At 42.7% G+C, this 288358-nt stretch overlaps 3 protein-coding genes and 2 long non-coding RNA genes across 15 annotated transcripts; 2 read left to right on the forward strand and 3 right to left on the reverse strand.

Moving 5' to 3' along the window:
* Positions 1 to 452: 452 nt before the first annotated feature.
* EDARADD (EDAR associated via death domain) lies at positions 453 to 61893 on the reverse strand. 7 transcript variants are annotated; one of them, XM_067711014.1, is made up of 7 exons: positions 61652 to 61893; positions 60542 to 60616; positions 51724 to 51782; positions 48143 to 48182; positions 42027 to 42082; positions 20118 to 20163; positions 453 to 8067 (listed from the first exon to the last, which is right to left on the reverse strand). In XM_067711014.1, the coding sequence occupies exons 1-7, from the start codon at positions 61713 to 61715 to the stop codon at positions 7685 to 7687; spliced, it is 723 nt and encodes a 240-aa protein (XP_067567115.1). In that variant the 5' UTR covers positions 61716 to 61893; the 3' UTR covers positions 453 to 7684. The 7 variants fall into 7 exon arrangements, with proteins under 7 accessions (XP_067567115.1, XP_067567114.1, XP_067567116.1 ...); XM_067711013.1 differs by having other exon boundaries at positions 42027 to 42085; XM_067711015.1 differs by lacking the exon at positions 60542 to 60616 and having other exon boundaries at positions 42027 to 42085.
* A 28169-nt stretch (positions 61894 to 90062) lies between these two features.
* Positions 90063 to 132558, forward strand: LOC137209381 (uncharacterized). Of its 2 annotated transcripts, XR_010936026.1 has the most exons (4): positions 90063 to 90249; positions 93379 to 93413; positions 129519 to 129662; positions 131233 to 132558. It is a non-coding gene; the product is annotated as an uncharacterized lncRNA (long non-coding RNA). The 2 variants fall into 2 exon arrangements; XR_010936025.1 differs by having other exon boundaries at positions 129519 to 132558.
* Positions 102357 to 143390, reverse strand: LOC137209382 (uncharacterized). Its single transcript, XR_010936027.1, has 3 exons — positions 143306 to 143390; positions 118118 to 118203; positions 102357 to 102688 (listed from the first exon to the last, which is right to left on the reverse strand). It is a non-coding gene; the product is annotated as an uncharacterized lncRNA (long non-coding RNA).
* A 50-nt stretch (positions 143391 to 143440) lies between these two features.
* Positions 143441 to 207460, forward strand: ERO1B (endoplasmic reticulum oxidoreductase 1 beta). 3 transcript variants are annotated; one of them, XM_067711020.1, is made up of 16 exons: positions 143441 to 143589; positions 155707 to 155826; positions 162780 to 162863; positions 168278 to 168319; positions 169620 to 169702; positions 174930 to 175003; positions 180642 to 180762; positions 180899 to 180945; positions 188572 to 188583; positions 191066 to 191092; positions 194653 to 194745; positions 194857 to 195103; positions 196147 to 196216; positions 198420 to 198506; positions 199497 to 199630; positions 204386 to 207460. In XM_067711020.1, the coding sequence occupies exons 1-16, from the start codon at positions 143488 to 143490 to the stop codon at positions 204444 to 204446; spliced, it is 1404 nt and encodes a 467-aa protein (XP_067567121.1). In that variant the 5' UTR covers positions 143441 to 143487; the 3' UTR covers positions 204447 to 207460. The 3 variants fall into 3 exon arrangements, with proteins under 3 accessions (XP_067567121.1, XP_067567123.1, XP_067567122.1); XM_067711022.1 differs by lacking the exon at positions 204386 to 207460 and adding an exon at positions 200120 to 201166; XM_067711021.1 differs by lacking the exon at positions 188572 to 188583.
* Positions 207461 to 212973: 5513 nt separating this feature from the next.
* Positions 212974 to 264672, reverse strand: GPR137B (G protein-coupled receptor 137B). 2 transcript variants are annotated; one of them, XM_067711024.1, is made up of 7 exons: positions 264120 to 264672; positions 237149 to 237198; positions 228335 to 228557; positions 225355 to 225504; positions 222825 to 222953; positions 217336 to 217460; positions 212974 to 215310 (listed from the first exon to the last, which is right to left on the reverse strand). In XM_067711024.1, the coding sequence occupies exons 1-7, from the start codon at positions 264486 to 264488 to the stop codon at positions 215199 to 215201; spliced, it is 1158 nt and encodes a 385-aa protein (XP_067567125.1). In that variant the 5' UTR covers positions 264489 to 264672; the 3' UTR covers positions 212974 to 215198. The 2 variants fall into 2 exon arrangements, with proteins under 2 accessions (XP_067567125.1, XP_067567124.1); XM_067711023.1 differs by lacking the exons at positions 212974 to 215310; positions 217336 to 217460 and adding an exon at positions 217476 to 219215 and having other exon boundaries at positions 264120 to 264632.
* Positions 264673 to 288358: the final 23686 nt, after the last annotated feature.

The following is a 288358-nucleotide window of genomic DNA, read 5'->3' on the forward strand; positions in this document are numbered from 1 at the left end:
CTGACCAAGAGAACACATGAATCAACAACTGTGTTAGAATCTGCATAAAAGCACCAATTAGAGACATGGTTGACATCAATTTAATTTTGTAGCACCCATTACTACAGTTTCAAATAATTTCTATTTATAAAGAAAACATAAAATCATGCAGGACATCAAAATGAAGGCAGCTTAAAAAGTACAGCACGAAGATATAGAAAGGATCACAAAAATTCAGTCGTTCAAAAGCATAGCTGAAGAAGTGTCCCCCATGGAGCTTCCAAGGGTCTGCCTCAAAGGAAAATGGTCACTGGCGGTCACATCAAACAGGAGAGCATGGCTCAGCTCAGGAAGCCCTGAGAAGCTACCCTCTACGTTTCCAAAAGGGTGGATAAACTCAATCGTTTCATTTCGAGTTGTACCGTTGACTACTTTGATCTCTTCGATTCAGCTGTGGAGTGATTTCCAGGAGGCATCCTCGGCCGAACATCGCCACGGGGAGAGAGAGAACAGCCTCTCCTCCTCTGCTGTGGGGCTTCCTCTGGGTGATCTGGACCCCCAGGTGTGGCCCCCCACTCGCCCGGCACTTGGATCAGCGTCACGGCCGTGACCCTCTAAACATGAGGGAAGCAAGACATACCCTCTCATCCATTTATACCCAAGTGCACATGGTTCAGTAGGTGGAGTCGGAATTCCCAGGAAGGAAATCATAGAACAAAGAGGGAAACTGGTTCTCAGTCAGTTCCTTGGGTGCACGCAGCTCCGTATGTTTCAGTTACAAGGGCAGAAAACGGTTTCAACGTTCTTAGGGCCAAAGTGTCACTAAATATGATAGACAATCCAACAAATTGTTTCTGCATGTCTAAGTGAAAAAAGGAAGCCGATGTCAGCCCGTAGCTGGGAGAGAGAAGGCCACAGGCATACAGAAGAAATCTGATTCAAGGAGTGAGGAAATGGCCCTAAAACAAGCAACAGAGCAGAAACATGGACCTGAAGGAGAGGAAAATTCTAGAACAGAGAGGGCAGATGTGGAAAAATGTTATAAGGAGGATAGTCATGGCTCAAAACTAAATGAAACATATTCATTCATCTGAAAAAAGAAAGAAAATTTGCTAGACCAGTTATTAGGACTGTATTTAAAATAATGTGTTTTTCTATCATGTATCACAGAGGAAGAGGAAAGTCTAGTACTTCTGGTTGAAGTTCACTGTAACTGAGGGAGATCGATCCCTTTGTCTTTTTGCATAGAAGCCACTGTTCTCATGATGTTAAAGACGGAGCATCATTAAATTGAAAGCCAAAGAGACTAACTATCCCCAGACAGCTAATCGTAAATCTCCACAGAAGAAAAGTCCTTCTGAGTGTTTAGGAAGAATCCCCAGAGTGAGGAACTGTTATGATGGGGACCTTCAGGGGAATAGAACCCTCATCTCAATCATGCAGGCCCCATTCCACTTCTAATATTTGTCAATTTGTAAAATAACTGCACTGTTCCTATCTTTTAGTGGGGCTACTTCTAAGGGTTCTAACGTAAAACCAATAATCAATGGAAGGTTGGTTCTAGGCTGGTCTTAAACAAGCCTGAAAGGATGTGAACAGATTTCATCCTCCAGCAGAGGGCAGCACCACATTAAAACTACTATTCAGAAAAAAACAGAGGTGCAACATCTTTTGTCTATTACCATGTATTTCCTATACTATTTTTTTTTTTCATTTTTGCCTCACCAGGTGGCTTGCAGGATCTTAGTTCCCCAACCAGGGCTTGAACCCAGGGCCCCTGAAGTGGAAGCACGGAGTCCTGACAACTGGACCACCAGGGAATTCCTCTATATTATTGACTAATTATTTAGTGTCACAAAAATGGAAGACTTGTTCATACAAGTTATCTGAAATATTGATGGGCAATCCTGGCATACAATTGAAGCCCTAACAATTTTAAATCTTATAATTTTAAATAACCCTGTGCTTTATTTATGTATTTATTTTTGCAGTATGTGGGCCTCTCACTGTTGTGGCCTCTCCCGTTGTGGAGCACAGGCTCCAGAGGCGCAGGCTCAGCGGCCATGGCTCACGGGCCCAGCCGCTCCGCGGCATGTGGGATCTTCCCGGACCGAGGCACGAACCCGTGTCCCCTGCATCGTCAGGTGGATTCTCAACCACTGCGCCACCAGGGAAGCCCTGTGCTTTATTTTTGTCTACATCTACTTGAGTCTTCCTCTGTGCGTATATGTCCTGGGGGTGTGTGGTGTCTAAAACAGCTTTGCTTTCCATTCCCTTGCAAGTAGAAATTTTCTATTGCAACCAAATAAAATGCTTATTACATAGAGCCTCATCACATAACATCATAACATTGCAGATGGGAGTTTTGTTTAAAATAGTGTATCTCGGAACTTAGCTAAAGAGATTTCATCCTTCTAATAGCAAAAGGACCTCATCAGAAGCAGTTTAGTTTATAATGTGGTCAATTCAACATGGATCCCTACAGAGAGTATAATAAGCAAAGCTCTTAAGTATTTTTTTAAATATAAATTTATTTATTTAATTTATTTGTTTTTCGTCGCACTGGGTCTTCGTTGCTGTGCGCGGGCTTTCTAGTTGTGGCAAGTGGGGGCTACTCTTTGTTGCAGTGTGCAGGCTTCTCATTGCAGTGGCTTCTCTTGTGGAGCACGGGCTCTAGACGTGCAGGCTTCAGTAGTTGTGGCATGTGAGCTCAGTAGTTGTGGCTCGCAGGCTCTAGAGCGCAGGCTCAGTACTTATAGCGCACGGACTTAGTTGCTCTGCAGCATGTGGGATCTTCCCGGACCAGGGCTCAAACCTGTGTCCCCTGCATTGGCAGGCAGATTCTTAACCACTGCGCCACCAGGGAAGCCCAAAGCTCTTAAGTATTAATGAACTTAAATAATTTCCTTTCTTTCCACTTTTGCCTTTGTAAAGTATTGGGTTGGCCAAAAGGTTCGTTCGGTTTTTTCCGTAAGATGGCTCTAGTAGCACTTAGCTGTCTTTAACTTCATTCGAAACAATTTTGTTAAGATTGTATGTGACAGCTGTCATAGCAGCGTGCATTTAAAAAAGAATTATCAAAATTGGTGAATTTTTGTGTAGCCATTTTAATATTGAAGATGGAAAGAAAAAAGCAACGTTTTCAGCATATACTTTACTATTTCAAGAAAAGTAAAAATGCATGGAAATGCACAAAAAGATTTGTGCAGTGTAGGGAAAAGGTGCTGTGACTGATCGAACATGTCAAAAGTGGTTTGAGAAGTTTCGTGCTGGAGATTTCTCGCTGGACGATGCTCCACAGTCAGGTAGACCAATTGAAGTTGATTGCAATCAAATCGAGACATTAATTGAGAACAATCAACATTATACCACGCGGGAGATAGCCGACATACTCAAAATAAACCAAATCAAGCGCTGAAAATCATTTGCACCAGCTCGGTTATGTCAATCGCTTTGATGTTTGGGTTCCACATAAGTGAAAAAAACCTTCTTGACTGTATTTCCGCATGAGATTCTCTACTTAAAGTAATGAGAACATTCCGTTTTTAAAACAAATTGTGACGGGCAATGAAAAGTGGATACTGTACAACAATGTGGAATGGAAGAGATCGTGGGGCAAGCAAAATGACCACCACCAACCACACCAAAGGCCGGTCTTCATCCAAAGAAGGTGATGTTGTGTATATGGTGGGATTGGAAGGGAGTCCTCTATTATGAGCTCCTTCCGGAAAGCCAAATGATTAATTCCAACAAGTACTGCTCCCAATTAGACCAAATGAAAGCAGCACTCGACGAAAAGCGTCCAGAATTAGTCAACAGAAAATGCATACTCTTCCATCAGGATAACGCAAGACCACGTTTCTTTGATGACCAGGAAAAAACTGTTACAGCTTGGCTGGGAAGTTCTGATTCATCCACTGTATTCACCAGACATTGCACCTTCAGATTTCCATTTATTTAGGTCTTTTTTTTTTTAATTCATATAGTTATTTATTTATTTTTGGCTGCGTTGGGTCTTCATTGCTGCATGTGGGCTTTCTTTAGTTGCGGTGAGCAGGGGCTACTCTTTGTTGTGGTGCATGGGCTTCTCATTGCGGTGGCTTCTCTTGCTGTGGAGCATGGGCCCTAGAACATGTGGGCTTCAGTAGTTGCAGCATGTGGGCTCAGTAGTTGTGGCTCGCGGGCTCTAGAGTGCAGGCTCAGTAGTTGTGGTGCACAGGCTTAGTTGCTCCGCGGCATGTGGGATCTTCCCGGACCAAGGATCAAACCGGTGTCCCCTGCAATGGCAGGCGGATTCTTAACCACTGCGCCACCAGGGAAGTCCCATTTATTTAGGTCTTTACAAAATTCTCTTAATGGAAAAAACTTCAATCCCCTGGAAGACTGTAAAAGGCACCTGGAACAGTTCTTCGCTCAAAAAGATAAAAAGTTTGGGGAAGATGGAATTATGAAGTTGCCTAAAAAGTGGCAGAAGGTAGTAAAACAAAAGGGTGAATACGTTGTTCAATAAAGTTTTTGGTGAAAATGAAAAATGTGTCCTTTATTTTTACTTAAAAACTAAAGGCACTTTTTGGCCAACCCAATATCAGCATATTTATGCTTTTATAATATTTATTTGTTAAAAATTAACTTTAAACAAAGTTATTTTGGGTTATTTCACAATTGAATTATAGTACTACTTTAGTTGAGATTTACTTTTGGTATTTCTGTATGTAACACAAATAAAAGTCATCCTCCATTTGGTCAAGGTCTAGAATCCGAATGAACTTTAATTAAAAACAATGTTTGGTTAAATCTCTCTCTGCTAATATCATACTCTTAATAATTAAAACTTTTCATAAGGTAAATGCCAACAGATACAGATGTCAATATGAGCAAATAATGGTAGAGTGAAATTAAAACAACATATTTTTATCAAATCCCATATTAAAAAAAAATCCCTTCTACCCTGGCACGTCCCCTATGCAATTACAATAGAAATTTAAGCTTTCATAGCCAGTGATGGAAATTATTAGCCATCAGGGCTTTCAAACTAATGCCGCCAAATGGAGAGATGAGTGGGTGGTGTTCTGTGGTCTCAGTTTTCCTGTAATTCCTGATATAAAGGACAGGACTTCCCTGGTGGCGCAGTGGTTAAGAATCCGCCTGCCATTGCAGGCGACATGGGTTCAATCCTTGGTCCGGGAAGATCCCACATGCTGCGGAGCAACTAAGCCCATGCGCCACAACTACTAAGCCTGCACTCTAGAGCCCGCGAGCCACAACTACTGAGCCCACACGCTGCAACTGCTGAAGCCCACATGCCCTAGGGCCCGTGCTCTGCAGCAAGAGAAGCCACCGCAATGAGAAGCCCGCGCACCGCAACGAAGACCCAATGTAGCCAAAAAAAAAAAAAAAAGATAAGGAGCATGCTTAGCTCTCCCCATAGCTAATCCACCTGAATTCTGTGTCTTAACGTTTTTGATCCAACTCAAAGATAAGTTCAGCTGACACTTATGAACAAGAGCCATGTTCAAGAAATCTATGAGGATAAATTCTGCCTAAAGTCAGTTTTGAAACTGAAATCTGAAGTTTGGAATTTTGGAAACATGTCCCACAGAAGCAGTGCCAGTAGGGACTAGTGTCCCCAAGTCAGCCCACAAAAAGCTGTTAATCCAGGAATTTGTGAAGCACAGAACTGTCCATTCTACAGAGTCTGATCACCAACAGTGTTTCCATGAGAAAATTTTCATCATTTTCTGGATTTCAAGTCGGGGATGTTAGGAACTGGTTCTTTTTTTTTTTTTTTTTTTTTTGCAGTACGCGGGCCTCTCACCGTTGTGGCCTCTCCCGTTGCGGAGCACAGGCTCCGGACGCGCAGGCTCAGCGGCCATGGCTCACGGGACCAGCCACTCCGCGGCATGTGGGAGCCTCCCGGACCGCGGCATGAACCTGTGTCCCCTGCATCGGCAGGCGGACTCTCAACCACTGCGCCACCAGGGGAGCCCTTGAGTACATCTTTTGATAAACCTGACATTTATCTGCTAAATCTGACGAGACGAGCTAGGTGTGACTAGCACTGACTGAATCAGAAGTGATGAGTAAGTCTCTATAGTAATTTTGCAAGTTTAGCGTTTACGTTTGACGGTCAGGCTGACTATATACCAGCAACCTCATAAAAACTGCTGTAACTGCTAGCGGGGGAAAAAATGTCAGTGGTTTAGGAAACAACTTTCTTTTGAGTTAATCCTAATCTCCCTTGTACTCCAATCAATGTCATTCATCATTTTTGCTTATTTTAGTCAGGGATTTAAACAGAATCCTCCCAAATTGGACAAAGTGCCTTAATTTTCTAAACCTATAGCCAAAACCAAATAGCACTTCTATGAAATCGCCAAGTAAACCAAGGCTTCTCTCTCCCTCCCCCCGCCCACCCCCCAAACCTAGAAAATTCTCTCTAATAGCAAACGCTCCCATCCACACCACCTTCCACAGTAAACCATCAAACGAGAACAGGGGATAGTCTTTGGACCCAATTTTTCACTTGGTTTAAAATCCTTTGAAATTTAGGTTTTAATGCATAGCTTCCTTCCCAGTATCACCAGTAAAGATATCTCTTTCTTCACTAAAGTACTGTGTAGTATTATTGGGCCCTGTTTTAAGGTGGGATAGTAGGTGCTAGACGGGGTTGCATTTCACCCACAGGCCAGGTAGTTTTTATTTCTTAACTGAGCTTTCTCTCAGGGGTGAAACACTCAGCCTGATATACAAGACATAAAAGTAAATATTAAATTAATTTTTAAAAAGCCAAGGGTACCGAAAGGGCCTTTTTTTTTTTTTTTTTTTTTTTTTTTTTTTTGCGGTATGCAGGCCTCTCACTGTTGTGGCCTCTCCCATTGCAGAGCACAGGCTCCAGATGCACAGACTCAGCGGCCATGGCTCACGGGCCTAGCCGCTCCGCAGCATGTAGGATCCTCCCGGACCGGGGCACGAACCCATGTCCCCTGCATCGGCAGGCGGGCTCTCAACCACTGCGCCACCAGGGAAGCCCCGGGCCTACTCTTTGTCAACACCTTTCCCATGGTCCTTATTACCCTGCTAACTCCTGACTCTGTCCTCCCAATCACCATCGGTTTTTGCATTTCTTTCAAAAACACTCAAGCAAAGTCCTCTTTGATAGTGCCCAGATTATACAAGTATTTGAATAAGAAAGCTGGCATGTGTCCTGAAGAGTATCACCACGCAATGCCAGCAGCCTGTGAATTCACCTAAGTACTTTACAACAAAAAGAGTAACAGACTAAAGGGAAACTTCTCTCTGTGGTTTCCTTCTAAGCTGTGGGAGTGTCATTAATCATAAAGGATCTTGTGGATGATGACTTTTAGTTCTGAGTTCAGTCTTCAGTTTTTAAGGGAGAGGATACTTTTATTTTCATCATGGCATGAATCCACTCTGACTGTAGCTTTGCCCCTGGTCCCTATAGGAGCCTACAACATATTTTTCCCAATTCCAGATTCAAATATTAAATAAAAACAGATGTGCAAAACTAAAGGAAAATCCGCCACCAAAAACATACCCTACCCTCCACAAAACCACCAGCTTTGGGGAAAACTAAGGTCCGCTGTCCCACGTCCTTCGCCTAAACTTAAAAAAGAACAGATTCACATTGCCCCTTAACCTGTGCTCGGCTCAGGGTCCGAAGAGGCCGATGAGAAGGAGCTGAGGGCTAGAAGTTCCTGGGGTGCTCTCCACGCCCCCTCCTGGGCCATTCTTCGTCCACCCACCTGCGCAGGACCTTCTCCACATCGGCCCTGTGGTAGAGCCGGCAGAGCTCCATCAGCTGGCCCACCGTCCTCTGACTGTTCCGGAGTAAGAACTCCAGGGTGGGGCTCTGGGGCCGCTGCTCCAGGAAACACAGTTCATCGTAGGGCATGCCCCACTTGCTTGCGAAATTCCTCCAGTTTTTGACTGTTGGGTGACAGGGATCCAGCTTTATCCTGATCACGTCTAGTAAGTCCTGGTCATTGAGCAAGTCGCTGATGGTGGGGGCCAGGAGCAAGCAGGACGAACAGGTACAGTTTTCCGCGCAGGACGTGTCCTTGCTTATATCTGCGGGGACAAACGATACGGTCCACGTGTCAGCAAGAGGCCCAAGAGGCGCGCTCATCTCTTCCGTGCTCTACTTTCCCGCTGAAAGGTTCATAGCGTCAGTGTAAGTATAACAGCGCATCTTACAGAGATATTTCAGGACACTCATTTCTACATACTCACCAATAACGTGTTCTTCTTTATGGCCAAGGATGGCTGCTTTGCGGAAGCGGTGGCAAGATTTTATAAAGCCAGTTTTCCTTTCTTTCTGAGACTCTCTGTCGCCCAGGCTGTGCATCTGTGAGACTGCTGGCCAGACGAGGGCCCCGAGGAGCAGGGCTTTCTCCGTGGGCAAACTGCCAGTCCAGGGCTGTCGGACTCTCCACCCTCCCCCCTTCCAAGTTACAAGTCAGCCCCGACAGCTTCTTAATGCCAAGCACAGCATGTGAGGGTGTAAAGGATTGCACAATTCTTTAAAAGGTCTTTTTTTAAAGAAAAAAAAAATACACACACACCCCAAACTGGAATATCCACTCCATATGCGTATTTGAAAATTGAGTGATAATTGATAATGCCAGAAAACGTACTTTTTAGATTTATGGCCACCTTATCATGTCTTTGCCTTTATCTCTGGTTTTCTTCACCCATGGGGCTGCCTTTAAAGTGGAGCCAACACCCTGAGGTGCGCAGCAGGTGGGACGAGTGGGTGGCTTTGAGCTCAGCCTCAGCAAGAGCAGCCCCAGCACGGAGGAAGGACAACCTTCCCCATCGGTCATCTTTGGCCTCATGCAGTACCCGGCAGCGTGTTAGCAGGAGGGTGAAGTTAGTAGGTAAGTCGTGAGTAGGTCAGAGGTCAGAGGTTAGTAGGTAAGAGGCAAACTAGTTATAGTAAAATTGTAAGCAGGGTCTGTACAGCATGGCAACCCAAGCGACTTAAGACATGCAACAGCACTGGGTCTCCTGACCCCTCTGACCGGGGACATGAACAGCCAAAGGTGACACTAGAGATCACTGGCTTGGAAAATTCTGGGAGGTTATGATGACCTTTTCTACACTGAGCCGTGTGGACTTCCCAATTTAGGAAAGTAAAGAATTCAGAAAAAGGGCTCACTTTGGTGACTGTAAAATTGAGAACCAGCCATTCTGAGGCAAGCACACAGTAAAAGATGACAAGGGCCGTGAAAATTATGTTCGTTCTCTTTGGCCTACGAATGTAACTGCTGAGAATCCAGCCTAGGAGATCATCTAGAATGTGTATATACACGAACATTTTAATTAGTTTATTCATATTATCCACTTTTTTCAAAAACAGTTTAAAAAGTTAGGGGACTAGTGGAATAAATTATTGTGCTACTTGATGGGATATTATTTAAGTAATTATGAAGACTACGTAGCAACCTAGAAAATGTCTGTGCTCTCACGTTAAGTGGAAAACGCAAGATGTGAGGAATTTATGTACTCATTACAACTATGGAAAAAGTCTCTGTTAATATTACTATGGAAGGAAATGTACAAAAATAATAATAGCTGTTGTGGTTAATGTGGTAGGATTCTGTTTCTATTTTCCAAACTTTCTCTAGTGGTGGTGTTATTTCTATGATAACTAAAACAATGTATTACATTAATAAATATATTGTTTAGCACAGAGAAGGCTTAGCAGTGGAGTGACCCTCCTCTTCGCCAAGCTTCACTTACGCCTTTGAGCCCACCCTTACTTTCCCCATGATTTGTTTCATCAAACATCTCCTTTCCTTCCCGTCATCTCCAGCCACCCAACTCTACTGATTCTCTTTCCTTCATCTACAAATATGCACAGGGCTCCTCTATCATAAAAAATAAGAACCTCAAACTGCCCTCCTCTGGCTTCATAACTCACTGAAGTGACTTTCTCTTAACTCTAATTTACTGTTTTTATAAAATGTATCTATTTATTATTATTCTTTTGGCCACACCACCAGGGCACGTGGGATCTTAGTTCCCTGAGCAGGGATCGAACCCGTGACCCCTGCAGTGGAAGCATGGAGTCTTAACCACCCGCCAGGGAAGCCCCAATTTACTATTAAACTTCTAGAAGGAGAATTCAAAACCTGTTGCTTCCAATGCCTCATCATGTTCTTAATCTTCACCTTCTTTGGCTTTGAGCAGCATCTGACCCAGCCTAGTTCTTGCCAAACCCTGTAGAGACCGGACCCAGTTCCCTACACCGCAACCGTGGGCCAGAATCCAGCTCTGATGGGGTAGAAAAGTCCAGAGAAGCAGATCCCCACCTGCCTTTGAGGATCACCCAGACCTCCTGCTGCTGCTGACGCCCCCATCATACCAGCTCCCCTTGGATTTGGCTGCCTCTGGAACTGGACCCAAGACTCTTTTGCCCCTTTGGACACTGTCTATTGCCCTGCAGGCTGTGTTTGCCCTGAAGGTTCCTTCTGAAAGCCAAGCCCCACATCCCCAGGCATATACCCTACCATGTCCTGGACACATCCCTTCTCTTGTCAGCCTGATATGCTAAGATCCCGGCCTGTCTCATTGCTGAGTCCTTGGGAGTTCCAAAGAAGCGCTCTAGCCCTGTTCTCAGCCCGAAGTTTTCCCCTTCCACATTCTCTCCCTTTGGTCACCTTCTCCACTCCCAACAACCTCTACAAAACTCTCCCACTAGAATAGAAGACCCTTTCTTTTTGCATCTGCAGGACCCAGGATAGCCCTCGGCATATAGTAAATGCTTAACCAACGTGGACTGAATGAGTGAATGAATAAATGAATGGTCAGCCCTGCCCACTCACTTGGGCTCCAGAACTGACTACTGGAAAGCTCCTCTTGATGTTCAGAAGACATCTCCAACTCAAAGGACCCGAACCAGTACTTAGATTTTTCCCGCTATGCACCCAAAGCACCTCAAGTCCCCTATTTACACTCGCAGTTCCCCAGCATCCTTACAGACTTCTTCTCTCTATCCAACCAGTTACCAGGGTCCCAGCCTTTCCTGGAAGCTCTCCACACCTCTCTTACTATTCCCCGTGAATTCCTTGAATATACAATCTGGGCTCCAGAGAAGGGGGACTACTCAGTTCCCTGAACAGACAACCTGTATTCTTCTTTTTTTCAAAGTTTAATTAAATGAAAAGAAAACAACTCATATAAGCTCAAAGTAGAACATTTAAAAATTATATACAATTGTGAATTTTGTATACACTTAAACATTTAGGGTTTTCCCATATTTTCATGACTATGAGGAACAATTTGATGCAGATCCTTCCATATAAAAATTTGGGGGCACATCTTTAACCATCTCACCAGTAATGGGATTATTGGGCCAAAAGTTACGAGCATTTTTAGGCTATCAATGCATATACGCTAAATTGCTTTCCAGAAATAAATGCTGCACCAATTTATACTCCAAACAGAGTATAGTGATGGTGCTTATCTCACTTCACTTTTATCAGCACCAAATATTACTTTAAAAAATCTTTGTCAGTTGCATAGGTGGAAATTAACAAAGATTTCCTCCATGCCTTTTCTGGTATTTTCTCTCTGATCAGTTATCGATCTCTCTTCTTTCTCTCTCCCTTTCACTGGACTTCCTCTAACTGGACTTCCCTTCAGCTACTGAACGTCATCCATTCTATAAAACCCACCTCAGGGCTTCCCTGGTGGCGCAGTTGTTAAAAATCCGCCTGCCAATGCAGGGGACACGGGTTTGAGCCCTGGTCCTGGAAAATCCCACATGCCGCGGAGCAACTAAGCCTGTGAGCCACAACTACTGAGCCTGCTGTCTAGAGTCCACAAGCCACAACTACTGAGCCCGCGAGCCACAACTACTGAAGCCCACGCACCTAGAGCCTGTGCTCTGCAACAAGAGAAGCCACTGTGATGAGAAGCCCGCGTTCCACAACAAAGAGTAGCCCCCGCTCACCGCAACTAGAGAAAGCCCACACGCAGCAACGAAGACCCAATGCAGCCAAAAATAAATAAATAAAACAAATTTATATATATTAAAAAAAACCCACCTCAGATACACCCTTCATGAAATCCCCAGCTCCTGCCTAGAATGCTGTCTCACCCAGAATCCCATCATTTTGTTTGCCTCTCCTGACTCTGCCTTGCAGTGAGATATTCTGTATGGTTTTTGTTGTTGTTTTTATTCCTCATTTACCTTAAATGCCCTGAGAACAGATCCATATCCTTCTGCAGTATGTCCCACATCTTACAGTTCTAAAATGTTGAATTACATTTACATGTAATATAGTGAGAGTAATTCTTCAGCTTCATTAATAACGGTATACAAAGAAATAAGACTTTAGCTGCATGGTGGGACAGAAGTTTACTTATTTTAAAAAAAAAGAACTATCTAATGGTGAAGGTGGTTTTGCAGTAAAAGGGGGAAACTGTGCAATTTTCTTTGCCCTTATTTAAAGGTAGGGTCAAAATAATATTCTGTCAAGTGGAAAAGAAAGCAGCTTACCAAAAGGTATGCATAATTCAGTTTTTGTAAAAATAAAATAATACAGTCATTTATATCCACATAAAGTATATGTTATGCACACATTCACGGGCATAGAAAAAATCTGGAAGTACATATAACAACAATGTTAACAATGGATATTTCCTAATTTTCTATAGTTACTATGTTTATTTGGCTACTTAAAAATATTTTTTAAATGTCACAGAAAAATAAAGTAGGATTTACACCTCTAAGTCCAGAATTAAATGTATTAGTGTCTGAAAGTCTGCTCTGTATTACCTCCATAAGACTCAGGGTTGGCAATGTTTTCTCCTTTAGTGTCAAGAAGAAGAATGAAAACACCATTAAGGGTTCTGTGAAGCTCCTCTAAGCCTTCTAGTGCGTAAGAAGCTTCCATTTCTTTGAACAACTACACAGACTACAAAATCATCAGTTTGTTTTAAAATACATGATGTGTCAAAAAGTCTATTGATGTTTTCCTTTTGTATTTTCAATGACACAAACGCTAAGCCATTTAGTGAACTGGAATCTACCGAAACTGCCAACAGTTGTGAATTTCAAGTTGCCTTTTAGAATCATAAACTATAATTAGCTCTCTGAGGACTTCAACAGAGAAACGTGTTTCTTTTCCCATGAAATACATTTTGTCCTGCCCTGCTATAAACACCTATCACGTAACAGTGCACATGAAAGGAAAGATTGGGTAATGCCTTGGGGAAGAAACAACTGTGGAGAGAGACAGACTCAGGACCAACGAAGCTTTCATCAGAAATGCGGAAAAATGGGATTATTATTTGATGCTTCTCAATAGCAAGCACAGGGTGGTTGTATGGCAGAAACTCAAAAACTGTTTAGTAAACGAATGAATGAGAACTGTGCTTTCTCCTCAGGAGACAAGGTAGGTTTCTTACGACTGTCTGATGAATTTTAGGACCTGAAAAGAGACTTACTAGTAAAGGGAACAGAACGTTGCTGATGTCGGCCGGCAGTTAACAGATATGGTGGAAAACAGAACAGAATTGGTCTTCAAATACAAAAAGACGGATTGATTCTAGATTTGGGGGAAGGAAAGGAGAGTGTTACTGAGAAAAGAGAAGTTAATTATGTATAAAAATTCACTTAGATTCTCTAACAAGTAGAGTCCTCACTTGTCATATTTTGACACGGGTATTTTCCACCGATGCAAAACAAGAATGTATTACACCATTAATTTATGATGACTTCTTATTGTAGCGGCCAAAACCCTGGAAGGACTTGCCCTCTGTAAGTTCAGTTTGAGTACTGGCTTAAACTAAGGAAGAATTTATCAGCGGAGAAAGGGCCAAATTTCTCAGCGATTTTCATCACCACAGTAACTGTCATTTATCAAATGCCTAACTAGCCCTGCACCGAGTCCTTTACACACATAATCCTGAAGCATCCGATTCTGCATGTGTATCAGATGGGGCCCATCAAACGCCGGTGCTCCAGCTTCCCAGAGCTTGACTGCTCATGGCACTTAACATCCATGGACTTTAGATTCCTCATCTATCAAATGGAGATGATAATAATCCCTATAGCTCATGAATTAAATGAGATAAACGGGGCTTCCCTGGTGGCGCAGTGGTTGGGAGTCCGCCTGCCGATGCAGGGGACATGGGTTCGTGCCCCGGTCCGGGAAGATCCCACATGCCACGGAGCGGCTGGGCCCGTGAGCCATGGCCGCTGAGCCTGCGCGTCCGGAGCCTGTGCTCCGCAACAGGAGAGGCCACAGCAGTGAGAGGCCCGCGTACCGCAAAAAAATAAATAAATAAAAATAAACAAATAAAATGAGATAAACGATGTGAAAGCATTTTTGTCAAGTCTTATGTAAATGTTATTTAATGATGTTAGGTTTTACATTTATTTTTTTTTAAGTAGACTGGAAAAAAAAGAATCCCCATGTCATCTGGCCTCCGTTGACACCTCCTAGCTCACCACCTTTTCTACTGCTCCTCACTGCCCACGCTTGTCCCTAGAATACTAAGCTCAATGCTGCCTCAGGACCTTTGCACCAGCTAGTTCTGTCCCCGGGAGTCCTCCTTCCTCAGATCTCCACATGGCTAGCTTCTTTGCATTATTTAGACCTTGGTGCACCTTCTTAGCTAAAGCAGTATCCTTTCCCTGCAGGCAAAACCCATTGTATTCATTTATTTTCCTCAAGGCATCTACCACCATATGAAATTACTTATTTGGGTTTATTGTCTGTCACTCCCAACTAGTATATAAGCTCCAAGAGGAAAGGGATGTACATGTCTGATGTCACCACTTCATTACAGGCACAGAGTAGGCACTCAATAATGTCTGCTGAGTAAATCAAATGAATGAAGAATGGGACACAGAGAAGCAGTCAAATTAGAAACCCCTGGGCAGCCTATGAAGAGCTATCTAGAGATTTTCAGAGGAACTGAAAGTTTTTTAGTGCTGAGTATATACAAGGCAGAAGAAAGATGACTGGTTGCTATGGAGACAGAGTACACTGAGTACCACAGAGGTTATCCCCATGAGCTTTAGAGACGTGCCGACCGTCAATACAATCGACACTGTGCAGGTGTGCAGCTTGGACAGGTTACTGAGCTTGCTAACGCCATGGCCTCCCTCTCCGAACAAGGAGAGCGATACCTATTTCATAAGGTTGTTGAGAGGATTAAATGATATCATCCCTTAAAGCCTCATCCTAGTGCGTGATAAGTACACAACAAAGAATTAGTAGCTGCGGGTAAGGAACCATAACCAACAGCCTTTTTTAAAGCAGTGGTTCTCAACCTTGGCCAAAAAATGGAACTCTCTGATCCCCCTTACCCTGCCCCTCCTGCAGAGATTTACAAAATCCTGATGTCTGGTGCCACCCACGAGATCCTTATTTATTTGGTCTAGGGTGCAGGCAGGACATGGGAATTTTTTTTAAGCTCTCCTGACAATTCTGATGTGTAGTCAGGGTTGAAAACCGTTGCCTTAAAGATATCTACAGAGTAAGTTCTTCGTCAGAAGGGCCTGCCAAGAGTAGATTTTGGAATGACAGCTACTTCTCTTTGAAAGATACCGTGTCTGCTTGGTGATTAGGCGTCTGTGGGTAGATAATACTTCCCTACGCTCACAAGCAGAAGAATGGATTTTCCTATGGGGCTTTTTTTGCCCCTCTCCCCTTATTCTTCATCCTCTCTCTCACACACACTTTACATCAAACCTTAAAGAAGAGTTCAGAAATCAAGCATGTTCATCAACAAGGTATGTCTATGTCATTTAAAGCAAAGTAAGAAACAGTTCGTGTCCAATGATGCAGTGTCTAACTCTCAAGTTTGAGGCTGGCAGGTTATAAAATGCTGGTCAATTAACTGTTAATTGGAACAAGATGCAGAATTCACAAGGGTCATGACTGGCTGAACCTAGAAAATGGCTTCAGTCAGGATGTCAGCAGTGGATCACAGATTGACTTAATGTACCTCCCTGCAGGGGAGGTGCCGTTTTATCTTGTATGTCCTGGCTTTTCAAGAGCTATTACCACACGGGTGTTTTCCTCCAAAGCGCTCAGTGCCACTGCTGGCTCTCAGATCGTTTATAATAATGCTCCTCATGATAACTAGGTCTTGAGTTAGCTCAAACAATTAAACAGTAAACATTTTATATTGGCAGCTTTGCAAACAGCAAGACATCGTGGTTCTAAAATAAAATAACTCTCTCTTAGGTGTCTATTAATTATGAGATTTGGAAAATACCAACAAGTGTCAAACTACAGTCAAATAATTCTCCAGTTATGTTTGTTAAGGGTGTCAAGGGTGTTAAGGGTGTCATGCTTTTTTCTGTGTGTGGTGTCCGATGTGGTTGGAAAGAAATATATTTAAAATGCCAGTTTACGGCTTTGAGAAATCACGGGGGTGCCCACATACCACACGACTCATCAGAGGTAGTTATTTGATATGAGCTGGAAAATGATGGAGAATTATTTTTATCTACTAAGAAACTGACCCAAGGGCTTTTGGTGGGTGTTTGATCTCTTAACCAAAGGGAAAACCAATATGGTTTCATTCTCCCTCTCTGAAATACCATTTTAAGAAGACATCAAGTTGCTAACATCCCTGGGGAGGCTAACTGACAAACTGGATGGAGCCCGGCTAGTAAACCACGCAGGACATTCTGTCATCAAACAAAACTGGAGTGTAGAAGGCACGTTTCAAAAAAAAGAAACACACATAAGAAAGGACCCAGGTTAAAATTCAACATAGAATTTTACATAAATTCCGAAATTATGTGACACAAGCATATTTACTAAGTGTCACTTTATGGACCTAATTTGAAAAAAATGAAAATCCTATTGTACATTCACTTCTATGGGGAAATTAGGTTTAGATTAGGCAAGTGCTGAATTATACAAGGGCGTCAGAAAAGTCAGTCTTGAAAAACAGGTAACTGTGGAGAATAGATGGGGAGGCGGGTCATGGTCCGGGTGATAAATACCGCCACCAAAAGGGAGAACAAGAAGAGGTTTTTAACTTTACTATTTGGGAGTTTTGTGGGGGTTTTTTGTTTGTTTTTATAACTGAGGCTTATTCCTTTCATGCCCAAATGTTTTCATTTTGAAAAATTGCCTGAAAACATTGTAAAACTTTAATGTCTCCTGGGGGCTTGCTTCTGTATTCAACGGTTCCACCCAGGGGGCTTTGCTTTTCTAGTAGTAGCTGATTCTGAATTGTACTCTTATTCTTTCCTTGATTACAAACTGTCATTTCTCACTCTGGTCAATTCCCTCCTTCTATCCTAGAGCCCTCCGTTCTGCCCATATTCCTTATTTTAACCAGATATAAACTGGATTGCAGGTAACTAAGGTTTTCAAATTGCAAGCATTAAATAAAAGCCAGGCTCTGAGTTAAGGCTTGACCAAGGGCCTGATGCAGCAGCAAGCTTCTGGGAAAGGTGTTTCAGCGGCTCAGAGGCTGACTCTGTGGGAGCTGGGGTGGACCTTTGTTCCAGATGGAGACTCTGAGCTGGAAGCCTGACCTTCACCCCCATGTGTGACACTCAGGTATTCAACACGTGTGCTACACAGGCGATGCGTCTGACCAATAGAGAGGCAGCCTGGTCTGGTGGGGACGCGAGTGTTGGGTCTGGCCTGGGGCTTGACTCCCACTTAGGACCTATGTGATGGGCACCAGCCACGGAACCCAGGGCTACTTCTGTTGCATCCACCTGGTGAAGAAAATAACTGGACCCACAGAGTTGTCATGAACGCTTTTTTTTCTGAGTATATCTCTAAAAGTGCTTGAAGGGGGCCTGGTACATGGCAAATGCTATATTAGTGTAAGTAAAACAATAAGATAAATCTTACTTAGGTGGCTACTCTCATTCAAAGAGGAAATATAGGGATCTGCTTTTGCCCTTTCTTCCAAGAGCAAAGCCAGTAAGTCAATGTCTCTCATTTGCTTGTTTATGGGAAAAAAACCCCAAACCCAACCAAACACCTGTACACTCCTCTGGGCAAAGCACCGTGCTGGGTGGTACAGCTGTTGATTTCAGCAGTACAATTTCTGCTCTCAGTAATACTTGCTATCACTGTGAAAAGTTTATTCTCTTTGAAAATCTTCCATGTCATTTTTTTTTTTTTTGCAGGCCTCTCGCTGCTGTGGCCTCTCCCACCGCGGATCACAGGCCCTGGACACGCAGGCCCAGCGGCCATGGCCCACGGGCCCAGCTGCTCCGCGGCACGTGGGATCCTCCTGGACCAGGGCACGAACCCGTGTTCCCTGCATCGGCAGGCGGACTCCCAACCACTGCGCCACCAGGGAAGCCCCTTCCATGTCATTTTGACACAGGTAAAAACTTTTAGAGACAACCCGAAATTTGAGTACTCTATCAATGACCTTAACACATAAGAGTCTTTGAACGGTTTATAGATATTCCTAAGCAACTTACTTGATTCATTCTCATTTTAGCTGACGTTTCACATTAGAGTGCAGGGTGTTAGTCTTTAAAAAGTTTAAATGTAGATTTTTTTTAATTAGAAAAGAAATATGTGCTTGTCACGGAAAATCTAAACACTCAGGTGAACATATGGAAAAAAAATTTCATGTTCTCATCACCCAGGCCCATCACAGTTAGGCTTTTAGAGATTTCCTTGGTTATTTTACCACGTACTGTACGTATCTGCCTACACTGGATCATTTGTTGTATATACATTTGTATATACAGATTAAAGTTCTGGGGGTAGATTTTTCTGACACCCACTCATGTTAGAAATTTTTAAAATATAGGATAGTGAAAAGATTATTAAAATTGCCTCTGCCTGGATGCAAAGATGCTTTCCCCTCCTCTACCTCACTCAGCTAGGTGCTTCTAATTTGAGCCTGTGTCTGCTGCAGTATTTGTGAAAGAGGGAAAATTAGCCCGTGGCCTTAGCCTCTAGTAGGGGCGGATTCTGGTCCAAAGAAGGTGAGTTCCACTGGGTGCCTGGATGGGACCCCCGACACTGGGCCTGTCCCATGAAACCTGGTGGGTAAGCGCCACCGGAAGTTCTCCTGGCCCAATTTCTCCTGGATTTCTCTAATCACAGAAGGACAGTAGCTGAACTGGAACCAGAATCCCAAATACTGTCTTCCAGAACTATACCTTTGTCATTTGGCCTCCTTAGAGAGCCTGGCACACAGGGGGTTCTTTAAGAAATAAAAATCTGTTGCATGACAAAAAACCACCTGGAATCTCACCAACCAGAGATAAAACTGCTGCTAACATCATGTTTCTAAGGAAAAGAAATTGATTATGCACCACAAGTTCTGATTTTCAGCATTGTTACCTGGGCACAGCCTGGGATTGATGACAGATTATCCTAAGGCTTTTATGAGCCACCAACCTTTCCATAAAAAAGAAACAAACCAACCCCTGATGAATCAGGCCGTTCAATATGTGTTTTGAAAGATATTTTAAAATGTTGGTGAGGGTTTTTTTTTCCTAATTATTATTTTGGTAGCTTATTTTAATACTCACTCCATATTTTCCCCATGATTAATTAATGAGGAATCTAAACATTGCCAAAGTTTCTGTCTTACACTAAAGAATAAAAAAGGCAGCGGGGGATGAGGCAGGGAAGACGAACTTTAAATGTTTCTTGGTTAAACACACTAGAAGCAGAAAACGGTGGGCACCAGCACATGGTCTAACGTCAGGAGGGGTCCCTTTGGCTCCCTAAGTGCCAGAGGAGGGAAGCGGGCAGCAGGCGGCTGAGCAGCCCTTACCACGCTGACTCGGTGTGCCTACATCCCATTGTTCGCTTCCACCTGGCAAAGTTCTCCGCCAACACTGTGGCTCCCAGAACTCAGAGGGAGGGAGGGTCAGTTCGACCCTCACCTGATCCTAAACCCGTCCACTTGAGAAGCCTGCTGTACCCCACCCAAGCAAAGAAGGGTTAACACTGAGAAAATACTCTCTGAAGGCTTTTGTGAAATTCTGTAAGATTTCTTTGCACTTCACTGCGGTGTGTGGTTGGAAAGTTTCTCTAGTGTGTAATACAGATTTTGAAAGTTAATGATAAACATCTCAAATGATCTTGAATTTAGCCACACTAGCTATCACTGAAGCCCAGATACCTTTAGAGTCAATCATTTACCTGAAAGGGGATCTCCAGTACTGTCTGGAAAGCCATTTTCTTCTCCCTTAAAAAACAAAAAGCAATCTTCGTTAAAACCATACCCATACATGATTGGAGATGCTATCAATTTTCCAATTTAGTTAAATTTCCACCAAAAACTGTGGGTGGGGGAAGGAGAATGGATCTTAAAAATGGTATTTTAATGGGTAGTAAGGCAGACAGAGAAAGACAAATATCATATGGTATCACTTATACGTGGAATCTAAAAAAATGGTACAAATGAAGTTATTTACAAAACAGAAATAGAGTCACAGATGTAGAAAACAAACTTATGTTTACTGGGGGGAAAGCAGTGGGAGGGATAAATTAGGAGATTAGGATTGACATATACACACTACTATATGTAAAATAGATAACTAATAAGTACCTACTGTATAGCACAGGGAACTCTACTCAATACTCTGTAATTACCTGTATGGGAAAAGAATCTTAAAAAGAGTGGATATATGTATAACAGATTCACTTTGCTGTACACTTGAAACTAATACAACATTGTAAATCAACCATACTCCAATAAAAACATTTTTAAAATGAGTAGTGAACGATGTGTCTCTCCCTAGAATATAAGCTCCTGGAGGGCAGGGGCCCTTGCCTATTTGCTCTCCATGCTGGATCCTCAGTGGCCAGAACAATGCCCGGCACACAGGAGACACTCAACACATTTGTTAAATGAATGACTGTCCTTATTTTAAAAAAAAGTATAAGTGCACGTAACAACATGCTACTGTTTTGTTTCTTTTTTAAATTTCACATTATGGACTATTCCCCTTATTTTATTTCCTATTTACTTTTTGTTGGGCTTGTTGTTTGTCAGTCCAGGTTATAATTCTTTCCTGTACCTATTACACTTTTTAAGTACATATTACAAAGCAGCAAAGAGAAACTGTTAAAAAGCAGCGACAATTCCCTTGAGAGGTAATTGCGTTTCTGCCTGCCTGAGGTTCCATGTTTACAACCAAGGCCATGTTACAGGATATACTACCTGGAGGGACTTACCTGATCTTCTTGGAGAGAGAGAGAGAGAGAGAGAGAGAGAGAGAGAGAGAGAGAGAGAGAGAGAGAGAGAGAGAGTGTGTGTGTGTGTGTGTGTGTGTGTGTGTGTGTAAGGGTTTTCAATGAAGTCAGCAGAGGAGACTGACCCTAGTATATGTCTATGTTAACTCCATCTTTATAAAACTAAAATCTCTCAGCAGCTAACAGTACCCCCTCCATCCCTAGTATTGCAGAAGTAGCACTAAGAGTTGGGTCAAAGCCCTGGGTGTAAGTCCACCTGCACTCATAACCTCAGGCACATCACTCACCAGCACTGGCTTCTGATCCCCTATTTGTATATTGAGGTGGCTGATGGATTCCCTTATCACTAAGATGCTCCACATTCCCAGGTCTCTGAAAGTTTCACCCTTAATGATGTGTTAACTCCCTGGTGTATCAAACATTTTAAACAGTCTCTTCCTCTTAACCTCCTAAGAAGCCCTTCTCCTTGCTCCGAGCTCATAAATGCCCACGTCTCGGCAGTGCATAGACACTGGTCTAATTACAATCCTATTTTTTTTCACACAAGAAGTATTCCTATGTCTTACCAGCTAGATTTTGTCCCCTAACTCATCTCAATACTGTTTTCGTTTGAGTCCTGTTCCTTCCCACTATCCTCACTAGTACAAAAAGCAAACTGCTCACCATATGTATATACAGTTTGTAAGAGTTTGAGCAGTTTCTAAAAGAACAAAAATTCCTCTCTGCAATTTTTTACTTCTGCAAGGCGAAACCCAGAAGCTCCGAGATGTTAAGGCCACTATTCATTATTCACCCGGTCGTGTGGAGACCTGCCTTTTAGCATCTGTGCAGCTCCAGCAGGACCAGGCAGGCTTGCCCTCCCATCAACACAGTCACGGTTCTGCTCACTGAATTGGAAACTTGCGCGGAAGAAGCAAAAACAGGACCTTCAGTGTCGAGACACACAGTGTTAACACTTGACAGATTTTTGTGGTACTAACGAGGTCCTGCTAAAACATTAACTGTCCTTTAAGTAAAGACCACATTACATGGCATATCTGACTTGATTTCTCATCATCTGGAGAAAATGTTACCAAAATCAGTGTCTGGCCAGACTCATCACCCTGATGTAGACGAGGGACATGACTCAGAATTACTTGTGAAGGTTGATGGGGACAGAATTTAGATCTGTGATCTCTATTCTTGCTCTGATTATTATGTTATGCTACTTTTTAGGTTAGTTTTGTAAGAGTGAAATCAGAAAAGACTGATTTTTGTGTTTTTTAGGGTCCTACTGAAACCTCATTCATCACCTCTTTTCTGAGTAGCTAATAGGTACAAGCTCCTTCGGGGGAATCCACCTACAAAGATAAAAGGACCTGAACCCTTGACCTCAAGGCCTGCCCTCAGATATGCTGGGGAAACAGAGTCACACACGAGTAACTAAAATACAAGGCAAAAGATGGTGCATTTCAATAGGGAGGAATAGATCAAGTCAGAGGGCAGAGGTTGCTTCCAACAAAAACACCCAGAGGAGCTTTCTTCGAATCAGAGGCATCTGAGACGAGCCTTGATGAGGGTCTGGAGAGTGGGGACGGGGAGGAAAGGGCATTTAGCCAGAGGTCCATGTGAGCCCAAAAAGAAATGGAAACAGACGGGGCCCCTGTAGGGTGTTTTGTCTGAAGCAAAGGCAGTGAGGGGGTGACAGAGGGAGATGAGGTGAGAAAAATGGGCTGAGGCCTGAAAGCCAGTCTCAGGCGATGGAAGTCACTGAAGGGCTCTCACCAGAAGCAGGGCATCCTCGCAGCTGTAGAGGATCAGAGCGGGAACACGCGCCCAGGGAGAGTGGGGCGGCCAGGCGATTTGATGGAGGGGGGGAAGCATGACTGACTCAAAGGCAAGAATTATGAGGCCCCCAAACCACTCCTTTGGGAGAGGAAGGGATAAAGCTATAGCCACGGCGGGGATACAGCCAGGACGTGGGCAAGTGAGCGGAGGTGAGACGAAGAGCGAGTTTGGAAGATGAGACGGATGAGACAAGATCACGGCGGGAGCTGAGGATGTCTCTGGTCCTTGGGAGAGGCCAGGGCAGGGGACAGAGACGTGGATGCTGACATGGTCACGGGAGGAGAGAGAGGCCGTGGAGGGCATGCAGTGAGGTCACAACCTCGAGGAGCACCCAACGGCCTACATTCCGGTGGTGAGGGAGGGAATGAGAAAGGAAAGCAGAGGAGGGAGGTCAGAGAGGAGGAGAGAAAAGGTCAGGGCTCCAAGGGCCATGTGAAGATACGGTTTGGTGAGGAGAAGAGTGGTTTGTGAAAGCAGCTCTAGCAGAGTGGTGGAAGCCAATGCACAGCTTCTAGCTGCCTCATTTTCTCCTGTCTTTGAAGCCTCGGCTTAGACATCACCAGCTCTAGGAAGCTTCTCCAAAGTCTCTTGTCTGGGTGACGAGCCCTGGGTGCTCCCACAGCATCCTGGACCTGCCACTCCCCAGGGCGCTCGTTACACTGGGTGGGGAGGTTTGCAGTATCTCTTCTGCACTAGACCCTACATTATGAGGCCAAGGGTCTTGTCCATGCTGTCCCGTAGTGATTAACACGCGTCTGAGACAGATAACACAGAAGATCTGTGGGAAGGGAAGTGAGTGGGAGGGAGGGAGGAAAGAAGGCTTAAATACAGCCCAGGCTCTGAGTTCTCCAGCCCAGAGGATGCTGCTCTTCAAGCTGCCGTCCTTACCCCTCCCCCATTCCCTTCCACCCTGCTCTCTGGCCTCATCCCCTTGGTCACCAGTTGCGCACCTCCACCCCCAATCCATCCTTCTCACCTGGTTCCTGTCACTTAGTCACTGTCAACCATGTCAGTGATATGTTTAAAAACACCCTAGATGTGTCCGTCAGCTGTGGGCCTTGCCAGTCCTTAGCTCTGCATGAGTCTACTCCACCAGTCTTGCTCTAAATGCTGAGTATTGCTGGGGAAAAAGAAATGAAAAGCCTCACACATTCATGAGCTCACAAATCTGATCTCAGCTGGGTCCCAGCTGCTTTTTGGTCATTCTTAGTTTCCTTTCAAATCGTCCTCGTCAAGGTCCTGTTCCAAAGCTTTTCTGTTCAGAGATTTCTGTTCAGAGGACTCGTTTTAATTCTGAGTGAAGTTCAAGGGCAATCTGTTGGGTTTTTGGAAACAACCTAAATGTCCATCAATAGATGAATGGATTAACAAAATGTGGAATACAATTCACCCTTAAAAAGGAAGGAAATTCTGACACATGCTACAATAAGAATGAACCTTTAGGACATTATGCTAAGTGAAATAAACCAGTCACAGACATACAAATACTATCTGATTCCATTTATATGAGTGACCTAGAGGAGTCAAATTCAGAGACAGAACGTAAAATAATGATTACCAGGGAGTGGGGCAAGGGAGAATGGGGAGTTAGAGTTTAATGGGGATAGAATTTCAGTTTGGGAAGATGAAAAAGTTCTGGAGATGGATGGTGGTGAAGGCTGCACAACAATGTGAATGTACCTAATGGCTCTGAACTCTATACCTAAAAATGGTCAAGATGGTAAACACTGCATGTGTATCTTACCACAGGGGTCCCCAACCCCCAGGCCGCGGACCGGTACTGGTCTGCGGACTGTTAGGAACCGGTCCCTGGTGCCAAAAAGGTTGGGGACCACTGTTTTACCACATACAAATTTTTAAAAATCTCCTTAGAAAATATGAAGGTAACCACAAAGTTGAACGCCAATGGTTTATATATCCAAGTAGGCTAAAGAAAACCCCCATTTTGTAAAACCTTTCCATTGTGAATACGAGGGAATTACCTTATATCTGGGCAAATTTGTTAACCTTTGCTGAGAATTCTTTGAGTAGAAAGGTGGCTAGGTGACACTAATTTTGCACTCTGGTGAGTTTATAACCTGGTCGTCGGGTCCCATTTCTGCTTAGGGAGCTGCAAGAACCAGGTGCTGAACAAAAGTCCCCCGTGGAGACTTACACGTGGTGATTTCACACCAGGCTCCGAGCAGTAGCAATACCAGGGCCAAGAAGACACTCGGGGAAAAGCTCTCAACTCAGAGATGAACGTACTCCGTGTGCCGTCCACACGGGGGGATGGACTGATGGGCCGAACATGCTGACAGACTGATGGGGAGGGTATTAACCAGCACCAGATTGATGGGGCCAGGTACTGGGTTTCTGGGAAACATGCTCTTCTGGACTGTTCGGTTCTTCTTTAAATGTCTATGCTTAGGGACTTCCCTGGCAGTGCAGCAGCTAAGAATCCGCCTGCCAATGCAGCGGACACAGGTTTGATCCCTGGTCCGGAAAGATCCCACATGCCGCGGAGCAACTAAGCCTGTTCACCACAACTACTGAGCCTGTGCTCTAGAGCCCGTGAGCCACAACTACTGAGCCAGTGCGCCACAACTACTGAAGCCCATGCGCCTAGAGCCTGTGCTCTGCAACAAGGGAAGCCACCACAATGAGAAGCCCGCGCACCGCAACAAAGAGTAGCCCCCGCTCGCCACATACTAGAGAAAGACCGCGCACAGCAACGAAGACCCAACACAGCCAAAAATAAAATAAATAAATTTATTTTAAAACTGTCTATGCTTAGCTAACTAATAAAGAGCCCCATCTTTATAATTTTGCAAACTATAGGGAGGATAACTGAGTGGGAAAGCACTCAACAGGTTGGTTAATCTGACTGTAGCCTAAATCTGGTTGGAAACCGCCATGAAGACCAAAGTTATCACTGCCCACCTGGTGGCAGCAACCTACACGACAAACAAAGAGCCTGAGAAGAAAGGCCTCCCTTGCAAATGACATAACACCGAATTACTTAACTAGCTGCTTTGGGAGAACAACCAATGCTAAAGCTTAACGTCTCTGCTTTATGAAAATATTTTAGTAAATGGTTTTCAAAATAAGATTTTAAATGCCTGAGTGTGCCAGAGTAACAGGGCTTATGTAGCATGGATTGAGACTGTTCTAAGTCTTCTCCCATCACTCAGCCAGTGCAACTCAAGCACCTTTCAATGCTATGAATTCCCAAGACAGACCCAACATCCGTGTAACTCTTCTGAATGTGTTTACTGATTATCCACTTCTAAACATCAGGACTAGACTATGTCTCCTGTTGAGTTTTTCTAAGCAATTTATACTCAATATTTTTTTTGTTTTTTGGCTGCTTCATTGCTGCACGTGGGCTTTCTTTTAGTTGCAGCGAGCATGGGCTACTCTTCGTTGCAGTGCGCAGGCTTCTCACTGTGGTGGCTGTTCTTGTTGCGGAGCACAGGCTCTAGGTACGTGGGCTTCAGTAGTTGTGGCTCGCGGGCTCTAGAGTGCAGGCTCAGTAGTTGTGACGCATGGGCTCAGCTGCTCCGCGGCATGTGGGATCTTCCCAGACGAGGGCTCGAACCCATGTCCCCTGCATTGGCAGATGGATTCTTAACACCGTGCCACCAGGGAAGCCCTATACTCAATTCTTTTCCTGAAAATTAATTACTATTGCAGTAACTGTTTACTTTCATTTTTATTTTTTACTGAAGTATAATATACATATAGAAAACTGGACATATCTATTTATTTGAAAGTATACAGGCATAGCCTGGAGATACTGCAGGTTTATTTCCAGACCACCACAATAAAGCGAATATCTCAATCAGGCAAGTCACACGAATTTTTTGGTTTCCCAGTGCATATAAAAGTTATGCTTACACCATCCTGTAGTATTAAGTGTACAACTGCATTCTGTCTAAAAAAGAATCTACATACCTTAATTTAAAGAAACTTTACTGCTAAAAAATGCTAACCATCATCTGAGACTTCAGCGAGTCATAATCTTTTTGCAGTAGTAACGTCAAAGATCACTGCTCCCAGATCACCATCACACATGATAATAATGAAAAAGTCTGAAATATTGCAAGAATTACAAAATGTGACTCAGAGACACGAAGTGAGCAAATGTGGTTGGAATAATGACGCTAATAGACTTACTGGAGTCAGGGTTGCCCCAATTTGTAAAAGACACAATATCTGCGAAGCGCAATAAAGTCAAGAGCAATAAAACAAGGTCTGCCTGTATTCCAGCAACTGGCTTTTAAGATGTGTTTCAGTCAGGATACATTCATCAAGCACCTATTCAGTGTTGGCAACAATGCCAACTGCAAGGTTACAATCCAGTAATGGGACAAAAACATGCACATAAACAGTTACCACAAGGAATAACGTGTGAAAAAGGCACAGACCGCGTGCCAAGGGAGCACAAAGGTGGGCAGGAACTCGAGTGAGACCTCAGGAACAGGGCAAGTTTCACTGAGGATGAAAGAACTAAATCTGGAAGAACAGGAATTTGAAATGAATGTTATGGTGCTTTGCTAGGATGAGAGCAAACCTGTGGGTTTGTGTACATTTAGTTCTTTCTTCTCTTCAGCAAGATTTCTATCCAATTAAAAGGGAGACCTGCTACTTCTGGAGTTGAAGTGAAGGTCAAAGACTGCAGTGGCTGTTCCTGTGACTTCAAGGCGGGGACGCTGAGGTGTAATTTCATACCTTCTTTCATGAAAGAAGGAGGGGGCTTCCCTGGTGGCGCAGTGGTTGAGAGTCCGCCTGCCGATGCAGGGCACACGGGTTCGTGCCCCGGTCCGGGAAGATCCTACATGCCGCGGAGCGGCTGGGCCCGTGAGCCATGGCCACTGAGCCTGCGCGTCCGGAGCCTGTGCTCCGCAATGGGTGAGGCCACAACAGTGAGAGGCCCACGTACCGCAAAAAAAAAAAAAAAAAGATGAAAGAAGGAGGGGTTTTCCCTTTGGGGGTGAAGTATAGCTGGTTATTGTTCAGAAATATCACAAAGTATTTTACAGGAGATTACGGCCTATGTTTCTGCCTATGTTTCTGTCATTCACAAATCCTGGGCCGGAGGATACAAGCGACGCTGGAGCACAGACCAACCGAAGGTTCGAGATGAGGAAGTGCATTCGTGAACTCTTCAGTCTCTGATTTTCCTGTGCTGCATAATTGTGTGCTAGCTGAAGAAAGCCCACCTGGCTTCAAAGGCCAAAATATGAAAAGTTTACTGAGCCAAAATACCACCTAAATGTCTGGATGATTTAGTCCATCACTTTTCTTTCTTTTTTTTTTTTTCTTTTGCGGTACGCGGGCCTCTCACTGTTGTGGCTTCTCCCGTTGCGGAGCACAGGCTCCGGACGCGCAGGCTCAGCGGCCATGGCTCACGGGCCCAGCCGCTCCGCGGCATGTGGGATCTTCCCGGACCGGGGCACGAACCCCTGTCCCCTGCATCGGCAGGTGGACTCTGAACCACTGCGCCACCAGGGAAGCCCCATCACTTTTCTTTGAAGAAAACACCAAACACACACACAAAATAACAAGTATTCAAAATCATACTGTTTTTCAAAAAAGCAGCAAGAGCAACAAAACTCTTTTTCTCCTAATCTCTTATCCCAGCTCCCTCCCCAGAGGTTACAACCTGGGGCACATGCTTCCTCTGTCCTTACTGACAGCCACACTCGCAACCTATAGAGAGATGTTGTTTAGCCCCAAACCATACTAGTCTACTGGTTTATTTGTTTAACAATATATTCTGAGTATCTTTTAAGGTCAGTGGTCTCTCCTCTTTTCAATGGCTTAATAGCATTACACGTGTCAAAGTACCAAAATTCATTCAACCACTTCCTACCTATGTGCATGTAAGATACCCACAACTCTCCTCTGTTTCAAACACCCTCTGCTGTGATGTCTGTGAGATCAAGTCCTTAAAGCGGGACCACTGGATCAATGGGTAACAGATGGCTGCCAAATAATTTCCTGAAAGTTGTTATCAATTTATACTCTCAAACGTGTATAAGGGCAGCTACACCCTGAAACCCACACCAACAGGAACTTTAAGTGAAATTCTAGCCCACCTGTGAAATTCAAAGGCATTACAGCCCACAGGGCACTGAACAATAATGAGAACAGAAGCCGTTAGGTCAATTAGAGCAGATAAAGTAAAGGACCCGTGCAATTTAATGATTAATAAACAAACTTCTTTTTATGCTGCTCTCAGGGAAATAACTACTAAGTGCTAGGAAGCAGGCATTTTTGCCCTTTAGCTTGTACCTGTCTTACCACATTTTCTTTTGACTCAGTCCCAAAGTAGAAATAAGTCAAAGACACAGACATGAATAGACGCTATCAAATTAGAGTACTATGATTTTTCTTTTAAAATTTCATTTCAGGAAAGCAATCTACAGATTCAAAACAATCCCTATCAAACTACCAATGGCATTTTTCACAGAACTAGGACAAAAAATTTCACAATTTGTATGGAAACACCAAAGACCCCAAATAGCCAAAGCAATCTTGAGAAAGAAAAATGGGGCTGGAGGAATCAGGCTCCCTGACTTCAGACTATACTACAAAACTACAGTCATCAAGACAGTATGGTACTGGCACAAAAACAGAAATATAGATCGGTGGAACAGGATAGAAAGCCCAGAGATAAACCCATGCACATATGGTCACCTTATCTTTGATAAAGGAGGCAAGAATATACAATGGAGAAAAGACAGCCTCTTCAATAAGTGGTGCTGGGAAAACTGGACAGATACATCTAAAAGAATGAAATTAGAACACTCCCTAACACCATACACAAAAATAAACTCAAAATGGATTAAAGACCTAAATGTAAGGCCAGACACTATCAAACTCTTAGAGGAAAACATAGGCAGAACACTCTATGACATAAATCACAGCAAGATCCTTTTTGACCCACCTCCTAGAGAAATGGAAATAAAAACAAAAATAAACAAATGGGACCTAATGAAACTTAAAAACTTTTGCACAGCAAAGGAAACCATAAACAAAATGAAAAGACAACCCTCAGAATGGGAGAAAATATTTGCAAACGAAGCAACTGACAAAGGATTAATCTCCAAAATATACAAGCGGCTCATGCAGCTCAATGTCAAAAAATCAAACAGGACTTCCCTGGTGGCACAGTGGTTAAGAATCCACCTGCCGGGCTTCCCAGGTGGCGCGGTGGTTCAGAGTCCGCCTGCCGATGCAGGGTAGTGGGGGTTCGTGCCCCAGTCTGGGAGGATCCCACGTGCCGCGGAGCAGCTGGGCCCGTGAGCCATGGCCGCTGAGCCTGCACGTCCGGAGCCTGTGCTCCGCAGCGGGAGTGGCCGCAGCGGTGGGAGGCCCGCGTACGGCAAAAAAAAAAAAAAAAAGAATCCACCTGCCAATGCAGGACACACGGGTTCGGGCCCTGGTCCGGGAAGATCCCACATGCCGCAGAGCAACTAAGCCATGCGCCACAACTACTGAAGCCCGCACACCCCAGAGCCCTGCTCCACAACAAGAGAAGCCACAACATTGAGAAGCCCATGCACCACAACGAAGAGTAACCCCTGCTCGCCGCAACTAGAGAAAGCCCTGTGCAGCAACGAAGACCCAACACAGACAAAACTAAATTAATTAACTGAAAAAAAACCAAACAAACAACCCAATCTGAAAATGGGCAGAAGACTTAAATAGACAGTTCTCCAAAGAAGCTATACAGATTGCCAACAAACACATGAAAGAATGCTCAACATCACTAATCATTAGAGAAATGCAAATTAGAGCTACAGTGAGGTATCACCTCACACTGGTCAGAATGGCCATCATCAAAAAATCTAGAAACAGTAAATGCCGGTGAGAGTGTGGAGAAAAGGGAACCCTCTTGCACTGTTGGTGGGAATGTAAATTGATGCAGCCACTATGGAGAACAGTATGGAGGTTCCTTAAAAAACTAAAAATAGAACTACCATAGGACCCAGCAATCCCACTACTGGGCATATACCCTGAGAAAACCATAATTCAAAAAGACTCATGGGGCTTCCCTAGTGGCACAGTGGTTGAGAGTCCGCCTGCCGATGCAGGGGACACGGGTTCATGCCCCGGTCTGGGAAGATCCCACATGCCGCGGAGCGGCTGGGCCTGTGAGCCATGGCCACTGAGCCTGCGCGTCCGGAGCCTGTGCTCGGCAGTGGGAGAGGCCACAACAGTGAGAGGCCCGCATACCGCAAAAAAAACAAAACAAAACAAAACACAAACTCATGTACCACAATGTTCACTGCAGCACTATTTACAATTGCCAGAACACGGAAGCAACCTAAGTGTCCATCGACAGATGAATGGATAAAGAAGATGTGGCACATATACAATGGAATATTACTCAGCCATAAAAAGAAATAAACTGAGTTATTTGTAGTGAGGTGGATGGACCTAGAGTCTGTCATACAGAGTGAAGTAAGTCAAAGAGAAAAACAAATACCATATGCTAACACACATATGTGGAATCTAAAAAAAGAATTAAAAAAAGATTCTGAAGAACCTAGGGTCAGGACAGGAATAAAGACACAGACGTAGAGAATGGACTTGAGGACACGGGGAGGGGGATGGGTAAGCTGGAACAAAGTGAGACAGTAGTACTGACATATATACACTACCAAACGTAAAAGAGATAGCTAGTGGGAAGTAGTCGCATAGCACAGGGAAATCAGCTTAGTGCTTTGCGACCACCTAGACGGGTGGGATAGGGAGGGTGGGAGGGAGATGCAAGAGGGAGGGGATATGGAGATATACGTATACATATAGCTGATTCACTTTATTATACAGCAGCAACTAACACAACACGGTAAAGCAATTATACTCCAATAAAGATGTTAAAAAGAAAAAATAAATAAAATTTCATTTCTGGGAAGTTCATTATAGAAAAAAAGGACTCAAGGTCCTGAAATGATGACTGTGGTTGGGTGGCATGAATTTGTAGTGGGAAGAGCAGTTTGCGTTTCATCATTTTCTCCAGGAATCAAAAACAGAGAAAGGAGGAGGTCCTAGTCCACCTAACCTAGGGCTGGGCAAGACAGTGTCCACCCAGAATCAGCAAGAGCATCACCAAAATGCCTGATGAGTGGAGGCTGTTAGCAGCGAAACTTATGGGCAGAGGGAGTGAGGGGGAGGAGGAAAGAAAACAGACCCGGTTAGGTCTCCGATGTGGGAGGGACTGTCCCCAGGGATAAGATGTGATGGTTCCATGTATGGCAGAGCACAGTGAGAAGGCAGGCAGGTCACTGGAAGATACAGCCCAGAATAAATAAATGTAGGCTAGAAAAAGTAAGGTGACACAACTTGAGGTAGTTAAATACCAAATGGGAGATAGAATCAGATCATTATCTGTTTTAGGCAAACTTGTCTAAGGTATTAAAAGGCAGGAAGAAAAGATCCACAGCTCTTAAAGACCCTAGTCAAGCTCACCTGGTATTATTCACGTAATTTTCACTTTCTAATGGTCAGTGCATCTATTCATTGATTCTAACGTAGCACCTTCCATCACCGTGTTAGAGGAGAGATAGTCAACTCTGTAGGCTGATGGGAAGGTAGATAAATGAAGCACAAAGGGAGCAGGGAGACTAAGGAGCACAAGGCAAGAGAGATTAGAGACTGAAATTCATAGAATCGAACAGGTGATTCCCATTCTAGCAAAACCAACCCCTTGAAATTCCTTCTCCCTCCTCTAAATGCCCAGACAGCTCTGTCTCAAGAACCAACCTTCTGACAGCCTGTTTAAAGAAAGTGCAGCCTGTTTGGACTGGGAGATGGTGATTGCAAGGCTAAAGGGAGTCCCTCTCACCAGAGTTAAAAATACCAAGTGTAAGGAAATTCCCTGGCTGTCCTAATGCACTTCCATTGCAGGGGGCCCGGGTTCGATCCCTGGTCGGGGAGGTAAGACCCTGCAAGCTGCATGGCACAGCCAAAAAATAAATAAAATAAAATAAAGGAACTTAATAAAATCCAGATCAATAATGTAAAATTCACAATGTTTGCCATGCAATAAAAAATTAATAAACATACAAAGGAGGAAAATCTGATTAATAACTAGGAGAAAATATGTCAATAAAAAAAAAGAAACCCTTAAAAATACCAAGTGCAGGTTCTGGGCAAAGTTCTCTAGTTTTATCTGGTTCCTCATCTCTAAACTTCACATCAGGGGCGAAGTAAGGAATGACCAAGTATTTCCTAAAAGCAGAACAATCTGACTTTCCCTTAGAGAACAAACGAAAGGACTCGCCAATCTATCAAACAGATCTTGTTGGAGCTTGAAAGGATTGCTGCACATCCAGAAGGGCAGGTAGGGGCCTGCTGGGCTGACTCAGAAGATACCATCTACGGCAAGTGCTGGTGGGGTCCATTCCCTGTCATTAAAACACACGGACCTGCTTCGGGTTTGCAGATGGTCTCTGCCAAGGCAATGAGGCTGCTGGATGGGATTCTGCCACCCACCTCTCAGTCCACTTTAAAGACAGGAGCAACCCCTCCACTTACCAATTTTGTTCCAGGAGTGTTTACCCTAGCGCTAGTCTGCCAGACTGACAGCACTGAGAACTGTGGAAAAGCCTGTCTCCCTAGATTTAGGCCAGGCAAGAGGCTCAGCAGCCACTGGTAACACCAAGTGCTACCGATTCAGAAATGCTAGGCATGAGGGGGTGGATGGGGGTGGAGGGATGATGGACAAGGCCCCAGGTCCCAACTCAGCCTCTCAACCACTGGCTCAGGTCCCCTCTGTGAAACAACATGATTTCTATGGTCCCCTTCAGTTCTAAAGATGCCAAGTTGTCAATTTGAGCATCTGGGCCCAAACCCACTTTCTAAATGGTCAGGATTAGCAATGCCAAGCCTCCCCGCTGATTTAGTACCAGGAGGCACCAAGCTCAGGAGATAAGGTAGAATATAGACAGGGCTCCGGCCTCTGTCAGAACAGAGGGTGTGCGGGAGAGCTGGGAGGAAGGTGAGAGCCCAGAGGGTATGTGAAGGGCCAAGGCTACAGGGGAGAGACCCGCCTGAGATACAAAATATGTGTCCTTGGAAATAAAAGACTTCTGTTTCTTTGGTGAATAAATAAGATACAAAATTAATCTCTTGGGCCGCTACTTTAGCATCAGTTGTTAAAGCCACTTTTCTGTCTTGGCTATCCTATTATACTTTGTATAATACTATCAACGGACCAGCATGCTTGGAGTTTCTGTGGTTTAAAACTGGATGTATGTCCCCTGCCCGCCATTTACTCTGGGTAATATAATGTGGAACTTTAAAAGGCTTGTTTAATTTCGAAGACATCAATTAGCTGTTGATAGGCTTTCGATAGATAAGACAACACGTTTTTTAAAATTTGGTCGTATTTATGACTAGGAATTGACTTTGAGTCCTTACAGCTTGCTTAGTGGAAGAACAAACGGTCAGTGTGGCCTATTAGGTCTAGCCTGGAAATGGAGATGTAGTCTAAGGAAATATATAGCCTTATACGGTGGGGACGGACACTTGGACATCCACCATAGCAGTACTGAGGAAGTAAAACAGTTGAAACAATCTCAAAGTCCCATAACTGGGAAACTCAAGTAACTCTATGACATAGAATATAACAGGATAGGGGATGGGATGTTTTCCCACTGTCTTAAGAGTTTTAACTGGGGCCCCAAGCTCAGGACAATGGTATGCATACACCCCACGGAGAGGTCCCAGGTAAACCCCAAAGGACCAGCTGAGAAGGGCCAAGAATAGTGGTATGAGCCCCACCCTCAGCTTATAGAAGAGGAAGAGATTTCTCTGAAGGACTCAGTGGAAGAAGTGAGAGCGGGGGCTGCTTTCCTTCCTCTGCCCATAAGGAGGAAGGGGCAGCTCTCAGCTCCACCCCCCAAGCCAAGTGAAGGGGGCCTCAAGGTCACCACTTGTTGGGGGTGCATGCCAGAAGGGGAGACGGCCTGTCACTCCTTAGCCTGATGCTTGTTGATGTGTAGATACCCACAGTGCCAAACCCTCTGCCACTGGGAGACACTACCCTGTGTGTATGAGGAGAGAGCAGCCAGCTGGAGCTCTCCTGACGGTCGGACAGTGGGGTGAGCTTGCCACTGCCGAGTGGACCAGAGCCATCGCCATCTTGAAAGGACCCTGTCCAAGGTAAGAGGTGCAGGAGGTAGGCCTGGGAGAGAAGGAGCTGGGGCTAGCTGTTGGGGGCAGCTGTGAACATTCAGCTGGGAATGCTTTGCCTGTATCAGGTAATTGCAGTGTTGAATTCCCACCTGCTGGGGAAGGGGAGGAGAACCAAGGTCACCTGCCCCTCTTTCGGGCCTCCACATTTCAGATCAGGCCTGAGTTGGAGGTGAAGAGAAAGGCTTTGAACTTGGATGAGAGATTTAACTACTGTATGGAGTTCATTTAAGAGCTTAAAAAAAGATGAACTCACTTTTTCCCCACTGCCCAGATAAGCTATTTTCTTATTTTTCGACAGTGGCCCCACTATGCACCTGGTCACCAGCTGGAACTCTCTGAAGCAGATCTCCAACCCTCCCTTCTCTTCGTTCCAAGTCCTGTCAGACACTGAATCCCTGACATCTCTCCCTCAAAATGTGTTATGTCTTGGTTCTTCTTTTTCTTTTTTTTCCAAGCATTTTTAGGGGTTGAATGGTGTCCCTCCAAAGACGCACACTGGAGTCCAAACCCCCAGTACCTCAGAGTGAGACTGTATTTGGAGAGAGGCTCTTTACAAAGGTGATCGAGTTAAATGAGGCCACGAGAGTGGGCGCTAAACCAATGTGACTGGTGTCCTTAGAAAAAGGGGAAATTTGCACAGAGACAGGCACACGCAGAGGGATGATGTGAAGAGACACAGGGAGCAGACGGCCATCTACACACCCAGGAGAGTAACATGGCACAGATCTTTTCCTCACGGCCCCCGGGAGGAACCAACCCTGCCCACACCTTGATTTCAGACTCACAGGCTCCACACTGTGAAACAATGCATTTCTGTTGCTTACGGCACCCTCTGCGTGGTGCTTCGTTACAGCAGAGTGAACACTAACCCCTTGGAATTACAATCCCCGCTCTTCATTCTTTTTTTTTTTTTTAACATCTTTATTGGGGTATAATTGCTTTACAATGGTGTGTTAGTTTCTGCTTTATAACAAAGTGAATCAGTTATACATATACATATGTTCCCACATCTCTTCCCTCTTGCGTCTCCCTCCCTCCCACCCTCCCTATCCCACCCCTCCAGGCGGTCACAGAGCACCGAGCCGATATCCCCATTCTTCCTTCCACAGCTGCACTGGGGCCCCTGAGATGAGCTTCCTATAACAGGCACTTGGGGTCTCCCGGCCTCAGTCTTTCTTCCTACCCATCCCCTTGACGAGCCACTACGAGGATAACCTTTCTAAGACTCTCTTTTTATCCCATCATTTCCCAGGGCCTGGAAGATGAAGCCCGTGCTTCCAACGTGGCCCTCAAGACTCCTCTAGAGCAGCACCTCCCTCGGTGGCAGTTAGAGAAAACGCTGACTGTTGGGGGACAGCTATGCTGGGGTGGGAGAAACAAGCCTTTCTCTGATCAAAGAAGCTTGCTTACCTGTTGAATGACCTCAGTAAATGTCTTCTCTCTGTCTTTTCCCTCTGCTTCTGTGCTGAGACTCTCTGAGAACCTAAGGGAGAGTCTCTTAGCTTAAACATTCCGACTCAGCTTTCCTGGCCGGAGATTTAAAAACGCCCAATTTCACTGAAAGCTCCAAGTGTGTATCACTGTCCCCCCAGCACCTAGGAGAGTAGCGGTGAGACATTCTTGGACTCAAATGCTGGATGGATGGATGGATGGATGGATGGATGGGTCATCATCTATCCACCTGCAATCTATTTCCAATTTATCAAGCACTGTCATATCACCACCTAGTTCACGAAGGCCTATGGCCTCCCTGCTGTATGAACAGAACAAACTCTTTAGTCCCCTAATATCTTGGCTGGATTTCTTTTTATTTATTTAAAATTTTATTTTATATTGGAGTATAGTTGATGAACAGTTTTGTGTTAGTTTCAGGTGTACAGCAAAGTGATTCAGTTATACATATGTATGTACCTATTCTTTTTCAAATTCTTTTCCCATTTAGGTTATTACAGAATACTGAGCAGAGTTCCCTGCACTATACAGCAGGTCCTTGTTGATTAGCTATTTTAAATATAGTAGTGTGTATAGTCAATCCCACTTCGATGGATTTCTTCCCTTCCTGCCCCATCCAAATGTCATCATTCAAGGCACAATTCAAATTTGACATCAACTAATTCAACTTCTTGCCTTTACATCTAAAAAAAAAGTTTCCATCTTTCCCCTTCTTCTAGTCTTGCCTCTGAAAAAGAGCTGAGGTTCTTACTTTTAAAATGCTAACTCATCTCTCTGTACCTTTGATAACTTTATTTATCTAACATAGGGGCACATATATCTCACCTTCCAGATTACAAATTCCTTGAGGGAAATCAATGTGCTGTGTCTTCTCCACAAGATATTGCTAAGGATGTTATCAATAAACAGTTGCTAAGAAAATTAATCCTCTCTACCTTCCACAGGGAAAACAAATCCCATTAATTATTCCACTTCTCTTTCTTCTCCCTCTTAATTTTTAATCTCTCCACTCCTGGTGATAACTTATCCTTTAAAATCTGTTGTTTCCCAACCTTAAAAAAAGAAGCTTTTCCTGTATCTTCCAACACCTTCAAATAAAAGTTTATTATTTTTTCCTTGCTACCTTAATGAATTTGACAGAACTACATAAACTTTCTTATCACCCACTCACTCCTTCAGCCTTTTGCAATTATGTTTTTGTCCCTATGATCGAGTTCCTTCCTGAAAGGTCCCAGTAACGTCTGAAAGGACAAATCCTCGCCCTTGACCACAGGATGATGCTGACGGCCTTTTCCTTGGCACGTGAAGCAATGCCCAATCCTGGCCTTTTTCTCTCTTTACTCAACGTGTATTTATTGAGACTTTACTATGTGCTAGGGATGGAGGATACACTTACAAGCCAAAAAACACAGCAGTCCCTGCCCTCGTGGGGAGAGACAATGAAGCCATCAGCAAACATGTGACTGTAAACTGGGAAAGTGCTGCAAAGGAAAGTACAGATGCCTCGACACTGACAGTGTTCTTCTCTGGCCACTCCTCTGTCTGCCTCTGAGCTCCTTTTCTTCCTCTGGCCTCCAGATTGTTCTTCAAGGCTCCATCCTGGGCTCTCCTCTCTGCTTTTGCACAAGGACTCTCTCATCGACAGTCCCATCCTCCCCTTGGGCTTCAAGTGTAACCTCCTGATGCAGGAATCCTAAACCAACCCCCAATGCAGCCCTTCCTATCACACATCTCACATACCCCAAACTCTACAGACCATTATCTCCTTTTTCCACAGCCCACAAACAACTCTCAATCCTAAAAACACACAAATCTTATCGTCCTCCTGAATTCTCTATTGATATTGTTAGTAGCATCCCTCTCCCAATCACAGGCCTAAGACCTGGTCTCATCTTCTCTCCAGTCTCCCAGGGTCCCAGATACAGTCATAGGACCATCCCTTAAAACCACCAATACCTTCCATCTGCCTCTCTCTGGCATTCAAGGCTCTGGGACCCCAGATCCAACCGATCTTCCAGCCTCACTGCCTACAATCTCCCAATACTTCAGCTCCAGGCAAAGTATTTGTCCCTGACTCTTCTCAGAGCCTTTGCTTACAGCATTCCTTCTACCAGGAGTGCTCTCACCCTGCCCTCAGACACACATCCTTGAATCTATTTCTGTTATCAATAAATATCAGAGGTGACAGTATCATGCAGCCATTCAGACGGATGGTAAGGCCATGCAGCAAACTGGATGAAATGTTTGTGAGATAGTATTATATAACAAAAGCAAGATATAAAATTGTCTGCAGTTTTATAATTATCCTTATGAAAAAACTGTATAAGTGAATACATCAAAATGACAAAAATAGAGTATTAGAGTGGTGCGATTTTGGATGAATATTTTTTGTTTTTCTAGATTCTAAATTCCATTTAGTGTGGTTTTTAAAATACATATATACTTCAAAATAGTTTTAGATTTACAGAAAATTTGAGAAGAGTATAGAGCATTCCTGTACACCCTACACCAGTTTCCCTTATTACCAACACCATAAATTAGTATCACACTAATAATACCATATCATACCAATAACTTAATGTGGTTTTTAAACCTTAAAAAAAAAATTACAGTTTGGTAAAACCAAAAAAACAGTATAAATAGAAGAAAATGTCATTTTTTTCATAACTTCTAACTCCAACTTAGCATCCTAATATTTACTGTTTTTCTTACTACCTCAGTTTCCTCTTGGCATGGATCCTTGGCTACAAACTGGAACAAATTTTGCTTTACTATAATTTGCCATACATGTGTGCCTGTAGTTAAAGTAGTTAAAATTTTATTGTTTGACAAAGGTTCTGGGAAACATTTTCTATAACATAAAGAACCGTGAGGGTGAAAGAGACTCTTCGCTCCCAATGCAGGGGGCCCGGTTCAATCCCTGGTTAGGGAGCTGGATCCCGCATGCATGCTGCAACTAGGAATTCGCATGCCACAACTAAGGAGCCCATCTGCCACAACTAAGGAGCCCATCTGCCACAACTAAGACCCAGCGCAACCAAATAAATACATAAATAAATATTTTTTAAAAAAAGAACCATGAAAAACTTTTAAACAGCTGAACCATATCCACATTTAGAATCTAATGCTGTGTACACTGCTTCTCCAGGTCTGGAAGCTCTGCCTGGGGTCTGCCTCCCCCCACTCCCCCTGGTATATTTCATGTCCAAGAATACCCGGTCTCAGAACATAGGCTCGACAAGTACCAGCTGTAACAAACTGTAGAAGTAGGATAGCTCTAACAGATGGGGTATTGATTTTAAATTACTAAAAGTAAAGGGTCCTTTATGAAATTTTATGACATGTCAGATTTCCATTTTGATGCCAGGACACCACAATGTTTTTCCGTGGCATCATTCAAAAAAGGTGGCTAAAATTAAGTCTTCAGTGAAGTGGATTTTAGTTTTTAAATTATAAAAATCAATGAAACGGCAAATGGTAATATACTAAAGAATGTATTTTCAACTTGCTTTTAATGTCTGAGCTATAGAAAATGAAGCGTGGGGATGTTTTTGTTTTTGTTTTTTTTTAAACGTTTCTCCCCTAGTGAGTTTTCTTTGTTCTAACTGCCAAGTTGGTTTCAAAGACTCTTTCTGGATATCTAGCAATTAGAACAAATCCTATAGATTATGCAAAGAAATAACCAACTGCAGTAGGTAGGTACAGTGCTACTTTTTATAAGAATGTAAGACACCCTGTTTTAAAACAGAACTTAAATAAAAATCTCAAATAGGTTTTTCCCGCTTTCTTTAGCTGATAAATCTTTTCCCATCTTTAAAGACAGTCTACTTGATAAAGCCAGAACTATAACACTGAAATCAGAAAAAATACTGAACAGTGTCCTAATGCATATTCTGTACCTAATCTTAAATGATTTTGGAAAATCACTAAAACTAAACAAACAACGTAACATTTTTGTATCTTCAAAGGAGTCTGTATTTTGTTGCAAAAAATGTGGGGAGCAAAACTTTATTAAACAAATTAAGGATTTCAAGAAAGGAAAAATTTATACTTTAGGGTCACTAAAATAGCTCAAATTCAGTCAATATCAAAGTCAATCATTAGATTGTAATTCCAAGAAAAATGCTGAGTATCAGGATTAATAAATAAGAAAATAATATTCTCAGTGGGCGACTGAAGACCCCCAAATCAAAGTTAAAAGTAGCACCACTGGCTTCCCTGGTGGCGCAGTGGTTGAGAGTCCGCCTGCCAATGCAGGGGACACGGGTTCGGGCCCCGGTCCAGGAAGATCCCACACACCGCGGAGCGGCTGGGCCCGTGAGCCATGGCCGCTGAGCCTGCGCGTCCGGAGCCTGTGCTCCGCAATGGGAGAGGCCACAACAGTGAGAGGCCCGCGTACCACAAAAAAAAAAAAAAAAAAAAAAGTAGCACCACTGACGATTTTCAAGAGAATCGTGTTTATGATTAAAATTGCTTGTTTTATCAACTATTGTATAACTCTGCTTTACTAAAAAAGTGATTTGATTATCCAAGAATATCACTATTAATGATTACTGACTGATGTTTTAAAAGGAAGACTAAACAAAGCTTCAAATTTGTCTTGCTAAAAATTAACTTGGTATCAATATTATAAAGAGAGCAGGACCCAACCAGTCTATCTTCAGGCAAGACATCCTTTTTGAGACATTTAGTGTTCTAACTATAGTTTAACAGATGTGAGGTATTGTGCAGTTTTGCTAATGAGCTTTGAGTGAGTAAACAGAGATAGGCTGGAAAGTACAAGTAGTAACTGAAGCACACGGTGACCCCAGGAAGCTTCTGGAAGGATGTACCTCAAAAGGTGAACAATGGAATGTGACAAGCGATTCTCAACCTTTTGGTACATTTTTGTTGTATCTGAAGTTAAAAATAACAGTCTTTTATAATCAGAAAACAATAGATGTACTTTGGAAAAGGACAATTAAAATAATATGTTAAAATTTGACATCTGATATCTGAACAAAGTAAAAGTTTTATAAAACATTACAAAAATGTTTTTAAACTACCCAGTTTTGTTGAGGCTTCTTTAAAAAGTTCCTATCCACAGCATACCAACTACACACGAAAGAAAGCAACTCTCTAACTCAGTAACACTGATGGTTTTTGGCATCTGGATAAGTATTTATTTCCAAAAAATGGATTAAAGCTACCTCAGTTACTCAAAGTAACAGAAGTTGTATAGATGTGCTACATTACTGGGATGCTTAAAGATCATTTCCAAACTTATTATCTAAAAATCCTGTTCTTTCTTTATTTTTAAAGCTCTAGAAAACAATTCCTAAATAAATTCTAGTTAGATTAGCATGTACCTAAGGGTAAAAATATAACTGAAATTATTCTTACCTGGTGTTGCACATCAGAATTTGTTGGGCAGTTCAAACTAATTGGATCACACTCCTCTGCTAGGGATTAAAAAGAAAAAAAAGATGCAAGCTTGATAAAGAAAGCACATACTCCGTGGTTGTAAGGCCTAAAATTAAGACTCAATATTATGTGCTGTTTACATCTGGTAAAACCAGGAGGACGCTGAATGGCCCAGCTGCAAGTTCCCCTCCCCGCTCTGCTCCTGTGGATAAGACCGCCAGCTAAACAACGCTCCTTTTCAAGGGGACCAGGCACAGTCCCTGCTTATCCCTGAGCAGTGGGTTTCAGTTCCCTGCCAGACCACTGAATTATTCAGACAAGTCATCATATCCTTCCCTGGGAACCAGGGGTCACACACCCTCTTGACAGGACAGTGCTTGTCACCCACAGCCCCTGGTTGTTCACTCTGTTCCCAAGTGCAACCCCCATGAGACCCTGCATGGGGTGCAGCGTTCTCCCTCCCCAGGCGGTGAATATCCGTGACTCACAAGCTACTGTCAATCTCATCTGCCCAGTGTCAGGTGTCCTGTGTGTGGCCATCCCCATAACCCCAGGGCAGGATCCCTCCCTCACCAACAGGGTGAACAGGAGGTAGTCCAAACACGTTCCCCTCTGATAACCTTACATCAGATTCCATGGTGTTCACTGTTTGACAGTTTACTAAATCTCTCAGAGAGCAGAGTGGGATTATACTTGTCTTGATAGCTCACCCTCCTAAAAGTCAAACCGAAACCATTTCAGTTCTATGGTTAAAGTGGGGATTGCCAGTGAAAGTGAAAGGAACATGATAGGCATGTGAAATGTCTAACACCTTTCGGAATTAACTGGTAGGAAGGAAATTCCATCCTTAGGTTGTCTTACATATGTGTTAACTTCACAGTTCCCCAACTTGTGGTGAAGACTGTACAAATGCATTAAAAACTGATTTTGTTCCATCAGATTTTAATCTTTAACCACAGAATTCAACATCCCACTCTAACCTTGAAAATCGCCAGTAATATATTATGTTATGAAAGAAATGTTTAGTGGCATGTAAAATTTTAGAGTTAATAAAGCCCTTAATAGAGAATCATTTAATTCAAGGTTCAAAAGTTAGGACTGAGTGACAGATTAATTCATCTATTTATTTTTACATTCCTTAACATTCATTGACCTATATAGGCTGGGCTAATAGATTTATTCATATAAGGGGCTATATTTATTGCTGCCTACACAATTCTGACTAAAGGCCATTTTTTCCTGAACATTATTATCTGCAAAATTTAAACTAAAAGCACGGTCTCTTATTAAGATTCCATATGGTATCTTTTTAAGCTGGAGCAGTAGAGAGCTTACCTAGCCTTCTGTTTCTCAAGATAGTCCCAGCTCTCTTGCACCAGAATCACCTGGGCTGCCTGTTAACAATGCAGATTGCTGGGCTCCACTCCAGACCTTCTGAATTGGAATCTCAGGGACCCCAGAAATCTGACACCTAACAAGCACCCCACAGAATTCGGATGCACACTGATTTTTCACAGCAAAAAGTCACAGACATGTGACTTCAGTCATACTAATTCTCACAATGGCCAGTGTCATAATTGTTAACCCAGCATTATTGGACAAGTGGGACTTTTTATTTCCCAACGCAATGTTAGCCTGAAATTAAAAAGCAACTTTTCTTACATGGTCCCCCAAGCACTCCTGTGGTTGCACCCCTCTCCCTCCCCGCTACCCTCCATAAAAGAAAACACCTTCGGGGCTTCCCTGGTGGCACAGTGGTTGAGAATCCGCCTGCTGATGCAGGGGACACGGGTTCGTGCCCCGGTCCGGGAAGATCCCACATGCTGTGGAGCGGCTGGGCCTGTGAGCCATGGCCGCTGAGCCTGCGCGTCCAGAGCCTGTGCTCCGCAACGGGAGAGGCCACAACAGTGAGAGGCCCGCATACCGCAAAAAAAAAAAAAAAGAATGGCCATCTTTGTATGTGTGTCATAACTGGGGGAGGGGTTGGTTTGCTAAAACAGGAGACTGTCAGGACTCTCCGTCATGGCTGGGTGGAAGGCAGTGAACTTGTGGAATGAGCGGGACCAGGTCACGGTAAATCGTGCGGGAAGGAGGGGCTTTTAGTTTCATGTTACAACAAGGAAACCTATCAGCAAGATACTGTCGGTCAACTGGCAAGATGAGAAACTGTCTAAAATACAACACATTGGCCTGCTAGTTTTCGGGCAGACATTTTTACTTAGGAATTATTTTGGTGATCTCCTGAGTACTTGTTTATTTTCTCCTTTTTCAAACGGAACTACTACTTCTACATTTAGTTAACGAATTATTCCACATATCATCCATGCTTAAGTTCAAATTTCTCAAAATAATTAACAATAAAATCAGTCTACCTCTCTTTAACTTTACATCCGCTATTTAAATTTTTTGAACAATGGAAGGGCAGTAATGCCAGAGAAGATGAAGATGGTAAAATCTTGATGGCTTTATGATGTAGTTATGTGCAATTTCCCCTCACTAGGAACAGTGCCTCAAAAATCAGAATTCTTTTTCCAAAGACATTTTTCTCTCAAAATATGAAGAGTCACATTCCCTTCAGAACCCTCAAGCCGGCAGTTTCTACGAGATACAGGAATTCTGTGATATAAGACAAACCCCAATCTTAAATTAGCCCTGAGTTTGGTGCCTACAGATCCTCACAGAGCACCTGTCATAACAGAAGCCTGACAGAATGAACCTCCCGAATCTCTAAACTCAGGGGAGGCAGAAGCTACACATTTGTTCCCGACAAGAAAACAGGTATAATAACACGTTTCACCTCGAAAACGTGCTGATCGTTGAAATCACACTGGAGTCCCACAGTTGATTTATGGGTAAAAGCACATTATCGAGAGCCACTCTAGTGTGGACCGTGTTAAGGGACTATGGTGTACTGTCCAGGGGAAAAGCAGGAGTATACTAGAATTATAATGAAGACTTTGTGAAACATGCTCATTTTCTTAAGAAAATACATTTTGAGGACTTTTAAAATCATATGGAAATGGTTCAAGCTAATTACAAATGACTCCTCTATTAAATATAGTAGCCCCCCTAGAATTCACGTAAGTGTCAGAGTCTGAATTGTTCTTAATATAATTAGATTACATTTACTTTTTAAAAAAATAAATTTATTTATCTGTTTTTATTTTTGGCTGCGATGGGTCTTCGTTGCTGCGTGCGGGCTTTCTCTAGTTGCAGCGAGTGGAGGCTACTCTCCGTTGCAGTGCACGGGCTTCTCATTGCGGTGGTTTCTCTTGTTGCGGAGCATGGGCTCTAGAGCGCAGGCTCAGTAGTTGTGGCGCACGGGCTTAGTTGCTCCGCAGCATATGGGATCTTCCCAGACTAGGGCTCCAACCCGTGTCCCCTGCACTGGCAGGTGGATTCTTAACCACTGTGCCACCAGGGAAGCCTACATTTACTTTTAAGCTGTAAATTAGTCTCTTCACTAATTATATATGGGCTTTGTTTCCCTAAAAACAACTTCAGTGAGAAAATTACCATAAGCATTTAACGATGATACTGGCTCCATTATGGTATGTTTGAAAAAATTACTGCAGACATTAAATTCTTATTAAATGCAAATGTTGGATATTACATAGAAGACGATGTATTTCTTGGAGATAAGAAATTATGTGCTTAATAACACTTCCCCTCCCCCCCCACCATTTTAATTAATTTTAATTAAGGTTTTGTAAAACTCAAATTCTAGGAGAAACCCAACGGTACAGTTACTGTATTATCAGGCTGCTAAGCAACAATCTTCTTCTCTTAAAACAGAAAATCATGTTCAAGAGTGATAGAAAAGGTCTTCGAATAGTTGCTGCGGCCCAGTCTACCTAAAACGGTGGTTCCACTCTTGCCTCTCCACTACAAAAGCTTTCAACAGTCCTCTACCTTGATGGCTCACGATTCTTTTGCCAGATTTCCCTCCACACCTGTCAGATGCTTGTTGGGAGTCAGGTGCTGTTCCAGTCTCGTTTCGTTGAATTCTCACAAGCACCCTGGGAGGTCGGTGTAATACTGTCCTCTCTGCACTGCAGACTGGACACTGGGACCCTGAGCCATGAGGTCAACTGCTGAGTCCTCTCAGAGCTGGCGGTCTGGCTGCAGCTCGGTGTCTCTTACATGTCTCCTACATGTGGCACACCACATCCTTTTTTTTATATAAATTTATTTATTTATTTTTTTGGCTTTGTTGGGTCTTTTCTTATCTAGTTGCGGCGAGCGGGAGCCACTCTTCACTGCGGTGCGCAGGCCTCTCACTGTCGCAGCCTCTCTTGTTGTGGAGCACAGGCTCCAGACGCGCAGGCTCAGTAGCTGTGGCTCACGGGCCCAGCTGCTCCGCGTCATGTGGGATCTTCCCAGACCAGGGCTCGAACCCGTGTCCCCTGCGTTGGCAGGCAGATTCTCAACCACTGCGCCACCAGGGAAGCCCCCACGCCACATTCTTGAAGCTTCTTAGGAAGGCTCTCAAAGGGAGGTCTGTGTCCCACCCCCTCAGGTTTGCATTAAAAACACAGGTTTCTGGGCCTGACCCCAGATCCACCACATCATGATTTTGGAGTAGCAAAGCCCAGAATCTGCATTTTAAACTAGCTCCCCAGGTAATTCTTCACTGCACCCTAAAAATCCAAGGAACACGGCCCAAGACTGCCTCCGATTCGTCCTGGTGGCCTGGCTTGCACCTTCCACTTTCTTGCTGAACTAGGCAATCACAGCTTGGGGAATTCAGGACACTGAGAAGTCATTCATGGAGAGGGGAAAGGGCAAAGTGTGCTTGGGAGAAGCCTCCCCTAGTACAGCCAGGATCTGGGCTCAAACCTGGCCTTCAGCCTCTTTTCCCTACACCACTGCCATTCCTGGGACGTGCACAGGGGGCAAAAGGAATGAAACTCTAATGATGCCATTTCAGAGAGCAGGAAGAAGAGTGTGGTGAGTAGAGAATGAGGGAGGGGGACTTGGCAGAACTACAGACTTAACCACAGGTGGGCCCTGCCAGGGAGCTCCCAACCCTGCAACCCAGTGACCCTGTGATACCCATCACCACAAGGGCTGCTGGGGAACCCCACAGCAGGCTGTGCTGGGAAGTCCTTCCTCTCCAGGAAGCCGGGGTGTCCCTGCCATCTCTGAAGCTGCTCAGATCTGATGCTCCCCACCCCTCCTCTCTGGCTGGTCAGCAGAGCACAAGGTAAACGCTCTAGTGCGATAAGCGGCAGCTCAGCCTCCCTACTGGATACAGCCTTGGAGGCTGCCCCAGGGGAAATTAGGAAAGGCTCAGGCCTTTATGGTCTGCACCACGCCTGAGACATTCGCCTGTGGATCATAAAAGCAAGCTCTTTTTGCTTTGGGGTCTGACAGCATCCCTTGCCCCTTGTCTGCTAACAGAACCCTCTTTCCTGTGGTTTGAGTACAACTGACTTCGTGCCCTCTGCCCCCCACCCTCCAACCTCAAGGCTCAGACCTGGTCACCCCTCCATCCTCCGACGACAGCAGCTGATACAGGGATGGCCACATGACCAAACTGCTCCTTTTACGATTTGCCCCTAAAATTGTGCCACGTGTGCTGGGGGAAAGGCTCCCTCTTGCCCCGGCATCTTTAGCTGCACCAAGTAAAGCCGGAGGTGTCAGAGACTATCTTTCCCACCAAGTGGGGAAAGCCTGCTCGAGTATGGAGCCAACACAGAAGACAGAGCCATTGTGGGGGGAGTGGGGGGCTGAGCCTGAGACATCGTTTAAATGCTTTGATTTAGCAGCACCCAAAGACTCTAAGCCACCAGGTCCCGCCCCCCATTTTAAACTAATTTGAGCTACATTTCTGACACTTGCAACCCACAGTCTTGGCTTTCTTCATTTTATGCATGTTAAAAAACACCATAGGAATTTGATGTCTAATTTGCTATAAAATAATTTCTACATTTTAATAAGAAAATTCATACCAGAGAAGGTCAAATCATGCCCTAAATTATCAGTAGGTTTCTGTTTTACAATTTTAAAAAATGAAAAATTACTGTGACTAGTGCTTTGTTCGAGATATGAAAGTAATCACAAGTTTAAATTGCTACTTTAACTGTACATACCTTTAGGGAGTCCCGTGTCTTGAATGGGATATTTGTCTGACTGTAGAGACCAACAAAAGAGGAGTGTTATTTTTAAACATCGTAGTCAATTATAAGATCAAAGTAAAGAGAAAGCTTTGTCTTGGGAAAGTCATGATTTTAATTTAAATCCTTGCAAGTTTTTAGCCTTGGATTTATCAATATGCCTGACCCATTGCTTGCTTTCATTCTCAATTTTATACAAATGAAACCAAGGTGGATGAGAAGTTAATGTTGGAACATGAAACAGAAGAAGCCTTCAGCTCTGACCACTAAACCACACTTCCTCTCTTTTCTGCAGTGCTCTTCTATTTCCTGCAGCTCAAAATTGAGGGACATTTCTGTTAGTGAATTATGGGGACAGATCCATCTCTTCTCACCATTTCTGTGACATTCATTTGGGCCAATAAGCATGTGTTCTGGGCAGTACTCACAATTGGAGAGCTCTGTCACGGGCTGACTAGGACAGGAGTCAAAAGGTAACTATCCCATTAATTGCACCAAGATCTACAAATTAGTTACCCATTATGCACAATTATGCACAATTCCCCAATGGTTTAGTTGAGGGCAGTACTGTTACAGGGAATTCAAAATAGCAAATGCTCTTATAATCACATATTTCTTTGTTGGTACCGACAAATATGCAGGTATCTAAGCTTCTGGAAGCTTCTACTGCAGATTATACAATGTAGTCATTTTCTAAAGACTTCCATGAGAGGAGTGGGGATGCACCCAATCTCCCTAGCCTGTCCTCTGACCCCGGCTCAGTTCCCACCATCATCTGCATCTGGGCCTTTGGGTCTATAGTCCTCCAGCCTAAAAAAAAAAAAGCTGTACCTCCCAACTCTCCTGTAAGTCTCATCACTATCTTCCTTGGACAGAGGAGGAAAAGAAACAAATGTGGAACCAGGGATTCTGTTTTAAACGCCTTTCCTTGGAGTTTTTGGAGCTAGGCAGTAAAGTTTCAGAACCTTCTAGAAGCCTCCAACCCCTTTCCACAAAAGAAATCAATCAATCATCTTTACGGTATCAGTTCAACCTGTGAAGGGGCTGGAGTCTAAGGTCAGACACACTGGTGGTCAAGCGTGTCTACATGACTGAGCCCCAATAACACTCTGGACCCCAAGCGTGGGGTGAGCTTCCCTGGTTGTCAATACTCTGTGTGTATCATCACACATCGTTCCTGAGACAAGTAAACACTGTCCACACAACGTCACTGACAGAGGGTAGCTGAAAGCTCCACGTGTGCAACTTTCCTGGGCCCTGTCCTATGCCCCTCTTCCTTTGGCTGACTTTAATCTGAATACTTTCGCTGTAATAAACCACAATCCTGAGTGAAAAAAGAAATCAATCAATCAATCAATCAATCAATCACAGGGAACTTAAAAATCAAATACTTTTCCCCCAGACTAAATCCTTATCCATACTCTGCTCCCCAGAGCATGGAAAACACATCTGTACCATAGTGCTTCTCGGGCTCTTTTCAAAGTATTTGTCTATTTCCTCAGACAGACTGTGAGTGTTTCAAGAGAAGGGACCATGATCTGTGCATCCCCAGATTTTGACTCTGTTCAGACTACATGAACGAACAAGTGCAGGTTTCCTGGGGAGACTGACAGTTGACATGGGCCTAGAGAATGCCCAGGACTCAGAGGACCGCGAGAAAGGAGCATGGTGATTGCAGATGGTGGGCACGGAGGAGCAAGGCCAGGTGGTTGGAAGACGGGACAGCCTGTAGGACGGATGCATGCTGGAGGTGGAAAAGGAAGACAGGGTTGGACACGAAATAATGGAGCCAGTTTCCATGGAAGACCCTGCAAAGGAGGCAAAGGGATTTAGGAAGGCTGCCATTCTAGGATCTCGGGAAGCTTGGCTCATTTAACACTGCTGCCTGCTTCATGCCCCACTCTGCATATGGGAAGACAGTCAGCACAGCCTCGCAGGAAGTCAGGCAAGCAAATAATTCCCACACAATGCGATAAAAAGTAGGGACCATGGGGCTTCCTTGGTGGTGCAGTGGTTGAGAGTCCGCCTGCCGATGCAGGGGACGCGGGTTCGTGCCCCGATCCGGGAAGATCCCACATGCCGCGGAGCGACTGGGCCCGTGAGCCATGGCCGCTGAGTCTGCGCGTCCGGAGCCTGTGCTCCACAACGGGAGAGGCCACAGCAGTGAGAGGCCCCGCGTACCGCAAAAAAAAAAAAAAAAAAAAAAAAAAGAAAGAAAAAAGTAGGGACTATGGATAAGGCAGCACCCGAAGGCCCCAAGGCTGAGAAGCCTTCCCAGATAAGGAACACCTGGGCTGAGTGGCGGGTTGCATAGGAGTTCATTATGTGAGGAAGCAGGGAGGGGCCAGCACTATGGGTATCCCAGGACGGGGGGAGGGCGTGGGGCATTTGTGGAGCAGCAAATAGCTACACACAACTGGCTCATCAGGGGGATGTTGAGACATGGTCATGGAGGACCTCATCTGCCATGTCAAGGACCATGTATTTAATCCTGGAAGGAATGTTATAGTTGAAATGTGTCCCCTCCAAAAATACCTCGAAGTCCTAACCCCTAGTACCTCAGACTGTGACCTCATTGGAAATAGGGTCATTGTAGATAGAATTACTTAAGATGAGGTTATACTGGTGTAGGGTAGGCCCTTAATCCAGTAGGACAGACGTCCTTGTAAGAGGAGAAGAGATAACAAGACACAGACACACGGGGAGAAGACGGCCACGTGCCACCAAAGGAAGAGAATGGAGCGAAGCAGCTACAAGCCAGGGGACACCAAGAACTACCAACGACCATCAGAAGCCAGAAGAGGGACTTCCCTGGCGGCGCAGTGGTTAAGAATCCGCCTGCCAATGCAAGAGACACGGGTTCTAGCCCTGGTCCGGGAAGATCCCACGTGCCGCGAAGAAACTAAGCCCGTGCGCCACAACTACTGAGCCTGCGCTCTAGGGCCCGCGAGCCACAACTACTGAAGCCTGCATGCCTAGAGCCCGTGCTCCGCAACAAGAGAAGCCACCACAGTGAGAAGTCTGTGCACCGCAACAAAGAGTAGACCCTGCTTGCCGCAACTAGAGAAAGCCCACGTGAAACAACAAAGACCCAACACAGCCAAAAATAAATTTAAAAAATTAAAAGAAAAAAAAAGTGGTAACAGAGGTAAATCAACAGTGTATGCCCATCTGACACATGAGCAGGCCGCCTTTAACTTTAAGGTTGTCCTATTTTTTCTTTCGATCTCAAGTTAGATATTTTGATTTCTGAAGAATTGGTAATTAAAAATAGTATTAAAAGTAGACAAGCAGATAAAGACCTCACGTAACCTAAGAAGACCACTTCTGATATGTGCAAAATGAAAACAGAGTCTAACACCATTTTTAACCTGGAGAAACCCCAAGTTTATTATGTCACAGAGAAATATCATGAAAAAGAAATTTATCTTGGAAAACCTTATTTTAGGGTTTCAAATTTCATGTAAGTACTAAGTAATAAAAAATATAAAGAAATAACAAAAGGGGAAAAAGGAAAAACAGGAGTCATCACCATTAATGTAAAAGTTGTAACCTACCATATTAAGGGATATAGTGCTAGGGTCTGTGTCTTCCACTGGCTCCTTTGTCAAATGATCTGTAAAGAGAACAAATAGAGAGCATTTTCTTTAACTTAGAAGCACAGTGTGTCCTTTGATAACTGTCTTCATATAGACACAAGCTACCCCAATCAGTTTGGAGAAAAGCTTACTTTCAGTCATTAGTGGAGACAAAATAAGAAAGAATGAGTTCAGGCTGCATCAAGAAAGTGATGATGACCAATAAACTACATTAAAAAAATATTTTGGAACAGTTTACTTATAAATATCTACAAATACTCAGAGGTACAAACAACTACAAATTAGGTGAACGTGATATTAATGACTCTTTTGCAGATTGGATTTTGAGACAGGCTGGGACCTGGGACCCTTTACTGGAGCGCTTGCACCTGGACAAACATCTCCTCAAGCAACAGAGTACAAAGAAACTATAAAAGACTAAAAATAACTGCATGCAAGTGCCGTTGGGCAAATCATGAACAACATACAGAAAAGAATACAAAAAGGGCACAAACCAACTGCCATTTCTGAGGTGCCGGGAGCACAAGCAGGGTACTGCACGTGATCCCTGCACACAGCACCACCAAGGGGGTGGGCAGGCCACCTAAGCCACACCTCAGGCCTGACCCACCAATCCACTCCCACCCTCACCCCAGCTCACCGCGCCCCCCCTAGGACAGCAAGCAAGGGCACCTGTTTCTTGTTTTTACCTCTCATGCTGCAGCACGAGTCCCAATAAAGCATTGCCTGAGTTTCTCGTCTGGTCTCTTATCAATTTCTATTGATTAAAGAGTCCAAGGACCCAGGTCGGCAACGATCTGATTATAACTTTGAGCAAGAAAATTAGAAAAAAAAGCTCCCCCTTTCCAAGACACTTTACGAAACATCTGCCAGAAAACTATCTTGCTCGACAACCACATCTGTCTGAATGGGATCCTCGGTATTTTGTGCAGTCACCACACGACCTGCAAAGCCTTAAGTGGCCAGCCTTGGGCCAATCAAGATTCAGCTTTCATTTTTCTCCCAAATCTTCATTAAGTACATAGTGTGGCCCAGGCACTAGGTCCTGGGAATGCCTTGGGGGATCCAAACCAACAAAACAGGTCCACTTATGGAGATCATTTGTTTGTTCTCCCCAGATGTTTCCCATCCGAGAATGTGTCCAGACTTCTCACATTTCTCTCCCCGCAGGTGTTGACAATGCCCAAAGGAGAAGCAGTGTGAAGGGAACATCTCTTTGTTTTATGACAGGCTACAAGTCACTGGAGAGATTAAAGGAGGTGGCCTAGAGGAGCGGGGGCAAAAGGAGAGAGTTTTTGCCAGTGTCCCCCCCATGGAGCAGCGGACAGACACTGCAGCTCCACGAGTGGGGACTGTGCCGTGGTCCTTAGCAGAGCCCAGAGGTGGCAAGACCACATCAGGGAATGCACAGAGGGTGCTAACCCCTGGGTCCCAGGGTTCCCAGCCCCACAGAGAAACAAACCCGCGATTTGGGTCTGCAAGAGAAACAGAGGGCTCCTGGACCTCAAGAGTCTTCTCAGACTTGGACAACAAGGACATCAAGCCCACCCGGATGCACTAAAAATTCAAGGCCCCTCTTTTTCCAAGCACCACATCATCCTCTTAGGTTCCTATATGACCCTAAGGAAGGGGCCAGGCCCCAGTTTGGACTGAAATGGAATTTCCTGCCAGCCCAGTAGATGACAGACTCAGACCTGGATTTAAGTCAATGTAAAGAAAATAAGAACAAGTTGTGTTGCTAACTCCACCCTGAGTTTACAGAACTCCTGCTGCCCAAGGAAAGGAGAAGGCAATTATCATACAGAGCATTTGGTGTTAAGACAGTAGAAATGCAGAATGATATGGAAACACAGGAGGAACACAAGCCTAGCCTGGGGTGTCTGGTGGGGAGTGAAGAGAGGGTAGAGAGGAGTCTATAGAGGAGATGACACGAGTCCAGAAAAATGAGTTGAAGCTAGCCAGGAGAAGTCAGGGAGGGAAAAGCATTCTAGGCAGAGGGAACAGCATAGGCGAAGGCCTAGAGGTGAAAAAGAACGGGACACATGAGCATACTTCAAATAGATCCAGCTGGACACCTGCATTCGGTTTTCCAGTTTTTCCTTAATAGGAATCCTGTGCAGCTATTGCCCACCAAGTCTATGACAAGTTAGGCCTGTTTCCTACAGAGACATTAGTACGCGAGGAAGGAAAAAGATGAAGAGGAAGAAAATGGAGGAGATAGCTGGGAAAGGCAGAATTACCCCCAAAAGCAGCAGTGAGAATGCAAACAGGACAGTTAAAGGGAAGGCACACAGGGCCTGGGAGGAGAAGGCTTGGGCGCTGAGACCTAGTGGCCTGACCTTGAATGAGTCTAGCGGTATGACCTTGGATGACTCATGTTAAGTGTTCCCGGCCTCTGGCTCTTCCTCTGTAACAGGAGGGGGTCCACGTGGCTGGTTCCCACACCCAGCTGATCATCATTATTCTGGTCAGGTCAGGTTTGGGAACGACTCCCCCTGAGAATCTGTGCCTCAGAGGGTGATGGTGTGAACAGGACCACAAGTGTTTGGAGGCCCAAAGTCTCTTGCTTTGGTCTGAAACCTCTGAGAATAGATGGAATTTAAGATGGGAAGGGCACAGAGAATTTAGAGGGTTTTTTTTGTTGTTTTCTGAAGCACAACAGCAAAGTGAGAGGGCAATGAGGAAAGGCTTAGGCGATCAGGAGAGGTTTAGGACCAGTCTTAGAGGCACGTTCAGGTCTTTTATTATTTTCATTCGCATGGTTGTGACTGTATCAGCTTCTGACGTAGCCCAGGCTGGGGATGAAGTTCTTCCTCACGTGTTATTGCCAAATCCGCTCACAGACCCAGGCCCACGCTGTCTCTCCACTTGTTCTACCTGATCCCGGGCCTTCCCCCGGCCCTCGCTGTAGTTCACGCAGAAACACCTTTGTTCTCCCAGGCCCGTGTTGTGTAGGTTATTTGGAGGAGGGCTGATCCTGGTTATTGGAGACTAGTCTAGAAGCAGTCGTCCTAAAGTACTTCTGAGAGCTCTTGGAGCCACGTGTTTACAACATTATTAGTATGAAATCAAATAGTTTACTCAGAAGCTTTAAAATGTTTATTTTTACAGGCCCCAGGTAACAGCAGGCTGGGCCTCTAGGCAAGGCTCTGATATCAGATGGGGCACGAAGAAGCCGAAACAGAAAGGGGGATCGTGCGAGCTCCGAGGTGGCAAGGCCGGCAGCTCAGCCAGGGGTGGGTGGGGACCTTCCTCCTGATGCTGGCTGTTGCTCTACTGTCCCAAAGCTGCCTCCATTCTCCTGGATTGGTGACTCTAAAGAAGGCAGAGGTCACCCCAAATTAGCTGGTAATTGATCAAAGGGGGTCTCACGATGGCAATGAGAATGATGTTTAATTCACATGAGCATCTTCTGGGGAGGTCCTCAAAAGCCCTGAGTGAAACCCATGGTGAGCTAATGCCACTCAGCTGCTGGAAGGACACCCGGCCTGGCTCCCGGAGGCCCCAGGGGACAGCAAGCAAGGCCAGCTGCAGTTACTTGTTTCTCTGGGCCTCAGGTGCCTCATCTGTAATATTCAGGGGGAGGGGGGACAGAGAGCCTCCACGTGCCCTTCCAGCTTTAAAAGTCCATGAGTGGTGAGAAGTAGGGGCCCCAAAGGTGAAAAGAGCATCTTCAGGTGAAGGTCACTCCAACACAGGAAGCCCAGTTACAATTAGAGCTCCCACTTACCCAGTACCCCTCCCCGCCCACCCACCCCATCGCCCCACGCTGCCTGGTTTACACACAGCCCCGTTTCATCCTCACAGTAACCCTGAGAGAGGGCCAAGTGTCTCCTTTATCCATACTGAGTGCCCAAGGTCACAGGGCAAAGGAAGCAGCAGAATTTGGATCTGGGACTTTCTGACTTCAAAATCTACCCGTTTTCCACTGCCTTCGGGTTGCTTGAAGTGGTTCATGCGTTGACCACCTGATAACAGACTGTCCTGGGGGGATCTCTGTGTCCAAATTTTCCCTTCCTATGAGGGTACCAGTCACATTGGATGAGAGCTCCCTCTGATGACCTCCTTTTAACTTGACTGCTTCTGTAAAGACTTTATTCCCAAATCAGGTCACGTTCTGAGGTACTGGGGGTTAGGATGCCCACAAAATTTTTTGCGGGTGGGGAGCACAGTTCAACCCATAACAGTCCACTCTCTGGCCCCCAAATTCATGTCCTTCCCATGTGCAAAAGACATTCACCCGACATCCCCTAAAGCTTTCATCATTCCGGCATCAACTCTAAATGCAAAATCTCACCTACCCATCACCCACTCAAAGACCCAGCTCTCGTCAGCTCCTGAATCAGAATCCCCAGGAGCCCTGGAGACTGTGGGCTGCACCCGGCAGCCTCTCCACCAGGAACGATCTCAGATTGTCCAACACAGATGTGGGTACGCTGCCCAAGAGCAGCACGGTCACGTCCGGACCTCTCCCTTTATGAATCACATTAGATAAGGGCCAATAGTTCCTCAAGACAGTTCCTCAAAGGAAGTTCAAAGATCTCCTCTAAAGATGTCCTTTCAGAGAGACAAAGAGGGAAGCGTGTCAGAGCTTCCTGGCTTTCCCGATCATCAGGAAACAAAAGAGTGGGGCTTTTTGTGCATCTTAGTGAAAAAGTAAAGGTAATTCTTTGAACTCGGTGATTTCAGAGTTCATTTATTTTTCCTGTTATTATTTTTTGTACCCGAGCTTTTCTTTTGACCTACAGCTGTTTTCACTACTGATTCTAAGGAAGCCCTAGAGTCCTAACCGTATTCAGGATTACAGAAGCTCTCAGGGCAGCAGCGCTAACAGGCTGCTAAGTTTACCTTCTTCTCTGTCTGGCAGCAGCCCTGCTCTGTCATCCCTGCACCTCAGAGCAGGGGCTGAACAAGCTGAGAAAGGTCCAAGGATCAAGAAGGTGCACCTCTAGAGCGACTTCTCTGGATGATGGCCAAGCTGAGGGAGGGGGAAGGGAGGGAAGAGATGAACCAAGGGATGAAAGAGGAATGCAGACAAGGGGGAAATACTTGGGTGGAGAGGAGAAAACTTAGAGGCATTGTAAGAAACGGAAAGAAATGAAGTGGGCATTGGAAAAACCCACGGGACGGGGAAGGAGAAAGGGAGAAAGGAAAACCGCAGCCTGTCAGCACTCTCTGGTGGATGTGGTGAATGAACTGGCTGGTCCAGCCTTTCAAATAAGGGTGCTGCTCGAAGTAGTTCCCCCTTCAGTCCTGGTTTCTGCTCCCGGTGCTACTGGAGTTTGCAAGAAGGACAGGGTGCCACATCAGACCCGTCCAAGCGCGGAGGAGGGTTGCATGAGGGGTGAGATGCCACCTAAGGGGCTGTCCTGGGCCGGTCTCTAGGGCCAGGTCTCCCAGGGAGCAGCCCTGTGTGCAGTGCAAACAATACCCCGAGGATGAACAAAGGCAGAACATACGCTGATGTGCTCCCTGGCCAAGGGCACTTACTTAGCTCACTGCGACAAAGCAATGAACGGTACCATCTCCCCAACTCCCCCGACTTTCAAAGCCTCTTTCTTTGTTTCTGTCCTTAATATATGTATGAACACGAATCAGATTTTATTCACTTTCAACAGGCAATTCTGACTCATTCCACGACGGATGGTTTATTAGTGGTAGAGATGGAATGAGATGGTCACACTGTAACCAGCATGACTATTTTCCTGCCAGTGTAAATTTTCTCAGGGCAAGTTTTTTTAATTAAGTTCATATGGTATAATAATAGATACCCACCTTTGTTATATGCATGTGGATATACAAACATCTTTTTTTTTTTTAACTTTACAAGGTAAACCCAGTTAACATATCTAACTGAATCAGTTCCTAAGATGCCAACATGGGAAGAGCTTTTTCAGCCCACAGTTTGATGAACAGGTGGTTACATTTTATATCTTTCATTCATTTACTGAGATGATAAGTATTTAACCAGGGCTTACTAAGTGCTGGGTACTGGGCCAGGCGTTGGAGAAAAACGGTCAAGCAAAACAGACATGCCCTCTGTCCAAGAACTTATAGCCTAACGGGGGAGAGAGACAATGGTGAAATCTTCACAGCTAGAAAGGGTGACAGGTGCTGGAAGGGTGCACCAAGATTGTGTAACATGGAGCTGAACCTACATCAGTTTTGATCTGAAATCTGAAGGGTGGGCAGGAGGTAAATGGACTGGCGGGGGTTGGGGGGAGGTGAAGGGAGCCTTCCAGGCAGCAGAAACAACTTGTGCAAAGGCCAGGAGGCAGGTGGTCCAGGGCTCTCAAGGAAACAGAGGAGGCAGGGTGGCTGCAGTGCAGACGAAGAGAAAGAGCAGGCTTGCCGACTGAAGGGAGAGCTACAGGCCCACGTACAGAGTATGGACACCACTGAAAGACTGAGGATTTACTGGAAAGTCAGCGCAGGTTTCTGAGTAGAGGAATGGCGAGATCTAATCTTGTTTTTAAAAGGTCACTCTGGCCGCTTTTAGGTGTACAGGTTGGTGGAAGGTGACTGTGTATGGAAATACCAGCTGGGAGGTGAGTGCAGGAGATCTGGTGAGACAGCATATGGTAACTGGGTCTGGGGCAGAGACATGAAAATGCCACGCAACGAGTTTTACACATTATCACCACTTGTGGCTTCATTACAGAAATGGAAGGGATGTGTCCTGGAGGTTATAGAAATGATATGAGATGTTAGAAAGAGGAAGTCATTTTTTTGGTCATATTTCTGTCCAACCCTTTGTTTCTATATGCAAGTGTGGAGATATTATATATCTTTTTTTAAACTGGAAGAATCCTCATCTAATTGATAGAATTCCAGAGTGGGAATGGACATGAGAGTTATCTTTCAGATGCCTGGAGATATTCTTCAACATCGCTGCAAGTGAGAGGGAGATCTCTACTCAGGAGGTCTCTCCCCTCTTTGTAGGAAGCCAACAAAAGTCCACCTACAAGTTTGGGTTCTACCTCTCAAAGTCAAGGAGACAGGTTCTTTCCAAATGACGCCCTCCTATCATCATATCCTCAGGTCTCTCATCCCGCCACATGTGCTGGGATTTCCTAGTCCCTTTGTTCCAGGTTGTGAGCTTCCATTCTGGCTGGGCCAAGCAGGCTAAGTAGCATCACCGGACTTCTAGATCCTGCAGTACTATTACTGTCATCTAAGATCCTATTAGCTGCCCTGGTGGCCTTATCACACTCTTGACTCACTGAGGCTTTTTGTACGTGAAGCTGTGTTTCCCAGCACCCACCTCCTCTGGTGCCATTGATTTTGGGGGTCCCAAGCAGACCTTATATGTATCCCCATTCAGTGGGTCCCGATCAAGATCTTTTTGAATCTCCTTCACCATGATCATTTAATGAGATGCGAAACCACTGTTAGTAAAATCTAGCTTAACACCTCTTGGCATCTTGCCAATTACATTTTCAGACGAGGAAGTGGATGCAGAGGTGAGAGCTGGGGGGCAGGGGTAGGATTTCTCCCTTAATTTCCCCTTCTGTTTTTCCAAACAATGAATGTGGGGGAGGAGAAGGATATCCAAACCATTTACTTATCTTCCATCTCCCATGGATAAAATGTTTACCATTCCTCACTTAAAGAAGAACCACTTGAAGGAGAATTTAGATCTTTCTTAAAATCTCCAGGAAACTCTCCCAGACCCAGCACATCACAAGGCCAAGTCAGCAATCTTCTGACCCACCTCCAGATACTTTCTATCTCATTCTCCTAACTGCTCAAGCCCCAAATGCACAATAAAACATTCAAGCTCCGGCCCTGCCCAAGCCCAAGAAATAAAATAGGGAACACGTGTCTCTAAGCAGGTATCTGTGGTTCTGTATATCTGGCTCTCTCCCTAGCCTTTCCAGCCTCAACAAAACTAGAAAAAGCCCCAGTGTGCTCTGGGGGATACATCATTCATTCATTCACATGTTTGACAAACATTCACTTTGGATCAGCCTAGGGTATGGGAGAGCAAGGACAGCAAATTCCTTAAAGGTTAAGTCTGAGGAAGATTTTCAAGTGAAATTAAAGAAAAATCGAGAGCCTGGTCTCAAGAACTGACACAGTATTCTACGGTTTTTCAATTCAAGTGAGATTAAAGAAAAATCTAGATTCTGGCTTCAGGTGCAAACACAATATTTAACGATAAGGACAGAACTAGAGGCCATTCTAACCAAAGGCCTCTACAGGTGGAATCAGCCGCCTGGTTTTGTGGATACTAGTTTATGAAATAGCTCCGAGGGCCAATATTTAGAACAAAACCATTTAATAAAAGTGAAACGAGGAGAGAAGAAGAGAAATGAGAAGGCACGTGAGTAGGGAGAAAGGGAGAGCTCGGGAGGAAAGAAAGAAATCCACCCCTTGCGCTCTTTTCTGCCGGAGAGGTTTGAGGGGCTTGTTTCAACCTGGCATCCCCGGTGCAGAACAAAGACGCTGGGGCGAGAGAGCAAGAGGAGAAGAGGCGTCTCAGGCACGCTTGGGGGTGACTGGGGCCAGGGGCCCGCGGGGGGCGCGCGCCACCAGCAGCCGCTCGGGGGGGCGAGCCTCGCACCTCGCCCTCCGGGACCGGGCGCCGCCGCCGTCCCCCGTCCGGCCCCGCGCGGACCCGGGTCGGGCGCCAGGGTCCAGGGTGGTCCCAGGTCGCCCTTCGGGGCTCGTGGGGAGCTCGGCCCCGACAGCCCCGCCGCAGACGCGGACGCCTCGCGATCTAGCGACCCGCGGTCCGCGCTTCGGGTGAGGGTGCGGCGCGGCGTCAACTTACCCGCGCGCACAGGGTCGTCCGGAGAAGCCATGGGGACGGAGTGGGGCCGACGGGCGCCAGAGCAGTGCCGGGCGGCTGGCGGGACAGGGGAGGAAAGCTGGGTTGCAGGGCTCGGTTGCCCTGCCTTTCGGACGCGTGGGGAGCGAACCTCGGCAGCTCCGCGCGCCCCTCCTCCGCCCGCTCCTCCCCTCTCTCCGCCGCTCTTCCCGGCGCTCACTTCCTGCTTGGCAATTAGCAAAGCCCCTGCCGTGCGCGTCCGGTTCCACCCCCCGCCCCCAGACGCGTAAGCTGGAGCCCGGGTGCAGCGGACCAGGGCGCGGGGAGAGTCCCCGGGTGCCCTGGAGTCGCCAGCACCCGCCGCGAGCGCCCTTCCAGTCCTGCGCCCAGGTCTCCCAGGGCAGGTCCCGCCGCGGAGCTCACGGGAGTGCTGCCCGGGACCTGCTGCGAAGCGATTATTAGCCTTAAAAGCCGGCTGCAGTCGCGGGTCGCTCTCCTGGCTCCCTCCTTTCGGCCTGAGCCCGGCCGCAACTCTCCTCCGCGCACAGGCCTGTGCTGAGATGCCTGGCGGCGGTCTGATGTTTAGACCGTTTCCTGCTCTTTAGGCAGAGTACGCCGCTGCATGATGGCACACGCTAATAATTTCTGTTTTGATTTTTCTTTGGCATTGGTTATTACATGACCTCCAGGGTACTGACAACACAAAGGGAGTGAAAAGAGGAAGCCTGACACACACTCGCACAGCCTCGCTAGAAAAATAGCTTAGGGCTCCCTCGGAAATGCCAAGGTCTAATTTTTTTAATTTTAATTTTATACCAATTACGTGCGCACAGATTGGAATCTTCCACTAAGAATATTTTTAAGAATGTTATATTTTAACTAAACCTATCATCCATCATAAATCTATTACTATACGAGGGTTACAGGCAATTTAAATTTAATAGTAATCTCTTAAGGGTTTAAAATAACCTTTGTCTTCACACATAAGAATTGAAAGAGAGGAACTGATTTGAAAGAGATAACATAGCTTTTAGTCAGTTTATCGTGAAGGAGCAGCCTCTGGCTAAAAACTCAGCTCCGAAAAATGCAGGAAAGCAGCAAGTGTGTACATACCCTCTTGGCCACCAGGGGCGTGCTTTGTGCCTCTTCCCCTCTGTTGAGTAGTCCTGAGGCCCATGGCACTCTCCACATCGGCACTTAAAATGCCATGAAAGAAACGGGAGGCTCAGAGAAGAGGGTCCGGCTGGCTGTCGACCTTCTGGTGGAAAGCTCTCTGGGGAATCTGTGGGCGGGAGGATGAACTTCCTTTTGGTCTGCCTTCTGATAGGAAGGGAAAGTTTTTTAAACGGTGTTTTCTCTTAGCATCCATTTTGAGGTTTGGTTTGTGGTTCTTTCTGTACTTCTCATGATGATGGAATTATTTCTGAGGTTGGTTGTCAGGAACCACATAGCAAGTCGGCAACACAAGCTCAAGCATTGCTCTGAAGCTGGTTGGCTTTTCAAAACCCTGAATTAATTGTCTTATCACTCCCACTTTTATTATATCAGATAGAAGAGGGGTGGCAGAAACACACTTCACCATTAATTTTTTAAAAGAAAATTGACTATATATATTATTCCCTTTCATTCCATTTCCTTGTACCTACTTTTTGTGAATTGCAACCATAAGCCCTCATTACCTTATTTTTCCCATGTGCTTTGTGAACTCTAAAGTGTAATGCAAGTGGAACTTTTTTTTTAATTTACAAAAAGCTAATTTAAAAACAATTATCTTTATTGGAGTATAATTGCTATACAATGGTGTGTTAGTTTCTGCTTTATAACAAAGTGAATCAGTTATACATATACATATATCCCCATATCTCTTCCTTCTTGCATCTCACTCCCTCCCACCCTCCCTATCCCAACCCTCTAGATGGTCACAAAGCACGGAGCTGATCTTCCTGTGCTATGCGGCTGCTTCCCACTAGCTATTTTACATTTGGCAGTGTATATATGTCCATGCCACTGTCTCACTTTGTCCCAGCTTACCCTTCCCCCTCTCCATGTCCTCAAGTCCACTCTCTAGTAGGTCAGCGCCTTTATTCCCATCTTGCCGCTAGGTTCTTCATGACCATTTTTGTTTGTTTGTTTTTTAGATTCCATATATATGTGTTAGCATACAGTATTTGTTTTTCTCTTTCTGACTTACTTCACTCTGTATGACAGACTCTAGGTCCATCCACCTCACTACAAATAACTCAATTTCGTTTCTTTTTATGGCTGAGTAATATTCCAATGTACATATTGCTACATCTTCTTTATCCATTCATCTGTTGATGGACACTTAAAAACAATTATCATCCACTGGAGTTGCCAAAGGGCTACCATACAATCCATTTGCTGTCATACTGTGTCCTTCTGCTTTTCCTTCTATTGCTACCCAGAGAGGGTTTTAAAACACTCTTTAAAATGGACATTTTTGACTTTTCTTAATAGCACCTAAATTAACTCATGAATCTCGGAATCACAATAAATGGGAATTGGTAACCAAAGAGTCAGATGTGCTGGATTTGACTCATAGGCCCATCACCATGAGTTTGTGTTACTTTAGCACAAAAAGTTACTAGTGTGCTTTGTGTGCACACTTAAGCACACAAAGTTTTGTTACTCAAAACTCTTGAGTCTGTAAGAATTTGTAGGATTGTGAAAGTTAAATGAAATATTGCATATATAAAATTACCTAAAAGTGCCTGGCTTATAGTAGGTACAAATAAACCAACTACTTTCCTGCCTTCATTCTTTCCTTGGAATTTAGTCTATTATGAGAAGCTCCTATTGCCTTTGTTATAAGAAATGAACCAGTATTTATTATAGGGTTCGTGTACAGCACAGATCAATGGATTGATTGATAGCCCCCTCATGCCCCAAACAAAATGCCAAGCCCTGGGAAACCAAAGTGAGAAGTCCCTGACTTTTAGGAGTGTGTGGTCAAGAGAGATCTGCAGATACTCTTTCACTGTAGAACCAAGATAATGAAAGTTTAAAACAGGAAGGGGCATGTGTGGAAGAAAGGGATTAAAGACCTATGGAAGCCAAGCGGCTTGGTGGTGACCACCCTCAGACTGACAGTTTGCCATGGAAGTTTTCATGCAAATTTTGAGACGTTTGTTTATGATACTATGGTTAAAGCCTTAAGTGGGGGGAAAACTGTTGGTCTTGTGTCTTTTCACAGACAATGACGGTGATAAGGAATGTTATCTTCAAATGGGGAAAACAGCACCTCAAAACATAAGTTTATTTGATTCATCATTGAAATATGTTGTTTTTGTTCATTTTACATCATTTTGGGTGTTACTTAAATTTATGCAACCTGAGATAAAAAGTTATATTGTTGAACCACATACTTCCTTATTTCAAAGGGTTGTTGTACATTGTGTGTAAATGAACCCAGCAAACTGGTTAGACCTGCAATGATAGCATATGGATTTAGGATAATAGGAGACTCCTTATGTTCCAGAATGGGACAGTCTCTCGGTTGAATTGGCTTGATATACCCTTGGGGAATTGTGTGTTGTGGAAGAGGCGCAAATGAGAGTTAGTAAGTTCATTTGTCTCCTTTTTGGAACAGATATTTGCGAACGTTTGTCTAGAGTATGTTAAGGCAGTGGTAGTGGGTCTCTGCTGTTTTGCCACATAACTTCTCATAGTAATGCCCCCAGTGTACTCCCGGAGAACCATCGTTCCGCTCTCAATCCATGTGATCAGGCTGTGGCACCATCACCCCTGCCTCCTGACTCTGGGGGTTGGCAAGTGACCCAGGAGTAGCCTTTCCAGACACCGCTGAATGAGCCAACAAGCCTAGGAGATGCCTCGTGCCTTTGCTGGGATGGCTGGGAGATGGGCCTGTGCATGGTGAAAGAAATGAGCAGGACTGAAATGTTTGGGAGGGTCCATATCCTGGAGAGCCTTGAATGCCATACAAAAGCACGTGAAACTATTTTTCAGCAACAGGAAGCCAGGAAGCTAGTTTTTGAAAAGTGGCATATGAAAACTGGTGTTTTTGGAGGACTGGTATGGCAGCTGTGTGTAGGATAGGATGCGGCGAGGAGAGAATGCAGGCCAAGAGACCATTTCATCTTTACAATACGCTGTAATTTACTACAGGGTTGAATTTACATCCTTGTCCAAATATGAGGGAAACTCAAATCGGAAATTTTAAAATGTCTTTTTGTGGGCTTTTTAAGCATTCACCGTCTCACACAAATTGATTGCCTTGTAGATTTGCACATATGCACAAAAAATGATGTATTCAAAAACGTTAACAGAGAGACTGAAAAACTTAAGGAAAATATTATCATTTTTGCTGCTTTGAATACTGTTTGACAGGAGCACAACATTCTGGTGCATTTGTTTAAGCAGAAATAGTTCTTTTTTTAATTGAAGTATAGTTGATTTACAATGTGTTAATTTCTGCTGTACAGCAAAGTGACTCAGTTATACACACATATACTTTTTTTTTTTTTTTTTGGCCATGCCATGTGGCATGTGGGATGCGGGATCTATCTTCGTTCCCCAGCCAGGGATCGTACCTGCACCCCCTGCATTGGTAGTATGGAGTCTTAACCACTGGACTGCCAAGGAAGTCCCTATATATTCTTTTTTTTTTTTTTTAATTTAATTTATTTTTGGCTGCATTGGGTCTTCGTTGCTGCGTGTGGGCTTTCTCTAGTTGCAGCAAGTGGGGGCTACTCTTCGTTGCGGTGCACATGCTTCTCATTGCAGTGGCTTCTCTTGTTGCAGATCTTGGACTCTAGGCGTGCAGGCTTCAGTAGTTGTGGTGCACAGGCTTATACATTTTTTTTAATATTCTTTTCCATTATGGTTTATCTCAGGATATTGAATATTGTTAACTGTGCTATACAGTAGGACCTTGCTGTTTATCCATTCTATATGTAATCGTTTGCATCTACCAACCCCAAACTCCCAGTCCATCCTCCCCAACCCCCTTCCCCCTTGACAACCACAAGTCTGTTCTCTGTCTGTGTGTTTCTGTTTCATAGATAAGTTCATTTGTATCATATTTTAGATTCCACTTATAAGTGATATCATATGGTATTTATCTTTCTCTTTCTGACTTACTTCACTTAGTGTAATAATCTCTAGTTGCATCCGTATTGCTGCAAATGGCATTATTTCATTCTTTTTTATGGCTGAATAGTATTCCATGGTATATATGTACCACATCTTCTTTATCCATTCATCTGTCGATGGACATTTAGGTTGTTTCCATGTCTTGGCTATTATGAATAGTGCTGCTATGAATGTAGGGGTGCATGTATCTTTTTGAATTATAGCTTTGCCTGAATATATGCCCAGGAGTGGGATTGCTGGATCATATGGTAACTCCATTTTGAGGTTTTTAAGCAACCTCCATGCTGTTCTCCATAGTGGCTGCACCAACTTACAGTGCAGGAGGGTTCCCTTTTCTCCACACCCTCTCCAGCATTTGCTATTTGTAGACTTTTTAATGATGGCCATTCTGACCAGTGTGAGGTGGTACCTCATTGTAGTTCTGATTTAAGCATAAATCGTTTTTCAAGGTCTTCTACCTCTCACTTATGCAATGCCTGCCCTTCTATCTACAGGAGGTTAAATCTCTCTTGTCTTCGCCTATCAGCTTACTTTGAATTATCTATCCATCAAGATACATGAGCTAGAAAACCACAGTTTTTGTGCTGTGTTTGGTTTCCCCAAAAGGGAATGACACAGTGTGGGTGATTCTCAGTATGGTATTTGGCTAAAACGCTTAGAATGCTGTGGGTGGAGCATGGGGGATGGGAAGAGGAAAAGAGAGAGGAAAAGGTGAGGCTGGGCAGCAAGCACTTTTGTTCTAGAAATCCTCCGCCAGCCTCAGGATCCTCACTCACCCCTCACACGTGTGTCCTGGTGCCTTGACTTAGGCCCTATCATACTCAGTATGATTTCCAGCTGCTTTCTTATATATCTTTATATATAACAATTGACGTCTTGCTCCAGATTTTGAGAGAAAATCTGTTCAAAGAGATGAACTTTATATGTTAAAAGCTGAAACCCAACTAATAAGAGTCAGCCAGAGGAGATTTTGTTTTGTTTTGGTTGTGAGGAGAAAAGGGCAAATGAATATTATCAGTGATCAACTAAAAATTGCACAGTCAGCACCCGAGAGCATAGTTTCCTGTGCTTTGTACCCCCAGAATGTAGAACACAGGTTCAAATTGGTGACTTAGGAACCTACAAAATCACCAATCATTTAAAAAGGTAGTTTAACAACTTGTCATTTAGAATTTATTCTAAGCTAAGACACAAAGGTGGATCCAAGTGAGTCAACTGAGAACTTTTAGAACTAATAGGTGACTTTCGCTTGAAAGAGAGAGAAAGTTCAACAGATTGAACACCAGCAGCTTTCTTGTATACCAACGATAACCAACTGGGCAAAAATGATCCCATTTACAGCAGCAAAGAAAGCTATCAAGTAACTAGGAATAAATTCAATAAAACTGAGTAAAAAACATAGCAAAAACTACAAAGATTTACTGAAAAAAACGTGAAAATAAATCTCACAACATAAAGAGCTATACCATGTTAATAGATTAGAGGTCTCAGTACTAAAGATAGTTATGATTCCCTAATGAATCTAAAGATTCACTACAAACTCAATCACATTAACAAGATTTTGGGGGGAACAGGAACCTGATTGCAAACTCTCATGGAAGGGTAAATTCAAGATAAAATTGAAAAAGAGTAACAAAGAGAGGGGATTTGCCTTCCAAAACAGCAAGATCTTACAAACCAATAGTAACAGTGGATTAATTGAACAGAAAAGAAATTTAAGACACAGACTCGTGTATCCTTTTGGAATTTGCTATATGATAGAGACAGTTAAATGGTGAAAAGATGGACAGTTCAAAAAATTGTATTGGGATATTTTGATATTTATAGAAACAATACAATTTGTATCCCTGCCTCACTGTATACACAAAAGTAAGCTTTAAATAGATTAAATATCTAACTGTCAAACATTTTAACTTTAAAATTATTAAGAAATAATGTAAGAGAATCTCTTAATAACTTTGGTAACAGGAAAGGCTTTCTTAAGTCGAAAAATCAAAAGACGTAAAATTCTGATAAACCTGACCAGATAAAATTCAAATTCTGTGCCATAAGAAAATAGAAAATTATAAAAGAGGGTATAAACTTAGAGAAATTAATTATATATGTAATGTTCTATTTTATAATTATGAAATATAAAATAAAATATAATTATAAAATACTTGTATTTATAATTATATTCAATAAAATAGACTATTATATATAATTTATATATATAAAATAAAAGATTAGTCTCTAAAATTTTAAGCATTTATTCAAACAAATTAAAGTACAATAAACATAATTCAATATAAGGTTAGGCAAAGACAAAACAGAATTCCTAGAAGAAACAAAAATGGCAAATAAAAATGTGAACAGGGACTCAACCTTCTAAAAATAAGAGAAATACAGATTAAAACAATAATGAACTGGCAGGTTGGCAGAAACTTAAAAGGTTGCCAATATAATGTATTGGTGAGACTGTGGAGGAACAAGTCTTCGTACATTGTAGGAATGTAAACTCCTATGGTCACATTGGAGAGCAATTTGACTTCTGTACTTTCCCTAAAGGAACTCTTACACATGATGCAAGGAGACATGCATGAGATTGCTGGCTGCAGCATTGTCTGTAATAGCAAAGATCAGAAACAACCTAAATGTCCATCAATAGGAGAATGGATAAATATGATACAATCATGCAATGGAATATTTTACAAAGGTAACCAGAAATAAGCTTAAAATTTTTTTAAATGAAAAAGCAAGTTGCAGAATGATGAGGGATAGACACAAACCAATCTACGCCTTTTCTATAACATGTAAATATTTTTAAATGGATACATGCCAACTTTACCTTGCAGCCAAGACAGAGTAACAGGAAGCAGATTTACCCTCATGTCTGAAGCAATAACAACAGCAACAAAACAGACAAAATATTCAATATATGAAACAACAGTTTTTAAGGCACTGCACACCAGGCAAAGAAGGAGAGTGATCCCCGAGAGCTGGCATATAAACAGGGTGATTCCTATGACTGCCCAGCTTACTGCCTTGAGAGAATTTCCAGGTTGCAGTGCAGAGAAAGGCAACCCAGGCAGAGCCCAGTGGACTCCCTGATTTGAAGAGATGTAGCTAGAAGATCAAGACAGCTGGAAGTCACAGGACAGAGTCCTATAGAGACATCACAGAAAGGGTCCCTGGAGATCATGGAATTTCCCCCTTGACTACTCAGCATAACACTTACTGATAGGTACATTCATGTTGGACATAACTCAAGACTGGGGAAAGGACAACTAGAGGAAATACGTGAGAGGATTAGAGGGAGCAGTACCTGGTGCTCACTCAGGGCCAGTAACAGTGCTTGTTCCTATCAGGGAGACTGGGAAAAAACCTTACATTTCATGGGCATTCAGTAGAGTGTACAGAAGAGTTTTGCCTCAGCAGTGTGAAATAATTATCCCTAGACTAAGCAAGCACTGTCTCAGGTCCATCTAACAGATCTTAAAAGCAAGACCCAAAAGAATAAAACTCTTTTCAAGTAACTTAGCTGCATCCCAAGAAGCTCAAGAAATACAAATATAAGCTATAGAAATATAAAAATATCCAGTACCCATCAAGGTACATGCCCAATGTCTGGAATACAAAGATGGCCAGGCTTCCAAGAAGGAGGAAAATGTAGGCTCATAATCAAGAGAAAAATTAGTCAATTGAAACTGACCCAGAACTGACACAGATGTTAGAATTCACAGAGAAGGACATTGAAACTTTTATCATAACTGTATTCCACAGGTTCAACAAGCTAATCAGAGACATAGGAGATATTAAAAACCCAAAATAGAACTTTCGGAGATTAAAACTGTAATACCTAAAATGAAGTATACACTGGCTGGGATTAACAGCCAATAAGACATTGCAGAAGAAAAGATTAATGACTTGAAGACATAGCAACTGAAAGTGTTGAAAATGAAACTCAGAGAGAAAAAATAATTTTTTTAAAAAGTGAAAATTAACTGTGGGATAACTTCAAGTCACCTAGTAAATATGTAACTGAAATCCCTGAAATGGAAAGAAGGAGGGGGACCAAAAAATGTCTAAAGAAACTGAAAGTTTTCCAGATTTGATGAAAACCTTAAACTAACAGATCCAAAAATCCCAGGGAATACCAAGCACCAGAAATATGAACACAATTTCACCAAGGCACAGCATAATCAACTTGCTCAAAGCCATGGACAAAGACAAAATCTTAAAGCAGTCACAGGAAAAAAGACACATTACAGAGGGACAAAAATAAGGATGACAACAGATTTCTCATCCATGCAACCCAGGAGACGGTAGAGCATCTTTAAAGAACTGAAAGAAAAAACTGTCAACTAGAATTGTGTACCTGGTAGAAATGTCTCTCAAAAACAGACAAAATAGGCTTTTTCAGACATACAAAAGTTGAGAGAGTTCATCTCTGGCAGACCTACATTACAGGAATTGTTAAAGGAAATCCTTCAGGCAGAAAGAATATGACACTAGATGGAAATTTGGATCTATGCAAAGGAATGAAGAGCACCAGAAGTGATGAATATATGGTTAAACAGAAAAGGATATTTTTCCTCTTATTAAGAGTACATAAAAGCTCATAGATTTTTTAAAGCAAAATAGTAACAATGTATGTGGGGTTTATACTATATGTAGGGGTAAAATTAGTGTCAACAAGGGCTCTAAAGCCTAGAGGGGAAAAATGGAAGTGTACTCTTCTAAGGTTGTAATGCAGGATTGTTATAATGTCATTTAAAGATATACTGTGTCCCTATCAAACTGCCACTGGCATTTTTCACAGAACTAGAACAAAAAATCTCACAATTTGTATGGAAACACAAAAGACCCCGAATAGCCAAAGCAATTTTGAGAACGAAAAATGGAGCTGGAGGAATCAGGCTTCCTGACTTCAGACTATACTACAAAGCTACAGTAATCAAGACAGTATGGTACTGGCACAAAAACAGAAAGATAGATCAATGGAACAGGATAGAAAGCCCAGAGATAAACCCACGCACATATGGTCACCTTATCTTTGACAAAGGAGGCAGAAATGTACAGTGGAGAAAGGACAGCCTATTCAATAAGTGGTGCTGGGAAAACTGGACAGCTACATGTAAAAGTATGAGATTAGATCACTCCCTAACACCATACACAAAAATAAGCTCAAAATGGATTAAAGACCTAAATGTAAGGCCAGAAACTATCAAACTCTTAGAGGAAAACATAGGCAGAACACTCTATGACATAAATCACAGCAAGATCCTTTTTGACCCACCTCCTAGAGAAATGGAAATAAAAACAAAAGTAAACAAATGGGACCTAATGAAACTTAAAAGCTTTTGCGCAGCAAAGGAAACCATAAAGAAGACCAAAAGACAACCCTCAGAATGGGAGAAAATATTTGCAAATGAAGCAACTGACAAAGGATTAATCTCCAAAATTTATAAGCAGCTCATGCAGCTTAATAACAAAAGAACAAACAACCCAATCCAAAAATGGGCAGAAGACCTAAATAGACATTTCTCCAAAGAAGATATACAGAGTGCCAACAAACACATGAAAGAATGCTCAACATCACTAATCATTAGAGAAATGCAAATCAAAACTACAATGAGATATCATCTCACACCAGTCAGAATGGCCATCATCAAAAAATCTACAAACAATAAATGCTGGAGAGGGTGTGGAGAAAAGGGAACCCTCTTACACTGTTGGTGGGAATGTAAATTGATACAGCCACTGTGGAGAACAGTATGGAGGTTCCTTAAAAAGCTACAAATAGAACTACCATATGACCCAGCAATCCCACTACTGGGCATATACCCTGAGAAAACCATAATTCCAAAAGAGTCATGTACCAAAATGTTCATTGCAGCTCTATTTACAATAGCCCAGAGATGGAAACAACCTAAGTGTCCATCATCGGATGAATGGATAAAGAAGATGTGGCACATATATACAATGGAGTATTACTCAGCCATAAAAAGAGACGAAATTGAGCTATTTGTAATGAGGTGGATAGACCTAGAGTCTGTCATACAGAGTGAAGTAAGTCAGAAAGAGAGAGACAAATACCGTATGCTAACACATATATATGGAATTTAAGAAAAAAAAAATGTCATGAAAAACCTAGGGGTGAAACAGGAATAAAGACACAGACTTACTAGAGAATGGACTTGAGGCTATGGGGAGGGGGAAGGGTAAACGGTGACAAAGCAATAAAGAGGCATGGACATGTATACACTACCAAACGTAAGGTAGATAGCTAGTGGGAAGCAGCCGCATAGCACAGGGAGATCAGCTCGGTGCTGTGTGACCGCCTGGAGGGGTGGGATAGGGAGGGTGGGAGGGAGGGTGACGCAAGCGGGAAGAGATATGGGAACATATGTATATATATAACTGATTCATTTTGTTGTGAAGCTGAAACTAACATACCATTGTAAAGCAATTATGCTCCAATAAAGATGTTTAAAAAAGAAAAAAAAATAAAAAATAAAAAAATAAAGATATACTGTGATATGTTAAAGATTTATACAATAAATTCTAAAGCAACCACCAAAATAACACAAATAAGAGTTATGGTTCATAAAGCCAATAAAGGAAATAAAATGAAGTCAGAAATAATACAGCTTGGCAGTTTCCTAAAAAATTAAATGTACACCTACTATATGATCCAGTTATTCCACATTTAGTTACTCACCTAAGGGCAATTAAAGCATATTTAAAAGACATGTACATAAATGTAAAACCTAAAACTATAAAACTTCTGGAAGAAAAGAGAAGAAATTTTTGTGACTTTGGGTTAAGCAAAGATTTCTTAAGTATAACACCAAAAATACAATATCAATTTAAAAACTGAAATATTGGAGTTCATCAAATTTCAATACTTTTGCTTTTCTAGAGAAACTTAGAATAATGGAAAGGCCAGCCACTTCTGGGAGAAAATATTTGCAAGCATATATCTGACACAGGACTTTTATCCAAAATGTAAGAAGAACCCTCAACACATAGGAAACAAACAACCCCCCCCCAAAATGGACAAAACATACAAAGAAACACTTCACCAAAGACGATGCAAACAAGCACATGAATCACGTCACTAGTCTTCTGAGAAATTCTAATTAAAACTATAATGAGCTACTACTTAACACCTGTTAGAAAGGCTAAAATTTAAGACTGACCATATCACGTGTTGGCAAGGATGTGGAAGAACTGGAATTCTCATACCCTGGTGGTTGACATGCTAAGAGGTACAATCTCTTTGGAGAACCATTTGGCAGTGTCTTAAAATTTTACATATACACCTACCACATGATCTTGCTATTCCATGTATTTACCCAAGTTTTTAATAAGCATGTGTCCAGACAAAGACTTGAACACTAATGTTTACGACAGCCTTATTTGTAATAGCTGTAAACTGGAAACAACTCAAATATTCAACAGGTGAATAGGTAAAAATATTGGGGTATACCTTTATAATGAAATACTATTCAGCAATAAAGGGAATGGACTCGATACACATAACAATATGGATGAATCTCAAAATAGTTATGCTGAGTGAGAAAGGCCAGAAAAAAAAGAGTACATACTGTATGAGTCCACTGATATAAACCTATTGAAGTTCAAACTATCTGTAGTGACAGAAAGCTGATCAATGGGTTCCTGGGCCTGAGGATGGGAAGGAAGAAGACGTTACAAAGGGAAATGAGTCACCTCTCGGTGTGATGAATATGGAGCGTGTGGTGACGCTTTCATAGGTGTATGCCTATGTCAAAACTTGTACACTTTAAATATGTGCAGTTGATTGTATGACAATTCTTCCTCAATAAAGCTGGTTTTTATTTAAAGAATGGATACATGCCAAACTCTTAACAATGGCTGATAATGGCTATCTCTGGGCAATGGGAAAACAACCAGGATTGGGAGAAAGTAATACTTACAGGAGACTTTAGCCTTGTCTGTAATGTTCTAATTTTATAATATAAATATTAATTTATGTATACCTTATTTAATTAAAAAATGATTAGAAATGATTTTCATAAATGTGCCTGCATAACAAAATCAGTCTTGCCCCTCCACAAACATTGTTTCACAGATTGATGTTTGCAAAGCTTCAGTCACCTGAAAAAATTATCTTCACTTTTCTCATTTTCCAGACTATAGAATGTTCAAATAAATATGAAAGTTAATAGTTGATTGTTTGGCCCTTTTTATAGAATAAGTGGTGATTAGCATATTTGACTTGAGACTATTCCTATATGCAATTGCACAATTAGCGTTTCATTCCTTTGTGTTACATTATTTTGATCCCTTTTATTTATTTATTTTTTTAACACCTTTATTGGCATATAATTGCTTTACAATGTTGTGTTAGTTCCTGCTGTATAACAAAGTGAATCAGCTACACATATACATATGTCCCCATATCCCCTCCCTCTTGCGTCTCCATCCCACCCTCCCTATCCTACCCCTCTAGGTGGACACAAAGCACCAAGCTGATATTTTGATCCCTTTTAAAAGGCAAACAGTTTTATGCTATTATCAATTAGCTTTATCCAATCAGGTTTTCTCTGGGGAACATGGGAACATTGTGAAAGGAGGAAATAATGAAGAGGAGCCAGGAGATGGAAATGCACTGAAAGGGACGGTAGGGGGCACCAAAGGCAAACAAGAGTGCAGAAGACCTATGCATGAATTACCTCAAACCAGCACCTATTAATGTAGCTGTTTCAGTGGACGGAACTAGTACTTCTTCATCAGTAATTTACACTGGGCACCATCAGCATGGAGAGAAGTTTAAGTCAGTTGAAACAGAATGGGAAGATTAGGTTGCGCATTATAGAACAGAATTTCTCATAGGTTAATAGTTAATGGACCTTTCTTTTGTGGTCATTAAGAACTTGCATTTCAGAAATGCCCATCAACAGTAATTCAATAAAAGCTCTCTCAGTTTCAGAACTCCTCAATCCTTTTGTAGAGAAAGGGGATTGTGCTGTTAGTTGTTTCAACAGGCAACTTTCTGTGGTGCTCAGAGATTTTCCATTTCAATCAGGGCAGCTGTGGAAAGAGGCCAGTCCCCATTTCTCTCCTCCTCGCCCCCTGCCACAAACGATCTGATCAATTATGAGTAATACAGTCTTTTTTTTTTTTTTTTGCGGTACGCGGGCCTCTCACTGTTGCGGCCTCTCCCGCTGCGGAGCACAGGCTCCGGACGCGCAGGCTCAGCGGCCATGGCCCACGGGCCCAGCCGCTCCGCGGCACGTAGGATCCTCCCGGACCGGGGCACGAACCCGCGTCCCCTGCATCGGCAGGCGGACTCTCAACCACTGCGCCACCAGGGAAGCCCGATCCATACAATTTTAAGCCCTGAAATAGAGTGTGACCTCTGACTTTTGAAAAATTGTGTTGGAGGGAGAAGAGAGGTAAGAGGAAGATCCAAAACTTGTATAAGAGATAGAAGTAAAGCAGCTGGACAGTGGTGAAACTTGGCCTTGTACAGTAATGAGATATTTTGTTTGAAACTTAATAGAACAGTAAGGAACCATCGTCAGGCATTTCGCCCCAGCATGACCTTGTTATTGTTTTCGCCCATCACAGGCAGTGAATCTTCCTGAGGAATGAGGAGCCATGACATAGATTTTGGTATGACTTGAGCAGCTGGAAGAGTCATCAGCTCACACCCAGCAAGCGCCAGCTTTCTGCACACACATTCAAGGGCTTCTCCATTGACTCCCTGGCTTCTAGCTGCTCTCTGGGATGTTGCTTTTCCCCACGGGCCCTCAGTCCTGTCTGACCGCCTGGAGCACTCCACTGTGGTTTCCCAAATGTAACTCAGCTTATTTCCCATCGACAAAATCTACCAGTGCAGCTTCTTGCTATCAGAACCTTAATTAATGATGAAAGGCCATATGTTATGGTGTCAATGGTTATAATATGTGGCCCTTCTCTGAGAATATAGTATTTTAAATTAGAGCCTTTATGCCTAAAATAATTAATCAGCAAATCTTTTTGTCTATAAAGTAAATGATAGGTAATTTTATAATTTAGTTATCATTTCATTAAAAAGGCATATCCCTTACCTCAAAAAACTTACATATTCTTGGGAAGACATGTACAGATAGTGAAATGAAAATACATATAGCTGGATAATGGATTGTCAAATGCTTGATACAGACAGTAAGCGCTATAGAAAGTTTAGAGGAAATAGAAATACGAAAGAGATCCTTTTGAGTTGTAAAGTTCACAAAAATAGCAAGGGCAAAAAGTATTGTTAAGCCTCTGAATGATTGAATGGGGAGCTGGGGTGAGGAGGCGGGGGGACAAATATTATGCAGACGACACGGTGTGGACTGTTGCATAGTGAGAAATCAAACAATAGTGAGGGAACATGTGATTAAAGTAAAGATTCTTATGGGAGATAAGGTTGGAAAGAGGTGGAAGAGCCCAAGTGAGAAAGACATTAAATGTCAGCCAGAGACTTGTTTGTCCTTTTGAAGGTGGTAAATATTATGGGTTATATGATAAAATTTTACAGTTATAGAAATTAATTTTATTTGGATTATAAATGTTTTATAACAGGTACTGGGATTGGGAGTTAAAGACTACAAAAATCAACATTTCATCTTGTTCCTTCTAGAGAGCACATCTACTTTTCAGCATTATTTCTTCAATCATAATATAATCTGGTTTTACACAATAAACTTCTTTCTTTTTTGCAGAATATATGCTTTAATACAAAAGTAACCTAAACCTGTAGTGAAAGATTATTGATGGGAAGGACAGGATTCTAAAAAGAACATCTTGGTATAGTATTTAATTTTAAAACTAAATGGACCATCAATATTTACAGTAGGGGTCTTAACACTATGTTTTTTTCTATTTAATTTCTATCAAATGTATATCTACAGTAGTGTCTGAACAGTCCTCTTCTTATAAATTAATAAGCCAAAAAAATCTTAATCCAAAAGCCCCAATTTGGGTTTTGAAAAATATTGCCACTTTGTTAATGTAGAATTTAGTATTACACACAAACTTAGATATTATCAACCCCAATCACAAGAATATAGTGAACAGTTAAATGGATGATTTCATCCGCAGGCACTAGGCATAAATTTTGGTGCACTCTGTTTTTCTGGAATCTTGATTTGTTGATTTCATAAAATGTTTAAGATAGTATCTTAAAAAAAAAAAACCCTTAGTTTCTATTTCCAGCAAAGATGGAGTAATATGGACTCAATTTATTGCCCATCCTGAAACAACCCCCCCAAAATAGACAAGATATATGAATCAATGGTTTTTTCTTTGCTTTTTTTTTTTTTTCTGTTTATTTGCGGTACGCGGGCCTCCCACTGTTGTGGCCTCTCCCGTTGCAGAGTACAGGCTCCGGACGCGCAGGCTCAGCGGCCATGGCTCACGGGCCCAGCCGCTCTGCGGCACGTGGGATCTTCCCGGACCGGGGCATGAACCTGTGTCCCCTGCATCGGCAGGCGGACTCTCAACCAGTGCGCCACCAGGGAAGCCCTGAATCAATGGTTTTAAAGACCCTCCACATCAAGGAAAGAAGAACAATGATCAAAACACAAAGGGACAGGGCTTCCCTGGTGGCGCAGTGGTTGAGAGTCCGTCTGCCGATGCAGGGGACACAGGTTCATGCCCCGGTCCGGGAAGATCCCACGTGCCGCAGAGCGGCTGGGCCCGTGAGCCATGGCCGCTGAGCCTGCGCGTCCGGAGCCTGTACTCTGCAACGGGAGAGGCCACAACAGTGGGAGGCCCGCGTACCGCAAATAAACAGAAAAAAACAAAGGAACAAAAAACAAAGAAGGTGAGCCCTATGATTAGCCCCACTTACTACCTTGAGAAAAATGTTAGGCCGTGGTGCTGAGTGGAGAAACTGAGGTAGAATCTGTCAAACTTCCTGTATTGAAGAAATGGAGTTAAGAGTTTAGGGAAACCAAGGCAGCTACTGTCCATAGATCAGAGTACCAGAGAGGAGAGGGCTACACAGAGAGACAAACCTGGGGATCCTCAGAGGGTCCCCCTCAGTACTCACTTGAGTACTAACCAGCACATGTGTGTGAGGAATCCACACAAGGCCATAGAAAGAACCATCAGAAAGGACTAGAGTGAACACTGACTGGTGTCCACAGAGGGCCAAGCACAGTGCCTGTTCCCACAGCCAGACTGGAAAAGCTCATAATTCACAGGGCATTAGGTTCAGGAAGGTCTTATCTCAGTAGTGAGGAAGAATTAGCCCCTGTCAGAGCACTACTTCCGGCGTGCCTAACAAATTTTAAAAACAAGAACTGAAAGATCCAACTGTTTCCAAGAACAACACACAAGAAGATTTATAGGAATACAAAAATATCCAGCACCCAAGAACGTAAAGTCACAGTATCTGGTAACCAATCAAAAATTGCCAAGCAAGCAAAGAGGGAGGAATGTATGACCCATAATGAGAGAGAAATAAATCATAACTACTATAGAACTAACACAAATGTTAGAATTATATCCATTACATTTAGAATTACATTTTTATGCCATTAAATTTATTCCACATGTTCAAAAAGTTAGAATAAGCTTAGCGTTAGAATAGAAACAGGGGACATATTTTAAAAATACCTAAATCAAAATTCTAGAGAGAAGAAAATAACAATGTCTAAGTAGAAAAGTACACTTAGATGGGATGAAAGGCAGAGTATACATTGCAAAAGAAAACATTAGTGACTTTGAAAGCAATAAACACTAAACAAAGCAACACACTGTGAGAAAAATAATAGTAACAGAGAATGAAGACAGCATCAGTGAGTTGTGACATAACAGCAAGCAGACTAATACATGGATAAATTGAGTCCCCCCAAGGAAGGGGCAGATAGAAAAAAATCTGAAGAATATACACACTACTATATATAAAATAGACTAATAAGTACCTACTGTATAGCACAAGGAACTCTACTCAACACTCTGTAATGACCTCTATAGGGACAGAAGCTAAAAAAATGAGTTGATATATGTATATGAATAACTGATTCACTTTGCTGTAGAGCAGAAACTAACATAACATTGTAAATCAACTACACTCCAATAAAAAAATTTTTTAAAAAAGAAAGAATGGGGCTTCCCTGGTGGCGCAGTGGTTGAGAGTCCACCTGCCGATGCAGGGGACACAGGTTCGTGCCCCAGTCCGCAAAGATCCCACATGCCACGGAGCGGCTGGGCCCATGAGCCATGGCCGCTGAGCCTGCGTGTGCAGAGCCTGTGCTCCGCAACGGGAGAGGCCACAACAGTGAGAGGCCCGCATACCGCAAAAAAAAAAAAAAAAGTAGGCAGAATATCAGCAACAATATAGCGGACTGGAACAACACTATTAATTATTCTGACCTAATTGACTTTTATAGAACACTCCGTTCCTTAATTGCAGAATACATATTCTTCTCAAATCCACACAGCACAACAGAATCCAATGGATCATATTAAGTACCATAAAACAAGTCTCAATAAAGTTAAAAGGATTCAAGTCATACGAAGCAGGTTCTCTGACAACAATGAGATTAAATTACAAATCAATAACAAAAACATCACTGGAGGGGCTTCCCTGGTGGCGCAGTGGTTGAGAATCTGCCTGCTAATGCAGGGGACACGGGTTCAAGCCCTGGTTTGGGAGGATCCCACATGCCGCAGAGCAACTAGGCCCGTGAGCCACAACTACTCAGCCTGCGCGTCTGGAGCCTGTGCTCCGCAACAAGAGAGGCCGCGATAGTGAGAGGCCCGCGCACCGCGATGAAGAGTGGCCCCGCTTGCCACAACTAGAGAAAGCCCTCGCACAGAAACGAAGACCCAACACAGCAAAAATAAATTAATAAACTCCTACCTCCAACATCTTGTTTTTAAAAAAAAAAAATCACTGGAAAATCACCAAATATTTAGACACTAAATAACATACTCCTAAATAACCTAAGGTACAAAGGAGATATCAAAGGAGGAAAATTATAAAGCGTTTTGAACTAAGTTAAATTGAAAACACAACATATTAAAATTTGCGGGATTGGGGCTCCCCTGGTGGCACAGTGGTTGTGAGTCCGCCTGCCGATGCAGGGGACGTGGGTTCGTGCCCCGGTCCGGGAAGATCCCACATGCCGCGGAGCGGCTGGGCCCGTAAGCCATGGCCGCTGAGCCTGCGCATCCGGAGCCTGTGCTCCGCAACGGGAGAGGCCACAACAGTGAGAGGCCTGCGTACCACAAAAAAAATAAATAAATAAATAAAATAAAATTTGCGGGATGCCATTAAACCGGTTTTAGGGAGAAATTTATAGTACTAACACCTATATCAGAAAGAAGAATGTCTCAAATCGAAGACCTTATTTTCCTTAAGAACCAGAAAACAAAGGAGCAAATAAAATGCAAAGTAAGCATAAAAAAGGAAATAATAAAGATTGGAATGGAAATTAATATATAAAATAAAAACAAAAGAGAAAATCAATGAAACTAAAAGCTGGTTCTTTGAAAGATCAATAAAATTGATAAACCTGTAGCCAGAATAACTAGGAAAAATTATTTTCTCTCTGAAGATATAAATTGCCAATATCAGGAATGATAGAGGTGACACCACTACAGATTCTACATATATTAAAAGGAAAATGTGAACAATTTTATGTCAATAAATTTAACAATTTAAACAAAATGGACAAATTCCTTAAAAGATACAAATTACCAAAGCTCACTCCAGAAGAAACAGATAATGGGAAAAGCCCTATATCTGTTAAGGACATTGAATTTGTACTTAAATACCTTTCCACACAGAAAACTCCATGTCCAGATGGCTTCACGGGTGAATTCTACCAGTAAAGTAAGAAATAATCCAAATCTACACATACTCTTCCAAAAACATGAAAATGGAGGGAATGCTTTCTGACTCATTCCATGAGTCCAGCATTAGCTTAATGCTAAAACCAGAAAAGAGATTACAAAAAGTAAAATTATACAATATATTACTTAAACATAGATGTAAATGTTCTAAACTAAACATTAGCAAACTGAATCCAATAATACATTAAAAGGATAATACATCATGACCAAGTGGAGTTTAGCCCAGGATATGAAGTTGGTTCAGCGTTCAAAAATCAAGGAATGTAATACACTATATTAACAAAGTAAAAAAGAAAAGCCATATGGTCACTTCAATAGATGCAGAAGAACATTTGACAAAATTCAACATCCGTTCCTGATGAAAACTCTCAGTAAACTTGGACTAGAAGGCAATTTCCTCAAACTGATAAAGAAAATCTTCAAGAAAGCTATATCTAACACCATATTCAGTGATGAAAACATGAACGCTTTCTTCCTACAATCAGGAACAATACAAGGATGCCTGCTTTCACCACTTCTATTCAACATTCTACTGAAGGCTTCCACTAGTGCAATCAATCAAGAAAAAGAAATGAAGGTATTCAGATTGGAAAGGAAGTAAAACTATTGTTATTCTTAAATGACATGATCATCTATGTAGAAAGTGTGATAGATTCCTCAAAAGAGCTACTAGAACTATTAAGCGAGTTTAGCAAATTTGCAATACAAAATCAGTATGCTAAAATGAATTATATTTCTGATTACCAGCAACAATCATAAATAAAACTAAAAACTATCATTTATAATAGAATTTAAAAATTTGAAATGCCTAGGGATAAATCTAAGGTTATAAAAGGCCTGTATGCTGAAAACTAAAAAACATTGCTGAAAGATGTTAAAGAAGTTATGAAGAAATGGTTACCTTTTTCATGGGTTAGAAGACTCAATTTTATTAAAATGTCAGTTTTCCCCAAGTTGATCTTTATATTCAAAGCAACTCCAGTCAAAATCCCAACTAGTTTTTCTGTGGAAATTGAGAAGCTAATTCTAAAAGTCATACGGCAATGCAAACTTTATTATAAAGTAGTCAAATTGCCAAAGGACAGAGTTGGAGGGCTAATACTACCTGATATCAAGAATCTGCATCCGCTACAGTAATCGAAACAGCATGATATCCACTTATATGTGGAATCTAAACTATGACACAAATGAACTTATCTACAGAACGGAAACAGACTCACAGACAGAGAGAACAGACCTGTGGTTGCCAAGGGGGAGGGGAGTTGGGGGAGGGATGGATTGGGAGTTTGGGACTAGCAGATGCAAACTATTATATAGAGAGAGAATGGATAAACAAGGTCCTACTGTAGAGCACAGGGAACTATATTCAATATCTTGTGATAAACCATAATGGAAAAGAATATGAAAAAGATTGTATATATATGTATAACTGAATCACTTTGCTGTACAGCAGAAATTAACACAACACTCTAAATCAACTGTACTTCAATAAAATAAAATTTTTTAAAAAGCATGATATTGGCATTAAGATAGACACATAGATCAATGGAACAGAGTCCAGAAAGAGACTCACACATATATGGATAACTGATGTTTGATAAAGTTACTAAGACAAGGAATGGAGGTAGGATGGACATTTCAACGAATGTTGCTGTAACAACTGGATATTCATCGCTTAGAGAAAAAAAAGAATTTGGATCCATACTTTACACCACGTACAAAAATTAACAAAAAATTGGTCATAGATCTAATAAAGCCTAAAACCATAAAACTTCTAGAGGAAACAAAGGAGAAAGCCTTTGTGAACTTGGGTTAGGCAATTTTTAGGTACAACATCAAAAGTGCAATCCATAAAATAATAATAAGATGATAACTTGGACTTAATTAAAATTAAAAACTTCTGCTCTTAAAAAACAAAAAAACACTTCCGCTCTTCAAAAGCCACTGTTAGGAGAATGAAAGGACAAACCACAGACAGAGGGAAAATTTGCCAAGCAACTATCTGAAAAGGGACTTGTATTCAGGATATATAAAAATTTCTCAAAACCTGACAATAAAAAAACAACCCAATTAAAACTGAGCAAAAGATTTAAGCAGACATATCACCAAAAAGATATACAGGTGGCAAATAAGCACATAAACAGATGATCAACATCATGAGTTATTACGGAGATGCAAATTAAAACCACAATTATATACCACTACGTAACTTTTAGATGGCTAAGGTTTGAAAAGATGACAATACCAATTATTGGTAAGTACTGGAGCAACAGGGACTTTCATATACTGCTTGTGAGAATATAAAATGACACAACCACTTTGGAAATTCATTGGCAATTTCTTTAAAAAGTTAAACCTATAACTATCATATGATCCAGCCATTCCACCCCTAGGTATTTTCCTAAGAGAAAAGAAAGCATTATCCATACAAAAACCTGTACATAAATGTTCACGGAAGCTTTATTTATAATAGCCTCAAACTGAAAACAACCCACATGTCCATCAATAGGTGAAAGGATAAACAAATTGGGGTACAACTATACAAAAGAACATTACTGAAAAATAAAAAGTAACCACTGATACACAAAACAACATGGATGAATCTGAAAGTAATTATCCTGAGTGAAAGAAGCCAGACAAGAAACAGTACATATGGTATGAATTAATGCATTTGTATAAAACTGCAGAAAACGCAAAGTAATCTATAGTGACATAAAGGAGATCAATGTTGCTTGGGGACAGGTGGTGATGGTGAGAATGGGGAAGCAGGGGAGGGAGGCATTACAGAGGGTTATGAGGAAACTTTCGGAGGTGATAGATATGTTGGTTATCTTGATTGTGGTGATGTTTTCGTGGGTGTATACATGTCAAAACTTATCAAATTTTACACTTTAAAAATGTGCAGTTTATTGTGTCAATTATATCTCAATAAAGCTGTTCTTTAAAAAAACTTAAAATTTGAGAATGTACTGTGTGTCACTACAGGACCTGCTTCCAGGCTCTGGTAACTGGTAACGCTGCTTCTCTCCTTGTCTCACTAGCATCCACTTCCTTCCTTCTTTCTTCACCTCACTGTCCGGTTTGTCTTCTCAGCTCCTCCATCGTCAGTGTAAAAAAAATCCCTGAATGAAATTTCCTCTGTCCTTAACACGAAGTTGCTTCTGTTTGCCTGGCAGTACTGTCTGATATATTTGATCATCAAGCAATAAGTATATTTAATATATATATAAAGATAAATATGTACCTATGCTGGTGCATATATACCTAAGCTAGTAGATGTAGGTCTGTGTGACCTTACAAGAATGTCAAAAGACCTCGTTTTCTCTCTTTCCAGGCTCCTGGGTGTCTGAAATCCCCACTATTAGTGTCACTCCTTGTTGGCCTTCTAGAGAGATGTGCATTTATCCTGGTGGTTTTTTAGTGGTTAAAAAGGAGAGTGTGGGACTTCCCCGACGGTCCAGTGGTTAAGACTCTGCACTTCCACTGCAGGGGGCATGGGTTTGATCCCCGACTGGGGATCTAAGATCACACATGTCTCGCTGTGTGGCAAAAAAGAAACAAAAATAAAACATAGTGTGAAGCCAGTCAGCCAGTAGAGGACTAAGTAGCCAGAGGGGTGAAGGTGTGATGATGTCAGAAAAAAGATGGTAGTAGGATAGAAAGGTTCCAAAGGAGTGGTGGAGAATTTGACGATCAAGTGTACCTTCTTCACAACCGTGCTCAGAGCCATTTATTAATTCATTAAAAAATGAAAAATATATTCCTTGTGTGTTAACACAAATAATATATTTTTTATGAAAACAACTACTTTTTCCAAAACAAAAGAAGTAGTAAGAAGTGTAGCAAAGTTTTATATGTTTGCAAATCTCCTTGTGCCTGGGTTAAGAGAAGACAGTGGGATTCTCATATTTGCCTCTGAATTCAATCTCTCGGGATACGTCGTTTTGATCGAAATATATCAGGAAAATCCAGCCTCACATAGATATATGGTAGGAAAATGAAGGGTTATTTTCTTTTATTTCTTTTAAAGTCTTTATTCAATTTGTCACAATATTGCTTCTGTTTTATGTTTTAGCCTTTTGGCCCTGAGGCAGGTGGAGTCCCACCTCCCTGACCAGGAATCAAACCCACACCCTCTGCACTGGAAGGTGAAGTCTTAACTACTGCACCACCAGGGAAGTCCCCCCAATGAAGGGTTATTTTAATAGCATTTTTAAACAGTTTTGAATATTCTTCTTTGATACCAGATCAGAACTTGCAAAAAGAAGCCTACATTCAGGAATAAATGTTCCAGTACTAGTACCTTATTTTAATTGGGAATGACCTAGATATTTAATAAACTTCTACCATTTATCTTAATTTAGTAAAACTCTTCAAGTTATGAAAATCTGGAGAGATGATTTTTTTTTCTTTGGCCACACTGCATGGCTTGCGGGATCTTAGTTCCCAGACCAGGGATCGAACCCAGGACCCCGGCAATGAGAGCGCTGAGTCTTAACCACTGGACCACCAGGGAATTCCCTGGAAAGACTATCTTTAAGTAGATACTCCTAAAACATAATTATTTGTAAAGAGTTTACCTAAAAGCTTTTATCTCATTTACATTAATTTATTTATAAAAATTTCATGATACCAAGTTATTTTTCTTACTGACAAATTTTGCAACAGATATAAGATCATATTTGACTTCTAGTAAACCTAGGTACAATAAAAGTATTATACTTAATGTTGATGACTCTAAAGACATGCCTGCATTAATTAAAGCAACAAACAAACTAACTTAAATATCAATTATTAATTTAATGTCGAATATTTCCCAGTCAATATTGAACCTGAAATTTATTTGGATTAGTTTCTTTTATATTTCTGAGAATTTATATATTCCTTTAAGTAAATTAATAGTGCTCGTTTATGAATTAATTTTTGTAATACCATCTATAGGTAAAGATATATCATATCTATAATATATACACAGACACAGAGATCTCATAGCTTCATTTTTAAAACTTAGTCATGAATCAGGTATTACAATATAAAACTCACTAGTTTATAAATAACTTTTAGAATAAGTTAAGTTTATTCACTTGAGTTCCAAAAGGACTCTTTTTCCTTTTTTTCCCTCAGTCTCAGGAATTGGAGATGATAAGATAAGAATTCCTGAGAGCACTGGTAGAACATTTATGTCTCAAGGCACAGGGAGAGAAATGCAAGCTCCTCTAGAAGGATTTGTTCTCTTAGGGTCAGTGTTCTGAAAAAAAATGTTTCATAAAGCTGGCTTTCTCTAATTCTAACTGCATATGCAATAAACTGGTGTTGGAATGTCAAAAGAGCCCCATGTTGGCCATTTTCAGGGTGAGATTTTCTTTAATTCCTAAGTAAGTAAGTACTTGTAAGTATAAGTTTCATTTGTACATAAACCTGGCTGGGGTGTTAGTTGGAGGTTGGTTTTCTGATGTCCCTTGTTTATGAAAGACATTAGGCCAGACACCCACCTAATCACCCACTCCACACCTCTCAGTGTCTTTCAATTGAGCAAATCCAAATCTTTCAACCAGGCTCCCCCAGTATTTTTTAACTGGGGGCCACTTTTCCCCAGTGTTTTTCAACTGGGTGCCCCCAGTATCTTTCAACTGGGGGGCCAGGTACTTGTAATACACCACCAAATAAAACTCAAGATCATGAACCAATAATTGGGAGACCAGAGAACCAGGAGAGACTCACCCAAATTCATGTGGACTCGCCAAAGAGGCAGACGGACACAAGGGTCCCTGCTGGTACCAAGGCTCCAGATCCTTGTAGAGTTCAGGCAAAGAGAGAAGTCTGCTCCAGGTCCCTTCATGGTTGCCAAAACTGTCAACTGAAATAAAAATGCACAACATGAGAGCTGTGAGTTTCAGTTTTATTTGGGGACTTACTGAGGACTATAGGCCAGGAGACAGCCTCTCAGACAGCTCTGAGGAACTGCTCCAAAGAGGTAAGGGGGTAGGTCAGTATATGTGTGATTCTGGAAAAGGGGTATGTGCAATTAAACACACATCTTGGTAGAAGGTTACTTCTAGTCATTAAGCACAAATATCCTAATCATTTTAGTACTTTCTAAGTATAGGAAGATGCAAGAAATTGGGTTTGTAACATTTTCTCTTGAAAATATCTAACTAACTGAAGCTCTTTACTGCCAGTTTTCCCAGAGCACAGTGCCTCATTCCTTATCTCCCTGAAGTTCTTTCAAGGTGTGTTAAAGGTCAGTGACTGCACTGGCTAACGACCTAATCCCTGTAAAGCTGAATTGTGAGAGACATTCTCTAATTGGCAATATTTTATACTAAATGTATATCATAGTGTTTTTCACTTGGTCCTTAAAAAAATTCTATGATTTATTATTATAATTTTATGGATGAAGGAACTAAGCCTTAGAGGGGTTAATTAATTTGTCCAAGGTCACACAGACCAACAAGTGAAGATGCTGGGTTCTGACCCTAAGTATGGCCTCCAACATTCTAGCCTTTTCTCTTACTCTGACATTTTCACCCAAAAATCCCTGGGTTTCTCATGGCACTTTAATGTGTGTAAGTCACCTGTGCACAATCCAGGATTTGTTTCCTGGGTAGGCGCTGCAAAACCTACTTGGCATTTGAGGTCAGTACATTAGAGGAATAAACTGTGCTGTATCTAGGCTTTTAAGTATCTAAATGATTAAGAGTTCATCTTCAAAGGAGAAAAATAACAGCCTTGTACAACGGGATTACCAACGCAGTGCTTAGTATCTTAGAATCTTTAAGCCTCAGAACACAGAGCAGAAGAGAAAAAAAATACATTTCTAGCTACAAGAGAACTAATGAGCTCCAAAGGAAAGAGCCTGTCTTTTTGCTAAGCAACACCAAAAGCTGAATATCTGGTGCCTGCTCTCTGGGCAAAAGGCAGAAAAATCAAGGGATGAAAAGATACCATCTCATTTAACAGACACTTACAGCATTATTACACGTTTCCGCAACTTCACCAAAAAGAGTCTCCATTTTAAACACTAACCTTAGTCTAACATCTCTTTGTGTCAGCAAGTGTCTTGTGCGTGGTGGGTGCTCAGCAGCCCCACAGTCTCAGAGTGAAAGTAATTTTTCCCACCACCTAACATAGCTGTGTGCAGATACACATGAGGAAGGAAGGCCAAGAGATGAACAGCTGGCCCAAGGTCACACGGTTCTTTTCAGCAGAGCTCAAACAGAGCCCAGGTCTGTGGTAGGTGGAAGGTAACCACCCTGGCCTCTGCTGCCTCAATTGAGGGCTCAACTCTAACATTCAGTGATAGAGTTACCCGGGCCAGAGAAATTGATCATGCCCAACTCACGGAGTTATAGTGAAGAGTCCTGTGATACTCTAAAGGAAAGACCGGCCTTGTGGTACATGAGCGCTCTGTAAATTCACTACCCTTAGTGCCATTATTACTGACCAGCTTCTCTGAGCACCTTCGACCACACAGCCTGCCAGCTCTTTCAATAATGTCTTGAAGGTGACCGGACTAGCCACTCCAAAGTATGACTATTTGGCACACGGATTATTTTGAGCTACAGGGAATTGAGAGCCAACAGATGCAGGAAAAGTTCTTTACTTCCCCTTAACTGACTATAATAGAGTACAAATTTCCTCTTTTGCAAAGGAAATGTACATTTATAAAGGAAATTTCTGGGACTTCCCTGGCAGTCCAGTGGTTAAGACTCCACACTTCCAATGCAGGGGGTGTGGGTTCCATCCCTGGTCAGGGAACTAAGATTCCACATGCCATGCGGCGTGGCCAAAAAATAAAAAAACAAAAACAAAAAAAAGGAAATTTCCATTTGTAAAGTTGCCTCAGTGTCAGGAAGATGGCTACACCCAGAGACAACTCTTACAATCTGAGACTATTAGCTGCACAAGACAACCTTTCCATATTTCCTCCTCTCAACTTCTTCTAACCTGCCTCAACTCTCCCAGAAGTCCCAGACTTCTTTTCCTTTGTTTAGCCTAAGATGATATTTAAGCCTCAATCACTTGGCCACCATCTTGAGTATATTTTCCTTGTGAAAGTCCCACACGTCTTTTATCAGTTTAATTTCCAAGGCCCTCAGCTGGAGAACCTAGTTGGGTAGAAGGAAAAGGTTTTTTCCTCCGATACACTCTGATTAAAATAAATTATTTATTGGGCTGACACAGGAGAAAGTTCTGGTCTCTTTTTAAATACACCAGCCAAACTTGTAACCAAGCAGGACCCTACGGGGTCTTCCTGGAAGAAGACCCCTGCCCCCCATGTCCTCTGCCTGCCTCTTGTCTGTAGAGAAACTTTAGCCTCTGAGGCCTTCCCCAAGTTCCAAAGAGTAAATTTAACCAGAGAAGTGAGAAAATGCAGAAAGAAAGGAAAACAGTCAAACAAGGCAAAATAATAATAGTTCAGCCATTAAACAAAATCAAGGACCTTTCCTTCCTTCTCAAGGGATACAGATAATATTCTGAGCCACGTCCTTTGAGGTCTTTGGCAGATACTGAAACCCTCACCAGGTGGAAGAAGTTAACTGTGTGCTGCTGACAAGCACCTAGACCCCAGACCTGTTAGAATCAGAAGGTTGATGATGCTGACTTCCAATAACCTCACCACCAACCAATCAGAAGAATGTCCACGAGCTGATCACACACCTCACAAGCCCTCTCCTTCCCCCTGTCTTTAAAAACCTTCCCCTGAAAGCCTCAGGGAGTTCAGGCCTTTTAAACACGAGCCTGCCTCGACTCCTTGCTTGGCGCCTGCAATAAACGCTGCACTTCCCGTCACCACCACCAGGTGTCAGTAGACTGGCTTTACTGCCTTAGCGCCAGCTAGGGACCCCAAGTTTGGTTCAGTTAACAAAATCTGTAGAAAGTTGTCAGCATTCAGCACTTGGGATTGGAATACTTTACCACAACCTAAACTTGAACTGGGTTCATTCAGGGATTTTTATCAAGAGAAGGACCGGAGAAAAGGCAGGCACCTTCTGTACAGGAGGTTCACGTGTTGCAGCTTCACCCTGCAGTTCTGTGAGCAACGGAACTTCTAAGGTCTTGGTCCTTGTGTTTGCAAATGTGGGCCGTGCAGGTGCCGGGTTTCTGAAAGCAGCCTCTTTTTACAGTGAGACGAAGCAGAGGAGGACAGCCCTATCTTCGGAAACTTCAGGCCAAATTCTGGGCCCTCAGGGCCGTGCAAATTCAGGGCAGAAGAAGTGCAGTCTTTAGATGCACTAACGAAGGATGTGGGAGCGCGACCAAGGCGAGAGGGATGGAAAGGCGCACCGCTCCGTGCGCCCGCACCTCCTTGTTTTGGAGGCCCGCGCGGTGCCGTCTCATTCGCTGAGGTGGCCCAGGAGGCCGGGGAGGCGGACCGGCCCCCTCAGCTGTACATAGCTCCCAGGTTTGCTCCGCCATCGCTCCCGCCTTCTGGCTCGAGGCGGTCTCGCGGCTGCGCGGAACCACAACTCCCACAAGACCCCGCGATCGGGGGCGCGGCCACGGTGAATGGGCGGGGCCTGAAACGGCTGGGCGAGCTGTGATTCAAAGGGGGTGTTGGTGCTCAGCTTCTCTGCTTCCCCGCCGGGCTTCCTAGGGCTCGGGAGCTTTCTCATCCATGGATTGAGATCTGATCCTCTGACGCCTGGAGTCACTCACCGTCCGGGAGCGTCGCTTCGGACTGGCACTTGACTGGCAGCGTGTGCCTAAGTGTAGGTTGGGGAGGCGCAGGGTGGGACTGGGTTGCACTGAAGCTGCTGGTGGTCCTGGACTTCCTGGGGGAGCCTGTCTGAAGCCCAGGAAGTTACACGTGCTGGTAGGGGAATCCCGGGGGAAAAACCGGGGCCCAAACCAGCACTACGGGCCGGAAGCCAGCAATAACTCTGGGGAAAAGCCCAACCTCTAAGATGCTTGAATTTTGGCTATGAAGAAGAGCAGGAAAGATGACAGCCAAATCAATGGGATATCTGTGGACCTGTGCGGAAAATTTTAGATCTGTCTTCCAGATTTTTCTACCTGTCATTCATAGCTTTTATCTTTTTATCCCTTGTGTTGCGTTCTGAAACAATTCTTTGCCTTGGTATTCCAGCTCTCTGGTTTGGTTTTCAGCAGTGACTATTCTGCTATTCAGCCCATCTCTTGAAAGGTTTTATTTCAGTAGCTGTTTGTATTTCCAAGATATCTGGTTAACTCTTTTCGTAACTGCCTGCTCTCATTTCATGATGTGATATTCTTGTTTATCCCTATGATTATTTTAATTATGCTGACTTTAATGGCCTGATAACTTTAAAAGAAGTTTCCTCAGGTGCAAATTCTCTCTTAAAAAAAAAAAGTTTTTTTTTTTTTATGCATATGTTAAAGCTGTTCTTCTTTTATGTTTTGATTTTCCTGAAATGTTTGTGATTGTTGGTCACTCATTTTTTTTTGTACCTGAGATTCCCTGATTTTTACCCTCTTTGCAGAGGGAAGAGAGATAAGAAGAGGGCACTGTAGGGTTTAATTTTTTATTTTTATTTTTTTTAATGGAAGTGGGAAGAGGCAAGGTTTGTAGCCTAGCGGCTATCTGGGGGACCCCACCCTTCCAGAACCTGGTAATTATCGGGATTTTGCGTGTTTCTCTTGCTGAAGCTCCCATACTCTCTGCTCCCAGCTGGAAGCAGAGATCCCATCTTCTGCTCCCTGAAAGCTTATATTTTGGTGAAACTTCTTGTTCTCGCATCTCAGCCAGTTACCTTTCCATTTCCCTTGGCTCCCTCTCTCCAGGTTTTCAACCCCCTTTCCTTATGTACCAATAGGGATGGTAGGAAAGAGTGACCCAAGGAGCCCTCCCCAAATTTTTTTAGTCTCTTTTTTTCAGTACTTAGAAGGGAACCAAGCATCCTCAGTAGGACTCTCAAAGATGAATGAAAAACAATGCCAGTAATAATTCTGCTAAAGAAATGACGACATCAATTCTTTGTATTGCATATAAATGTTTTTTAAATTAATGTTATGTTAAGCATAAGAATTTCCTGGAGGTAATCATTTGAAAATTGATGTCTGTACGCTTATATCTTATTAGAGCAAGATGCTCTACTAAGCATCAGAGTCATGCTGATCATCCATATTCTATATAAGAACTCTTGGGGACTTCCCTGGTGGCTCAGTGGATGAGACTCTGCGTTCCCAGTGCAAGGGGCCTGGGTTCGATCCCTGGCCAGGGAACTAGATCCCACATGCATGCCGCAACTGAGAGTTAGCATGCCACAATTAAGGAGCCGGCGAGCTGCAACTAAGGAGTCTGCCTGCCGCAACTAAGACCTGGCACAACCAAATAATAAATAAATGAATAAATAAATATTAAAAAAAAAAGAACTCTTGGAGTTCTGTTAAGATAACACCATCCATTTAAAAAAAAAAAAAGGTAAAACTAGAACACTGATCAAGTGTTAACTCCTATCTGTGCCCTGAAGCTCAGTTGTTAGTGGGCATAATTTAAAATTTGATTATTTACCCTTTAAATTAAGAAATTTGAGTGTCTGTTGTTTTCAGCACATAAGCACTTCATTGATAGAGGTGTGATTTTCAGCATTCTTTAAGCGGATAGCAGAAGACACACAAAAAAATACAGATATTGTTTAATCTTGGTTAAAAAAAAAATTAAATGACTGTGGCATGTAAAACCTTTAGAGTACCTGGGATGGCATAGTACATCCCCCTTTTTTTTTTTTTTTTTTTTTGCGCGATACACGGGCCTCTCACTGTTGTGGCCTCTCCCGTTGCGGAGCACAGGCTCCGGATGCGCAGGCCCAGCGGCCGTGGCTCACGGGGCCCAGCCGCTCCACGGCATGTGGGATCTACCCAGACCGGAGCACGAACCCGTGTCCCCTACATCGGCAGGCGGACTCTCAACCACTGCACCACCAGGGAAGCCCGCATCCCCATTTTGAATTATGGCAAATTCAGGTTGAACAAATGTTTTCGCTTCCATAAATAACATCTTCATCATCCTCACTCTGGACGCCTCTGCATCTGCTGTCACAACAATAGGCAGGTACCTAAGTTACCAAGCTCCACTAGACTCTGCCCAATAGAGTATAGAATCAGACTTTATGCATTTCAAAATTTAATCCTTTTGTGCTTTACATTTTCCCCTTCTCTTTCAACAGGTAAAAAAAACCTTGCTCAGCAAAACTTTTATTTTTGACCAGTTCATGAGACAGACAATAAAAATACTGAAACCAATTAATTAGCTATTATTAGTTATTAATTAAGAATTATAATTAGCTAATACTAATAGCTAGTTGTACATAATTTCAAATGTTGGTGGAGACATTGACCATGAAACTTTTTTTTTCACAGCCTGGTAGTAGAGTGAGAGTACAAACAGCTCAGCTATGACAAATTCACACACACACACACACACACACACACACACACTACAAATGAGATTAACGGCTGAATTATGTTGGTGGTTTCTTCATACCCAACCCCACCCTTGCTTGGGTACAAGAACTTCAAGCACCTCCATAAATATCAAGTAATTTTAAACCCTGTGTCCCTTAGGGCCCCTCTCATCTTGTAACCTATGATGTTAGACTTTTCCGAATACTGTTTTAGGAAAGCCTGAGTTTAGGGTTTCATCCTAGCAATTTGTTAGCACACTTCCTAGATTGGGGAAGAAAGAAAGCACAAATGGTGACAAGAATGCCTCGTCCACGGACAGATCGCATTCTGCTGTACAGAGGCTGGTAATATAACCCACCACGCACTCCCCCACCCCCAAGCTTCCTCGTCTCTCTAGCTCACAGATTTCAAGCAGAAACCCTGATTTTAAATTTTGTTGCATTTTTATTTTCCAGATAATATATCCACATTAACATAAGTCTCAAAAAAGGTAAGATTCCCCTAACATTTGTGCAAACAAATCAAACTCTTGTTTGGTGTAATTGGTGTTTCCTTTCTATATTCCACATGCATATTATATGATTTATGTAGTTTTAATTATGGTTGAATTTGAAAACTGCCCACTAACTTATGCTCTCTTTATTTTTTCAAAAGCTTTGTTGTCAATCTAAGAGTACAGAATCAAAGTACATTGCTTTGCATGTGAATGTTCTCTTGAAATTATATTACTATTTAATTACAAGGAATTTGTTCATTAATAGAAAATTAATGAACAATGGGAGAAGAGAAAATGCCTTCAAATTTCCCATGCAGATGGAATTTCTTTGAGGTTAGATTATTCTCATGTGAAAGAAAGTAGGACATGAAATAAATTCACTGGAGAGAGGGGAGAGAATAAATGACCAACTTAGGATAAGTTCAAACTTAAATTGGAAAATCAAAAGCCCTTTCTAAATGCCTCTCTTATAAATAATTCTATTAAAATAACAAAGCCAACAGAGTACAAAATTATTTGTTTCCAAATATATACCCTTGAACTTTTGTTATCATGTAGAAAATTACCCATTTGCCTCTATTGGTTGGTTGGAATTTTGAGAGGAAGCTAGTGTATAGAATAGGAGGGGTTTTAGCATTGAGTGAAGGCAAGGAAATGGGTCCCTTAACACTGCCTGCACAGTGTAGCAGCAACTTTGTGAGGTCACAGTCTGATTTTGGATGGCCATCCTTTGCCTCAGGGAGGGAGTGACTGTTCAGCATGAATGTGTATCTTTGAAGGGAGGGCCGTCCAAGCCTCTGGGGGTGCGCCTGTCTCATTCACTGGTCTGGTGACTTACTGCTTCAGAGAGTTGCATGATAAACTCTAGTCAAAATCCACCTCCAGCTACTTACAAATTATTACAGGTACTGGACCTTCAGAGGCCTAGGCAACCAGGCACCCTGTTAAAAACACAGAACAGGGTGCTATGTAGCGTACACGGTGTGAAAAATTGACATCAGTATCCACTCAGTGGTTTCAGTCCGTTGTTTTCCACTGGATTGTAGCGGTGAGAAACATCTGGAAGGTTCCCAGGAAGTGGTGGATTTTGGGGGGAAAGAAGATGAGGATGGGATTACCAGATTTAGGAGGTAACAAATAAAGCATGAGAGGTAGGCCTGGAATCATGAACTTTTGCTGTTGTCTCGGCAGGAGTTGAGGTATTGGGCTGGCCCCAAAGTTTTTTCAGGTTTCCCGTGACATCTTATACCGAGGCTGCGTTGAAGTGGGTCAGCCACAGGGAGGTGGTGGTGATTCCACAGGGGAGTCATCATTTGGGTTTGGGTATCAAGAAACAACCAAAGTAATTTAGCCAGAGAATCCCCCTTGTAGTGTGCGTCTGTGTGTTAACTCTTCATAGCTGAGGACATTGAGATGGATGGTTACTGACATCCTATCCAATTCCAACATTCCTCATGTCTGGACGTCTTTGTTCTGCTTCTAACCAGATGTGAGACCTCAGGCAATTCCTCAACCTCTAATTCTACCCCCATGTGGTGGCGTCATGTGTACCAAGCCGCAGAGTTTGTTTTCTACGTAACCAGACACAGGTCCTTCAGTTCCCAATCTCTTAACTGGGCTGACCATTACAGTGTAGAAGGTACATGACAACCCTGGATGAGAAGTGATGGTTACTTCCCCTTGAGAAGAGTGGGAAAGCGCTGAGAGGGCGGATCACAAGGGGAAATCCTGCTAGCGCCTGGGGGCATGGGGAAGAGGGGGAGAGTGTGCTGACATCAGACTTCTGGAGGGGGATAGAAGGTGCTATCACTGGTTGCACTGCAGTCACAGAATGGGGTTGGGGGCAGAGCAAGGAGGAGTGTGGTAATGGAGCAGCGGCAGGCGCAAAGAATGACCTGGCTGAGTAATTAGAAGGGAAAGGTCTTGTTATGGGTTTTGATTTTGTGAATGTGTGTGTGTGTGTGTGTGTGTGTGTGTGTGTGTATGTGTGTGTGTGTGTGTGAGAGAGAGAGAGAGAGAGAGAATGCCTTACATTTTAAACGAGGGAGATAAGTGATGTTTACTTTTGTTTCTAGTGATATCTTTTCTGTGATAATAAGAAATTCATATGATTGTAAATGGAGTACTGGTGCTGGACTCCAGGCGCAGGTTCAGAGAGTCGAAGAGGGAGATCTGGGGAGCCATCCTCTTCTTTTTTTTTTTTTTTTAATTTAATATTTTTTTAATTGAAGTATAGTTGATTTACAGTGTTGTGTTAGTTTCAGGTGTACAGCAAAGTGATTCAGTTACACATATGTGTGTGTATGTATATATATATACACACACACATACATATGTGTTCTTTTTCAGATTCTTTTCCCTTATAGGTTTTACAAAATATTGAGTAGAGTTTCCTTTGCTATACAGTAGGTCCTTGTTATTTACCTGTTTTATGTACAGTAGTGTGTATGTGGGGAGCCATCCTCTTAATAAGAGAAGTAAACACTAGTCACCTTCAGAGGTCCTACAATACAGCATGGCTGATGTCATCTGGACCCTGTTAAACGTGTTTAACCTAAGAGTATGATTCTTCATTGTGTTAAGTACAACAGGCCTTGCGCAGAGCAGTGAGGGAGCTGGGGGCAGCTGTGCCATTGGGGCCTTTGTGGAAAGTACCTGGTAGTACGAATAGCAGTAGTTGTCAGATTTGGAGAGCTTACTCTCCTCTGCTCCAGGCACTGTGCTATCATGTAGGTTTACAGGGGTGAGATAAAAGTAGAAATAAAAATAGATGTGGGCTCTGTTCCCATGAAGCTGAAGCGCATCTGTTCCCTTTTACTGTGCGTTCCCTTCCTGTCTTCTCTGGGCTCCATGCAGCCCTACCAAGGACCTGCAGGGTTGAAGTGCCTGATTCTGCAAAAGGACCGCAGTGTCCTGAGCGCGCTCACCACGCTGGCTCTGCCTTGAACGGTGGAGGAAGACACAGGGCATTTCTTCCTTCTGTTTGCCAGTGATTTTATCATCTGGTGGTGGTTTCTGGTTCCTGAAAGTTGGTGACATTATCTGGCGTGACCACGTAGTTAAGTATGAGATAAGAGTGGAGGAAGATAGACTGATATTGTGGAAGAAGAGCTGTCCCTGAGGGGTCCCTCCCACTCGGGGGGACAAGCAGATTCCAAGAACATGATCAGTGACCTGAGGACGGCAGGCGTGCAGCTGTGGAGTGGATGGGAGATGAAAGGCAATGTCAACAGCCCAGTTCTGTGAACTGATTTTCTGAATGCTGTTATGCCTTGTACAGAAGACAGTTTGTGCAACAGAGGGGCAGCCTTATAGAGCAAGTTTTACCAGTCATGGAATGTATTGCATTTTTCCATCCTGGACACAACGCTCATTAGTCCAGTCAATCTGTTGGTTATAAAAATTAGCTTTCCTCTAACGGACATTTCTCACTTTGTAACCGCTTTGAGCGATACGCATCCTTCTAACTTTATCCCCAAATGCCTAATCCTGTCTTGTAAAGAAAACTTGAGAGTTTTATAGCTCCATAAACATTTAAGAAAAACAATGGACTCATTCTAGTTACTTTTTAATCCTGTTGACATGCCAAGAAAGGAATCAGTAAATATCGGCAATCTTATCACCAAGCACAAATTGCGGTTTATACCTCAGTCATCAGTAAATAAATCTTCTGCCTCCTCCAAAGCCTTTTACCCACCTTCTAATATCTCTATTATGCCGTAAAAATAAAAAACAGTTACCAGTGTCCAACTGTCATTAATCATAATTCAGCTTACTCCAGAAGTACAAATAAACTGTTCATTACATTTTTATCCCATTACTTTGACCCTGATACAGAATTGCTCATTAGCCTTATTCCTAAATCAGGAACTACAAAATTTTAATAGAACAACAGTTTCCTTGATGGTATCATGGAAATGTAAGTGCCCAGTGCAATTTTCTTAACTTGTACAATTACTCACACATTACAGTAAATGGGTCAAGGCCATTGTCAAGCCTCCATCAAGGAGAGTCATTAACTAGAGGAATTTCCCCTTGTTCTTCAGCCTCTGAGCTGAAGGCCATTAGTTGGCCACACACATTTGACACCCTTGTAGACTTTTTATAGCTGAACAGCATATCTGTGTTTAAGGCATTGCGATGCTTTTTCTTAATGTAAGAATGACAGTTTTTTCACCTTTCACACTACTGCCCTCGCTAGGAAAGCTCCTGCCACAGAAGGTTTAACCAGTCCTCCAAGGGGATCACCTGAAATACCTCCAAGATAAAAGTGAAATTCTAAACAACACCCATAATAACTTTATATTAATACTGATAAGGAAAGGATTTTCCCCTTAATACCGTAATACATATATATGTACATATATGGAAAGATAACTAAAAAGAAAGAGCAGTCTGATAAATGGAAGAAAGAATAAACATAAAAATTCAGAGGAGTGAGACCACTGATATATGGGCTCCATGAGAGCAAGATGTTTGCCTGTTTTGTTTACTGCCGTGTCACGGGCACCCAGAGCAGCACCTGGCACTGTATCCACTCAAACTTAGGTTGTTTTGAATAAATCACTTTGGCCTTTGATAGTGAGGTAGTTAGTTTACAGTCCTCAGGCAAGGGGTGGGATCTGTGTTGGGATTTCAAGAATGAGAGCAGCCAAATAACAAAATAGAGATGCTAAGCTGTGCAAGGATACACTTTGCTGGATTGGGGTAGGTCAAAATGCATTTCAAACATGATTCATGTTTGACTGTGATCTGTACACATGTTGATCATTTTCCTTTGAAAATGTGAAGCACGCAGGTGTCGTCCGCAATGAATTGTTTTGTCCATATACAGAATCACAAAACAAGTTATCCTGGGCTTCCCTGGTGGCGCAGTGGTTGAGAGTCCGCCTGCCAATGCAGGGGACGCGGGTTCGTGCCCCGGTCCGGGAGGATCCCACGTGCCGCGGAGCGGCTGGGCCCGTGAGCCATGGCCGCTGAGCCTGCGCGTCCGGAGCCTGTGCTCTGCAGCGGGAGAAGCCACAACAGTGAGAGGCCCGTGTACCGCAAAAAAAAAAAAAAAAAGTTATCCTGACTGGCCTCTGCCCACACACTCCAGGAGTATAAGTATACTTCTCCCCATGGTCTTTCTGACGTCAAGACTAACAAGTTGACCCTCCTCTATTCAGTGCTGCTCCCATCGGTTGTACATTACTCCCAGTGTCTGCAGTCTCGGAGTTGCCGTACCGTCTGACTTTTGGTCATACAACGTCTTTGAAAACCAGTGTGTGTTTTACATTTACAGCATGTCTCAGTGTAAACTAGCCACACTGCAAGGGGTCAGTAGCCACGTGTGGCTGCTGGCTGTAGTATTTGTACAGTGCAGGTCTAGAAAGACCACATATTCTTCTACTCAAGAAAATGTCATGAGTTACTACACTACATCTTATTTCAATAATTAAGTCAAGTGATGGTAGCGACTCAATCATGGAATCAAATCTGATGAGGTAAATCCTTGCACGGCCCCTGTGCTTACATTTGCTGTTCTTCTTATTGTTGTGGTGGTGGTTGTTGTTTTAATGCTTCTCACTCACTGTGTGTTTGATCAAAGAATTAGGGAAATGGGTGACTGCAAAAAATAGGATGGGCCATGACAAAGCCTGTCTGCTTGACCAAAGTGGAGTCACGCTCCTTCGAGTCCTCTTTCTGACGAGACCCTGATCTCGGGCTCTGTTCTTTAGTCCAGTGGCTCTGCCCATTCAGTCCAGTTTTAGCAAGAATCCTGTTGAGTCGATTTGTCAGAAAATCCCCTACCCTTGATATCTGATCAAATTCCTTATCTCCCACCCTTGATATTTTATTCCCCTGGCCCGCCTTCAGCAATAATCCTGTCCATTTGATTTAGCCAGAATGCCCCCACCCTTCCCCTGATGTTTCAGCCCGCTCTTTGGCTCTAAATCTCCACTTGTCCTTGTTGTATTTGGAGTTGAGTCAGATCTCTCTCCTGTACTACAAAACCCCATTGTAGCAGCGCCCCTGCCCCCAAGAATGAAGTCTTCTTTACCATCTTTACCAAGTGTCATGAGTGATTTTCCCTTAACAGTCAAGAAGGTGCTAATAGGGAACCGTGACAAAAAAATGTAACCTCCTCTAATGGACATGTGTTGGGTTTGCCTGATCAATATCCTTCCCTCTTCCCCTGAGATACTACCCTCCTCAATTCCAGACGGTCTTAGCAGAACTGCCAGCTGAGGTTTTCTTCCTCAGGGGTGGGCAAGTGAGCCGCACTAAGCCAAGATGAAAATTCTGTTGGGAAACTGAACCTTGAGGCTTCAAACCAAGGATGAAAACGGATTGATGCTGCGTTAGTCTGATGGCCCATTCATTCTTGCTTTCCTGGTTTTGGGGTCTACCATAGTTCCGCCTTTCTGAAGATAAGGTCCACTTGGGGGAGAACACTGTTCGCAGAGTCCCTCTGCAATGGCCCACGTGGGCCAAGGTTGGGGAGCATAATAGATCTCTGGAAGTTTTTAAAAGATGCCTTTTTCCCTTTTGCATGTGGCCATTCAAGACAAAAGGTCTGGGTAGAGTAGAGGATGATTAGAAAAGGTGAAGTTACAGCTACTCACTGATTTTGTGGTTGATGGAGAAATGGAAATACCCAGGTACAGGGCTGGGGGGCAGGGGTGGGGGTGAGGGGTAGGGAAGGGAGAGACATTAATAATCTTTGTCTTTCAGAACAGCCCCTGAGACCTTCCTCACAAATGAAAATGCCCCAGTGAATTCTGGCAAGTCCCTTAAATTGAACTGACTGCTGAGTCTGCCATCCCCATGGCCAGATAGCTCTGACCATGATCTGATTGCCGTCCTCTTAGCCTGACAGAGGAGGCCACCGGAAACAGCAGGGAATGCCCCCAACTCCTGCATCTCCCACACAAACCAGCTGTCAACACCTGTGAACATCTTCCCCACCCCCATTCCTGTAGACACTGCTCAGTCATTCCACGAGGGGAGCAAATGCTGCTAGTTGGTGGCGTGGACAAAATGAGCAAACTGGGCTTGCAGCAAAGCAAGGACTAGACTCATAATCCAAGCTGAACTAAGAACTCTAGGGCTTACCAGCCTCTTGGGAGGCGCTCAACCTGTGCCCTTCCACGGATTTGGGTCACACTAGGGGGTTTCCAACAATTGTCAACAACATTTTCTTTCTGTTGGATCCATGTGACCTTCTGGGGCCCCACTTCTTGTGTAGAAGCCAAGCATTAATTTGCCTCCTTTCCAAAACCACATGGGCTGGTACTTTAGAGGGGTGGGCCTAAGAGACCCTCAAGAGTTTAAGGAACCACCACCAGGAGGTCCTGTAGCCCTAAGATGACTGCAGAGATCTCCCCCAAATGAGGCTATTCTTGGTTACTCAGGGGAACCTTCCAGAGGGATAACTGCCTCATTATTTATACTCACGTTGCAGACAGTCTTCCCTACAATGGGAGTCATCCAGTTAGAAAAGGTGCTACAAAATTTGTCCTGACTTTAAAGAAACTGATCAGCAGTTTGACCCGAGGAGGTAGTCAGGTCAGCCTCAACTCGTGGGCCAGTTCTAATGGGTGTCAGAATTGTGGGCCAAGGCAGAGACTGTGCAATCATCATTACATACTGCTGCACCCAAGGGAATGCCTTGCACCACGTGGAAAGGTCAGTAGAGACCCTTAATGACAACGACGGTTTCTGAGATTTGTTCAGCTGGTTGAGTCCAGGACGCTGGGGGCCGTGGTCGAGGTCAGTATTATGGGTTGGTCTCATCCCGCTGCTTGGGTTCTGTCGATCGTAGCTATAACTGCGGTATGAGACAAAATGAATGGATTTGGTCCCAGCCTCTACTGGTCAGAGTCATCAAAGTGTCTCACTTACGAAAAGATTCCCCAGAAGCCAAGAGAGTATAGAAATAAGGAGTGGATGTTATTGGGAGACAATTTTCTGTGGATCTCTTCATTTCTGCACATCATGTGAGCAGAGGCACTGAAAGCCCTTGTTCCAGACTGACTGTTCAAAGATATTTATGTAGTGAACATCCTTGAAATATAGGAGTGCCTCTTTCCAAAGCAGAGGGGAGGTTTGCTTACTGTCCGGTATAATAAAGATAATGTCTCCATTTAGGGAAAGGTCAGCCAGACTTATCCTCCATTATAAAAGAGTTGGGGTCCCTATGCTCAGGGCTCCTCAAATGTGATGCAAACCTATTGTGTGCCCAGCATCCACCTGGGCTGCCCCATGTAACCCCCGTGGCACCTGAGGAATGAGGGGAACCGACAGACGTGAACATGAATCTCATGCCACTTGCTGTGCCATGAGTAATAAAGTCCTTTGTTGTTTTGACCTAAATATGCTGTGTTTTCTGACAACAACCGTGAAACTGGCAGGCTAGCTTCTTAGTTTTCAGGTAGGGTAAAATTTCAGACCCTTACAGTCCTTGATAAAAAGTCAAGTAGGCAGTTGAATGTACAAGCATGGAGTTCACCAGGGAAGTCCCTAAAGGGTTATTCTAGTTTTGAATGTTTCAATCCTTGTCAGACGTTTACCACAGTGTTAGCACACACACACAGAAAATGCTTGGCCCTCAAAAAACCCGTTTTCTAATATTAAGACTACTTATCAGTGCACTTTTTACCCACTACCAACTGGCTGTTTTGCCAAGAACTGATTAAAGCAGAATTGTCACGTGAGACTTCTAAGCCAAACAGTGAACGCTGTGAGAACGCAGCACCTGGGAGGTTTGGTCTTGGCTGTGCACCCATGATTAGAAGGTGGCAGAACAGGCTTCAGAGACGCAGTTCACCCTTTCAGGAGCCAGTCAGTCAGGAACTTTCTCAGAGTGTTAAAGCCTCAAATTCCAAAGACCACCAGGAACAAGCCTGTTGTCTGTTAAAATCAGATTTATTGACTCAATACCGTGAGAGAAGATATTTCGCAGGAACCAAAGGCTGCTGACCAAGAGGCTGGAGGAAAGCATCTTTCGGAAGCTCCCTCTGAAGGAGTCTGAGGCAGGTCTAAGAGAAGCAGTTCTGGACTGGTTGCTGTTTCTGAGGTGAAATTAGTAGAAGCAGGGATTAATCAGGATTTGGGTGCTGTCTTAGTTCAGGCTACCATAACAAATAACCTCAGACTGGGTGTCTCAAGAGCAAACATTTATTACTCACGGTTCCAGAGGCTGGGAAGTTCAAGATCAAGGTGCTGGCAGATCTGATGTCTGGTGAGGACCCGAATCCTGGTTTGCCGACAACCGTCTTCTGGTTCTATCCAGAGAGAACAAGCTTGCATATCTTTTCTTATAAGGACACTAATCCCATCCATCATGACCTAATCACCCCAAAGGCCATGCCTCCTAATGCCATCACACTGGGGGTTAGGATTTTAACATATGAGTTCAGGCAGAACACAAACGTTCAGTCCCTAACAGGTGTGGCCATGAGGACAGGGTGGCTTAGCAGTTGGGTATCCCCAGGGATTTGTTAATTTTGTTGATCCTTTCAAAAAACCAACTCTTGGTTTTGTTAATTTTCTTTATCTGTTCTCTGTTTACCTGGGCTGTAATCTTTATTGTTTCCTTCCTTCTGCTAGCTTTGGGTTAGTTTGTTCCTTTTCTAGTTGCTTAAGGTGTAAAATTAGGTTGTTGATTTGAGATCTCTCTTCTTTTTTAATATAAGCATCTACAGCTCTAAGTTTTCCTCTTAGCACTGCTTTCAGTGCATCACATAAGTTCTGTCGTTAATGTGCTTAATTTTTATTTGTCTCAAGATGTTTTCCGGTTTTCTTTGTGATTTCTTCTTTGATCCATTGGTTAAGAATGTGTTGTTTAATTTGCACATATTTGTGAATTTTCCTGTTTTCTTCTGCTGTCGATTTCTAGTTTCATTCCATTTAGTCAGAAAATGTACTTTGTATGATTTCAATCATTTTTTTAAGACTTGTAGCCTAATATATGGTTTATCCTGGAAATATTCCACGCCACTTGAGAAGAATGTGTATTCTGCCCTTGTTGGATAACGTGTTCTATATATGTCCGTTTAAGTGTTCTATTTTCTTATGGACCTTCTTTCTAGTTGTTCTATTCATTATCGAAAGTGTTGAAGTCTCTGACTATTACTGTAGAACTGTCTATTTCTCCTTTCAACTCTGTCAGTGTTTGCTTCATATATTGAGGAGCTCTGCTGTTTGGTACATAGATTTTATCATTGTTATATCCTTTTGGTGAATTGACCCTCTTATCATTATATAATGCCCTTCTTTGTCTCTTGTGACAGTTTTTGATCTAAATTCTATCTTTTATATTGGTATAGCCACCTCTGTTCTTGTCTGGTTACTATTTGAATAGAACTATTCATCAACTCTTTCCTCATTCATTAAAATGACAAGTCATCCGAAAGGCAGTCATGGTAGAATGGCAATACATTTGCTAGTGCCATGGAACTGCAAATACTAAGTGCAACGTAATTCACACAATCACTTAACACTACAGTAACCTAACAAGAAGCTCTGAAGCCTCTGTTGTTAAAAAAACATCCTGGGCTTCCCTGGTGGCACAGTGGTGGAGAGTCCGCCTGCCGATGCAGGGGACACGGGTTCGTGCCCCGGTCCGGGAAGATCCCACATGCCGCGGAGCAGCTGGGCCCGTGAGCCATGGCCGCTGAGCCTGCGCGTCCGGAGCCTGTGCTCCGCAACGGGAGAGGCCACAGCAGTGAGAGGCCCGTGTACCGCAAAAAAACAAAAAACATCCTTAGCCAGTTGATACTGACATACAAGATTCACATTTTACTGTTAAAGTTCATAAAATGTATTTTTCTGAAACGGGCCTGAAAAAGAATGTTAAGACAAACTGTCTTAGTGCTTTCTACCTAAAAAGTAAATTTATGCTAAATATATACTGGTGAAGTTATAGAACAAAGGTATAAGGTCATAGTTGGAAAACTAATCATCACAGCGATGATGTATACATTAAAGTTTGGGTGAGTAAATTAAATTTCTACAACAAATGAATTTAAAAATTATATTTCCCAATAATAAACACATAATAAATATAGTATCTTACAAAAACTTGTAACCCTTCACTCAAGGCTTAAATTCCATAAGAGAGGGCAAAAATTTTACACTGAAAAATAGATTATTACAGGACAATGTTTTGCCTTTCACAGAAAAAAATTAGCCAGAAACAACTTCATAATGCTAAAACTTAAAAATTCAGATTACGTTCAGCACTTTACCCCACTTGGCTAATTCTCTTTTCTCTTTGTGTCTTTATGGTGACTGATAAGTAAATATTTTTCAGGCTTCTCATTTTTCTCTGTCCAAGGATAGTGACAAGTTCAGTGTTGCTTTATCAACAGTGCTTGCATCATTGATCTTATCCTCTCAAGGAAATTTTATACTGATTTTTTTTTTTTTTTTTTTTTGCCTATGGCATCCAATTTAGTAAGAGCTAAATCAAAATATTTAGGGTTTATAATTTTCTCTTTCTACAAGAGGCACCAATTCTAGGTTGGTCATTTGGGATATCCTTTGAAATCAAAAGGAAATTCAAACAACATCAATGATTCAATCAACAAATGCTTATTGGCAACTGTGTATAGGTACTGTGGTAAATAATCAGAGAACTATTACATGAGTAAGGAATTCTCTTTTCAAGGATGTTACAGTCTGGATAGGCTATTTTTTAAAAATATTTATTTATTTATTTGGCTGTGCTGGGTTTTAGTTGCGGGATCTTTAGTTGAGGCACATGGGATCTTTTTAGTTGCGGCATGTGGGATCTAATTCCCTGACCAGGAATCGAACCCGGGCCCCCTGCATTGGGAGCTCAGAGTCTTAGCCACTGGACCACCATGGAAGTCCCTGGGTAGGCTATGTTACAAACACACACACAAAAGACCAGTCATACAGAGGAGCTAATGATGAGTGTGAAATAAATGCTATGGACCACAGTTGACATTGGGTCAAAGAGAGAGATTTCTTTGGCCTGTGGTAGTAAGGTTGGCTACCTAGAGGATGTAAAGAATCAGTGTAGGATGGAGAGAAGGGACAGCGAATGTTGAAGGAGGAGAAGGGGAGATATCTCCAGAATAAACCAAAATGATCTGCCATGAATTGAAGTATACTTTGGTAGGTTAGAAATTAGATTTGAATATATTTCAAATAGACTGATCTGTGCATATTTTCAAAATATCCCTTTGGAAAGGTGAAGCATATATGGTTGACTCTCTTGGCCCCATCCAATGCCACAGGGTACTGCCATGGCCAATGAAATCACCCTACTGCAGGCCTTTCCCTCACCCTTAATCTCTTTCGTGTCTTAGACCCTCTTCCATATCCAGTACTTTGCTTCACTGTGGATTAGGATTTATAATCTTACCATCATCAAGTCCTAAAGATAATTCCCAGCCTTCGTCTATGTAACAATCTTTTACATTGCAGCACTGCTCAGAATTTTGTCTTCTAACAGTCCCTGGATCAATGATCATTTTAACTTCAAAAAATTTCATTAACAGCTGCTAATTAAAGATTTGCAGTTTCAGACTTAACCCATGATTTTTATTAGTCAGGATCAGAATAAAGAGAAGATAGGGCTCTGGTTATCTGTTTTAAATATAGCAGTGTCTACATGCCAATCCCAAACTTCAATCTATCCCTCCCCTGTCCCCTCTACCCCCCGCCCCATAACCATAGTTCGTTCTCTAAGTCTGTGAGTCTGTTTCTGTTTCGTAAATAGGTTCATTTGTATCATTTTATTTTAGATTCCGCATAGAAGCGATATCATATGATATTTGTCTTTAAAATAGATAACCAACAAGGACCTATTGTATAGCACAGGGAACTCTGCTTAATATTCTGTAATAACCTAAATGGGAAAAGAATTTGAAAAAGAATAGATACATGTATATGTATAACTGAATCACTTTGCTGTACACCTGAAACTAACACAGCATTGTTAATCAACTATAGTCCAATATAAAATAAAAAAAAATTTTAAAGTCATTAAAAAATAAAACAAACAAACAAAAAAGCATATACAGGTCTCCAGAAATAAAATAATCAAATTAAAGAATTCAGGAAAAAATTACACGAATGTCTGCCTGTACACAGACACTCCTCCCTGCTCATCCATGTGGAGGGCTCAAGAGAAAGACAACATCTACCCTCTCACCCCACCCCACCGTGTTAGCCAAAGAGTTGCCTTCCTTACTAGAAAAAGCAAATGATCCCTCACTGACTGCATTGCCACTAATTTCTGATGGATTGGGGGCAACTTGCTAAACTTCTTTGTATCTCAGTCCTAACCCCGTGGGGCTGTTGGGAGAATTAGACAGTAACCTGTAAAGTGAAAAGAACACTAGTGAGTGGCAGCCCCCAGCAACTGGAGTAGTAATAGCTGCTTGCCATATAATCCAGTTTCAACCTCAATATAGCCTTGGTATGATGAGGATAGGAATGGTGCAGAATAGGAAGAAGGAAGAAAGAAACCGTAAGAATTCACTTCTTTATTTCTTAAAAATTGGTGGAATGTTTGTGGAGTTTGAATGTTGAAGGTATTTGATGAAGAGGGTCATAATTTCAAATCCAGATAAATGTATTGCTATCAGTATAGTCACTACCGTCTGCCTTCAGTATGTTCACCCTATTAGCTGGTTACATTTCGACAGTTTTCTGGGTTTGCTACTGCAAGCTTGGACCTAATGGTGCCCGTGTTAAATTCTATAAATAGATAAGAAATCCTTTGGCATGATGAAGCAGTGGTTCTTAGACAATTTGACAGTTGTCTACAGATATGTTTGATTGTCACAACGAGGAGGGTCCTCCAGGCTTCTAGTGGGTAGAGGCCAGAGATGCTGCTAACCATCGTACAGTGAGCAGGACAGCCCCTCACAACAAAGAATCATCTGGCCCAAAATGACTACCGTGCCAAGGGTGAGAAACCCTGATGTAGGTGAGGCAATACCAAGACGTGGAATGATGGGAATACTGGCTTTGAGCCGTAGGAATGTTACTCTCATTCATGCCCTCACTATGTCACCGAAAGGCCAAGAAAATTACTTATATCCCATTGCAGAGGAAGTGTTTAATTAAGGAGACAAGGCAACCTGTTTTCCTTGCCAGCCCAGTATAATCATGAATACATCATCTCAGTGGCAGGACTTCAAGTTATGTGAAAGTTCAGTAATATGGACTTTCAATCACCAAAGCTGCCACTGTGCAGTGCCTCATCTGTTTAATTTGCGGGCCACCATAATTCACAATAAACTCCCAATCTGGCAGCCTGATCTGAGATGGCCAGCTAGCTACCTAGTGGTAGGCCAGCAACTTTGGACTCTTTCTTCTCAGAAAGGACAGTAACTTTTCCTTCACTGAGACAGATGCATGCTGAATTTGGACTTGCTTTTCTATCTGTCCTGCCTCTCCCAGCATCATTATCTGTGGATTCTCTTTTGCAACAGGAAGTGATCAAGAATGAAGTAACGGGACAAAAAAATCATTCTGGACTGTAAAATGCAGTAGAACACATGAGAAAGAATAACCAAAATATTTTTAAAAGATCCTAAATCTGATAAAAAAATTGTTTCATGATGACTGAAATTTGATTACTCATGGGAAAAGAAATAATATTAAAGCAGGTGTTCGATTAGTATTGAAATGTTAAGTAACAAAAAAGTTTCTAACTTTCTTTTCAGTAATTTGGAAAAACAGAATTCTGCTTTGAGCAGTGTGCTTTTAAAATAAATTAGAAATGAGTTGCATGAACATAGGAATACGAATCTAATAAACTTTATTCAATATTTAAGCAACATTGCAGAGAAGATTGCACACTACCTTCCCTCACAATCACAAGAAAGCTGCTAGTAGCTCTTAAGACAGGACACTTCTTCACTTACCCCATCCCAGTTGTAGAATAAAAGCTCTTCCCATAAGTCTGACTGGACCAGCTTTGGTCACTTCCCTATCCCTGAACCAATAATAATTGCCTGATGTTGTCATGTGTTGATTGCTTCTAACTTAGGTTTCTGATTCTATTATTGTGAGGCCAGTGGAATCACCATATTTGTATAAACTAAACAGGACGCCTCTCTGTGGCTGGGAATGGGATTATTACCTCTGAAATCACATGAGTCATAAGGGGAATAAATGGAGGATGGATGGAAATTGGGGTTCTGATGCAAAGGAGGAAAGGAGAAATAGATGCTAGGGAAAGAGTGTCCACGAGGAGTGAAACTCTCTTTCCCTTGTAGAGAGAGTCAAGGTCACATCCCCTCCAACACTTACACCTCCCTTCTCGTCTGTTTTCCAGGTTGTGCAAAAAGCCAAACACAGCCAAATGACAGTGTCAACTTCTGTTTCAGCAACAAACTTACTATGTCTTGGAGATGGGGTGGGAGGAAGGGAGAACATGTCAGTAAAACCTTCAGATCTACAGAACCAAGAGTCTGGGGAAAGAAAGCAAGTGGTTCATGAGCTGTAATGTTGTGAAGAATCCTCTTATCCATCACTCAGCTCTACTCTTGGGTTCCTGTATCTCTGCATTCTGCTGTGGGAAATACAATATATGCCACTAATTCAAAGCATATATTGCATCTGAAAGGCAGCAGCCAATCCGCATTGCGTTGCTTTTGTTAGCACAGATAAAACTGACCCATGGAGGAGGGCAGAGCCCAGAGAAGATGTGAGAAATTAAGCAGGACCTTTGATCAAAATGTGCCTGAAACCTAATCTATCTTCTGACTTCATGTTCCTGAGAAAATAAAGTTCATTGGTTTTGATTCAGTTTTTTTAATTTTATTTTTTTATTGAAGTATAGTTGATTTACAATGTTGTGTTAATTTCTGCTGTACAGCAAAGTGATTCAGTTATATACATATATATATACATTCTTTTTTAAAATATTCCTTTCCATTATGGTTTATCATATGATATTGAATATAGTTCCCTGTGCTACACAGTAGGACCTTGTTGTTTATCCATTCTGTATATAAAACCTTACATCTGCTGATCCCAGCCTCCCACTCCATCCCTCCCCCAGCCCCTCCCCCTTGGCCACCAGTCTGTTCTCTATGTCCCTGATTCTGGTTCTGTTTCCTAGATAGGTTCATTTGTGTCATATTTTAGATTCCATATATAAGTGATACCATATGGTATTTGTCTTTCTCTTTCTGACTTACTTCACTTAGTAGGATAATCTCTAGGTCCATCCATGTTGCTGCAAATGGCATTATTTCATTCTTTTATATGGCTGACTAATATTCCATTGTACATATGTACCACATCTTTATCCATTCATCTGTCGATGGACATTTAGGTTGTTTCCATGTCTCGGCTATTGTGAATAGTGCTGCTATGAATATAGGGGTGCATGTGTCTTTTTGAATTATAGTTTTGTCTGGATATATGCCCAGAAGTGGGATTGCTGGATCATATGGTAACTCTATTTTTAGTTTTCTGAGGAACATCCATGCTGTTTTCCACAGTGGCTGCACCAACTTACATTTCCACCAACAGTATAGGAGGGTTCCCTTTTCTCCACACCCTGTCCAGCATTTTTTATTTGTAGATTTTTTTTTTTTTTTTTTTTTTTTTGGTACGCGGGTCTCTCACTGTTGTGGCCTCTCCCGTTGCGGAGCACAGGCTCCGGACATGCAGGCTCAGCAGCCATGGCTCACGGGCCCAGCCGCTCCGCGGCATGTGGGATTCTCCCGGACCGGGGTACGAACCCGCGTCCCCTGCATCGGCAGACGGACTCTCAACCACTGTGCCACCAGGGAAGCCCTGATTCAATTTTAAATGGAGTTTCTGTTATTTATTTTCCCCCCAAAGCATCCAAATAGATATACTCTGATACAGTGGAGGCCACGAGGAGAGTGATGAGAATCTGAGGTTCACTCTGGGCTCTTCCTTAATTACTATTTCTAATGGCAAAGGTGCATGAAGACCACTCTCCCCCTACACTGGCAGAAGGACCGTGGAATATGGTGGTGCTGGAAGAGAAGTGTATTTTTTCTGCCCAGCACCCATCATTTGGAGATCTGTCTTCACCTACTCTACATGGTACTTGACATTTTAATCCAGTTTCTTCAAGATTAGATGGCAAGATGGAGTTAAATGTGCAAGAAATTTATTGGGGAAGTGCTTATCAGAGAAAATGAGGAGGGGGGCTGGAGAGACTGGGAGCGTGGTCAGACTTGGATGCAGGTCTGATTAAAGAAGAGGGAAGATGGGAAGGAGATGGAGGCGTATGGGGTCTGTGCTAACCTACTGATGGCCTTCAGAGCACAGTATCAGGGACCTGCAGTTGGAGATATGAGAGGTGCCTTCCCCTTGGCTGCACAACCAGTAGTAGAAGGGAACATGCTGGACGACGCATGCCCACTGCAAGGGCAGCGAGACTAGGTTGGGTCAATGACATACCCTTTCAGGAACTTTAATATGAGGGAGAAAACCGACAAAGGACTTAAGGTGTCAGAAGCAGAGTCACACAATGGCAGGGCCCCCAGGGCAGTTTCTTCTGCTGACGACTTCAGTGCTGCCTTGATTGCATTTCAAGGTTTTATGGTTCAGCATTTTCTTTGACTGCATGGATTGTTCAGTGTAATTGCAATACATCCTTTTGTTTTGAATTTAGAGTCGTTTTCTATTGCTTGTAGACATCAAAGAACCCTAGCTGAGGTGGGAGGAAGGGGTTAGTTTATTTTGCGGGTGGGGGGTTAGTTTTTAAAATAAGTAAATGTGGGGACTTCCCTGGTGGTGCAGTGGTTAAGAATCCACCTGCCAACGAAGGGGACACGGGTTCAAGCCCTGGTCCTGGAGGATCCCACGTGCCGCGGAGCAACTAAGCCCGTGCGTCACAACTACTGAGCCTGTGCTCTAGAGCCCACAAGCCACAACTACTGAGCCCATGTGCCATAACTACTGAAGCCCGCGCACCTAGAGCCCGTGCTCCGCAACAAAAGAAGCCACCACCATGAGAAGCCCGTGCACCGCAATGAAGAGTAGCCCCCGCTCGCCACAGCTAGAGAAAGCCCGCGCGCAGCAACAAGGACCCAACACAGCCAAAAATAAATAAATAAATAAATGTAAAATAAGTAAATGCTTTTAGAGAAATAAAAGTAGGTATTAGTATTGTTTAAAATTTTTTGAAGTACATACACAATTTTATATTGAATATGTTCTGGAAAGTTGCTTTTTTGTTTAAAATTATGTCTAAAACTTCATCCATGGCTACAGTTCAGTATGGAACATTCCATTAAATGGATTTGGTTATTCCATTGAAAGATTACAGTATTTTGCAGTTACATAGGTGAATGATGCATATGCGTCTTTTGTGCACCTCTGAAAGCATTTCTACAGAATACGTACCTAAGAGTATAATTGCTGTGTCCTGAGGTAACCACTTCTTTAACTATGATCGTATTGCCAATCGCTCTTCATAGTGGTGGTAACAATTTACTCCCCTGTCAGGAATACCGAAGATTTCTCATTGCTTCACATCACCGAAATACTTGGTATCTTTAGATTCTTTTTTTTTTAAAGCAAGAAGTAGATTTATTAATATAGGATGCTCGCTCGTGAAGCTTACAAGCGGGAAGGCAAGAGGGCTCTGCCCTCTAGATTCTTAAGTGTGGTATAGCCATAAAATATTACTTGGCAGTAAGAAATAGTGAAGTACTGGTACATACCACAACATGGATGAACCTTGAAAATATGCTAAGGGAAAGATTCCATTTATATAAAATGTCCAGGAGAGGCAAAGCTACAGAGACAGAAAGCAGGGGCTGAGTGGGCTGGACGGAAATGCAGGATGAATACCAATAAGTATACAGTTTCTTTGGGGGGAAATGGAAATATTCTAAAATTTATTGTGGTGATGGTTTCACAGTTTTGCAAATATGCTAAAGCCATTGAATTGTACACTTTAAATGGGTGAAGTAGATGATATGTGAGTTATATCTCAATAAAGCTATTGCCAAAAAAACTTTGGAGACCACTGGTCTAAACAGAGTAGAAAATATTAGCAGTAGTTAACAGAGTGGATGGTGGAGTAATACGAAGTAAAGAAGCCACACTTTTTGATTGCTTATTGGAGATGGCGTAAAATTAGAGGTGACAGATTGCAACCCAGGTAGACTTGCAGACATGTTGTATTATGAATTGAGATGATACCAACATAGAGAGGGTGTAGACAGCACCATGTGTCTCCAACGGCTGTGATTTCAGAGACTGTCAGAGCCTAGTGATGTTGCAGAGAGCTTTGGGGCTCCTATAACATAGAAGTGCATGGCTGCCTTCTATCTTTCTGATGTACTGCGATTAAAGTATTATGTGAAAATTCAAGGTAAACAAAGACCATGAGTTGCTATATAAATATTTTAAAAGACAGAAAGTAATTTTTTTTTTTTTTTTTTTTTTTTTTTTTTTGCGGTACGCGGGCCTCTCACTGTTGCAGCCTCTCCCATTGCGGAGCACAGGCTCCAGACGCGCAGGCTCAGTGGCCATGGCTCACGAGCTCAGCCGCTCCGCGGCATGTGGGATCTTCCCGGACTGGGGCACGAAGCCGTGTCCCCTGCATCGGCAGGTGGACTCTCAACCACTGCGCCACCAGGGAAGCCCAACAGAAAGTAATTTTAATTGTGTCAATGTGGTACAGCAAGGACTAGGATTGCACATATAAGACTTCAAACTACCATGTATACTTATTGTTCTTTTGGATAGCACACCTGCTTGTCAGCAATGCTTTCTCATTCCCAGTAGAGAAATGATGAATACTTATATGGTACAGTACATGCCCTAAGAGATGCTAAATATAACATAAATCTGTAATTACTGATTACACTCAATTCTGGCTTTGATGATACTGCTGTCTTCGTTCACATCCACTTATATCTAGATGGACTTTCCTTATAGATGGGGCTATAGTTCTAGATTTTCCAGAGATCTTGATTTAGTATGGTTTAACTATTGTCAAGAATAATGAGTTGTGAAGTATATCTAAAATTAACCCAGAGTAGGATATACTCTGAAAAGATATCAAAACATAAAAAAAAAAATCTCAGACCACATATCCCAATGTGGAGGATTGAAAAACTTTTCATAAAGAATTATCATGAAGGGACTTCCTGACTCCACGCTTCCACTGCGGGGGGCATGGGTTCGGTCCCTGGCAGGGGAGAGAAGATCCCACATGCCACGGGGCACAAACAAACAAATAAATAAATAAAAAGACACAAACCGAAAAAAAAAATCACATAAAAAAAAGAATTATCATGAAGAAAATTCTCTCTATGAAGGGTTGTCTTATTCACTTATGCATATTGTATTTCAAGAGTTTTCAAGTAATAGTCCCTTCCTAAGTTAGCTATACGTTGATCATCATCACAGCTTTCTGCAGGTATGACATTTGGAGCTAATTATCTATATAATTCTGGCATTTCGTTTGTGAAATGAAAACTTAAAAAAACCCTAAGTCTTAAAATGTATATATTTTATGCTCTGAAAATGATTTATCATCAAGCAAGTCCTGATAAAAGGCCATTTGATAAAATGGATTTTCTGCATGTCTGAAATCCTCATTATTAACTCCATTCCGTTAATGGCTTCTAAGGAGATGTTTGCATTTTAGCAAGGCTAAGTTTTTGTTTGTTTGTTTTTTTAAACCTGGAAATAGCCCCTAATTGAGTAAATGACCTGAACTGACTTCAACCAGAAAAGTGCTAGGCATCTGGTGAAAGGGACTGACGTCAGGGAAAAGCCCTAAGAGGCTAGAATAGGGGTGGCCACTTTGGTTGCTATTAGGAGTCCGGGAGGTATGAACATTAGTGAAGTGGGCTGCTGGGGGTGGAAAGTGGTGTTCAGGTGTGTTCCAATGGCAGCAGCATCCCCTGAGCTCCAGGTAATGACTGATTGTGGGACTGTTGTCAGACCTTCAGATTTTTCAATAGGCCAGCAACTTGGATACAACTGTGAACTCTTCTTATTGCTAAATGTTGACAGCTAATTACATTAAAAAAAAATCTGTAGGTCAGCCATTTGTAAGCCAAAAAGTTTAGTTCTGCAGGCTGTATGAGGCCACAGACCACCAATCTGAAATTTTCACAATAGAACATTTGCCAAAGGAAGCTGAGGAATATTGAGGACAAAAGTTGGCCACTTCTCAGTTGAACCTAGAGCTAGCAGCACCAGGAATTCTCACCTCTGCTCTTTGCACAGTAGGAGTCTCTATGGACTAGGCCAGCTCCCTCCCTGAAGATGGAGTTCAAAGGCAATTCTCAACTCTCTCAACATTTTTAGAACAAGCAGAGGCCCCATCCTTTCCCAAAAGTCACAAGCCAATCTTCTGAGTTGAATAAAATCATAGGGGATACTGCTGTTACTTCTACCAGGGATTTAAGAGCATAAAAGTTCTTAGATATTTACCTTACTCCTCATTCCTCCCATATACTGGTTAGTACTTGGCCTCTTCGATGACAAATCACTGGGAGCTTAGAGTATGAAAGTCCGGCCAGGATGTTGGGAGTTGGTGTTCTAAGCCAATCAAGCTTCTGCTATGGTTAAGAGCGTGAGTCTGGAGCCAATCGCCTGGTCAAATTCTGACTCTACTACTGACTTAATAACTGAGCTTAAGCTATCTGTAAAATGGGGATAATAAAATACCTGTCCCTGAGGCTGTTGTGAGGATGAAGTACATTGATACTTAGTGCTCTATACAGTTGTTTGCAATTATAGGAAAAATATTATTTTGGAAATTTGAAGGAAACTGAGGCTCCGAGAAGCTAATTGATTTGTCCAAAGTCACACTACTTTTAAAAAAAGTAGGTGCTGGGATTTGAACTACAGTCTCTCTAATTCCAAATACAGTATTCTGGTCTATTTAGCCCACCCCAGATTTTCTCAGAATAGTGTGGGTTTTGTCTGATTGCTCAATAGAAGTGATTTGTACAAAACCAGCTTTTGCTGCAAATCCTGGTTGCATTGGAATGCAACATTATAGAAATCAATGGTGGTATTTCTAGGCAAATCGCCTTCTAAATGATTAAGTTTGAGTTCTTCAAAGAGGAAAACAGGTTCAGGCAATAAGAGAAGATTCACAAGGCAAAGCTGGTCCCACAACCAGAGGGCAGTGGAGAAAAGAAGTGTCTCTAGAAATAGTGGACTCCAGATTAAAAGATTTGTCCAAAAGCAGAGAAAACTAAAGATTTATCTTTTGATGCTTGTTTTGGGACATAGTAGGTCAATTCAGGGTGGAGTAGTGAAGTAGGCAGTAAAGCCTAGTGATCAAAAGAGGCCTCCTGAATTAAGTGGCCTTGCAAAATTCACCTATATCCAAAAGTTCATTCAGAAACATTTTTATTAATTCAACATCTATCTCACAAGCAGCTTGATGACCACTGACAGGTAAGGAAAGCAAGGCCTGACTTTAACGAATGACTTACACGAGGTCACATGGGGAGTGGCGGCAGAATGAGAACTAGACTCCAGGAACATGTATGTCGGTGGTGAGGCCAGGACCCTGGACTGGCACACAGCCCAGTCCTACACAGACGGCTTTATCGAGCTGAGACAGAAAGGTACTTTCAGACCTTTTCAGCGCTGCCCCGCATCAGCTCACAGCAGCAAAAGCCCCAGGCAACTCACACCTGCTAGATCTTGCCAGGCCTGAGATGAGGCTTCTCAGAAAACTGGCTCACTCAGGGACACCGAATCCAGCAAAAATCGGTGGCAAGTACGTTTTCTGTTGGGTAGTCAGTCTGTGTGGACGCGTTAATCTGGGTGCCTTTGGGCTAACATGCTGCAACTCCTTTTGGAGGCTGAGGGGAGAAAAACCAGCCAAGAGGACCACCATTCAACCTGCATCTTCCCCTTGCTTTATAGGCCCCTTGACTCCCTCCCTTTTTTTGCCCCATGTCATGGGCTCCCTGTGCTTACTACTCTCACAGCAAATCTCCTACTCTGCTGTGGGACCCCGAGACCCTGAGAAAAGATGCCAACTGCCCCCGTGCAACTACCCTCGAAAGGCCTGGCTGGGAAAGAAGGGGGAGGCCAGGGCTTCCCTGGTGGCGCCGTGGTTGAGAGTCCACCTGCCGATGCAGGGGACACGGGTTCGTGCCCCGGTCCGGGAAGATCCCACGTGCCGCGGAGCAGCTGGGCCCGTGAGCCATGGCCGCTGAGCCTGCGCGTCCGGAGCCTGTGCTCCGCAGCGGGAGAGGCCACAACAGTGAGAGGCCCGCATGCCGCAAAAAAAAAAAAAAAGAAGGGGGAGGCCAGGGCCCCGTGGAGGAAGAAGGGAGGGTGCTGGACTTTACGGCTTTCACCTAGGGCTACTGGAAGCTGGAGGAAGGTTTTTCTGGCCTTTCTGAATGATCGAATCACTGATTCTGCAGTCTCTCATCTTCTGAGACCGACGCTCTAGAAGGAGACAGCCTGGGCCATGGTTGCCAAGAGGCTGCTGGTGGCAGCGAGCTCCCTGGGGAGCTCCTCCGAGGCACCCACTGGGAGGTGCAGGTGAGCACAGGTGTTGGCCAGGGTACAAGGCCAGGTGCCCAGAACAGCCAATGCAGCCGGGCTGGCGGCTATGGGGTGGGTGGGAATGGGCTGGGCCACTTACAGTGATCTCTTTGCTAGAGAAGTTGATGAGGAATGATGATATTATATAAAATATATGTGGGTCAATATTAGAACTCTTAAATGTATCCACCATGCTTCTTTGGCTGAAATTCTTCATCAGCTGCTATCCTCATTCACCTATGTTACCCAAAGTGATTTTTTTTATTGTGGTAAAATATATACAACATAAAAGTTACCTTTTTAACCATTTTTAAGTACACAATTCAGTGGCTTTAAGTACATCCATAATGTTGTCTAACCATTGTCACTATTCATTTCCAGAACTTTTCATCATCCCAAACAGAAGCCCCACACCCATTAAATGATAACTCCCCATTTCCCGCACCCCCCCCCGCCCCAACCCCTGGAAATCTCTATTATACTTTCTGTCTCTATGTAATTGCCTATTCTAGGTACCTCATATAACAGGGGTCATAAAGTATTTGTCTTTTTGTGTCCGGCTTATTTTACTTAGCATAATGTTCTCAAAGTTCAGCCATGTTGTAGCGTGTGTCAGATATTCATTCTTTTCTAAGGCTGAAAAATATTCCATTGTATGTCTGTACCACATTCAGTTAATCCATTCATCTGTTGATGGCCCCAGGGAATTTTTAAACAACTAGCTATTTCATTTCTAACATCTCCAAAATTTTAAAAATATGTAATAATCTTTCATGTATATGATCTCTTCTTTTAAATGCTTGAAGACATTAATTATACTTTCAAAATATCCCTGCCCTGTAGGCTCTGCTACCTTCGTGTTCTCTCAAGTCAGTAAGTCCCTTTATTTTCTCTCTTCCATAGTGTCAACTTGCCCCAGGTATCTGGTCATTTTAGATCACAGGCTCATCTTCCTAGATGAGACTCTCTGTAGAATATCTGTTGCCTTTATTTGTACATCTCTCGGGAGAGGGGGACTGGGAATCCAGAGGAACATCACAGACTTATATCCTGGCCAAATTCTAGTGGGAATAAGGGAGAAGCAGGGTGTATTACCCACACTCACACCTCCAACCTAGAGGCACATCCCCTCCCCTCTTAATGCCCCAGGCCAGAAGAGGGACAGGGGAGAGCCTAGGGGACGGGGCTACCTTTGCTTCAGTCTCCCAGCTAATCAGCTTGGCTGTTGTCCCAGGTCCTCCTCCTGTGATGCTTTCTTCCACCTCCATTTCCACCTCTGTAAAATGGGTGTGAAAATAGAAAGAATTATTCTAGTAGATTAACATTAAATTTTTATCCTCTTTTCTTCAATATTTCCATTAGAGAGAATCTTTTCTGGCTATATCAAGGATGAATAATTAACTCTTTTAAAGAAACTACATTGCACCTACGCATGTGTGACTGTGTGTGTGATTTTAAGTAATGCCATGTAAAAAGGAAGCGTGATTTTTAAATTATGTTTAAAATGTGACATTACTTGAAAAGGAGGCATTAAAATATTTCCATAGGGGCTTCCCTGGTGGCGCAGTGGTTGAGAATCTGCCTGCTAATGCAGGGGACACGGGTTCGAGCCCTGGTCTGGGAGGATCCCACATGCCGCGGAGCAACTAGGCCCGTGAGCCACAACTACTGAGCCTGCGCGTCTGGAGCCTGTGCTCCACAACAAGAGAGGCCGCGATAGTGAGAGGCCCGCACACCGCGATGAATAGTGGCCCCCGCTTGCCACAACTAGAGAAAGCCCTCGCACGGAAACGAAGACCCAACACAGCAAAAATAAATAAATATTTCCATAGTGCTAGGGACTGACGGGTCATATTGTAACTTAAACTAACAATAAGACAATGATCCATTCTTCTTAGGTAAAAATAATTCTCTTAAACTGTGTAAAGAAGTTAACACCAGATACGTAACATAAATAAATAAATAAATAAATATATATATATATATATATATATAGAGAGAGAGAGAGAGAGAGAGAGAGAGAACATTGGTCCAATATAATTATCAAATTTGTTCTTATCTGGTACAATCTCTATAATTTTAAAATGGAACCAATACCTTTAATAGAGAACTCTTATGTGGATAAAGATTTACTCCTAAGCAAGAAAAGGCAGGCAGAAAAGACAAATATGAAATTTCTAAACCTCATATACAGTCTAATGAAAAATAAAAGTAACTGATGATGGAGGAGAAGGCTACAAACTAACAGGTTTTTAATACTGTATTCCTATTTTAAGTTACCATAATTTGGGGATGAATATATTGTTGTAAGACATTATAAAGTCCTGGCTGGGGGGGCTTCCCTGGTGGCGCAGTGGTTAAGAATCCGCCTGCCAGTGCAGGGGACACAGGTTCGAGCCCTTGTCGGGGAAGATCCCACATACCGTGGAGCAACTAAGCCCGTGCGCCACAGCTACTGAGCCTGTGCTCTAGAGCCCGTGAGCCACAACTACTGAGCCCACGTGCCACAACTACTGAAGCCCATGTGCCTAGAGCCCGTGCTCCGCAACAAGAGAAGCCACTGCAATGAGAAGCCCGTGCACCGCAACGAAGAGTAGCCCCTGCTCGCCGCAACTAGAGAAAGCCCGCGTGCAGCAACAAAGACCCAACACAGTCCCCCAAAATAAATAAATAATAAATTAATTAAATAAATAAAATAAAAAGTCCTGGCTGTTTCTAAACCTGCCCTCAAGAAAGCAGGGATTCCTCAGTTCCCAGGCTCTCTGGCCAGGCTCAGCTCAGTACAACCAATGCCAGGATCAGATTTCACTCAAATTAGAAAATGTAATCTTTCTCTTTCCTCTTCCCTATTTTCCCTCTTTCTTTTCAGGTGAAGGAAATGTTTGCTCCAAGGATCCTAAGTATTTGTCTGGTTCCTAAGATAGAGAGACACAGGACTTTTAACAAAATGACCCAGAAATGACAAAATTTATATCATTCTCAGAAGGCACATTCAACCCGTCCTTTATTATACAACTATATAACCTGGTAAAAAGAATGGTTACTAGAACCAAAACTGAATGAACCATGAACAACAATCCATCCGGCAAACACTCTAACTTGTACCAACTTGTAGACTAACTTGTAGACTGTAGACTGTAGTTTACTACCTTCCTAATAAGGCTTGAAGAGCCAGTGATTTCCTTAACTCCATATAATACACCAAGTAATACGTTGCTATTTTGTATAATCTCTAACCGCACTGCTCATATCTACAGCTATACAATGTGTAGGGTTCAAAGTCAAACATAGAATACTGCTTAAGCAAGCAAGTAGAGAGCATTAGTATACATTTCCCAAATTCCTCTCTCTTTGGCTGCCTTCCGTATCAGGTAGAACATTACTGTACTCAGACCCTACATATGGGCAACTTTCTCAATTGGCTTCTCCAAACGGATAATCACGAGGGCCAGTCTTCATGGCCATTTGACTGACTCCTTTTTTTATTTTTTATTTTTTATTTTTGGCTGTGTTGGGTCTTCGTTGCAGTGCGCGGGCTTTCTCTAGTTGTGGCGAGCAGGGGCTACTCTTCGTTGTGGTGTGCAGGCTTCTCGTTGCAGTGGTTTCTCTTGTTGTGGAGCACGGGCTCTAGGCACGCAGGCTTCAGTAGTTGTGGCACACAGGCTTAGTTGCTCCGCAGCATGTGGGATCTTCCCAGACCTGGGATCGAACCTGTGTCCCTTGCACCGGCAGGCAGATTCTTAACCACTGAGCCACCAGGGAAGTCCCCTGACTGACTGCTTTTGAATTAGCCTCTTGGCCTGGGGCTGAGCATTTAGTTAGGATCAACACAGACCCCTGTTCCTGCCTTCATTAAGGTTAAAGTTTGGTGTCATTAGGAAAGTTTTGCCATTCTTACTTTTGCAATTCTGATAATCCAAAATATGGGTTTAGTTCTAAGCCCTTGTCTTGTAGTATGAAGTTGGAACCTCCGATGAAGCTTCATTGAAATTAAAGGAAAAGTGCCTGGAGATAGCAAGGAGGCAGCACCAACAAATCTTATTTTTTATTTCATTTTACTCTTGCAGCAGCCTTATGAGGCTTAAAGTAGGCAAGTACTATTGACCTCACTTTCCAGGTGAGCGTATATAAAGGGAGGTTATAGATGACTTGATCAGAGTCATAAAAGCTACCAGGGGCTAGAAAACGGGACTGCAACTTTAGTTCCCTGCCAAGCAGGCTACCAGTGAGTGACATTGCTATTCTTTGCTCCTTTTGAGTAAAACCTCCTTTGTACTTCCTCCAAAGCGTCCAGCTTTGCCTGGAAAAAAAAAAATTTTTTTTTTCGAGTGCATCACATCCCAATGAAAATGAAGCATTATCAGAATTAGTGTTCCTTAAGGCCCCTTTAGTCAGTTGTCTCATCAAATTCCCACTTTAAGACATCTTTTCCAGAGACTTGCACAAGTTCTGAAACTCTGGACTTAGGGCTGTTTCCTAGAGCTGGTAGTAAAACTTCAAGAACAGAAAAGGACCTATAGATACCTAGAAGTTTACCTAGGTTTGAAAGATCATAATCTTCATAAAAAGATTTGGTCAGACCTACCTACCTGCCCCCATCCAATCTTTCTCTCTAGCCAGTAGAACTTCAGTGTCATCACTAACCTTAATATCTTTACAAATTTATTTCACATGTAAGGTAGCTATATTAACATACATTTAACTAAAAATGTTAAATATACCTACATTCTTGCAAGCATATCAAACTGCTTTCATTTGTCTGTATTTTCTGTCCAGATCTTATCTATGTGCGTACAAATGCCGTATAGTTTTTAATCATGGCCCATCTTTTATTTTTTTTAATGGATATAAATAATAATACCCTAGCTGACTTAAAACACTCATTTTATTCACTTAAAAGTTTTCGGATTGTTCTAAAGGAAGGGAAATCAAAGACCATCGCTCTATACTTGAACCCTCAACTGAAGAATAGTCTTTCCTTCATGGATTAGAGGGAATAGAAGAGAGAGGTGCATCAGTTTTTGCATTTAGCCATGGGAAGTACTTTAAGGTGAGATTACACATGGAAGTAGAACAAGAAAAAAAAAATCCTTGGGGAAGAAAGGGAATAAATGACTCATTAAAAATTATTCTAAAATTTTTTTTAAAAAAGGAAAGATTGGGCTTCCTGGTGGCGCAGTGGTTGAGAGTCCGCCTGCCGATGCAGGGGACACGGGTTCGTGCCCCGGTCCAGGAAGATCCCACATGCCGCGGAGTGGCTGGGCCCGTGAGCCATGGCCGCTGAGCCTGCACGTCCGGAGCCTGTGCTCTGCAACGGGAGAGGCCACAGCAGTGAGAGGCCCACGTACCACACACACACACAAAAAAAGGAAAGATCAATTTAAATGCTCTCTTACAACACAGATAATCTTATAAAAATGACAAATATAGTAGAGCATAATATTATTTTCATCAGAATATATACTTTTTTTTTTTTTTTTGCAGTTTTTTTTTTTGCAGTTTTTTTTTTTTTTTTTTTTTTTTGCGGTACGTGGGCCTCTCACTGTTGTGGCCTCTCCCGTTGCGGAGCACAGCCTCCGGATGCGTAGGCTCAGCGGCCATGGCTCACGGGCCCAGCCGCTCCGCGACATGTGGGATCTTCCCAGACCGGGGCATGAACCCGTGTCCCCTGCATCGGCAGGCGGACTCTCAACCACTGCGCCACCAGGGAAGCCCCAGAATATATACTTTTGAACTTTTGTTGTCTTATAATAAATTACCTATGTAGCTCCATGATGAAAATAGCCATTTAACAGGAAAAAAAGTCATGTTTGACATGAAAGGATACCAGAACACAGGGTGCTGATGACTTTTTCACAATCTATTTTTATCCCCTGAGGTTTCTCTCTCCTTTTAGTTGACCATTCTCTCCATTAAGAAACTTAGATAAGATGTAAATTCAAGAAGTAAATACGGTTAGCTCAGTGCTGCCAAAGCATATGTCTTGAATCTTCAGAGTCTAAAACCTTCCCCATAAAATGCCTAACATAATGGTGAGTAAAAAGGGAAAGGCTCCCTAAGCTGTGGATGCTATGCTCATTCATTATATGTAACTCACTCCCACACTGTAGTCTCAAGTGCACTAGATTTTAGATTTGTTCCTCCAAAAGACTGAACATGATTAACCTCTGAGGCTCTTCACAGCCCTTCAGGCCGCTCCAAACCACACCTGGTAAAATCAGGAATTGGAAGATTGACGGGGACCTTGCTACTCAAAGTGGAGTTCAGGGACCGGCAGCATCAGTAGCACCTGAGAGCCTGCTAGAAATGCAAAATCTTAGGCTCACTGCTGACCTCCTGAATCTGAATCTGCATTTTAACAAGATTCCTGGTGACTGATATGCTCATGAGAGTTTGAGAAACATGTGGCTAAAACACATCCCAATGTCTTAGGATTCGCACATCTGGAACCTGCTTCCATACTCTGGCTGGAACTATGTAGGTAGTTCCTAGTCCTTATGGAAGGATTCTTCCTTGAGTTTTCCTATTGAATGGAGACAAAGGAGTGAGAGATTTCTTGAGACCTGGTACAATCTCATATTGGTTTGTATTTATAGCAAATTTAGGGGGCGCATGTTTACCTGACTTGACAACAAAGAACAAAATAATAACTGCTAATATAATAATAATTCAGAATTTCTAGGTAACAGTGTATTGGTGCAACAGTTTGGAGATGACTATTCACCATTCCAAATTTGTCCCTAATTTGTATATTTCCTGGTGGTTTGTTTTAAGATTTTGTTGAGCAAGTGACATGGATGGTTTATTTTCAGAAGTCTGAACACTCCTGCCCACTGTGTCTTGGTGTGGGAGCTGCCAAGGAAAACAAAATACAAAGCACTGGATGGAACAACGCTTTTACTCACATGGAGACAGAGCAAGATGGGCTTCAGTAGAGGGCGTCGGTCTCCCATGGCCAGTGGTTGCCCCCTGGCAGCCTATGCAGGGCAGCTGGCTCTCATGCCCCGCTCCTGAGCTGTGTACCAGAAGGACCCCATGCCCTTCCCATATGGGACAGTAGAGCAGTGGGGTTGGCCAAGTGCCGCATGACACACATGCTGAAGCAGAACAAAGGAGTACATATTGAGTCTGAAACAGAGAAAGATGTTCCCACACAGGGTGACAAGGGCAGCACAGGCTGTAAGGATTCTACCTCTTTGGAAGGAAGTGTTCCAGGCTTACTGGGGCCGAGCGGGGGTTGAGAAACTGCACACAGGAGACCCCTTTCCCAACAGTTTTAATTTTAGTATCCCTCCACCTTAGATTAAGTTTGTATAAAGCTATTTCATGTAACAGTAACCTAAATGGAGAAGGTTCACAAACTGAGATCCATCCCATTTTCCCTCATTACGTTGGCCTGGGAATACTATTCCTGTTTCTCTCGAATGCTGACCCAAGAACCACAGCCTCTGAAGATACTTTTTAGGAGATCAGAAAATGCCATTAATAACTGCCCGAGTACATACTGTGAGCCTTATGGTGGCACTAACAAGTGAATTACATCATACACATCATTCCTAGATCGACTGTTAGGTTTTGGTTTTGATCTTTTTTCCACTGAGTGGCTGAGCTAGAACAGTACATGCTGTTGCTTGGCATCATGAAATATTTTTATAGAATTTCCAGTGAACAGGATCCCAGGGCTCCTGGGCTGTTGCTAATGAACTGGACCCATGACAGCCTAACCATGTAACCACGGTGGTACTGAATGGCTACGCCCTTAGTACACGTGCTCAGGAAGAATCAAAACAAACTGACAATTTGTGATGCTTACATTTAGATGTAACAAATCTTGTCAGATTGCTCTTACTTTTCACACTCTATCGGGACTCTGAGGATAACGTGTTTTGTGACGTACTGCAACTTTGTTGATGGTATCCTTCATGGAACAGCAATCGTTAATTTTGTTGTAATAAAATGTATCAGTTAAGTTTGTTTTGAAGTTGTGTTTAATCATTCCTTTTCCAAGGATGTTCCAAAGATGTTCTCCTGTATCATTTGCTATTCACTTTAAAGTTTTGCCTTTCAAATTTAGATATTTAATCCACCCAGAGCCCTTTTGTATGGTGTCATGTAGAAATAATTTAATTTTCTTCATATAGTAAATTGGTTTTTTTCTAACAACCTGTAGTAAGTAATCTGTCCTTTCTCCATTGATTTGTGGTACTACTTTTATGGTATACTTGGTTCCCATCTACACCCAAATCTATGTCAAAGCTCTCTCTTCTGCTCCATGGGGCTATTTATCTGTTCTTTGGCCACTGTCACCATTTTAAAGTTTATTTAAATGACTTTGAGGTATGTCTTAATATCTGAAACTTTACTGAATAAAGGATGTTCCTTTCCTCTTACTGATTTGCTAAGAGTTTTTTCCCCTTAATTATAGTTACTGAGTTTAATATTTTTCTGCATCCTTTGATGATTATATAGATTTTCCTCTTCTGATCTGTTGAATTGTATTAATTGATTGTTTACTGTTATTCCACTCATATTCCTGGTATATACTCAACTTTGTTGTCTTCTTCGTATGCTGCTGGATTCAGTTTGCTAATATTTGGTTTGATGTTTTTGACATCTTATTCATGAGTAACACTGCCTGTCATTTTCCTTTCCTAAACTGTCTTTATCTGGTTACACTTTTAAGGTTATACTAGTCTAACAGAATGAATTGGAGACTATTTCCAGAGGAGGTTTTATAAGTTTGAAATGATATATTCCTTTCAAATTCGGTAGAATTTGCTTTTAAATTGGCCCGATGTAGACATTTTTCTTTTCTTCTCTTTTCTTTTCTTTTTGGCAGCCCCGCATGGCTTGTGGGATGTTAGTTTCCCCACCAGGGATTGAACCTGGGCCCTGGGCAGTGAAAGCACCGAGTCCTAACCACTGGACCACCAGGGAATTCCAACATTTTTCTTTCTTAAATATATATATATATATATATATATATTTATTTATTTTTATTTATATATTTCACATATAAATATATATTTCATATATATATGAAAATGTATATGTATATATACATATATATGTGTGTGTATGTTTACTGAACTATAACATACATCCCCAAAAGTGCAAATGACATAAATGTATACCTTGACTGTCACAAAGTAATTTTACTATGTAATCACTACACTGATCAAGAAATAGAGTACTGGACTTCCCTGGTGGCACAGTGGTTAAGAATCCACCTGCCAATGCAGGGGACAGGGATTCAATCCCTGGTCCGGGAAGATCCCAAATGTCATGGAGCAACTAAGCCGGTGTGCCACAACTACTGAGCCTGTGCTCTAGAGCCCGTGCGCCACGCCTACTGAAGTCCATGCTTCGCAACAAGAGAAGCCACTGCAATGAGAAGCCCGCACACTGCAACGAAGAGTAGCCCCTGCTCACCACAACTAGAGAAAGCCTACACATGGCAAGGAAGATCCAACGCAGCCAAAAATACTCATTAATTAATTTTTTTAAAAAGCTTTAAAAAAAAAAGAGAGTACTGATCACCCATTTCCAATTTACTTGCTATTACTATCTTTTAAAACTCTTGATTAGACATTAATGGTATTGGTTTTTTTAATGTACAGAATGTATTTATATTAATTTGTATTGATTTCTTTACTCATCAACCATTTTTTTTAACTTTTATGGAGTATAGTTGATTTACAATATTGTGTTAGGTTCAGGTGTACAGCTAAGTGAATCAGTTATACATATACATATATCCACTTTTTTTTTTTTAAAGATTCTTTTCCCATATAGGCCATTACAGAGTACTGAGTAGAGTTCCCTGTGCTATACAGCAGGTTCTTATTAGTTATCTATTTTATATATAGTAGTGCATATATGTCAATTCCACTCTCCCAATTTATCCCTCCCCCCCTTTTCCCCTGGTAACCATAACTTTGTTTTCTACATCCATGACTCTACTTCTGTTTTGTAAATAAGTTCACTTGTACCCATTTTTTTATCGCTTATCCACATATAAGTGATATCATATGATATTTGTCTTTCTGTGTCTGACTTACTTCACTCAGTATGACAATCTCCAGGCCCATCCATGTTACTGCAAATGGGATTATTTTGTTCTTCTTTATGGCTGAGTAATATTCCATTGTCTATTTGTACCACATCTTCCTTATTCATTCCTCTGTTGATGGACATTTAGGTTGCTTCCACGTCTTGGCTCTTGTAAATAGTGCTGCAATGAACATTGGGGTGCATGTATCTTTTTTACTTATGGTTTTCTCCAGGTATATGCCCGGAGGGGGATTGCTGGGTCATATAGTAGTTCTATTTTTAGGTTTTTAAGGAACCTCCATACTGTTCGCCATAGTGGTGGCACAAATTTACATTCCCACCAACAGTGTAGGAGGGTTCTTCATAAACCAGTTTTATATTTCAGACTTTCATTTATGGAAGTTTTTTTCTTTTTTTTTGAAAGTATATAGTCTATGGATTTTTTGTTGTTGTTGTTGTTTTAGTATCTGTTACAGATAATCTCTCTGGCATTAGTTAATACGAAAATGTTTTTATTTTGCCCTCATTTTTTTTTTAATTTATTTATGGCTGTGTTGGGTCTTCGTTTCTGTGTGAGGGCTTTCTCTTGTTGTGGCAAGCGGGGGCCACTCTTCATAGCGGTGCACGGGCCTCTCACTATCACGGCCTCTCTTGTTGCGGAGCACAGGCTCCAGACGCGCAGGCTCAGTAACTGTGGGTCACGGGCCCAGTTGCTCCACGGCATGTGGGATCTTCCCAGACCAGGGCTTGAACCCATGTCCCCTGCATTGGCAGGCAGATTCTCAACAACTGCGCCACCAGGGAAGCCCCCTTGCCCTCATTTTTGAAAGGTAAGTTTGATGGTATGTAATTCTTAGTTGGCACTTATTTTTCTCTCAGACTTTGAAGTTGTTTATTGTCATCCCTCTTAACATTGTTGCTTTGAGAAGTCTGCAGTATATTTAATTGTCTTTCCTTCAGAAGTGATCTGCCTTTTCTTCATGGTTGCTTCAGAGGTTTTTTCTTTGACTTTCTATTCTGCAATTTCCCTACATGTGGATTTCTTTTTTTTCATCCTGTTTGAGATTCACTGTGGTTCTTAAATTTGTAAATAAAAGACTTTTATCATTTCTAGAAAATTGTTCCCCATTACCTACTTGAATACTGCCTTTCTTTCATGTTCTCTTTTCTCTCCTCTAGGGATTTTGATTCAGTGTCTCTTCTACCTCCTCATTCTAGATTTCATGTCTCTTATTTCTTTGTCATCTTTGGGTTTCTCCATCTTCTAGTTTCTATGCTGAAATCTGGGTAATTTTTTCAGAAATATTTTCCAGTTAACTAATTCTCTCACCTGCATCTAGTTAACTTTTTAATCTATCTTGAAATGTAGGTTGAAATATCCATGATTATATTTTTCATTTTTCAATGTTGTTTCTTATTCTTTTTTTACATCTACTTTGATAGCAAGGGAGTACCCTTGCTATTTCTTCACTTTTAAAATTTGGCCTTCTTTCAATGTGATCATACTTTAACCATGTCTTACACAGTTATTTTAAACTCAGAATCTGATAATTCCCATACAGGCATACCTCATTTTATTGTGCTTTGCAGATATTGCTTTTTTTACAAATTGAAGGTTTGTGGCAACCCTGCATCCAGCAAATCTATCAGTGTCATTTTTTCCAACAGCATTTGCTCACTTTGTGTTTCTGTGTCACATTTTGGTAAATTTTGCAATACTTCAAACTTTTTCACTATTATTCTGTTTGTTATGGTGATCTGTGATCAGTGATCCTTTTTTTTTTAATTTTTTTTTTTTTTTGGCTGCATCGGGTCTTTGTTGCTGCGCGCGGGCTTTCTCTGCTTGCAGTGAGCGGGGGCTACTCTTCGTCGCAATGCGCGGGCTTCTTATTGTGGTGGCTTCTCTTGTTGCAGAGCATAGGCTCTAGGCGTGCGGGTTTCAGTAGTTGTGGCTTGAGGGCTCAGTAGCTGTGGCTCGTGGGCTCTAGAGCGCAGGCTCAGTAGTTGTGGCACAGGGGCTTCGTTGCTCTGTGGCATGTGGGATCCTCCAGGACCAGGGCTCGAACCCGTGTCCCCTGCATTGGCAGGCGGATTCTTACACCACGCCAGCTGGGAAGTCCCTGATCAGTGAACTTTGATGCTACTACTATGACTTGCTGAAACCTCAGATGATGGCTAGCATTTTTTTTAGCAATAAAGTTCTATTTAATTAAGGTATATACATTGTTGTTTTTTTAGATATAATGCTATTGCACACTTAATGGGCTACAGTATAGTGTAAACATAACTTTTATATGCACTGGGAAACCAAAAAATTTTATTTAGTTATTTTTTGCCACACCACAGGGCTTGCAGGATCTTAGTTCCCTGATCTGGTATCAAACCCAGGCCACTCCCGGGCCCCAGCAGTGAAAGTGCTGAGTCCTAACCACTGGACCACTAGGGAATTCCCATGTTACTGTTTCTGTGGATGAGCCAAATGTGAGAGGGAAATTAAGCCAAGGGTAATCACTAATGATATTTGATCTTTTGTTTCAGATGTCTGTTTATTATGATAAGCATGCATACAAGAATGAAAAGGAAAATCCTATCCCAGAACTGCAAACACAGCTTGAAAGAATTGAGAGAGATTGACACCGGAGCCATCTCTGGAGAGACTGACGTGATGGACACAAGAGACTGGTACTTGACAAGTCTATTTAGGATCGTTGAAATAGACCAGGGCTTATGTAATACACATCCTCTTTAGCTATGTATTCATTCTGTTGCAGGGGTCCCTACTAATGTCAGATCCTCCTGGGTATTGTCAGTTGCTACCACTGCAACATGTTTTAGTTCTATAACAAGGTCAGAGAAACTAAAATATCTGTGCCCTTTAAGGCTTTTATTGAGGAACTATGCCATCCTCTCACTTGTTACTCGTTTTTCCCCCTCCATGTCAGCAGTATTCAATGAGTTTTGTTGAGTCCTTATTGTAACAGTAACAACTGACATCAACAGTCCTTATCCCAGGCTTAATAGGAAATGGGGATTCAGTAGTGAACAAGCCAAGCATGATCCCTGACTCAAAGTGCTCAAGGTAAAAATGGTTGCCCCAATCTTGCCATAAAATACTTACTACTTTTGAGAAATCAGGCTGAACCTTAGCGGAAGGGTAAGAGAAAAGTTAGTATGGTAAATATAACACTTTATCATGAACTTCCAAGAAACCTAAGTATAGTAGAGATCTGCTGGGTTGCCTCAATCAATCTGCACCCACGCCTAAGTATTCTTGCAATGGCCCACTTTCATCTATACAGTTCCAATAGCATACATGTTTATACAAATCTGGTGCTTCTGTGGGGGGGTACCCGGCTCAAGCAGTTTCTGAGAATTTGGAATTAGGACCAAGAGATTATATTCTCATTCTAGAAAGGAAGAAAAGTAAATCTTAGAGAAAATGGCTGCCACGTTCTGCTTATGTGGACACATAAGCAGAGAAAGCTGCTATGCTGTGAAAAGGAAAAGTTGACACCCAGAAAAGGCAGAGATGAGATACGCTGAGATTCCTGAGGAATCTGAGCCCCTAATTCCAGTTTATTCCTCCAGCTGTAATAGGGAAGAACAAATATGACTCCATATTAGACCTGTTTCTTTTACTTTAACCTGTGCATTCTATTGCTTTTGCTTTGAGTTGAGAATGTTGCCTATAGCCTGAAATATACAGAATAGCCCATTCTCAAGGCTCTGACCTTTAAGGGTGTAACACATTTCCATTCATATAGAGATAAAAAGTTGCAGAACAGAGAGTAACATCCTGTTGGAGGTTTACAGGAACATGGTGACCTAACCTACTCGACAGTTGCAAGAACAAAGAATTCCAACACCAAGAAGTTTGCAGTAACCAACCATGCCCCTCCCTCATCTTTGCCTTTAAAAATGCTTTGCTGAAACCCTTTGGGGAGTTTGGAGTTTTGGGGGCATGAGCCATCTGTTCTCCTCGCATGGCCCTGCAGTAAACCTTTCTCTGCTCCAAACTCTGTCATTTCGGTATCATTTGGCCTCAACTATGCGTCAGACGCATGAACTTGTGTTTGATAACACAGACTGGCTGCTTCCTTGCTCCTGTGGCCCTGGAGTCACTCCTGCATCCTTATAGCACATTGCTCCTTTCTGCTTAAATTAGTCCGGGTGGATTTCTATTAATTTTTCACTAAGTCGTAAATTTGCAATAGATCAGTACAACTATAGGGAATGTTTTTGTTTGCTAAAGGCTGAAAAGAAAGATGAAAACTAGAAACATTTGCTTTTTGATCAACTCTGGGCTTTCTAAGAACCATCAGCAGGGTAAGTAATTTTGGCAAAACTTACTGTGCTTCATGGGTCAATCTGACCTTTGCAACTGTTCCTTTTCTACCTCAATCCATTTGTATGCCCACCAGATGAGTCCCTGTTCTGAGAGAACCTGAAGAAGTACAGCAGGGAGGTACTAATCATTTATTGGTTAACAAACGATACACTTTGGGTTAATTATACTTATGCTGTGATTTTACCTTTTACTTCTTGCATCTGAACCAGCAATAGTATAGAATACTTTTCCCTAGTACTTTCCTGGTGCCTGGAGCACCAGAAAAATCATTCATGGGTTACTTTCACTATTTGTCTCTGATACATTGTTTTAATTATGCTGAACAGGAACTATGGTCTTATCCTCAGCCAGGGCAATTGTATTATCCTTACTGATCACAAGGTTACTGTAAGGAACGGCACTAAAAATGGAGGAGAGCTTAAACAAGCTTTATTTGGGTACGCTCCCGGGTGACGTTCACTCGTCCGAGAGAAAGGGGCCAGAGAAGTCGCGCCCGGGCGAGGGTTTGGGCAGAATTTATAGGGGAAGAAGGGAAAGGGGTGTGGTGAATCCGGGAGGGCGCAGGGTATTCCATATTTGGTGGTCTTTTCGGGTATCGTGGGGGACCGTTAGTCCCGCCCCTCGAAAGGCGGGAAGGCTGGGCCGGGTGGAAAGTCCCCAGGTCAGTTCCTGGAACTGGGTGGTCCGGAAAGTCTCCAGGTCAGTTTCAACCTGTGAGTCTGATTGCGTTCCCCTGCCTCGGGCCAGTTGGCCTTACAGTTACTTTTGTAACTGAGGATTGTAGGACATTTACTCAGCATGGATTAGAAAGTACTTGACATAAAGTCTACAGTGTTATTCATTCATTCAACAAATATTTATTGAGTGACTACTAGGGGTGCAGAGGAGGAATCAAATAAATATTCCCACCCCCATGGAGCTTACACTCCAGCTGAAAAGGAAAGAAATAAGCAAGATAAGTAAAATTGTATTTTCAAATAGTGCTAAGGAGAAAATAAAACAGGAAAGAGAGGAAATACCAGGGAAAGGGGGATTACAATTCTAGATATGGAAAGCTCACCAAGAAGTTGAATTTTGAATGCAGATCTGGAGAAGGTGAAGGAGTGAGTTACATAGATATTTGGAGGAGAGTATGCCAGGCAGAGACCAACAGTTGCAAAGGGCCTTGGTGGAAGCTTGCTCACTATGTCTGAAGAAAGTGAGGAGGCAAATATGGCTGAAGATGAATGAGCCAAGAAGAAAGTAAGTGGAGATGAGGTTAAAGAGCAATTATACTCCAATAAAGATGTAAAAAAATAAAATGACAAAGAACGCGGGTTAGATGCTCTAGGGTCTTGTCGTACTCTGCAATTTACTAATAAACCATTATGTGCTACAAGAAAAAAGAAAGAAAGGATGCAGGCAGATTACATAGGGCCTCACGGGTCACTGTGAAAACTTGGGCTTTTATGAGAAGTGAAAAGGGAGCCGTTGAAGGTTGAGGAATGACATGATCGATGTATGCTTTAACACGAGTACTACAGTTGTTTTGTTGAGGAAAAAATTAAAGCAGGGCAAGGAGAGAAGTAAGAAGAACAATTAGGCTGTTACAGTAATCCACGTGGGAGATCATGGTGACTTGAACTTGGGTGGTGTAGTGGAAACGGTGACAAGTGATCAGATTCTGGATGTATTTTGAAGAGAGAGCCAGCAGGATTTGCTATTGGATCAGATTGGAGTGGGAGAGAAAAAGACAATAAAACGCCAAGGATTTGGGCCTGAATAACGGGAAGAAGGGAGTTGCCATTTACTGAGATGGGGACCATGGCAAGAGGAGCATCCCAGGGCAGGGATGCTTGTCAGACATCAAAGTGAATGTGTCAAGTAGGCAGGTGGACATGAGTCTGGAGCTGAATGCAGAGATCCAGGCTGGAGACAGAAATTTGGGAGTGACTGTCATCTGATGGCATGTAAAGTGACGAGGAAATCTCCAAGGGAGTGAAAATAAATAATAAAAAAGAAGAGCATATTTAGAGGTTGTGGAGATGAGGAAGAACCAGCAAACGAGACAGAGGGAGGAAAACCAGGGCTGTGGTATTCCGGAAGTCAAGGGAAGAATGTGTTTCAAGGGGAGAGCGATCAACTGTACTGCTTTAGGTCACATATGTGAGAACTGAGATGTGACCTCTGGATACAGCAATCTAGAGGTCTGTGGCGAGCTCTGATAAGGGCAGTTTTGGTGGAGTAGTGAGGACAAAAACTTAATGGGTGTGGGTCAGTGAGAAAATACAATGAGCAGAATTGGACACAAGTGAATATAGAGAACTATTTCATGGAGTGTTCTGTAAAAAGAAAGGTGTGGCAGAAATAGGGCCAAGAGAGTGTTCTTAAAGGCTGGACATAATTACAGCACGTTTTTATATACTGATGGAGGAAGGCTGCAGAGTGGCAAGTTGGTACGCCGGAAACAGAGGAGAGAACTGTTAGGGTAACGCTCTTAAATTGGCCAAAGGAATAGGGCTAGTGTGTAAGGGGAGGGTGGGCAATGAGGAAAGGTAGATGCAGGCCAGGTACATGTGGTCGTAGGAGATATATGCCTATCCTTTGGTTTCTGTATGCTTTTTGCAAATGAAACAATTTTTTTTTTTTTGTGGTGCGCGGGCCTCTCACTGCTGTGGCCTCTCCCGTTGCGGAGCACAGGCTCCGGACACGCAGGCTCAGCGGCCATGGCTCACGGGCCCAGCCGCTCCGCGGCATGTGGGATCTTCCCGGACCGGGGCACGAACCCGTGTCCCCTGCATCGGCAGGCGGACTCTCAACCACTGCGCCACCAGGGAAGCCCCCGAAACAAAATTTTTGGTTATCATACTTACATATAATGATAGTGATGGGTGACATACTCACTTTGGGATGACAAGGTTATCTTTAAAATCTGAAAAGTCCAAATGTTGCTAATGCTGTTGCTGTGAACATTGAAGGAAATGGTATGCTAATATTCCAAGACAGTCTGGTGTCCTTTCTCCCAAATAGTTCTTTCTGACACGGCTATGTGGATGGTTTAAAGTGTTTCCTAAATAATCAGCTCTATTAAAATAACCCCACAATAATTAGCCCCCCTTCCTCTAAACACCAGCTATTTTTTTAGTTTGGATCTTTGAATCATAAGGCTTTTCTTGTTATTTTTTTTTCCTCAAAGTATCCTACATTCCTGTTTCCTGCACGTTATTATAGGTAGTCTAGTATCGACATACACACACTACCGAATGTAAAATAGTTAGCTAGTGGGAAGCAGCCGCATAGCACAGGGAGATCAGCTCCGTGCTTTGTGACCACCTAAAGGGGTGGGGTAGGGAGGGTGGGAGAGAGGGAGGCTCAAGAGGGAGGGGATATGGGGATATATGTATACATATGGCTGATTCACTTTGTTGTACAACAGAAGCTAACACAGTATTGTGAATCAATTATACTCCAATCAAGATCTATTTTTAAAAATCAGGAAAATATGGCTGCTGGCTGCTCCATTCACTGAATTTGCAACTTATAGCTACTTTCCTGTTCAAACTATTAAATGTGGGTTCATGGGATAATGGGTCATTTATTGAGTTGCTCATACTGAAAATCAGAGGGATCATTCTAAAATGTTTAAAATATGTTAGAAGAAGGCTTTTTGTTGGTTGGTTAGTTGGTTGGTTGGTGACAAAAGGCTTGGCGGAGCTCTCTGTTTTCTAGGTGGGATCACTGAAAGTGAAGATTGAAAAACTCTTAAAAATCATCTGGCCCAATCATTCATTTGATGCTTAAACTCCCCTATAACACCTCTGCTGAATGTGTGTCCACACTTTCCTGAGCTCTAGTGCCAGGGAACTGACTACTTCACTGCTCTGTGTCGTCTTAGAAATGAACAAGCAAGGACACATTCTTAAGTTTCTACTTAAAATGATGATGAATTGTATGAAACTTTTCAGGACAGGCAAGAGATTTTTCAGTTGTTACTCAAAGACTTGTAAGTCAGAATTATGCTTTTACATAGATACAGAATGGGGAAATGCAGGTGGCATAAGAACCTTATGCAACAGGCTGAGCTGCAAAGGATCCCATGCTAATTCTTGTCTGAAGCACTAGTTGCTTCACAGGTGAGGGCAGAGGATAATATCGGAGGTCTGAGCTGGAGGCTGCTATCCCAAAGCTATCCTGTATCTTAATTTTCTTCCCTAACCTTGACAGCGTGGCAGATGCTTTTCTTGTCTCTGACTTAGCTCCGGGTACCTGGTTTTACTGCAAGATTTAAAATCCCGCCCTTCTGGTCATCGTTTTGGTCAGAAGATCAAGTTCATAATCATTAATGTTTAGTAAGATAACTGGACACAACTATGCATTTTATTTTCTCTTAAAAGCACACAATGCAGACAGAGTGAAATCATTACAGGTTAATGATTCTGATGTTTCACTTTTGTTTTAATCTACCTATTAGAATTAATTCCAGCTGAAGTAGACTTGTCCATTTTTGACATAAACCTCAGGATAGTAAGTTTACTAGAAAACTGATTTCACTGGGGAGAAAGGAATGAATAGGTGGAGGACAGGGGATTTTAAGGGCCACCAAATGATGGATACATGTCATTATACGTTTATCAAAACTCATAGAATGTGCAACACCGAATGAAGCCTAATATAAATTATGGACTTTGGGTAAGTCCGATGTGTCGGTGTTGGTTCATTGATTGTAACAAATGTACCACTGTGGTGGGTGATGTTGACAGCAGGGTGGGCTGTGCTTTTAAGGGGCAGGGGTATAAGGGAACTCTACTTGCTGCTCAGTTTTGCTGTAAACCTAAAACTATTCTAAAAAAATTAAGTCTATTAAAAAATGATTTCACAAAGCCGTCAGGTATAAACACAAGTTTTTGAATAAGCACAACTACTCATTTCCAAAATGTTCTTTTGTTATTAGAAAACTTGGAACCATTTTTGATAAATTGTTACCCATTGCAATGAAAAAACTACAGTGGGGACTCCCCCGGTGGTCCAGTGGTTAAGACTCCATGCTTCCACGGCCGGGGGACACAGGTTAGATCCCTGGTTGGGGAGCTAAGATCCCGCATGCAGTGTGGCGCGGCCAAAGAAACAAACAAACAAATGCTGACAGTGAAGACATTTACTTCTTTGGTAAATTATTTTGTACAGTGAAGCATCACTCTAATTTAGTTGTATGATAAATCCAGAGATGTCTGAAAAAAGCACCACAGACTAGGAACATCAGATTTTCAGACATTTTTTAAAGCAGAACCTGAAAACTGGGGGGAAATATTCTCTCAAGTAATTGTAAAGTAATCTCTGAGATAACTGGATATTTTCTCCGGGTTTTCTGATGGTTTTATAACCTGGTGGCAACTTCAGACTGATAAAAATAGGTAGTATTTTCTAAGAAATAGTTAGTTGATTTTATTGTTTAGCAGAATGGAAAGTGAATCCCTGGGATTATGGAAGAAAAGAGAGGCATAAATGACCTGTTTCATTCTTGGGGTACTGGAATCCCGAGAATGCAGTTTAGTATGGTGATTCATCCTGCTTCAGTGGGTGACCGTGGACAATTGTCACAGACAATAAGAATTCCACTCGGATTCCAATCCTACGAGATATTAGGTAAGGGGCACTTACAGTGTCCTGCAGAGTATGTGTTATGCTCATCTTTTCTCCAGAAAAGAGCACAGGATTTTTATGTAACATCTCAAATGTAACATCATCCTGCTCCAGTAGAAGGAGAAGATCCTTGAAGAATGTGTATCTATGAGAGATTATCAAAAATAAATAAGCTACAAGGACAGCACTGTACAAGCTACATTGTACAGCACAGGGAATGTAGCCAACATTTTACAATAACTTTACTTTTTTAAATAAATAAATTAGTTAATTTTTATTTTTGGCTGCACTGTTGGGCATACGGGATCTTAGTTCCCCAACCAGGGATCAAACCTGCTGCACCTGCAGTGGATGCACAGAGTCTTAACCACTAGACCGCCAGGGAAGTCCCTACAACAACTTTAAATGGAGTATAATCTATAAAAAAAAAAAAAAAAAAAAAAATTATGTTGTACCTGAAACTGATACAATATTGTAAATCAACTATACCTCATGAAAAAAAAATGTCCTAAATAGAAAAAAGGAAATCATATGAAGTGGAAACAAGCAAGTATGTGATTCTGTTAAGGCCAAATGAAATCTGTATCTGAGTCAAGATGTTGGCAAGTGAGAGAGAGTGATGCACAGGTGGTCAAGCTTCTTCCCAACTGATACTGGACAATCAAAACCAGATTCTACTGGGGGAAGGGGTTGGAGAAGGGGGACAGTAGGGCAGTAGTGGGGGAGGAATTGGGAATGTGACCATTGGAGAAGCAGCAGGAACACAAAAGATGAAGCAGCTGACTGAACTCCATATATGGAGCAACTGAATTTGGAGAAACTAAACTTCTTGAGGTTCCCAATGGCTGGGGGTACATATTGACAGGAGGGAAGAACTCAGTCATTGCCGACAGAGAAACACCTCCAACAGGAATTGAATGACCATCTATGACCTTCTCTGCCTTTCCCTGTCTGCAGTCACCATCTCCATGACCTTGTCCCTCTCTCCTTCCTGGGATGTTTGTTTTTACGTCATGCAAACATTCTTTCTCGGTGTTAGCCCTCACTGTCGTGTGCCCTGGACACTTTGTGGAACGGACTGGAGTAGGAAAGTGGATAGAAGTCAGACAGTCCCAATGTGTAGGAAGCAGTGAAGAACTTCATGATTATGTGAAGTCTTTTGCATTCTAGAAATTAGGTAGGAGGATGAAATTGGCAGAATCATAATTATGCTTATGTGAAGTCTTTTGAATTCTAGAAATTAGGTAGGAGGATGAAATTGACAGAATTATGATTCTAGTTTTTCCAATTATTTACATTTAATAGGTGTTTCCCCTGATCACATGATATATGAACTTCTAGCACAATACCATAATATGTTTGTTATATAAAATAAAGTTTTATCCAAACTGCATTATCACTATGTAAACTCCTTTAGAAATGGAAATAATTCTAACTTAAGTCTATCAGCTTTAACGCTGTTAAGTGAAAATACTTGAGTGTCACAGCTGAGTAAATATTCAAGAAAAAGCAATGAATACTTTAGGTAGGTAACTAACAAGCCACAGGCCAGCCAAGTTCTTTTGTTTTGATTACTTTTCATCCCTATTGTGAAAAGAAAAGGGGAAGAAATGCCCTCAGTAAAATTCAGAAATCCTATCATCAAGCAAAAATTCCCTTTATAACTAAGTTACAAGTAGAAATCCACTTAAAAAAATGCCATGGCCGGTTGTTAACACACCAGTGCTGTCTACAAATACAGTTGTTTAAACACACCAGATTGCTGTCATTATTCAGCAGGTGCATTAATCACAATTCAGCTTGCTATCAGGAGTGAAAATTACTGGTGTGTAAATTTCCACCCCATTCCCTTGACTTTTACAGGCTCCGGACTCGCAGGCTCAGCAGCCATGGCTCACTGGCCCAGCCGCTCCACGGCATGTGGGATCCTGCCGGACCGGGGCACAAACCCACATCCCCTGCATTGGCATGCGGACTCTCAACCACTGCACCACCAGGAAAGCCCTTCCCTTGACTTTTATTTTGAGCCATTCATCAACAATTTCCTCCATTAGAAGTCACAAGTTAACCAAGCTATAAAAAAAAAAAATCAAAGAAACACAATTTGATGATATCTCAGAAATGTAAATACTTAGTGCAATTTGGTTAATTCACAAAATCTCTTAAGCATTACAGTAATCTACTAAGAAAATTCTCAAGCCTTTGTTTCAACCATTAGCTATGGACATATCAAGAAGTGCTTGAGAAAAAAACAGAACTCTTGAAGTAGTAAATTTCCAGTAACTGGTTTCAACCAGTCCTCTGACAAGTGTGTTACTCCCTCAGTTTTTTTTGCTAATCCCCCAATACACTTCTAAAGAACTGTCATCCATTGCCTTAAAGAAAGGCTGCCAGTTTCATCTTATTGCCTTCACCAGAAATGTTCCGGCCCAAGGAAGCCAGGTCCCAGCTGTCCATAGGAAATGTTCAGAGGGCACCATACCCAGGATTGGTTCTGAGATAGATGTCTTCCAAGATAAATTAAGATCCTAGATAATATTAACCAGTCAATCAACAAATATTTATCAATTACTGTTCATAGGAACTGAGATAGTTATTAAAGAGAACACAGAATAAGAAGAGCTAGTCCTCTACAACGTTACACACTAGATGTCTATAATACACGTATTCACAGGAAAAGCTAGCTTCTAATACAGAGCAGCAGATTGTTGGTGCTAAATGAATGTGGTGATAGGAACCGCCATAGACTCTGGATGACTCACTCCAGACTACAGGGATGAGATAATTCGGCCATCGACTCAGAGAAGAAGAGAGATGCGGAGTGGAAAGTAGGGGAGGTGAAACAAAGGGACGAGAGATGGGGGAATCATTTGTACTTGAGAGCAAAACGGAATCTGCAATAAATATAAATCTGTTTTTGTGCATGGTGTCAGTGTGACTACATTTCAAATATGACTATTATTCATCTTGACTTAAGCACATTTTGACGCTATTCATTCGAAAAGCTGAAGCACACTGAGGTCATCCATGGCTGATTCTGATTTTGGTTCCATTAAGAATCACGGGAAATACAGTCATAGCTGGCCCTAGTGGAATTACTATCTATACTAAGATTATTCCTCCAGGTTAACCCTCTCCAATAATCTGTCCCAACCAAATCAATTATAAATTGTCATTGTTTGCAATGAAGGAGTTGTACTGATTGTCTTCCTAGCTGGCCCTTCTCAGATTAATAGATCTGGAAGGTCTATAAATTCTTCCATTTGTGCAATGTGGTCAACTTTTCTACACCTTAGTTCCAGGTAATTAGGTTCATCTAATCCAGGTGATGTTAAGTAAATCAAAAATTACATAAACTACAGGATGCATATTGTTACTATTTCTGGGCCGCCAGTGTCCAGAGGTGTGCTTCTTGGTTTTCTGCACTCAGGACATCTGGGACAATTTAATGAATGTGTGAATATATGCTGAGGTTAAAAAAAAAAGTATGTGCAAAGGGAGTACACGAATAAAAGCATGACTTCCTGAAGGGGACATCTGTCACTTTTGTCTGACCAGCGTCTTTTTCCCTTCTTTTAATGATTGAAGGCAGTAGCACTCACTATTCATCTGTGTAATTATGTCTTGCTCGTTTTGTGTGGTATTGTGTGGTTGTCAATCAAAGAGCTTGCTCCCTCCCCTGAAGCTAAACTCTAGAAGAAATCTGAATTTTGATAGGAGGGACAATGACTAAAATGATTGGAACTGATCAGTCCAATGGCAGTGTCCTAGGTAAGACTCTCCTTGGAGTCCCTGAATGCTGTCCTGATGGACTTGCATTTCCGGAGGTGTGAGTGGTGAAATCTTCCTCAGTACTATAAGCTATTCCACACTTTTAAAATCTGCTATTATTAAAAAAAAATTTTTTTTTTAGCTAGAGCTGATTTTTGTGGGTTGCAACCAAAGGGAATTAGCACATACACTTTACTTCTGTTACAACTTCCAACCATAGCATTAGGGATGGAAAGGTTCAAACTGCGCATCCAAGAGAGGACCCAAGAGTAAAGATCTATTCAAGGACCTGAGATTTTATAACAAGTAAATTTATAATCCACTCTTTTTAACAACAACAAAAATTTCCCGGCATTTTTTTATAACATCATCCCAGGATGTATGTGTTACCAGTAACATAAAACGCTGAACAGAGACAAGGACTCTTGAGGAAAGTCCACTGGACTTGATAAGAGCAAAGCTTTAGCAGACTGATGGGGACAGAGTACGTTTATATGAGGGAAAGAAGGAAACGGGAGGATAGAAAATATAAGTTTGGCAAAGAAAAAAAGAGGAGGGATGGAAAAGTATTTGGAAGAATCAAGTAAAAATTCTTTTTGTTTTTAAGCTAGGGATGAGCTAGACATGTTTGCAGGCAGGAGAAAGAGGTGCTGAAAAGGAATAGGACAGCAGGGCTGGCTTCTGGACATGTGACCTGTGCTCAGAAGGGCACTGCCCTTGGCCTTAATGCTCTGCTGTCTCTCTCTTGAAATTCTTACTATTTTTTGAGCCAGGACCCTGCATTTTCATTTTGCACTATGAAAGTGCTTCATAAGATATATGTAGGCTGATTAATGCCCTCCAAAGGTGCCCACGCCCTAATCCCCAGATCCTGAAAGTATGTTACCCTATGTGGCGAAAAGGACTTAGCAGATGTGATTATGTTAAGGATTTTGAGTTGGGAAGATTATTTTTGATTATCTGGTGGGCCCAATGGAATCACAGGGATCTTTACAAGAGGGAGGCGGTAGAGTTAGGTTTAGAAAGAGAAGGCATGTGACAACAGAAGCAGAGGGAGTGAGTGACAACAGAAGCAGAGGGAGTGAAACGTGACAATATGATGCACGGTCATGAGCTAAGGAATGCCTGGCCTCTAGAAGCTGGAAAAGGCAAAAAACATATTGTCCCCTAGAGAAAGCCTCTAGAAAGAATGTAGCTCTGCTGATCCAGTTTGGACTCCTGCCCTCCAGAGCTGTAAGATGATAAATTTGTTTTAAGCCACTAAATCTGTGGTAATTTGTTATACAAACGGTGGGAAACTAATACACACTGCATAAATGTAAGGTGATGTATTACTAGTTTACTAGAAATCAAGAATATTAATAAAGCTAATAGCAGCTGTCATTTATTGAACATTTTTTTTTTTTTTTTTTCCGGTTCACGGGCCTCTCACTGTTGTGGCCTCTCCCATTGTGGAGCACAGGCTCCAGACGTGCAGGCTCAGCGGCCATGGCTCACGGGCCCAGCCACGCCGCGGCACGTGGGATCTTTCCGGACCAGGGCACGAACCCGTGTCCCCTGTATCGGCAGGCGGACTCTCAACCACTGCGCCACCAGGGAGGCCCTGAACATTTCTTTTATACTAGGCACCATACTAAGCCCTTTATGTTTATAATCTTATGCAATGCTAGAACAATGTTTCAGGTGGGTATTAGTGTGTTTACTTTATAGACGGACAAACTGAGGCTCAGAGAGGTTAAGTAACTTGTCTAAAGCCACAGAACAAACTAGGATGTTTTAGAGGTGGGAGCTGAACCCAGTTATCACTCCAAAATTTTCTGTGTGTTCATCCCCATTCCCAGATTTTATTATGAACTTGGGTTACGTCCCATCCTTTGTGTTTGTAATTATGTATGTAATTATGTATATAATTATGTTTGTACGTGTCAGCATAGGAGTGGGAGCTGGACGAGGCAGAGGACGACATCCACGTCTGGGGCGTATAAGATGAAGGAGGAGCCGAAGCCATCTCCACAAGTCGCAGGTGGCTGGCTCATCCAGGCACCCGCGGTAGATGTGAGGCTACAGAAAAGTGGGTGAGACAAAGAAAGCGCCCGACACTTAAAATCGAAGAGCCCTCGTTTCTCATTTGCGTAGATCCTGGAGCCTCGCGGCCGTCCGGTGTCAGCGGGCGAAGACACAGGGTGGGGCCCCTTCGCTCCGTTTCCAGGAGCAACTGCCAAGGGAAGGGGCGCAGCGGGCGGCCGGCTGCGAAGGAGGATGCTCCCTCCCACCCGCCCGCACCGCCCGCACCGCCCGCACCGCCCGCACCGCCCGCACCGCCCGCACAGCCTCTTGTTTTGGAGGCCCGCGTGGTCCCCAGTCATTGGCCGCCTTGGAGTCCGAAGCCCCGGGGAGGCGGAGCGGTCTCCGCAGTTGTAGTTCCCGGGTTCCCCTGCCGCCGGCCCCGCCTTCCGGCCTGAGGCGCCCTCCCGGCCGCGCGGGACCACAACTCCCAAAAGGCCTCGCGGTCGGAGGGGGCGGGGCCGGCGCAGGGGAGGCCGGGGGCGGGGCCGCCTGGGGATGAAGTCGGGGGCACTCGACTCACCAGCCTCGCTCACAGCTGCCGGGCGTCAGGCAGAGCGTCCCCTACCTCCCGACGGGCGTGCAGACCTCTGACCCTGGAGTCTCTCGGCCGCCGGGAGTTGTTCCCTTGGGTCGTCGCCCGGGCCGCCCGCCGTTCTCCGGCCCCGAGGGGCCCGGCCGGCCGCGGCGAGGGGAGAGGTCAGCATGAGCCGGGGGGTCGGGCGGGCCGGCGCAGGGCAGGGGGCGGCGGCCGCGTTGCAGCTGTTGGTCACCCTGAGCTTCCTCCCGAGCGTCGTCGAGGCCCAGGTGAGCCCGAGTGATGGCGGCGCGGGGACCCCCGGCCGAAAGCCGGCGGCTGCAGCGGCGGCGACCGGGCCGCGGCTGAGGCGCGGGAGGGCCGGAGCCGGAGCCCGGCGTGGTTTCTGGCGAGCGGAAAAGATGGGGGGGCGGGGAGGGGGGCTGAAACCGTGATCGTTGAGCCCAGGAAACGCCTGCGAGCCGCTCGCGGCGTACGGGGCTGGCGACACTCCTGGGGTGATGGCAGGAGAATGAGGAAGATGGTGACGGTCCCCGGAGGTGTTTTCGTTTCTGTCTTTCTGATGTTTAAGCGGCTGAGAGTGTGGCGGGAGATGGGACGGGAATGAAAACCTCCGCGGCTGTTTTGGGAAGAGAGCACGCAGAGAAATGGGGAAGCCCTCCCTGCGGCGAGCTCAGGGGGTCGGCGGGCAGGTGGAGAGGAGGTGACAGACCCCGCGGGCCTGCAACAAACGTGTGGATCGCGAGGGGGACGAGACTTAACTTCCTCGACTTTCGGACTAGAGAACCCCTCGCATCTTCCCTCGCTCAGGACCGCCGTATTTTTACCCAGCTTGTACTCGGTCTGCTAAGTGGCGTCGCCAGGTGAGCCCAAGTACGAGACCGGAGGTCTGTGTCTGATCTTGTGGCTCCATCAGCAGTGAGGTGCTGGCTGGTAAATTAGGGTTTGGGGGTTGTCTTTGTGAGGCGTATCTTAAGGAAGGGTTCTCAATATGCTGGAAATCAGAGCGTTAGCTTCCCGCAGCCTTTTGCCTTAAGAAAGGTGTTTGCTTCTTTTTCATACAGGAGAATTTGAGTAGACCTCTGCCAGGTGCTCTCTTGCCTGCACCTGCTCCAAAGTGGCAAAACTGCTAAAAGCAAAAAACACAAAAGGTGTCTCAGGTGGCCCGATAATGAGGGAGACGTCGATTGAAGCAATTAATGCTGATTGTTAAGTAAAATTGAAGATAACTGAGGGTAACCGTGTAAACATGTTTTTCTCACTTTTTATTCAGTGTCATAGTGTTATGGTGTTCTGAATCCCGAATGCCCGAATATTCAGTTTCTGTCCCTGTTTGAAGTTTTTTTTTAAGATTTTTTTTTTTTTGGATGTGGACCATTTTTTAAGTCTTTATTGAATTTCTTACAATGTTGCTTCTGTTTTATGTTTTGGTTTTTCGGCTGCGAGGCGTGTGGGATCTTAGCTCCCCGACCAGGGATCAAACCCACACCCCCTGCACTGGAAGGTGAGGTCTTAACCACTGGACCGCCAGGGAAGTCCCTGAGTATTTTTTAAATGAATGATTTGACAAAAATAAAAGCGGCAGACTTTTGGTTTGGGTGGGGAGGGGGGATGGTAAAAATGCAGATTCTCTGGGTCCATTACCAGATGTTCTGATTTAAGGGATCTGGATGTGAACCAAGAATCAGCATTTTAAACTAACCTTGCAAGTAACTAATGCAGTTACCCTTGTAACTATCTTTTAACCCCACTTGGAAACACTGAAATAGATAGTGGCAATCTGGGCATATCTACCAGACTTACGAAAAGTATATTTTCCAAATTGTCTGGCAAAATTATTTTCTAGTTATTAGTGGGTCGTTTCTTTTTGAGTAGAATTTACATTTAGCTATTTTTTTAAATTTTGATTTTTCTCATTTTCTCTTTGTATAGCATATATTAATTGTATACTTTATTACCAATGTAGAAGCTTTGTTTTAGGTTCCTATCACTAATTATGTGTATTAATGCTTTATAATTCCATGTGTACTTTAAGTTTTATTATATCCAAGTGAATATATGTAATTTAAGTTTCATTATGTCCAAATGAATATATATAGTTCAGTAGTTAAAGATTTGCACATATTCAAGGTAGCATTGTACCAAACAGTCCTCAAAAATGAATACATATGTTTTTTGTTTCCAGTGGTACTTTCTAATATAGTGTTGGATCATATTTTAGATAGTACTTTAATCTGTAACATGTTTAAATATACATTATCTCATTTTATTTGACATATCTGTGGGCCGATTGAGGTAACTGACATTAAGAGAGCTTACATGATAAATATCACACTTGTTAAGTAAGTGAACAAGATTAGACTGGAGCCCCAGTAGGCTTCTTTCTGGTTTATACAGTGCATCTCAGCATGCTTGCTTCTTTGCAGTATAGAAATAGAGCAGAGGGAGACCCAGGAAAATAAAAAGATGGAACCAAGCCAGTTCTTTCTCTTCTCTTTCATACACTAAATTGGAAGAAAAACGGTAAAGAATAAAGGGAAGAATTAGATTTTTTAAAAAGTACTTCTATTCAGAAGAACTTAGTTAAGGAGATGAATATTTTGAATATTATCTCCTTACATTAAAAGCATAAAATTATTTTTAAGCACACGAAATGATAGGCATTTGTACACCACATACCCCATGTTTTATAAATGAAATGCAAATGTGCTTTGTATTATGGCAAAACATAGGAACTAAAAACATAGTGCATACAAGTGATATAACAAGTTAATCTTCCTGTAAAGAAATAACTTCAGTCAGATATATTTTTAAATTTTTTAAAATGCATTTCTGAGGTGGCAGGAAATCAAGGAATACATAAAGCCGCCCCGCACCCCCCCAGGATGGAAAGCCAGAACCTTGAGACTCAAACAGTGCTGCTTCAGTCCCATTACCTTGAGGACTTCCCCCGAACTCTGAACACCTTGAGCCTTCTGCTTTAACAACTGCATGGAGTGGAGTGAACAAATAAAGCGTGTGTCTGCCCAAAGAGAGGGAAATAAAAGGAGGCCCCACCATAAAGCTTGGACTCCACAGAGCTACATCTTCAATACAAGGGTAAATGAGAAATGAAACCCACCACAAGTAAGGGGAAAGTGAAGAAACTTGCTAGGGGAAGGGAAAAAAAAACCACCTTGAGAATTTGTAACCATGAACCAGCCCTTATACAGGGCAAATTCATGCCACCTGTACTGGGAAAAGCTTTAAGTGGGAAATTTAATTTGTAGCAGCCTCAGGTTGGTACGCTCCCAGTTTACTGGTAAAAGCAAATATCCAAATATACTGGGATTTATTTTCAACCCAGGCCCTAAAGAATTCTTGAAGATAAAGTGTCAGGAAGAATAAGCTAATAGTCAAAACACACAAAGGCACCATGAATGAGATATTAGAAATAATAGATTATAGAAATAGACCTATAATGACCTTAGATTTTGAAAATATCAGACATAATTTAAAATCACTGTTTAATGTGTTTAAATAAAAAGCCTTGAAAGTATGAAAAAGAACAAGAAATTTTAAAGAATTACCCAAAAGATTAAAACATAATGAAATAGAAGTTCTAGAAATGAAATTAAGAAATCAATGGATGGATTAAATAGCTGATTATACCTAGCAGAAAAAAATGATTATTGAATCAGACATCCATTTAATGTACTTTTCTTTCTACTTGACCCTCCAACACCTCCTTTTCCATCACTTTTAGCTTCATACTTCACCAACAAAGTTGGAGTAATCAGAATAATCCACATCTGTCCACCTACTAGTCTCTGACACACATAATTTGACTTCCTGTAGATTACCATGGATGAACTGTTTGTGCTCTTATCAAAGGTCAATCCCTCCACTTGTATTTTAGTCCCATTCTTTCCAGTTCAAGGACATGGCTTGAGCAAATCTTCCCTTTCTCTCCTGGATCATTGATTTTTCCTGCTCTAATGGACTGTTACTGTCATCATAAAACATGCTGTTAATTCTACTATTTTAAATTTCTCTCTTGAGCCACCCATCTCTTCTGACTCTGCTCAGTTTTTCTTTTCCCCTCTATAGAAAAACTCCTCAGAAGAGTTACCTTTATCTTACCTCTTCTGATCATTCAGCCCATTGCAGCCTGACTTTTGGCTCTACCACTTCTTTAAAACTGCTCTTGTCAAGGTCACTAATGTCTTCCTTGATGCTAAAGCCAGTAGTTTAAAAAGCTAAGGTTTAAAAACTGTCGGCAGGGCTTCCCTGGTGGCACAGTGGTTGGGAGTCCGCCCGCTGATGCAGGGGACGCGGGTTTGTGCCCCGGTCCGGGAGGATCCCACGTGCCGTGGAGCGGCTGGGCCCGTGAGCCATGGCCGCTGAGCCTGTGTGTCTGGAGCCTGTGCTCCGCAACGGGAGAGGCCACTGCCCAAAAAAAAACAATCAGCAGACTTTTTCACAGCTCACCACTCACTGTCCTTGAAATATGTTTCTTGGTTTTTTTTTTTCTTTTTTTGGTTTCCAGGATAGTATACTTTTCTGATTTTTTTCCCTGTCTTTCTGCAGGCCAGTCTTTCTTAGAATCCTTTGCTTGTTCCTCCTCTGTCCCTAACCGCTAATGTTGAACCTCAGGGTTCAAATCTTGTAGTCTTTCTTCTCTCCACCTTTGTCATCTCATTTAGTCTCTTGATTTTAAATACCATCTATATAACTGACTTTCAGAATCTCCAGACTAGGATTCTCAGCTCTAGATCCATACATCCAACTACCTTTTCAACCTCTCCACTTGGATAATTAATAGGTATCACGAACTTGATGTATCAGAAACCGAATTCCTGATTTTTTCCCCCCTCAAATCTGTTCTTCCCACAGTCTACTCCCCCTTAAACCTATGCTGCAGCCAAGCTGACTTCCCAGCTGTTCCTCAAACATGGCAAATGTGTTCTTGCATTGAGACTCTTGGACTAGCAGTTTCCTCTGCCGAGCTAACACTCTTCTCATGTATTCATGTGGTTCACTCGCTCACTTTCTTAGGTTTCTGCTAAAGCGTCACCTTATCTGCCATGTCCACTTACCTAAATTGTCGCCTTCCCTGACCATACAATATAAAAGAGAAACCCTTCATCCTTGCCTTGTACTCCATGTTCCTTTTAGGCTTTGCTTAAAACTCTTCCAGTGGCTTCCTGCCTCACTCAGTGTTGTGCACGGTACAAAAACATACTTGCTCTTTATCCCCTATTCCTGGCACGAAGCTCCTAAAAGCCTTGCAATTTCCTGAGAAATAGGGGTGCCCCTTTCAGTCGTAGCTGAGTTTATGCTAATGAGGTGACTTAGGTGGGAACCCCTAGAGAGCTTCAGGATGAGCCTGGTGCAGAAAGGCCAAGTGCTTAGAGGACTGGAACTTTCGGCCCTACCCACTGATCTCCAGGTTCGGGCAAGGGGTGCTGTAGATTGAGCTCTGTAAAAACTCATAGAACAGTGAGATTCGATGAGCTCCCAGGTTGATGAACGCATAGACTTGCTGGGAGAGCAGTGCAGAGGCACAGAACTTCTGCACGCTGCCCCCTCCCCCCATACGCCAATCAGTACCTTGCCCTGTGCATCTCTTCCGTTTGGCTGTTTCTGAGTTGTACCCTTTGCAGTAAACCAGTAAACGTAAGTAAAGTGTTTTCCTGAGTTCTGTAGGCCATTCTAGCTAATTATCAAACCTGAGAAGGAAGTTGTGGGAACCCCTCTCTATAGCCGGTCTGTCAGTTACAGGTGGCTTGGGGCTGGCATCTTAAGTCGGGGCAGTCCTTTGTGTCTACACCCTTAATCTTTGGGGTCTGCTCTAATTCCATGTGATATCAGAATTGAATTGGGCACCCAGTTAATGTTGGAGAGGTGGAGAATTGGTTGGTGTGAGAAAACACCAGACTCAGAAAAGCCACAATCTTAATAAAGGTCCTCTAATTCTCCTTTTACCTACTATGTAGTCCTCCTTATTGTTTCTCTGAGCCCTTGGGCAAAGCTTACTGCCTCAGGGCCTTCGCATTTAGTATTCCCAATGCCTGGAATGCTTCTTCCTCTCCCGGCCCCCCTCACCACCACCCCCCCACCAAAAAAGCATTGGTTCGCTCCTTCCCCTCTAAGTTTTGCTGAAATTTCAGTTGGACCTTCTATAATTATCCCTGTTTAAAAATTTAGCAGCCCCGATTCTGTAACACCTGTCTCAATTCTCTAGTTTTCCTCCATATCACTTTATTACTATCTGACAGACTCTATACTTTGGTCATTCATTTGTTTTTCTCTTCTATGAGAATTCTCTTTCTTCTAATATTACATTCCCAGTAATTAGAACAGTGCAGGGCTTATGTTAGGCTCTCAATAAATATGTTGGATAAATGAATGGAAGAGAAGTGCAAGTAAGTTATTCAGAATGAACCGCAGAAAGATAACAGGATGGTAAATGTTTAAGAGAGCTTAAGAGATGTGAAGAATAGAGTAAGAAGGTCTGATATGATGACTGGAGTTCCAGAAGGTTAAAACAGAATAGGGAAAAAGCAGTATTTTTACTGCATGTCAATATGAAAAAGACAACCCAATAGAAAAATGAACAAAAGATATAAACAGACATTTTACACAAGAATAGAAATGTTTTATAAAACATTAGAATTTTGTACCTCATTAGTGCAAAAAAAAATCAGAGACCCTTTCATGCTTACTAGATTGGCAAAAATGAAAACAGATTAATGTAAAATATTGGTGAGGATATGATTCAACAGTAACTCCCATCCACTGTTGGTAGGGTTGTAAACTGGTACAACTGTTTTGGAAATAAGCCTGTCATTCCCTAGTAAAACTGAACATGTACTTCTAGTAATTCTCCTAAGCGTATAACCTGGAGGATGTCTTACACACACATATATATCAGGAGATATGTACAAAAATGTTTGTATGACATTATTCTTTAGCTGATTCTGGAAATAACCTAAATATGAATTGTATTAGTTTCCTATTGCTGCTGTAACAAATTTACAAACTTGGTGGCTTAATATAACACAAAGTTATTATCTTATAGTTCTATGCCCAGAAGTCTGAAAATTGGTCTTAAAGGTGTGATAAATGTGTGAACAAGGCTTCTTTCTCCCTTTCTCTAGGGGAGAACTGTTCCTTGCCTTTTCCAAGCTTCTAAAAGCTGCTGTGTTCCTTGGCTTGTGGCCTCTTCCTCCATCTTCAAAGCCAGCAGTGTAGAATCTTCCAATCTTCCTCTGACTCTGACACACCTGTCTCCCTCTTATAAAGAACTTTGTATTGGTTCCACCTGAATAATCCAGTGTAATCTCACCATCTTAAATTCCTTAACTTAATCACATCTGCTAAGTCCCTTTTAACATAGTCACAGGTTTCAGAAATTAGAGCATGGACATCTTCGGGGGGCCATCTCTCTGCTTACCGTATATAATAGATCAACAATAGAACAAATAAATCATGACATTTTCAGATAATGTAACATTTACAGCAGTGAAAATAAATGAGCTACTATAAAATTCATCATCTTGGGTAAATGCCAAAGTAAAATGTTAGCAAAAGAAGCACATCACAGAAGAAGTCACACATTAGATTACGTTCATGTTAAAGTTCAAAAACAGGAAAGAATAACCTAAGTACATTGTTTAGGGATACATATGTGATGAAATTATAAAGAAAAGAAATAAACGAAAGTAAAATTTTTACCTCTAAGAGGAGAGAGATGGATATAATTAAAAAGGGACTTCAAAGATACTGGTGGTATTCCATTTCTATTTATAAATTTTATTTAGATATGATTGACATAATACTGTATCAATGTTAGATGTACAACATAATGATTTGGTATCTCTATATATTGTGAAATGATCACCAGAATAAGTCTAGTTAAAACCCATCACCATACATTATTAGAATTTTTTTTTCTTGTGATAAAAACTTTTAAGATTTACTTTGTTAGGAAGTTTCAAATATATAATACAGTCTTATTAACTGTAGTCACTGTGCTGTACATTACATCCCCCTGACTTTATAGCTGGAAGCTTATACTTTTTAACCCCCTTCCCACATTTCCCTGAACCTCCTACCCCAGCGCCTCTGACAGCACTAATCTGTTCTCTGTATGCATACGCTTAGATTTCTTTTTGATTTTTGTTGTTGTTGTGTTTTGTTTAGACTCCACGTGTAAGTGAGACTGTATGGTATTTATCTTTCTCTCCCTTAGTTCAGTAAGCATTATGTCCTCAAGTTCCATCCATGTTGCAAATGGCCAGGTTTTATTCATTTTCATGACTGGATATATTGTGTATATATACCACATTTTCTTTATTCATCCATCAATGGATACTTGGATCGCTTCTGTACTTGGTTATTGTAAATAATGCTGCAGTGAACGTGGAGCTACATATATCTTTTCAAGTTAGTATATTTGTTTTCTTCAGTTAAATACCAAGAAGTGAAATTGTTGGATCTTGTGGTAGTTCTATTTTTAATTTTTTTCTGGGCCCTCCATACGGTTCTCCATGGTGGCTGCACCAATTTACATTCCCACCAACAGTGCCCAAGGGTTTTCTTTCCTCCACATCCTCACCAACACTTGTTACTTCTTGTCTTTTTGATAATAGCCATGCTGACAGGTGTGATGTGATATCTCATTGTGGTTTTGATTTTCATTTCCCTGATGATTGGTGATACTGAGCACCTTTTCGTGTACCTGCTGGCCACCCATATGTCTTCTTTGGAAAAAGGTCTGTTCAGATTCTCTGCTCATATTTTAATCAGATTATTCTTTGCTGTTAAATTGTGTGAGTTCTTTATATATGTTGGATATTAACCCCTTACTGCATATGATTTGCAAATATTTTCTTCCATTCCATAGGTTGTCTTTTCATTTTGTTAGTGGTTTTGCTTTGCTGTGCAGCTTTTTTTTTTTTTTGAAGTTTTTTCTTTTTTTTAATTAATTTATTTTTGGCTGTGTTGGGTCTTTGTTTCTGTGCGAGGGCTTTCTCTAGTTGTGGCAAGCGGGGGCCACTCTTCATCGCGGTGCGCGGGCCTCTCACTATCGTGGCCTCTTTTGTTGTGGAGCACAGGCTCCAGACGCGCAGGCTCAGTAGTTGTGGCTCACGGGTCTAGTTGCTCCGCGGCATGTGGGATCTTCCTGGACCAGGGCTTGAACCCGTGTCCCCTGCATTGGCAGGCAGATTTTTAACCACTGCGCCACCAGGGAAGCCCTGTGCAGAAGCTTTTTAGTTTGATGTAGTCCCACTAGTTTGTTTTTACTTTTGTTGCCTTTGCTTTTGGTGTCAAATCCAAAAAATCATCACTAAGACTGATGTCAAGGAGCTTAACACTTGTGTTTTCTTCTAGGAGTTTTAGGGTATCAGGTCTTATGTTCAAATCTTTCATCCACTTGAGTTAATTTTTGTGTATGCTGTAAGATAATGGTCCACTTTTCATTCTTGTGCATGTGGCTGTATGCCTGGTTTTCCCAACACTGTTTATTGAAGAGACTATCCTTTCCCCATTGTGTATTCTTGGCTCTGTTGTCATAAATTACTTGACTGTATATTTATGGGTTTCTTTCTGGGCTTTTTATTCTGTTTTGTTGGTCTGTGTGTTTTTGTTTTTCTAGGTTTGCAATATAGTTTGAAATTGGGGCATATGATGCCTCCAGCTTTGTTTTTTCTCAAGATTGCTTTGGCTGTTCTGGGTCTTTTATGATTCCACACAAATTTTTAGGACTCTTCTATTTCTGTGAAAAATGCTGTTGGAATTTTGATAGGGATTGTATTGAACCTTTATACTGCTTTGAGTACTATGGACATTTTAACAATATTCTTCTAATCCATGAGTATGGAATAGCCTTCCGTTTATTGTGTCTTTAATATTTTCCATAATAAATTATAGTTTCTAGGTCTTAAACCTCTTGGTTAAATTTTTTCCTAGGTGTTATTTCTTTTTGTTGCAATGGTAAATGAATTGTTTCTTAATTTCTCTTTCTGATAGTTTGTTATTAGTGTATGGAAGCACTACACATGATTTTTGTGTATTGATTTTGTATCCTGGAACTTGTTTATTAGTTCTAACAGTGTTTAGTCTGAAATTCTTTAGGATTTTCTGTGCATAATATCATATCATCTGCAAATAGTGAAAATTTTACTTCTTCCTCTCCAACTTGGGTGCCTTTTATTTCTTCTTCCTGTCTAATTTCTATTTTTTAAAATTTGGTTATATACAGTGTTTGTCTTAGTAGTAGCCTTTAACAGTTGGAAATAAGTTCACAGTAATTTTGTATGCCTTACTCCAGCCCCTACGCAATTAAAATTTTTAAAAATACTGTGGTTTACTAACTAAAAGTTAACAATTTAAGAAGAATTTGTAAGAATGAGCAGTCGTGGGTAAAATATTTTTAAAGCCTAGAAAGATTTTTGGTGTGTATTTTGTTTCCTCTTTTCCCCCCTTTTATTATTTAGGGGCCTAGAATTTGAAGTTTTGTAAGCAGTAAGCTCAGAGCAATGGAATGAAATTTGGTGGAGTTAGTGACAGGATCTTAGTAAGTGGGATAGCAAAGCATAGAAGAACTTCAGAGCCACAATTATTGATAATGATTCCTTTTCTTTATCTCAAGATAATATAGCTCTAACTCTTTATGTTGTAGGGAGTTTGGCGACACATTTATACTCCTAGGGAAAAAGCGTGAGACAGAAACAACTGGGAAGTTTCCGTTTTTTGATCGTTCTTCGCATATGTTCCTCTTATGGATCACATGAATAACCTTTAACAGGCTGAGTCCCATTTTTTTTAATTTTAATTTTAATTGCGATAATTGTAGGTTCCATGCAGTTGTGAGAAATAATACGTAAAAATGTCATTTACCCTTTATCTAGTTTTTTCCAATGGTAACATTTTGTAAACATATAGTATAATATTATAACTAGGACATAGACATTGATACAATCATGTGTATCTGTTTTACTTGTTTCATTTGTGTACCTATGGATTAGTTCTGTATTCTTTTATCACATGTATAGGTTTGTGTGTCCACCACCAGTCAAGATACTGAAAAATTTCATCACTGCAAGGATCCTTTCTGTTGCCCTTTTATAACCACACCTACCTCCTTCCTACCTTACTCCCCCCATCAAGCTCCCATCCCCTTCTCCAGTCCCTAAGCGCTGGCAACCAGTAAGCTGTTCTCCATTTCTAAACTTTTGTCATTTCAAAAATGTTCTATCGGGCTTCCCTGATGGCTCAGTGGTTAAGAATCTTCCTGCCAATGCAGGGGACATCGATTCAAGCCCTGGTCTGGGAAGATCCCACATGCCACGGAGCAATTAAGCCCGTGCACCACAACTACTGAGCCTGTGCTCTAGAGCCCACGAGCCACAACTCCTGAGCCCGCGTGCCTAGAGCCCATGCTCCACAACGAGAGAAGCCACTGCAATGAGAAGCCTGCGCACCGCAACAAAGAGTAGCCCCCTCTCAACGCAACTAGAGGAAGCCCGTGCATGGCAACGAAGACACAACACGGCTGAAAATAAAATAAATAAAATAAAATAAAGTTATTAAAAAAATGTTACATGAATGAAACCATATGGTATGTAACCTTTTGGGATTGGCGCTTTTTCACTCAGCTGAATTCCATAAAGATTCATCCAAGTTGTGCATATTAATGAGTCCCATTTTTAAATTTAGCTGAAGAATGTTTTATGGAATTTTTAGACTCTGAACTCACTTTGTAAATATCAATTTCTCTTCGATTAATGTATACTTTGAGTAGTGGATAAAAGCGTAGATTTTAAAGTGCAGTAGACTTGTGACTTAAGTCTCATGTCTACTTTGGAAAAATTATTTTAACCTTGCTAAGCCTTAATATCCTTACATGTAAAATGAGGATAATAATACCATTTCTTAGGGTATTTAAAGAATAAATGAGTTAACATATGTAGTGGTCTTGGCATCATGCCTGTCATGTATGTGTTCCATAAATGGCAGTCTAAAAGAAAGAGTTACTACAGCAATATTATTACAGCCTGTGATTTCTAGGTTAATCTTGGAAGAAGTTGCCTTAGCATTCCAATGACTATTTGGATTTTATATATGTTTAGTCAAGGGAGAAAGCATTCAATAGCTTTCTTTTTGACCGCTGAACAAGAATGTTTAGTTCTTCAGAATGGGTATATCTAATCCTTCTATTGCTTTTTATTTAATTGACCATTGTAAAAAAGTGACTGCTTTAAATGTTATATATCTTAATCAGCAAATACTAACGAAGTTGAATGCATAATTTAGCTTTTTATGTAACAGTACAGATTTGTTAAGATTGAAACATCAGTAGTTTACATCTTTTCAATTATATACATGTTTCCCCCTAGGTCACCGGTGTCCTGGATGACTGCTTGTGTGATGTTGATAGCATCGATAACTTCAACACCTTCAAAATCTTCCCCAAAATAAAAAAGCTGCAAGAACGAGACTATTTCCGTTACTACAAGGTATGGTTATAATTTCAGATTCCGTTGGTACTAAAGATTTTTATATAGCTCTCTACAGGTGCGACTCTTGCGACTCTTTTGGAAACCCATTTCTACTCAGCACCCTGTGTGTATCCTTTATCATTGGAATGTATTAAGTATTGCAGTGAAAACCTATTAGTCTTTTTGAACCCTAAGAATCTGAACTCCCTTCTTATGTTTGGGGGATTTCTCATTGTTCAATTTGGGTTTTGAGGCAGAGACTCCTTCTTCTAAAGAGGTTGAAAATGCCCAGGACTTATTTTATCAGTCTCCCTTGTAACTTAGGTTCTGTTATCCAGACACACCTACCCAGGCTCTGAGTTGTGCTGATGGCATTGTCGTGTGCTGTCGTTGTTAGTGGTACATGGTTCCACAGCAGCATTTGTTGGGTAGCTCACTGTGACAGGTGGCAAAGCAGCCTGAGGATAGAAGCAGAACACCATCCATAGTAAGACTGCAGCATTGGTTCTTAAGTCTAACAATAGTCCACGCTGGACCGTTTCAGAATAACCAATGGTAGGTTAAAGGCAGTAGCAATAACACAAATTCAAAAGAACAATGGTTTAAAAGCTGCTGTTGTGTTCTTGCTCTCAGTATTTGGTTGGGTTTATAATTTCTTTGATTTTCATTTTTAGTTTATTTTAAAAAGTAAGCATGATTTCCTTTTTTATCTTGTTACTGTATAGGTTATCTTAGTCCTTTAAATATATTTTATACATTTATTTATGTATTTATTTTTGGCCGCGTTGGGTCTTCGTTGCTGTGTGCGGGCTTTCTCTAGTTGCTGTGAGCAGGGGCTACTTTTCGTTGTGGTGCACAGGCTTCTTATTGCGGTGGCTTCTCTCTGTGGAGCATGGGCTCTAGGCGCACAGGCTTCACTAGTTGTGACACTTGGGCTCTGTAGTTGTGGCTCACGGGCTCTAGAGCGCAGGCTCAGTAGTTGTGGCGCATGGGCTTAGTTGCTCCTCGGCATGTGGGATCTTCCCAGGTCAGGGATCAAATCCATGTCCCCTGCATTGGCAGGTGGATTCTTAACCACTGCGCCACCAGGGAAGTCCCCAGTCCTTTAAATATTTTTGAAGGTTAAAAAATAAAACTTTCCAAATAATGTAAGTTGTGCAGAAAGATAACAAAGTCAAAACCTAAAGATTTGGGAACCCATCCCCTTTTCCCATCAGCCCCAAGAATATACAAAAAAGTGAATGTTTCTCCTCTATACAAAATCCTTTAGGAATACAGTTGCCATAAACTTACTTCAAAAAGAAATCTATACCTAAGCAAACTATTGTCTAACATTCTAGACATTTTACATACAAACAACACAGGTTCCAATAGCTTCTTCAGATTCCCACTCCTATGTCTATAAGTCTGTCTGCATTTGTAACTGCTTTCTCTTGCTTCCTTTCTACTGCTAGGCTTAACCATATGAAATTGTTGCTTTTAGAGATCAGAATGGTTGAATGTTGCCAGTTTCATATGGTTCAGTCTAGTACAGAGAAGGAAGTGTTCCTTCTATCAAAGACCATCCCTTCACAGAACGTCCAGATCACATGTCCACTCAATATGTCATGGCCCTCACTCTTTCACACTTACCTTTTGGGATTATATCTTCTGTTTCTGTATCCCCATAGATCTGGTCAATAGTAGGCACTCAAATATTTGAATAAATGAATGAATATCTCATTGAATCTTTATACTGAAATCCTGTTAGATCAACATTATCCACATTTTCAGAGAATAAACAATGGTTTAGGTATCCTAAGGTAGGGTACTTTTGTTGGCTTACAAACGAAAGAGAAGTTTTATTAAGAAAAGGTGTGGAGCAGCTCACAAGATTGAAAGATAAGCTGAAGAAGCATATTTCAGAAAAGACAAATTATAGCAGGAACTAATGGCCATTCTCTTTATGATACTGCCAAAATTTTGGATCAAATTAACCATTTTCCCATATTTTAATATTACACAAGAGTCAGATTTCTGGGAGAGAGGGTCTAAATTGGTCTAGGCAGGGTCATATAACCCCACTACTTGACCAAAGGACAATTTGGTTAATAGTCCTGTTTGCATTTGCATATTGTTTCTCCAAGAGAAATTAGGGGATGTTACAGAAGGAGGAAAAATGAAAGTTGAGTAGGCAAAAATAACAATGTGGTCATTGGCTAGCCAACATACAATTCATCATCATACATGCAATTTAAAAAATGTTCCAACCAACATAATGAAATTACTGTGTGTGTAACTGGAATATATTCGTACCCTTTCCCAAAGGAGGGTAATGCAATGATCTAGTTAATCCAGTTATCTTCAAGTCTAGGATATGTGGGTGCTGTCTACTCTTCTTGTAGTTCTGTCAACCTGTGAATTCAAAAAAAAAAAAAAGGAAATTTGACGTAGAGTACATTAGTGGTGGAAGAGGAAAGCTAAGAGAAGAGGTTAATTTTAAACACACATACATGCTTATGATTCAGCAAGCAAGGAAGTACAGGTAGAAGTAAGTCTACCTCTATCAACCAGTCACTTGGCTGCTGTAGCTTGTATTTATATTTTCTCTCTTCTACTATCCGTTACATTCCTTTATTTGTCAAGTATTTATCAAATAATTACTCTGTAGCAGAGTGTATTCTAGGTGCTGTGGATACAATAGTGAATAAAACAAAGCCTCTCACCTTATGAAACTTTTTATATGATTAGGGAGACAGACAATAAACAAGGAAACAATAAAATAGCATTTACTTTATAATCATAGGAAATTACATGGAGAAAAATAAAATTGGAGATAGAGGATAATGGGAATGGAGAAGGTAGGTAGCCCTATTTTAAAGAAGGTGGTCAGGAAAGGAAGACATTCCTGCTGTGCCATTTGAGCAAAGACCTACCTAACGTGAAAGAGTCACCCGTGACAATCTGGAGAAAGAATATTCCAGGGAAGGGGAGTTGAACTGCAGGTATAAAGGCGCAGAGTGTTTGAAGACCAGTATAGCTGGAGGAAAGTGAATGAGAAGGAGATTTGGAGAGGTAGGTAGGGGCCAGATTAAAAAAAAAAAAAAAAAAAGAATTCCCTGGTGGTCCAGTGGTTTGGACTCCGCGCTCTCTCTGCCAAGGGCTGGGTTTGATCCCTGGTCGGGGAACTAAGATCCCACAAGCCACTTGGGGTGGCCAAAAACAAACAAACAAGAAAACCCCTATGCTTTCATTTAAGCATTTAAATCAAAATTTGAGAATTAAACAATGACTTAATAAGGCCCTGTAGTTTTTTGGGTTTTTTTAAACCACAGTGAGGCTTTGGGATCCAAAGTGTGATAAGCTATTGGAGGAATTTGTACAAAAGAGACTGTATGGGTGTGAGAGAGCAAACAGAGAAAGCGCTTCTGAGGCTATTGCAGTAGTCCAGCTGAAAGATGATATGGATTTGGAATAGGCTGGTAGAGTTGGAAAAGGTGAAAAATGATCGAATTAGTGCCATATATGAAAGGTAACACAGCAAGCGCTTCTGATGGATTGAATGTAAGGTGTGAGGGTAAAAGTGAACTCAAAGATGATGCCTGAGTTTTGAGCATGTTACCAAAAGTAAAATATATATATCATGGCCAAGTGGATTTCATTCCAAGAATGTAAAGATGAGGCTTTTAGGTCTTCAATAAGATTCAGTACACATTCCTGATTTTTTAAAACGTTGACAAAGTAAGAATGATGGATACTTCCTTAACATGATAATTTCAACCCTAACATCAGCACTGCCAGCACCTTACTTCTAGGGAAACACTAGAGCAATTCTCCCTTAGGTCAGGAACCATGAGGAGGGGGTACCTACTATCTCCTTTACTGTTGGACCAAATTGGCCAGTATAGTCAAACAAGAAAAAGCAACTAGAAGCATAAAAATTTTAAAAGAATAAATAAACTATCTCCATTTATAAATGACAAAGTAGACCTAGAAAACTCTAAATTATTAAATGAACACAAATAATAAAAAATGCATTAAGATAGCAGGTTATAAATTTAATATTGAAAAATCAATATCTGCATAAATACAAACAATAACAAGTTAGAAGATATAATGGAGAAGAAATCCCCATTTCCATTAGCAAAAAAAAGATAAAATATATAGGAATAAATGTATCAAGAAATGTGCAAAATCTAAAGGAAGAACGCTTCTAAACACTCCGGAAAGACATAAAACTAGGCTCGAACAAATGGACAGATGTCTTTCGTAGCATAAAGATGTTAATTCTCCCCCAAGTTAATATATAAATTTAATGTGAACCCAATAAAAATACATGTAGTTTTTTTCTGGAGCCGGACAAGTTGTCACAGGTTAAGTTCCCTGGGAAGCTGACTCTGAGGCAGTGATTAGTGTCCAAGAGGTTAATTAGGGACAACTCCTGGAACCAACAACATAGGGAAGGAAAAGGAAGGGAGGACGTCAGGACTGGGCAAAGGGAGAAGTAAAGCTGTGATGCAGCCTCAGAGAAACCTCAGGTGACCCTTTGTGGGGGTAGTTCTTAAGATGGGATAACCCCCCAGAGCTGTCCCTACTTCAGGGGGATGTCTAGGCCTTTATATCCTTGCACCAGTCATTGAATGAAGGGCATTGTAGGAAGGGGTGGTGCCACCTTGGGCAAAGTGGCTCTCTTTGGCTGCAGTGTTTCCAGGGCTGGGGTTGAGCCTTTCCTTCCTGAAGGGTGACCTGAGTAGTGTGTTGCAGCGTCTATCACAACCCACTCCTTAACACTGTGTATTAGTTATCTATTGCTACGTAACAAATTAGCCTAAAATTTAGCAACCTAAGCAAACCGAGAAGGTGGCATTTGAGGAAGACCTAAAGGGAATGAGAAAGCAAGCCATGTGGATATCTGGAGAAAGAACATTCTAGGCAGAGGGAACAGCAAGAGCAAAGGCCTCGAAGGCACACCATGGTGTGCCTCATGTATTTGAGGAACAACAGAAGGGGCGGGAAACTAGGGAACCAGCCCACGGAAGGCGTTCTCAGCCATTGAATTGGATTTTGAACTGAGCTGATTTTCAGAGGTATCGTATGTGGGGTGACAAAGAGAAGAGTCAAGGATGATGCCATGATTTTGGCCTGAAGAAGTAGAATAATGGAGTTGCTGTTTACTGAGATGGCAAGAATTACTAGAGGGTAGAGCACGGTTTGGGAGGTGATGATAAGTTTGAGGTGCCTGTGTGTGTCCTGTGGAGATGCCAGGGAGGAGGTGGATTTACAAGCCAGGAGCTCAGGGGAACCTGCAATTCCCAAGCATGCCAGGCGATCTTAAGCTTCTTTGCCTTTAGACATCCGGATCCCTGTGCCTAGAAATCTCTTCCTCTAGGAAACTTCTAGTCATACCCATTTTACGTGTTACCAAGGAGGCCTTCCTGAGACCCCGCAGGCACAGTTGACCACTCTCTCCTCATGTTGCCAGTCTCTACCTCTTTTTGCCTCTTCCTTGTAATGTGCTTATTCTTTACTTCACCTAGCATGTATTTACTGAGGTGTGTATTATGTGTGCTAGGCACTGCGATAAAATAATGAATCAGGCAAAATGCCCATCCTTACAGTCAGGGGTGCAGACAATAAATAATATTCAAGTAGTGATAAGTGCTATAAAAGCATGTGAAACAGCGTGTGGGGTGCATATCGAGCACTACTTGAGAGAGTCTGGTCAGAAAGGTCTCTCTGCTGAGGTGATATTTGAGAGAGCCTTGGAGGAGGTGAGGGGATTGAGCCATAAAAGACCTGGAGGAGCCACCAGCACAGGCACAGAGAACAGCCACTGTAAAGCCCTGAGACAGGAAGGAGCTGATGTGTCTCCAGCAAGGCCATTGTGCCTGGAGGACTTTGGGAGGAGATAGGTCAGACAGGTGGGCAGGAGACCAGGTGATGGAGTGCTGGTGGATTTACTCTAAAGGTGAGAGGAAGCCACGGGATGGTTTTGAGCAGGGATTGGTATGCTCTGAGTTGGTTCAGAGAGATGATTATGGCTACTGTGTAGAGAATAGGTGGTGGTAGGAGTAGGGAGCCTCGCAGTAGTCGGGGCAGGGGCAGGTGGTGACAGAAGAGGTGGTGAGAAGCGAGTAATGAATTGTTTGCAGGGGATAAAAAAGGGAGGAAAGAAGAATAAAACTTTGATTTTTGGCTTGGGCAACGCATGCGGATGTCCTATTGAATTACTGTCTTGCTGTTAGGTTTAGAATATGAAAATCCAGAGTCTGTAGCGTGGTAAAGTGTCCTGCATGATCTTGTCTATCTCTACCCTCATTCCCTGTCACCCTCCGCCTTCCCCACTAAAAGTCAGCTAAACTAAGTCAGCGCCTTGTCACCTTTCCGCATACACGCTTCCACCAGCTAAAACACTACCTCCTCAGAGACCTGCATCCACCAGCCCCGTTATTTTCCATCACAGAACTCTGGATTTTCCTTTGTAGCACTTGGAACAATTTGTAATTAAATGAACATGCAAATATATAATTCCTGTTCCCTCCAGGAAACTGTAAGTTGCAGGGGAAAAGTGCTTTTTCTGCCTCTTTTTCCCCTAGAGCCTACACAGTGCCTGATGCATAGTGGGTGCTCAGGGCACATTTGTTAAGTGAGTGGGTGCCTGGGAGAACTCAGTCAGTGAGGTGATGGTAAGGGGCTAGGAGACATTAGAGTGTCCCGAAATGCTTTCCAGGCTCTGCAGATGAGCAGTGTGCCTGGACTTTATTCCTTTTTGAAGTGTCAGAGGACTAATAGCAGTCATTTATTTTAAAAAATAAGTATTATACCTGGGATGTCTGAAAAACTTCAGTCATTTTAACTTCTGAGCTATATAGATGCCTCAGGATAGGATGCTTTTCCTTCACCACTGGGTCCCTGGAGCCCAGCACAGTGATACTTAGCAGTTCAGGACTGTGACACACACTGACTAATGCTCATTCATTCTTTCTCTCAAGGTCAACCTGAAGCGACCGTGTCCTTTCTGGGCAGAAGATGGCCATTGTTCAATAAAAGACTGTCATGTAGAGCCTTGTCCAGAGGTAAAATCAATTTTTTAAAAATTGAGAGAAGAAATGCTTTCTCTTAGACTTTTAGATAAGCACAAACTGTGCATTTTAGGCTAATGTCAAAGCATTTGGACTTGTCATCAAGTTCATATGGTCTCAGCTCTCTTCTTTTTAACCAGATTACAGAAGATTTATTCTGTACTTGCCACCAGAATGGGTTTGTAGACAGTCTTGTATCCAGTGGTGTTGGTGACTGGATGTGGAAACATAGTCTGATTCTAAAATGGAGTCCTGTTCTAGGACTGGATCTGCAGTTGGCTCTTATTTCATGCTTCACTGAATCTGCATCTTGTTTCATGGGCAAAGAAAATGCTACTGCACCTTAAGTTTCAAATTTAGAGTGGGAAATAGAGTGCAAAAACTTGGGAAATTCAAGGCTTGGAGTTAGATCTTCCCTTGGTCTTGTTACGTTGGGTGGGGGGAAAAGGGCTGTACTTGTTAGTAAGGGAAAGCTACATTAGACTACATTAGAAGACTACATTAGACTTTGTTTATTGACATCTAGCATAATTAATTATATCCCTCTTCAACAGTAATTAGTTATTTCCATTTTGCTTTTCTCACCTAACCAGTAAAGTCTAGTTTTTTGCCTTTAAAAACAGGAAAAAAACATCTGAACCAATATTGTTTCTAAACAGAAAATTAAAAAAAAAATTATTTACGTTTTCCTTTAAGAATAAAATGTTTTAACTTTTTAGTTTGAAATAATTTGAGACATACAGAAAAGTTGCAAGAATAGTACAAACGATTCCCATATACTTTTTATCCAGATTCCCCAAATGTTAATGTTTATCAAGTTTGTTTTATTATTCCCTCTCTATGTATATATTAATATTATTATTATTTGAACCATTTAGGTATGTAACCAACATGATGATCTTTTACCCCTAAATACTCCAGTGTGTATTTCTTTAGAAACAAGATTATTAACCACAGCATAATTAGCAAAATCAGGAAGTTAACATTTCTGCAGTACCAAAGTCTATACTCTGTAGACCTTAAGCACCCATTGCCAGTTGACTTAATAAGGTGTTTTCAGAGCAGCAGCAGCAGCAACAAACCTTCTGATCCAGAATCGTGCCTTGCATTTGGATGTCACATCTCTTTAGTCTTCTTTTAATCTGGAAGAGTCCCTCAGTACTTCTTTGTCTTTCGTTGTCTTGACTTTAATGAACTCCCTCCCGCCCTTCCTTCCTTTTTTCCTCCCTCCCTTCCTTAAAATACACCAGTTATTTTGTAGAATCCCCCTTATTTGGGGTTTTCCTGGTCTTTCTTAATTATTAGATTAAGGTCATGCACTTTGGGCAGGTACACCATAGAAGTGATGTGTCCTTCTCATTGCCATATCAGGAGGCACGTGATGTCGTCTTGATCATGTGGTTATGGTGGTGTTTGCCATATTTCTTCATGGTAAAGTGGGAAAATTTTTTGAGACTATGAACTACGAAAATATCTCATTTTTTATCATATTTTTGCCATCATAAGTTTTAGCATCCATTGATGATTCTTGCCTGAATTAATTATATGATAGTTGTCGAATAGTGATTTTCTGATTCCATTTCTTCTACATTTATTAGTTGGCATTCTACTGCAAGTGAGACCTTTTTCTTTCTTTATTGTATGTTTATGTCAATATATATCGTTACCATCATGTTTTTTTATAACAGCTTTATTGAGACATAATTCACATACCATAAAATTCACTCATTCTAAAGTGCACAATTCAGTGAGTTTTAGTATATTACAGAATTGTGCAACCATCACCACTATCTAGTTGTAATGCATTTTTATCACCCCAAAAAAGAAACCCCTGCCCATTAGCAGTCACCCTGTTTCCTACTCCCTCCTCCTGCTGGAAACCACTAATCCACTCTCTGTCTCTACGAATTTGCCTATTATGGGCACTTCATGTGAATAAAATCATACAATATATGGTCATTTGTGACTGACTTCTTTTGTTTCGCATACTGTCTTGAAGCTCCATCCATGTTGTAGCATGTATCAGTACTTCATTCTATTGCTGAATAATATTCCATTGTATGGATATACCTCATCTTGTTTATTCATCAGTTGATGGACATTTGGGTTGTTTCTACTTTTTGGCTACTATGAATAATGAATAAATATCCAGGCACAAATATTTGTGTGGACATATGTTTTCAATTCTCAAGTATACTTTGGAGTGAAATTGCTAGATCATATAGTAACTTTAACTCTTGAGGAACTGCCAAACTCTTACCATTGTGCTGTACAATTTTACATTGCCTCTAGCAATGTATGTATGATGGTTCCAGTTTCTCTACATACTTGTCAACACTTACACTGTCTTGTCTTTTATTTTAGCCATGCTTACAAATGGCATCTCATTTTGGTTTTGATTTGCATTTCCCTGATATCAAGTATCTTTTCAGGTGCTTATTGGCCATTTGTATATATTTGTCAGAAAAATGTCTATTCAAATCCTTTGCCCATTTTTAAATTGAGATGCCTTTTTATCACTCAGTTGTGAGAATTACTCGGTTTTGCACAATATGTGTTTCTAAGTTTTTTTTTGTTTTTTTTGTTTTTTGCGGTACGCGGGCCTCTCACTGTTGTGGCCTCTTCCGTTGCGGAGCGCAGGCTCTGGACGCGCAGGCTCGGCGGCCATGGCTCACGGGCCCAGCCGCTCTGCGGCCTGTGGGATCTTCCCAGACCAGGGCACGAACCCGTGTCCCCTGCATCGGCAGGTGGACTCTCAACTACTGCACCACCAGGGAAGCCCCTCTAAGTTGTTTTTATGTTAAAATAATCAGTTATTTATTGTCTACAGTGGATTATCCTCTGTAGTCTTAAATTTCTAATAAGAATAAATTAAGGTGTTTATTTGCATGTAAATCCCCAACATAAGAAATCTAACATAAGTATTTAAAAATTTCTGTCTGTTCCCTTCCCAGTGTCATTCTCTTTCCTTTCTTTCCAGAGATGAAAACTATCCCTTTATGTTGGTTCTTTCAACTAATGTGAGGATATTTGTATTTCTCTCTCTGGGGAAAATTCAGTAGGCGTTTCATATTGAACCCAAACTTGTCATGATACAGAGTTACAATTTGCATTCTATAATTTGAAGTCTAATTCAATCGTGAGGCTCACTTAATTTTGTAATTTGCAGATTGCTTCATATTGTTAGTGGCAACAACTAGGTTTATTTCATGTTTGATTTTAGTTATTAACTTTACATTTTTTTTTTTTTTTTTTTTTTGCGGTACCGGGCCTCTCACTGCTGTGGCCTCTCGCGTTTCGGAGCACAGGCTCCGGACGCGCAGGCCCAGCGGCCATGGCCCACGGGCCCAGCCGCTCCGCGGCATGCGGGATCCTCCCGGACCGGGGCATGAACCCGCGTCTCCCGCATTGGCAGGCAGACTCCCAACCACTGCGCCACCAGGGAAGCCCCCTAACTTTACATTTATCATTACTTTTTAAAAAAATATTTATTTACTTGGCTGCGTCAGGTCTTAGTTGGGGCATGCAGGCTCAGTAACTGTGGCTTGCGGGCTCTAGAGCGCAGGCTCCGTAGCTGTGGCGCGCAGGCTTAGTGGCCCTTTGGCATGTGGGATCTTAGTTCCCCAACCAGGGATCGAACCGGCATCCCCTGCATTGCAAGGCGGATTCTTAACTATTGGACCACCAGGAAAGTCCCCTATCGTTACTTTTAATAATTCTTTTTTGTGATTTTTATGTTATTCATTATGATCATCTGTGGTGCCTATCCCCATATTTCTCAAAAGCCTGTATTAAGATTTGCTTAAGTCAGGTTACTGCATTCAGCATCAAACCTTTTAAAAAGCTGCTAGTACTTTGGTTTTAGCATATTATACTTGTTAGAGGACAACAGTAATGAGAGGGCATTTTAATAAGTATTCCATATTTTAAGTTCAGGGTCTGATAACTATAACTGTTACATTTGACTTGAGTTTTATACTTTTCTCTCTTCTGCCTTCTGTTAGTGGTGCTAGAAAACACTGAGATGATAAAATATTGGCAGCAAGTAACGTTTTAACTATATGATATTGGGGGGAAATTTCTTATCATTATTGTTTACATTCTTCAGCCTGACAGAAAAATATTTATTCTGAATATTTGACTAAACTTTATCTATGAAACATGAAAAAGTTTTAATGGGTAATTTGCAATTAATTTGATAGCCCATAGATTCAAATGTTGGAAATCAGTTCCCTGGGTTGATCAGAGGATCAACCTGGGATTGCCTCTTTCAGATATGATTTTTGCTCAAGATTGTGTTTGATAAACCAGCTGTAATAATTGATAGATTTATTTAAGCCTGAAACTAATTATTGGTTTTACAGAAAAGAAAGACCTACGTGAAGTTCTTACATTGGTAAACCCTAGATTACCTAGATTGGTAAGCCCTAGGTTAATCATATGAGCCAAGGAAACTTTTTTTTTTAATCTTATTGAAGTGTGGTTGATCTACAATGTTGTTAATTTCTGCTGCACAGCAAAGTGACTCAGTTATACGTATATATACTTTTTCATATTCTTTTCCATTTTGTTTATTTTATTTTATTTTCTATTTTTTTTTGCGGTACGCGGGCCTCTCCCTGCTGTGGCCTCTTCCGTTGCGGAGCACAGGCTCAGCGGCCATGGCTCACGGGCCCAGCCGCTCCGCGGCATGTGGGATCTTCCCGGACCGGGGCACAAACCCGTGTCCCCTGCATCGGCAGGCGGACTCTCAACCACTGCGCCACCAGGGAAGCCCCCATTTTGTTTTTTCACAGGATATTGAATATAGTTCCCTGTGCTGTACAGTAGGATCTTGTTGTTTATCCATCCTACATATAATCGTTTGCATCTGCTAATCCCAAATTCCCAGTCCATCCCTCCCCTACCCCGCTTCCCCTTGGCAATCACAGGTCTGGCAAAGAACTTACTCTTGCTTTCTAGTATTAATTCAAATGTATGTAAATTTCAGATGTCAACTTAGAGTAGAAATTTAAATTAAGCATAATATATTTCAAATAATTTTTAATTTTTAAAAAGTTTCTGTGGAAAGAAAATTTATGGAAAAAGTGATTTCGCTAGGTTTTTTTTTTAAACCTAAAAATTATGTAACCTATTAATTACTGCATTGAGAGTTATTAGAGCTGATTTTGACACTCTTTGTTTCAGTTTTCTATACTGTGATTTACAAGTCTGTAAATTGGGATAGTTGTTTACCTTTCACCTCAGGAGGTAGTATGAAAACAGAATTTGAATGAATGTATATTTTCTCCTCATGGACTAAAATAAAATAGCCTTTGAATTAGAACAGTGGCATTAATAATTCATGAAGAAATCTCAAAAAATAAAAATATCATTTTCTAAATTTTTGTTTTTGTTCTTCTTTTAAGAGTAAAATTCCAGTTGGAATTAAAGCTGGGAGTTCTAATAAGGTGAGTCACTTTTCTTCATTAAATATTTCTGCTTTACATAGTGAAACTTGCCCCTTACTGCTTGTTGTAGTTGCTGAAGAGAACCATGATATGGTTAGTTAGGAATGGACACATATTTGTATGAGAATCCCAAATCCTTAATTTTGTAGCAAGCAGTGAGGTGTAGTGTATTCTTTACAATTAAACTATATAGCTTCTTTTGAAATACTTTAGTTGTGTTTTTAGAACTTCTAGAATAACTATAAAGTACTGTAGTCAGTGTCAGTTTACCTAATCAACAGGCATTTTGTCAGGCGTGTATTTTTACTCTTCTGTTTCAGCTGTTTCCAACTATTTCAGTCATATTCAGGATTATATTGTATAAGAGTAAACAATTATCAAGATATTTTGAGCGTAGTACTTTTCAATGGCATTAAAAGGTTATCCTTTTCCTCTTATGGGGTATGTCATAATCTACTTGGCCATTCATATGTTTTTAAATAACAGTGTGTTTCTAGCTTTTCACTATCATACATATGTAATAAAGATCATCCTACCCTCTCTCTCTGCTTCCCTATGCATCCTCTCTCCATTTTCTTGTGCTCTCTACCTTTGCAGTCTTTGGTTTGCACTCCCTCTTTTATTTATTTTTGTTTCAGATCTACAATATATGTAGATTTTGTTAATTTTAATAGCTGCAAAATATTCAGTTGTATAGATATTTGTATAATCGTGTGAATAGCCATTCCTCTGTTGATGGACATTTCAGTTGTTTTCAGGTTTTTGCTATCACAAACAATGACGCACTGGCATCTTTGTCTTTCGTCGAATTGTGCACATATGTAAGAGTTTCTCTAGGTCTATATTTAGAAGTAAGATTGCTGGGCCAAAGGGGATGCCTGTCTCAACATTACAGGAGAGTACCAAATAACTTTCTAAAGTGGTTTTGGTTTTTGTGTTTAAATGTTGCTCTGGATATGGATTCAGCAGTGGGACTGCTGGCTCAAGGGTTTATTCATATTTACAGCTCTACATAAATAGTGTTAAATTACTTTCCCAAGAGGGTCTTCTCAGTTCACATCATCACCAACATACCAATGCAAATTGCTACATTTTTAATGTCTTTGCTTATTTATTAGGTGGAAATTTGTGACACATTTTCATTTGCATTTCTTCCATGTGTTAGGGATTCTGATAATAGGATATATCTATATTTAGTATACATCATCATTGACAAACTGACTCTTCTGCCAATGGAACCTGAAATAAAGACAAAGGTAATAATTGATACTAAACTTACATATTATGAATTTCTTTTCAGTACTTGAAAGTGGCAAACAATACCAAAGAATTAGAAGATTGTGAACAAGCTAGTAAACTGGGAGCAATTAACAGCACATTAAGGTAAATTTCATTTTAGTAGTATTAAGAAAATATTCCCTTGTTTAATTTATTTATGATAGAAATCTTTGGTTTTTCTTGTGATTTTGATTAAACATTAAAGTTTCAACTAATCTTTGAAAGGAAAAAGTTACTCTTTATCCTAAATTTCATGATAGCTTTGCTTCCTCTTAGCTTATTCGTTTTTAATTTCTAAGTCATCAATAATGACTATTAAAAAGGAAAAATTTAGGTGATTTCTCATTTAGCAGGGTTTATGGGTCCATTCTTCCTGATTATTATGGGAAAAGGAACTTGAATCTCTTAGTCTTTTTAAAATAGTAATTCAATCTATATGTTACATTTTGAATGGTAAAGGTTTCTATTAACGTAACTGTTAACGTTTCATAGATTTTTTTTTTCTGTTGACTTTATTTGCTCTAAGTACAAACCTGCTTTTGAAGGCCAACATGAGTAATTTGTAAGTGGTCTCAGATTATGCAGTATTAAATGACTGAGCAGATCTGTAGTTGTGAGTGGAGAAGGGAATATTACAGAAATTCTTTTTAATTTCCCTGTTAAGATTTGTAATTATGTACTATAATTGTTAAAGACAATAAAGTTAGTAGTTTTATGTATCTTATTTATTGATGAAAAATTCTAATATATAAAAGTAGAAAGGATAATATAATAAACACCCATATATCCTCTACTCCAAATGAATAAATGTTAACATTTTCTCCCATGTTTATGAGAAAAGAGAAATGCCAAAGATGAATTTGAAATCCCCTATGTTTATTCCCCAATCCTGTTTTCTTCCCTCTTTCCTTAGAGATAACTGAATTTGGTATGTATCCAAGTCCATGTTCTTGTTTTTAATTTATGTATATATATAGTTTGTGTATATGATTTTATTTTTCCTTTATGTAAATGATATAACGTGATAATTAACATTCTGCAACTCTTTTTACACTGCACATTTTGCTTTCTAGATATATCCATGTTAGAATGAGACAAATATCTTTTTTTTTAGCTGATAAATTGTTTTCATCATATAAATATGCCATATTTTGCTTATCTGTTCCCCTACTGATGGCCATTTAGGTTGTTTCAAATTTTTTACTTCTACAAATTATGCCACCTTGAGCATCCTTGCTAATGTTTTTTGTATATACTGGAAATAAAATTGCTGAACCCTAAGCGTGCCCTCTTGCAGCTGTTCTTCACATAGCCTGGTGGCTTTTCTAAAACACTTGTGTGGCTATGTATGGCCTCCAGCACTGCGAACTTGCTTTTTTCTCCACATCCTTGCCAAAAATTGGTAATGTTTGATAAGTGTGAAATAGTATCTCATTTTTCCTTAATTATATTTTGTTGATTATTAGTGAGTTTGGGCATTGTTTCCTCTTGTTTATTGGGCATTCCGGTTTCTTATTCATTCGACAAACGAATGCCTACAATATGCCAGGTGCTATTCTAGGATTATAGCAGTGTAAGTGGGAAAGAAATTCCAGCGCTCCTGCAGCTTAATCCTAGGCAGAGATGTGCAAGAAACAAGTAAAGTTAGTGCTAAGTAATAAAATGATGATGAGTGCCAGGCAGAAAAATGATGCAGGGAAGAGTGAGAGAGAGGGCTAGGGGTGAAGGTGATTGCACTGTTTTAAATTGTTGGTCCAAGAAGGCCAGAGTGATAACAGGCAAAGCGCTCATGAAGGCCTGAGTCATAATATGGCTGCCTGGGCATGTAGCGGGTGGGGAACAGTATTCCAGGCATGCATAATGGTTAGTAAAAGGCCCTGAGGCCAAAGCTTGCCTAGACTGCTTGAGGAAGCACAAGGCCAGTGTGGCTGGAGTATAGTGAACAAGGACAAAGGAATGGAAGACAAAATCAAAAGATGCTAGGGATGGAAGGGGGCAGGAGTAAGGTGAGGTGGAGATCTTGTAACATCTTGAAGACGCTTATTATGAATATTGCTTTTAAAACTGAGTGGAATGAAAAGTCACTGGAGGATTTTGAGAGTGTGTTGGGGAGCCAGGTGTTATGTCGTGGAAGCCTGCTTTATGTGGTTATTGTAGTAATCCTTGTAAGACATGATGGTGGTTTAGTTTAGGCTGGGGTGATGGCAGTGGAAATGATGAGAGGTGGTCAGATTCTGGATAGATTTTGGAGGTAGAGCTGAGAGTATTTGCTGAAGGATTGGATGTAGGGTATGAAAACAGAGAGGAGCTGAGAATGATTACAAGATTTGGTTGTAAAAAAAAAAAGGAGCTGCCATTTATTGAACTGGGGGCACCTACCGGAGGAGCAAGTTTGATGGGAAATTTTAGTTCAACCTTGGACTTGTTAAGTTTGAGCTGCCTGTGAAATGTCCAGCAGGCAGTTGGATATACAAGTCTCAATTTCAGGGGAGGGGTCTGGGCTATAGATAAAATGTGGGAGTCATTCAGTGAATGTGTGATATTTAAAAACCATAAACCTGAGTGAGATTACCAAGGAGAGAATGTAAATAGAGAAGTGATGCAGGGACTGGGCCTTAAGTTATCATAAGATTTTGAGGTAGATTGCCTGTTAATATTCTTTGCTATCTTTTCCTCCATTGGAGAAGGGGTGCATTTTAAAATTATTCTGTAGGCATTCTTCATATAATCTGATAATAATTCTTTGTTGCCTGTATGGGTTGTTAGGGCTTGTCTTTTAACTTTGCTTATGGATTTTTGTTGTTAAACTGAAGTTATTAATTTTTTAAACTTCTAAGTTTAACACACACATAATAAAGTATACAAATCTTAAGTATAAAGGCCAATTTAATTTTACAAAGTGAACCCTCTATTAGCCACCATCCAGAACAATATACTTGCTACCCAGAAGATCACATTATGTACTTTCCTAGCCATTACCACCTTCCAGAGTTAATCATGATTTTGAGTTATGTTAGTAAAGATTAGTTTTGCCCATTTATATACATGGAATAATATAGTGTGTATTCTTTTGTATCTGGCTTATTTTATGTAACATTATGTTGAATAATATTATGCTGGATGTCTTGGCCATTTCACAAAATATTTAGGTGGATATTTGCTGGTACATGTGGTATGCATTTCTGTGGAGAATATACCTAGGAGTGGAATTAAGAACTGCCAAATGGTTTTCCAAAATGACTGTACCAAAATACATTGCCGCTAGTAGTAGTGTACAGGAGTTCCTCATTCCACAACTTCTCCGACAATCGGAAGTGTAATTTTTAAACAGCTTTATGGAAGTGTAATTGACACACAGTAAACTGCACCTATTCAAAATGTACAATGTGATGTTTTGACATGTGTACGTTCACAAAAATCAGCACAATCACGATGGTTATGTCTGCACTCCCCAAAGTTTTCTCATGCCCCAGTGTGATCCCTCCATCCCATCCCTTCCTGTCCCTGTTTCCCACTTCAAAGATGACTACTTTAACTCACGGCACTGTCTTGATAGAAAACCCTAGGTTAAGCCCAAGAGATTCTTCTTTAAGTACCGTGGCATCCATCTTCATACTGACTTTTAGAAAAGCTGGACTAGATGACCTCTAAGGTTCCTTATAACTTGTTTATAAACCAACCTGGGCCAGCTCTATTAGCATTAGATTAACATTCCATATCTTTTCTGCTACCATGGCTTTAGGCAAGGGTTAGATGAAACGATCCAGAAAACTTCATCAAATAAGTGTGCTGAAAGTTCCTCTAAGTTAGTCATATTGCTCATAAGAAAATAGGCATTTATATCAAAATTGCTTTGTTCTTTACTATTTTCAGCAGAAGACTTATCTGATTAAACATAACTGTAGTTATCATTTTAGCTCTAACTAGAGCTTAGGCATTCTTGTTTTATGGCATCATATATTTCAACTGAGTCACCTATGATATAAAATTTTCCATTAACTTTTATGAAGTTAGTTATATATTCCCATAGGAGAAAAAAAGTCCCATGGTAAATTGAATTGGAAATTTTTATTGGTAAAGTTGTAGTGCGGCCAGCCTTATATACTTCCTGTAGTCATTATGCTATGCAGCAGCTTCTCAAATACAAAATAAGTTATTGGCTGTGACAGTACCACATTTATGAATACCTGATATATACTTGGTACATCATTTTTTTTTTGCCTCATTTTTTTTCCTTTAGGGAATAAAGATGGTATATATGCTACCATCATGTATTTAAGACAGAGAAGGTCTGAATATAGGTTAAAGTGAATATAGGTCAAAGTTTATTTGAATGAGTGTAGTTGTTCCTTTATCAGTCCTCCAGGTCAGAAATCTTGATCATAGGACTTCCCTGGTGGTGCAGTGGTTAAGCATCTGCCTGCCAATGCAGGGGACACGGGTTCGAGCTCTGGTCCGGGAAGATCCCACATGCCGCGGAGCAACTAAGCCCGTGCGCACAACTACTGAGCCTGCGCTCTAGAGCTCGCGAGCCACAACTACTGAGCCCGCAAGGCACAACTACTGAAGCCCACGCACCTAGAGCCTGTGCTCTGCAACAAGAGAAGCCACTGCATTGAGAAGTCCATGCACCACAACGAAGAGTAGCCCCCGCTTGCCGCAACTAGAGAAAGCCCATGCACAGCAATGAAGACCCAATGCAGCCAAAAATAAATAAATAAATGTATTTATTAAAAAAAAGAAATCTTGAACATAGATTTTGTTAAATGTGACATAATGTGTAAAATGAATGATATACTGTGATGAAAGTGACATTGGTGTTACTAGGGAATAGCACATTGGATGGAAGATCCTAGAAATGCATTTTTTAGTATTTTGGGTTGTATAAGTAGAGAAGCAATTTAAATTAAAAGAATTATGAAAGTAAATTTAATTCCTACTTTAGGAAAAAATAATACATAGTTAACTACAATTTCTAAGTCAATTAAAAAGACCAGCCTGAAAAAAAAAAAAAAAAAGACCAGCCTGAATTTCGTGTTTAACTACGTCTTATGTATATTTGTAAATTAGTTTTCTGGTCAAAGTAGTTATCATTGAACTAGGGCTAAAATAGTTTTAATATAGTTAAGAAATATAAATTACAGAAATAAATATGTCTTTCGTATAACTTGTTTTAATCATTCCTTCATGTGACTGCTAACTGAATTTGTAACACCATCTAATTAATAAAGACGTGATCTCAGATTATCTATTTTTAGTACACTAGAATACAGTGTTAAAGTTTTCAACTCCAGATTTAATCCTTTTTCTTTTTTATTCCTCCTTCCCATAGTAATCAAAGCAGAGAAGCTTTCATTGACTGGGCAAGATATGATGATTCACAGGATCACTTTTGTGAACTTGATGGTAATAAAAGAAACTATTGTAATTACATTATTTTAACTTTAACCCTTTTAAGACCCTTAAATCAGTGAAGTTACAGTCAGAGTTATAGCTTAAAGACACAGGATGTTGTATGTGGATCTTATTATTCATAATGGTGTTTATTGAGAACCGATGTTCCAGGCTCTGTGCTAAGTGCCTTAAGTACATTATTTCTTAGCTTTACAACTATTATTTTATATCTGGGGAAACTGTCTCAAAAAGACAAAGTAACTTGCCCAAGATCACACAGTAGCAAGAGGCTGAGACAGGATTTAATCCCAGATCTGACTGAATCCCAAACCTGTCTTCTTTCCATTGTGACACCCCACCTCCTATGGACCTCTAATTCAAGCCACTTAGTTATATATAGGTCTGTGACCATGTTATAGAAATGTTCACACTCGAATTAGTTGGAGGTCTCAACAAACTAACATAAAGACACCTTCCAACATCGTGGAGGACTCTAATTTGACTTCCCCACAGCCCTCTTTCCAAGAGTCCCCTGGAATGGAACAAATGGTAGTTCAGTAGTAACTACCACTTCTTTTAACAGAAAATAATTGACGTGACTCAAAATTTTTTATCTATAGGAGAATACTCCCAATAATTGTGTTGAGTAGGCTTAAATCATTCATTTGGCCTCTCTTTACCTTTTACCTTGGTATTGTTATTTTCTGGTGGTAGAAAAGAATTTGGGGTTCAACCATGCATAACTGAAAACAGGCAGCAGAAGTTCTTCTGAATTTTTAAAGCATCTGGCATGGTTTGCTTTCTAAAGACTTGTTTTAAAGATTCTTATGTAGAATTGTGTTTTTAATGCTGTCTGTAATGGAATAAATTACAGGGCGCTTCTACAATAGTATGGTAAATTGAGAAGATGCTGGGAGAGGGAGTGTTATTACCATGTTTTGTATGGTTTCAGCAAGGAAATTGTTAAGAAATCTGAACAAAGTTTTTTTTGATATGATAATGGGCAATTCATAAATACCCCTATTATGATATTTGGAATTGGCAACGGTTTTATCAGAGCAAGCCGTTGTTCCTGGGTAAGCACTCACGTGACTGACTGCTCTCATTTGCTTTTTGGCTGTCAATCTAATTATATTTGAGTGTTTAACACTCATAGTCACTTCTTTCCAACTTCTCATGTATTCTTTTATTAAAATATTCTGGATAGTGCTTATTTAACAGGTTTTCAGATTAAAAAATCATTTCTGTGAGTATATATTTCTCTTTAGGTATTTAGTAAAAAATACTCAATTGTAGAGATTGCTTGCTATGATTAAATTGATGTGTTCTATTATCTGTCATCAGTATAAATAGTGTTAATTAATTTTTCAGTAGTAGCTTCTTAAATCGTAAAAGTGGAAGAGGTGTCCTATAAAAATTTCCATAAAATCGTCCTTTAAAAATTTTAGGATTACATATTAAAATAACTAGTTGTTTTTATATTTTTTAAATTAATTAATTTTTGGCTGCATTGGGTCTTCGTTGCTGCGCGTGGGCTTTCTCTAGTTGTGGCGAGCTGGGGCTACTCTTCGTTATGGTGTGCAGGCTTCTCACTGTGGTGGCTTCTCTTGTTGCGGAGCATGGGCTCTAGGTGCATGGGCTTCAGTAGTTGTGGCACGTGGGCTCAGTAGTTGTGGCTCGTGGGCTCTAGAGCGCAGGCTCAGTAGTTGTGGCACACGGGCTTAGTTGCTCTGCGGCATGTAGGATCTTCCCGGACCAGGGCTCAAACCCGTGTCCCCTGCACTGGCAGGCGGATTCCTAACCGCTGTGCCACCTGTTCTTATATTTTATGTAATTCTTAAACACGTGAAACCATGCTACTAGTTGTATTACCACGATTCTCCTGGGTAGTAATGTTCATGTGTGTCCCAAAGTTTTTTACCTGCAGTTGAAAAAGAATACTATCAGAGTAGCTTTGGAGTCATTGTTTAGTTATTTCAGTAATCTAAAATCATTAGATTAGGGACTTCCCTGGTGGTCCAGTGGCTAGGACTCTGTGCTCCCAGTGCAGGGGGCCTGGGTTCGATCACTGGTCAGGGAACTAGATTCCGCGTGCCGCAACTAAGACCCGACGCAGCTAAATAAATAAATAAGTATTTAAAAATAAAATCATTGGATTAAAACAAAAAGTCTAAAGAATGTTCACTCCAGTTATTGGAATATAGTCAAACACCCTTGCTCTCTGCTGTTTTGTTTTTGGTTTTATCATTATTTGAAAGGAAAGATGATCCTCATAGATCAAATAATAGGTTTTTAAATAATTCAGCGGTTTAAGGTAAGCCGCTCTCCCTACCTCTATTTTTTTTTTTGATATTGTTTTTATGCATGGCTTGCTGCTTCCTTTGCTTCAGGTTTCTGCTCAAATGTCACCTCCTCAGAGAAGCCTGCTGTCATAAAAGAGTAACCACTTTCACTTTCTATCTCTGCACTGCTGCCTGCTCCCAGAGTACTAAGAACTATGTGAGAAACACTATTTAGTTTATCTGTATGTTGTCTGTCTTCATCTAGATTGTGAGTGACTTGAGAGCAAGGACCGTGTCTTTTTCTTCACGACTGTATCCCTAGTGCCTAGAACACTGCCTGGCCATGGTTCATGCCCAGTAAATATTTGCTCAATGAAGTAGTTAGTTCATAAATAACCTGAACAGTGTGATAGATTTTTACTTTTTATTTTTCCCCTTAAAACAGGTTCATTGATACATTAAAAATATTGCTTAAAACACTGGTTTCTAAATCTGGCTGTGTATCAGAATTACTTGGATGCTTTATAAACTATAGATTCTCCTTGACTGAGGAAATTATGTTTTAATAGTGAGTTAGTGGCAGTTTGGGGTAGCGTTGGAGATGGAGGCTTGTAGACCCAATCCTGAGTCTGTAACCTTATATTTTTTGTCTGTCCATAAGCAAAAAGCTTACATGCTAAGTTGTCCTATGCAACCATTACGTATTAAGAGATATATGGGTTAGAAGGTGGGAAGGATGCCTGGCACCATAGAGCATGCAGTGTGGCCTCGTAACTCTAACACTAAATTAGGACAGTGAAAAGAAAATTCAGCTGGGGAAAAAAGGTGTACTTGAGGAGGAGGAAAAAATATTGGTTCAAGTTGATGAATTCCCAGAATTAGGTATTTTGATTCAGTAGTAATTCTTTGAATCCTTAGGTATTGGTTAGCATGGTCAAAAAGAAAGAATAGCTTTGGAGCAGGTTTGTAGAGGGAGGAAAAAGAGAAAACTTTTTGAGGGGAGGACTTAATAGGGATCCAAGAGCATTACCTGAACATATGATACAGCTGTACAAATGGAAAGAAGTTATAGTTTGGGAACAATTTAATTATGATCATGTCACAGGTGGCCCTGGGACTAAGGATGGGTGTGTTTATAGGGAATCTCAGCCTGTGTATGCTTTTTCCCACATACGTTCCTCACTGTGGATGTCATGAAATTCTTGTCAGTATAGGTCAGGGGCTGACAAACTTTTTCTTCTGTAAATGGGCAGACAGTAAATATTTTAGGCTTTGTGAACCATATGGTCTCTCTTACAACTGCTCAACTCTGCCATAATAACGTGAAAGTGGCACATAAGCAAATGAACATGACTTGTGTTCCCATAAAACTTTCTTTACAAAAATACACAGCAGACCAGACTTGGCCTGTGGGCCATAGTTTGCTGATACCTTCTGTAGGTTAACAAAACACCTTTTTCATGATTTGAAAAAGTATTAAATTTTTTAAAACAACTTTTGATTTGGGAACTAAGGGAATGCACACTAAGAACATTAAGAACGTAAGTTTACTTAAGTACTTTAAAAACTGATATAATTGATTTTATTCATGTGACTTTCTACTTCCTTAGAGTATATTTTAAATCCATATACTTTAATATTTGAATCCAGGGTTTTTTTTTTCTTTGTTTGTTGTTTAATTGGGCGAAGAGGTGATACTAATTCAATCTTCACATTCATAGATGACTGTACGTAAGTGAAGGCTTATGTGTGTGCACATACGTTCTTTATACATGTGTGTATACATGTATATGTCAATGGGTATATATTTATGATATTAATATTTCTAAAGCTTATATACATAACTGAGTCAATTTTGCAAGTGAACTTGAGAACAGCTCAAAGAAATTTGAAATATATAACAGAAATTAGTGAATTGTAAAACTTAAAATTTTACTGTAAAATCCATATTTCGTTAACTAAATGATTTGAATTTTTATTTTTCAATTAAGATTTTTTAAATTATTGTTTTAAGTCCTGATCAGTAAATGTCCTTCAACAGTTTCTGTTCATCCATCTGTAAGTTAGCGTTTTCTGTGCTTTAACTTATTTAGTGGAATATCTATATAATGTTAGTGCTGGAAATAGAGCCAATATTCTTCAAAATCATGTTTTCATTGTCTGTAAGTTAGACACCACTCGTTTAGTAATGATACGTTATGATTATCTTTGTACTCTTTATACATCACAAAAGTATCAGGTGGTTTTTGAAAGGTATGGATCAGGATGCTGCTTTTTTTCCCCTTAAGATTATGGATCATCTCAATCTACGGTCATTGAATGACCAATGAATATTTTTGACTGATAGGTAATGAAAGCAAGAGGGCCCATATTTTAATGACCATGTTTGTCCCTGTTTCAAGTCAGGTGTCTATATACCATTGATTTAATACCGTGACACCAAAAATTAGGAAGCATATACATAAAAGAATACATCCATGCCAACATACATAGCATTTCAGCTTATAGGTGGTATGAGCATAGATGTGTGAAGCATAGTCATTATAATTTTTCTGTAGATCGCAAAGCATGTGCTTCCCTTTTCTACCCAGAATGTGACCATTAAGACCATTTTTCTTTATCTTTTGTATCCCCCAGAGATCTCTATCAAAATGTTGTCCAAATAGTGGAGATCTAGTAAATACTAATTTGAGTTTCAACACAGAAAATGGTTATTTAATTTTAAATGTGTTAATAAATTCTTGAAGTTGTGCCTACTCACCAATATGTTAACCAATTAATATGTTAACCAATATATTAACATTGGTAAAAATAAATTTGTAACTTTTTTTTTTACTACAACATTGTGTAACTCTATGAATGATTGAATTTGAATCACAAAGTTACTACACCATTTACTTCCTAAGTCCAAGTAGAAAGTATCAGGGAAATCTTTTCTTTTTTTTTAAGATACAATATGTGCAAACAAAGTAAATGTTTCAAGTATGTGTTTAGGTAGATATATACATAGGGGGGCAATCACATAAAATATTAAGAACAGGTTATGATTCTGTTAGGTCTTTTCAGTCCTGCTGCTTAAAACTTAAATGATTAATGCCTCTAATAAGGTAAAGCCTGTTACATTCCGTAAGAGGGCATTGAGTGTCCAAAAGAAAGGGAGCAGTTATATTTCCTCTCTCAAGTTCAAGTTATTTTAAGTCCTGGGTCAAGGACAGTCACAAGTGTGCTAACCACTCTACCATTTAAGTTGGAGATGACTTGAAAGCGTAGCATTTCTCTAACCTTTGGATAGTCCTGTTTGCTTTGTAATGGTAAATTTTAGATAAATAGTGAAATGTGGATGGTTTCATGAATTGTTTCTTGTTCAGATGAGAGATCTCCAGCTGCTCAGTATGTAGACCTTTTGCTGAATCCTGAGCGTTACACTGGCTATAAAGGGCCCTCTGCGTGGAGAGTGTGGAACAGCATCTACGAAGAAAACTGTTTCAAGTAACTGGAGGGGGTAGGGGAAAGAGGAGGATTGACTAGAGGGAGGGTGGAAGAAGGGGAATACTTGTTTCTCTTGGAAAAAATTAATCAAAATGTCAAACCATTTTACGTTTGAGTTTTGTATTTTCTTTTTCAGACCTCGATCTGTTTATCGTCCTTTAAATCCTCTGGCACCCAGCCGAGGTGGGTTTTTGATACATTTTCATGCTTTTAGAAATTGTTTACGAGATACCTTTGTAATTATATGTTGAGAAAATTTTCAACTATTTTATATTTTTGCTTACTTTGAATGATCAAAAGTACAAGATTAGTTCATAGTTAGGTCTCAAGATTTCCACGTTTTATATAATTACTGTCATTTATTGACTGCCTGATATGTGCCAGACCCTAAACTAGGAGCTATATATAAAATAAATTAGAATATATGGGTAATCCATATATATTAGAGGTTCCTGGGGAACTGGTAAAAATCTGAATGCCCGGGCCCTGTCCCATAACAGTTGTCACAGTCTTTGGAATTCGGACCCAGGCGTTGGTCTTTTTTAAGCTCTCCAGATGATTCCAGTATGCAGCCGCTTTCAGAACCAGTGACTCATAGCATGCTTCTCTGACTTCAGTACGCATACAAATCACCTAGGAGCCTTGTTAAATACAGGTTCTGATTCTGTAAGTCGTGGGTGAGACTCCCAGGTGATGCCCAAGTGCTGGTCGATGCACGGCACTCTGATTCAGAAGGATGCAGAGAAGTATCAGAAAGTTAGGTTGCCACTTTGCCACATCAGGCTGTTGAGCACATGAAATGTGGCTAGTGTGAAACTAAATTTTACATTTTACGTCATTTTAGTTCATTTCAGCTTAAAAACTGAAGCAGTATAAAATATTTTTGCCATTGAACAGAACCTGATTGTTTTGGTAGAACTACTTTAACTCTTGCATCACAAAACAAACTGTTGATGTACTGCAGTGCATGTATACCTTTTACTTTTTAAAATGTGGATATTAGAAAACATTACAAATTTTTATTAGAAAAAAATTTTAATTACATATATGGCTGTCGTTATAGTTCTATGGGACAGCATTATCTTACATAGTTGGAGTTTATTCAGTATAAAATTATTAGGCGTATCCTCAATCTATTCTCAACGAGGACTCAAACCCTGGGAGCAGCCCTGTGATTGAAGTGCCATTCTAATGCTTTCTTTAGACCAGGATTGATTTAGGAACTTGAATTTCCTGGTCTAGATTCATCTCTTTAGGCATTTCTCAGAACCAGAGTGACTTAGGAAGTTTGATGAATGGACTACTCTCAGATGTGCACTCACAGTATGGCCAGCAGTTTTCCCAAATTCATCCTGAAACTGCTTGGGCAAGATAATCAAAGTGTGAAGAAGGTGTGCATGGCTTCTTATCCTTTGTCTTTTTTACTACTTTTACCTCATAACTTTTCCGTTTTCAACTTAAATGTTTTTATTATACAAGATTTTATAAAAATTGAAACAATGCAAAAGTTACATAAAAAGGGAACGCTTCCCCCACCCCTACCTCCACACACTTTTTCTTTTCTGTAGTACAGAGTTTGGAAGGTGTCCTTTCAGACCTTTTCTATGATCACTTACTCTTTTATTTATTTATTTATTTATTTTGCGGTACGCGGGCCTCTCACTGTTGTGGCATCTCCCATTGCGGAGCACAGGCTCCGGATGCGCAGGCCCAGCGGCCATGGCTCATGGGCCCAGCCGCTCTGCGGCATGTGGGATCTTCCCGGACCGGGGCACGAACCCGTGTCCCCTGCATCGGCAGGTGGACTTCAACCACTGTGCCACCAGGAAAGCCCTCTCTTTTTTTTTTTTTTTTTACATCTTTTTTTTTGGCTGTGCTGGGTCATCATTACTGTGCGCGGGCTTTCTCTAGTTGTGGCGAATGGGGGCTACTGTTCGTTGCAATGCACAGGCTTGTCATTGTGGTGGCCTCTCGTTGCGGAGCACGGGCTCTAGGCGTGCAGGCTTCAGTAGTTGTGGCTCGCGGGTTCTAGAGCGCAGGCTCAGTTGTGGTGTACGGGCTTTGTTGCTCCGCGGCATGTGGGATCTTCCCGACCAGGGCTTGAACCCGTGTCCCCTGCACTGGCAGGCAGATTCCTAACCACTGTATCACCAGGGAAGCCCTTTTTTTTAACATCTTTATTGGAGTATAATTGCTTTACAGTGTTGTGTTAGTTTCTGCTGTATAACAGTGAATCAGCTATCTGTATACATATCTCCCCATATCCCCTCCCTCTTGCGTCTCCCTCCCACCCTCCCTATCCCACCCCTTTAGGTGGTCACAAAGCACCGAGCTGATCTCCCTGTGCTATGCTGCTCTTCCCACTAGCTAGCTATTTTACATTTGGCAGTGTATATATGTCCAGGCTACTCTCTCATTTCGTCCCAGCTTACCCTTCTCCCTCCCCGTGGCCTCAAGTCCATTCTCTATGTCTGCATCTTTATTCCTGTCCTGCCCCTAGGACAGGATCAGTTTTTGTTTTTTTTTTATATTCCATATATATGGATCACTTACTCTTAAAGCAGAAAATATAATTGTTCATTTAATAAAAGCATCAAGTCCTAAGAAATACTTCACTTCCATATTATGATAAACTAGAGACATGAGGCTGTAGGAAAGATGAAGAGAGGAAGGAAAGTGCATAGAGAAAAGGATAGAGAGAGGAAAGAGGAGCAGAGAAAAAACAAGTGTAGAAGAGGGAGACAAAAGACTAGGTAAGGGAGAGAGTGGGTCCTGGGTGAAAAGTGGGTACCCCAGGAAGTAATGCAATAGTTCTCACTAATGCTGTTTATATGCTTTCTCCACTGAAACTGCTAATTGTCGATTAACAGCTGTTTAATATTTTTTTTGAATTTTTGAATTTTATTTTTTTACACAGCAGGTTCTTATTAGTCATCCATTTTATACACATCAGTGTATACATGTCAATCCCAATCTCCCAATTCATCACACCACCACCACCACCTGCTGCTGCTTTCCCCCCTTGGTGTCCATACGTTTGTTCTCTACATCTGTGTCTCACTTTCTGCCCTGCAAACTGGTTCATCTGTACCATTTTTCTAGGTTCCACATATATGCGTTAATATACGATACTTGTTTTTTTCTTTCTGACTTACTTCACTCTGTATGACAGTCTCTGGATCCATCCACGTCTCTATAAATGACCCAATTTTATTCCTTTCTATGGCTGAGTAATATTCCATTGTATATATGTACCACATCTTCTTTATCCATTTGTCTGTCGACGGGCATTTAGGTTGCTTCCATGACCTGGCTATTGTAAATAGTGCTGCAATGAACATTGGGGTGCATGTCTCTTTTTGAATTATGGTTTTCTCTGGGTTTAGGCCCAGTAGTGAGATTGCTGGGTGATATGGTAATTCTATTTTTAGGTTTTTGTTTTTGTTTTTGTTTTTGTTTTTTGTGGTATGCGGGCCTCTCACTGTTGTGGCCTCTCCCGTTGCGGAGCACAGGCTCCGGGTGCTCAGGCTCAGCGGCCATGGCTCACAGGCCCAGCTGCTCCGTGGCATGTGGGATCTTCCCGGACCGGGGCACGAACCCATATCCCCTGCATCGGCAGGCGGACTCTCAACCACTGCACCACCAGGGAAGCCCTATTTTTAGGTTTTTAAGGAACCTCCATACTGTTCTCCATAGTGGCTGTATCAATTTACATTCCCACCAACAGTGCAAGAGGGTTCCCTTTTCTCCACACTCTCCAGCATTTGTTGTTTGTAGATTTTCTGATGATGTCCATTCTAACTGGTGTGAGGTGATACCACATTGTAGTTCTGATTTGCATTTTCTAATAATTAGTGATGTTGAGCAGCTTTTCATGTGCTTCTTGGCCATCTGTATATCTTCTTTGGAGAAATGTCTATTTAGGTCTTCTGCCCATTTTTGGATTGGGTTTTTTTTTAATATTGAGCTGCATGAGCTGTTTATATATTTTGGAGATTAATCCTTTGTCCGTTGATTTGTTTGCAAATATTTTCTCCCATTCTGAGGGTTGTCTTTTCGTCTTGTTTATGGTTTCCTTTGCAGTGCAGAAGGTTTTAAGTTTCATTAGGTCCCATTTGTTTATTTTTATTTCCATTACTCTGGGAGGCAATCAAAAAAGATCTTGCTGTGATTTACATCAAAGAGTGTTCTTCCTATGTTATCCTCTTAAGAGTTTTATAGTGTCCGGTCTTACATTTAGGTCTCTCATCCATTTTGAGTTTATTTTTGTGTATGGTGTTAGAGAGTGTTCTAATTTCATTCTTTTACATGTAGCTGTCCAGTTTTCCCAGCACCACTTATTGAAGAGACTGTCTTTTCTCCATTGTATATCCTTGCTTCCTTTGTCATAGATTAGTTGACCGTAGGTGCATGGGTTTATCTCTGGGCTTTCTATCCTGTTCCATTGATCTATATTTCTGTTTTTGTGCCAGTACCATATTGTCTCGATTACTGTAGCTTTGTAGTATAGTCTGAAGTCAGGGAGTCTGATTCCTCCAGCTCCACTTTTTTCCCTCAAGACTGGTTTGGCTATTCGGGGTCTTTTGTGTCTCCATACAAATTTTAAGATTTTTTGTTCTAGTTCTATAAAAATGCCATTGGTAATTTGATAGGGATTGCATTGAATCTGTAGATTGCTTTGGGTGGTATAGTCATTTTCACAATATTGATTCTTCCAGTCCAAGAATATGGTAGATCTCTCCATCTGTTGGTATTATCTTTAATTTCTTTCATCAGTGTCTTATAGTTTTCTGCATACAAGTCTTTTGTCTCCCTAGGTAGATTTATTCCTAGGTATTTTATTCTTTTTGTTGCAGTGGTAAATGGGAGTGTTTCCTTAATTTCTCTTTCAGATTTTTCATCGTTAGCATATAGGAATGCAAGAGATTTCTGTGCATTAATTTTCTATCCTGCAACTTTACCAAATTCATTGATTAGCTCTAGTAGTTTTCTGGTGGCATCTTTAGGATTCTCTGTATGTAGTATCATGTCGTCTGCAAACAGTGACAGTTTTACTTCTTCTTTTCCAATTTGTATTCCTTTTATTTCTTTTGCTTCTCTGATGCTGTGGCTAGGACTTCCAAAACTATGTTGAATAATAGTGGTGCGAGTGGGCAGCCTTGTCTTGTTCCTGATCTTAGAGGAAATGCTTTCAGGTTTTCACTGTTGGAAATGATGTTTGCTGTGGGTTTGTCATATATGGCCTTTATTATGTTGAGGTCGGTTCCCTCTGTGCTCACTTTCTGGAGAGTTTTTATCATAAAAGGGTGTTGAATTTTGTCAAAAGCTTTTTCTGCATTGTTGAGATGATCATATGGTTTTTACTCTTCAGTGTGTTGATATGGTGTATCACACTGATTGATTTGCATATATTGAAGAATCCTTGCATCCCTGGGATAAATCCCACTTGATCATGGTGTTTTATCCTTTTAATGTATTGTTGGATTCTGTTATTTTTGTTGAGGATTTTTGCATCTGTATTCATCAGTGATATTGATCTGTAGTTTTCTTTTTTTGTAGTATCTTTGTTTGATTTTGGTGTCAGGGTGATGGTGGCCTCATAGAATGAGTTTGGGAGTGTTCCTTCCTCTGCAATTTTTTGGAAGAGATCGAGAAGGATGGGTGTTAGCTTTTCTCTAAATTTTTGATAGAATTCACCTGTGAAGCCATCTGCTCCTGGATTTTTGTTTCTTGGAAGATTTTTAATCACAGTTTCAATTTTATTACTTGTGATTGGTCTGTTCATACTTTCTATTTCTTTCTGATTCCATCTTGGAAGGTTATACCTTTCTAAGAATTTGTCCATTTCTTCCAGGTTGTCCATATTATTGGCATAGAGTTGCTTGTAGTAGTCTCTTAGGATGCTTTGTATTTCGGCAGTGTCTGTTGTAACTTCTCCTTTTTCATTTCTAATTTTATTGATTTGAGTCCTCTCCCTCTTTTTCTTGATGAGTCTGGCTAATGGTTTATTAATTTTGTTTATCTTCTCAAAGAACCAGCTTTTAGTTTTATTGATCTTTGCTATTGTTTTCTTTGTTTCGATTTCATTGATTTCTGCTCTGATCTTTATGATTTTTTTTCCTTCTGTTAACTTAGGGTTTTGTTTGTTCGTTTTTCTCTAGTTCCTTTAGGTGTAAGGTTAGATTGTTTATTGGAGATTTTTCTTGTTTCTTGAGGTAGGCTTGTATAGCTATAAACTTCCCTCTTATGCATCCCATAGGTTTTAGATCATTGTGTTTTCATTGTCGTTTGTCTCTAGGTATATTTTGATCTCCTCTTTGATTTCTTCAGTGATCTCTTGGTTATTTAGTAACATATTGTTTAGCCTCCATTTGATTGTGTTTTTTTCCCTGTAATTCATTTCTAATCTCATAGCTTTGAGGTCAGAAAAGACGCTTGATATGATTTCAGTTTTCTTAAATTTACTGAGACTTGATTTGTGACCCAAGATGTGATCTATCTTGGAGAATGTTCTGTGCGCACTTGGAAGAAAGTGTAATCTGCTCTTTTTGGATGGAATGTCCTATAAATATCAATTAAATCTATCTGGTCTATTGTGTCATTTAAAGCTTGTGTTTCCTTATTAATTTTCTGTTTGGAAGATCTGTCCATTGGTGTAAGTGAGGTGTTAAAGTCCCCCACTATTATTGTGTTACTGTCGATTTCCTCTTTTATAGCTGTTAGCAGTTGCCTTATGTATTGAGGTGCTCCGATGTTGGGTGCATAAATATTTACAATTGTTATATCTTCTTCTTGGATTGACACTACATTATGTAGTGTCCTTCCTTGTCTCTTGTAACATTCTTTATTTTAAAGTCTGTTTTATCTGAGTATTGCTACTCCAGCTTTCTGTTAGTTCTTATTTGCATAGAATATCTTTTTGTATCCCCTCACTTTTAGTCTGAATGTGTCCCTAGGTCTGAAGTGGGTCCCTTGTAGAGAGCATGTATATGGGTCTTGTTTTTGTATCCATTCAGCAAGCCTGTGTCATTTGGTTGGAGCATTTAATCCATTCACGTTTAATGTAATTATCGATATGTATGTTCCTAATACCATTTTCTTAATTGTTTTGGGTTTGTTTTTGTAGGTCCTTTTCTTCTCTGTGTTTCCCACTTACAGAAGTGCCTTTAGCATTTGTTGTAGATCTGGTTTGGTGGTTAATATTCTTAACTGTGTTTCTTCCACACTATTCCTGGCTTCCACAGCTAGCTTTCCAACAGCTTTTTTCCAAAAATGAAATTTTCTGTCAGAATTCCACATGTAAAGCTAATCAAGACAGGGCTGCTGTGGAGCCTGAAAGCCCAGCCTTCTGGCCTCTCCCCCACATCTAGGCAGCCCCATAACCCCTGCAGGGATGCTTTCACTGACTAGAGTTTGGGAAGTGCTTTTGTTAAGGTGAATATGTGCCGAGGAGCAGTAACTTAAAAAAGAAAAGTACTCCAGTCTGGAAACACATGTTCAGAGAGTTGTGTGCATAATGATTAAAGGAGTGACTGTATATTTGTTAATTATTGAAACTGGTGGTCTTTATGATTGTTTAGTTACTCTCTGTTACTATTTATTGCATAAAACATACGTGAAAATCTTGTACTCTTTGGCCTATATTCTTATTAAGAAGTCTTATTTACAGGGTAACTACACACTGAGCAAGGTTCATGGTATAATTAATAGTTTAACACATAGTAAGTTTTAATCCCATAAATAAATAGGATTGGAATCTGAACTGTGTAAGACATTTTCTAAAATCTTGTCTATTATTTTCTCTTTCAGGAGAAGATGATGGTAAGTTAAAAGTCTCATTTTATGTTTGCTTCAAATGTAGAAGAAATGCCTTTAATGATCAAAATTTGATTTTTTCCTGTTTTTAATTCAAAAGAAAGTATCCTACTTTTTTTCAGAAAATAGCTACCAATCAATGGTGACCAAAAAAATAAGAATGTTTTTTATAATTTAAAGTTACCCTATGTTAGGGACTTTCCTGGTGGTACAGTGGTTAAGAACCTACCTGCCAGTGCAGGGGACATGGGTTCGATCTCTGATCCATGAAGATCCCACGTGCCGCGGAGCAACTAAGCCTGTGCGCCACGACTATTGAGCCTGTGCTCTAGAGCCCACGAGGCACAACTACTGAAGCCTGCGTGCCTGGAGCCCGTGCTCCGCAACAAGAGCAGGCACCGCAATGAGAAGCCCATGCACTGCAACAAAGAGTAGCCCCCGCTTGCCGCAACTAGGGAAAGCCCACGCGCAGCAACAAAGACCCAACACAGTCATAAATAAATAAATAAATAAATAAATTTATTTAAAAAAATAAAGTTACCCTATGTGTCAAGAGGACTGTGATGGGCATTGTAAAGGATAGAAAGATGTATAAAACATGCCTTCCCTCTAGGAGCTAAAAATATGTATAGTGGGAATGATCAGCACTGTACATACGTGATAATAAAGAAGTATTACATACATAGTGCAACAGTAGGTGGTATAGCTCTTCGGAGGTAGAACAGATCCTGCCTCACTGGGACAATTTACTGGAGGAGGTGGCATTTGAGATGGACTTGAATGATGGACTGGTTTAAAGCCTGAAGAATTGGATAGTGTGTGCTACTTAGATGACAGCATGGACCAAGGGGTTGAGAAAGGAAAAACAAGGCATGTTTGGGGAGAGTAGGAAAGACTTCATATATGGGGTACTTTAAAATTAGAAAGATGAGTAGAGGCCAGATTATTGAGGACCTTAGGAGCTAGACTTTTCCTGTTAGCAGCTGGGGCTTTTTGAGTAAACAAGTGAGATAATGAATGATGTTTTGTGTAAGAGTATCATCTAAGTAAGAGTATGTTGAATGAATGATTCTCTAGGAAGATGTTTGTGTTGTTTTGCTAAGGATGAAGACTCTCAGGAGGCAAAGTAATTCCCCACCATCTAATTTATCCCCTGGACTCCTTGCTCAACTCACCTATGTGTTGAGTTTTTATCATCATGCTTTGCTTTTCGCAATTAAAATAAGGATGAGGCCCGGAGATGGAAACAACCTAAGTGCCCATCTGCGGATGAATGGATAAAGAAGATGTGGCACATATATACAATGGAATATTACTCAGCCATAAAAAGAAACGAAATTGAGCTATTTGTAATGAGGTGGATAGACCTAGAGTCTGTCATACAGAGTGAAGTAAGTCAGAAAGAAAAAGACAAATACCGTATGCTAACACATATATATGGAATTTAAGAAAAAAAAATGTCATGAAGAACCTAGGGGTAAGGCAGGAATAAAGACGCAGACCTCCTAGAGAACGGACTTGAGGTTATGGGGAGGGGGAAGGGTGAGCTGTGACGGGGCGAGAGAGAGTCATGGACATATACACACTAACAAACGTAGTAAGGTAGGTAGCTAGTGGGAAGCAGCCACATGGCACAGGGATATTGGCTCGGTGCTTTGTGACAGCCTGGAGGAGTGGGATAGGGAGAGTGGGAGGGAGGGAGACGCAAGAGGGAAGAGATATGGGAACGTGTGTATATGTATAGCTGATTCACTTTGTTATAAGGCGGAAACTAACACACCATTGTGGAGCAATTGTACCCCAATAAAGATGTTAAAAAAAAAAAAATAAGGATGAGTATAGGAAGTATATTAACTGTTTTTTTATCTTTATTGACTGCCATTTTTCTTTTCACTCAGAACAATATTGGGCTAGAAATAGTTCTTTTAGCATAGTACACAAGGAAGGCCTCTTCATATTCTGGTCGTTAACTTTTCTCAAGAATTATTTTGAAAATTTAGGGAACTTTTTTATTATCTCTTAAAACTTAGTAGTTTTAGATAATTGAGGAAATATACTTAGGTTTATTGCTCAGGAAAAACGGAATTAATAATTTGATTTTCATATTCACTTTTTTCTGGAAGTTTTGAATAATGCTATGGTTATCAAAAGCAAATTTAAGATTGTTTCTCCTCATACTTATGGATATTTAAGCCTTCAAGTGAATAAGGTTTACATAATATTTTGACTGGAAGTTTTCTCAAAAATTTTACAAGTCAAAATGTCATTTATAAGAACTTTTTCCCAAAACTACTTCAGTAACTTTTGGACTTTATCTTCTAGAACCATATGCCTATTTTTCCATTACACATGAGCAGTGGACATATTCCTTAATCTGTCATGAGAAATGTTTTATAGACAATTTATTCTTATTTATGAATGACCATTTAAACATTTTAACCCAATTCTGTGTGTGTATAATTTTGATTGTTTTTGTTTTGTTTTTTAGGAGAATCGTTCTACACGTGGCTGGAAGGTAAATTTAATGTCTGCATTTTAAATTTATTGGCATCTTGCAAAAAAATGAATTGATTTATTTAATATATATTTGTAAGTTTTAGGATTCATTAAATCTTGACAATGTTTGAAAGAAAATAACATGTTTTAGGTTATTATAGTTTAGGATAAAATTATTTGAAAATTTTGAGGATATTGGTCAGCTAAAAACCAGTGTTATGGAAATATACAGGGCAGATGCGGTCATCAGGGTTCCAGAACTGGGTCCCAGTCTTATTTCCATTCTGTATGTAATACTCATCCAAACTACTTTTCTAGTAACCACTATGCAAGTCTGTTTTTTTAAGTAGAGGCATTCTTTTTGGAAGGAAGTACTTTTTTTTATATATGAAATTAAGGGAAGATGAATTTGAATTCAGAAGGTTTTAAACATGTTTACACATATAGTCTAAACTTGTCTAACTAAAGGATAAAGTAATATAGATCCCAATATATCATATACCTTCGCATTCTTATATTTTCTAGTGTTGAAATTATAAACGTTATTAATGGAAAGCTGAAACATTCTAGGATTTTAACAACTTTGGTTAATAACTGGATATATGCTGCTTTTAAAAAATTTACCAAATTGCCATTAATTTATGAAACCAAAAGTTCAAATATATTAATGAAAGATAAGCAAGTTGAATGACACTGGAAAATGGATATTTCATAGCCATAACCTTATAGGAACTCTACTGAGTTAAACTAAGCACTTAATTCCATTTTATCTTTGTTAATCAGTCGTGTTAACTTATGAACATGATTTCTCTTTGTGTTTTAATGAGCTTTTTTTTTTTTTTGGCTGTGTTGGGCCTTCGTTGCTGTACACGGGCTTTCTCTAGTTGCGGAGCACGGGCTTCTCATGGTGGTGGCTTCTCTTGTGGAGCACGGGCTCTAGGCACGCGGGCTTCAGGTAGTTGTGGCACGTGGGCTCAGTAGTTGTGGCTCGCGGGCTCTAGAGCTCAGGCTCAGTAGTTGTGGCACCCGGGCTTAGTTGTTCTGTGACATGTGGGCTCTTCCTGGACCAGGGATTGAACCTGTGTCCCCCGCACTGGCAGGCAGATTCCTATCTACTGCGCCACCAGGGAAGCCCAATGAACTATTTTTGATGTGCAGATACTGCTAGGAATTATATTGATAAATGGCCAATGTGGGAAGAGATGGTTATCTTTGTTTAATTAACTTTATTTTAAGAGCACAAATTGTGGAAAGCAGTATTTAGGTTAAAAGAGGTGGTCAGAGACTCTGCATATTGATAATGGAGGATGAGAATGAAATTTATGGGCGGTATCGGATTCTAGGGTATACTATATCAACCACTCTCCTAGTATCCTATTGATGGGAGTCTCTGAATATTGATACACAGTCCAGCGAGAACTCCTATTTGTAGGCAACTTTTCTGAGATTCAATTTCCTGATCTGGGGCACGAGAGTGGCACCAGCCATCCAGCTTACCTACACTGTGAGTGTAGATGATGCCTGTGAAAACTGCTTCGAAAATCACTAAACAGTGTACAAATGCCAAATAATAGTGTTAACAATATATCTAGCCCTTTTGTGAGAGAAAAAGTTATATATTGGTGTCCTGTAATTCAGTTGATGAAAATGAATTTGAATGAAATTAAATCCAGAAGAGGAAGAGGAGAACCACTTTCTAAATTGAATTGTTGGATTTGCCAGGCATTAGGGCTGGCAGCAGACCGCAGGCGGGGAGCACCTCTCCAGCACTTTCTGCTAAGAGTGTTGTGTGTCTTCTTGGTGCATTCACTTGGCTCATCTTTTATTATTAAGATTTTGCTTGAAGTTACCTAATTTTCACAGTTTACAGACGTACAGGTCTACTCCTTCCTTCCCTCTTACCACCCATCCCCTTTTAGGTAAGGGGCTTTGTGGGCTTTGCAAATTAGAATTCCCTCCTGGTTTTCATGTTCTCATTTTTAGGCATATGAATTTTCATGAGCTTTGCTTTGCCTGTTTTCCCTTCTCTTGTCTTTAGATATTTTACTGCTTAGAGAAGTAGGTTGGAAGGAAGAGGAAGTGAACTTCAAATCTGATCATTTTCGTACTTGATAACAGATTTGATTAAAAGTTTTACTAGAGAAGTTAATACCTAATGTTTTATCAAAGTTATTCATATTGTTTATATCCCTTGTTACCATAAGCATTCAAATTTGGCCATATACTTTTATGAAGAAGCCACAAAATAGAACTGAATTTCTACCTTTTGGTCTCTATCCGTGGTGATGAGAATGCTCTAGGAAGAATTTTGAATTAGGGAATGAGATCTCAAAATAATTATTTTTTCCTATTAGAAGCTACTTGCTTCAGAGCCATCTATGGTAGAACATAAACGGAAAGTAAGTTGAAGATCTAAAAGATCCTGAAAGGATGCAAAGTAAGCCACATACATACTCTTAAAAAATCCTTCAGCATATAAATGAGATTGTTTCTTAGTTTCCACTGTTGAAGCCCATTTTTCCCCATAGGGAGAGTAAAAAAACCAAAAAGCAAAAAAGACAAAACCAAACTCTGTTGGGTGGTAGGAAAGGGGAAAAACTAATTGTTCTGCGTCTAGTGTGGATTCTTAAAACTTTTTGCATTTTTATCTATTTTTAAATTTTTCTATAAAGAAAATTTCCTAAAAATGTTTCTCTTTTTTCATTGTGGTAAAATGTACACAGTATAAAATTTACCTTAAGCACTTCAGAATTTATTTAATAGCATTAAGTTCATTCACAATGTGTATTACTCTTATAATAGAAAATATTTTTAAATGGAGGCGGGGGTTGGATAGGATGGCGAAATTATCTTGACCTCTGTTTTGAGCAAAAGCCTCTGTGGCTTAAGAAGGCTACATAAAATAAATTTCCATCACATTACTGCACTCCATCTTGATATGGTTTTACTCACATAGTAAATAATCAGCACACGTTTTTTTTTTTTAATTGGCTGAAACTCCTGGATGTCTGTTTTCCAAGTTTTTGCTCCTTACCTGTGGAACATACAGTTAAGTAGAATTAGAGAATTCCAGGGCAAAGGATTAATAAGAACCACTAAAGAATCTGGAGGAAGGAGAGAAACAGAATTCAGTCTCTTCTTCCTCCACTAACAAGTAGGTTCAAATAAAGAACATCTATAGGGAAGGGAAAAGGAGAAACAGCTATTGTTACGCCAAAGCAGTGACTTTATATGTGCTTTAGTTTAGCCTAAACCACAAAAAATCTGTGCTGTTGCCTTCTGGGTAACATGAGGACTTTTCCAAGTGCATCTATAGTGTTTGGACCTCCAGTAGCCCAGACATTTGTATCTTATTCTGCACTAAGTTATCATACTCAGTTAACTCCATTCTGAAGTCAGAATCTTATTTTATCTTCTAGTGATAGTATCTCAATCTAATTATTTTATATTAGTCCTTGATTTGTTTTTAATGTCCTCGAATGTTAACTTTAAAAATAAGCCCATGTACCTAATCCTGTTGATTCAGTATTTTTGTTATCTAAATGGATGTGATTTCTTTTTCAATATTTTTCTGAATAGGTTTGTGTTTGGAGAAAAGAGTCTTCTATAAGCTTATATCGGGACTTCATGCTAGTATCAATTTACATCTATGCGCAAATTATCTTTTGGAAGGTAATCAGATTTTTTCTATTAGTATAAAAATTGTTGGGGAAAATACATATTCTCTATAGAGCAAAAATCCTGTTTATTAAGAGTGTATAATATATTTCCCTTTCTCTTTAGAAACCTGGGGTAAACCTACCTGGGGACCCAATATGAAAGAATTTAAACGCCGCTTCGACCCTGTGGAAACCAAGGGAGAAGGCCCAAGAAGGCTAAAGAATCTGTACTTTTTATATTTAATTGAGCTTCGAGCTTTATCAAAGGTGGCCCCTTACTTTGAGCGCTCAATTGTCGATCTTTACACTGGAAATGTAAAAGAGGATGCTGACACAAAAACCCTTCTACTGAATATCTTTCAAGATACAAAGTAAGAGTTGAATTGTCAGTGATCTGAAATTCTCCACTCTGTAGTTGAGTGAGGTAGTTCTTGAAATATTGATAAAACAAAAACTGACTCCTGAAAGTTAGGAAAAGGGAGAATTAGAACTGAGAAGGAAAGCGTTCCATAGAATGGCAGCATTTTAAAAATATTTCTGAAAATGTTGACTGAAAAGCATCTATAAAGCTTTGTTGCATAAACTTTCACACTTGAGAATAGGCTGTATTTTTTTTTTTTTTTTTTTTTTTTGCGGTACGCGGGCCTCTCACTGTTGTGGCCTCTCCTGTTGCGGCGCACAGGCTCTGGACGCGCAGGCTTGGCGGCCATGGCTCACGGGCCCAGCCACTCCGCGGCATGTGGGATCTTCCTGGACCGGGGCACGAACCCGCGTCCCCTGCATCGGCAGGCAGACTCTCAACCACTGCGCCACCAGGGAAGCCTCTAGGCTGTATTTTTAAATATAACTTTAAATTTTATGTAGTACCAAAATTTAATGCTACTTTAATGTTCTTTCTACCAATATTGTATTCTTCCAGTTGCTACTTAAATTCAGATGGTAATAGGTGCTAGCATAAGGTTAGATTACCTAAGAGGACATTAGCCTTACTTTCTACAATATAACCTTTAAAAAAAAATCCTGGGTGTATAAAACTGCACTTTACTGATTGTTAAAAATGAGCACAGAGGAGAGTTGGGTTAAGAAATGTCTAAGGTAAATTATGCATTAAATTTTTTAAAATGTTTTAAAATGTTAAGAGTTTTGTACATTTTTTCACACAGATTGTTTTTAGTTAATTTTTTAGGTTATTTTTGTCACGTAATTTCTTCAAAACATTACACTCTCATAAATTACAAAGCCCTCTTTATCTTGCTTTACTCTTTGATTGAATAGTTTAAACTCTTTGCTACCTTCCCACATTACCAAACCTTACACATGAGTAAATTCTGAATTTTAAATATTTGTAGAGATAGAAAATTCTACCAGAGCTTGAATTTTTCATCTGTAGCTTATAATATTTTCATTTCATTAGGTCCTTTCCCATGCACTTTGACGAGAAATCCATGTTTGCAGGTGACAAAAAGGGGGCCAAATCGTTAAAGGTAAAAAGTTCTTGACTGGGGGACCGGGTGGGGAACAGTTTACTGGTTGTGTTTTAATCCTGTTCATCTAAACTTTCTTTCCCAGTTCACCATCTTGTTGGTCTGATTGGATTTTACTATAAATGATACAAAAAGCTCTTTCTCAATTCCTTTCTCCTTTCTAGTTTGCCCAACTGCTTAGTGAATCCTCAGTCATACCTCTGACTAATGACACCTTTGTAAATGTCTTTTCAAAAGGCATTATTTTGAAAGTTTTCTTACTTTATTTTCTTTCATTTACTTATTGCTGTTTTGATGCGTCTTAAAAAAAATCATGCACTATTAGCCACTTTGAAGGCAGTAAATAGTATATTTTCTAATGTTTACTTTACAAAATGTTACAGTTTTGAAACTATTATGTTTTTGTCCTAACGGACTAACATATAAGGCAAAAATTACCTGTTGACCTGTGATGTCAGAAGGAGACTATATTTTAGGAACATTATGCAACTTGATGTTACAAGCACTTGGTTTTCATTTGCTTACAGTAATTAAGGAATACATTGTACCCTTACAGTGTTCATAAAAGTATTCGAAATTGACTGGCAAATAGTCTTCTGCCACAGCTCCACAATTTTTTATATGCGATTCTGAAATCCAAAAACTTGAACATTTTTCTTATGTTTGGTACAAATTAATTTGTTAGCAAAACCTAACCTGAACTGGTGTAAGGATATTTGTAATGTTTTTTAAAAAATTCTGCTTTGTATGAATGTTCTTACATTTTGTTGCAAAAACAGTCATGTATTTGATTACAGGGTGTTGCCATACACTCTGGTGGGGTGTTACATAATATATAGTGTGTGTACTACATTTCTAAAATCTCAAAAATTCTGAATTCTGAAACACATTTGGCCCCGAGATGTTTTAGATGTGGGTATGCTACAAGAATGAATACATTAGTAAGAGTTCCTTGGTATTTCTGAAATGAAGTAATTTAGCCACAACTATGTTTTAGTTTTGGAAGGTCGTTTTGTTTATGGTTGTTTTAGAGGTATATTAGTATTACAGTATTTAACATAATGCTAATTCATTTTTGTAATGCTTCCTATTTTCTTAGTGTGTATACAAATATTATACTTCTGATCAAGACAACTATAATTACGTATCTTTTTATAGATGAGGAAGGTAAGACTGAGAGCAGAGTAAGGTTTCACAGCTAGCTTTCAAGTTATAAAATGCTGGAAATTTGGTTTCCCGTTTTTCAAAGGTGTAGAAAGGAGAATATAAGTCCATTTTTCCATCTGCTCCAAAGAACATGAATTACATGGGAATGGAGAGCAAAGGAGTTTTTGTGTTCTATTTATGTTGTGTTTCTTTTGGCCAAGGTATTGATTCCTCCAAATGCTTTAAGTTTTTGGGTGACTCACTCCAGCTCTTTGCAATAAAATGTTTACCTCGGTGCAATAAAATGATTTTTATTTTCTATGTTTGCCCTGTGAAAAAGATGAGGAAACTTCCCCTTAGCTAGTTTTGTCCTCAGAGAAGGTGAGACTGACCTTAGAGTCACAGAAACCCATGCACAGATGCTCACAGGCATCTTAACTGTGTGGGAAACTAATACAGCAAAAGTCAAGGATCCAGTAAGCAAGCGTCCCTGGAGAAGCTGCATTAGCAAATGCGGGGGACTGTGAGATCACAGACCCCTTGTATAGCCCTGTGATCATCGGTGCTGATGGGGAATACATGTTATAAACATGGTGTGGTCCTAAGGAGAGAGATACGGACACTGATTATTGTTTTAGGACTAGCTTTCTGATTTAGACTCACACAAAACAATGCATCAAAAATAAATGAAACATAATATAGATGTATTTACCACTGGTTGTACACAGATATCAAATGGAAGCAGCAATTAAGCTCCTTCAAAGTAAAAATCGTGTATTATTTACTTTGGTGTCCCCTGTAGGGTACATGTTGGTGCTTTGCGTGGAGTGGCCCCTCAATCAAAAGTTTGTTGAATTAATATATAGAATGAATTTTATAAACTGCTATTAAAGTTAGCTGTTTTATGTGCCATGTTGTGCTATACAAATTCAAATACTTCATTGTTGAAAAACACAACTCATTCATTAATAAGCTTTGAAACTTCTATTATAATTCAGACAAATGCAGTTTAATTTTAAATGTCTGATTAGAATGAACATGTGTTCTGCCTTGTTAGGAGGAATTCCGGTTGCATTTCAAGAATATCTCCCGTATAATGGACTGTGTTGGATGTGACAAATGCAGGTTATGGGGGAAATTACAGGTTTGTGTGTTGTCTTCTGTTTTGAAACTATTACTAACCTTAAATTTCTCCACTGAAAAGTTGAAAGTTTTTACTAAGATGTCCTCATTGTTCATTGAATTAGAAATCCAAAGTGTGGTTTTTCTGTTTTATTTATAAAAACAATTAATATTAGACTCTCTGTGTTATATGTGTATGTATTAGGACGTTTTTCCTATTATTGTAGGTTAATGATTTTAGTTTTATTGTTTCTGTTGGTACAATCTCAGATTCATTTTTGGAGTTGGTGGTTATAAATAGAGTGTATTGGTATTTTATATACCTATATAAAAGGTAAAATATAATTATATAAGAAATTTAATTATAAAATTTTGGTCACTTAGTTTGTATCAATGATCAAAAGAAGGAGGCCCCCTAGTCACAAAATGGGAAAGTTCTGCCCAGCAGGCCCGTTTACCTAAATATTTCAGTGTAAAAAGGATTGTGTGACTGTTTTCTCTTTTACGAAGATGATATTAAGTCATAGAAAGTCAAGAGACAGAATTTTTTTAATGGAGGCTACACTGAAATCAGATTTTTCTTTTTCTCTGTTGCTAATAATTGAGAAATTATTAAGTGTAGGTATCACTATACCTATAAACTGATACTTATTTCTAAGTTTTGAATTGTTAGGGGCTATAAAGAATGCTTTCAGAGTTACATATTGAACACTGTAATCCTAATGTGATATTTTCTACGTTAAAAAAAGGCATTTTAGTAATTTGGAATAGTAGGATATGTATCCAAAAAGTGTTAAACTATTCAGATTTCCTTAACAGCTTAGATAAATTGATCATATGCATAATCTGTGAGGAAGTAGAAACTGTGTTTTACATAGTTGAACATTTTGGTGAAAAGTTCAGTTAATATGAATTTCCTGACTCTCATCACAGTGAGTGAGTATTCCTTTAAACCTTTATAGCAGTTATTATTATATGAATTTAATTAAAAGTTTATCACTATTTTCTTTAGACTCAGGGTTTAGGAACTGCCCTGAAGATATTATTCTCAGAAAAAGAAATCCAAAAGCTTCCAGAGAACAGCCCATCTAAAGGCTTCCAACTCACTCGACAAGAAATAGTTGCTCTTTTAAATGCTTTTGGAAGGTAAGAACTGTTTTCATAGTGAAGACTTTTGATTCCCCTGCTGGTTTCAACAAACTGCAAAGATCATCTTCTTTGCTAAAGTAGTCTGTTTTGCTTTGTTTTGTTGACAAAGAGGGAGCATTATTTTCATATAGCATCGTACCTGCACTCACAAGCCAGTTTCTCTACAGGTTACAGGAAAAAGTAATAGTTTCAAATTGCCGGCATTTCCCAGTTTGCCTTCTCAATTTTGTGGGGAAATATTCTCCTAATAAAATTCTCTTTAGCTGGCTTTAACTCATTCAAGTACAATAGCAGGAGTAAGGAGAGTTTGGCTCAGAAGGTGAGGAAAGAAAAAGACATTAAACCTTTCAGCTGCTCTGTGTCTTAATCTGAGGAGGCATTTTTCTTTCACTCATGCTTCCCCCATTGTTTCCTGTGTACATACATACAGTTTGCTTTTTGTTTATACCACAGATGGTTTCAAAAATAATTTGAATTTGCCTACAGAGATACATGCAGTACCAACTAAGTGAAGAATACAGAAGAGAAGGAAAAGAATCATAGAAAATCAGAGGAAACAATACTATACTGCCCTGGGAAAAAAGGCAAAGTCAAATCAAGGAAGAATTAAAAAAAGAAAGAAAGAACAAAGTAATACAGAGATTATAATGTTTTCTTAACATGCATTTTTAAGTTAAAAAGAGGCAGTTAAATTAAAAATAAATTAATTGCCCCTTCCCCATCTTAATAGCAAAGATTTCACCTCTTGTTCCCCTGTATTTAAAGGTGACCATGTAGGTTGAAATTTCAAACACAAGATAGACATAGCATGTCCACTAGTAATTGGTGTTTCATGAAGAATTCAGTCCACCCACTTATGAGGCTTTGTAGTAAGATAAAATAGGAGAAGCTGAATTAAATTTAAATTATTTGAAATCTAAATGAAAAAATATTTTAATCAATTTAAACACTTTTCATTGAAGAATAGTTGATGTACAGTATTATGTTACAGGTGTACAGTATAGTGATTCACAGTTTTTAAAGGTTATACTCCTTTTATAGTTATTATAAAATGTTGGCTATATCCCCTGTGTTGTACAATGTATCCTTGTAGCTTATTTTATACATAGTAGTTTGTACCTCTTAACCCCCTACCCCTATTTTGCCTCTCCCCAGTGGTAACCACTAGTTCTCTATATCTGGGAATCTCCTTCTTAAAACGTATTTAAATCTAAATAAAATTAAATTGAGAAAGAAGCAGATGTTAACTTCCTCAAAATTTCTCTGCGTCTCACAAGGAATTATTCACAAATGCAACCCTTCCAGCTAAGTTCTCTAACTAGAGCCTGCTAGTACCTTTTATTGCTCCCTAGAGAGTACTGGACTCAGAATCAGGTCCTAGCGTTCTAGAATCCTGGCCCTGCCATTTACTGGCCGCATGAGCTCAGGTACATCACTCCTTTCTCCCAGTTTGTTTCCTTTCTCTGTATAATGAAGAGGAGTAAAAACCTTTCTCACAGAGTTAACATGAAGATAAAACGAGGTCCTGTGTGACACTTTTAAATCACAAGACGCTACCTGAAGTCCATGGCCGTGGTGGGCGTGGGGATGGTGATTTACAAACACCATTGGATGTTTAGTGCCACAATATTTTCAGTACTTAAAAAATCGTCTTATTGTTTTTATGGCTAGACTAGATGTGAGAAACCTTTCTTTTCTTAAGGGTAATGACACTCAGGGTGAGATGGTTACACAAACAAGGTACAGCCTAATTTAATCTCCCTTTTCCTCCCCACAGAAAACAAATGGCAGCCACCTGCTTTTTAAATCTCTTTTAAAATATTCATCTTTCTTTCCCCCTAATATTAAAGTAATTCATGCTCATTATAGAAAATCTGGAAAAACATGTGAAAGTGTAATTTAGAAAATAAATTTAAAAATCACTCATAACCCTACCACCTAGGACGATTTCAACATTTGGCGTATTTTTTTAAATTAATTAATTAATTTATTTATGGCTGTGTTGGGTCTTTGTTTCTGTGCAAGGGCTTTCTCTAGTTGTGGCAAGCGGGGGCCACTCTTCATCATGGTGCGTGGGCTTCTCACTATCGCGGCCTCTGTTGTTGCGGAGCACAGGCTCCAGACACGCAGGCTCAGTAGCTGTGGCTCATGGACCTAGCCACATGGATCCGCGGCATGTGGGATCCTCCCAGACCAGGGCTCGAACCTGTGTCCCCTGCATTAGCAGGCAGATTCTCAACCACTGCGCCACCAGGGAAGCCCTTGGGCTATTTTTAATGTGTATTTTCCCACTACTTACACGTAAAAAATTTACGTACGTGTGTGTGTGTGTGTGTGTGTGTGTACATATTTACAGAGTTGAAACCATACATTTTGTATGCTTTCTTATCCTGTTTTACTTGGCATTACATTTAATCATTTCCCAATATTATTAAAATTTTTTTGTGTTATTTTTTTCTTTATTGAGGTATAATTGACATACAGCATTGTATTAGTTTCAGGTGTCCAACATAATGACTCACTATTTGTATATGTTGCAAAATGATCACCACAGTAAGTCTGGGTAGCATCCATCACCACACATACAGAGTTTTTCTTCTTGTGATGAGAACTTTTGAGATTTACTCTTTTAGCAACTTTTAAATACATAAGCACTATTTTTAATATAGGCCAATATTCTATTACATGGACATACCACAATTTAGTCATTCTGTTATTTCTTAGTCGAATTTAACTGTTTCCTTCATATGTATTCTATACATTTCTTACTTTTTCCTTAAAAAATATTACAGTTCTTAATAATTGTTAATGAGATACGTTCATTGTATCTTCCACCTGATTATCAGTCCATTTAAATAATAAATGATTTTGGCTGCACTAACACAAAAAATTATTGTGTTACACTTTGGGAGGGTTTGTGCATTTGTTCTTGTTAAGTGAATTGGTAGTTTTCTTGGTCTGACAACCTATATAATACAATTCTGCCTCAATTAGGGCAGCTAGGACAGCATTGCTTTGTCATGTGATGCTAGTGGGCAGAGACATACAGTGAGCATTGTCTTTGGTTCTGGCCAAGGAAGGCTGGGAAATGTGGTTTCTTTATCTTGAATACTCTGCAAATGTCTTTCCTACACTAACAGCCATTTTTTGATGGTTTCAACATTTATATCAAGGGCTTATTTTCCAGGGGACAAATTAATATACCTGTTGGCTATTAAAATATATTTTAGTATCCCTGTAAAAGTACCGGTAAAGCAGTAGGTAAATGCAGGTACACTCTGTGCCTTCCTGTGTCTGTCTTATAATAGGGAATGTGGAAAATCTCTCTTGTGTAATAAATTGTGAGGTCTGGAATGCATCTTCACAGAGATTCTGGTCCCATATAGTGCTGGCGAGTTTGTACTCCCCACGTAAAAGGTAACCTACGGTTAATTTGTATGATAACCTTTGAGTTTTCTGACACTCTTCATTCTGTATCTATATCAGACTTTGAGCATACTTTTTTCGCTGCTCTTTACTAAACTCTCTTTTCTTTAGTTATGGACCTTGGTTTCTACCGTATCTTCATATGTATTTTGATAGGTATTTTTAAAAACAGGTACTTTGAGGTACAGCATATGATTTTACACATTTATTTTGTTTAATAATCATAATGTTTTTTCGTAATAAGTAAACACTGTTTCAGTCCTCTAATATTCTGAGGATTAGAGTAAGAATTCATTTTCTGTTAATCCTACAGCTTGTAAGAATATAAAGAAAATGTTTTTGAGACCATAACGGACATAGATTTTTTTTGAGAGGACATATGGTCTTGGGATCTGATGAACTGGTTAGAACCCACCTACTCTACTAGCTGAGCAGCCCTGGGAAAATTACTTGATTTATTTGAGCCTCAGTTTTCCTAAAATGTAAAATCAGTGTTAATTTTATCTACCTTGTGGAATTTTTTTTAAACAATTAATGAGATTATATCTGTGATGAGCTTAGAACGTTGCTTACCATACGTTAAGCTCTCAATATAAGAAAAGCTATTATTTATTAAGTTCTTAAAGAAATGAGCTCAGTACTGCATTCTACATTATCTTAAGCTATAGAAAGAAAAACATTAGATTTTTATTGTATCAACCCTGAATTGTACCTAAGAATAATTGAGCTTATAGAATTTTATTTTTATGATTTCCATTCTAGAGTTTTACTTCTGGGTCTGGGCTCAGAAGCATTTCATTCATTTATTCACTCAATAATTTATTGAACACTATAAATATGGGTGGATGGAGGGCATAGGGATTCATCAATAGACAGAATAAATAGAACCTGTGCCTTTGTGTTAAAACAAATTAGTGTTTGGGTTAAAACAAATCCGTCTTTGGGGAACAACAAGAAAGAAGCGGATTTGGAGAGTAAAGTGCAAAATGAATTTATAAGGCCAATGTAAATGATTTGAGATTCTTTATTGTAATGAATTACCATACCACTGTTCCCATCATTAATCTAGAATCTGTTGATAATATGAAGTAACTGGCTTCCTTTGCCCCTTCTAAACCAAGAGTAGCGAACTGCAGCTCTGTTTTGTCAGTCTTTAATAATTATAGCATATGCATTTGAAAATGGAAGCTTCACTGCTTAGTGTTGTTTACAGCATTTTACTTTCGATTTTGCTTTCAAATTGTAGCCCATATAACAGCATCAATAATTTGAAATGTGTACACATCATATTAGCTGTGCTAATATGCTTTCTTTTTTCTCTTGTAGGCTTTCTACAAGTATAAAAGAGTTACAGAATTTCAAAGTCTTACTACAACACAGTAGGTAATAGAGGCTTTTATATGTCTAATTAGAGACATAAAGTGACTGTGTGAAGCCTTTTTAGTCTTGGACATTTCAGCAGAAGGAGACTAATCTTCAGACTTCAAGAATTCTGAACTCTTAAAGAGAAAATTCAAATGTTCACTTGAATATTTATGCTTCTTAATAGATTATCAATTAGAGATATTTGTAAAGGAAGTATATACTTTTAAAACATGTAAACTACACTAATTCTGTATTTAATTCCATGTGTTTCCATCTGTTGAATATTCTGCTATTCCATTTGTTTAGAATTGGCTTTGTGCTTATTCTATTCTTTGTTTCCAGCTGTCAAACTTAAATGACTATGTCTCCATCTGAATAATACTGTTAACTAGTCTATTATGGAAAAGGAGAGCTAGGGAGCAAATGTTGCTTAGGGCAGGTATCAGTGACAAAAATTCATCAGTTATTTTTAAATGTATTTTTAGCCTTGCCTAGCTCTGTGTATCACCTTCTGTAATATGGAAGTGTCAGTGTGATCAATGACCCTTTCAATGTATAGTTATAACTTAGAATCCCCAAGGCTTCGGTTTCATTGGTTTTTATTGAAGATTTTAGGTGGTTGTTGTTGTGTTTTGCTTTGGTCTAAAGGACCTGCTTCGGCAAAGGTGAATAAGTACTATCCCCATGCTACCCAGCCAGATTTCACGTGCCTGCGGTGGGCTGGCTCAAGAGGATTCTTTAGAACCTGTGAATTAGAACCTGTAAATCAGTTTCTATTGATTGTGTGTTTCTTTGCCCCTACTCCAATTTTAGAAATTTTTGTTTAATAAACCAAAAAAATTGCATAAATACTTGTTTAAGTTTCCATCTTGATAAAATTTGAATGGAATTGTATGGATTTATAACACCAAATGAAAACACTATATACACAAAACTTACTATTTTAAAGTAAGCATTTTTAAAGGACTTTATTTCAGAATACAGTCTATGCAATGCTCTTTCAATCTGATTTTCTTTGGTAGGGTATTTAAGTAGATAAATTAATTCATACCTTCTCTAAGCTTCCCCTTTCCCCACCTTTTCTTTTTTAGTTCTTTGTATATAAATGGTACTTCATGTGACTTGTACCAACAGATGACTTCATAAGTCCTAAACTGTCATTTTTTAAACCTAGGATTTAAATACCCTTAATATTTAAAATATTGATTATTTTAAAAGGTGTTAGTATATATAATGTGATTAATTCGGAAGGTTGCATCTGTGTAGAAGTCACGCGGGTATCAGTCTTTCATGAAGTAAATAAGTGCTCTTAAACCCATATCTTATCCTGCCAAAGTCTGAATGTGTTCACTGATGATTTTTAGTGACATATTTTAACTTGTATTTAGTTGGCTTATCCCTTTTAAAAATACTTAGCCAAAAATAAAAAATAAAAAAAAAATAAAAAAAAATAAAAAAATAAAAATAAAAATACTTAGCCATCCCTTGGAGGTCTATGGTTTGAGGGAGTAAGATCTCACTATTTAATTATTTTCTTACCCCATTTCTAACCTTTATAGACCTGGAGTTTTCATTTTGTTGTTGACAGTGGTGGTATTTCTTTTAAGTTGAATAAAACAGGCTGACTTGGTTGGAGGCTCCTCTACTTTTTCTTTTCATTTTTAGGGATGCAAGTTATTGTCTGGTGGGAGAGGGGGACCTTCAGGTAAATTTGTCTAAAAAGTGAATATCTAAGTAATCTTGCTGGTAAATTAATAAGAATTATTCTTAGTGTTTTTCAGAGTCTAAGAAAATGTGAATGTTTTGCACTTTGTCTATTATTACTGTAAGTTTAAAAATCTTTTTGGTAGTGTCACTTCATCGTTCCCTCAGTTAAAGATAAAGGCTATTGTTTAAGCTCTGTTTCCTGGAGAAGATCTTTGGTCATTTCCATTTCTTGCTTCTTTCCTTTACTGTGATTTGTTTCAAGATTAGTTACAATTGTGTATTAGAGTGAGTTCTAGGATTAAAAGATCTAGTTAGGGTAAAAAGTTCTTTTAAAGGTTTTAACAGATCTTTCACTACCAAGAAAATAAACAAATGAAGTATTCTTAAGCTGAAATCTATTTGATTATTTTACCATAAATTAGATTGTGGCGGGCAGCCTACATTTTTGTGTATGTGTGTGCTTTTCAAATGAATGTGTATGTGATAGGAATCTTTGTTTTGCGAGCCTGGTGATGTTTTATGGTCCTTGTGATATAAACTTTTTTCCAACTCACATACCTTTTTGTTGTCAAGTGATACTAGAGTACCGACTGCATTGTGAAAATGCTTGGCATTTTGTCTTTATCTCATCACCTAATTTAAAAGTCCAACACTTGATGATGTAACTTGACAGAAATGATTGTACCAGCTGATAAAGTAATGAAAAGGAAGAAAAGGAAAATATTCCTTCCTTCAATGGCATAAGTTTATTTTTTTTTCTTAAGTGGCATCTATGTAAGTTAGAAATACTGTATATTAAAACTGATAAATTTAAGTGTTTCTCTTGTGTTGATTCTTAGATTATGAGGAGGATCAGACAATATTAGTAATAGTTTTTACAGTTTTGAAATCTGATAAACCCAGCGTTTTATTTTGACATTTTAACATTGTGAGTTACTCAGTACTTATAATCTCTGTACGTATATGAAACACTGTGCCATGTTTTACAGCTTTATCTAGGTGCCACTGTATATAAAAAAGGACAGCTATTTTGATCTCCGTCAGCATTGCCTTCATCTGGAAATTTGGGAACAGTTCACAGTAAACCTCTCAGCAGTTTGCAAACTGAAGTACCTGCAGAAACCATAGCTATTCACCAAAATACAGACTGGGTGCATGGTACCATGGAAATTATTTGGTAAAACAAAACAACATAGACACACACCAAATTTACGTGTACTCTAAGTAACATCTACAGGCGCAGCTTTGATTTTGAACAGAATTCCAAATAATTTGCTGTTGTACCCACCAGATTATAGAAAATGTGAATTAAATGTTTCTGCCATCTTCCTATCTTGTTCTTTTTTTTTTAACCCCCTTTTAAATGTTTCCTTTTATGAGATGAAAACTGGTTATAATTTGGGTGAAGGGAGAAACTAGTCTGTGGTTGTTTCTTTTTAAAATCATAATTGCACTCACTGGCAGCCACTGTTGAAGGGCTTTGCATGGATTTATCTTCTCAGCAACGCTAGCAGGTAAGTACAATTACTTCTCTGTTTTTAAATATGAAAACTGAGGATAAGAGAGGCTAAGTAACTTATCCATAGTCGGAAATTCTAGGTTGTGGGACTAGAATTTGAAACTAGAAAGCCTGACTCTGTAGAGTCTTGGCTCAGAAGGTGGTGTATTTGCGTTAGTTTATAAATTGGCTTATTACCATTCAACTAAAAACTGGGGACTTCTGGCATCTTTTGATTGGTATTGAGTCATAAAGCTTTTTAAATATACTTATTTTATTTTTTGAAAAGGTAATAACATTCACATGGTTCAAAAACCAAAAAATGTACAAAGCTCTACAGTGGAACGTTGTCTTTCTTGGGCCCAACTTTCCGTACTGGGCATCCTTCCCCTGCCCTCACCATCAGTAACGTCTGTGCTTGGCTTCTTATGTTTCCATCCATACATCTTTAAGGCATATACCAACAAATACAAAAAGTCTTATTTTTTCTCTCATTTTTACCCAAAGAGTGGCATCATATACGTACTGTTTGCTTTTTATTCCCCCCACTTAGGTTTTCTTGGCAGTCTTCCCATGTCAGTAGATAGCTTAATCACTTTTTTTTTTTTTAGTAACTGCTTGGTATCCCATTATATGACTATGCAGTCGTTTAATTAGCCAATCTCCTATTAATGGGCATTTGGATTGTTTCCAGATATTGTATTGATGCCATTTTACACATATGTAAATACGTACTTGTAAGTCTAAATTCCCCCAAATGGAATTTTTGGGTCAAAGACCATGTGCATTCATAATTTTGAAAGATATTAGAATATTGCTCTCCACAGGGGACGGCTGTCAATTCACATGCCCACCTTCAGTTGAAGGCAGTATCTGCTCCTCCAGCCAATACCGGTGTTATTAAAAAGCTGGATTCTTGCTCTCCTAAGGTGCAAAAATTATGTATCAGTGTATTTTAGCTTGTATTTTTCCTATCACGTGTAAGGCTGACTACCTTTAATATGTTCAAGAGCCATATTTCCTTTCGTGTTCATAACTTTTACCCATCTTTCTACTGCACTGTTGATCTTATCAATTTCTAGGAGTGCTTTATTTGAGATGTTCATACTTTGACTGTAATAAGCTGTACTTTTTTTTTCTCCAGTCTGTCTTTTGACTTTGCTCATGGTGGTTTAGCCATGGAGATTTCTTTGTCTTTATGCAGTCGAATTTATTGTTTTAGTGGCTTCCAGACTTCTTGATAATTAAGAAGGCCCTTTTCACTCCACAGCAATAATTCACCTATATTTTCTTCTAGAACTTATAATATGACTTTATTTTTTTAGATCTAAATTTTGACTCCTTGGAGTGTATCCTGGCATAAAATGCAAGTTAAGGATCCAACCTAATTTTTTCCCAGACGATTACCCAGTTAATCCAGTACCATTTATCGAACAGCTCATCTTTTTTCCTCACTAGTTTGAGATGCTATGTGTATCTCATCTAAAATCCTGGGTTCTCTATTTCATGGATCTATTCACTCCTGTACCTGTACCACATTGTTTTAACTACTCAGGGCCTATGTTTTAATACCTGGTACATTGGCCCCCTCTTATCTCCCCTGCCCCCTTTCAAAATTTTAAAATGATTTTTTTTAGCTGTTCTTGTTTGTTCCATAGGAGCTTAAAAAAATAAAGTCCTTTAACATAAGAATCATGCTAAAAACTCTGCCCACCTCAGTGTTTTCTCTGGAGCGTTGCCCTTTTAACCACATAATGTGTCACTGTTCTTTTGATACTTCACCTGATAAAAATCTACTTTTTATTATCTGTTGTGTTAATCATTTCAGTATTCTAGTTGCCAGCGCCCAAACAGGTGAGAGCAAAGAGACAGAACGTGAGATGCCTGTGTAGACAGAATTTCATCTCAGTGCTTCCGTTTTAAGACCTAGTTCTCAAATCATTCTTAGAAGCTGTCTTGCTATACAATCCTTATTTCCTTTTTTACTCCATTATGGATTCTTTGTCCAAAAGTTGGATGTCTGTCAAAGATTCATAACAAAACAGGGAGGGGCCCTTAAATGAGTATTAATCTTCTAAAATTAATATGCAGTGTATAAAAGTGCAAGTGCAAGAAGTCACCTTAAAAAAGCCCCGGTGATATATACCAGAAGAAACGGGATTTGAATATTCACTCACTGTTCTAGGAGCTGGGCATATAGCAGTGAACGAAACAGACATATCCCTGCCATCGTGTAACGTATGAATTCTATAACCTCACTAGGTTATATCTAGTTGATAGCGAGAATGCACCCAGAGGAAGACTACAGTTGACCCTTGAACAACATGGGTTTGAACTGCACGGGTCTACTTAACATGCAGATTTTCTTCAGTATATACATACTACAGTACTATGTGATGCGTGGTTGGTTGAATCTGCAGATTTAGAACCGGAGATACGGAGAGCTGATTACAAAGTTACATGTGGATTTCTGACTGCCTGGGGGTCAGCCCCCTAACCTTCACGATGTTCAGTAATCAACTGTGTATCAGTCGAAGAGGAATAGGTAACACAGAAACCTGTCTAGTGGAGAAGGTCCCCTCGATGTGAATGAATCTTATTTGCTTGACAGTGCCATCAAGTTGTCACAGGCTGATTAAAACCGTCTACCTACCACCCCTTGGTCAGGGCAGAGTCTGCGTTCACCATGCATCGTTCTGATATCATTTAACTTTTCCGTGCGGATTTCCTTCACAGACTGTATCTCCAAATGGGTAAGTGTTCTGCTGTCCTTTAACAGGTTTTCAGTCTGCAGACCTGAAGCCCAGACTCTAGGCTAGTGAACGCACCAAGGGGATAGCACACCAAGGATATACAGTAGCACAAATTGAATGGCGCTGGTAAAGCATTATTTGGTTATCCTAAACTTACCCTTTCTATACCTCAAATCAGTGCCGTCAAGGAGCACGTATGACTTGGGACTGCAAAGAAACGGGAGGGACTGTTGTAGGTTAGCAAGGGTCGTGGGAAATTGAGGGTCAGAGTCAAGAAAGGTCAGAGTGACAGGGATCAGCAGAGAAGAGAGAGATTTTGAAGCTCATACAGGCTGAAAAGAAACAGGTCATGGATCCAGCTGAAGAGAGCAGGCAGCTCATCTCTAGTTCTGACTAGGTTCTTAAAGTTCAGAGACAGAAAACATATTCTGGAGATAAAAGACTCTAATATTCTGAGTGGTAGGGCACCAGGCTCCAAAAGGACAGATCAGGTTTGGAGGCTAAAGAATGAATGCTGGCAAGGTATGATTAGTCTCTAGGTAAACGGGGTAGGTCCCAGCGACAGGTCAAGGGATAGAGATAGAGGTACGAATCCAGCTTTAGAGGAACCAGGTAGATACCATTAGGAGCTGCTGAGTCAACAGGTTTGGATCTGAGGACTTTGAAACTCCTACTTGATGACCTGGCAGCCAGTCTCAGAACCCCACACTGAATGAACCCACATCAGTGCCCAGGCCCAGAGGAGCTGAGTGACAGGTACGGGGAATGAACCCAGAGATCTAGGTTGGAGGCACACGAACATCAGCTGACTTTTAAGGTATTTTGACCCTTTGGTGCAAGGGCTCTTCATAAATACATACCTGCTAAGCGCCAAGAGTAGGGTTAATGTAAGGGTGGTGTTGTGTCCACAGGCTGGGCCCACAGACACAAGTACTGAGCCCAGGGTCTAGCACATAGTAGGTGCTCAATAAACACTGACTGAATTCCACTTCCTTATCCTCATGGTCCCTTTAAAAAAATGTTTCCTCACTTTAATCCGTTTGTTTATAGTCTTTGAGAAGAATTCCACTATTTAGCTTGATCCTTTCCAAAAGCTCCTCCATCTGGACTATGAAGTCTTAAGTAGTAGTATGCATAGTTAGAAATGCTTCCAATTAAAAAAAATTCTCACCTATATGGAATAAAAATTAGAAATGCACATTAGATGTGTCTTTGATCAGCCCTATACTTTATCATGCAGTAATCTAAAGACACGAGAGCAAGGGTTTTTTTTTTAAAAAAACAAAGTTTCTTTATTTGGAAATCTTGATAGTTTCAAATATTTAGACCCATTTAGTTCTAATATAAGTTCATCTTTATGGTTAAAAAGTAAAAGCAATATTCTTGTAATACTATGTAAACGTAAATGAGGACCTTTTTCTCAAAGCACTTCTCACGCTCTAGGATTTACTAACACTTATTCCTTTCCTCTTAATAGGGGTTAATTGTTCAAGGCCAACAAAGAGCAGTTCTTCTGGATTTTGGTAAGAGAGAAAATTGGGGGATGCATTAGCAAGTGTGCCTGATGTAAGCAGCTAAACACAATAACCAGCATAGTCATTAGCAGTGTGCCCGACACATTCAAGAAAGAACTGGCATAGCTAAATGTGACTGGTGTGTGTATACTTTAAGAATCAAAACCTCTTAGAGTCCACAGCTCTGTGTGTTACACTCCGGGTGTTTTAATCATCAGCCCAATTAAATGGGTTAATTGTAGAAAGGAAAAAGAGCCACTGAAGGACATCTTACAGGCAGACCTCATTCTACTGTGCTTTACTTTATTGCACCTCAGATGCTGCATTTTCTACAAATTGAAGGTCTGAGGCAACCCTGCATTGCACAAGTCTATCGGCACCATTTTTTCAACAGCATGTGCTCACTTTGTGACTCTGGCACATTTTGGTAATTCTCCCAATATTTCAAACTTTTTTCATCATTACTATATTTGTTAAGGTGATCCATGATCTTTGATGTTACTACTATGACTTGAAGGCTCAGATAATGGTTAACATTTTTTAGCAATATTTTTAAATTAAGGTACATACATTGCTTTTTAAGATATAATGCTACTGCACACTTCATAGACTACAGTGTAGTGTACACATAACTTTTACATGCACTGGGAAACCAAAAAAAATCATGTGATTCAGTTTATTGCAATGTTTTGCTTTATTGCAGTGATCTGGAACCAAACTGCAGTTATCTCCAAGGTCTGCCTGTACACAAATCAGTTGGAATTCTTTAGAAAATTAACTCCATAATTAACTCTGTTATGCATATTTCCAGTGGATGCACAGGAACATTCACATGCAGCCTTTTAGTGTTGAATCAGACTTAGCTAAATGATGGTACAAAATTTTCAGTGATATTGCCATACTTCCCCATACTTTTTTAACGTTCCAATTATGGGAGTTTTAATTTCATCATGTTGCCTTAAAACAAGAGGACAGTTGGGTATTTTAGAACCAGTAATCACCATTCCTTGCTTTCTCTTGGCCTTTAGTATTTCACCTAGGAGTAGCTTTGTTAGTGTACTTGGCAACACAAGTAAATTAGGAAGTTAAAGGAAATTTTAATTTTCCTTTCCACACCATACACACAACATTTCAGAGTATACGTGATCATTTACGAGAGAGAGTTTGTTACAATCAGTTTTTCATATTCTAGATGTGTTTACATTACTTGTACTTTAAGGCATTACTTTTCAAAAAGGGAAGAAGAGAAAAATAGGCACTTAAAACATTTTTATCGTTTCTGATAAAAAAATAGTTCAAATAATACTAGCAGCTTAATCATAAAAATAGATTACGGCTTTTATCAGTTAATGCTGAGTATTTCAATTTTCTTGCCAATAATAATAATAAGATATTTGTATGTCATAGGATGAGTATAATAATTGCATGATGTTTTGACCTAATATTGAAGAACTGCAGTACTTCCTGAAAGCATGATTTAAAGGATTTTTAAGCATTTGCTGAGTCTGCCTTTAAATTCTTCTAAGTATCACTAACAAAGATAGTATGACAAGTAGGGTGTTCTTAAAGCTATTTAGAATAACAACTTATAATATTTTAAGGTAACCTGAATAATCAGTGCAAATTTTGCTTCAGTGTAGAATTTTCCCTGGCAGTAACTTTTAAATATGTGACCCAAATTCTTCCATATACTGAAAAGCAAGAATGTTGTTGTGTGTGGTTATGCAGGGTGAAGGTGTTGGTACACATGAAAAACCCAATCATGACCCACTGAAAACTTGAGATCCTGATTTTTAAATACCATCAAGATAAGAGAAGCAGACTTGATCACTGTGAAATCAGTGCCTGGAGACAAGTTATTCCTGAAGGCCAAACTGGGAAGGAAGACATCAGAAATGGGTTTCATCACGTGGGCAGAACTTGCTAATATAAGTTCCTTTTCATCTGCCCCTCCCCTCTGTCCCTAGATGTGAGATTTCCTAGGCAGAGCAGAAAGATACTTTCTCTCTGGTAACAATACTTCCTCTAGTACTCCAGCCTCCCTGACAGAGCCATGTACAGTCTCCTATTATAGGCAGTTTTATAACTGCAGGCCACATATATATGTATATATATAGACTTGGAGATTTTAGAATGGCATTTATGGTTGGGGAACTAGTATTTCATGACGTGTTTCACTTAAATGAAATACTACTTACAAGCAACTGTCTGGAATGCCCTTTTCCATGGCTGAGAGGCAGGACTCATGCTATAGGATACGGCAGTGCTACTACCATTTTAAACATGCAGCTTCCAGTGGGCTGCTTTCAGAGCTACTTAAAAAGTCTTATTTTAAATATGGTTGGAAACTGTAAGAAAACTGTTAGGATTCCACATAGTCTTTTGGCTCAAGGACTCAGGGTTACCGGTTATTAAACCCCTTTTGAGAACCTCTTCATTGTTCAGTAATGAATGTTCAGTGAGCTGGGAAAGGTGCAGTCTTGAAGTCCTGAGGTAATGGGTATTAGATTCACTGGGCTAACAAACTGTGCAAAAAATCTCTGAATACAGCAGAGGAAGTTTAATAGTGTAAGTAAGTCAATTCTATCAGTGTTTTTATTAACTTTATCAACTTATCACTGATGGTATACATTAGTGCCCTGTTGAAAGGAGTACTAAATTTTGGCAAAATTTAGGAGATTCTCTGAGGAACCAACCATCTATGCCTCCAACAACTCTTAAGGAGCCAATTTACGTACTATGCAGTCTGTTGACGTTCTGCTACACTGTAACTTTCAACACTGGAGCTGCAATCGACTTTCTAGATGTCAACTGTACTTAGAGTCTACCAGAATCTGAGCGATCTGAAGAGGTAAGGATTTGAGGAATACTTTAGTCCAAAAGCCTTTAAAACAAAACCAAACAAAACAAAAACCATCAGACCATATACTGTATACTTTTAAAGTGAATTATGCATAAAAGTCTGTGCAAACTACAACATATATTGCAGTAACATTCTCAAAAAATCCTAGTATATTTTAGGATTAAGTTATATAAAATACATCTTTATAAAAGTACAGATTTTTTTTGAAGTTTAAATTATACTCACTGAAACAGGCAGCCAGGCTCACTTTTTAGTACTAAAATATGGTTTTTATCACTCTAAATTATTGCTTAGTCCTATGGAGCCATCAGAAACCTGTAACAAAGAAAAATCAAGTCCCATTTCTTAAGGAAACATGCCCTAAAAATTCAGCTGTCATTAAATTAGTCTTTCTGAAGATTTTCAACTGAGGCGTCGTCCATATAACTGTTAACTGATGCTACCCATGGCTTGGTTTGTCAGGATCCAAAGTTGAGTCTGGTTGTAAAGTCCCTACTTGAGCCAGGAAGCTGTTAGTTTGTTGTCCCCAATCATAGCAGTCCGGAGCAAAACTTGAAAAGAAAAGAAAAAGAGAGATTTCAGTGACGTGAAACATTATGCTGACTGTTGATGACATGCCAATTTTAGGTGGACAGAACTAGGGTTTTGTATAAACCAGACAATCCCGAAGCTGTTGAAAGTAGCTTCTTGAAGCCCGTTTTCCCACTAAACAGTGCTGTGTGCACAGTGGCTAGAAGACCACCCACAAGTCACCTGAACTCTGTACAGCCCAGAAGTGTAGTGATACTGCAGCCACTCACTGTGTATAACAAGACGCTTTAGCAACAAATTGTATCTCAATCCTAATGGAGAGGATAGCTCACTACCTGTGTCTTTTTTTTTTTAACATCTTTATTGGAGTATAGTTGCTTTACAGTGGTGTGTTTCTGCTTTTTAACAAAGTGAATCAGTTATACATATGTTCCCATATCTCTTCCCTCTTGCGCCTCCCTCCCTATCCCACCCCTCTAGGTGGTCACAAAGCACGGAGCTGATCTCCCTGTGCTATGCGGCTGCTTCCCACTAGCTATCTGTTTTACGTTTGGTAGTGTATATATGTCCATGCCTCTCTCTCACTTTGTCCCAGCTTACCCTTCCCCCTCCCCGTGTCCTCAAGTCCATTCTCTAGTAGGTCTGTGTCTTTATTCCCGTCTTGCCCCTAGGTTCTTCATGACCCTTTTTTTCCCCTTAGATTACATATGTATGTGTTAGCATACGGTATTTGTTTTTCTCTTTCTGACTTACTTCACTCTGTATGTCAGACTCTAGGGCCATCCTACCTGTGTGTCTTTGGACAAATAACTTCTGTGCCTTGATTTTAAAAAAATTTTTTTTCCTGTGCCTCAATTTTATTATCTGTTAGAATGGGAGTAATATTGGTAACTACCTTGTTGGACTTTTGTGAGTTAATACCTGTAAAATGTTTATAACAGAATGTTACTATACAGTTAGCTCTCAATAATGTACATTATTGTTGTTTTATCATTATTTTCCTCTGTGTAATGGAAAGGGGATCTTTTCTTCTTCCACAGAGGCAGTGAGGGCACCCTCAGCTGTGTCTCTTCCGGCACGTGAGAGGTTAGGGCTGCTCCAGCAGGTTATAGAGGGACATACATAGCGAACAGGCAATGCCGTGGGGACTGGAGAAGAGAACAGTTTTAGGGAAGAGAGATGGGACACCTTTTGACCTCAAAGGCCTGGAGTTCACTGACTCCTTTCCCAATTATCTGTGTTCTTTACACCTGCTGGCTGGGTGGACTGTTCTTTTTTCCCCAGCACTATATTTTATTCTGTCGTCTGACCAGGATTTCTCTGCTCCCTGATCCACTGAGAAAGCAAGGTATTCTCCCAGCTTTTTCTGACCCTATAACAAGGACTCCTTTCAGACCTCTTTTAAGGTTTTCTAAGGATTTTACTGTAGTAGTAAAGAGCAGAAAAGCAAGCATAGCTTTATCATTTTGCCCCAGGGGGAAAAAGAATTTACCTTAATATGTAACGGTAGGTCTTTAAATTCACAAAGGGTTTCATAAGATAAGCTTTCACTTCTAAAAAACACTCAGCCTGAAGCTACCCTTTCACAGGAACAGTCCAGGGATCCTGGGAGGACGGGCAGAGTGAAGAGAGGAGCCTGGCAAGCACTAGGTCAGCCCTTTCTGCCCCTCTCGCCCCTGCTGGCCTTGAAGTCCCAGATTCACAGGTTGAAAGAAGGGACAGGATGATCGCTGAGCAGTGAAGTGTGGCTGAAGCGTCCCTGGGCTGAAGAGTGGGAAGGGAATCCAGTAGCTACCCCACCTCCTGTTTGCAGACCACGACGTGGCCTTGGCAGAGGTCGCGAAGCACATGATCTCAGGAGGCGGGTCTCGACTCTGGTTGCAGTTAGTCTTACTACTCAGATGCTTTCCCTCCTTTTCTGTTGGCCTCACCCTACCTTCAGCTCTGGGGTTTGATGCAGGCATTTCCGTTTAGTTTGAATCCATTTCATTGGCTCGGCCCTCAGCCTCCTAACCACGCCCCTCCAGCATGAACTAGGGTCTTACCTTCCCTGAAGTCCCTGAGGGGTAATGTTCCAGGCAAGGTCATCATCACTGTCATATCTTCGAGGGTTGTCAAAGAAATAAGATCTGGGACCAAATCCATGGCTGGGGAGCATTCCAGGGTTGGTCTAGAAAGACAATGTAATGGTTCAGTGTATTTTCAGACACTGTGCCTTGCACGAGGCAAAGATAAATAACATCTCTTTCTTGCAAGAGACTAAAGATGCTCGATCCACCTGGATGGAGGCACTTGTAGCTGGAGTGTTCATTTCAGTTACTGTTTAATTTAAGAGGTATTAACTTTTTCTCATCAGTATGGACAAAATCTTCTTTCAGAGTTCTGCTTGCAGCAGTGAATGATCACCGTTTTAATCTCTTACAGAAAAATCAGACAATACCCAAATCAGCCAAACTAGACAGTCCCAAATTAGATATAAACCTGTATAATGATGTGGGCATTCACAACAAACTAAAATAATGAAATGATGAAATTTTGAGAGAGTTTCTTATCCAGTTTCTATAATCTGCCTCTCCTGTTTCTGTCCCCAAGCTGAGTTCACCTCTCAAAACAAATTACAGTTGTCCACAGGGGACTGGTTCTAGGACCCCCCCACACACACAGATACCAAAATCCGAGGACGCTCAAGTCCCTAATATAAAATGATATAGTACAGTCAGGCCTCTGTATATGCGGATTTCGCGTTTGTGGCTTCAACCTGGCATAAAATCCCACGTTTGTTTGACATCTTTGTACATATCATTAGTGGTCTTTTTTTTTTTTTTTTTGGCCACACGGTGCAGCATGTGGGATCTTAGTTCCCCAATCAGGAACTGAACTCGCAGTCCCTTCAGTGGAAGCACGGAGTCTTAACCACTGGACCACCAGGGAAGTCCCTAGTGGTCTATTTAAAAGTTAACCAATAGAGTATGAAAAAAGGTTATTATAGGATGGATATCTATATGTGAATTTCTGCTTTTCTAAGACTCACCTAGCCAAACATAGGAAGCAAAGCGGAACTTATACAAGGTGGGACACCTTCAAATTTACTGTTTATAGCAGTTCAAGAATGTCTGTACAAAGAATGAAGTTGGACCCTTACCTCACACATAAACAAAAAGTAACTCAAAATAGATCAAAGACCTAAACGAAAGACTAAAAATTATAAAACTCTTAAAATATAGGGGCAAATCTTCATGACCTACAATTTAGCAAAGGATTCTTAGATATGACACCAAAAACATGAGCAACAAACCAAAAAAACAGATAAACTGGACTTCAAAATTAAAAACGTTTTTCTGTCAAAAGACCATCAAGTGAAAAGACAGCCACAGAATGAGAAAATATTTGCAAATCACATATCTTTACAAGGGACATATCTAAAATATATAAAGGACTCATAACTCAATGGTAAAAAGACAACTCAATTTAAAAGTGGGCAGGGAATTCCCTGGTGGTCCAGTGGTTAGGACTCTGCACTCACTGCTAAGCACCCAGGTTCAATCCCTGGTTGGGGAACGAAGATCCCACAAGCCATGCACTGCAGCCAAAGAAAAATAAATTTTTTAAAAAGTGGGCAAAATATCTGAATAGACATTTTTCCAAGGAAGATATACAAATGGCCCATAAGTACATAAAAAATGCTTGACACATCATTAGTCATCAGGGAAATACAAATCAAAAGCCACAGTGAGATCTCTTATCAGGGCATCCTGAATCAGAAAGATAGATAACAGGGGCTTCCCTGGTGGCGCAGTGGTTGAGAGTCCGCTTGCTGATGCAGGGGACACGGGTTTGTGCCCCGGTCCGGAAGGGTCCCACGTGCCGCGGAGCAGCTGGGCCCGTGAGTCATGGCCGCTGAGCCTGCGCGTCTGGAGCCTGTGCTCTGCAACGGGAGAGGCCACAACAGTGAGAGCCCTGTGTACGGCAAAAAAAAAAAAAAAAAAGAATCCGCCTGCCAATGCAGGGGACATGGGTTCGAGCCCTGGTCTGGGAAGATCCCACATGCCACGGAGCAACTAAGCCCGTGTGCCACAACTACTGAGCCTGTACGCCACAACTACTGAAGCCCATGCACCTAGAGCCCGTGCTCCGCAACAAGAGAAGCCACTGCAATGAGAAGCCCGTGCACCGCAACGAAGAGTAGCCCCCGCTCACCGCAACTAGAGAAAGCCCACGCGCAGCAACGAAGACCCAACACAGCCAAAAATAAATTTTTTTTTAAAAAAGGGATGAAAGACTTGAAACCATAAAACTCCTAGAAAAAACATAGGCAATAACGTCCTTGACATCAGTCTTGACGATTTTTGGATCTGACTCCAAAAGCAAAGGAAATAAAAGCAAAAATATACAAGTGGGACTACATGAAACCAGAAAGCTTCTGCGCACCAGAGGAAACCATCAACAAAATGAAAAGGCAACCTACTGAATGGTAGAAAATATTGGCAAATCCTGGATCTGATAAGGGGTTGATATACAAAATATATAAAGAACTCATACAACTCAATAGCAAAACAAAAAACAAACCCACCACAATCTGATTTTAAAATGGGCAGAGGATATGAACATTCTTCCAAAGAAGATGGCCAACTGGTTACATGAAAAGATGCTCAATGTCATTAATGATCAGGGAAATAAAAATCAAAACCACAATCAGTATCTCTGCATACCTGTCAGAATGGCTATAATCAAAAAAAAAAAAAAAAAAGTGTTGGCAAGGATGTGGAGGAAAGGGAATCCTTGAATCCACGTGCACTGCTGGTGGGAATGTAAATTGGTGCAGCCACTATGGAGCTTCCTCAAAAAATTAAAAACAGAACTACCACGATCCAGCAATTTCTCTTCTGCATATTTATCTGGAGAAAACGAAAACACTAATTCAAAAAGATATATATACCCCCATGTTCGCTGCAGCATTATTTACAATAGCCAAGATGTGGGAACAACCCAAGTGTCCACCAATGCATGGATGGATAAAGAAAATGTGATAACACACACGCTAGAAATATTCAGCCATAAAAAGAATGAAATCTCCTGGTAAACCATAATGGAAAAGAATATGAAAAAGAATACATATATGTATAACCAAGTCACTGCTGTACAGCAGAAATTAACACAACATTGTAAATCAACTACACTTCAATAAAATTAAAAAAAAAAAAAGAATGAAGTCTCGCCATTTGCAAAAATATGGTTGGACCTTGAGGGCATTATGTTGTGAAATAAGTCAACTAGAAAAAGAAAAAGGTCAATACCATATGATCTCACTTATATGTGGAATCTAAAAACAAAGAAACCCCAAGCTCACAAATACAGAGAACAGACTAGTGGTTGCCTGAGGTTGGAGGTGGGTGAAATGGGTGAAGAAAGTCAAAAGATACAAACTCCCAGTTATAAAATGCATAAGTCTTGGGGATCCATGTACAACATGGTGACTATAGTTAATACTGTATTGCATATTTGAAATTAGTTATAAGAATGGATCTTGAAAGTTCCTACTGCAAGAAAAAAAATTGATAAGCTATGTGTGGTGACACATTAGTTGGACGTACTGTGGTGATCATTTTGAAATATATATAAATATCAAATCGTTACACTGTAAACTAAAATGAATATAATGTTATATCAGTTATACCTCAATAAAAACAAACAAAACAACAAATAATAATGTAACAGTGTAAAATGTCTTGACGCCAAAAAGTTTGGGAACCACTGCTCTAGATAATACCCTAAACAGTAAATATATTCAAACACAATAGCCAAGTAACTCTATACACATACACACAGAGTGTGTTAAGGCTGACACGTTTCCCTGGACAGTGAGACCTAAGAGTACAAATGAGACTATCCCTAATATTCTGTATTCACTTAATAAAATAGTACTTTGAAACTCAACCAGGATGATTCTTTATACTGTTTCTTTTTTTTTTTTTCTTTTTTTTTTTTTGCGGTACACGGGCCTCTCACTGTTGTGGCCTCTCCCGTTGCGGAGCACAGGCTCTGGACGCGCAGGCTCTGCGGCCATGGCTCACGGACCCAGCCGCTCCACGGCATGTGGGATCTTCCCGGACCGGGGCACAAACCCGTGTCCCCTGCATCGGCAGGCAGACTCTCAACCACTGTGCCACCAGGGAAGCCCCTTTTTCTTTGATTTTAATCAACAGAGATGTGATGGAAAGAACATTAAATATCAAGAGAAAAAAATAGTACTTTGAACAACGGTCTTTCACCCCTTAGGACTCAGATGTGTACTCCCTCCTTCAGGCTGCCTTGGGTTTAGGGAGTGTAGTTCCTAAGCCTCTGTCACACTGGTGAGAAGGCCCATGGAGCCGAGGAGAAGCACAGTGAGCACGGGGATGTTTGTTAAGAGGCTCTTTCCAGAAAGCTTCAACTGTCTGTCTTCAGAGAAGGAAAGAAAACAAGGCACTAGACTCTGGCCTGGAGTCCCCTGCCCACCTTCCCCATGTTTCTCTGCCACTGATGAGGAAGCATTTGGGTCTGACTTTACAGAAGCCTCCAGGTGTTCCCAATGCCAGTAAAGGTCAGAGCAGAGAACTGCTGTCCTGAAGCTAAAAATAATAAAAGGCGAGGAAACTGACTCTCAGATCTAGAAAACAGTGCCCACACACTCTGTCTTCAAGGGCCCATTGGTCAGGCTGTGCTTCTCCACTACCCACCCTGCTCCAGTATGACTTTTTTTTTTTTTTTTTCCTATTCCTGGCTCACTAGTGACTATCCAGAGATGAATAAGAAAACAAAACAAAAGACAGGATAAAACACAAAACAGGTTAGTTACGTATCTATGCTTTCCCTGCCACCCACACTTTGCTTCCATTGGCCAAAAACCGTTCACTGTACTTTTCTGTGGGCTTCACAGATGAGTGACTCAAAATCCTACCACTAGTTCCTATGGATGGGATAATTCAGGGAGCAAAGCTTCCGGGAGCCTCCCCACTCCACCAGGTTTGGCATTTTTCTGCCCCGCCCCCATAAAGACATTTATATGAAGCTGGTTGAGCAGAAACATGACCAAATTGGGGGAGTGACTTTAGCATTCTTCACAATAAGGTTGTATCTCCCCATCACTCCACCCCCTAATCACCAACCAGCACAACACAGGGGTGAAGAGCTGAACTACCATTCTCTATTTTCCTTTGCTAAAATAAAGCTTCTACCTTTGGTTCACAGCAAGTCAAGCCTCAAATACTAGTGAGGTGGCTGTTTCATTAGAATAAAAAGTTAACCACTATCTCCAGGCCTCAAGATGCAACTTAAATTTTTTTTTTTTTGTAAAATAAAGCTAAACTGAAAAACAAATTTCCCTCAAAAGATAATTAAGGGAAAAGAAAGTCTCAATTAAATAGACAAGGAACTTTTCATATCAGAATAGGATGGAAGAGGCTCTCTATTGAAAAATCTAAGAAAAAATTCCAACTGTATGCTTCGTGATTAGAATTAGGAGATGTTTTCTGCAAATACAAAGTGGTTTACTTACGAGGTCCTTCGCAGAATTTCTAACTCGAAAGAAGTAGACCACTAAGGTGGTAGGTAAGAGTTCCCACACAAAGAGGACCACTCCGAATACTATGTATCCGGCATCTCCCAGCTGATTCTTCAAGTCTGCCTGTTGAAAAGAGAAGAAAATAAGAGAGTCGCTAGGTTGAGGGCAGAGGAAATAAGTTTGATTCGATTCTTTCTAACATGACAGAGACTAATAATCGAATACAGTGTAATTCTTTCCCCCAAAAATGTGCATGTTGAAATCAGATACTACTAATGGTCCAGACCTCAGGTGGGGAGTTATTTAAACCAGACAGGATAGATAATTATCTTCTTCAAAATATTCAAAGACAGATAATGCCAATCTCTGAGGTTTTATTCCTTCACCCTCCAAGAACCTTCCTTACATCCAAATTAAGTCTCTAAACTGATTTTCTTTCCTTCAACAACTGAGTAATGAGAATGCTCTGTTGCCTTCTCGCGATTCTTAAGAGCAGCGTATCACGTGTTACCCTTGGTCTCATCCTTGGGATGAACGTGTCAGTTTTTAAACTTCTCTTCACATTAACCACATCCTATGATTTATCCTTTAAAGCTTTACTGCAGGCTAGATTGTCTAGAAAAAAATTCTCTGAGTCCAGGATTTTTACCTGCCGGACCCGTGAGATGGCTGAGTGGATGTGGCATAGCAGTGCTGTCCTCTCTGTAGGGCAGAGGGAAGGTGAGGTTGTCTCTGGGCAAGTCGATCAGAAAGGCCATCATTTCAAAGGAAGACTGCACCTACATCAAACCATAGGCGCCAATCCCCTGAACGGAATCCTTTTGCCTTCTCTACTACATCGCGTGTAAAGTACAGTAACCGAACCAATCATGCTCTCCTTCAGAAAGGTCACTCTCACACTCTGCATCTCAAATTCTACTTACATGTCTCAAAAGTGTGTTGTGTGTGCTTCTTCCATTCTACATAAATAACCCGTAACTCGGGGCCGTCTGTTTTGCTTGCTGCTAGATCATTTTGGTTGCAACACATAGATCTAGATATGTATAAATAAATAGATATCCCCAAAACAACAGAATTTTTTAAATTGTGATATTTTAAGTTCGTTATAATTATAAGCTCTTAATTGAAAGAAACGTTGAAATAATTATTTTGTTTTAAAACCAAATCTCTGTTGTTCAATGGGGACAGAGTCTCAGTTTGGGAAGATGAAGAAGTTCTGGAGATGGATGGTGGTGATGCTGCACAAGAGTGTCAGTGCACTGAATGCCTCTGAACTGGACACTCACAGATGATTAAAACGGTCGATTGTGTTGTATATTTTACCACAATAAAAATCCTCGATGTATTATGAGTAAGTTTCTAGTTTATCATTGTTGGATGTTTAGATCTTTATGTGTTTGATTTCTCACAACAGGACAGAGCTTCAGCAGTGCTTTGCCCACCTTCCCCCCATCCTGTATTTGTGCTGTTCGTTTGGGTGAGGGGCGGCGGTGTTCATTGTGGCGGTTTTTATCCTTTCTAATTATAACATCTTGCATGTGCCTCTTCTGGATTTCATCTTGTCCTCACAGTTTTAACTTATCATGGTCATTTTATTCTTTCCTCCAGAGTCACAATTCAGTGCAAGGTTTGAGCACTGTTGGGATTTTAGAAGTGGATTTGTCTAGAGTTAGGTATTCAGTGTTTTCCAGGAACATCTCAGGAGCGTTTGCCATTCAATCCAATAGACTCCTACTACAGACGTTTCTTTCTTTGTTGTAATGGCTTATCTGCGTGGCTCTTTTCCTCAGCAGACACAAACTCCTACTGGGAGGCTTAGGTCTGTTCTTTTTTGTGTCCCCAGCACTTTGCCCAGGGCTGGAGACAAAGAATCGATATTTCTCAAATGAGAGAACACTAATTCTCATTCTTTTTTATTTTGAGCTTTTGTGAAGATGGATGCCATATTATATTTCACTACCTTTGTTCATTTGTTTTATAATTTATGAATTTCTAGAATACATTATAAAAAAGAAAGAGTTTCATATTGGGATATAAAATGGGCTCTTACTAACACCTTAATATTCTTGGTCACGTTTGTCTAGATTTCCTCAAATGCTATTAGTTTACATCTCCATTAAAAACAACTTCATAATTTTACGTATTTTCTGAAACCTGGATACAATTTGTTTTTACCTTTGCAAATTTCACCCTTTAATAACATCATATTACATTTATATGAAAGCACTTAAAAAACTTAAGTACTGCTTGACAAAAGCCCCAGAAAGTCGAAAGGAGAAGTGTGTGTGTGTGTGTGTGTGTGTGTGTGTGTTTCCTAGTTTTCTCAGAAGACATGTGAGCTGCAACAAGGCAGGAACTATGATCCCACTTTACAGGTGAGAGTGCAGACACCACCCGGGTAAGTGATTCTCAAGGTCACCCAGCTATTTAGCGGCAGAATCAAGGAGCTTACACCTCTCTGCCACGTGGGATGCTGCAAAGCAAAGAGCCACCGATCAGGTGGCCCTCGTCGGCGCCCACTGACCTGGTCTGACACATTGTACCAGTCGTAATCAAAGGAATGGACATTCTTGCTCTGAGAAAACGACAGGATGAACAGGTTGTAGCAGGCTCGGGAGGCGTAGAGCAGGATGATGGTCACACCGACGGCAGTCACCTGACACACGGAGGAGCCCTGGAAGAGAAGGAGCCATGAGGGGGGCGCCCGTTCCGGGCCCAGGACCCCAGCCCCCTCCCAGAACATGGGCTGTGTTCGGACCTGCTAAAGCTTCGATCTCAGAGGCACTGCTGTCTCCTCCAAGCTTCTCCTCCACCCTCAGACCTTAAACCCAACTGCAAACCTCACCTCACACCACACCCATCCCAAACTTCAAATTATCTTCATAGAGATGCTTCAAAACCTGGGACTTGATCTGGAGATGCCTGAAAACAGGACCATTTGCCTAAGGCCTAGGTTTGGAAGAACAAGAAAGTCAGATGGCTTATTTGGTTAAATCTCTAAATGCCGCTGGCTCAGCTCCAAGGACCCTCTCAGCTTATGAGCCCAGCGCCCGGCCCCTGGCTTGAGGACAACAAAACCACCTCAGAGGGATGGCGGCTGGCAGACAGCGCTGCTGTGGACAGTGGCTCTGGGCGGTGAGCACTTCCTCAAGACCCAGCATCCTCTAGGCGGGAGTGCTGGAATCCCCACGTGACTCAGGGCTTGCAATTCTGTGAAAATGCGTCATCTGTGCCCCCATTTACGAAGTTTCAATTTCCAAAGTCAGATGACCCCTGGCTAGAAACGGTTAACTAAAAACCTGAAACCGATTTTTGAGTTTTGTGTTTGAAAGTCATTAACTAAATCTAAGCTAGTGTTTTATTTTGCCAGTGGTAGTTTATTATTAGCTTGTTTGCCATAGGGGTCATCTAAACGGTACTTCGACAATCTAAAATGTGACCCCTCCTATAAAAATCACAATCCTGTCTTTAAAAAGCCTTCGCTAGCCCTTATACACGAGACACTATAAATAGTAAAGTCAGGCAAAGTGACGTCTAAAATTTGCCGACTTTTCTCAATCAGAAAACGACGGTGCCACAGTAACTTCTGGGATTCGGCAAGAGTTCAGTCACATCACAGGACGCCCTGATGAAGGCTTTGTATTTTTGAAGTTGGAGGCGCAGACTTTAATCTACTGATCACTCCTGAAGACACAGGATTGTGGAAGGCACAGTTGTTCAAGTCTTCAGACCAAAGATGTTACAGCCACACGGCTGCGAGGCAAGGAAGGCAGGGGGGTGCCCCGGGGCACAGCATCGCTGAATTTCCGAAGCAGAGGAGCTGTGAAATCACTCAACTGCTTTACACATGAGAAAACCCAGGCTCCCTGGGGCGACAGGCTGGTGGGCCTGGGGTCCCGCGGCCAGCCAGAGCCCAGGGCGTCTCTCCTGACCTCCACTCGCCACCAGGCTTCTCAATGAGGGAGAGTCGGGGACCAGGCTGGTGAGGGGCACCTCAGAACCCCTGCTCCAGGCAGCAGACCTGCCCCTCTTTGTTTTTTGTTTGTTTGTTTTTTTGCGGTACGCGGGCCTTTCACTGCTGTGGCCTCTCCCGTTGCGGAGCACAGGCTCCGGACGCGCAGGCTCAGCGGCCATGGCTCACGGGCCCAGCCGCTCCGCGGCACGTGGGATCTTCCCGGACCGGGACACGAACCCGCGTCCCCTGCATCGGCAAGCGGACTCTCAACCACTGCGCCACTAGGGAAGCCCCCCTCTTTGTAACTCTGGGAGAAGAAAAGGAGAAGACAGGAACCCTAGAGTGGGGGGCACAGCAGCTAAACAAGAGGACGGGCAGGAGCTGCCCTCTCCCAGTGTACGGTCAGCCCACTCAGGGTGGCTGTTCTCTTGCCCTCTGTCCATCCCCTGCCTGACCAGGGCCCGCTTCACCTACACCTACTCACAGGGCTGACCTGCCTACATACTTGCTCCCAGGGCCCAGCTGGTGATTGTTCTTATCAAGGGGGCGGTGAGGGGCGGGCCCCTCTGCTGGTTTCCCTGGTAACTAAGGAGCCCACCGGATGTCAATCCCCCCACCTTAACTGGTAATCTCTCCTTCCCCCGCCCCGGGAGCGAAGACCGCCACCAAGTCCTGCCTGCCGTCCACTGCACTCGGTGGGGTGTTTCTGCAGGACCTTGCTTCACACGTGTAAGCTCCCCCATCTATTAAACCACTGATATCTCTGTTGCTGACTCCGGGCTCTTTCTTTGGTCTTGAAGCTGGTTATGCACAGGGATTGCAGGTCTGTGGGCTGCAGCCCAACACACAGCGTGTCTGGCTCCATCTCTGAACTGTCACCATGAAAGGCCTGATGTCCTGAACCCCGGGAGCAGTTCCCACTCTTAAGGGGGACCCCCTTATGGGCACAGCCAAGGCAGGGGTGAGCGTGGATCTGAGTCTCCCTGCACTACGACAGGGTGGTGGAGAGGAGAGACCCCAGACCCCGGAGCCAGGCTGCGGAGACCAAATCTTGGCTCTGCATCTCCTGGCTGTGTAACCCAGGGCGAGCCTCTGACCTCTTTTTGCCTCAGTTTCCCTATCTATCAAGTGAGTGATACCTACTCCCATAGAGTTGTGAGGGTTACAGTCGTTTCCACATGCAGAGCGCTTACAAAAGTGCCGGGAACGCAGGGAACACTAGGTGTGTGTTTCTATTAATATTAGTGGCACAGTCAATGCCACTGGTCCTTTAAAATGTCACTTAAACCGCTGTATCCATAAACCAGAGTCTTAGCGCTCTGCCAGTAACTCTGCACACCCCCATATGCCACAAGCCACCCAGAGCCAACTCTTCTCACATACAAAATTCAAGGAACTACAAGGCTCCCTGTTTTGGCAACCACAACCCGGCTCATCATTTGCAGGAGGTCAGGTGTGAGAGGCATTGGTTGAGTTCTGTTTGCAAACCAGGGAACTCTTCTGAGAACCAGGGGGAGCCAGCGGGATCTCGACCACATGTCCACCTTACCTTAGACTCCAAGTAAATGTTGGCTAAGGACATCTTGGAGATTTTGTACAGACAGATGGACAGGGAGACGGCACACAGCACGAAGAGTGAGTCGTTGATGGCCACACGCACGGAGACGATCCCTTTCCTCTCCCAGGTGCCCGTCTTCACCAGCACTGCACAGGTTAAATTCACCAGCAGGAAGACGAGGCTGATGAAGAGCGAGGCCAGGTAGAGGGGTAACCTGGGAAGGACCAGAGAAGAGACTGAAGGCACCCTTCCACGCATGCTGCCCATACATTCTAGATCAATCCACAAGGAAACTGATTTTTTTTTTTTTTGGTTAAATGCTAGAAGCAGAACATGCCAAAGTTAACACTTAAGAGCTCAGAGTTTGGGGCTGGTAGATGCAAACGATTACATTTAGAATGGATAAACAACAAGGTCCTACTGTAGAGCACAGGGAACTATATTCAATATCCTGTGATAAACCATAATGGGAAAGAATATAAAAAGAATGTGTATATGTGTATAACTGAGCCCCTTTGCTGTACAGCTGAGATCGGCACAACATTGTACATCAACTATATTTCAATTAAAAAAATCAAAAAAAAGAAAAAAAAAAAGAGTTCGGTCTTTGGAGGGTTCCCAATCTAAAAGATGAATCAACTACAAACTGTGCTCTCAGGAAGGTCCTTTACCCGAGCCCCGCTTCCCCTGTCCCTGGGAGGCTGTGAGGATCAGAGGGGTGTATGTACATGGGCTGATGCACCCGCTACTCACAAGAATGCAGAGAGCAGAGCCGGGCTCAGAGGCAGGGCTGGGTTTCGGGGAGAGCGGGAAGCATCCTGCACTCTGAGAACCTGGGCAAGATCGCCCTGGGTGAGCCTCAGTGTCACCATCCGAAAGCAGACTAAATAATACCCACCTTGCTGGCTGTTTTTGCAAATCAAGCGAGATAATGCTTAAAAAGGATTTTAGGGAATTCCCTGGTGGTCCAGTGGTTAGGGCTCTGCGCTTTCACTGCCGAGGGCCAGGGTTCCACCCCTGGTAGGGGAAGTAAGATCCTGCAAGTGGCGCAGCCGAAAAAGAAAGGGTTTTGCCCCCCCCCAAAGTCATCGAGTCTGGGCAGCACCCCCTTTTGCGTGGGAACACTCACTAGTGGACAGTCTGCAGTGAGTACGCCTCAGCCTCAGCACTTTCCCCGGGGCCGGAAGGGGACGGGCTATGCCACTGGCCGTTTGTTGTTTTTTTTTTTTCGGTACGCGGGCCTCTCACTGTTGTGGCCTCTCCCGTTGCGGAGCACAGGCTCCGGACACGCAGGCTCAGCGGCCATGGCTCACGGGCCCAGCCGCTCCGCGGCATGTGGCATCTTCCCGGACCGGGGCACGAACCCGCGTGCTCTGCATCGGCAGGCAGACTCTCAACCACTGCGCCACCAGGGAAGCCCCCACTAGCCGTTTTTGACTTGTGGTTTCTCAGAGCTACACGCCGCCTACGTGACCTGTGCAAGGTCTAGAGAGAGGTTTCTCAGATTTACCAAAACCGAAATCAGTTCAAGTTTCCCTCTAGGACTGTCCATATCGTGTTTACTTCAGGTAAATATCACTCAAGAGGCAAATAAGGAACAGACTGGTTTGGCTCAAAAATAGACCATTTAAGTTGAATATGTCCGCAAGTCCCAAAGCAGAAAACCAGCAACTAAAAGCAGGCTTGAAGCTAGAAGGTAGTGTTGGGGTCTTCCAAAGCCATCACAGACTGGGTCCTGGTCCCAGCTCCAGCCATCACGCCACTGACAGTAGTCAGTGCAGTGACTGCTCGGAGGCGAAGCACAGCAATGGGGCAGCTGCAGTTTGCTTTCCTGCCATCAGATGTCAGGGTGATGGAATAAACCCCCCACTTACCCAAGCTAATCTGAATGGGATTTTATGTCTTGCAATGAATGATTTACTATCCACTGGCAAAGGCTCTCACGTACTTTTTCTACCAAAGGAATTTGGCCTACCCCACCCCTCCTCAGCCTTCAGATCTTAGCTCAAACATCACTGCTTCCAAGAAGCCTTTCCTGACACCTCCTGCACACCCAGCCCTCACCAGATGCACACGATCAGGTCTCCCTGAGGTCTGCTTCCCGGTCCCCCGCACTTGAACTTCGCAGACTTATCACCAGTTTATAATGAAGCATACGGACAGTGACCTGACCACATGCTGCTTCTACCTAGGCAGTTCGCTCCACGAGGGTCGAGATTTCGGCTCTTTCCTTCCCCGCTCTATCCACACTGTATACCGCAGGAGCTCAATAAATGTCAAGGAGGAAGAGAGGGAAGCAATCAGCCAGATGAAATGTGCACTCTGAATCCAGGAAGCGGCAGCTGACTAAACAAGGGCTGCCCTTTCTCTCCTACACACGCTACTGCAGCAGATACTAGATCCTCCCCCTTCTTGTGGAGACAATCTAAACTTGAGGGGCTGTCTCTTTCAAAGTTAGAGAGAAAGAACTGCAGTTCTTCCCACCCGAGCCCTGTGCTGGGGGACCGAGGTAACAAGATGGACAAGAGGTGGCCCGGGTCCCCTGCTCAGGGTGGCCGGGAAGACACTGGAGGGACGGACAAAGCACATGGAAGACAGAGTATGATTGGTACAAAGTCAGAGATGCAGGAAAGAGTATGCTTCGTTCGGGCTGAAGGGTGTTTGTAGGACTGAGCACCAGCCCTGCAGGGGAGACAGACGGGGGTGGGAGAGAGACCGGAGGGGTGGGCAGGACAGCCGGGGAACACTCGAGGTTGATAAGCAAAGGAGTGACCAACGTGGCCATGTCTGTCTTTGAGAAAGACGGGATGGCAAAGCAGGGAAGGGGTGAAGAGCCCGCAGTCGGCAGACAACGGCCCCGGGGAGATGAGCAGGGGGGCGTGCCAGAGGCAGGGGGGCGGGGGGCCGTGGGGATGGACACAGGGTGATGCCATTAAAGGAGATGAGAGATGTGCACAGGGGTGGTGAGAGCTGCCGCCCACCGGCCCAGGGCAAGGTCCAGCGTGACCCTCGCCCCTGGAGTTGTGCCGCGTGAGGCTGGCGGTGGGCAGCTCTTTGAAAGCTCAGAGATCCATCTTCACGTGTAGTCACGCATTCAAAGCTTTTCACACAGAAACAGGTTTGGGGCAGGGGGGAGGCACATGAATTAGTTGCCAAGGACAGGTTCTTTTATAGGACGTGATCACTGGTCCAGGCCCTTGCAATCCACCTCATCTGCTCTGTACCACGTTCTCACGGTGATGGGGGAAATCAGGGGCATGGAGAGAGAGACAAAGGCAGGACCAATGGGGAGTCACCAAAAATCTGCATTCTGGTTCCTCGAAAGCCCTATTTTTTTATTGTTTTATTATTATCTGCTGTGCTTTTGTGAAGAACACAATTTAGAAACATCCAGAACCCTCTGGAATCAGCCCTACCGTTCCCAGCCCCTTGGTGGTATGTGCGCACACTCTGTATACACGTGACGGCGATAAGCCTCCGGAAAAAGCACAATCTGGACATTCAGCTTTTCCGGAGGACTCCTCCTGGGTATTGTTTTAAATACCATGGTGGATATAAATTCTTACTACTCTTTACTACAGTAAATAATACAGGACCCCTAGAGGACACCGGGGACAGGGAAAGCAAAAGCCAACCAGGCCCAGCTCACCACCCAGACACACTGCTGGTGTGTGCCCCCGGCCACCCTCTCTGTCTTGAATGGTCACACGACAGCCACCGAGCCTCCGCTCCCCCCATACCCTCCCCAGCTCTGCTCTCATCTGCTGGGCGTGACCCAGAGAGCTTGGGTCACAGAGCCACGACGCTAGGCGGGTCCTCGGCCGCTCAGGGCTGCCGTGTCCTCCTCTGTGAAACGGAGCTGATCCTTCCTTCCTGCCTCAAACAGCCGCTGTGAGAATTCAAGGGACCCTGAGCTTCTCCTCTGACATCACCCAGGGAGCAGTGAGGCCTCACCCTCGTCAAGAGCAACTTCTAGAAAAAGGCGTCACCTCCTGCCCCATCACCTCCTCCGCAGGTACCCCTGCTGCCTCAAGTCCTCCCACCACCTGCTCACTGACCTCAAAGGCGTGACCCTCGCCCCATCCTTCCCCCGTCTGAGCCTGTCCCTGGAGGCCCCTGGTCCCTCTTCCCCCTCTTCTTCCCCCAGGGTGACAGCACCTATGGCTCCTGCTCTGCACCCTCTTCCTCGGGAAATACGTTCCCTCCTCCGGCCTCAGTTACAGCTCCTGTACGACCACGTTCAAAAGCGCTTGTCTCACAACCGGACCATCCCCTCAGTGGACGACGCTCAGAATTACCTCCGGCCTGCATTCCAAGATGTCAACAGTGGCTGCGCGGGAAAGAACCTCCTCCTGAGGCCTGATGTCACCACGGAGGACGTGTGTCGGCTCTGTGCCAAGGAGTTCTAGGGGGCCGACCCCGAGGAGTCCGGGGAAGAAGAGCCCACTGCCTCCTAGGAGACACGTGAGGCTGCCCAGTGGTGCATCCAAAGAGCGGAGTCAGGAACCTGGCCTCTGGCTTCCACGTGCTCGTGCTTGAAAAGCAGTCACCTCCTTGGGGACCGCTCGGCTCAGTGACGGAGCCATCCACAGGCCGACGTGGCCAAGGGCACCTTTAGCCACAACGCCCAAGCAGGGTAGCTGAGGTTCATGTAACAATAGGATCCATCCTTCGGAGCTGGAGAATTGCATCTGATGGTTCAGGTGCCCCAAGATCGTTTGCTGCCTACGCCCAGCCAGGTTCTGGGTTGGCTCACGTGTATGTGTACGTACTAAATAAACATTTAAGGTACAAGCTCTTGAGTTCAACAGCTGGCTTTTGCGAAGACTGTCCGATGCGGTGCATGAAAGACCTCTCAGTTCAGTGTCTGCATCCATTCCTCCCTCCCTCCCTTCCTTCCTTCTTTTTTTAATGAAGAGCCTTTGTGTTTTTATATCTTTCATAGAAATTTTTATAGCAGTTGCAGGTAAACTGTCAGGATTGGTTTTTAAAATATTTTTGTAACTTTAAGATATTCTATAATTATGCATGTGATTTTAACATTTAATATGCAAAAAGAAATCTCTTGCTGGATTTGAGAGTACTGCATTTTAAAAGTCTCTCTTCTGTAACCGGATGTTTGGGCAACTTTGTGGGGAGAGACTGCTGGGTTTCTTACAGCCATGTATTACTGACACTGGCCACAGAATGCCTTTGGAAATCCGACGTACTGTTATCACCTTACTCACGCTCAGTGGTATCGCATTGTTTTGTGTTTTCACCAAGTGATGCTGAGGATGAGGAAAGAAATGAATGTAGAGAGAGGTCGAGAGGGAAATATACAGACGCTAACAGAGGACTAAGGGGTGGAGTCTGCTGGTTCAGGCTCCTTGAAGGAAGTGGGAAAAGGAGATAGAAGGAACCACCTATGCTGAAAATACTGTGAATATGCAGTGAGATTTGCAGAATCTGTCCCATGTTATTTGCTTTCGGAAGCAATTTTGAAAACCCCACGAGGAAAAAAACATAAGAACAATGCTTCTTTTTTTTTTCCTTTTCCACATAAATCAAAACAAACAGCATCAAATTATTTTCGGCAGAAACCACGTAATGTGAGTTTCATTGAGTTAAATAAACTCAATGAAACTCACATTACGTGAGTTTGGAAAGGAGTTTGCAAATGCACCAAAAAGCCCACCTGTGTTGTAGAATGTGTGGTGAAGTTAAATTTCTGTTTTACGAAACCTCCTTGGGCGGGGGGCAGTTTGCACAGAGGATGAGGGTCTCGTATCAACGTAACACAGGTAGTTACAAAAACATGTTATTGTACTGTGTAAAGATGCATAGTCATCTAATTTGGTTGGCTTTGTACCTTGTCCCTTTCTAAGCTTTTGCTGTACATCTAGAACCCTCAACACATACCGTGTCGTACTTCCTTTTGTAAATGTTTTTTTAATGGAATTTTGCACATAATACATTATAATACTGTATGATAATCATCTGTGAAAATAATCCTTGAAATATATATTTTTTAAAAGCACTTGTCGGGCTTCCCTGGTGGCGCAGAGGATGAGCCTCTGCACATCCGGAGCCTGTGCTCCGCATCAAGAGAGGCCACAACAGTGAGAGGCCCGCGTACCGCAAAAAAAAAAAAAAAAAAAAAAAAAAAAGCGCTTGTCTCGAGCCACTGCCTCTGTCCAAGTCGACTCACGTTCCAAACAGCCTCCACTGAGGCCCACGTGCAAGCTTAATTTCTAATGTTCTTCCTCCTGCACGTCCCCAAGTTTTCCTAATACAGCTGTCCCCCGGTATCTGCAAGGGACAGCTTCCAGGATCACCAGCCAATACCAAAATCCAAGGATGCTCAAGTCCACTACAGAGAATAGTGTCGTACATGTCACATAAGGGACTGTCAGCCCCCTCCCACCCTCCAGATCTGCAGGTGCGCAATCTGTGGATACGGAGGGCTGGCTGTAAAGTATTGCTACTTTAAACTGTCCTTCTTAGAAGCAACATCATTCCATGGTAGACTGTGAAGTCCCAGACAAATAGTCTGGCAGAAACATGAACTGAACTCCTCAAAAGTAGTGAAGGGACAGACACAGAGAACAGACTTGTGATTGTCAAGGTGGGTTGGGGGAGGGATGGATTGGGAGTTTGGGACTAGCAGATGCAAGTTATTACATACAGAACGGATAAACAAGGTCCTACTGTACAGTACAAGGAACTATTTTCAATATCCTGTGATAAACCATAATGGAGACGAATATGAAAAAGAATGTGTATATGTATAACGGAGTCACTTTGCTGTACAGCAGAAATTAACACACCGTAAATCAAATATACCTCAATAAAATTTTTTTTAAAAGCAGTGAAGGGCTTCCCTGGTGGCTCAGTGGTTAAAAATCCGCCTGCCAATGCAGGGGATGCGGGTTCAAGCCCTGGTCTGGGAAGATCCCACATGCCGTGGAGCAACTAAGCCCGTGCGCCACAACTACTGAACCTGTGCTCTAGAGCCTGCAAGTGACAACTACTGAGCCCACGTGCCACAACTGCTGAAGCCCACACACCTAGAGCCCGTGCTCCGCAACAAGAGAAGCCACCACAATGAGAAGCCCGCGCACCGCAATGAAGAGTAGCCCCCGCTCGCCGCAACTAGAGAAAGCCCGCGTGCAGCAACGAGAACCCAACGCAGCCAAAAATAAATAAGTAAATTTTTTTTAAAAAGCATTGAAGGGAAACATCAAGATCAGATGAAAAACAAAAACACACACACAGCACACAAGTCTCATCACTTGTATCTTGGCCCATGTACTATCACCTAACTTTCTGAACTTCAGCTTCCTGAGATACAAAAGGAGGATCAAAACATACACTTCCAGGGCTTCCCTGGTGGCGCAGTAGTTGAGGGTCCACCTGCCCATGCAGGGGACACAGGTTCGTGCCCCAGTCTGGGAGGATCCCACATGCCGCGGAGCAGCTGGGCCTGTGGGCCGTGGCTGCTGAGCCTGCGCGTCCGGAGCCTGTGCTCCGCAGTGGGAGAGGCCACAGCAGTGAGACCCGCGTACCGCAAAAAAAAAACAAACAAAAAAAACATATACTTTCAGAATTTTAAATAAAAGTCTTTGTGAATTTAAGATGATACATGTTTAAATAAAATATGTATACATTTTTACATGTTTGTAAAGTAACAAAATAACTAAAATTTCATTTTGACTCTAGAAGGTAAGTGGCCAAAGCCACCTTTCCAGAAATGTTTACCTAGGCAGCCGAGCTCTCCCAGGCAGGGAAATCAGGACACCTTGGCTCACGTGGTGCCCATCTCACACCTTCTGAACACCTTGTCTCCCTTCCCCCTCTGCCCAAGGCTGACCATTCTTGAATTTTGTTTTATGTTTTTTTTCTACACAGCAGGTTCTTATTAGTTCTCTATTTTATACATATTAGTGTATACATGTCAATCCCAATCTCCCAATTCATCCCACCACCACCACCCCGGCCCCAGGGAAGTCCCCCAAGGCTGACCATTCTTGAAACCACTGGGGTTCTTTGCTGCTGGGAAGTCAATAGGCCTCTTTGAAAACTTGGGGAAAGCGATGGACCCGCCCCGCACCCCCAGGAAAAACATGCATATCTACCTCCTGCCATCAATTCGGCATGTGATTTAAAGCCTCCCCTTCCAGATTATAAGGCTCTCCTGCTCAGCCCTGCATGGGCCTCACTGGTGAGTTCCAGAAACAGAGCCCGCCAGCAGTCGGCAGCCAGGGACTGGGGGTCAGGCCACCAGGGGGAGGGGGCAGGGCCTGGGGACAAGGCTCTACCAGAGCTGCACCTGCACCCAGAGGGGAGGAAGGGGGATGTCAGGCCCCGTGGGCATCTTTAGGGAGCTCACCTTCCTTCTGCTGAGGCCCTTGACCTCGCAAGCGCCTTGGAAAGGTTTAGATGCAGCATGCACGACTTGGACTTATTTCCCCTCTCCGTTCTCCCTGGTTAGGAAAGGCACCAGACTCTTGTTTCTTTTTTGGCCATGCCACACGGCATGAGGGATCTTAGTTCCCCGACCACGGATCAAACCCACGCCCCCTGCAGTGGAAGCTGGGAGTCTTAACCACTGGGCCGCCAGGGAAGTCCCTACCACACTCTTGTTTCTTCTAATCATGGCCAATATGCTGCAAGGCCTGCTAAGCGGTGATTCAGTGAGCAGTGAACGCAACACCCGGCAAGCAGGCCAGTTTCGGGCAGCTCACAGAGGAGTGATGTGTGCAAACCTTGAGGTCACCTGCTGTCACACAGAGAAATGTCCCGGGGGGCGGGGGGTGAACTTACCGGTATTTGAGTAATTCTGGAGAATATTTTGACTTGGCTTTAAAAATCACCTGCAATGACAAAAAAACACAGCAAGTTGGGGACACAATCTGCTGACACTGACAAACTGATATCATTGCTTAGAACTCCCCTTTCCCTTGGTGCCTGGGCGCTGGGGCACGGCCTCTGAAATTGAGATGTCTGCTTTGTGAGAAAGTTTGTGAAGCTAAACATTGTTTAGGCTGTGCATACAATTTAAATTTAATTTGAAACTTAAAAGGAAAAGTATTTACAAATGGTTAAAATGTTTTGTTTTTTTAAGGTATTACTGGTCTACCACTAGCCAGTACGTCCCTTATTTTAAGATTTATATTTGAGGGACTTCCCTGGCGGTCCAGTGGTTAAGACTCCACGCTTCCAATGCAGGGGGCGTGGGCTCAATCCCTGGTCGGGGAACTAAGATCCCACATGCTGCACAGTGTGGCCAAAAAAGATAAAAAAAAAAATTTGTATTTCAGTCCATACTTCCCCCAGAGATAAACAGTTCACTCTCACTTTATTAGGACTTTCACTGGCACCAAAAGAATGTGGTTTGAATGTACGTGTGTCCATCGACTCAGGCCTCAAACTCTGCAGCCCACTGGACTACAGGAGTGTCAAACTCGATGACATGCTGCCTGTTGGAATTTCCCCAGATTTTCACAGCCTGCACAGTCTGTTAACAGGCCCATGTGGGGGGCAGAGGCTGGCCTGGCAGAGCCTGTGAGAAGGCCTTCGAAGGGGAGACGGAAAGCAGGTGTCAGCACAGGCTCCAGCCCCACGAGACACGCGGCTCTTCCCACGGGGTGGGTGTGTGCTCGCGGGAGCCCTGAGGGCGGTCACCGGTCAGCGTCTGGCTCGGGGTGCATTGGAGCAGCCGTGCAGGTGCCCATACGCTTGCTCTCCTGACCCCCGGTGTCTGCGAGCGGGTGGCGGCAGCACGGGCAGGAGGAAAGGAAGGGTGTGGAAGAGGAGAGGAGTGAGGACATTTTTTCAGAGATGCTCCTGCCGTGGACCGCGAGGGTCAGACGACCTGCGCTCCCTGCATCCAGGCTCTCCCTCTGCACGGAACTCCCAAACACGCCCTGGGCACCCCGCCTTTCCTCCTGCTGGCCCTGAGGGCTGCGATGTCCCGCTGGGAGCCCACTATCCTCCGCCACGCGCTGTTCCCCTCTCCTCAGCCCTCTGGGCCCTTGGTACTTGCCTTGGGATTTACTCAGCCCCCAGACACCTGTCTAAGGGGGAGAAACCTTGCCTGAGTGGTAAGGAGGGAAGGACAAGGGGAAAACAGGGTGGGGAGTGAGAGCACAGTCCTGGCGACACGGGAGGAGGGGACAGGCAGCCCTGGAACCCATGGGGGCTCACGGGGGTTCCATACTGTCGCCCTCCTGTCTGAGGAGCAAGCAGTGAGAAATCAGTCTGCTGGAGGGTTATGCGAACATAATGCTGGGAAAGCCTTCAGTGGATCCAAGTGCCCTGCCGTGTCTGCAGATGTAGACAGATGTCACGAGGGGCACCGAGCCTCCAAGTGACCCTAGGGGCCGATTCCCACAAAACACGTGCAATAGAAGCAGCCATTCCCCCGGGAACCTTTTCAAAGACACTCTTCTGAGGATCCTCAGTAGTAATTCTCAGACTTATCCGTGCATAGGAATCACCCAGGGAACCTGCTAAAGATGCAAATCCCAGAGCCCCACCTTCCGAGGTGCCAAGCTGATGGGTCTGGGCTGGGGCCCAGGAATCTGCATTTTAATAGACTGCCCACCCCGAGCGAGGGATTCGGATTCGGGTTTGGCTAGCACAAAGACCGCCTCGTAGGAAATACGAAAGAGATAAAAACTGCCTGACCTATTATTCTTGAGTCGCTTTGCAATCATTCATTTCGAACGCACTGAAATACTTGATCACAGCAATGAGATGACACCACAAGAGTCCAGGTACAGTGCCAAGAACAGAGATCGGGGGACGCTCCAAGTCCACGGACAGCACCCCATGACGTTCACACTCACGCCTGCCTCAAACTTACAACAACGTGCCACCAACTGAGGACTCTAATCCTCAGAATCAACATCTGGGTGAGAGGGGAACCACAGACATTCCTACAGACTTTACAATAAGCAAACCCACGCCCCGCTTTTTAAAAACACATTTTCAGAGCTTCACAGGGGAGCATTCCAAACTTATGGAGGAATTATTTTGTTTGTGACATGAGTTTTGTCTCTGTCCTAAATCCCTTTGGGAAGGACGTAAGAAGCAGGGGTTCACATCACAAATAAAGTACCTGGTAAAAACACAAAGAGATGGCGTGAGTACACTGCCCTTACGTCAAAGGGGCCCTGAGCTCAGCGTTCTCTGACAAGTTCCCGTGGGATTTTAGGCAAGTCACGTCACCTTTGGTATTTCTCTGCAGTCCATGAGAAGGAGAAAAGTTATAAAACAACCTCCCTTAGGAATAAGACATAGATTAATACATCACTCCAAAGTTCTGTTACTGATAATACTGAATAATACTGATTCATGCAACCTACAACAACGCTCTCAGAAAAACGCTCTTACGATACATAGTACTTGAGGATCTTGCTTTTAAATAATCAAGAGAATTTTGGGGGCTTTCCTGGTGGCACAGTGGTTAAGAATCCGCCTGCCAGTGCAGGGGACACAGGTTCAAGCCCTGGTCCAGGAAGATCTCACATGCCGCGGAGCAACCAAGCCCGTGCACCACAACTACTGAGCCTGTGCTCTAGAGCCCGCAAGCCACGACTACTGAGCCCGCATGCCACAACTACTGAAGCCCGTGCTCCGCAACAAGAGAAGTCACCACAATGAGAAGCCCGTGCACAGCAACGAAGACCCAACGCAGCCAAAAATAAATAAATTTTAAAAAAAAGAGAGAGAATTTTTCACAGATATCAAAGTGAGGAGACGGGCGGGAGAGGGGGAAGATGGCGTTAGAGTAAGACGCGGAGATCACAGTCCTCCCCACAGATACATCAGAAATACATCTACACGTGGAACTGCTCCTATAGAACACCCACTTAACGCTGGCAGAAGACCTCAGACCTCCCAAAAGGCAAGAAACTCCCCACGTACCTGGGTAGGGCAAAAGAAAAAAGAATAAACAGAGACAAAAGAATAGGGACAGGACCTGCGCCAGTGGGAGGGAGCTGTGAAGGAGGAAAGATTTCCACATACTAGGAAGCCCCTTCGCGGGCGGAGACTGCGGGTGGCGGAGGGGGGGAGAAGCTTTGGAGCCGCGGAGGACAGCGCAGCCACAGGGGTGCGGAGGGCAAAGCAGAGAGATTCCCGCACAGAGGATCGGTGCCGACCGGCACTCACCAGCCCGAGAGGCTTGTCTGCTCACCCGCCGGGGCGGACGGGGGCTGGGAGCTGAGGCTCGGGCTTCGGTCGGATCCCAGGGAGAGGACTGGGGTTGGTGGCATGAACACAACCTGCAGGGGTTAGTGCACGACGGCTAGCCGGGAAGGAGTCCGGGAAAAATGTGGAGCTGCCTAAGAGGCAAGAGACTTTTTCTTCCCTCTTTGTTTCCTGGTGCGCGAGGAGAGGGGATTCAGAGCGCTGCTTAAAGGAGCTCCAGAGACGGGCGCGAGCCACGGCTAACAGCGCGCACCCCAGAGACGGGCATGAGACGCTAAGGCTGCTGCTGTCACCACCAGGAAGCCTGTGTGCGAGCACAGGTCACTATCCACACCCCCATCCCGGGAGCCTGTGCAGCCCGCCACTGCCAGGGTCCCGGGATCCAGGGACAACTTCCCCGGGAGAACGCATGGTGCGCCTCAGGCTGGTGCAACATCACGCTGGCCTCTGCCGCCGCAGGCCCGCCCCGCATCCGCACCCCTCCCTCCCCCTGGCCTGAGTGAGCCAGAGCCCCCGAAGCATTTGCTCCTTTAACCCGTCCTGTCTGAGCGAAGAACAGACACCCTCCGGCGACCTACACGCAGAGGCGGGGCCAAATCCAAAGCTGAACCCCAGGAGCTGTGAGAACAAAGAAGAGAAAGGGAAATCTCTCTCAGAAGCTGCGGATTAAATCGCCACAATCAACTTGATGTGCCCTGCATCTGTGGAATACCTAAACAGACAACGAGTCATCCTAAATTGAGGAGGTGGACTTTGAGAGCAAGATTTATTATTTTTTCCCCTTTTCCTCTTTTTGTGAGTGTGTATGTATATGCTTCTGTGTGAGATTTTGTCTGTATAGCTTTGCTTCCACCATTTGTCCTAGGGTACTGTCCGTTCGTTTTTGTTTAGTTTCGTTTTTAATTAAAAAAATTTTTTCTTAATAATTATTTTTTATTTTAATAACTATTTTATTTTATCTTACTTTATTTTATCCTCTTTCTTTCTTTCTGCTTTTTCTCCCTTTTATTCTGAGCCGTGTGGATGAAAGGCTCTTGGTGCTGCTGCCAGGAGTCAGTGCCATGCCTCTGAGGTGGGAGAGCCAACTTCAGGACACTGGTCCACAAGAGACCTCCCAGCTGCACATAATATCAAACGGCAAAAATCTCCCAGAGATCTTCATCTCAACGCCAAAACCCAGCTTCACTCAACGACCAGCAAGCTACAGTGCTGGACACCCTATGCCAAACAACTAGCAAGACAGGAACACAACCCCACCCATTAGCAGAGAGGCTGCCTAAAATCATAATAAGGCCACAGACACCCCAAAACACACCACCAGACGTGGACCTGCCCACCAGAAAGACAACATCCAGCCTCATCCACCAGAACACAAGCATCAGTCCCCTCCACCAGGAAGCCTACACAACCCACCAAACCAACCTTAGTCACTGGGGACAGACACCAAAAACAACGGGAACTATGAACCTGTAGCCTGCAAAAAGAAGACCCCAAACACAGTAAGATAAACAAAATGAGAAGACAGAAAAACACACAGCAAAAGAAGGAGCAAGATTAAAAACCCACCAGACCTAACAAATGAAGAGGAAATAGGCAGTCTACCTGAAAAAGAATTCAGAATAATGATAGTAAAGATGATCCAAAATCTTGCAAATAGAATATAGAAAATTCAAGAAACATTTAACAAGGACCTAGAAGAACTAAAGAGGAAACAAACAACAATGAACAACACAATAAATGAAATTAAAAATACTCTAGAAGGGATCAATAGCAGAATAACTGAGGCAGAAGAACGGATAAGTGACCTGTAAGATAAAATAGTGGAAATAACTACTGCAGGCAGAACAAAGAAAAAAGAATGAAAAGAACTGAGGACAGTCTCAGAGACCTCTGGGACAACATTAAACGCACCAACATTCGAATTATAGGGGTTCCAGAAGAAGAAGAGAAAAAGAAGGGAATGAGAAAATATTTGAAGAGATTATAGTTGAAAACTTCCCTAATATGGAAAAGGAAATAGTTACTCAAGTCCAGGAAGCACAGAGTCCCATACAGGATAAAGCCAAGGAGAAACACACCAAGACACATATTAATCAAACTGTCAAATATTAAATACACAGTGCTTCCCTGGTGGCGCAGTGGGTGAGAGTCCACCTGCCGATGCAGGGGACACGGGTTTGTGCCCCGGTCCGGGAAGATCCCACATGCCGCGGAGCGGCTGGGCCCGTGAGCCATGGCCACTGAGCCTGCGTGTCCGGAGCCTGTGCTCCACAATGGGAGAGGCCACAACAGTAAGAGGCCCGCGTACCGCAAAAAAAAAAAAAAAAAAAATTAAATACACAGAAAATATATTAAAAGCAGCAAGGGAAAAACAACAAATAACACACAAGGGAATCCCCATAAGGTTAACAGCTGATCTTTCAGCAGAAACTCTGCAAGCCAGAAGGGACTGGCAGGACATATATAAAGTGATGAAGGAGAAAAACCTACAACCAAGATTACTCTACCCAGCAACGATCTCATTCAGATTCGATGGAGAAATTAAAACCTTTACAGACAAGCAAAAGCTGAGAGAGTTCAGCACACCAAACCAGCTCTACAACAACTGCTAAAGGAACTTCTCTAGGCAAGAAACACAAGAGAAGGAAAAGACCTACAATAACGAACCCAAAACAATTAAGAAAATGGGAATAGGAACATACATATCAATAATTATCTTAAATGTAAATGGATTAAATGCTCCCACCAAAAGACACAGACTGGCTGAATGGATACCAAAAAAAGGCCCATATATACGCTGCCTACAAGAGACCCACTTCAGACCTAGAGACACATACAGACTGAAAGTAAGGGGATGGAAAAAGATATTCCATGCTAATGGAAATCAAAAGAAAGCTGGAGTAGCAATTCTCATATCAGACAAAATACACTTTAAAATAAAGACTATTAGAAGAAACAAAGAAGGACACTACATAATAATCAAGGGATCGATCAAAGAAGAAGATACAACAATTGTAAATATTTATGCCCCCAACATAGGAGCACCTCAATACATAAGGCAAATACTAACAGCCATAAAAGGGGAAATTGACAGTAACACATTCATATTAGGGGACTTTAACACCCCACTTTCACCAATGGACAGATCATCCAAAATGAAAATAAATAAGGAAACACAAGCTTTAAATGATACATTAAACAAGATGGACTTAATTGATATTTGTAGGATATTCCATCCAAAAACAACAGAATACACATTTTTCTCAAGTGCTCATGGAACATTCTCCAGGATAGATCATATCTTGGGTCACAAATCAAGCCTTGGTAAATTTAAGAAAATTGAAATTGTATCAAGTATCTTTTCCGACCACAACACTATTAGACTAGATATCAATTACAGGAAAAGAGCTGTAAAAAATACAAACACATGGAGGCTAAACAATACACTACTTAATAACGAAGTGATCACTGAAGAAATCAAAGAGGAAATCAAAAAATACGTAGAAACAAATGACAATGGAGACACGACGACCCAAAACCTATGGGATGCAGCAAAAGCAGTTCTAAGAGGGAAGTTTATAGCAATATAATCCTACCTTAAGAAACAGGAAACATCTCAAATAAACAACCTAACCTTGCACCTAAAGCAAATAGAGAAAGAAGAACAAAAAAACCCCAAAGTTAGCAGAAGGAAAGAAATCATAAAAATCAGATCAGAAATAAATGAAAAAGAAATGAAGGAAATGATAGCAAAGATCAATAAAACTAAAAGCTGGTTCTTTGAGAAGATAAACAAAATTGATAAACCATTAGCCAGACTCATCAAGAAAAAAAGGGAGAAGACTCAAATCAATAGAATTAGAAATGAAAAAGGAGAAGTAACAAATGACACTGCAGAAATACAAAAGATCATGAGAGATTACTACAAGCAACTCTATGCCAATAGAATGGACAACCTGGAAGAAATGGACAAATTCTTAGAAATGCACAACCTGCCAAAACTGAATCAGGAAGAAATAGAAAATATGAACAGACCAATCACAAGCACTGAAATTGAAACTGTGATTAAAAATCTTCCAACAAACAAAAGCTCAGGACCAGATGGCTTCACAGGTGAATTCTATCAAACATTTAGAGAAGAGCTAACACTTTTCCTTCTCAAACTCTTCCAAAATGTAGCAGAGGGAGGAACACTCCCAAACTCATTCTACAAGGCCACCATCACCCTGATACCAAAACCAGACAAAGATGTCACAAAGAAAGAAAACTACAGGCCAATATCACTGATGAACATAGATGCAAAAATCCTCAACAAAATACTTGCAGACAGAATCCAGCAGCACATTAAGAGGATCATACACCATGATCAAGTGGGGTTTATTCCAGGAATGCAAGGATTCTTCAATATACGCAAATCAATCAATGTGATACACCATATTAACATATTGAAGGAGAAAAACCATATGGTCATCTCAATAGATGCAGAGAAAGCTTTCGACAAAATTCAACACCCATTTATGATAAAACCCCTGCAGAAACTAGGCATAGAGGGAACTTTCCTCAACATAATAAAGGCCATATATGACAAACCCACAGCCAACATCGTCCTCAATGGTGAAAAACTGAAACCATTTCCACTAAGATCAGGAACAAAACAAGGTTGTCCACTCTCACCACTATTATTCAACATAGTTTTGGAATTTTTAGCCACAGCAATCAGGGAAGAAAAAGAAATAAACAAAATCCAAATCGGAAAAGAAGAAGTAAAGCTGTCACTGTTTGCAGATGACATGATACTATAGAGAATCCTAAAGATGCTACCAGAAAACTACTAGAGCTAATCAATGAATTTGGTAAAGTAGCAGGATACAAAATTAATGCACAGAAATCTCTTGCATTCCTATACACTAATGATGACAAATCTGAAAGTGAAATTAAGAAAACACTCCCATTTACCACTGCAACAAAAATAATAAAATATCTAGGAATAAACCTACCTAAGGAGACAAAAGACCTGTATGCAGAAAATTATAAGACACTGATGAAAGAAATTAAAGATGATACAAATAGATGGAGAGATATACCATGTTCTTGGAATGGAAGAATCAACATTGTGAAAATGACTCTACTACCCAAAGCAATCTACAGATTCAACGCAATCCCTATCAAACTACCACTGGCATTTTTCACAGAACTGGAACAAAAAATTTCACAATTTGTAAGGAAACACAAAAGACCCCGAATAGCCAAAGCAATCTTGAGAACGAAAAATGGAGCTGGAGGAATCAGGCTCCCTGATTTCAGACTATACTACAAAGCTACAGTAATCAAGACAGTATGGTACTGGCACAAAAACAGAAATATAGATCGGTGGAACAGGATAGAAAGCCCAGAGATAAACCCACACACACATGGTCACATATGGTCACCTTATCTTTGATAAAGGAGGCAGGAAAGTACAGTGGAGAAAGGACAGCCTCTTCAATAAGTGGTGCTGGGAAAACTGGACAGGTACATGTAAAAGTATGAGATTAGAACACTCCCTAACACCATACACAAAAATAAGCTCAAAATGGATTAAAGACCTAAATGTAAGGCCAGACACTATCAAACTCTTAGAGGAAAACATAGGCAGAACACTCTATGACATAAATCACAGCAAGATCCTTTTTGACCCACCTCCTAGAGAAATGGAAATAAAAACGAAAATAAACAAATGGGACCCAATGAAACTTCAAAACTTTTGCATAGCAAAGGAAACCATAAACAAGACCAAAAGACAACCCTCAGAATGGGAGAAAATATTTGCAAATGAAGCAACTGACAAAGGATTAATCTCCAAAATTTACAAGCAGCTCATGCAGCTCAATAACAAAAAAACAAACAGCCCAATCCAAAAATGGGCAGAAGGTCTAAACAGACATTTCTCCAAAGAAGATATACAGATTGCCAACAAACACATGAAAGAATGCTCAACATCATTAATCATTAGAGAAATGCAAATCAAAACTACAATGAGATATCATCTCACATCGGTCAGAATGGCCATCATTAAAAAATCTAGAAACAATAAATGCTGGAGAGAGTGTGGAGAAAAGGGAACTCTCTTGCACTGCTGGTGGGAATGTGAATTGGTACAGCCACTATGGAGAACAGTATGGAGGTTCCTTAAAAAACTACAAATAGAACTACCATATGACCCAGCAATCCCACTACTGGGCATATACCCTGAGAAAACCATAATTCAAAAAGAGTCATGTACCAAAATGTTCATTGCAGCTCTATTTACAATAGCCAGGACACGGAAGCAACCTAAGTGCCCATGATCGGATGAACTGATAAAGAAGATGTGGCACATATACACAATGGAATATTACTCAGCCATAAAAAGAAATGAAATTGAGTTATTTGTAGTGAGGTGGATGGACCTAGACTCTGTCATACAGAGTGAAGTAAGTCAGAAAGAGAAAGACAAATACCGTATGCTAACATATATATATATGGAATCTAAGAAAAAAAAATGTCATGAAGAACCTAGGGGTAAGATGGGAATAAAGACACAGACCTACTAGAGAAGGGACTTGAGGATACGGGGAGGGGGAAGGGTAAGCTGTGACAAAGTGAGAGAGTGGCATGGACATATATACACTACCAAACGTAAAATAGCTAGTGGGAAGCAGCCGCGTAGCACAGGGAGATCAGCTCAGTGCTTTGTTACCACCTAGAGGGGTGGAATAGGGAGGGTGGGAGGGAGGAAGATGCAAGAGGGAAGAGATATGGGAACATATGTATATGTATAACTGATTCACTTTGTTATAAAGCAGAAACTAACACACCATTGTAAAGCAATTATACTCCAATAAAGATGTAAAAAATAAATAAATAAATATTCAAATTTCATCAGGAAGTTAAAAAAAGGGAGGAGAAGAAACTATAGTATTTTTTAAACCATGTTTAAATTGAAGTATAGTTAATTTACAATGTTGTGTTAGTTTCACGTGTACAGCAAAGTGATTAAGTTACACACACATACGTGTGTGTGTGTATATATATATATGCATATATATATATTCTTTTTCAGATTCTTTTCCATTATAGGTTATTATAAGATGTGAATATAGGTCCCTGTGCTATACTGTATGTCCTTGTTGTTTATCTATTTTACATATAGTAGCTTGTATGTGTTAATTCCAAACTCCTAATTTAACCCCCCGCTTTCCTCTTCAGTAACCATTTTTGTGTTCTATGTCTGTGAGTGTATTTCTGTTTTGTAAATAAGTTAAATTGTCCCATTTTTTTAGATTCCACACATAAGTGATATCATATGATATTGAAACTACAGTATTTTTTAAAAAGTGTTTGAACTTGTCGACAAAATATACAAATATCGTTTTATTATTTCACCACCCTTGGGGGGCTTACTCGGTGGCAGGTAACTCAGCTGACTCTCATACGCCAGGGCCATCGCTGGGCTCCCAGAAACCACCCACAGGTCGTACCGTCCTATGGACTCAGCTCGGTGCAAAGTGCTGTCACGGATGCAAGAAAAATTTGACCCGTTCTGCCTTCAACAGGGTTATGGTCCCTACTGGTGAGGGAAAACCTGGACTGGGCAAATGACAAGAGGAGATGCAACCCAGAAAGGCCATGGGCTCAGGTGGTCTGGGCACAGGGGGCTGATCTGCAGGTCGGGGGCTCGGCCGCGTGATGGGCACATCAACTGTTCCTCGGCCACATCCTGCCTCGTCTCACCCAGGCGGCTCCTGGTCCCACCAGGACGGCACGAGAGTACATGCATGGATCAGGGTCAACCCGTGGCCCATGGGGCACCCAGCTCACTGCCACCACTCGGCCAGCGCTGGGTCTTCAGGGCCCGGGACCTGCAGATCCACACCCCCAGCCAAGAGTTGCAAAAGCAGTCACCCCTCCCGAGTGGAAGCACAGCCCACCTGCGCACCATCCTCCTCCATAAATACAATAAGAGACGTTTCTTTACTCCCCATGGTCCCTGCAGCCCCGAATGTGCATGCCGGATGGATGATGAACTGAAAGGAGTCAGGGGTGGGAGGCCAGCCTGGTCCCCAGAAGCCCCTTCCTGGAACACAGCGAAGGTCAGGGTTCCCAGCCATGACAATCAAATATCTGGTCCAGGACTCGAGCTTTATAAACGATCACATGCTTTGCCCCCATAATGCTCCTTGTAAGAACTGACCCTGAGGCCGACTTTCTCAAGGTGCGCCCACAGAACTGGGAATTCATAAAGGTGACTGGAAATAGGCGTTAGGTCAGCGAACAAATTTAGGAACTGCTGGCTACCTAGATTTCCCCTGCACGAATTCCCAGAGCCTTTAAAAAGCTAATTACTCTATGTTGTAAATCTTCAAGGGAAACGCAAGGTATGCAGCAATTTTCCAAACTTATTTGGCCGCTGAAGGTGTACCTAATGAGTGTTCCAGGGAACAGAGTTTGGGAAACACTGCCCTTAAAGGTGCTAAGCACAGGTAGAATGTTCACTGCAGCCTTAATAACAGCAATAATAATAATCACAACAACAAACAAGAAAAAATGACAACTTTAAAATCATACTCAGCCTTCACCCCCGTGAACACCAATCAAGGGGTCCCCCAGGTCAAAGCATTCTACCCCAAAAGGAACCCAAAGGCCCATCCTGTAAAAGATGGGGAAACCCCGCAAAACTTAGATCCTCATTAAGTCCACATCGCAGCCTGGAGGAGAAAAGTCATCACCAGGTAAGGGGACAGTCTGACACGAAATAAACCATTGGATCCTCTCTAAGCTGAAAGCCACGGTGACAGATAACGACATCAAAATCAAAGCCTCAGCCATGATTTGTAAACGCTCTGTCCACTCTTTATAATTTGTGGCAATTACGGTTGACCCCTGAACGACGAGAGGGTCAGGGGCTCCCTGACCCTCCATGCAGGTGAAAATCCAAGTAGAATTTATCATGGGCCTACAGCATAAAGGCGGCTTCCTTGTAACCACAGACTCAACCAACCGCAGATCATGTAGTTCTGTAGTATCCACTGTGGAAAAAAAATCCACATCTAGGCGGACCCATGTTGTTCAAGGGTCAACTGTTTATGTCTTGAATTCACCTGGGCCTTTGCAAGTTGTGCTTAGAAACTCTGCCCTGTCCTCAAGTTAATCCTTAAACCTAAGTTGCTCAAAGTTGCATTTAAATTCCTGGCGTTTTAAACTGACACACTATACATTTAATTGCAGCGTCATTTTTGCCCTCATTAAATACAGTACGTAAATGCCTGGACCAAGTTTTCAAAAAAAAAAATTCTAAATCTCTCCTACTCACCCCTCCCCCACTCCTGTCTGTGTTCCAGGGAAATTCACTGAAGATTGATTAGTGCCCAGAAGTGGAGCTAACCCTCCGGGGCTGACTCCTGCTCTCTTATCGGGCTGCCCATCTCCTAGAGTCTGCGTTGGTTCCCACTGACCTCAGCAGGAATCCGGCTGGGAGGAGGACAGGGCTCCTGAGGGGGAGGCAGACAAGGACGAATTACTCCTTCACATCTTACAGCCCCTGCTACGGACAGTGCGGGCTCCGCTGGCTCCCTGCAAAACCAGACCTGCCAGATGGGAGGGCAGGACGACAGGGACCTGTGAGTGGCTGGGGAACAAGTGAGGTCAGACAAAAATTCAAATTCTCCCCACATTCAGACTGGTGGTATTGGTGACAGCTCAGCTGACACAGCGCCAGATCTGGAACCGAGAATTGTGAAAATAAGGAAACGTTGGTCCTGACCTCCAGAAACTACAACCAGATACAGACATGGTGTGAGGGGGGTGTGAGTTGTGAGGAAGTGAGACAGCCTGCGGGGAACCTGGACCCCCTGGGGTGGGCCAGGTGGACAGCAGGCTAGGCTAGGATACAAGTCCAGGCAGCAGCCTTTAGTCAGGTAAGGCACATGCACTTGCCTGTAAGAGAATCAGAAGGCTTTCAGTAGAAGCCACACAATCTGAAATCAGAGCTGTGCTTTTAGAGGGGGGCAGGGGTGGGGGACCAGAGACAAAGGGCCTGGACTAGGGGTTCAGAGAGAAGGTGAAAACAGAGGTGTATGTTTACAGGGAAAACAAAGACAGAATGTAGCTTAGCGGTTGCCTGGGTCTGGGGGCTGGGGAGAAGTGTGGGTGACTGCTAAGAGCTCCAGGGTTTCTTCTGGGGGTGACAGAAAAATGTTCTGAACTTTTATGAACCAGAAACAGACTCACAGACATAGAGAACAGACCTGTGGTTGCCAAGCGGGGGTGAGGGTGAGGGAGGGACAGATTGGGAGTCTGGGGTTAGCAGATGCAAACTATTATCTGTAGGATGGATAAACAACAGGTCCTACTGTAGAGCCCAGGGAACTATATTCAATATCCTGTGATAAACCATAATGGAAAAGAATATGAAAAAGAATGTGTATATATGCATAACTGAATCACTGTGCTGTACAGCAGAAATGAACACAACCTTGTAAATCAATTATACTTCAATAAAAAAAATGTTCTGAAATTGATGGTGGTGATGGTTGGGCAAGTCTGTGGATGTAGAGCTTTAAATGGAGAACAGTACAGAGTGTGAACTGGTCTCAGTCAACATAAAGGAGCAGAACGGCAGGCAAGGAGCTGGCCCGGGGGTGCCAGTGGCGCGTAGGCGGGCAAAGGGGGAGAGAGAGGCCTGGGTGAGGGACCATCAGGGTGCCAGCGGCTGCTCGGAAGTAGTACTGTATAACCGTGGGGGGCTGGGCAGATGGGGAGGGGCCTGGAGGGGAAGCGGGGGAGGCAGGAGGAAGTGGCAGCGGGGAGGCTATTCTAGAGCATCAGCTACTCTTTAAAAATGTGTTTGTGAAACGCGAGAGAGATTATTCAAGGGCACTAGGACCTGGTTTAAGATCAGGAGCCTGGGCCCCGGGACCCCCGGGATGGCAGAGCAGAGGGAAGGAGAGGCAGGAGGCAGGGTTGCGGCCGAGAGAGTGGGGCAGAGCAGCAGTTTCCATGGAAACTCCCATCCTGTTGTGGGACTAAAGCATCTTCCCCGCACCCATTCCTGTCGGTCTCAGCATCATTTCCACGGCCTTGCGGAGTCCTACCTAGAACTGACGCCCAGAACGGGAAAGCCAGGTGACTTTCTGAAGGTTTAATTCCAGTTTGGGGAAGCGGGAGGACGTCCCCACCCCCAAGCTGGCCCCAGGGAGGGAGGCTGGGGTGGGGAGAGCCCGCCTCTGTTCCCAGCACCCCTCCCGCCCACCCGTGGGGCTCTGTGCCCTCTGGGCAACCCCAGGCCCTTCCCGCCACCTCCCGGATGACGCAGGAGGGCCCAGAGAGCCGCCTATGACGTACACGGGTGACAGAAGTACAAAGGTTCTAGAAGCAGCTGCTGCCCTCGGCCTCCCTCCCCTCATAAATTACAGCCCCTGAACGGCTCACCCCTTCTGTTCCCACCCTTTGAAGTCCTGCTTGCCTGTGTTTTCCTCCTACCAACCCCAGCTGGCCTTTGCTGCTTTACAATCATTTTTCCTAATGAAGCATGCTGGCTGCTTCTGGCAGAAACGTCCCAGGCTCTTCCTTGTGGGGATGACAGTGACCCGTGTGCATTCAGAGAAACTAAACAAAAGTAACCTCTTCTGTCCCCAGAGGCAGCGTCCGTGACAGCTCAATGAAGCGCTATGCCTCCAGACCTGCACTTTATTCACAATTTCTCTATGTGGCCATTTTGCTTTATAAATTCCACACCCACCCCCACACCCCCAGAGCACGACCCGTGTCACTGAGTCTCCGCTTCAGTGCCACCTCTTCCTGAAGCGCTGCCCCTTTAGAAGAAAACAGGCAGGTGGACACTTCACAACCCTCCCATCCTGAACAGGCTCCAGACCCCAGGCCCAGGCTACACACCTGCTTCTGTGTCTGTGGTCCCGCCCGGGGGCTGAGGCCCCTGGAGACCCTCACAGTTAGACCCAAGAAGGTCTGTAACTCTGTGTGTACCAAGCACAGACGCATGTCTAAACCAATCTCTGCCTCCTCCTCCTCTCTCTCTCACATACTATTTTTAAATGTATGTATGCAAATTCGTTTGAAAATGTTACACATTTATCGTAGGTTTAAACTTTACTATAAACTATGTCACGTATACACAAAGAAATAAAGTAACCAAAATTCACTACCCACCATGCAGTTCAGTCACGTTTGACACTGCCCTGTTCGCTCCAGTTCATTTTATTTCTAATAAATAAAAAGACACCATTGAAGCCCCCAGCGTCTCTCTCCTTGGTTCTGATCCCTCCCTCCTCTGCAGAGGGAATGGCCACCTGACTTTGGTGTTCTGATAGCCAGCAGGCTTCTGCTTTTACGAGGATAAACAATATATAGTCCCATCGTGCATGGTTTCTCACTTTGTTCGAATCAGTGCCTTCCATACGCTTCTGCAACTTGTCTGTTCACCTGTCACAAGGTATTTACAATGTATCGATGCTGAGACACTTGGCTCTCATTCATGCGTTCTCACTAAGGCTGGGTATTCCACCCTCTGCAGGTCACAGCTGTGTGTCCATCTCCAGCAGAGAGACGCCTAAAGATGGTTAAGAGTGTGGACTCTGGGGAATTCCCTGGCGGTCCAGTGGTTAGGACTCAGTTCATGGAGGAGCTGCCATGGCCCTGGCTTGATCCCTGGTCAGGAAACTAAGATCCTGCAACCCATGCTGGGCGGGTTATGCATAAATAAATAAATAAATAAATAAATAAATGTATATGTATATATTACAAAAACTTAGAAAAAAAAAAAAGAGTGTGGACTCCGGAGCTGGCTCCCCTGGGCTTGAATCTTGGCTCCACCAATAATCAGCTGTGTGACTTTAGAAAAGTTACCTAACCTCTCTGTGCTTCAAGTACCTCATCTGTAAAATGAGACTAATAATAGTGCCCATCTCATAGGTTTTTGTGAAGATTGGGTGAATTACCACAGATAAGAGTACTCAGCCAAATGCCTGCCACCTACCAGACACTATCTCAGCATTTCTGTGTTTGCTGCCCCTCCTGCTGCTATAGTCCCTGCAAACGCTCTCAAACCACGATTCTAAATGCACAGCTGCTAAACTGTGATCATAAATGCTCTCTTGACCATAAAAGGAACTTTCGTACTCAAGAAGTTTAGGAACCACTGACACATTCACGATTTGCGCTTGTGATCCCTCTCTGTTGGCCACTTCCTGATATATTGGGGAAATTATGCAAACCCTGAGGCCCTGGTCGCCCTGGGTGACAGTCATTAGTCTGTGTTTCCACATGCTAAGCACCCTCATTCACCAGAGCAGGGTGACTCAACCTGCAGTTTCTAAATTTTTGGAGCCCGCTGAATTCAAATGCAGGACGTCTCCCTTCGCATAGCAGTCCCCGCAAGGTCAACTCTCTAAGAGCGAGGGCGGCGATGTCTCTACGTCTGCAGACACTGGTCCTGTTTTTAAAGCCACAGAATACGTAAAATAGATAACCCACAAGGACCAACTGTACAGCTCAGGGAACTCTACTCCCCATAAGGGAAAGGAAGCTGAAAAAGAACACATTTATGTATATGTATAACTGAATCACTTGGCTGGATACCTGACACTAATACAACACCGTGAATCAACTATGCTTGAATGAAAAATAAAATTTCCTCAAAAAAAGCCACGGAACCCCATGATAGAAAAAGGAGTATGCTGTCCATGCCAAGTCATTCTGGGTGCAGCAGCCTGGAGCCAAGACGTGCTCTGTGCCCCCACCTGGGCAGGTGTGACAGGCCCCCAGGGAGGTGACTGGCTCCCAAGGTCAGGTCTTCACCCTGTCGTCTCCTGTCTTTGAACTTGGCAAGTGCGTGGTTCAGGGAGCCAGTCCTACTCACTGCCTGGCCTCACGCTGACCGTCGGGACAGAGGCCCCCCAGCACTTAGGCGAGCTGCTTTCATTTGTGATCTCGGGACCAACATTGATGCTCCCTCTCCTCTGAACTTCTGTAAAGCCCAGAACTCCCTGGAAGCATCCTCAGCCTTCTCCCGCTCTCCTGAGAGCTCTGCTGCCCTTCCTGTCCAGCTGAGCCAGCACCGGAGAGCCCTCCTCAGGTGTGTGTGTGTGTGTGTGTGTGTGTGTGTGCGTGCGTGCGTGCGTGCGTGTGTGTGTGTGTGTGTGTGTGTGTGTGTAGCCTATCCCCAGTCAGCCTGGGAGCCCCACGAAGGCAGGAGCTCAGCCTCACACTTCTCTGCCCTGTAGTCTCAGGACCCCTTTGCAAATGATGAAGGGATGAGGTCTCGCGGGATACAGGCGTCTCCACCTGCCCCCTCCCTTCCGGAAGGCTCCTCTCCTGCTCCAGTTCCCAGGGGTCCAGCCAAGCTCCTCTCTCCTCCACCCGCCCCGGCGGCTCACCAGAGCCTCTCTGTCCCTATCAACTGAACTGCACCTCCATCCAACATCACCAGCACCCGCCAGGCCACCCCGCAGACTCTGGGCTCCACACTGGTCAAGTCAGGCCCACAGGTACCACCCACGACGGGCAGCAGCACCCTGGAGGGCACGCCTGTCCAAAGGCCCTCAAGGCCACCTGACGACACACTGAACGCTGGCCTTCAGGCGCCCTGATTTTTCCTGTGTCATCTCTTGCTACCCGAGCGTCTGGGTTCAGGGGTGCGCAGCTGGCCAGACTGCCATGAACCTGCCTTTTTTTTTGGCCGCGCTCGGCTGGTGGGATCTTAGTTCCCGGACCAGGGATTGAATCCAGGCCCACGGCAGTGAAAGCACCAAGCCCTGACCACTGGACCACCAGGGAATTCCCTGAACCTGCTTCTTTGCTCACCCCTGATAAACTCTCTTTTACGCTCCTGGGCCTCAGGGTCCCCCTGTAAGATAAGAGGGTCAGTACGAATGTTCATCACGGTAACTTCTCCTTTCAAAACGATGACACGAAGTTCCCAGAGGGATCCCAGCCCCACAGGGATCGCTGCAGCCTTGCTTCTAAGTGGGGGTGGGCCTGACTTGTAGGGGAGGGACGCGGGCCCAGCCGCCCCCAGGGCAGCCTGGGTCACCTCACTGGCGCAGGTGGAGGTGAACAACGCCCATCAGCCTCCCTGGCAGGCGTCTCCCTCTGCGGGAGGGAGGGCTGTGGCCACACAAGGTACCATGTTCGGTACGATGTTTCTGAACTGCTCCTGCCACGATGGCAGTTCACAGTTTACCTGCCAGGGCCCTGCCCATAATTGTTCTAAACGCTTAAATAAGGTAAAGGCTTAAATAAGGTTAACACACCATAGCACGGAAGATACATTTCTCCACCTAGGAAGCTTAGCTGGGTTACCAGCCAGCCGGGCCCCAAGGCTTCAGGCTTTCGTGTGGCTGCAGCAGCATCGGGCCACGGCTCGCCACTGGACCCCAATCCTCTCGGCAAATGATGTACGAACTACAGAATAGGTAGTGAAGAGGCCTCAGGGGTTTTTTTCCCTCCAGAAAATAACTTTCTGCCTCGGAAGGAAGGACAATTCTGAGGTTTCCTGGAACTCCTGCCCTTGCTGGGAGCAGTGTGGTATTTTTTATGAACTGCATGTTTGTGTCCGCCCCAAATTCACAGGTTGAAATCCTAACCCCCACTGTGATGGTATTAGGAGGGGAGGCCTCTGAACACTCAGGTCAAGAGGATGGAGTCCTCGTGGGTGGGATTGGTGCTCTTATCAAAGGGACCCCAAGGAGCCTCCCTCTGTTCCCTACCACGTGAGGACGCGACGGGAAGCCGGCTGTCTGCAAGCCGGAAGAGGCCCTTGCCAGAGCCCGACCCTACCGACACCCTGCCCTCAGGCGACCAGCCTCCTGAGAGAGCGAAGTGTCTAGTGTTAGTCAGAACAGCCCTCATCAAAAAGTCTACAAACAATAAATGCTGGAGAGGGTGTGGAGAAAAGGGAACCCTCCTACACTGTTGGTGGGAATGTAAACTGGTGCAGCCACTATGGAGAACAGTATGGAGGTTCCTTAAAAAACTACAAATAGAGCTACCACACAATCCAGCAATCCCACTCCTGGGCATATATCCGGAGAAAACTATAATTCGAAAAGGTACACGCACCCCAATGTTCATAGCAGCACTATTTACAATAGCCAAGACATAGAAGTAACCTAAATGTCCATCAACAGAGGAATGGATAAAGAAGATGTAGTACATATATAAAATGGAATAGTACTCAGCCATAAAAAAGAATGAAATAATGCCATTTGCAGCAACATGGATGGACCCAGAGATTATCATACTAAGGAAAGTAAGTCAGACAGAGAAAGACAAATATATCACTCATATGTGAAATCTAAAAAAAATGATACAGAAGAACTTATTTACAAAAGAGAAACAGACTCACAGGCATAGAAAACAAACTTATGGTTACCAAAGGGGAGAGGTGGAGCGGGGGGGATAAATTAGGAGTTTGGGACTGACAAATACATACCACTATAGATAAAACAGACAACCAACAAGGACCTACTGTATAGCACAGGGGACTCAATATCTTGTAATAATCCTAAATGTGAAAAGAATTTGAAAAAGAACAGATATATGCATATGTATAACTGAATCACTCTGCTGCACACCTGAAACTAACAACACTGTAAATCAACTATACTCCAATATAAAATAAAAAATTTTTAAAGAAAGAAAAGAAAGCAATGGATTGTTAAAAAAAAAAAAGAAAGAAAGAAGAGGAAAAAGAAATTCCTGGTGTTGAAGCGGCCCAGTCTGTCGTGTTTCATTGTAGCAGCCAAACAGACTCAGACGAGGTCAGAGGATGCTCCTGTATCCTGCCCAAGAGGACGGCCGGCGGTACCTCCTCCAGGGGAAGGAACGTGGTGACAGAAACTGCTCTCGGGGAGCGAGACGTGGGTCTGCTGCTGCGCTGCCCCCAACTCACTGAAGGACACTGGATGGAGACACCTGGGATAATGACCAGGACGGTGAGGGACAAACCCACATCCCATCAGAAGCAATGAAGGGAACTGAGAATGTCCCACCCCGAGCAGGGAGAACCCAAGAGGAAGCAACACATGCCACCAAGTCTGTCGTGGGAGGGGTGACACAGCTCTGCATGGCCCCAAGGGTCGGGGCCAGCCCTCCCCCAGCTTCACTCTTCCATCCTGGTGGTGGCCTGGACCCCAAGAGGCTGCCGTGAACAAAGCAGGGCGAAAGGATTTGACTTACACTTAAATAGTAGCAAAGCCATTGGTTCTGTTTAAAGCGTGTGTCCTAGAGGGAGAATTACAGAGATGACGGAGTGAATTAAGCCCCCAATCTTCTATCAGAAACATCTCGCACCTGGTGTCACCACTGTAAGGACTGTCACTAAGTCACATGGGCCACTGGCACCATGGAGACAGAATTTACGTGGTCTCTTCTTCTCCCTGTTCAACGCCAAGTTCCCTGAAAGCAGGAACTACGTGTGACCTTCACCCAATCTGCACAGCCTCCAGGGAATAACAGACACTCAGAAACACGTGCTGAAGCAACCTTAGTGTCCTCTGCAGATGAGTGGGTAAGCGAACTGTGGAACACACTTGTGATGGAACGTCAGCCAGCCTTAAAAAGGAATGGGCTAGTGACACACCCTACGACACGGATGAACCTCGAAAACGTCGTGCTGAGTGAAAGAAGCCAGACATGAAAGGCCACTTAGTGTATGACTCTTTTGATGTGAAGTATACAGGACAGGCCAGTCCACAGAAAGTAGATCGGTGTCCGCCAGGGACTGGGGTGAGCGGGGGAAAGGGAGTGACTGCTCAATGGGCGTGGAGGGTCTTTTTGGAGGGATGAAAATGTTCTGGAACTGAACAGAGGTGATCGTTGCATAATAATGTGAATGTACTAAATGCCACTAAGTCATACATATTAAAATGGTTAATTTTACGGGACGTGAATTTCACCCCAATTTTAAGAACACACTTGTCGAGTGAGTGAAATGTGTCTCCAAGGTCATGTCAGTAGACTGTGCGACTGAAAGCTGGGAGGACCAGGGCCTCTGTGCGGACAGTGATGCAGTCTCATCAGGACAGGGCTGTGGTCCTGCCGGGGCTGGGCCCACAGGAGCCAGCCGGGCTCACATTCGGCCCACGTCCCTCCCTGTCTGTCCCCGGTCACACACAACCAACAGACCGTCACATGGCCTGATGGGCAACGTGACCTCTGACGGCTCTTAGGTCTGGGGAGCGAGGAGAGCAGTGTGTGCAGACGTTTACCCTGTGCTTTACACACTATGTAGCCTGACCGGTGTGTCTGTCATTAAAGGTGACATCACAAGATGTCCAGCCCAAGGCCCCTCGTCTGTGTCTCCCCAGCTCCCCCACGCCTCGCAGGCCGGGACAGGTGCCCCCTCCCCCGGGTGCTGTGGGTGGCATGTGGCTCCCGGCACTGCCGCCTCAGTTTGTCTGTCTTTCCCTATAGTCTGTGGCCCCTCAGGGCACAAATTCCAGCTTACTGTCTCTGAGCCCAGATACCCGTGTGCAGGTGATTGATGAGATCTGTTCGCTGAGTGAACGACACTCTAACCACAAGCTGAGAAGCCACGGCCTGTTTCCAACGTGCCCGAGGACCTGTCACAGTAAAAATAACGGCAAGGTGGGATGGGAGCTTGGTGACACACGCCAGCTTTGTCCTAACCTTGTGCCGAGGACCAAGTTCAGCCTGCAGCCTGTTACCGTATGGCCTGTGAGCTAAGAATCGTTTTTATGTTTTTAAAGAGATGTCTAAAAAAGAAAGAACAACATGCAACAGAGACCATATGTGACACACAAGGTTTAAAATACTGACTCGGGCACTGTCTGGACTTCCTTTCCTGTGTCCTCCACGCCCAAGTTTGAGGAAATAACCCACTCAAGAGTAAAACCACTCGGACCTCCTCTGTCCTCAGAGGTTAACAGGCTCTAAACTTTAGCCACAGGATGAATCAAAAGTAAAATATTTACAAGCTCTGCGGACCTCTGGGGGTGCCTACGTGCCAGGTATGGTCACCTGTGTGCTGAGGCCATTTCCGTCCTGAGATAACAGACGTGCCAGACCTAGAACAGGGAAGAGGCTTCTCTCCTCTCCCTGGAACTGCAAGGCGATCAGGAATCAGTGGATGAAAACAGATCCTGGGATCACACACTATGATGCTTCCAAAAACCTGACACTCTTAGGAATGTCATTCGGATGAGTGGCATCAATTTCATCAATGCTCTTATCCAATCAGACCAGTCCTCACTGCTCCACCCGGAACCTCCGAGCTGACGTCTCTGGGGGCTGGAAGATGGGGGCGCATCACAGCCCTCTGGCGGGAAGGGCACTGCCGCACACCACCCACCTGAGCAATGAAAAGGGCCTTACGATGATGCTCTCTTTCTGCCTCCCTGCTAGTCCCTGCTCGTCTGACCCAGGGAAAGGCAGGGGAGCAAAAGGATGCAGCAAAAACCTACAGGCGTGAGGCTGTGTGGGACCAGACCCAGGCTCCAATGGGAATGGGAGCCACAGGTCTGGGCTCACAGCACAGGGACAACACTGACCATTCTCAGCCCAGCCTCTGCTGTTGAGAATTCACGGCTTCCTGGTCAATGGGCTGGAGCTCAGATACGCTGAGAAGAGGCTAACTGTTCCCACGAGTGCGGAGGCCGTGAAGGAAATTTGGTTCCCCTGACGTTGGCAGGCGAGCCCTTCGGCATTGAAGCCACAAGAGTGGGGGACAGAGAGAACAAAGAGCTAGTGCTTCGAGGACAGATCTTGCGAAATCGGGCTGTTAAAATTGGAAAGCTTCTTCTTGGGGGGCAGTTTTTAGAAGTAAAATCAGGAAGTGACTTCCTGGGGAGTGCTGGTGGTAGATGGTAGACTGAACGTTAATAAAGAAACTTCTCCTGGTCCTGCATGTGTGTGTGTGTGTACAGACACACACACACACACACATACACACACACACACACACAGCTCTGGCAGCTGTGAGTCCACTGAGTGACCACGAGGAGCCGCTGCCAGGGGCCGGGCAGCCACGGTTGGTGCAGAGGTGAGGATTCCCGGCCCCTGTGCAACTGTGTGCTCCTAGCTTTGAAATAAGGTACTTGGGGACCAGCAAAGGCTTCCTAAGTGTGTATTCCTAAGCTTCTTACTTCTTCATAATCATCAAGAGCCCTAGAAGCTTCCCTCTTCACAACTCCTAGATTAGGGCCTGGCACACAACAGATTCGGTAAACATTTCTTGATTAAACTGACTGCCAAGAGCCCTAGCGAGATCCACTTATGCCTGAGGTCACCACCTCCCTTTTCCCGGTGGGGTGGAGAAGACAGGGTCCCTGGATTAGCCTTCCAGCTGCCTCCTCGTTCCCGGACCAGGATGCATTGAGTTGCAGGGTGTTGTGTGCAGCAAGCACTCTTCCTGGCTCTGTGTGCCTGGCTGGGGGACCCAGCACAAGTCACCAGAATCCCCGAGGCCTCGGCTGCCTCATCTGCAGAATGAAGGGCTGGACCCCCCAGTCCCTTTGACTCTCAGCGTTGCGAGCTACAGCTGTGAGGAACTGGTGACTTCCATCCTCCCCGCAATGGGAGGCCCAGGGCCACTGCCGTTTGACAAACATAAAAGCTGCAGGTTGGTGGGAAAAATTATTTCAATGACACAGTGGGCTGATAAAGGGCCGAGCCAGTGCTGGGGCCTGACGTTCAGGACTGTGGTTTGGCCAGAGTCTGGGCTCCGGCTATTAGGAGATGCAGAAAGAGCACCTTAACTGAGGGAGAGGAGGGGCGGAAGGATGCAGCACAGAGGGCACCTCCTTTAACCCGCTCCAACCCTGGGGAGAGCGCTAGGGCTGCCCTTGTCCTGCAGCAGGTCGGTAACTGGCCCTGGGAGACACGCCAGGTGCTGCCCGGATTCACAGGCCTTTGCTGGCCCACCCTGAGCCCCAGGCGCCCACAGTAACCCCCCTGCAGCTTCCCCACCGCACTCTAAGGCGCAGTAGGTGCTGGCTCCTGCCTCAGTGTCCAGTAATCACACCACCTCTTCCCCACCGAGAGGCCTCACTTCTCCTTTTCCTTCCTCAAACCAGCCTGTAATGGCAGGAATCTGCCCCAGGGCTCAAGACAAGGCTGAACCAGGGGGCAGCTGAGCCCGCCGCATTCAGTCACACCCAGGAACCCCAGGAGTCTGAGGGCCAGACCCCAAATTAGGAGAGAGAACAGCTGGGGGAGACGGCTGCCCAGACGCTGCTGAACTCACCCCCCAACCCGGCCCTTCCCGGCCGCCCCCCCCCCGCCAGACCCTCCACCCCAGCTCTGCAGACAGACCTGCCTCGTGCAGGGCTGCCCTGGCCCAGAAGCTGGCAGCCTTGGCCTCGGAGCCTCTGCTGTACAGCCTGGTCTGGTGGCGGGGTGAGGAGGTGGGGGAGGAGGGACGACTCCTGGCTCCAGGGCTCACTGGTCGTGTGACCTTGAGTGAGTCATACAACCTCCCTGACCCACCTCTGAAAAATGGGGACACCATCCGTACTTCCCTCAGAGGGTTGTTGGGAAGAATAAATAAGACAAACCGCTTAGAACCAAGCCTAGCACACAGCACAGGCTTCTTCATTGTTAGCCACTACCCGCCACCCTCCGAAATCGGATTTATGTGCTCTAAGAAGGGCCCCAGGCCGCAGTAATCCTTAAAGGTCCCCCAGCCATTCCAGTGGTTGAGAACCCTGCCTAAGAGAAGGCATGTGGGAGGGGAGGGGGGAGAGGGGCGTCTGAGCAGGGAGTCAAAGGGCGACCCCTTTATAACACCCCAGAAGTATCAGAGTATCTGCCAGGAAGCCAGAGAATGGCTTCTCTGCCAGGGTCTGAGATGCCACCAGTTAGTACCACTTGCCCCTGCCAGCCACCCTGGAGATATAAAGAAAACAAGTCCTGACAGTTACAAAGAAGCTAGAGTGGTGGCTTGCAGCCTCTTGGCTTGCAAGGCTGTGGGCCTGGTCACTCTTTCCCTCGCTCAGCATTTACTCACCAGCCAGCAGATGGTGCAGAAAATGTGAAGCCCTGCCCCTAATCCAGCTCTGAGTGCAGAATTTGCATGTGAGTGCCAGAGAGCCATGGCAGTGCTTTACGCTGCCCTTTTTTTCTCAGAAAGGGACCAGAATAAAGATCTCAATATGCAATCAGATCATCGTCACAGTTCTTGAAGGAACATCAACCTACCTGACTTATGTATCTTGCTGGAATCAGCCCTTTCCATCCAATGAACAAGCCAGAGTGTCTGCAACGTAGCTGACTGCCTGAACTGGTTTTCGGGTTTAAAAGTCGTATTTGGACAGATGATACACATTACGTGTGGACTGGAAAATATGCTGATACACTGGACCGAGGAGAAGGCTTTGAGTATAGATCCCTTTTGATAAGATTATAATAGCTACTAAAGGGTACATATGTTAGTTTTTAGCCAAAAGTATTTCCTCCAAATTTTCAGTCAGGGGCTCCCACTACACCAGGGCAATCCGTTTTCTAACTTTTCTTTTTTCCTTTTTTTTTTTTTTTTAAAGCAACAGCATTTTCTTTTAATAAATAAGGACACTATTAAAAGGAATGGAATGCTTGCTGGTACAAATTCCCCTTACCAGGTGATGTGGTTGGTGCCTCACCCCTGGGCAGGGTCCTAGTGAAAATGGACATTTTAGTGCTTGGAAAGCTAATGAGAAGCAGAGATGACAATGATGATGACGACGGTATTGTGCTATTACACCTTTATGCAATGCTTTTACACAGTATTTGCAAAGTACTTTCCAATTACTGTACTTCATTAAGTCAACCGTCACAGCAGCCAAGTCAATTCGCACGTTCTCCCGTTAGCTTATTAACAATCTGCCTCCTAAAACGACTCCCGTGTGCCTGTAAAAGGGCCCCAGCAAACTTTTACGGCTTTTTCTCGGGGCCTCTCAGATGAGCTCAGACAGCAACCCTGACTTCCCGCCGCATCAGCTCAGGAGCTGGGTGTTGCCCCGACTGCTGTTTAGCAATCCTGTGGAATGAGTTAGCAAGCTGCACTTCAGCAGGGCTCCCACTCTGGAGGCTCAAAACATCCCATCCAAAACAGGGCAGTCCCACCCTGCCTCACAAAGCCAGTGTCTGTTCCCAACCTGGAGGCCAACGTGCAGGTGATCTTTCCGGGCTGGGGGGTTAGATCCTTTGGGATGAGGGGATAGAGGGAAAACTCTAGGGTTCGAGTGTCCCTGGGGGGCACACCTCCCATCAATACCGATTCTCCTGTGTGCACGGAGATGCTGCTCCCCGCGCACGGAGGACCATACCCACTGGGTGATGCTGAGCTGAGGGCAGAGGCTGCGGTGGCCTCCAGCCTTCACTTTCCTGTCCCTTCTCCCTCGCCTCCCTTGGGAATAGGAGGGCGTTACCTGGGACAACGGCCTGCAGGTAGGACAGGGCTCGGACCACCCCAGAACCAATGCTTCTTGCCCGGACCCTCTCAGGCCGGTGGCTCTGTGACCCGCCCCGGCGGCTGCCATCGCCCCCTCCAGGTGAGCGCCCTCCAGGTGCCTCCCGCCCGCGGGGGCGGCCTCCCGAGACTCACCTGCGTGAAATACAAGTTCATCAGCGTGAGGGTGAAGAACTGGAGGCACACGGGGAAGCAGTAGAGCAGCCAGAAGACGAAGGGGCTGAGCGCATTGGCCGCCACGAAGTCTTTGAAGTAGAAGGAGAAGAGAACCGTCCGCAGGGAGGCCCAGAAGAGGCAGAGGAAGAGGAAGACGCTCTGGTAGCTGAGCCGCTTGTGGCGGTAGCGCAGCACCAGCCAGAGCTGCACGTAGATGAACAAGAAGAGCAGCGAATAGAACACGGTGTAGACGATAGTGAGGCCGAGCTTCACGTAGGGGGGTACGGCCGGGGTCAGCGTAGGCGGCAGCGAGTCGTTGCGTAGGGGTTCCCACGGCTGGGCCTCCATCGGGCCGGGGGCGCTACGGCACGGCCGGGGCGCTCGGGCTTCATCTGGGCTCGCGGCCGCCGCCGCCCCCGCGGGGGTCTCCGAGCATCGCGCTCCACCCAGAGCCCGGCGACTGGAGGAAAGAAAATAAGCCGCACTTCCTCCCCCGGCACCACATGATTCACTGGGGCGGCCTTTGTCTGCGATTGGCAGCGCCGCGCCCGCCAGCCCCGCGCGCCCGGGCTGTGCACCGCGCGCCCCTAGGAGTCCCGCCCCCCGCGCCGCGCCGCGCGCCCCCACGTCGCCCGCTGCCCCGCGCCGCGCGCCCCCGGAGCCCCGCCCCCTGCCGCGCGCCCCCGCCCACCCCGCCCGCCCCGCCCCCTGCACTGCGCGGCCTCCGCGCCGCAAGCCCCCGCCCCGACCCCTGCCCCGCGCCGCAAGCCCCCCAGAGCCCCGCCCCGTGCCGCGCGCCTCCGCCCCGCCCCCTGCACTGCGCGGCCCCCGCGCCGCAAGCCCCCACCCCGACCCCTGCCCCGCGCCGCAAGCCCCCCGGAGCCCCGCCCCCTGCCGCGCGCCCCCGCGCCGCTCGGCCCCCCCGACGCCCCCCGAGCCGCCTGACGGGTTCCGCGTCGCCCCCTTCTCCTGGGACGCAGCCCCACACCTCTCGCTCTCTGCTGATGATTACTTGTTGCTTTGCAGAAGTTAGTTATTTTATTTCAACAGCGACAAACGTTGCAATCTTTTTAAACGTTAAAAATAAACTTTACGACTCTGGGGCTATGAACTAATTGGCGTTTTTCCTTGAAAATGTCATGCTGGAGTGATGCTTATTTCTAAATCCAGAAATGCCAAAGACAGGGTTTGTGTTTTTGAGGTTAAGTTTGCGTACGCAGAGTGAGGAAAAGAATGGTCCCTATGGCTGCCGCCTGGTCTCGGTGGTAAGCGGGGCTGTTTTCTCCCGGAAATCCTCATAGTGCGCCCCACACGGTGCTCCCTCGGTGGGCTGGGGGATGCTCGCCCCTCACCTCCCAGGCAAGCAGCTGGTGCGGCGGGCAGCGCGGGGGCGGGGCAGCGGAGGGAGCCCGCGGGACCTCAGAGAGCTGGTGGCCGCTCTCGGCGTGCTGCCTCCCATTCCAATCCGGCCCATCCAGCAGGACTGCCTGCCCATCAGACAGACAAGCTCTCTCATTTGCTGTGGCTGAGGGGTCGCTCTTCAGAGGCTTTGACTGAGTTTACGCCCCAGGGAGCCTCTCTATCATCACCTTGGCGGGCGGGGGGTGTGGGCGGGAATTGTAGAGTGCTGTGGGCAGAGAGGGCTGGCCAAGCTGCCGTCTGGGAGCACTTCTAGACAAGCAGTTCGGGTAAACAAAAGAAAGGGACCCGAAATCTCCAAGACTCCAGTAGTATCTTGTGGTTTATTTTTTCATCAACTTCGTGCCTAATTGTGTGTTCTCGTTCCTTAAACGAACCCGTCCTCCCCCACGGTGGAGCCTGGACCAGCGCTGCTTTTCCAACAAATTATTTAGTGCTTACACCCTCCTAATACATTTCAGGTGCTTCATCAGGGCCAGGTGTGCCTTTGGTGTCACGCTCCTTTCTAGTTCCTCTATCCTTTCCCTCTCTCACTTGCCCCTCATTGTTCTGAGGATAAAGTTCAAACTCCTACCCTAGCTGACCTCCCAGACTTGTCTCTTGAGGTGTTAATGACTGTTAACACCCCTTAACTCCTGTTGCCAAGGAAGCTCTTTCAACCCCTTCTTCCAACAATTGGCCAAATCCCATTCATTTGTAAGGGGGTTACTTCCTCCAGAAAGACTTCCCAGACCACACCATCATCCACTCAGTATTAGTTTAGGTGCACCACCTGTGTGCTTACAGAGCATCCTTGCATAATTGTCATTCACCCCACTTGTTTATAAGTTTCCTTAGTATAGAAACATGCCTTGCTTATATTGGTCTTCCCTGTGCTTGCCTGGACAATCAAAAAAAATCTGTTTATATTTTATTTTACTGAAAGAATACAATGTCATCAAAGGCCCATGCTCTGATATTTCTCCACCATGCAAGACCTCTAGTCACAAGACAACCTTATGATCCAGGATGGCTGCTGGCTCTGCAACCATTGCATCCACCTAATGCCAGGATGGCATTAGGAGGAAGAGGGAAGGACTAAAGGGCACGTGTTCTCTCTAGTTCAAGGAGCCTTCCCAGAAATAGCACACAATGCATCTGCTACTCATTGGTAGAACTTATTTACCTTAATAAGATAGCTACAAGAGAGACTGGGAAATGTAATTTTTATTCCGTATGGCAATATGCACAGCTAAAAGTCAAGGTTCTGTTATTATGGATGAAGGGGAGATGGATTTGGGGAGGAACTAGCAGTCTTCACCATACTTCCAAAGCAGCCCCCCAAAATGACAATGTCGACAATAGTCTGTCCCTTGACCACCCAGCATCAAATGTGCTTCTCACTATTCTTACAATTCTGAAAATAAAAACTATATAAAATAAAAATGCTCCCACTTAATATAATGCAATATTCCTTATACAATTGAAAAATACCTTCACTCCTTCCTCCAAAGGGGTCACACTGAAGGATCATTTTCTGTGTCCAGCTTGAAGTCCAGGATCTCTGGGTGATAGTAATTCCTCCTTTAATTCTGCCACAGAATTGTTTTGATATCTTTCACTAATTTATCCTACATAAAATAGAAGAAAGTTAAAAGTAAAGGATAATTAGTTAAAATAGATATAAATATACATATAACACAGCAAGGAAGAAAATATAAGTAGAAGTTAGAGTTCTTATTTTTGCAGTTGGTCGCAAGGCTTTAATTGATATATCATTATATCGGTTTATGACTCCGCTCTTTAATGCACATTACAAATCCCCTTTTCCCTTTATCAAGAATCTTAGCTAATCAGGGGATAACCCTTAGGTCTGAGGGATCTGAGTATGTTAATTTTTTTAACAAAAAATTGTTTTTCACTGGACATGCCAGTAACATGGGGCACCACCATGGCTGGATTCTATTGGCCTCTTTTATTTTTTTTAATAAATTTATTTATTTATTTTTGGCTGTGTTGGGTCTTCGTTGCTGCGCACGGGCTTTCTCTAGTTGCAGTGAGCGGGGGCTACTCTTTGATGTGGTGCACAGGCTTCTCATTTCGGTGGCTTCTCTTGTTGCGGAGCGTGGGCCCTAGGTGCAAGGGCTTCAGTAGTTGTGTCACTTGGGCTCAGTAGTTGTGGTGCACGGACTTTGTTTCTCTGCGGCATGTGGGATCTTCCTGGACCAAGGCTCGAACCCATGTCCCCTGCATTGGCAGGAGGATTCTTTTTTTTTTTTTTAAGAAGATGTTGGGGATAGGAGTTTATTTACTTGTTTATTTTTGCTGTGTTGGGTCTTCATTTCTGTGCGAGGGCTTTCTCTAGTTGCAGCAAGCGGGGGCCACTCTTCATCGCGGTGCGCGGGCCTCTCACTGTCGCGGCCTCTCTTGTTGCGGAGCACAGGCTCCAGACGCACAGGCTCAGTAATTGTGGCTCACGGGCCCAGTTGCTCTGCGGCATGTGGGGTCTTCCCGGACCAGGGCTCGAACCTGTGTCCCCTGCATTAGCAGGCAGATTCTCAACCACTGCGCCACCAGGGAAGCCCCAGCAGGAGGATTCTTAACCACTGCGCCACCAGGGAAGTCCCATATTGGCCTCTTTTGCCCATCATATAACAGCAACCTTGCATCCCCTGATTGTCACTACCATCACGCTCTTTTTGCACTCTTACCCACTGGCGCAGGGAGTCTGAAATAGCCCGGGTCTCAGTTTCAATCTTAAGGGAACTATGATTGATTTCCCCTGGTGGAAAAATTCCTTGCTGATTGCTAAGACCTTCAAACTAGCAGAGCCCAGAGGTAAAGGGAACAGAAACAAAAAAATTTGCAAGTGGGTCATTGGGTGTATTCATGAGAGACGCCATCCTCTTGTATCTATAGCCATGTATCCTGGCTTCAGGAGAAGCAACGCCATACATTGGCCTTGAGTTCAGAAGATACTCTATGTGCTATAGGACAGTCATACTGTCTTTACAGATGTGTCTTTCAGCAGGCGCTATAACTAAGTCAACAATTAATCATTCCACTATTCTATAAGCCCAGCTGCTACTGAGGGACAGAAATTAACCCACTGCATTTCTTTTTCTGGTGTAAAGTGAGACCTTGGTCAGCAGTGATACTGTATAGGATACCATGATGATGAACAAGGCATTTGGAAAGCCCAAGGATGATAGCTGGGCAAAAAAAGTAAGTCCAAGTTCCGAAGCATTGTCTATTCCAGTGAGGACAAATTGCTGATCCCCTCCATGAATAAAGAAATCCAACCTATATAATCTGCTTCCAGGTGGCTTAATCCGGTACCTTTAGGGAGAACTCATAATTGGTTAGTAAATGCTGGTAAGGAGCCAGGTTAGCCTTGATAGGGGAAGTCTGGATTGTTAAAAACATGGGTGGTCTCAGTCTCTGCCTGCACAGTCACTGTGTCCATAAATCCATTGAATAAGCACTGGGCCAGCTGGGGAGAGAAGTTGACTTACATCCATGGGGCATGTTAACCTGTCCTCCTGAATACTGAGACTCTCCTGTGTAGTTGGGTCTTTTGCTGAACCTGACTTGGTGGCTTAACGGATCAAAATAACATCCAGCTCAAGACGGACAGCTCAGACTGCATGGATCACGCATTCAATCTCTTCAATGGTGCAGTAGCGAGCCCAGAAAAATAGCTGTTTGACAAAGAAGGTGTGTGTTTGCTCCAAACGCTAATAGCTGACACTGTGACTCTCCAAACACGGCTTGTCACAGGCACCACGCATCTCTCCAATCTGCCGTTGGAGCACCAACTGGATCCACGGAGTCGTAGGTGGCAGGACAGATTGCACCACAGCCTGAGCCACATGGAAAGTCTCTTCCGCCTCTGGGCCTTTCCTCAAAATTAGCACCCATTGAGCCACCCAGTCTGAGAAGCACAGGCGAATGGGACAAATGTTGCTTCCATAAAGAGGGCCATCAAGCATTGTATCTCTCTTTCCTGTAGGAAGTGGCATAAGGTGCAACAGTTCATCCTTCACTTTGGAGGAGACATCTCAACCGAGACCCCTGGACCTTCCGAAAAGCTTCCCTAAGGTCCCAGGCCTCTGTAGGTTAGTGAGAGATATTTCCCACACAACAATTTGCGTGTTTCTTACTAACGTTATCTAGAACAGCTACTATTCCTGCTCTTCAGATCGTCAAAACATATCATCAGTGTAGTAGTCACTGTGTCCTAAAGATGATGGAGGTGATTAAGATTTCTAAAAATCACATTGGCATAATCAAGTTGCCGTCAAAAGCAAGATGGGTAGTCATCCTTGCCAGATGAGATAAAGCAGCATTTGGAGTTTTTTTGCTCACTGGGAATGAGAAAAAAGCACTTTCCTCCAGGGGCTGTGTGGTTTGCTGTATTGACGTCACCACCTTATGAAGTTTATGATAACCCATTGTCACTATCCCGAACCTGTCCATCTTCTAGATCAGTCGGACAGTACAATTGGGATGTTGCAGGAATTTGCCACTTCTGTAGCATTCAAGTTCAGGTCTAAGCATTGGATGTGGGTATAATGTTGTCTGTTGATGACTTAAGTCAGACCCAGAGAGTTTTGGTTTGCTTCTGTCATATGAATCATATAGGGCCATAGAGCGCTGCTCATCTATTTTGGTTCTAGGGGCCCATGATCAATTTGTTTCTGCAAAAGACATCTGACGCGCAGACAGTTCTGAGTCCCAGGCTGACCCTGTGAATGGTCATGGTCACCATTTCTTCTACCAAGATGACCTTGCCTCTTCTGTTGGTTGTACCACTTCTGGCCTCTGGCGCCTGGGATCCTGGCAAACATGACAGAGTCTGTTTAACTCCAGCATTTCTCAACAGCATCCCTGATGTACATAAAATAGCCATGACAGTGCTTTTGAGAGGTGGTGGCCTTTCCTTCACCAAACGTATTTCTCAATGCCTTGATGAAGGGAGTATCTTCCAGTCCCTTTCAGGGGACACAGCTAGGGGATTGGTGGGTGGGTCATACACAATATATTCACACCAACCTTCCCACTTCCTTGGATCCCTGCTCTTACATGATGCCAAAGAAATGCAGGCATCTCAACTACTCTTGGTATGGATTACCAGGTTTCATAGCAAGAATCAAACAGTTAGGGGGCTTCCCTGGTGGCGCAGTGGTTAAGAATCCGCCTGCCAATGCAGGGGACACAAGTTCGATCCCTGGTCCGGGAAGATCCCACAGGCTGCGGAGCAACTAAGCCTGTATGTCACAACTACTGATCCTGTGCTCTAGAGCCCACGAGCCACAACTACTGAAGCCTGTGTGCCACAACTACTGAGGCCCGTGTGCCTAGAGCCCGTGCTCCGCAACAAGAGAAGCCACCACAATGAGAAGCCCGTGCACCGCAACGAAGAGTAGCCCCCGCTCGCCGCAACTAGAGAAAGCCCACACGCAGCAGCAAAGACCCAATGCAGCCAAAAATAAATATACAAATTAAAAGAAGAAGAAGCAAACAGAACCACTCTTCCCGCTCCAGGAAGCACATTGAGCTGGAATCTCTTGGAAAGGAAACATTCTGTTCTTCCCTCCCTGGTTTAGCACCCTCAGAATTAATTCCCATGTGTTTTACCGATAAAAAGAGCAAAACTGTGCAATTACTTTTGTGTACCAACCTCCTCCAGCCAGGTCTGGCTTTACAACATGAGGGATATGTTGGTACCTAGCTCTGGTTTTGGTCTGAAGACACTGAGAAAAGGGGAGGTCCAAAGGGCCTAGAATTCCGTTTACAAAATGACTTCCTCAGGCAAGATTATACTAGGTCATCAAGGAAGTGAGGAAGAGCCTCTTTATACAGAGGAAGGGTTACTTCGGAAGCTGTGTGTTCTGAGTCCTCAGGCCACCCGTCCCCATTCAGAATCTCCCAGTTCGCACTCTTTCCAGTCGGTCCCCTAACTCTCCGTGAGAGAAAAGAGGAGGTGGTGACTTTAACAGATATTGTAAATCAGGAACCCAGAGAACCTCCCTTTTGGTTTAGTTGTGGTTGCAAAAGATAAGATATGCTTTTAGCATAGTCAGTGAAAGTCCCTGGTTTTCAGACTGCCTTGAACTAGAATTTAAGACTCTGCCAATCACTTCTTAAGCTTCCCTGCCTTAGCGTCAACCGCTCCACCCCACAGCTTTTGAATCCGTTGTGCCTTTCATGCTGTTCTCTGGCAGTAACCACTTGGTTTCTCAATGGCTGAACTTCAGTGGGACCGTCACTGTGCTGGGTGGCCTTCATGCAAAGCCACTACAAGTGACAGTGTGCCGTGAACTGTCTTACTACTACTTGAATTTTCACTGTCCTTACATCCAACCAGACCAGACAATCAATCTCAAATACTCCCCTATTCCCTGAGGGTATCTGGCTGCCACCTCTCCTGATTGTCAGTTTCTGTATTTCTCGGGATTCTTGATTGCAAGCAAAGGAAATAAATTTTGTTTAATTTCTTTTACCCCAGTCTCTGCCTTCGACTTCACATGGTGTTCTCTCTGTGCCCAAATTTCCTCTTTTTATACAGACTCTGTCATATTGGATTAGGACCCCCCAATGGCCTCACCTTTTATTATTATTATTAAATTTAAGCAGAAAAAGAATGTATTAAAAGGTACTTTATGGGCTTCCACTGGTGGTGCAGTGGTTGGGAGCCCGCCTGCCGATGCAGGGGACACGGGTTCGTGCCCCGGTCCAGGAGGATCCCACGTGCCGCGGAGCGGCTGGGCCCATGGGCCATGGCCACTGGGCCTGCGCGAGCGGAGCCTGTGCTCCGCAACGGGAGAGGCCACAGCAGTGAGAGGCCCGCGTACCGCAAAAAAAAAGTTACTTTATGTAGCTCACGAAATCCTTAGGCGTTCTGGAGGAGTTTGGAGGCTAAGAAAGAACGACACCCAAAATAGTGCTGCAGAACTGGTTCTGTAACAACACTCCTGCTGCCACCCCTGGCTCGGATGCGGTAGTTTTGTACCGCAGACCTCCCCGATGCTGGACACTGGAAATTGCCTATATCAGTTAGTTAGGAGTGAAGACAGTTGCAAACAATAGAAATCCTGGCTAATAATAGGTTAAACATAAGTGCTTATTTTTCTCATTTATCTAGGAATTAGTAGTTGCAAACATAGATTCAACTATCTAACAAATCTGCCAGGGATCCTGGCTCTTTCGGTGTGCTTCACCACCCTTAGTGTACTGGCTTTCATCTTCAGAGTTGTTCCCTTGTGGTTGCAAGATGGCTGCTGCAGCCCTAGATATTGCATATACATTCAAGGCAGAAATTGAGAGAAGACAGAAAGGGTGATTCCTGTATCAGGAAGGCAAAAGTTCTCCAGAAATCTCAAGACAAACCTCCATCTGTATCTTTCCAGCCAGAAGTGCGCCACATAACCATCTAGAGATACAAAAGAAGTTAGGAATGCATGACCAGCCTGGATGGTAGGGGCAGGCTAGGAAAAGGTAAAGGGTGGTAAAGGGTGTTGGGTGAGTGAACCCCTCTCTGCAATAGAGTCTGTAGTTCATGCTGCTTTGAATCAAGAGCTTCCAATTCAAAGTCTGGGGCAGAGCCATCTAATTGGCTGAGACTAGACCATGTGCCCACATCCCAGCAGCAATAGCGGCTGAGAACGTGAGACTCTAGCATCTTCAGCTTCCATGGTGGGTGCTTCTACTTCCTAGAGTAGGAAGTTCCCCAATGTAGGAAGGGAGTTCAGATGCTGGGGAGACAAAATGGTGACAAATAGCTTCCCATACTGTTATAGATTTCCCCAGATGATTACATATACATAGTTAAAAGTTTAGAGGTAAATTTTTGGAAAAGGGATAAAACATTTGCAAGAAATTATCTTTTTTTGAGTTATCTGCCAGCTACCCTCAGAAATTCTTTCAAATATTTAAGGGATGAGAAGAAGGCAGGCCAAAGAAGGAATTTCTGTTTTGCCCCTTGGCTGGTCACTGAGATCAAGCTATCACTAGGCATCTCTCCCAGCTCTGAAATTCCTGTCCTGACTGAGCGCTCAGGTAGCCAGGAACCCCCAGCTGTGTGGCTGCCCCAAGCCTACTGACCCCAGCATGCCCAGCCTCCAGACCTTTACCACACCTCCACCCAGGCTCCACGCCAAGTTAAGCGTGTCTGTCTGTGTTCCACTTCAGAGAACTAGAATTTCCAAGGTGGTAAGTAGCTCATTTCGATAAACAAACCCTTGCTGGTATTTTCCTGGAAAAGAGCACTCCTGGGTACTGCTGATTCCAGCTAGAGAAATGTAGGATAGTTAGAAACAACAGAACTAACCACAGCCTGCTCAATCTAGGATAAGAAAGGCCCCTAAAAGGGACACACAAACCAGGAGTCTCAGTCAGCTAAGGAGGGCAAGCTCCCGGGACAACAGAAACTATGAGTATTTGCATGAATGGACGTACATTGTGAGATGAAACTGTTCAGCTGTTACAGTAGCCCCAGAATTATTGCTTTTTTACATTTTTTACATTCGACCCCTGAAAACTTTGTGTCATGTGGCTTTCAGCCTCCAGATTCCACTCCTAACAAGACTGGTTTTATTGGTTTGGTTTTGTTTTAGCTCTAAGTGATGTGTCCTGCTTTGCCAAATGTAAAGTGATAGAAAAACATGACAATCTCTTCATTTCCGTGATCAACACATATTTAGGGGTGTTTGATTCATTATCGAATGAGCAACTGATTCGCTGCCTATAGTTTTTGTTCTCAGCGATTCAGGACAAAGTCAACATCGCTTGTGGGTGTTTTTGTGTTTTTTTTTGTCTAAATTGCAATCTTAAACTTTGAAAGCTAAGGGTGTCAAAGGTTTCAGGAATGCTAAGAGATTCAAGGGGTGAGATAGTATAAGTGATAAGGGTTTTGCAAGCTAAGATGATTCTTGTGGGAAAGTTCCTGTTTCAACAAATACATCTTATGTTTTGTGAAATATGATTTACATATCTATTTTCATTGATCTCATTTCTGTAATTCCTAAATGTAGACCATGAAGCATATCAGAGTTTTAAAACAACTTTGCTGGATTATATAATTCACCCATTTCAAGTGTACAATTCAGTGATTTTTAGTAACTTCACCTTGTGGGGCAACTATCACCATAAATCGGTGCTGGGTTTCAACACAGATTTCATCCCCCCCGCCCCACCCATAATAAACACATCAGATTTCAGTTCGGTCAGGTATGGGATTCTTTACAGCAAACTCTCAATCTACGACAATCCTTAATGCTGTCTAAGCAAACAGGCAGATGGTGCAGCCCTCCTAGAGTTGCTCAGATGTGCTCTTTTCATGATTCAATAACCTCATTAAAATTTTGGTATTAAGGGGATCTGGGGTAAAAAGAGAACTTAGCGTAAATTGAAGCCCGCAGTGGTCAAGAGCATGGAATATTACCTATTTACCCGAAAACAGAATGGAATGTTTCCTACCAACCAATCCCCCAAAGCACATTCACCTCATACTCTGCTCCAGGGAAAGTATTGTCAGTGGTTTGCTCAAGTTTCTGGGCAGGAAACTAGATCCAGTTCTTTCCAGGAGTTTTGTTTGTTTGTTTGTTTCATTTTGGCCACGAAGCATGTGGGAGTTTGGTTCCCCAACCAGGGATTGAACCCCTGTCCCCTGCATTGCAAGAGTAGAGTCTTAACCACTGGACCGCCAGGGAAGTCCTTTCCAGGAATTCTTGAAAAGGCATTTAAGCTGCTGGCTATTGCTCCCTGTTCTTCTTATAGGTTCCCATTTTCATCTCCAGAAATAGTACTTCAAGTAGCTAGAGCCCAAGAGAACATTGATTCTAGCCGTGGAACTTCACTGTGTCTGAAGGTCTGAGAACGACCACATCTTATTTTCAGGGGTGTGTGCACCGCAGGGGAATGAGCCATTATGATGGCACTGTTGGTCTCCCTGGCACACACCTGGTCAGCCACTGAGAGTGGTCGGAACGTCTAGGTCCAGTGAACTATGAAGGTAGGCTGACTGATTACCCCCCAGAGCAGGACCAAAAGGAGGAAGGTGAGAGGTGTGTTGAAAATCCTTCTGAGAAAGCAGTTCAAGGGGCTACACCACATCCAATTCTGTGAGTCCCGAAGCTTCTTCTTCATTGTTAGAGACCCTCTTTAGGAAAAGAAAAACAGAACTACAAATACAAAACTAGGCACCAAAATGAATCATTTCTTTAGAATAACACATCACACGTTTAAAGAAGCTGGCCAGTCCTACAAATACCACAAAATCCAGAAGAGTCGTGCAATATTTTTACTTACTCGTTGTCTGAGGCATCTCTAAATTCCCTTTTCCCTACACTTCTTTGGTCTTCATACTTCTCTTCGTGTAAGAGTGATTCTGCAATTAATTTTCTGTAGAGAGAATAGACAGAGAAATCTTTTCTCCAGCATGACTGATCAAACACTTATTATTGAAGCTCAGGAGAGTTTCAGGCTCAGAACTCGTTATTGTTGGTCATGGGGGTTTTTAGGACTGTTGTCAGCCTGGGAAAACCTCAGGGAGCTTTTTTTCACTTATGATCCATAGCTTTCAGGGCATCTCAAGTTTTCTTGTGGGGTGATTCATCTTAAGGAGTCTGCGAGTTGGTGACACTCCTTACCCAGTTTATTGTGAATTCCGGGTCGTGGTACATTAAGAGTTTTGAGGCGCCTCCGTATTTCAGGCCAGTCTGCTGAAAGGGAAAACAAAGGCCTCCCTAAGAAAAAATGCCTACCAGCTCCTGCAGCCTGGACTCGCCACACCCAGAGCCTCATTTGCAGCTTTCCTCTGTGAGGCAGTGCATAGAGATTGCTTTGTGTTTAGAAAGGGAAGAATGAGTTCCCTGCCCACGGTGCCAGGGAGCAGCCTCCTGCATCCTCTGTCTGGAGGCCAGGGAAAGGGGAGGCAGGGAAAGCAGACCAGGTGGGAGGGCCAGGCTCTGGGGGTCCTGCTGATCTGGACTGGTAGGATCTCAGAGATCCCTGGGAATGGACGTGTAGGCGAAAGTGGGGTCCTGGGTCTGGCTGCTCGCCAGTCAAAAGCCAATAAAGAGGCAAGGTTGGTGGAAAGGAAAGTTTGCTTTATTTTGGAGGCCGGCAACTGGCGGGGGGAGGGGCGGGGGAGGGGACGCTTGTCCGGAAGGCCGACTTCCCACCCCGGCCAATTGGGGGGCAAGAGCTTGTATAGACAGAGGGAGGGGGCTCCATGCAGAACGGCACAGTCAGCTCTGACGCTCATCTTGAAACTGGTCCTGCGGAGGTCTGCTCAGCATCATCTTGGCTGTTTTAGGTACAGTTAATCTTCAGTTCCAGGGTCGGTTTGCTCCCATTTCCTTGAGGCCAATTCTTGGAATTGTGGCAACTTATGTCATGGCTACAGTCTGGTCATCATGTAGTTCACTTCTTCCACCTGGTGGCGGTTTCAGTATCTATAAGACAGCTCACAGGATACGGCTCAGAATATTATCTATAGCCCTTGAGGAGGGACTAAAAGTCCTTGACTTCGCTTACTGACTAAACTATTATTATTTTGTCCCGTCTGATTGCTTTTCTTTGCTTTTGCATTTTCTTACTTCTCTGATTAACCTTATTCTTTGGCAGAAGTTTTTCCACACACAAAAGGCAGGTGGGGGACATCGGGGGGCGGGGGGGGGGGGAAGGACCATAACGTCCTGCTCCGTTTCAGCCAACCTTTCTAGAGTAGACAGAGAATTTCAACTTGGTCCCGGAGCATCCAGAAGCAGATGCATTACAAAGTGTTTGCTAATTGTGCTCTCGAAACGTGAAAACAGCACCTGGGATCATAACTGCAACAGTAGTCACGTTTGATATCTTATCTCGGACTGAGAATAAGGAAACTAACGATATTAGTTTGTGAGGGCTGTCATAACAAGGTACCACAGACAGGAGGCTTAAATGACAGAAATTTATTGCTCAGTTCTGGAGGCTGGAAAGTCCAAGGTCAGGGTGTGCCAGAGTGGTGAGGTTCTGGAGAGGCTCTCCTTCTGGTTTCTACGTGGTCGTCTTCTCTGTGTCCTCACACGGTGGAGAGACAGTGAGCTCTCCACTGTCTCTTCTGATAAGGGCACTAATCCCATCAGGAGGGCCCCACCAGCCCAGGGCGCACAGTGAGCTGAGTAGGTGCCCAAGCTGGAGACGCGGGGCCCTTGAGCAGGAGGCAGGCCACTGGCACACCTGGTGCCAAGCTGCTGTGGCAAGAAATGGGTCACTCTGGGCTCTGCCTGGGATGGCCATGTGCTGTGCCTCATTATTTAAACACAGCCTTGCTGATAACCATGGCTCTTTCCATCCAGACTAAGGCTGTTGTGAACACGAAATAAAATAACGCATAGGAGCACTTAGACCTGGATCTGGAAGAGCCCACCCATTGGGAGTGGTGAGAGGTGCTGCTGGTGACCGTTTAGTGATGGTGGTGGTAGACCAGGAGCCGTCTTCACCTTGGCAGTGAGGGGGGTTTGCTGGCCTGTCTGCCTTCTCTTGTCTGGTTTCCTGTTGTAGCAAAAGTGGCTCAGCAGCGGGTGGCCCTGAGATGAGCAGTCACTTAGGAGATGTGTCATCCCCCTGCTCCAGGACTGAGAGTCATGAGGTCAGGATGGAAGAAGCAGCAAGTGTCTAGAGTTAGCTCAGGAAACAAGCGGGAACTAGGAGTGTGAACAGAAAAAGACAGGTTTGGTAGACAGCAGAGTAGAGGGGTCAGATATCACAGGTCGTGATGGCTGTGACAGGGGACAGCAGGCAGCTCTGGGTTTATCCTGAGGAGGTCAGAACATGAGGAGGTGGGGTGGGGAGGGCTAAAGATGGAATTTCATAGGCTCGAGGAAAACCAAACCAACCAAACAACCACAAACACTTTTTTTTTTTAACTCCCTAAATTTTATTTATTTATTTATTTTATCCAGCAGGTTCTTATTAGTTCTCTATTTTATACATATTAGTGTATATATGTCAATCCCAATCTCCCAATTCATCACACCACCACCACCGCCCCTCCCCCCTTGGTGTCCATGCACACAAACACTTCTAAGGTGTTCGAATGAAACACTTTCACGCCTAGTATTTCATGCATTCCTAAGCATGCCCCTATTAATTTGTAACATGGTTCTCTCTGGCTAATGAGTGATGAAAGGCTCAGAGAGGTTAGGGGGCTTCCTTAAAGGCACACAGCACACAGAGGACAAAGCCAGCCCGGGAAGCCCCAGGTCTAGCTCTGAGCCACCGCATAAGGCTGCCCAGAGAGCACACGGATGACCCACCCCCGCCAACCCAGGGTGAGACCACGGCCGATTCCATGGGCTGTGTGGCCACGGCAGTGACCTCTGGAGCTGGTGACTTTATGAACTGTAACATCCCCTGTTCTTTAATGTACAGCCAGGAGCTGGACTCTGGTCAGCCCAGCAAGGGCAGCGAGCCCAGGTCAGCGGGCAGCCAGCTTGGTTCCGCTTCAGTACGAGCTGCCCAGTGACTGCTCTGCAAAGGCATCGTAACCACGAGCTTCTTTACGGGCTTTGTCCAGGTCTGGATTCCACCTGATTCTGCCATTGCACAGAGACCCGATGCTGGCCCGGGGTTGCTGTCTGTAAGCTTGACCAGACTCCAGGGAGTGAGAGACAAACCACCAGGGACAGAAGAGAGCACGCAGACATCCCCACGGATGCTGACGCCACACGACACAGGCATAGGTCTCGAGGAACCCAAGACAGACACACTTACACACCCATGTGACACTGGGACCCCAGCAGAGGGAGGCTTATCTTCTGGTGGAGAATCTGAGCTGTGTCACTGGAGCGGGAGGCTTGTTGGCTGTCAGCAGGCACTGCGCAGTGAGGGCGGCTGTTCTGGTGGGAAGCCTGTCTGGGGCCCCTGGAGAATCTCTGCACCACCAGGGCTGCAGGGAGAGGGAGGCTGGAGCCCGGCCAGCAGCCACTGGCCAGGCAACATGTGGGATCTTAGTTCCCCGACTAGGGATCGAACCCATGCCTCTGTAGTGGAAGTGTGGAGTCAACCCCTGGACTGCCAGGGAAAGTCCCGGGGATCTTATTCTTTAGAGACTGTGTTTGCCAGCACCCTCTGAGCTGTAAACTTTGCACACATCTCCGTTAACTTAAGCACAAGGAGGTGAGCTCAGGGAGTCAAAGCTCAGGGCAGGCAGCGGTGGGGCTGGTCTCAGAGGGGCTGGGTTGAAGGCAGGACTCCAGACAGGCATCTGCTCTGTCTCTGCTCCTGCAGGGTCTCTGCTTCTCAGGCAAGGCCATGGCTGTCATGCAGCTCTGTACACAGCCCTTCAAGGAGCTGGCCAGGAGGGCGCTTCCACCCCCAGGCATGTCTCAGAGCTCCTGGAGCAGATGCTGAGCGGCCTGCCCTGGTGTGCTCACTTCTTCTGCCCCACTTGCGGGTGGAAACGCCTTCACAGGTGTCTGGTGCACCTTTGTGTCCTCGTGATGGCAGAGGCCTGGCTCTAAAAACCAAACACAAGTCTTCTCTACTTTCATATCTTTGGGAAATGAAGGGCTAAACAAGGTGTCTTCATTTGTACGGGCTACCTCACAAAGTCCCACAGAGTTGGCAGCTTAAACAATAGAAATCCATTGTCCCACAGTTCTGGAGGCTGAAAGTCCCAGATCAAGGTATTGGCGGGGTTGGTTTCTTCTGAGGCCTCTCTCCCTGGCTCTTTGATGGCCGTCCTCTCCCTGTGTCTTCACATGGTCCTCCCTCTGGGTGTCGGTGTCCTAACTTCCTCTTCTTATAGGGACACCAGCCAGACTGGATAATTTAATGACCTTCCTTTATCATAATTACCTGTCTAAAGACCATATCTCCAAATTAGTCACTTTCTGAGGTACGGGGGGTGGTTAGGGCCTCAACATCTGAATTTCAGGGGGACGAATTCAGCTGATGACGCAGAACTAACCAGTCATCTGAGGTGAGTTGTGGATAGGAGGTGAGAGTGATAATAATTTCTAGTGGTTCCTGGGTTTTGTCTTTGTGCCAGACTGTAAGACCTTTTCCGTGACGTCACACATTTTGTCCTTGTAACAACCCACGAGTTGAGATGTCCCAATAAACTGCTTACCTCCATTAAAAAAAAAAAAAAGCTGAACAAAACCAAGGCCCAGATGTCAGGGTTGGTATTGAATAGGAGCAGGAAAGATGCAGGCAGTGACCTGGAACAGTCCAGGTCAGCATGTGTGTCCATCCATCTTTTTTTTTTTTTTAATTTGTTTATTTATTATCTTTGGCTGTGTTGGGTCATCGTTTCTGCGCAAGGGCTTTCTCTAGTTGCGGCGAGCGGGGGCCACTCTTCATCACGGTGTGCAGGCCTCTCACTGTCGCGGCCTCTCTTGTTGAGGAGCACAGGCTCCAGACACGCAGGCTCAGTAGTTGTGGCTCATGCGCCTAGTTACTCCGCGGCATGTGGGATCTTCCCAGACCAGGGCTCGAACCCGTGTCCCCTGAATTGGCAGGCAGATTCTCAACCACTGCGGCACCAGGGAAGCCCTGTCCATCCATCTTTAATGCATATCGTGAAGTCACGTTCCTTCTTGTCCAATTTTTTGTTACGATACCCATCAGTCAAATTCATCAACAGATATTGATTGCAGAATTCACTCCGTATGGGGCCCAGAGCAAGGTAGTTGGGAAATTTGTAGGTGTAAGACTTGTTACTGTGGGGAAAATCTTTCCGTGTTTGCTCATATGTGGATAAAGAAGCTCTGGAACGCGACAAAAGAGACGCATGTTACCGTTAGCAGTGGGGGAACTAGGCGGGTGGGGACAGAGGAGTGAAGGTGGATTGTCACTTTATACCTTTTTGTATATTTTGATATTTTTTGAACCATGTATCTGTATGGCCTATTCACAAAAATGAAGTTTAAAAAAAAAGAGTGAAACAAGAGCCCGGGGAATTCCCTGGTCATCCAGTGCTTTCACTGCTGGGGGCCTGGGTTCAATTCCTGGTCAGGGAACTAAGATTCCCACAAGCCAGGCACAGTGTGACCAAAAAAAAAAAAAAATCAGGCTTTAACTTTGACAACACAGACTTTAACTTTAACAACACAGTAAGTCTAAAATTATCCCACTGTCTTCACTGAACAGCCTCTGAGGATAGGTAGGAGTAGACCTTGTTAGCCTTGTTTTGCAAGTAAAACAATGAGGCCAGGAGAGGGTGTGGACATGACCACTCAGCCAGAGGGTCACTAAGCCTAAACCAGGGCCTAGTTCTCTGATTCCTCATTTGGGACCCTCTTCACTACACACATGGTTGGTCCTTAGAAAATGGGGACAGTGGATGTTACTATTATCAATCATTCAACAAATACGTTTTGAGTCTCTGGTGAATTAAATGCACATGGTCCCTGACTTTTGGGGACTTACATTCTAGTGGAAAACAAGTAGATTCTCAAATGAGCATATAATTACACATTATAGTAAGTTTTATAAAAGAAAGTAAAGAAATGCCATAAGAAAACAACAGAGTATACCTATGTCCAATGCCATTGTGTTAAATATTCATAAATTACTAATAAGTATAAAATAAAACTGACTTTTTCTACCTGGAAAAAAAATTCTCCCAGTAAACCTGTTTGGGCGTATTAAGTGTCACTGTCTATTGACACACTAAAAGCCCCTTCCTTAAAACCAGACTGTCACTGACCGGGATGTCCCCCCCACCATTGACCCTTGGACACAGATCCCAGCCCCTCTGAGGTCGATAGGGGGACCCCGTGAGCCACTTGGGACAACCAGGAGCTTGTTAGGTAAACAGCCAAAGGGAAAAAACAATCAGGACATAACATAGGGCAGGAAAAAACCTTTCTTCTACCCTTCATAGGTCCGCAGATGATGCTGTGTAATACAAAGACAGATTAACAAGACAAAGCAAAACAAGTGATTTAGACCTATGGTTACCAGGGGGGAAAGGGGTTGCAGGGGAGGGATAAATTGCGAGATTGGGATTGACATATACACACTACTGTATATAAAATAGATGAATAACAAGGACCTGCTGTATAGCACAGGGAACTCTACTCAATACTCTGTAATGACCTATGTGGGAAAAGAATCTAAAAGAGAGTGGATATCTGTATCACTGATTCACTTTTCTGTGTAGCAGAAACTAACACAACATTGTAAATCAACTATACTCCAATAAAAATTAATTAAAAATAGTAAATGTGCATAGAGTTAAAAAATCATGTTTATTAACATGTTTGTCTCATATATGTATATGGGAAAGAATAACTCAAAAAGAGGTGGCTTAGAACTCTGGTTTATATAACACCTTCAACAAAAAACAATAAATTTATAGAGAAATGGAGAGAGAGAGAGAGAGAGAGAGAGAGAGAGAGAGAGAGAATAACCAGGGCTGACACTTGAGTCTGGGTGGCCAGGGAACAGAATGTCTTTGGTGGGGGCTCTGCTGGCCCATCACCTACCCCACGTGTAGTACTGTACTCAGCTTGGCACTGGGTAATTTGGGAGGAAAAACGAAGTAGGAAACATGTTCCTAGACCTCAAGAACCGTACCATCTGGCTGCAGAGGTGAAAGTAATCTGTGAAACAATCAGAGAGGTTTAGAGAGTCGGGGGGACTGGGGAAGGAAGAATGAAGGAATTAGCCAATCACACGGGGTGTGATTTGTTCAGTGGATGGAGATGTGGGGAAGGCCTGAGGGGTGGGGAATTGAGGTGCGCGGATCTGGTTATGCAGAGAGTCAGGGCGAGGTCCTGGGTTCAGGAGCGACTGTGAATCCCGGATCCTCCATGCGCCAGCTGGGTGACATCGGAAAGTTAGTTTTTCTCTCTGAGCCTCCGTTTCCTAACCTGGAAACTAAATCTTATGGTTTTTACCCCTTATGTGGTTGTACTGTAAATGAAGTAAGATATATGCAGGACTTTGGAGAGTGAAACGCCCTTGACTCAGTCATCTAGGACCTGGAGGTGGACCCTCTCCACGGGCAGCACTTGGTGAATTTCCATTGTCTGCTGCAGCCACCAGCTCAGCCTCCTGGTGAAGAATCAGCTTGGGAGCTATAGGCATCGGTCCAGATCTGTGTCCCCTGATTAACGAGTAAATGATAGGTGGGGTTTGTGGAGACCGTGATCTGGGTTTGCAAAGGGAAATCAGTCTCTCTCTCTTTCTCCCCCTCCATCCCCCTCCCTTCTCCTCCCCTTCTTCCCCCTCCCTCTCCTTCCTCTTCCTTCTACTCTTCGTCTTCTTCCTTCCCCCTCCTCCCCCATCCTCCTTTCCTCCTGGGTAGTAGCTCAGGGCTACATCTCCTTCAGTACAGCCATCTTTCAGAGAACTCCGAGCAAGGTCTCTCTCACACAGATTAATCAAATACGTCATTGACTTCAACTCATAACGCATGAAAATAGTGAAAACCAAGAGTGCAACTACAGTTCTTTCTTCCAGGGAAGCTCCTCAAATGACTGGGGCATTTATATAAGCAGCAGTCATCTGGCAGCAGGTCACGGTCACGGGTGAGTGCAGGGGAGGCTGTGATTACTAGCCCAGTGAGAGGATTCAGCCACCGCTTTGATACCTTGGAAAATGTGGATCCACTGATCCTTAAAAGCCTGGAACAGCCTTTAAACGCAATGTTTCCTCTTTCTGAGTTTTTGAGTTGAAAGAGATCTAAATACCCTTCGTTTTACACATGAATAAGGCTCCTGGGCCTTACAGAGTCACATGGCCAGTGAGTGGCGGATCTAGAAAAAACACAGAACTAAGTATCCTGACGTAGACAAGATCTCTTTCAGCTCCACTGCTCTGCCTTTCTCGTGCGAGCTCATTATGAATTAGCAAGCTCTTGTGGGCTGAGATCCATCAGGAGGTGGACAGAGCCCCTCGGCCTGGGGAGGACAGAGCGACATGCCCCTGCCCCCTCCCCACCTGCCTCTCCTCTGGGACACTCAGCAGGTGGCAGGAGAGGAGCCACTCCAGCAAGCCCAGAGGCAGCAAAACCAGCCAGGCTGTTCTTGCAATGGCCTAGGGAGTAGGGATGAGTTCCTGAGCCAGGAGGAGGAGATGTCAGAAGACCCAAAAGGTGAGAGGAAACCCCAGGGACAGGGTGTTATAGAAATATCCGGAGGAGGAAATGTGCCGGACGGACTGGAAAACAGGGTGGCCCAGGGGTGCAGACCCGAAGCCAGACAGGGCCAGGAGGCAGCCCGTGAGATTCGGCCACCGGGAAGGGCTGACAGCCTAACGGGACCGGTTCTGGGGCAGTTGTGGGCAGAAGCTAGGCTGCAAGTGTGACGGAGAAAAAGGGAAGGGAGATGAGGGGAGAGGAAGCAGGCCTTGGTTTCCTTACCTGACCAGTAATAACATGTGTTATGAGACTGTGGATTCACCAGCTCTCAGAGGAGATGATGAAAACTTTCTGGTGATGGATGATGGCGTAACAGTGTGAACGTACTGAACGCCACGAAACCAAAAATGGTTAAAATGGTAAAGCTTATGTTATGTATATTTTACTACAATTTTTTAAAAGGTTAAAAACACAGTTTACAGAAAACTATAGCATTCTGTGCAAATTTTGTTTATGTAAAATATCTCAGTGGTAAGTTGGACTATGGATTACATATGGACATGATAATATTTAGGATATATTGGGTTAAATACACTATATTATTAAAATTATTGCCACATTTCTTTCTTACTTTTTAAAAATGAAGCTGCTCAAAAAAACTTTAAATCACATATGGGGTGAAACTTTAAGGCTTGAATTATATCTCTACTGGACTGCCTACTCTGGACTCTCAGAGAACGTGGAAACTTATGTGAATTCACTCTGTGTGTGTGTGTGTGTGTGTGTGTGTGTGTGTGTTATAAGCCTCATGATTGGCACTGCTCTAAGGGGCCACAGATAAGGGGCCAATCAAACTGTACCCATAGGGGTCCTGAGCAGGATAATTGAGTGTAGGACATCAGTCACAGAAAGGACTTCATTTAGAAAAAGAGTTAAATTAATACTACTCAGCCATAAAAAGATAATGAAATTTTGCCATTTGCATCAGCATGGATGAACTTGAAGGGTATTATGGTAACTGAAATAAATCAGAGAAAGACAAATACTGTATGACATCACTTACATGTGGAATCTAAAAAATACAACATACTAGTGAATGTAACAAAAAAGCAGCAGACTCACAGATACAGAGAGCAAACTAGTGGTGATCAGTGGGGAGCGGGGAGGGGTAATACAGAGGCAGGGGAGTAGGAGGTACAAACTGTTAGGTACAAAATAGGCTGCAAGGATATATTATACAACACGGGGAATAGAGCCAATATTTTATAATAACTATAAATGGAGTATAACCTTTTCAAATTCTGAATCACTATATGGTACACCTGTAACTTATACAATATTGTACATCAACTATACTTCAATTAAAAAAAAAAAAAAGAGTCAAATTCACTTGATCTAACGTTAGGCTCTGCCCTGCTGGGCTTTCCCCTTGTACAGTCCAAAGCTCCACGTCTTGGGGGGACGGCTCTTTTGCTCTGGCTTCTATCACAATCTCTGGCCCCAGATCCATTCACTCACATGCAATCTAAGGAGTCAAGTGTCTGTCTGCTGAGGCTGGAGGGGCTTCAGATTTTCCAAGATGTTTCCCATAAGTAATAGTCATCAAGTGAGGTGGGAAAACATCCATTTGGCAGATGGAAACACTGAGGCCCAGAAGGCAAAAGCCTTTGTGTTAAAGAACACTGTACACTCTGTCTGAAAGACTCTTACTTCAATCTACATCAAATTAAAAAAAAAATGTTCTGACTCCAGGAATGATGTCTTTGAGGAATTACGATTCACCCTTGGAAATTTCTGAGGAAATTAGTTGGTAGAGACCAAAAGGCAAATGTGAGAAGAATATAATTAAAGAGACCACGGATGGGGCTAAAGCGCTTACTTACCTCAGGCATCTTTCAAAGAGAAAAGTCAAAGAAACCAAGCAGTCAGTGGAACATTAAAAAAAAGAACAAGTCAAAGAAAAACTACCATGCTAGAGTAAGTAGATACATCAAAAAGTCAGAAAGATAATTAAAGATGAGAATCTAATTACAGAGCATATGGGTTTAGACTAAAAATCAAAAGCTTTGCAAACACATTTGGAAAGAGAGGAAGGAAAAAAATGTCCAATTTAGAGAAGGAAGTCCCACCAGTCCATCTCCCTGAACCTCAATTTCCTCATCTATAATGCTCTCCAAGGCCCCTTTCAAACCCACATTTAGGATTCTATAAGATGAATAGCTAGGGACTTCCCTGGTGGCCCAGTGGTTAAGAATCCACCTGCCAGTGCAGGGGACACGAGTTCGATTCCTGGTCCGGGAAGATCCCACCTGTCACGAAGCAACTAAGCCTGTGTGCCACAACTACTGAGCCTGCAAGCCACAACTACTGAAGCCTGTGCACCTAGAGCCCATGCTCCACAACAAGAGAAGCCACCGCAATGAGAAGCCGGCGCACTGGAACGAAGGGTAGCTCCCGCTCACCACAACTAGAGAAAGCCCGCGCAGCAATGAAGACCCAATGCAGCCAAAATAAATAAAATTTAAAAAGATAAAGAGGGCTTCCCTGGTGGCGCAGTGGTTGAAAGTCCGCCTGCCGATGCAGGGGACATGGGTTCGTGCCCCAGTCCGGGAGGATCCCACATGCCGCGAAGCGGCTGGGCCCGTGAGCCATGGCCACTGAGCATGCGCGTCCGGAGCCTGTGCTCCGCAACGGGAGAGGTCACAACAGTGAGAGGCCCGCGTACCACCAAAAAAAAAAAAAAAGATAAATAGCTAAATTAAAATGTTTTATTTTTAACTTAAAAATTACATAGGTAATTTTTTGTAGAAAAAGTAAAACTTACGTTTGAGCAAGAAAGGAGACTCAAAATCATCAATCTTACCACCCAGAGAAGGCTACTGTGACTATTTTAATGTATACTCTCCCAGATTCATATATGTATAGATAATTTTGTATGAATTTTGTTATTACTCTTTTTTCAGTCACCAAAATATTTTGAGGACATTTTCTTGTCACAGTTTTATTTCCATGCCATTGTCTTTGATGGCTGCCATGTATTATAGTTTAAACAAAGGCATCAGAGTATAATGTTAGTTGCAGGTGTGTTTTAGTGCAAATGTGGGTGTGTCCAGATTGGAAAAGATGAAGAAAGTTGAGGGGAAAAAATGTATGTTGCCTTCTAATTTACAAAGGACTCTTTACATAAAAGCTTTATAATCTACAAAGGATTTTTTGGGATTTTATTTTTTTGCTGTACGCGGGCCTTTCACTGCTGTGGCCTCTCCCGTTGCGGAGCACAGGCTCCAGATGCACAGGCTCAGCGGCCATAGCTCACGGGCCCAGCCGCTCCGCGGCATGTGGGTTGCAGGATGCGGGATCCTTCCGGACCGGGGCACGAACCCGTGTCCCCTCCATCGGCAGGCGGACCCCCAACCACTGCGCCACCAGGGAAGCCCTACAAAGAGTTTTTATATCTTCTCTATGACTGCCCAGCTAGTACAGTGTCTATTATATAGGAACCATCAATAAATATGATCAAATAACTGAAAAAATAAATATGCATTATTTTATGTATTCCTCATAAAACTGGGATGAGATAGGCACCATCATCATCATTTTACAGATTTTACAGGTTGCCTCTGTTAAGTTGGTAAACTCCATTATGATTTATATAGCATTCTGCACAAACCCAACTCATCTGAGCTTTATAACTGCTCCGTAACTAAGTAGGATTTCAGTCCCATTAAAGAAAGATGGA

This window comes from Pseudorca crassidens, chromosome 16 (assembly GCF_039906515.1).
Source record: "Pseudorca crassidens isolate mPseCra1 chromosome 16, mPseCra1.hap1, whole genome shotgun sequence".
Taxonomy (NCBI): domain Eukaryota; kingdom Metazoa; phylum Chordata; class Mammalia; order Artiodactyla; family Delphinidae; genus Pseudorca; species Pseudorca crassidens.

What these genes read in the sequence shown, in the direction of transcription:
- EDARADD (XM_067711013.1), bottom strand. Translation starts at nt 61,715, where the DNA reads ATGGGCCTCAGGACTACTCAACAGAGGGGAAGAGGCACAAAGCACGCC. An exon ending in CGCCCCTGGTGGCCAAGAGG is followed by an intron (nt 60,617 to 61,651) that starts GTATGTACACAC and finishes CTGTCCCGCCAG; the next exon opens with CCGCCCGGCACTGCTCTGGC. An exon ending in ATTCTGATGTGCAACACCAG is followed by an intron (nt 20,164 to 42,026) that starts GTAAGAATAATT and finishes TTGTTTTTTAAG; the next exon opens with GGAGAAGAAAATGGCTTTCC.
- ERO1B (XM_067711020.1), top strand. Translation starts at nt 143,488, where the DNA reads ATGAGCCGGGGGGTCGGGCGGGCCGGCGCAGGGCAGGGGGCGGCGGCC. An exon ending in AAGCTGGGAGTTCTAATAAG is followed by an intron (nt 168,320 to 169,619) that starts GTGAGTCACTTT and finishes ATTTCTTTTCAG; the next exon opens with TACTTGAAAGTGGCAAACAA. An exon ending in AGGGGGCCAAATCGTTAAAG is followed by an intron (nt 196,217 to 198,419) that starts GTAAAAAGTTCT and finishes CTGCCTTGTTAG; the next exon opens with GAGGAATTCCGGTTGCATTT.
- GPR137B (XM_067711024.1), bottom strand. Translation starts at nt 264,488, where the DNA reads ATGGAGGCCCAGCCGTGGGAACCCCTACGCAACGACTCGCTGCCGCCT. An exon ending in CCAGAATTACTCAAATACCG is followed by an intron (nt 228,558 to 237,148) that starts GTAAGTTCACCC and finishes GGTCCTTCCCAG; the next exon opens with GTTACCCCTCTACCTGGCCT. An exon ending in ACATTTACTTGGAGTCTAAG is followed by an intron (nt 225,505 to 228,334) that starts GTAAGGTGGACA and finishes CTTCTCTTCCAG; the next exon opens with GGCTCCTCCGTGTGTCAGGT.